This window comes from Blennius ocellaris, assembly GCF_963422515.1.
Source record: "Blennius ocellaris genome assembly, chromosome: 4".
NCBI lineage: Eukaryota > Metazoa > Chordata > Actinopteri > Blenniiformes > Blenniidae > Blennius > Blennius ocellaris.
In genome coordinates this window covers 16,157,018-16,403,751 of record NC_137653.1, presented here as the reverse complement: position 1 = coordinate 16,403,751, position 246,734 = coordinate 16,157,018, and the positions used below count along the sequence as shown (strand labels likewise).

The 246,734-nt window shown below is 39.8% G+C and overlaps 4 protein-coding genes across 5 annotated transcripts; 3 read left to right on the top strand and 1 right to left on the bottom strand.

The window, feature by feature from the left end:
* Positions 1 to 2,996: 2,996 nt before the first annotated feature.
* kif21b (kinesin family member 21B) lies at positions 2,997 to 61,956 on the top strand (the record flags this gene model as incomplete). Its single annotated transcript, XM_080495599.1, has 34 exons — positions 2,997 to 3,037; positions 25,322 to 25,544; positions 26,476 to 26,658; positions 27,542 to 27,691; positions 29,016 to 29,150; positions 29,541 to 29,726; positions 31,006 to 31,121; positions 31,623 to 31,818; positions 32,751 to 32,940; positions 33,085 to 33,148; positions 34,653 to 34,883; positions 35,898 to 36,021; positions 36,102 to 36,237; positions 37,172 to 37,360; positions 37,444 to 37,643; positions 37,719 to 37,826; positions 39,539 to 39,855; positions 40,228 to 40,411; positions 40,827 to 41,030; positions 41,167 to 41,268; positions 41,698 to 41,863; positions 42,815 to 42,875; positions 43,020 to 43,068; positions 43,598 to 43,842; positions 45,224 to 45,292; positions 45,467 to 45,577; positions 48,782 to 48,820; positions 52,109 to 52,245; positions 53,447 to 53,627; positions 53,917 to 54,081; positions 54,742 to 54,859; positions 54,961 to 55,131; positions 60,833 to 61,032; positions 61,857 to 61,956. The coding sequence occupies 34 exons, from the start codon at positions 2,997 to 2,999 to the stop codon at positions 61,954 to 61,956; spliced, it is 5,091 nt and encodes a 1,696-aa protein (XP_080351725.1).
* A 19,317-nt stretch (positions 61,957 to 81,273) lies between these two features.
* Positions 81,274 to 201,929, top strand: cpne5b (copine Vb; the record flags this gene model as incomplete). Of its 2 annotated transcripts, XM_080495738.1 has the most annotated exons (21): positions 81,274 to 81,392; positions 110,660 to 110,700; positions 111,073 to 111,119; positions 116,467 to 116,570; positions 118,841 to 118,880; positions 120,108 to 120,122; positions 122,028 to 122,104; positions 153,524 to 153,587; positions 169,850 to 169,953; positions 171,542 to 171,646; positions 183,167 to 183,208; positions 183,429 to 183,504; positions 185,278 to 185,331; positions 185,920 to 185,981; positions 189,084 to 189,130; positions 190,462 to 190,643; positions 190,749 to 190,876; positions 192,017 to 192,119; positions 198,451 to 198,508; positions 199,890 to 199,963; positions 201,738 to 201,929. In XM_080495738.1, 21 exons carry the CDS (start codon positions 81,274 to 81,276, stop codon positions 201,927 to 201,929), a joined length of 1,734 nt encoding a protein of 577 aa, XP_080351864.1. The 2 variants fall into 2 exon arrangements, with proteins under 2 accessions (XP_080351864.1, XP_080351865.1); XM_080495739.1 differs by lacking the exon at positions 120,108 to 120,122.
* A 14,583-nt stretch (positions 201,930 to 216,512) lies between these two features.
* LOC308129012 (uncharacterized protein) lies at positions 216,513 to 221,891 on the top strand. The gene is made up of 4 exons (XM_080494757.1): positions 216,513 to 216,644; positions 219,047 to 219,165; positions 219,587 to 219,808; positions 220,981 to 221,891. Exons 1-4 carry the CDS (start codon positions 216,515 to 216,517, stop codon positions 221,005 to 221,007), a joined length of 498 nt encoding a protein of 165 aa, XP_080350883.1. The 5' UTR covers positions 216,513 to 216,514; the 3' UTR covers positions 221,008 to 221,891.
* Positions 221,892 to 229,190: 7,299 nt separating this feature from the next.
* Positions 229,191 to 233,572, bottom strand: LOC308128815 (adenosine receptor A1-like; the record flags this gene model as incomplete). Its single annotated transcript, XM_080494487.1, has 3 exons — positions 229,191 to 229,577; positions 229,661 to 229,955; positions 233,232 to 233,572. 3 exons carry the CDS (start codon positions 233,570 to 233,572, stop codon positions 229,191 to 229,193), a joined length of 1,023 nt encoding a protein of 340 aa, XP_080350613.1.
* Between the last annotated feature and the right edge of the window lie 13,162 nt (positions 233,573 to 246,734).

The following is a 246,734-nucleotide window of genomic DNA, read 5'->3' as shown; positions in this document are numbered from 1 at the left end:
CAGATCCTAGGAGGATTGTGGCTTTATCCTCATAACTGGACGGTAATCTTGTGTGGAATCCAACACTGCTTGCGTCGCCACCTGGACCTCGGGGCTACAGCACACACTCACACGCACACACACACACACACACACACACACTCATAAGCTCTTTGCATACACAGAATTGGTCGATAGTCACTGCCACTGTTTGTATGAGTGTGTTTCATAACAGTGGTGACTTTGCCTATTTTCTGTCTCCAAAGATAATGTTTGTTTATGGCCGGAGCACAGGTGATCATGTCATCTCTTTCCAGTGCACTTAACATCTATATTAAATCATATCAGCCAACCTGAAGTAAACTGCCTGGTTTTGTGAAATAGTGCCATAAAGTGTGTTTATGCTGTGTTGGGAAATGTGTGGAAATTGACAAACCCTCGCTCATGTTTGATGCAATCGCTTGAGGATGTGAGAGTCACTGAAAATAGGGAGAATAAGGATTTGTGAAGATTGTCCCGGTGTGCCCCTGTAACGCCATTGACGTAACTATAGCTGGCCAAACTATTCAGCTTATATCCCTCTTAAGGACTTAAAAAATGGATCTCAAGAATAGTGATAAGGAAGAAACACTTAAGATGAAAAACTGGCTTACGGCAGAGAAAGAGCCTGACTCATCTCGAAAGAAGATTTCAACTTCCCCTTTTGAAGAACTGGTTCTGCAGGGGTGGTGGGGGGTAAAGAAGCTGACATTTTTAAGCAGAGAAAATGAACTCCACCTCTCAGCTAGAACATTTTGACCTCGGAATGGGTTTTGACCTTTGACCTGCAAGGTGTTCAAGACCGGCGGCCCCTCCTCTTTGCCGTGGGAACAGGCTGCCTCCGTTTATGGCCGTTTAACACACTTCAGATGTGGCTGCCTGCAGAAAGCGTGCAGCACACCCCAGGGTTTGTAATCTTTACAGTCTGTGGTGGGTGTGTCGCTGGGCGGGGCCAAAACAACATGTGAGGCCCGCTAATTGGTCTTCAACTTTCCAGGAAGGCGGGGCTGATTCAGCGATTGGTTCAGAGTTGTGCCACTTAAACGCGATTATGCTGCATTCAGGAACTGTCTGTCTCGTTTTATTGCCTCACATGACAGAAAATCTCTCCCATTTCATTGTAACTATTGCAGAGTATGTATTAGATTGATTCACACAAGTACTGTATAAAGAGCAGCTTTTGGATACATTTGCGACATCAACACATTGAAAAAACAACACATTTGGTCATTTCTCTTCATAACACCACTATATTTGTGAGAGAGTGAAGGTCTGGCTTCCTGAAGTCAACAGTAACTTGCCAGATTGATATTTTAAAATAGTGGACAGTTTCTGACAATTCATAGTTAAAGTGTCATGTGTGATCGCATACATTTTCACAAATTGACATTCAACTTTAAAATACAGTAATTGTCTATCTTGGTCAGAACAACTACAATAAACACTTGTTTATATAGTAGTTAATGAGTACACATGGTTGATGAGACCAACCTTTTAATCTAAATGAGTTTTTTTGAGTGAGGGGCTTACATGAAACAGAGGTGTTACTCTCACCCACAGCGAGGAGACTGCTGTTCCTGGTTTCCAGGGATTTTCATGACAGGAGTTTGCATGTTCTCCAAGTTTGCTATATATATACAAAACACAAGTTTTGTGAACACATAGCATTAAAGAACTATAATTTAAGAATCGCTGACACATTTTTACTGTATGGAGCCTTTCTCGCTGTTTATCTCCTACAACATTATATTTATTACCTTGTATTTCTCTTCACAGACCAATCATAGAGAAAAGCCAGCATCAGAAACAAGGCATTAAATGTCTGAAGTAAAAGCTATGGGGCAGGTAGCATGGTGGGATGTGAATGTATTATAGTGGATTAAATATTAAAACAAACTCAAATAGGGCGTCTCATTTCCAATCCAATTGCAAGCAAAAAACTTTTTGAAAGATTATGCAAGAAAATGTTTGCATTTGGGCATGCCTTTTTTTTTTTAACTCACTTTGCTGGCAATCCTGGAAATACATTGAATTGTTTGGCTAAATGTTGAGATAGAAGCTGCTGTTTGCTTTCTGTCCAGTCAGTTCACCCGATTAAAGAATTCCAATGGAAAATATCACCCATAAACTATGAAATATTTATGCTTAAGCAAAGCAATGCATGTATAGAAGTAGTGCAAGTTTTCAGTAATACTTTCAATCAATTGCCAAGTATTGCCAATAATCCAATGAATATGACCACAACTAGCCAATCAATTCCATATATTCGTTAAGAAATGTATTCAATTTAAACAGTTTTAAAGCCAGACATTGTGAAATGTGTTTTTTTTTTGGAGGGGGTGCAGTGTGAATGGCATAAAACTGTTTTACGTGGGCTATGAACACAGCATTTTGGGGTGTGGTATTTGAATGAATGTGTTTATAAAGAGTTAAACATGATATTAAATTAACAGTTTATCTGCACGCTGAAGACACCTTTGCAGCTCTGGAGTTGCGATTTGCACAGCTGATGACAGGGGAGTGGTCCCACGCTGGTGCAAAAGCTTGAAAATGCCGAGTCTGATATTTCGGACAGTCCGTGAAGGCAGCACCGCCCCCTCCGCTTCACGGCTCCGTGCCTCTCCAGCGTGACCGACGGCTCAGAGCGCGAGAGAGGCGATGTGGCTGCACGGCGGCGCACCGACGCTTCGCTCACACGCACTTTAAACAGGATGTAGCGGATGAGACAGATCGCGGAACGAGAAACAGAAGCGGGTCCGAGACCGAGATGTGACGCGCCAGCAGCCAGACAGAGATGACCGCCACGGCAGAGGAGCGAAGGAAGCAGACGGGAGTCCCGATGAGGCACCTCGCCGCCGGCAGGTCTTGACGGCTGCTCCCGCTGACCTGAGACCAGCGCACCGCCGCCGCCGCCGCAGCAGGAACGGGACAACATTTAACTGACTGAAAACACTGAATCCTGCACATTGAACGCCACCATGGCGAACCTGGGCGACTGCTGCGTGAAGGTTGCGTTGAGGTAAGCCTCGGTCTGTCTGCTGGAAGCGCGCCCACCTTGTAGCAGACCACATTGTGTCTGCGCCTCTTGGAGATTAATGCACGGGCACTCATTATTACCACCGCGTCTGCATGTTGGGCTGCATGGAGCCGTATTGCACTTTGTGTTGTAATGCCTGGGTGGTGCTCTGGAGTCTTCTGATAAAGCAGGTCCGTGCCATGCTATCTCCACTTGACAAGTTGTGCAGGATTGAGCACGAGGTGAAGGGACAAGGACAGCTGCAGCCAGGTGCAGGGAGGGGAAATGGGCGTTTCTCTCCACACCAGTTTTTTTTTTTTTTTTTTTGAGTAATTATTCTGACAGGCATCTACCTGCATTCCCACCATTTTCCCAGGGTGCTTGTGTGAACGGCTGGACGTGGCTTTGCAAACAGTTTTCTCTCTCCCCTTTTGGCTGCCTCTGCAAATGAATTGTGCACAAAGAGATTTCCTCCTTCAGAGCTGTGTCATTCACATGCCTTTGTTGGAAATGCACCCAAAAGCTCAGGCGGTGTAAGCCATTTCGAGTGAGGAGCTGCTGATGGCTCATCAATCATGATCATGTCCCCAAATGATCAATTGCACATTTGAAGGAGATCATGCCAGAGTGCATATGAGCACTTGCTGGGCAGCATCAGAAACTGGGAGGCATGGCTGCGCCTGTAACCATCCTCATTTTACAGTGTGTGGAACCGAGGCGGTGGTCTGATGGACTCGCAGTCCATTTAACTAAGAGCTTTGCAGCCTCGGCCTCCTCGTTTGGAGGATCCCGGTTGGTCACATGTGGGAATCCTTCTGTCGTGTTGGTGCCGGTGCAAAGACCGAAAGATTAAATTAGTGATCAGCACACTCCAATGCAAATGTAAGAACTTGGTGAATACTGTTCCTCATTGAGGCCATCTATTTGGCAATTATTGACTGAGCTCAGTGTCAGCTGAGAATGGGGGGGGGGGGGGGGTGTCTCAGTGGAGCCGCCTTTTAAGATGAACCCTTTCCAGCCAATGCCCCCCCAAATCCCCTCCCCTCTCCCCCAGGGGAGGTTTCAGCTGCTCGTCAGATGCTGAGTGAATCTCCTTTGTGCTTGTTCACAGTGACAGCTAAAACAGGAAGTGGAGTCGGTGGTAGTGACAAAAAAAAAAAGGTGAAAAGAGAAGATGTATAGACAGCTGGCGGCGGCTGCTCAGCTGAAGTTATTGAATGAAGCTCGGAGGTCAACTGAAAGGCTCGATGAAGGAGTAGAACTGAAAGCGAGAAGGTCACAGACGGACTGCAGTTGTGCATCACTGTTTCAGTTTTTATTTTTTAAATCGCACTATTGTCATTGCCGTCATCTACTGCACTCAATAAAGAAGGTCAAATCCTCACACGGACTCATACTCAATGTTTTCAAGGGAAAACGCAAAACTTGCCGTTGCAGTTTGAGTATCCATTTTCACCACAACGGTGGTCAGTGAGTCTGTGAACGCAACTTTCTGAAAACCGCTCCCATAGTGGAACTTTTCGGAAACGCCATGTTAACGGGGGAGGGGGGGGCGCAACTTTTCTGAAATTCTCCTTGTAGACAGTGGAAATGCTGCTACTGCACATAGGCACCATGGCTGTACGAATTAGTTTATCTGCGCATGCGCGAGGAGACGCACAATAACGACAACAGTGGCCATGAGAGTGTCGTGACTCCCGGTCCATATTCTCCTGGGACTTGGTAGTTTTACAGTTGAGTCACTCCTATTGTTAATTATCATAGCAGCCTATTGTTCTCTGCTCGCATGTTTGTGGTTTCATTAAAAAAAAAAAAAAAAAACAACCAACATAACCCACTAGTGGCCCAACATGAAAACTACTTCGTTTTCAGGGTTTCTGTCTTGCTGTGTAAATGTAAAATGTTTCTGAAATGGGGCCTTGGCGGCAAATTGGCGAGACTCCAAGAAAGAACGTTAAGACCACTGGCCACGGAGATCTGCTATGCCAGCATCTCATTTGTTTTAAATTCTTTTGTCATCTGTTTTCCTACCGGCAAAGTGTAGGAGGACATTTCTTGACTAATTTGCGAAACAATTTGGAAGAAATCAATCAAGCCTGATAACAATATATAAATAAGCAATTGCGAAATAGATACAGATTAAGATTGTAGTTATATTTAATTAAAAAAAGTATCAATTTGATAAAGCGGTCTCAGTATTTTTATCAAATTTGTAAAAGTGGGGAGCTTCACATCATTCCAGTTCAGTTATCAGTTTGTCGGCCCAACAATCATGGATCAAAAGAAACATGCATTTCTCGGCACGTAAATGATTCCGAGGCCTGTTTTAATCAGTGTGCGCTTAATGTTGTAATGAAAACAAATGACTACTTTGGTGGGCAGGCGGCTTCTTTTCATCAGGAGAGATGTGTGTGTAATTTTTTGCCCCTCTGAGTGCCACAAGAAGTGTTTGACAGGAAATGGGAAGCACACAAATAAACACGAGGAGAAAGATGACTTCCTGCCGTACAAGCAGTGTTTTTTTTCTTTCTTCTTCCCCAAACGACCCCGAAGTTTCTTTTTCCTCCCCAGAGAAAGTTGTGGCTGATAAGCCAAGGATTCTGTTTAATTGCTCCCACGTTGCGTTGTCCTCGGGCGGATCGCATACAGGCCCTTGATTTTGTGCGCGGCTAATTGACTATGCAGGGGGGGGCGGCGGTGAGGGCCGGCCAACATGCAGACGCTGTCTGGAGTCGCCGTCGTCCATTTCCTGGATGTCTGCGCTGCCTTCCCCAAACAATGTGCGTGTAACCGGTGACATGACCTACAATCCTGCATTCAGACTTGACTGCCTGAGGAATGGACTTGATACACACACTACACACACACACACACACACACACGAAAAGCGATGAATCGGCATTGCATTCAAGTCTGACACGAGCAGATAGGTGTAATGCAAGTCCCCACTAAGTGGCCGTTGCTAAATTGCTCCCGGCTTTGCTTTGTATCCTGCTGCAGCTGCATTCATTTACTAAAATAGGCTTTGTCTAATGCAAACAGGCTGTAATGGGCTATTGCATTTTCCTTACCTCCTCTCGTTTAACTCTGCTCACACAGCCATCCATGATTACATGCATATGTTCACTTTCACCTGCATGGTGCGCCTCCCGTTGATTTATCCGGAGTGACCGCAGTCACCTCAGACTGAACGCTTTACACATCGACCGGCCCCGAGTGTTTGTGCGCACAACTATAAATGTCGATAACTTAGCTTTATGCAGAGTGAGACTTGACACAAGTTATGAGCTGTGTGTAAATTCCGACTTGCATGTGGATCTGTCCGGTTGGTGTTTCACTCCATGTTGCTCTCTCCTCTCAGGCCGCTGTGCGTCTGGTCCACCGGCAAAGTCCTAAGTCGGCCTCTGAAAATGTAAAAATAGTCACAAAGACAAATCTGTTTTGATCCTGCTACGGTTTCCAATCTTGTGACTGCAGCTGAATGTTCTCACCTTTACAGATTCCTTTTCTTAAGGCTGTCCTACGTCTAATTTGAGCTCCCCAAAGAAACCCCAGAGGTGAATGCAGTCCTCTTCCCGTTAATCTGTGGTTTGAGGATGACGACTGTAATGAGGCTCAAAGGGGAATCACCCAAATCAAAACAAAGAGGGCATGAAATATTCAGTGCTCCCACAGATCCTGTAGGTGGCTCGCGGGTGGTTTTGTGGACAGTTGTGACGCAGGCATTTGTTGTTAAAAGGCGACGTGGAGCTCAGCTGAGAAAAAGATGAGCTTTAATCTTCTGGGTGATCAACCATCGCCAAACAAGGCTGTGCAGAAAGATACGTTTTTGTTTTTCTTAAATTGATAAAGGTGCTTCATTGACTTCAAAACAAAACAGGAGTTCAACAGTGGTGGGAAGCCCCCCCCCCACGCCAGCTGATACACAAAGGCTTTAAATGGGACTTTAAAAAGAAAGGAGGTGTTTTGTTGTTGGACGTATGTCCTGTGTCGGCTACCAGTCTCGCCTGTTTCCTGTGTGTATGAGTGTGTGTGTGTGTGTGTGTGTGTGTTAATAGCTTGCCACACACAGACAGTCTGCGTTGTAAACCCCACGTGGGGGGGCTGCTGTTAAAATGGCTGGATTTGCTGGGAAAGTTTTGTGTTTTGCACATGAGGTTATGGGGTCAGTATTTTCTGGTCACTGGGTAGCGTTGCAGTGGAATCTCTATGGGAACATTCTTACACTTGGTCTTGATATTTTCAAACTCTTGTCGGCCCGAGGCGCAGCACGTCCACACTCACCTGCTGTGAGAAGTGAAAGCGCCTCCTCTCTGATGGTGGGAGTTTCCCCTGAAGTGGGTTTTGTGAGCAGCCGTTTGGACCCGTGCAGGGGAAGAGCATCAGGAAACGTGCCGGGGCACACGCCCAAGTTGGCTGTCCACAGTTGAACATCACTTCCCCCCCCCACTTATGCTCGCCTGGTGGCGATCACATGTTTTTGCGTTTCTTTTGTTGTGGTTTGTCCTCGGACCCCCGGGCCCTACCAGCTCAGTGTGAATGCGGTGAGTGCTGAAGAAGCACTCCAGTTATGTACTGTATGGCCTTGTAGCACCGACATGCCACTTAGTAGGGACATTATTCATGCACGTTGTGTAACAATAGTGTGCAATATCCATGATCAGAACATAGTTGTGGTATTTTTTTTTTTGCCCTTTACTCTGGACTTGTTGCAGAATCCGGCTCAACGGGCTCGGGGGGTGTTTTTCGGGCGCAGTGCGACTAATTGAGGTGAAAAATGTTTGTAGAACAAAGATGTTGGTGAGGTTGTCAAGCTGCCTCCTAATCCTCGTCGCTAGACAATCGCATAACTCCACTTCATCACACATCTGATGTCAGGTGTACAATTGAAATGTCTGTGAGGCGGTTGGGCTGTCAGGGAGGTGGAGCTTGTTGCCGAGTTTTAAGATGGTCTGGAATTCATGATCCGGCAGCTTATGCGTTTGATGGATGGAAAACAGTTTTTTGGGTCACGGCCTCAGCTTGGTTGCCGAGTTGCGCAAGCCGTTCGTTTGGTGAACGTCTCCCGGTGAAATGTTTCACTGCTCCCAAACGGTGTGCTGCTGTTGCAGAATGACTTCCTGTGAGGCCGCTTCTAGATTATCTACGCTTCCTGCTCACTTCCTGCTTTGTGAGCCGTTAACCACGATTCAGTTTGAAAATGAACACGTCGAAGGCACAATGCCTCGTTTCAGCGTCGACATTGGCGCACACGTCACATCAAAGGGTACCGAGTGTCTGTTACGGGAAATGAAGTCCAACGCACGTCACGCTGCACCTTGTTTTCAGTAAGAGGAAAAAAAGGGAAGCTTTTCTGGTTCTCACTTTTCGTGACAAATCCACAAGAGAAGTCTGCCTTAAATAGTAATTTACTTCAATTTCAGGGTTGCAACTGTTTGATATGAACAACCCTGTCATTTTGAAATTATGAAATCTTTTTAAGTCGAGCAGTTTAAGTCAGGTACTACAAATTCCAGTTTACTTACAAAAATAGCAAATGTTAAACAATAAGCCAAAGATCCGTGATACATGGAACTAAATTAAAGGATTTGATTAGAACCTTTGAGTGGCCTGTAAATGGCAGAATTAAAGCCTAAATCTTTTCTAATTGTGTCATGAACTGGAGCCGGCTGAAGTTTTGAAAATGCTTCACTTCACCCAAAAAGCTTAAGAATTTAGCGTCTGATCATTTCATTCTGAACTGAGCCAAGTGTTCAGAGTGATTATTGATGGTATGTAAAATGCATTTTAGAAATCCAGCCACAGTGATTTGATGTAATATTCATGAAACAAAGAAAAAGTGCAAGAAAGTTAGAAAAACTCAAATGTGCTTGGAGTTTGTGGTTTGCCCTCGAGATAAAGGAATTCAACAGCTAAATGTAGAGCAGAGCCTCGTCCAGAGATTTCCTGCGGCTACAATTTTCCTTTGACTTTGGCAGGTTATTTCAATTTCAAATGGTTTTTTCCACACAAGAAGTGTTTAAACAATGCATTTGAAAAGTTCAACATGGACTTGATTTCACTTTTCTCTCTTGTCATGCAGCTCTATCTTGAGGATAACTCGGATCATTTTTGACATATACAACTCACTGACTTCTATTGCTCATCAGCTGGCTGTTTCTGATTAGTATTATTATTAGTACTGTTTCTATTGGTACTGCTAAATTTACTCCATATAAACGTTTTCCTCCTTTTGTTGTCTCTTGCCCAAGCTGGTCTGCGCTGTCAAAAAAAAATAGTGTGAAACTGTGACCAAAATGTTGGAACGCGACCTTTTTCTTTTCTCCCCAGTGCCTTCTCCCTTCTATTTTGACACTGTTGCATGCTGACGCACAAACACACCCAAACAGATCTGTATTTATTTGAATTTATCCATTTGAATTCAGCGAGGAATGAAAGGCGCTTCAGTCCAGCGCCAACATTTGCATTTTCTCTGTTATCGGGGTGCCATCGTATGTCAGCTGGCCTTCGAGAAAGTCGTCAGTAGTGTCATTCATGCATGTCAAGAAAAAGAAGAGTTTTCCCCTTTGTCGGCATGAAATGTAAAATTAAATCCATTTGTCTTAAAACCTTCTGTGGTTCTTACATTTTGGTAACCCTCATAGCCACTTTGTGTGGGGGGTGGGGGGTGGGGGCAGGGGGGGGGTTGAAGCCCTTTAAACAGAGCACCTCTTGGGTGAGCAGAGACAGAGGACGCAGTGTGAATGAGCCTGATGTCACTGCAGGTCTTTGTGTGCTTTGCTGAGCTTGCACCCAGAGACACACCATGCACACACAAACACACATACAAGATGAAGACGCACAAAAAAGGGCGGGGGGGGAGGGATTAAGAGGTAAACGTGGATGCAGTCCAAGCTGTATTTTTAGAGGACGCTAAAAAGGGACGATCAGCTGAGCCCCTTTTTCTTATGTTGTCTTTGTTTTATACACTGCTCTCCCTCCTCTGAATAGAGCGACGCTTCCTGCAATTCAACATCATAAATACAAAGAAAAATCAAAGAGGAAAATAGACGGAGGAGGAGTGTGGTGGGAGGGGTGGGGTGGGGCAGAAAAAGGAGCAAGTGTCTCGTCCGTTGTCAAAAGGGCTACTGTAGCGTGCAAATATGAGCTGTTAGCCAAACGTGTGTGTGTGTGTGTGTGTGTGTGTGTGTGTGTGTGTGTGTGTGTGTGTGTGTGTGTGTGTGTGTGTGTGTGTGTGTGTGTGTGTGTGTGTGTGTGTGTGTGTGTGTGTGTGTGTGTGTGTGTGTGTGTGTGTGTGTGTGTGTGTGTGTGTGTGTGTGTAATTTGGTCACAGCTGCACGTGTTTGCTATATTCCCATGGTGGATGGAAGAGGTAGAGAGATGAGGCCTTCAGGTGTTTCGTCTAGACTGTAACGAGTCTATTTGCTTCTGTGGACTGGAGACGTAGCATTGGTTAGATATAAAGTGTGTGGGCTTCCAGAATTTTCATCCATTATTCTTTCCGTCACAAGGATGGACTAGACACTTTTAGGTTTCATACCGTTGGTCTCTGAAGTGTTTCGCTCTCTCTGCTGTGTACTGTTTCCACGGAAGAGCTTTTTTGTGTTCTTGCCGATTTATTCATTTATTCAATATTTTACCTCCAGGCAGCTTTATTTCGCCTCCTGCATAATTTCCACGTTTGATTCAGTTTGACATGGTCTTGATGTCAAAACACATACGTGTCTCAATGCATGTCTGACTCTGTTGTGTGTTTGCATGTGGTGGTAGACCGACACTGTGTCTGCTGTGCAGATACAACTCGATGGTGTGTGCGTGCATGTCTGCATGCGTACGTGTGTGTCCAGCTGGCCCATAATCACCTCCAGTAGCTAAGTAGCTTAATCATGACTGGTGTTTGTGTCGCTGAGTTTGTTTTGTGCCATTGTGTGTGAATGAAAAGAGGCGTCAGCAGGGGGAAGCTTTAAAACGGCTGAAATGGGCATAAAATATGTAACTAATTAAGCAAATGGAAACCATTTGGTCATTTCAAATTTTGCTCAGTTGTTGTCTTAACAACCTCTGACTGTCAATACATTGTGTGAGTGAGAAGAAGTCGATTCCTTAAAGTCTCTTAGCGGCAGACTTGATGTTCAGGCATAAAGATACTTCAGATACTCATATAATATTACTGAATCCACATGTGGGTTTTAGACGGAAAGGTCTCTCCCCTTCGGTTATGTTCACAGACAGACATGGTGGCGGGCTGCTTGAGCACTCGTGCTCAAATGCCGTGTTTGGTAACGTTAAGCAACCCTCCAGGAGGCAGAGAGACGACCAGGGTCATGGCAGCAGTCTGCAGCTCTGCACAGTATAGCGTTCACCATGGTATAGAGAGAAACGCGTTAACCCAGGTGTGTTTGCTTGGTGATCTTTCAAAATAACTTGATGAAGAACTAAATAACTTCAATAAGATCACCTGAATGCGTTTTGTAGAGTTTGTGATGGGTACCCTTTGAATGGTTCAGAAATAAAATGCAAAACGATGTGCAAAGACTCTTTTTTTTCAACAGTGATATCAAATATGGGCAATAATTTTAATTATTGCTGTGGAAATCATTCATTTTGCATGTATTTATGTGGAAATGTTCTGAGCCCTGGGCAAATAGAACACGACAGCCACATATTAGGTCTTTGTCTTTCTTCCTCTTGTTGCCACTCTAAATTTTTATCTTTGATCCTGTTGTGAACCTCCCAGTTTCACTTTGAGTCAATTAGCAACATCCTTTGTGGTCTTCTCAGTTATTCATGTTGACTAATGCTGTCTATTTTATCTGTAATTCCCATGGTAGAGCGTACATAAAGTAATACAAAGTCAAGGTTTTGGTGGAGCATCCATCAAAAAAAAACCCATTTCATTCTCTCTTTCAGATCATTGAATCTAATTACTATCAAGTAGGAATGGCACCTCTCTGACCTTGACAAGACTGTCTGGCATAACGTTGTAGGAAAGGAAGCTAATTTGATTCTTTGTCATGCCTCCACCTCCCCCCACGCTGCAGCAGACAGAGCAGACGACGGGGGGGGTAGGGAAGGGAAATGAGTTTGTGGGTAGGGGGACAAGGAAGTGGGGTGGAGATTGACCCAGAATCGGCTCCGATGATGCGGACTGACGTGCCCCGATAACAGTTTAGAGGAACGCTCATCTGACACTAAATGACGACTCGCCTTTAACAGCAAGGAGAAGTTGGTTTTATTCTCATTTGTCCAGTTTGTAACACTGAGCTTTAAATAATGGCTTTCCACTGATTTTACAGTGAAATGCTCTCCTATTACACTGGTGTGTTACTCATAAGACGGTGAGCATCGCTGTCATAAATGTTGCTTTCTCAGTTGAAATATTCATCACAGAGTTGCACATCAAAGATATTTAAAATACAATGAGTGTTTTGACTGTGCAAGAAGGCCGGAGGGCAGATATGGTCCAACTGCAAATAAATGCAACCTGTGTTGGCTTAACTGTGAACGTTCAGGCCGGAGTCGTTCACAGCTGATGTTTCATGCAGGATTTCTCCAGCTTTCCGCTCGGCTCTGTCCTAGTTTGCCTGATGCTATCAGCAGAAAAAAAGGGATATATGAAACCATGACTCATCCAAAAGATGATAATCTCAATTCTTTGAATTTAGTCCTCAGTTTTTGTCTTTGACATGCTGGTCAGTTGTTCTGGGACAACAGGAACAGTAGACCAAAAAATAAACAATGAGGCCTCACAGGATGTGTTGAGACGAGCCTCAGGTCGACACATTTCTTTATGAAATGAAGTCCAAATTACATTTTTATGACTGTGATTATGTTCAGTTATTTTGACTATTTAGTCATAAAGTGTTAAAACAGCTTCTGCTTCTGCAGTTTCTTCCAAGAAAGCCCCAACTTTCAATATTTTGCTGTTAATTTATATTACTCTGTGTTTTTGACTGCCTGGTACAAATATGTTAGACTGACTCTTCAATCTGGAGTGCTGCAGAAAACAAATCGGTGCTAAACTTTTGTTGGTTTCTTGGAGACTTGTAGATAACGGTGATAGTCAATGAAAGGAAAGTTATAAAAGTTATATATGCCAAAGCTGGCATATATAGTGGTGACAATAGTGATAAGAAAAGTTATACCATCCAATTGCCCCATCTGAGATGAGACTGTTGCTTGGTTTGAAATCCATAAAAAAAACACATTTTGACAAATTAAATGCTTTCCTTAGATTGCTAGTATGAACATACTAATTCAAAATAGTCATATTTCTGAAAAATATTGGAACAAGTTTTGTGGGGATTTAGATTTAAACTGGGACTGTGAAATAGTCAGACAAGATTTTTTTTCCACAGGCTTATTTTTTGTAACGAAATAATTTAAAGTAAAAACCACCAAATATTTAATTATCTAACTACATTTTGGATATCGTACTCATTTCCAGTATTTATGGAAATTTCTACGCAGGAAGCTGACATTTCTTGAAGAGTCGACCTCGCTCCATCCAGACAATGTAGGACAGTTTCATCCCTGAAGTCTGGCTTGTTTAAGGAAGCGCCTGCGTTAACATCGATGAACCAGTTCACTCGTTTCTGCTTCAGCATGCTACTACAACCAGTCAAACCAATGTGCACAGACTATGTGAATCCTGCTCTCTCCTATCGCCCGTTACCAATTGGCAGTGGGTGCCTCGGGCCACAGGGTCGCCGGTCTGTGAGATTCGTCTGATAGATAAGATTATGTGGGTCACATTTATGGTGTGTCTGAATATTCAGTGGGGAACAAAAGTGGAGAAAATGTATCTATTGATGGAGTGATCGGGTGGATGTGTTCATGTGTCAGTCTCCATGCTGTTACATTGGCTCTGTGGGAATCTGGGGGCGTGTAACAGTGGAGATTAGAGATGCCACTTCCTGTCTGTGTGCCACCTGGATGAGCCAGCTGTCTACGCCCCGCCGGCCTCCTGCGACCACTGCCCCACTTCCTCTACACGTGCTGATGAATGCTTGCTTATTAAGCGCGCACTCCGGTGCATCGTCCCACACTTACTCGGCCATACGTTGACTTCGTGCATCACCGACTCCATTTGATGAAGTGGTCCACATAAGTGCTTTCTCTTCTGGTTCTCGCACCTGAGCCAGCCACTTACCTTCATAACTCGGCTGCCTTTTGTTTGTATGTAGGAAGATAACAAGGTCACGGAGAAACGGTATTCTTCGCTCTTCCATTCATTTGCTGACATTGCACAACCAGGTGCCAGTTTCTTGTTGTTTTCTCTCAGAAAGTCTCGCACGAGAATGTGAGTGTGCGTCTGGCTGGCTGCTTGCCCGTCAGCCTGCTGAGATGTCGAGCCCATGTGGGATTGTGGGACTGATTGAGAGACAGATTTTGCACACAATAGCCTGCGTCCACAGCCCATTATAAGCAGAGGCCGTGTTGTTATTACTCACATACACGGACACTTGACTGATTAGTAGAAGAGCATAGCGTGTACATTAAGGGAGAGGTGTTTTGAATAGATTGTGACTGCTCGAGCAGCTGACAGATGGAGAAATGAGGAGATGAGGAGGTCGATTCGTGGGAGAGACAGTTGATGGTTTTATGCGGGGAATCAGTGCAGACAGCTGATCCAGAAAAATCAATGGGAGCACTGATTAAATGGGCAGCAGGACAGAAATGCCTACTGTAGCTCAATATTCAAAATCTTTCAGCTGCTCTGGGCTTATGTCTCCTTTCAGAGAACAGGAAGTTGGTAATAATACAGTAATGAATAGACTTTTCAATGAACGGTTTAAGACGGTCATTAGTATTTGATTCATACACTTGAATTAGTGGGGTAGAAACTTGCATATCACAGTCAGCAAAACTGTACCGATTAATTCGGGAAGCAACCTTCGAATTGGAAGATGGCTGCTCTACCAACCCAGCTACAGCCGCCCAAAGTCGCAGTTCAGACTACTGAAATGGTAAAATGTGCTGAGTGAGTTCCGTGCTGTACATATTGTTAATGCTACTAGTTAAGAGTGTTTGGTAACATGCACACATTTCGATCCCTATTATTGGTGGAGGCAGTAGTGTTTTTTTTCTTTCTTTTGTTTTGGTTCATATTGATATTTCTTGACATGCGTGTAATGGATTGGTGCCAAGTTTTTGTTTACACGTGTTTATCAGCTTGAAGGGACAGTTTTTAGTTTTAGAACCAAATATTGGAAAAATATATTGCCATTCGCATCATCCTCGGATCTGCTTTGATTTGTGCTTGTTGCCAAATATTAGCACACGAACAGACGAGACTGAGAGGATCAACATTAAACATTAAACCTGGATCTTGGCATCGTCACTGTAAGCATGCGAAGAGGAGCTGAGCCTGCAGAGGCTTTTTTTTTTTTTTTTGTACAATGAATTGGTGGTAGTGTCATATTGTACACGTAAATGCATGTTGCTCACCTTTTCCTATTGAAACTATTATGATGGTTTGGAAACGCCACCTTGACAGTCCTTTGTCTTTGGAGCTTATGAGCCACCCACTGACCAACTGACCTTCAAACTCATGTGCTTCTCTCTCATTCACTCTTTTTACTCATTTTGTTTTGACCTTCGCAGCCAGTAGTCCGCCTCCCCTTCATCCATTGCTGCACCTCAGGGCTTCTCCCATTTCAGTCCGCAGTCACTGATATCCCCAGAGCTCCTAAACCCAAAATAGGCCATTGCAATTTCCTAAGTTCTCAGGGCTTTTCATGTCAAACATGCAACAATCCCCATGAATTGCCATTTTATCCCCCCTCTTCTGTTCTTGGTTTCATTTTCCCCTCTCTCCCTTGCATCCTTTGTTTCGGTCTTTTAAATCCGCTGAATAAGTACAGGATAGATGCAGTGAGAGAGAGAAGCACAGGGATAAATGGTTCAAAGAGTGTTTATAAGCTCCACCTCAGCAGCTTTTTAAGCGTTCTTTTTTCGGAGAGACGGCATGAGAAAAGTTGTTGTCACAAGCCGTCGCAACTCCTCCATTCGGAAATGCAAACAACTCTTTACAGGAATAGAAATATGCGGAAATGTCACTCAAAAGCCAGTCAACATCACTGGCTTGTACGTCAATGCGTGATGCAATGTTTGCCAATTACTGGTGGACTCTGCAGACAATTTTAATGTATTGTGATGTGCAGTCCTTCTTTCTCATTCGCCCCAAAAAACAAACATTTTATTCTGATTTTAATTTGTTATGTGTGTTTTGTTTTTTTTCAACGACATGGAGATGAAGGTTTTCTTACTTTTTGGGAAAAATTTGGTGAACAACCTACTTTGAGTTTCTCCTTGGTTATCTCTCCTGGGGTGTGACAACATGACTTGAACTTGCTTACATGAACAGTGATAAGAGCACAGCTGGTTCGTCATGTTAAATACAAGAGTCGACACTTCAGACATTGAGCTCAGCTGGTTGTTTTTTCGCAGTTCATACACTGGAAGCATATGGACTGAGATGTCGCCGTCATAGTCCCACTATCTGTCTCTTCAGTCTGTTTAAGAAAAAAAAAAGACTAACATATCATTTCATGCTGAAAATGACTGATTGACGAGTACTGTGCATCTCTATGATGTGGATGCAAACAAGCGTTTGTGGCTGTGTCGGTCGGGTTAATCCTAATCTGAACTCTGACAATGACGAAGCACTAATCGGAGGTTTGGTACAAGCAACTAGAACAGAACCAGATGGAGACATGTTGCTCCTGTTTATGTAATCTGTGTCGGGCTGGTTAATCTCACAGAAAGGGAACGACAGTTCTGCTTAAAAAAAACCATGACGAGTCTGAGATTGTGGGGTTGTTTCAGGTGGTTGAGTGGAATGTGTTGCTAACACCCACATCTCGTGTTCCTCCATGTGTTCAGGTAAACAGAAGTTAAAGAAGAGGAAGTTTGATGATGGTGTGGCTGTAATTTTTTTTTTTTTTAACTCCAATGCCACATCAATTCATGGCATTATGTCCCATACGTCAGCGTAGTTTTCAAGTTGCCAACAGTATAGATAGGTTGGCTTTTGGAGTGGGGGAAGAGAGCAGGCTTCACCTCTGTTAGTCTTATTCACTCATTCACACATTTATTTCTGAGAAAGTCATTATAGAAATAAGTGTGTAAAAATGTAATTATTATTTTTAAGTGCCCCCCCCCATGAATCGGTTCAATACATAACCAGAAATGTACCAACAGTTGCAGACTAGGTATGAAGACTGACCATATTTCACTTATTTATTTAGTTATTTCAGCTTCTTATTAATCTGAACAATAATATCTCCTAATGTGACAATGATAAGTTAATTAATTACTGATATTTTGCTCAAGTAAAGTTCCTCCAGGTGATTTTCACGTACATCTGAACGTGCGCAGTGAAACACAAACGTGCACCGCTTTAAGTTTGGCAGCAGCTCAGAAGCAGCCTCATATTTCTGCTCATTTTAAGATCGATTCGATTGGCTTGCTGATAAATGGAGGCGCCTGCATTATTTCATGACAAAGTGCTGTTAGGGTTTACGAGAACTGGTGTGTGTGTGTGTGCTCATGTGTGTGTGCGTGTGGACAACACCCAGGCAGCTGACAGTGTGGCGGGGCAGAGAAATCAGCAGGGATGTTTTCTGAAGCCGTCCAGAAAAGCACTGACAGGCACCAACAGGCTCAGAGCTATGAGGCAGCAGCACATTTTACTTGGGGAAAACAATTAGGAGGCCTTTGATATCATTGTGTTGTTTGCGGTGCAGGGTTTTGCAACACATTTAAAAGGTTGAAATCAAGTTAATGATGTTGTCAAACTGCAATAACAGAAACACAGGAAGCTGGCTTTGATTTGCCTCATAATCCCCTGCAGGTCCGATTGATGATGCATTAAAGAAATGTTTTGATTAACAGTTGGCTTTTTGAAATATTCTTTAACCATAAAATACTTTTCATATGGTGGTGAAAAATTGCAGTGTGACGGCAGTAAAGTGAACAGAAAGCAGAGAGGATATGTGCGAAGGGGAATAAGTCCTTAAGCGGCATAGAAGATAAATGGCAAGAGCAATGACATAAAAGTGACCCTTGTTTTACATTAGTGATGATTTGTTAGACATTGCATTACATACACTGGTGGTTCATTATTGAGTGGAAAGCAACCACGGCATGATTCTCATTGGTCACACAAAGGAAATGGGCCATGCGAACAAGGCGGAGGAGAAGACATGATGACAGGTTTTGCACTCGTCTTTCTGCTGCCTGGTTATTAATGAGTGGGATGACAAATGCAGGATATTCCGCCGGACAGACTTCTACATTGTCTGGTATTGTTCAGGGTTTAGTTTGAGGATACAGAGGCAGTGACAGCCACATATTCATTTATACATTTCTTTCTGAAAGATGTATGGAGGGCTGTTTTGCGTATGTAAACTTGTCTCTGCCTGCGAGGTGAAGAACTGCTTCTCAGTTTTGTCAGACACATGTTGTCCGCAATATATTCCAAACATATCCCCATTTGATTTGTTCTTTTTTTGGGGGTACATTTTGTGCATTAATAACTCTTAAAAACTGCCAATTTGCATGACAAAAACTAAAACAATGAGCAGGAATTTTGTGAATATTAAGGAGCTTAAACAGAGGCTTGATAATTATGTGTATTTGTATATTTTTCTGTGTCTCATCATCAAAGTAATCACTTTTGAAATCAGCTTGGAAGCTTGGAAGCTCTGAAGCGGTGGACGGATGATATGGAGATGAAAGTACGACCTACATTTCAGACACAGGAACGATCCGAGGTTGATGTTTTGGACACAAACCATATTTCAAAAAACTTGACAATTTATTAAATATAAATTGACTTTGTTGTATTGAGTTATTGTTTTTACTTTTTTAATTGTAATTTTTGTTTTCAATCAAAGTTTCAGTTAACATCCTCCAACTCTGCCCATGTTGTTTATTGCATTTAAGCTTTTGTAAATCAGTCCTTTGTCTTTGACATTATCGCAGCTTGGCTTGAATACATTCATCTGCTTGAGACATTCATATGTATGTGACCTTCAGGACAATGAAATGCATGTGTCTGTCATTTCTGGCTGAAAACAGAAAAGATGAAGTTGCAGTCCTCATCAGTCATTGCTTCTCTGAGCTGCTCAGTTTGGCTTTTGGATAGATGAGGAAGTCTTCATCACTTTATTGATCCCCATCAGGAAATGAGTCCTCTGCATTTAACCCATCCGAACCATGATTAACCTTAACTAGTTGTGGTAGGAGCAGCGGGCTGCTGCTTTGCAGTCCCAGGAGAAACATTTTTTTTTGGGGGGGGGCCTTCATTTGCTTTGGGTGGTGTTTACATTCAATTTTGAGTCTGGACCAAACTGCGTGGAAAAGTAACTAAATTGCAACAGCTGCTGGTTTGGGGGAGCCTTTTCTGATTTGCGTGGTTTGATTTGTTTGTTTACTACCCAGAATGCTTTGCTCACTGTCAGGTCCACTCACCCCGCCCACTAGAAAGATCGTTTGCAAACAAACCAAGATCGAGCATTTCAAGAGGATCAGAGATGGCTTGTTACCTCGGTTCAGTTCGTGGGCGTGTTCATGTTTTTTTTTTTCCCTGAAGAAAACTCTGGTACGGATCGAACAGGGGAATGGGAACACGCCCTGAGCTGCGACAGAAGAATAGAACCAAGGATACATTTTCAACTTAATATTAATGTTAACAATGGAAAAAGAAGTCGTCACATGCACCTTCTGTACAGGGGCAAATAATGAACTGAGCCAACAATAGCAAGGAGAAGAATATACATGCTTAGTCGACCAAATGTCAAAGAGATTTGTCAGAGGCAAATGTCACAAGCCTCCTTTCAAAGCATTTCTCCGTATCCACACCTGAAAATAAATCCCTTCCCACTGCTTCTCTAGGTGCGGGTTCCAGTCCATATGTGGTTTTCTGTATCTTCTATTCTATACATTGGATCAGCATCTTTTCAGGAAAGTTACTCACCTGCAAACTTTCATTTTCTACTCATCAACATTCACCGTTTCAGAATGGCAAATTGACCATTGAGTCACTTGGCAACAGTTTTGATTATGTTGTATGATATGGGAGGCAGGTGTTTGTGTGTATTTGGGCAATTATTTGTGACAAAGTGTCGGCTGCATTTGTCCGTGATAAAAATGGTATTTTTTTCATTAGAATGAAAAAGAGTAGGGTAAATAGGATGTGGCTGAGCAAGGGGTAGTCCACATTAGAGATTAGTCACTTCTGTTATCAGACGAGAAAGGAAATGGAACAGGCCCTTCCACACTGCCCCTACCATTCTGGCCTTTGTACCTATAGTCTGTTTTCATTGGCAACACACGGAGGGAGAGCTCAAAACAGGCGGCGGTGTGACGATAGACATGAGCAGAGGACGACACAAGGGCCAACCGACAGTTTGCTATGAAATTATCACCACGTTAAAATGCATCAAACACAACTGAGGGAGGGGCAAAGATGGACTGAAGGTCTCGTTCAAACAGTTCCTGATGGAGAAATTTGATGAGTGGACATTGTCCTTTGAAACAATAGAGTGTGTTAAAGGGATGGAGAGTGTTAATGGAGAGTAGCTTCCTCTGCTGGCACACTGCCAGACAACAAACAACAGCGCCCTGAAACATTCACAGCTCAAGTGAATACAATTAACTCTCTCTCTGTTGTGTGTGTGTGTGTGTGTGTGTGTGTGTGTGTGTGTGTGTGTGTGTGTGTGTGTGTGTGTGTGTGTGTGTGTGTGTGTGTGTGTGTGTGTGTGTGTGTGTGTGTGTGTGTGTGTGTGTGTGTGTGTGTGTGTGTGTGTGTGTGTGTGTGTGTGTGTGTGTGTGTGTGTGTGTGTGTGTGTGTGTGTGTGTGTTGAAGTGTTTACATTAGGGAAATGAGCTCTTTGGCTATCACTGGCCTGTTCAGGAAGGTTGACTGAACATGAACACACACTCAAACCGGCACACACACACAGGCATTACTGGCAGAGGCTGGTTTTATTGGGACTCCCTCCTCGTTTGGTATCAGAAGTGGGATTTGGTCCAGGCCATTTCCTAGATTGTAATTTGATAGAAGGTTTGGTTTCGGCTGACGATAGCAAGATAATTGGGCTTCATGGGGTATTAGCATTTGCAATTTACCATTTGAACTATCATGCCACCATGATACCATTATTCTTTACTGGAATTGAGACAAAACATATGCAGGGATTACAGATTAGTGGTCTGTGCAGTTTGTATAGTTATAGTAGTTATATAATAGCTATAGTATATACCCTCCTGAAGTGCGCCAGCTTAAAAAAAAAACCCCAAACTAGCTTCTTTTATATTTATGAAGTTTCAATTACAATTCAAGATGGTGAACATTTCAATATATTTTCACCTATTAGAATAGAATAGAAATACTTTATTAATCCCAGCGAGAAATTAATTTTAAGCACTACTCCACACAGAATAAATTGAAAGAAAGTTGAACATCTAATACGACAGGAAAAATAAATGTAATTTTGAATGTTAATATGTACAAGGCTTTACGTGACAAATATAAGCACAGAGAGGATGAAAATAACCAAAACACAGCAAACACCATTCACCAGGAGGAGTTCTCGAGTATTATGGGCACAGGAAGAAGCAACAACATTCGAATCTCATTTTTCCTCCTCTTTTAATGCTTTTTCTGTCAGCGAGCGACACACCACTACACCGTGCAGTGCACGTTGATAAATGTGCTGATTATGAATGTGGGAATAGAAAAAAAATCTTTTTCAGTCTTGGTTGCCTGAGAATTGGTCAAAATTGCAGAAAAGTTGCAGGGATTGGTTACAGTTGCAGGCCACAATAAAATTGTGGAGATCTGTTGAATTTGTGTTATTACTTGTGATCACAACATTGTGAAATCCTGGAGAGTGTGATTATTGGTTGCTGAGAGACAACTGAAGTGTTTAAAATGCTCCATTATATATGGTAAAGTCATTTCTCATTTTCCCTCAGTATAATCTGCAAAAAGAAGTGACACCATCTTGAGTTTCACCAAATGATCCGGATCATCACGGTTCTGCTTCATAAGAAGCTTTAATGTTATTTGACATTCGTCGCATGCTCAATGTTTTCAACCATTTAAATAATACGGCCCCCCTTTGAATCTCTCAAGGAGCTGAATACAGTTACACTGAATGCGCCATACCTGTGATGGCCTGAATGTATTAGATGCTTACCCTGGTTCTTTTTCCCTTTGTGATGCTTTTAAGTTTTAAATTTCTCATTTAAGTTGAAGATCTTTTATCTTTCTGAAGCAGACATTTAATTAGAGCAGTAAAAGTCCAGCACAGGATTCTCAGGTGCCTCCAGCCTCCCTGGCGTCACGCATCAGTGAGTTTTTGCTGCCATCAAGGTTTGATTTGGCTGTTTTTCACCGCGTGTTTGTTTACATATTTGTTGCTTGTCCTAATTAGCGCTATGAAGATGGATAATTATTGTAATACGTGAATCCCCTCTGAGCTTGTGGATAATGAGTTTCTTTGTCTGTTTGACAGAATTGGGTTTGGCGTCTCTGACAAAACACTGCTGCAGTGAGATTCAGCGTCAGTCACCTTCACATCCATCTGTGTGTGCGGATTTCATGTAAAAACGAAATATGGCAATGCAAGAGTGGGCGTTATCTGTGAGGGACTTTGTTTACTCCCGAGGGTGTTTGAAACATTTTCCTATTAGTGCGCGATGATGATAAGTGATACTTGCTTTAATTTGCTGCTTCAAAGATCCACAATCTGCTCCTCTGTGTTTCTCTGCACGCCTCTGTCTCATTTAGACGTTTATCCGTGGTATTACGGGCTATTTTTAGCTATCAAGTGTCCTTATTTTTTATTTTTATTTGATTGTGCAGTTTGAGTGTGCATCTTTGTGTTTGTGAGAGTGAGAAATGTTTGGTCTTCAGATCAATGTTATGGATTTGATCTTTTGTTGGTGCAGCTGGCTTAAACCCTCATCCAGCTGAGCCTGTGTGTGTGTGTGTGTGTGTGTGCACGCGCGTGTGTGTGCGTGTGTGTGTGCGTGTGTGTGCGTGTGCGTGTGTGCGTGTGTGCGTGTGTGTGCGTGTGCGTGTGCGTGTGCGTGCGTGTGCGTGCGTGTGCGTGTGCGTGTGCGCGTGTGTGTGTGCGTGTGTGCGTGTGTGTGTGTGTGTGTGTGTGGGGAGTGATTGATTCATTATTGGAAGCTGTTATTTCTTCTCCCTGTGGATCACTGACGGGTCGTCTTTGTTGCAGTTCTGTTCACATGTGCGTTTTGTAAGCTCAAGGTGTGACTCAATAAATCTGATGCTTACCCTCTATATTTAAATCTGCCTACTGTTATTGTAAGAAAAGTCCAGTTCTTTCTCTCGCTCTCTTTCTTTCTCTCTCAATTTCTCTTCTTTTTAGATAGAATGGGTGTGAACCGAGAAGAGGAAAGAAGAACAAGCTCCATCCACTTTATGATCCAGCTGCACTTCACTCACGCGTACTGTCCTCCCGCTCTGTCCATTGTGCAGATCTCGGGAGCTCCTCCTCTGCCGCATCCACTTTATGTTAATAATTGGCTTAAATAGCACTCTTAAGGGACGTGTGGCTTGAGGAACATTAACCTCGGTGTCGGGGTCAAATCCAGTAATAAAACGAACCTCCATCTGCAAGCTGCTTTCAAAGACACAGTCCCTGTCACTGGGTAGTCTGGTTTTAGTGTTCTGCAGCTGAATCGGACCATTGTTATACCTTTAATTCCCTCCTGGATGACTCTCTACAGTGACGCCTCAAGGCCTGAATGAGGGCCAGAAAATGTTGCAGTCGCCGGCTCTCTGTGTGGGTTTCTGTAGCACCACGGCTACGTGCGGGGAGTGAATTTACTGCGGCGGTAGTGGAGGGGTGTGGTACTTAATGCACACTTGAGAGAAACCATGTGTGAACTGAAGATAGTACAGTAGGTTTTTTTTTTTTAATGTGTGTATGTGTGTGCATCGTTTGTTTCTGAAGTTTCTTTGTATGCGTCTTTGTGGTGTGCCCACTATCCGACTGCAGCTGGATGTGTTTGGGGATTTCTCATACTTTGAATGACTTTACACACTTAGTGTGTGCATCATTGTTGCAGAATCCCACTGGGAGTGTCTGGTGCAGTTTTCGTGTGCGGGGGAGTTGATTTGCATCCCCAGAAGAGGGAACCATAGGGGCTCAGCATGTGCAGTGCTGGACGCAGTGCTCCGATATTGCTGGCTCATGTTTTTTTTCCCTGCAGCTTAAAGTGATTAAATTCCCACTGTGTCCACATTGTACTTCTGGAATCCCAAGATGAGCACGTTGAATGTGTGCATGACAGATCTTCAGTCTCATGCACATTTTGTTATGTGGAAGAAACTTTTTTTCTTTGAAGTTCCCTCACTGCAGCACAAACGCGTAGCAGAGCGTCACTTCTCAAACTGATGCATCTTAATTAAGCAGCTGTCCCGGCAGCAAGGGTTTTCTGGCGCTCTGCTGGCAAACATGTAAAACTTATCCGAAACTTAAATAACCGGCCCTCATTCTGTCAGCGACTTCAAACATATTCTGGAATGGTGGCTGCTTCCATTTGCGCTCATCTAATCAAGGATTATTTTACAACTGGGATGTCAGGTGAAAGCAATTAACTGCAGTGAACTACCTGTCGGGATGGAAAATGCAGCAGAAGCCCTCAGTCCTGAGCAGAAGGATTAGCAGCCGTTGTAATAATAATGACTTATGAGCCTGTCTGGCCTCCATCATCAGGGATGGGATGCAACATGGGCGAGGAAGAAGAATGTGTCAACCCCCCCCCCCCCGCGAGTTGGTCTCATAATTTTCAAGGAAGTGCAGCAAATGTCATTATTCTTTTCGGTGAGAGAACATCACAAAATCTGTTTCTGTGGAGAAGCAGTGGTGCTTGTAGACTCAGTGGCCAAGTTTAAAGAAATATAAAGCTAAATCCATCACAAAACATGCTGCTGTGATTAAACATCTTGGCTAATAAAGGAAACAATAATTACATGATCGAGTTAAAATCTGATGTGGTGATGTTTCCCTGAGCTCCTCATGTGCTCACTTATTCTCACGCTTCTTTATTTGCAGGATGAGATGAGCATGTCCTGTCCGCATGACACATTAGAACATTAGGAGGCACTTCAGGCTTGATCACACTCTGTGGATGCTCTAATGTGCTGGGATGTCACATTTTTAAATTTACAATGGTGAAATGATTTTATCCCTTCACTGAGCTTCTTTTTGTTTTTGTTTTTTTTCTTTTTTCTTGTAGGATTCGTCCTCAAATGGCAAAGGAGAAGATCGAGGGCTGCCACGTGTGCACGCTGGTCACACCTGGAGAACCACAAGTCCTCTTAGGGAAGGATAAAGCTTTCACCTACGACTTTGTGTTTGACATTGACTCAGAGCAGCAACGCATCTACCAGGCCTGTGTGCACAAGCTCATCGAAGGCTGCTTTGAGGGATACAACGCCACCGTGTTTGCTTATGGTCAGGTATGACAGCATTCACCAGTCCTCGCTGTTTTTTTTTTTTTTACAAAATAATTTTTGAAAAACAAAGATATCGGTAGCTTTTAGGGTAACTCTCACTTTTTAAACTCAATGTTTTGTGTGCAGACGCAAAATAATTGCACTGGAATTAACATACGTGGAGCATAGTGTAAAAACTGAGGAGAAAAATAAGGAGAAAGTTACAAATTTGGCAGCTGGTGAACATAATCACAACTTCAACTCACAGACAAGATAATCCCTTCGGGTGTTTCCGCACCTCAGAGTTTATCTGAGAAAAACACGAGCAAATATTTTCCCCTTTTCTGACCTTTTCAGGGGATTTGCTCAACATGTGCTGTTCCAAATTAAACTTGGTAATTAAAACTCTGAGGGGAAACACAATCTGTTTCATTCAGCAATTAGTATTCGTGGTTTGACGTTGGCCACGTTTGTGTCAACAGTTTTATTCAGCATTAATAATGTCTTAAATAGCTGACAAAATAATTAAGATTTTAATATGATTGTTTGATGCACTAGTATGGTATCGAATACGTAGCCCATGTTCTGTGATTTCTTTTATGCGATAATGACATAATGAAGCTGCATTTAATATATGGGCCTTGTCACCTAAAAAACAGTCTTGTTAAATATATTTTGGTTATTCTCTTGAACGCTCCAAGTACTGTAAAAAAAAAAAAAATCTAATTTGATAAATTTTTAATGTGGAAAAAAAAAGAGGCAAACTGACCTCATACCCATTTCAAGCCTTAAATCAGCTCACAGAATGTCACATGCTTCGACACGTGTCATGTGGAGAGTGAATCGACTACATTTAATTATCATTGCACTCATGTAAAAATTGGCTACCATACAAAAGGTTTGTCGGATGATCTATGTATGTGAACTGGACCTCACAACCATTGATGTGTTTCAGACGGGCTCGGGTAAGACGTACACCATGGGGACGGGTTTTGACGTGAGCCTGACCAAGCTGGAGCTGGGCATCATTCCCCGGGCTGTTCACCAGCTGTTCGAGGGGATCCAGAGCAGGAGAGAGCGAGCGCAGGGGTCTGGCACCCAGCCACCGGACTTTAAAGTCAGTGCCCAGTTCCTAGAGGTCAGTGACGCTCGACATATTACCTTCCAATAATACAATGTTGTATTTACATTGTGTTTGCGTTTGTGTTTGTGCTTGTTGGCTGGGATGGATGATGGCTGATAAACTCTAACCAGATGGGACAAAGTAGGGAAATGAGAGGATCAGCCCCCGCTTCCACAAACAGGAGGTGACAACCTAAAGACAGATGAGCAGGAATGTCTGCGTTTGCTTTGTTGGGCCTGATTAATGCTGGCCATTACCGCTGACATTATTCCTCATCACTGTGGGATGGGAGATGGATAAGAGCAAGAGATGAGAGAGAGGCAGAGATGGCTGTGTAGGAGAAATTAGATAATATGACAAGTAATCATTTCCTCCAGGGGTTTCTGGCAGGCAAATGTTTGGTTGCTTTCGGGGGGGGTTGTGCTGTTCTATGCGTGGGTGAATGCATAATTAGATTACTCTAATAATCATGTTGCAATAGAAATGCTAATATATAATGATATATACAATTTTTCTCTGTTTCTTCTTCTGTTGGGCTTTTGTTTGTCCCGGTCTTTGTTATTGGTGTGTTTTCTGTCGACTCAAAGGTTAAAAGGTTATCTTTGTTGATGGTAAACAGATGGAAGTGTGAGGGTGAGTGGTGGGCAGTAGTTGGGAACAGCTGAGCTTTCAGCTGACCTCTGTGACCCTCAGAGGCCTCTGAGAGATCCTGGATTTGACCTCCGTGGCTGCAGAGCTGGGCGTGAATAAGAAGTGCTGATGTGAAAAAAGATGTGCTGAAAAGTGACCGATGACCCTTGAAAAACCATTTGATCTACTTCAACTTTTAACAGATATATAAACGCTGCCTGCAGGAGTTTGTTAAACCGTCATTCTTTCATCATTGTGCTTGTTGTAGCTCTACAATGAGGAGATCCTGGACCTGTTCGACGGAGTCAGAGACTCAGAGAGCCGTAACAGGAAGTCAAACATCAAGATTCACGAGGATTCCAATGGCAGCATCTACACCACCGGAGTCACCTCCAGACTCGTACACTCGGAGGAAGAGGTGGGTTTGAACGGGGTGGGGATGTCTGTATCTAGTGTTTGTAGAATATAAACTTTTTTTACAGCAGAAATTTCTCTTTGCCATGTATCACATGTACTGAAAATAACAAAATTCCAATCCAAATATCAGTTTATTTTGCTGAATGCATCAATGAACACATTTAACGATTAAACACTGTTCTCATCTGGATGCTGTTGGTCTTCTATTTCTCTACATTGTTGTGAAAAGAAAAATGCTGATGTTGAGCTGAAGTTGGTGCATAAACCTGATGAAAGCTCAGGTTAATATCTGTAACACGTTACTTAGTTTTTTTTTCATGTTTGCAATGTATTTGACAAGTCATGAATATTCATGAAATTTTATTAATTTTACACTGGACATCTTTCAGCAGTGTTCACAAACCATAATCTGAAAAAGTCAAAACAATAGATTGACTGAAAAGTGCCATGTAAAATAAGAGCTAGAGCATTCAATGCAAGTCTGAAGACATGAATGAGGTCTGATTGCACGAGGCGAAGTACGTATGTGAGCTGCCAAGAACCAGCTGGAAGTCACTCCTAAAAACACAACAAATAAGTCGAGGATAACAAGGGAAACTTGGCTCTGAGATATTGTGCTCAAGCCAGAGTAGATAAAACTGCAAGGGCTAGTTTTTCTTTTTTTTTTATTAGATATTAAACGCCAAGCGGTAGTTGACAAGAAGAGAAATGGATCAGCATGATGGGAGGCAGTGATGAGGTCAATAGGGCAGGAGGAGTTTCTGCTAAAGAGGTTAAGTGAGAGGGCAGGTGATGATTTAGGACAACGGCTAAACAACAGTAAGTACTGCTCGGAGAAGACCATTGACAATATTTTAAGATATATATCTCAATCAGAAGATGATTTAGAAATATGAAGGTGAGCACCTTAAAGAAAGCAAAAAGCGAGTTCATCTGTGCTTTAAATTCTCTAAAAGTGAAATGGCTTCAAGACGGAGACAGATGTGAAAGAGGAGATGGAACATATAAAAAAAAAAAAAAAAAGTGGAGTGAGATTGAAATATGGTCGTGATCAGTGGAGACAGATAAAAGAATGCAGATTGAGATGAAAAGACCATATGAGATGACTCAGGAGGAGATATGGGACGATAAAATTGAATTAAATAAAAGCCTTGTGGTTTGCTGCATTAAAAAAGGGAACGAATGAGCAGATTCCCCCTCGGATTTAAAATGCTGATAGGATTCAGAAAAAAAAAGCAGGATAACAGCGATGCTCTGTATTTGATCCAGAGTTTACATGTCTTCATGAATAAAATTGACGCCCATCGATTTTTTGTGTGTTGCAGTTGCTGCAGTGTCTGAAGCTGGGCGCTCTGTCCCGCACCACGGCCAGCACGCAGATGAACGCCCAAAGCTCCCGGTCACACGCGATTTTCACGATCCATCTCTGTCAGATGAGAGTCTGTCAGCAGCCACAAATGGTGAGTTGAAGTTAAAATAGGAGTACATAAAAACGGTCTGAAAAGTATAAAAAAAAAAAAAAATGAAGAGAACATTCTGAGAGAGGAGGGTATTGATACAGATTCAACTCATCTTCTTAAATCAAGTGTGCAAACTGTTTTAGGAAGGAGGCTGAAACTGAGAGCGTGTGTGAATGTGGCTAAAAAAAGATTGTGTGTGTGCGTGTGTGTGCGTGTGTGTGCGTGTGTGTGCGCGTGTGTGTGCGTGTGTGTGTGTGTGTGTGTGTGTGTGTATATATATATACACACACAAGTAATGAAATTATGAATCTTATTATGAAATAAGCTGGAACAAATTGACTGCTATTTAAGCCACTTCCTTGTATTTTGTTTGTTCGTCCACCCCTGCAGCAGAATGGAGGAGGAGAAAACGAGGAAGAGCTGAATGGTGTGACCTCGAACCCCATCGCGCAGCCGGAGTACGAGACGCTGATGGCCAAGTTCCACTTTGTGGACCTGGCCGGCTCCGAGAGGCTCAAACGCACCGGCGCCACAGGAGAGAGGGCCCGCGAGGGGATCTCCATTAACTGTGGACTGGTGAGAGCTTCAGAAATCAACACACAGGCCTTTTATTAATAACTCTACAATATTTAAGGGAAGCAAATGCGCTGCTCACAAAAAGTCAAGGATATTTTGCTTCTGGGTAAAATTTCTGGAAAATTTCAGGAGTTCATACTATAGTGGTATGTGATCATGAAAGCGGGGCATTTAAGCAGAAGCATGCAATAGTGGAGAGTGACTTCCTCGTGTCAAACAATATATTGTAACTAAAGCCAACAACAGTGAAGGGTATACCCCAACAAAAAATGTCAATGGGTCAATAACTTGTCATGTGCCCTTGGGCATCAATTATAGCTTGACGAAGAAGTCCATATTGTTCACGTGGAGCACAATGACCTGATATTCAGGTAGTATGGGCTCGTCACTGTACCATTCACCAAGTGTATACATGTAGGTGTGGTCGGGCACGAACACTGATTTAAATGTTTTTTGATGGTCTGATGTGACACTTGGAACCTCTCACTTCCTTAAATGTGCCTGGTGTTGAGTGGTTTTCATTATTCAGTTCCGCTGGGCTCTGTTCACAATGAAGCAGTCATCGGTGTGGCATTGTCTGCCTTTCCGTGACTCTTCTTGTCTCTCTGTTTCAACCTGCTCATGACACTGACACTCTAAAGCTCAGTGGCCACTTCCGTTTGAGAACATCCTGTTTGAAGCCTCACAATGGCAAGCTACTGTTGATTAGGGCTGGGCGATATGACCTCAAATCAATATCACGATATATTGAGCAGTTCACCTCGATAATGATACGTGGACGATAACTACTCCACTGTACCCCCTGCACACAAAAAATGTTTGGCCACTCGACTAAATTTTCAGTTTATTGCCCAGGGCTACTGTTGATTAATTATTCAATGTCATCTTGGTCTTATCATGTCAAAATATAAACAGTTGGAGGACTTTTCAAATATCAATTAGGTTAATAGATAAATAGTTATCGATAGTTAATAGAGCCAGGAAATGTATTTGTCGATTCATGGATCCAACAGATGTTGTGAAATTTGCTGTAAAGCTCCTTGTTGCAGAACAGCAAGTGGTGCAAAATGTACCAAAACATTGAACAGTTGGACTCAAAGGTTTAGTGAAGGTCACATTAAATTCACCTGTAAAGGTTTCAGTGCATTCGAGGTTCATCAGGAAATGTCACCCTGAAAGCCTTACTTTTTGTGAGTAGTGTATATGCTGGTGGTCTGACTGTAAACATGTGAACTGTGCAAATAATTGGCTCTTCTTTGTCTTGTCCTTGTCATGTTAGCTGGCTCTAGGAAACGTGATCAGTGCTTTGGGAGATCAGACCAAAAAGGGAGGACATGTCCCGTACAGAGACTCCAAACTGACCCGACTGCTGCAAGACTCACTGGGAGGGAACAGGTACTACTGAAACTTCACTATACGTTTATTTTCTGTATCACTTAATTCAACTTAGGGATGCAGAGGGCTGAATACACCCTGGACCGGTTGTTAGTCCATTAAATAAAAAGACAGTTACCCACAGTACCATTCTCAGTGGCAATAGATACATTTGAAAAAAATTGATTGAAAGTTGTGGTCAGCTGGGTCTCCGTTTTAAAAAACAACAACAAAAAAAGCACTTGATTTTGTTTATTTTGAGATCCTGCATTTTATATTCATGAAAAGTTGATATAAATGGTCAAACAAAAAAGTATCTTACTATGTCAATTCATGTGCAATAAAGCTAAAATATGTGCAAATGACTAATGGAAAAAGTAGGAGAAAAATTGACTTGTGCATTACATTTGCAGTGTTTAAGATGCACCTGCTTGTGAACAAATGAAACAATGCAGATGCATAAATACAAACAGTCCGTGCCTTTTTGCATTCATTGTTTCCTCCCACTTCCATTCTCTCTAGCCTCACAGTGATGATCGCTTGCGTAAGTCCCTCAGACCGAGACTTCATGGAGACTCTGAACACGCTGAAGTATGCCAATCGGGCTCGAAACATCAAGAACAAGGTGGTGGTGAACCAGGACAAGACGAGCCAGCAGATCAGCGCGCTGCGTGCCGAGATAGCCCGTCTTCAGCTGGAGCTGATGGAGTACAAGACGGTGAGAGATCGAAGGGCGTGATGGGTGGCAGGACGTTTGATGTAATGTGGGAGACGGTAATACAGAAAACAAAGGCAGAGATGAGGCTCAAGGAAAATAAGGTAGTTGTTTGATAGAGAGCCATTTGGAAAAGAGTGATAACACACAGCTGTCGGTTTAGCTGATGAAATGAGGATCTGACGAGATGGATGAGACAGAGAATAGTGTAAAACGCTGATGCAGGGTTAAGGTGGTTGGGTAAGGAAGGCAGAGGCTGTGCTTCCAGCAGCAGCAGCTGAAGATGTTATTAATTTAAAGTCTTTTCTTGAGCACACTCCTCCACTTAGGTCTTGTATATACTGCAAACAGAGCCCGATTATGAAGAAGATTAATGCCTGAAGAGTCAGCATTTTACTAGTCATATCGAGCTGAATGTGCTGTGTTGGTCGATGACAGTGTATATAAGATATGTACAAGAAAGAACAGGAAGTAAATAAAGTATTTATCTTTTTCTATTAAAAGCAGCCTCTGGGCCTATAAGACACAAGTGGTCATTTAGGTGGGTTGTCAGTCTATTATAGGATTAAGGGGGTTACCACAGTTATAAGAGAAAAACAGCTATCGGGATGAACTGCAAGCTGACCTCAATGTGGTAATAAGAGATGTGATGTGACTGGAGTCTGGAAGTAATGGTGTGTTGGACGAATAGAGGTAATGCCTGTGAGCAGTGGCTGGGTTACATAGTGGCTCTCTGTTTAAGACTGACACAACAAGATTTTTTCAGCGTTATCCATTCAAAATGCAACAATAGTTTCTTGAAGACTCACAAAAAAACACTCCCAGTCCTTGTGTTTTGTCGATCAACATCATCTGTATTGCAAGGCTATCGGTCCTGACTATTTTCTTTTTTTACTTATCATTTGTTGTTCATGCTCACCCTTTGCTTTGTGCAGGGCAAGCGTGTGGCATGTGAAGAGGGGTCAGAGGGCTACAGTGACCTGTACCAGGAAAATGCCATGTTGCTGAGAGAGAATGACACACTGCGCCTCAAGGTGAAGGCCATGCAGGAGACCATCGACCATCTTAACACTCGAGTTACACATCTTCTGGCCAATGAAGTCAGCACCCTGCTCACCAAGTCAAGTACGTTGGAGAGAGCCTTACTGAAATGAAATCTGGAACCACGTTGGAAAGAGAACACCTTCGGAAACTCTTTAGTTTCTTCAGAACTGTCAAGTAAAAATGCATCTTTTTGACCTGAGTTGCCTTTTGCGTTTTGCCCTTTAGGTGAAGGCAATGAGGAAATTGGGGCTCTGATCCAGAAATATATCCGAGAGGTTGAAGAACTCAGGTAATACCGCCACACGCTGCCTGACATGTTTTCATGTGCTACCTTTAATGTTTTCACCTGATATATGCCTTACCACAACCCTCATATGTACACTTTTTAATACAAATGATAGAAAATGATGCAAGAGGGTCAGTCATTCATCATTCCTGGAGAAAGGGCAGTGAGACAGCCACTTAACCACCGTGTTACAGCTGTCAGAGGAAATGTCTGTCAAACAGCACGGAGAGTAAAGATTCTGTTAATTAACCTGTACGTGTGGCTGCTGAAGAGCAGATTGAGTAGCTGTGGAGTTATCTGGAGTCTAACTGAGAACTGATTGAGATTTTCTTCCCGGATTTGTCAAAACCGTACGGCTCAGTGGAAGAAGCTCCCAGTGAATGTATCTGATGCGGATGGACACGTCTCTGTAAAGTTAATCATTCTACTGTCACCGATGTGGGACAGAGGATCACAAAAAAAGACAATTTCAACTTTTTAATGGAAGTCCTGACATTTTGGAATGCTAATAGTTTGGGTCCTGTAATACAGTAAATTATAGAACTGCTGGCAATTACAAACACATAGAGACCACATAGAGAACATACTGTGCTTAAGACTTTCAGGAAATACAAAAGGTGTATCAGATGATGGGATGCAATAACAAATAAAATTAATTACAAAAGGTAAACATCACTTAAAGTCATTGTAAAAAGCAGAGAGAGTGGGTTTTGGTAGGCAGGTATAAATGGATGAGTCTTAGTGTTTTTCCAAAGGGCCTAAAGTCATCATGGCACGTAGGTTTAGAAAAGAGGGATACGTATATTAACCCAAAATGCTCAGTAAATCAGTGCCTGCCCATTTAGAGCTTTATATATTGGAACTGAATTGTCTCTATTTAGTTCTAAACCTGATGAGAAGCCACTGCAGGGAATATAAAATTGCTGTTCTGGATGACTTGTACATACTAGTAATTTTGCAGATTTGGATGGGTTTTGCTGGGACAAGTGTAAAAGTGAGTTAGAAAAATCGAACATTGATGAATCCAGGGCATTTAGAATAATTTTTAGCTGAGTGGCAGATGAAGGAGCAGAGTTAGACTGTGTTTTTAACTTGGAGACAGTAAGTTCTCATCCCCAGACTAACGTGGTGCTTGATGATCATTACTTGATCAACAATGACACCTTGATTTCTGACATTGGACTTGATATTTATGAACACTCTTTGAGGAAAGGTGACACTATCTTTTGGTGAGGGCACATTTTTGTGAAAAGTTGTTAGAAGCTATGAACCCTGCATAATGAAATGATGTTTGACGAGTTGTAGTCTAATGTTGGGGGCTCTTGAGGAACGTATAGTGAGAAAACCATAGCTTTAATCAATAAGGTCTGTAAGCAACACAGCTTATTTAAATTTGCTGCAAGAAACCCGGTACATTCTTTTCATTCAGTTTATCTAAAATTAAACGGCTCTTTTGTCATCAAGTTCATTGCTTTCTCTTTGCCATTTTTTTTTCTCTATCTATCAGATCCAAACTTCTTGAAAGCGAGTCCATGAACGAGTCTCTGCGACGACAAGTAGCCCGTCTTTCGGCTCGCTCTCCATTCCCTGCCTCCTCTCTCAGCCCTGCCCCCGGCCATCCCCCCGGCTCTTCTCCCGCCCAGAAGTCCATGGAGGCTGAGATGACGGACGTGTTGCGCAGGGCGAAGCTGGACATCGAGAGGCTAAAAAAGAAGGAGAGGAGGCAAAGGAGGATGAGGTATGGGAAGATTGCAGTGATTTATGCTTCTAATACACATAAAATACTCAAAATGAGTATTTAATTAATTGGAAATGGGAAGTTTGATCATTTCAAAGAAGCTGTCATCTCTTCATGTCTTGGACATTTCAGCTTTATGTAAATTAAATTTGTAATTGCTCTCCGGGAGCCTGCCTCCATGAACTTGTGCATCTTGTAATTGCTAAAGGGAGCATCACGCGCACCTTATAGGTCTTGCTCATAATCCTCTGCACTCCTCATTACTTCTCTCTTTAAGAGCCACATCACAAGTCAATTACAGCTTTGGAAAAGCTTGCTCAGAAATAGAGTTGGGACACTGCCAGTGCTGACTCAAAGTGGTTGAAGTCATTCGGCCACTGGGTCGTGAAAGGGAAGAGCACACAGACTAATTGGCTAATTGAGGTCTAATGGCACCGAAATGAAGCTAGGAGATTTAGGGAAGTGTGGTTGATGAGCACCATAAAAGAGGGAGCAAAGCGTGGCGTCAAACCGTCATAAAAATCTAAAAGCTAAAAGAGCAAGATGAGAGTAGATGAGATGAAGAAGACTTTTCTAATGACCTCAGAGGGCTGATTTTTGCCATAAACGCATCACTTGGCATCACTCTCGCAGCCTTAATGGTAGATGTTTAGAGTGAGTGCCATAATACTTGTATAAAGAGGGCAGTGCTTCAGAAGGTCAATGGGCAAAAACATCTTGGAACACTCCTGCTGGTTAAGTGCTTGCATAACTATTACCGGTGCACTAGGAGGGCCACATGAGGGCCCCAAAGAATTTCACCAAAATTATTTTTATGGCAAAAGCATCCTCGGGTAAAATGAAAGGAATCGTGTTGTTTTACCCCATCTTATAACAGCCTTTGTTAACATCGGGTAGTTTAATTTCGTCTAAATTACAATTGTTATTTTCATATTTTGTGGAGAACTATTTTTTTCCATTTTGTGAAAAATATGAAAAAAAGTTATTATTATTAACACTTATTCCTCCTTGCAGCCCTGAGCTGGAGAAAGGTCTGAAGAAACGAGTGAAGCTGCACATTTACGAGAACGGCGAGAATGGGCAAACGGGTGAAAATGGTCAGAACGGAGAGATCGACTCCGATGACAATTACACTGAGGTAAGATACACGTGCATCTCCGCCTGTCAACACTTTAACAATAAAAACAGTCTGACATCTGATGTGTGCTTCCACTCTAGGACATCATGTCTCCGCTACCGGAGGAGAGCGGGTGTGAAGACGACGAGGGGGAGGATGAGGAGGAAGGCAGGGAGGAGGACGAGTTTGACAGTGATGAAAGCCTTGTGGACTCAGACTCTGATTCAGATGAGAAAGGCAAGTATCACAGCTTTTACTACAGGAAAAGCAATCTCTTGTTTGTTTTGGAATTTTTCTCTTTTTTTTGTGACGAAGATGGTTTGAATCGTGAGACTTTATTACCATTTCCCAAAAGGAAAACAAAAAACCCTCTTCAATTTGATGCCAAAGATAAGCTATAGACATTAGTGTTGAAATAAATGCTTTTATCATTGCATGTCACCACATACTAAATTTAAGAAAGTGTAGAACACTCTTTGACATCTAAAAGCATGACAGACTTGTGCATATTCACAATATGCACACTCACTCTAATATAGGTACAAAGCAGACATATGACACACGCACATCCCACTCATTGGCATATTTAGAACATATCATTCTCAGACATACAGCGCTCTGCACAAACGTGTCATGTCTGAAGGCAATGCAGCTCCATCACACAATGCCAGCAAGAAAATATCTCATTCAAATTTACTCTGCAGCAGAGCACAACAACCCCAGTCATGAAAGAAATGGCATAAACACAGAGTCCTGTTTTCAACAGCATGGACTCTGTTTATCAATAGAAGCTCTGTCTTTGACCTCCTTTACAAACTGTCTGCAGGATTACCAAGAAAAATCCATGCAGTTTTTTTTAAGGTGATCACATTAAAGTTTATTATTTAAATTTTTTTGTTAACTTTTGTTCAGTGCAGTTATCTCATTGTGACCTGCTTTCCATAGAATTAGTTACAGACATAATGACTAACGCATATTCAATTACAATACAAGTTTCTCTTCTGTTAATTCACTTTGCATAGTGTTAAGTGATAAAAATGAGCTATTAGCTATTTTTTTGAGTGTTCTTACTTTGCAAAATGTTGTCACTTATTTTGCTTGTTTATTTGCTTGCTTGAGACTTTAAAAAGTGAAATTGTATTTTGCATTTTTCTCAAAACCCAAATTGTAGCCAACTTCCAGGCGGACCTGGCAGACCTGACCTGCGAGATTGAGATCAAGCAGAAGCTCATAGACGAGCTGGAGAACAGCCAGCGGAGGCTGATGATGCTGAAGCTGCAGTATGAAGAGAAGCTCATCCTGCTGCAAAACAAGATCAGAGACACACAACTGGAGAGAGACCGTGTGCTGCAAAACCTCAGTGAGTGAATTTATTCTGGGAGTAAAAAGTGACCCTCAAGTTAAAACACCGCAACCTTTTGACATTTTTACCTGCTCGTGCAGTGTCCATGGAGAACTACACGGAGGAGAAGGCCAACAAGATCAAGCAAGAGTACGAGAAACGCCTGAAGGAGATGAACCGCGACCTGCTCAAGCTCCAAGTGGCTCAGAAAGAGCACGCTCGTCTCCTTAAAAACCAGGGGCGGTATGAGCGGGAGCTCAAGAAGCTCCAGGGTGAGGTCAATGAGATGAAGAAAGCCAAGGTGAGGAGTCAGCAGAGATGAAGGGAGAGCAGAGGACAGGGATGTGATATTGATCAGCGACTCTGCTGTTTACAGGTAACACTGATGAAACAGATGAAGGAGGAACAGCAGAGGAGGAGGATGGTGGAGGCCAAGAGGAACCGAGAGATTGCCCAGCTGAAGAAGGAGCAACGGCGACAAGAGGTTAGACAACACCTGTGTACATGTGTGTGTTTAGAGGGGTTAAAGTTATAAAGATTGCTATGATAATTCTTACTCATTTAATACCAACAGTAAACCTTCCATATACGGTATTGGTCTGAATGCAAGACGACGACCCCGCTACTATTTACAAAGCTCATAAATGGAAATAAAGGTTTGCAGACTAAATATTATTTACAGGGGGAAAACAATTCTTCTTGAAATATAGTTTACTGGAACACATCAAACAGAACTTGTGTTGACATTTTTTGCATGTTGGAGTATCCGCACGGACATAGCCACTCCGTGCAGCTCCTTTCCTGCATGTATGATGATGCCTGCCGGGATCTTTCATAGTAATTCAGAACAGACTTCAGGACAACATATGGAGGAAGTTTAGTTCTGTCAGTGAGGCACGCAGCATGACAGAGACTCTTTTCATTCCCACTGGACCTCACTATCGCTGATCTGTCCCCTTTTTCTTTACACTGACTGATATTGGCATGTCTAAAATCAACCCAAAACAAAAAACAGTGTTTAGTATACATTTCGTCTCTGATTCTGGGGGTCTGGTTGTTTTTTTTCCAGCCTCTGTGTAGTCTGAGTTCAGGTTGGACCACGGTTGTTCTCCTTAAAGGCGGCCCGTTACACTGTATGAATCTTCTCCACCAACCCAGACTGGCTTTATACTCAGTATGAATTGAGCTCTTAGGAGACTTTCTGTGTCTTCAGCTGAGTATCAGCTCTGGGTCGGTTCATTTGGTCTTTATGTTTCTTGGTCAATCATTCCCTCTCTTCTATTATGTCTGTGAACCACTTTAAGAACTATGGTACAATCTCCTCTGACGTTGCACTTAGTGACTCAGTATTTTTTTTTAGCAGCTTGACAGTTATAAATCTCAGCTGCATTAGCTGATATTGTCATAACTCCTCCTGTACCTGATTTGACCTCCTTTTGAGCTCTTATTCTCCAGGTCATCTCTGGACTGCTCCGGTAGTGGCACAAGTTATTGTCATCTGGACATTAGGGACACTCCTACATCTGAGTGAAATACAAACTATCATAATATTTTTGGACAATTAAAAAAAACAAGACAAAGAAGAGCAGACATCTATTTTTCTTTCGACCCCAAATATAAGACAATCTCACTTTTTCAAAAAACTTGTCTTAAATTCCGGCCACTACAGTAGTTTGGATTTATTATACAAAACTGCATTTTTCAAGGTATTTGTATTTCATTCTTTGTGATTTCAGCTCATAACTCATTCAAATCCAAAATACAGTATCTCAAAAAATCATCTCAACACATCTCATCTTTAAAAAATAAAATAAAAAATCTTTGAAGTTTTTCATTACTGTTGTTGTTCATGTGGTGCAAGTTAAGTTTTGTATTTGAAGAATTTAGTTTAGTTAGTAATTTAGCATGCATATATATAGCAATCATATACATATTGCACAGACTTGTGGTATTACTTTTGTAGTTGATTAATTTACCCCGAAATAGGAGGCTCAATAATACGGTTGAAAGCATTTACACTGTCAGTCTGTGGATGGCATTCATAATCCTGTTATAAACGGCTGCTTCTTGAATCCTAAAGTCCTCAAAGACCAACACTGTATCAACCCATTGTGTGCAACAGAATCCACCATCCGATGAATGAAACCTGAAATGATCATATTTAAACCTTCTGTTTTCCTGCGCTCTACCCATTAGTATCAGATCCGAGCGCTCGAGTCCCAGAAGCGGCAGCAGGAGCTGGTGCTGCGCAGGAAGACCCAGGAAGTGACCGCCCTGCGGCGCCTGACCAAACCAATGTCGGACCGTGTGGCGGGACGCGTGGCCCGCTGGAACCAGGCTCCCCCAGTCACAGACTCGGGAGCCGAGCTATCAGCCAGCACCACGGCAAGCAGCTCTGAACCTGAGATTGCGAGGACCGTCAGCGGACTGGTGCGGCAGTGGAACAACAAAAACAGTGCGTTTGGTTACCTCGGAGAGAGCGAGGGGAGCATGGATGGAACCCGGGTCATTGGGTAAGATGACCTGATCAACAAAAGAAAGTCACCGATTTTTAAAAGTGCATTGTTATGTAAAGATAATTATAGCTTACATTATTGTCCACCTTACTAAGAATAATATTTGTGTAATTTAATATAGTCACAGTTGGGAAGTATTTATCTTGGAATTATGAGTCTGTTTCATGACGTCTTTAATGATATCACCACCTATTGTATTCACGAGTTATTTAATGAGGTTTAGGTAAACTGGACTTCAGTGGTGACCCAATTTGAAGTTTGTTTCCATTTTCCCAACAAAGAAAACCAATTAGAAATCATGTCTTCTGTGTTATGTAATATCTATATCGACCGTTGGCCTGAACTTGTGGCTCCTTCGTCTCCTTCCAGCAGTCGGAAGAAGCTGCAACGAAAACCGGCTCTCCTGAACAGCCTCGGAGCTGCGAGCAGAACTGGCAGTTTCTCCAAGTCGGCCCGTCAGAAGTGGCAGACCTTGGAGCATCGCATCATGGACATTGTAATGCAGAGGATGACCATCTCTAATGTGGAAGCTGACATGGATCGCCTCATCAAGGTAACACTGGCACAGAGGCTCTGGGTGGAACTGGGTTTATTCCGCTGTCTCAACTGTTGTCGCTTGCAGTGTCAAGATTGTTGAAAATAAATGCCGTACGTGTTTGGTTTTCCTTGGAGTTAACAAGTGAAACCAAGTGTGAAACTTCACCTTCCTCTTTTCCTCATTGAATCAGACGCATAACAAATGGGGAAATGCGAGGGAAGTGTCTGCTTTGTTGGATTGTGTCAAGACCTCTCTCGCATTTTTCTTTGGTTTTCTATATTTTGGGCTGATGAATCATACTATGTTAAGCATTTGCCTACTTTCTTTGCCTTCAGAATTAATATAGACAAACTCTTTAGTGTGAAAACCTTTTGCCAGAATGAAACTGACTGTTTTTGCTGGGTGTGCATTTGCTCCTTTGATGAGTCAGAAACGAGAGGAGCTGACGGCCCAGCAGGAAGCGCTCTCACACAAGAGGGAGGTACTGATGGCAGATGGGGAGGGACCCGAGGCCGAGGACCGCCTCCTTCTGGAAATTAACGAGGACATTGAGGTGCTGAATGCCAATATAGACTACATCAACGACAGCCTCTCCGACTGCCAGGCCACGATTGTGCAGATAGAGGAGACCAAGGTATGGAGATGCTTGTAGAGAGACACACACAGAGAGAGAGAGAGAGAGAGCGGGGACTGTGGATAAATTCTGTCCAGCAATGAGAAGAGATGAGATGCATCCAGTGAAACTTATTAGTTTTGTGTTTATCCTGCAGGATGAGCTGGACTCGGTAGACACCTCGGTGGTGATCAGTTCCTGCTCTCTGGCTGAAGCACGCCACCTGCTGGATCACTTCCTGAAGGCATCCATTGACAAAGTGAGTTGTTGTGCACACAATGAACTGATATGTCTGTTCACAGGCCTAATCGTATAATAAATTTCAGACAGTCTGTGAATGCATTACATAATGCTTACAGTGCCATCTAGTGCTGAGAGATTGAAAGCACTATATGTTTGTCTCTGAACTCAAATTATTATCAGGGCACCTGGATTTATTTTGACTTCATAGCTGTAGATTTGTGGGGGGGGGGGGGGGCAAGTTCTGCCCTTTTCCTCATGCCACAATCCAGAATTTAGACATTGCTGACATGATGGGACTATAAGGAATGACAAAAGAAAAACTTATAAAATCTCAATGTTTCATCTGTGACTTTTTCTTGTGTCACTGTCAGCCTGGTAGTTTGTTGTTGTGGTTTGCTATCTTTTTTTTTTTTTTTTTTACATTGTCTGTTGTTTCCATGTGCAGAGTTTACAAGTGGCTCAGAAGGAAACTCAAATCAGGCTGCTGGAGGGCCAGCTGAGACAGACGGATGTGATCGGTTCATCCCACAATCACATCATCCTCGACGCCCTGCGGGAGAAGGCCGAGTACATCCCTGAGCTCCAGGCTCTCATCCACAACGTACAACAGGGTGAGAAATGGTTCTAATCTGTGGGAGTAGAAAAATGAGAAGGAAAAGAAATGTCCACTCTTCTGTCAGTTTCTGTCCTTCCTTGCATACGTGAGGCTTCATTTAGATGAAACCATGTTAAAACTGTCAGAAAATATCTTTATTCTGGCCCACGTTTAGTAAATCTAACTGCACTGCCTCTAGATTAAATGCAATTGGCATTTAATATGATTATTATTATTATTTTTAATGTAGGACATACAACCGTATCGCTGAAGTTTAGTGTTTAGTTTTTGCCCTTATTTATTGCAATTCAAATCATTTGAGTAAACTGAATAGGTTGAAACGATACAACGTTAAATGGTGAACTGTTGAATTTCAGAATTCTACAAACAAGGTTTTTCATAAGGAACCAGAGATGGATTAGCATAAAGCTGTTCTGCAGCAGTGGAGGTTGTTCAAGCCTTGAAAGTTGGTTCTACTGATTCCTAAAGGTGTTCTAACTTTCCTGGAATACTTACAGCTTCCTCTACGTGAAAGTGGTGTTGGAAGACAAGGTGGTACCAGACAGCCTGTGACCATCAGTTGAACAGTATTGCAGTGTGTTGTGTTGTTACATGAGAAACAATCAATTAACTAAGGAAGAACGGCAGATCATCTTAAGACTTTTAAGATATAGTTTTTTTCTGTCAGAGAAACTGTAAAGAAGGTAAATTTGTCAGTGAATACAGAAACTGACAGGAAAAGGTCTGGCAGACCTAAAGCCACAACAGAATCAGACCAACTTTGTCACAAGACTTGGTTTATGAATCCATCACATGGTTTCTTCTTCTTCTTTTTTTTTGTTTTTGTCATTTTGTTTATTTGCTCTATGCTTTCATTTCAGAGTGCAATGAGACATTAAACTGTATAACTGTCGATGTAAATCTGGAAATATTCGGACGTTCTATAACATGTTTTCTGTGTATTTAGAGAATGGATATGCCAGTACAGACGAGGAGCCCTCAGAGTTCAGCCAAGCCTCTGACAGCAGGTGAGTCTGCTCTCCCCCGACCCGTCTTTCCTCAAAACGTAACAAAACATCAACCTTTCACTCTTATCGAGTTGTGCACTTATGGGTGGTCTAATCCAGCAATTCCTGTATATGTCTTTCTAACGCTCTGGCTGTTCTCCACAGTGTGTCTCAGATGAAAGAATCCAACAGCCAAGACGATTTCAAAATCAAGGTAAAGCTGATTTGAGTTCAATGGGATGATGTATGATATAAGATCACATTCAGATTTTTGAACTGTGTTTGTGTTCTTTTTTTTGTGTGCCTTCTTTTGTGCTGGACATTTTCTTGTGTAACCACAAGATGGCAGTATATGCAAACACTTATAAAACTTGATAAATGCTTGCAGGCTTGATACCAATCCCTATTATTATCTTGTTATTGCTGTATGCTCTTTTCTTTATTGCTTTCTGCTTTTTTTCCCTCTTTATCCAGCCTCTGTTTGACCCTCTAAAATGACTATTGTCGAGAATCGATCCACCACGTTGTTTGTTTTACTATTTTCATATTCTCTCGACACATTTCCCTACTGAATAATGGTTCCAGGCGGCATTGCAATATCCTCATGTGCCTTAATGAGATACAGTCTTTATCAGGTTTTTTTCATGCCTCAGTTTCCCCTCCCCAGCTGCACTCCTGTTTTCCCCATTTCACCCTCTTCTCTGGAATTCAGTGACACAAATGGCTGATGTTTCTTTATTCAGGTGGAGCCTCGTCTGTCAGCTCAGATGAAGGCGGTGTCGGCGGAGTACCTCGGTCCTATGCTGGACCCCTCATCAGGTAGCAAGCAGCAGCACATCACGAAGAGTTTGGCCTCGCTCACCGACATCCAGGAGGACGGCCTGAGTCTTGTTCCAGGGAGTTTGGCGCTCAGCCTGGCCCTCCGGGAGCCCTACCACAGGGACCGCGCATCCCGCACCATCAGCCTGCCTGTCAGGGGACACACCTTGTAAGTCATCAACATGCAAACAAGAGTGATCACAGAGATAAAGGCAGGACAGGAGAAGTTCTTTAAGTGTTAGCTCAGTGGGAGAATGACAAGTGGGAGGCTTTGCTTTATTATGTTAGTCATCAGTCCACCCATTCAACGATTTATGACCTACCATAATCGTTTTATATATACTCCTATATATTTCAAGTTTATTCACTACATTTATACACCTGTTAGTGTTTTTGCTCACATTCAGACAGACAGCAATTGCTTACCCCTTGTTATAAGTTAAGATAGCATTAAATATAATGTATGTCACAATAGGGTGATTTCAGTTGTCAAAGCAGATCAATAAGAACAGAACAAATATCAAAATATAAATTACTGATTGATGATTTGGTACATAACACACTCGCTGTGTAACCGCATGACTGTATAACACAATGTGGTTATTTCATTGTGAATTTGTTTGTTTACATCACTTCAAGCAAGTTCAGAGGATTTCTTGAAATCAGCAAATCAACTCCTGACTTCTTTTTTTCAAAAATGTTTTTTATACTAGAAAAATGTGTCAACTGCCAATTTCCTTAAATTTCAGACTCATTTCAGGTTGTTTTGGAGTGTCGGGTAATTCAGAGGGAGAAATCTTCACAACCAAAAGAAACATTTTTCCTCATGCATAAAAACCGTCTTTCTGGATAGAGAAACACTGACAACCCTCAGTGAAGTTAACACAGCTTATGACTGCTCTATATACTGAAACTAAAGTCTATTTATAAAGACAAAGATTCAGATAAAGTTTTTTTTATTTATTTTAGTTGGTCTGCTCTTTCAAAATAGTTTTTGTTTATTTATTTTCTCTCCACCTATTGATCGTACAGGAAAGCTACTGTTATTTGCAGCAAATTCACACGAGTCTGCATACATTATATGAAACTCCTCAGATACTTTCTTTGTTTATTTTTTCATGGTTAGCCTCGTCAGGGTTAGACTTGATAGCTAAACATTAAATGTAATCAGGAAGGCAATGGTAGAATGGTGTTTTAAAAGACACTTTTGGAAACCTGATCTGTGAGACCAAAGCCCTTTCAAAGCTTGGTTGCTCAGTGCCACATATCCCAAACCCCCCTGTACCACTAGTAGGGGGGGGGACCAGTGGTCTGTGATTTGATACTTCGAAGAGCCATTCCGTATGGAACTGGCCAAGCCCGTGGTGACGCCTCTTAGCAGCTGAATAGATTTCCTTTAGTAGTCCTGTGGAATTGCTTAAACCCCCTTGTTGCTTATAGATTTGGATCATGCGGATCCTTTTGATATCTGATGTCCATTTTCGCTTGGTACCTGTGCACTCCCATAAAAGTATGCTTAGCTTGCTTGTGTGTGTGTGTGTGTGTGTCAGTCCCAGGCAGTCTCGAGGTTATGACACTTCCCCCATAACAAGAAGGAAATCATACGACCGAGCATACAGGTACATCTAATCCTCAAACTGAAGGGTTTTGCATGTCGGTGGTTTAGATTTCTTTGATTGCTTCACGTGATTCTGTCACATTATATACATTTACATATTTCCCTTCTTGACTCCCCCCCCCCCCCCCCCCCCCCCCCCCATGTCTCTCACCTTCACTGTTCTGCTTCTTACTAGGCCCACTGATGGCTACACTCCCCCCTCCTCCCCTCCTCTGCGAACCAGGAATGACCGCAACGTCTTCTCAAGGCTCACCAGCAACCAATCACAAGGCTCTGCTCTGGATAAGTGAGTGTACACACACACACACACACACACACACACACACACACACACACACACACACACACACACACACACACACACACACACACACACACACACACACACACACACACACACACACACACACACACACACACACACAGCTTGTGTCCTTTGGTTTCTCATCCTTTCAGTTCAATTGCACTTGTTTTTTTTTCACTTCTTCCATGGTTTTTTGTTTTTTTTTATCTTCTCTGGTCTTGTATATAGAGAATTGTTCCTTTTAAGAAGAAAGCACTTTTGTCAATAGTTTCAAGGAGCGTTTTACTCAGGCTGTTTATCTTCAGATGAATCCCACTCTTTGACAAAAGAAACAACTTTTCCCCTGGTTTTAATGGTGGATTGTTTGGGAACAGGCAGAGACTTCAGCCGTTAACCAGAACATGAAGACGTGGTCATTGTGACCACAAGCGACTGACAGCAAGGTGAATTTTCTGCAGGCCTGTCATCCATATTTACAGGGTACCAGGAAACAAATGGAAATCAGCTCGTGCGGTGCCGCCTTCTGTTGTAACGTGACATATGGATGTGTTTGGGATACAAACACGGCGTTGTGTGATGGGTTTTGACGTAATGTGCCGTACATGGCAATGATACCTCCTGTCTGAAATGAAGGAAAATCAGCATGCACAATCTCACATAATTTAATACAAACAGCCCTGTAATAAATCTTCTCTTATAATCTTCAGCCCCCCGCCCCCCTGACACCCTGTCAGACAGAATTTATTTTAGATGGAAGGTAATTTATGAAGCTGGATTCATGGTGCTGAAATGACCCATGTCGGATTTACTGTTTTCTTCTTGTTTGCATGGATGAATGCAAAAAAAGAAAGAAAAAAAGATTAGAAACATCTCTCTGTGTGTAATTGTGTAATCTTGCCACATCGGATTGAGGGATAATGTGGACACAAGACGCATGTAAATGTCAGCCGAGGAGGCAGCGGGTCTGGATGAGCTTGCTCCTGCTGGCAATCAATTCCAACTTCCGCTGTCAAATATCAGCAGTCAATTTCACTCAGCATTTGTCTGAGCTGAAAACTTGTTAGTTTTTATCATCTTTATTAGTCCAGCGCACTTCTCTGCTTTCCTTGATTGTCTTAGTGAAATGTGTTTGGGGGCGTTTTGTGTATACTGTATGTTCAAATTACCTGCGTGTGTTGTGTGCATCGCAGCCTTTGGGTCCTCATTATGTGGAGCCGGGGAAGGTAAATGAGTTGGCCCTTGTCATGTATCTCTGCAGCTTTTGTCATCGGCAGCCATTTTGAATGAACTCTGAGTGGGAGGTAATTCATGTTAAGGGCCTTTTATGTGGTTCTCGCAGTAGAAATCCTGTCTACACATGCACAAGAATGAGTTTTACCCCCCGTTTAATCTGTGGATGCAGGCATTATTTGCATTGCTGCATTGGAGATTCATTAACATCAATTCAAGTGTGTACACTCCTGTTTGCTTTGAGCTTTTCTTGACCCACAGTTTTTCTCTTATTATAATTCTTTTTTTTTTTTTTATTAAGTTTCATTACCCTCACTTTGCTGACACTTGCCTCACTTTGACACTCAAGTCATTATCAAATTCACAGCAAAATGTAAGAAGGTAAAAATTTGTTGTTTCTAAATGCATATTAAATCACGAAAAGGGAGGAGTGATGCTTATTAGTGTGTCAATGCACGACTGGACTGTTTTCTGCGTCTGCATGTTGACCGTCGGAGTCGATTCCCTTTGACACTGAGATCAAACATTTAACTTCCATTTGAAAAACAAATGAGAATCAGAAAGACAAATTAAAAGTTTTCTTGTCATCTCTGGTGTGAAGATGTTTTAAATTCCAAATCCACTTTTTATTTTTTCTTTGTTTTTCACTTTGTATTTGCATTTTTTTTTTAAAACCCCAATGAATTTCAATAAGACGTCGTGTTCAAAGTTAGATAAAACTATGCGCATGGACACTGTTGCTGTCTGTAACTGCTGTTCCCTCCAGACACATTGAAGACATTTTGTTTTATTATTTCACGCTCGGGGTGAAAGGCCCAGACCCTTGTGGTGACAAACCATAGCCTCTAAAATATTTACAATATAATAAGACTTTTATTGCAGTGCTACACACATACCCATCGCCCCCCTTGTCGTCGTTTTGGAGTTATGAATGTAGCCTGAACTTTTCCTCCTTCCAACCTTACTGGGTTTTCCCTTCTGTTCACCTTGTTCATCCTTCCCAATGCCTCTTCTGTACTAATACGCTGAATATCGCTGTAAACTGCAGATGCAGGAGCAGATAATGACTTATCTCTCTGGATCTTTTGTCTTCACTTCTTCCTCCATATTTACATCCCTTTTCCTCTCTGTAACTTTCACTTTAGTTTTTTTCTTCCTCTCAGTTGGATTTTTTAGTTAAAGCACCCGTTTGCTTTCTCGCAGTGTTTGAGGAGATTCTTGTGTTTTTACACTGAACATGACACCACAGCCTGTAGGTGTTTTACTTGGTGTAATGGCAAGAAACAGATGAAAACGTCTCAATCGCCTTATTTATTTTGTGAGTAAAATCTACCTATTGGCACATCTATTTTCTTATTTAAGATATATTTTGTTTTGTAGTATCCGATCCATTACATGTTTTGATGGGTTTATTTAAACTGAGTTTGATGTGCTGTGTCGACAAAGCCTTTTGTTTTCGCTTGTTGTTCTATATTAAGACTAAGACGTGTTGTTTTATTATATTGACATGAGATCACTTGTCTCATCTCAACTCTTAGCCAGAAAGTGAATAAGTTCTATTTTTACATCTTCCTGACAATTTCTTTACACCCCAGCAGAGGGAACAGGTCCATTAATTGCTAAGTGTGGGTGTAGAAACAATAAAACATCTACAATCTTTGTTTCTCTAAGAACTCAGCTTGTTCAGTGGTTGTCTCAACAACAACATAAAAAAAAAAAGAAAAAAAGACAAGAAGTTAATCTTTGTCATCGTTGGCTGATAATCGCTGGACAAGCTGTTTTGTTGACTGATCTTTCCTGCCAGTTTCCTCACTGCTTTAGGTCTAAAACCCTCCCACTGGTCATTCCTCCCTTTTTAACCCTTTGCTAGTAACCCTCCCGTCTTTTCTTGGTGTGTTTAACCCTTTCCTCTCCCCACCCTGCCCCTCCCTCTCCTTGCTCCTCTTCTGCCTCCAGGTCGGATGACAGCGACTCCTCGCTCTCCGAGGTGCTCAGGTAGAGGAACCGTGTCTGTTGCTCTCTTTGTTCCCATTTGCCTGCTAACCCACTCTGCGTCATCTCCACAAGTGTTCAGTGCCTCGTCTGGCCTCTCCTCTTCACCTCATGTCCCTCATTCCTCCAAGGGTGGGGTCGCTGTGCTGCATGCTTTAGCCACAGATGTTTTTTCTCCTGACCCCACCTCCCCTGGGCTTCTTCCTTATTATGATGTTGTGTTTTACACCGGTCACATGCAAGACCTCAACGAACAGTATCACTATTTAAGATACAAAATGGTGAAACTGCAACTTTAAAAGGCCTGTTGTGGAAGTAACACACTTATTTTCTGTCAAATAAATAATCTGTAGTGGGACCTGCAGGGTAGAAATGGCTTCCTTGGCTCTGTCAGTCTACAATCATTCTCAACTCTTAACCTGAGTAAGGACAGTGTTAAAAGAAAAAAAAAAGTGTTTTCCGTAAAGGGCTCAGCCCAGATAATTATGACGGGGAGAGGTGATGGGAAAATCTGCACAATCTGCTACTCGGCTAAACTGCCGAAAACTTTCAGAGCCGAAAACTTTCAGAGTTTTCAAGGTATTTTTGTACAGAATACTCACAATTTCATAAAAACTTTTAATTGTATATTTTTATTTGCTTTTTCTCTTTTTTTTGCTACTATGCTACAGAGCCAGGTTTTTTCAGTGTCTATTAGCTTTTATATTATATACATATCTTTTATATACATTATATTTTATGTAGCTAAAAACATGTTGAACTCAGTTTTTTAGTCATTGTTTTGTATATATTAACTAATATCTGACATAAAACTGTATTGTTATTTTAACTGAAGGAGGAGTCTGGTTCTTCTTATACCTTAATAATCCTAATCAGGCTGCTTTCTGGTTTCTATCATCTTTCGCCTTCATTTTAGTTAATGCTCCTTTAAGGCTCCAGTTTTGTGATTTGATAACCACAGACACAACACAATATGTTGATAAGTTAATTTCATGAGATGTAGATATGAGCTTTGTTTGATAGAGCATTGCACTTGCCTCTAGTTTTTTATGTTAAGCAAAGGGTGGCTATGATTAACAAGCTAATTAAAGAAACAAAAACTTTCCAACAGTATGTCGCCTTATTTCCTCCATTAAACAGTTTATGGCTTGAAAATAATGACACGAGTTATGTTATCGTTATTTTGATCAATCATTCCTATTTCTGTATCTCACACACACACACACGCGCACACACCTCTCACCGAGACCCTTCATTCTATTTTTCTGTGTGCAGCAGAGAGCACACGCTGATCTCCCTCCATGTTTTCATTAGTGCTGCTCTCTTGGGTCTTTGCCCTGCATCATCCATTAGCAGCTCTTACACAGTGCATAGCACGGCACACTGAGATCTTCCACAGATGCTGATGGAACTGGAACAATTTTTGCCATTTGGAACATCATGCTACTGTAGAATATACATTGAACAACATAAGAGTTGGTGCTTTGTAAATATATATATATATATATATATATATATATATATATATATATATATATATATATATACCCCCATAACACGAAGACAAACCGGAAAATGTATTGAAAGAAATTATTATATTATAGATGGACTGTCTGGTTAAGGAGTTGCTTCAGTATAACTTTATTGTTTGAAGCAAAATATATTTTTAACACTTTACTAAGCTCATAAATGAAAGAAACTAATCTAATTTTAATCAAAGGCAATGGAGCATAATGCTTTAATTAGACATAATTCATTAATTTCTGTCATTTAACTGTAAGTGCATCCCAAATTTATTTTCTATTTATGGAAATCTTATCAATCTTTTCTGCATCAAATAAAAAAAAAAAAAGAAATGTTGGGATGGCCACCCACTTTTCAAAATGAGTGCTCTGTCTGATCCACGCTGGTTTTCCAGCTTTGCAGAAGCTGATGGTGTAACCATGTCTTCTGCTTCTCTCTGTCCATACACATACATACACACATGGTTTATGCCCCCAAATGATGATTACCCGTGGAGATGCAGAGAGTTGGTTTCCACTGGTGTAGTGGCGAATGGATATTGCATGTGGTGATGATGGTGTCTCGGGATGCTGGACATATCTTTTTATTTAATTTTTTTGCAGTATGAAACAGCTGTGGTGTCTTTCATCAAGACTGTGGCTGTCATAAACAATTGGTTTGAGCTTATTCTTATGCAAAGTTGGTTCTTATTTTTTTTGGTTTTTTTCGAAACTTTGCAGAATTGCATGTACCCTTTTGTTGCTGGTTGATTTTGGCTCTGGACAGTTTTTATGTGTTGTGAACAAGACACATAAGAGTTTTATTTTTTTGATTTGTATGTGTGCGCGTGTGCGTGCGTGTGTGAAGATGAGCATGTTGCCATCTTTATCTGTATTTTTGCTCAGTGTGTGTCGAAACAAATCTGTCCCGAGGTGTGCGCAATCTAATTTTCTTTGCTCTCCTTCCACATTCCTGCTCCCCTCTCAGTGTTTTACTCCATATCTCACTCTGGCACACATGCACTCCCACATACACACTAACCACCACTTGTGAAGCCCACCAGGGACCAATTTTCCCACATAGCCCTCCCTCTTTTTCTCAGCCTCCCCTTGCTTGGTCTCACTCTGCTGACTGCTCTGAAGCCACTCTGGGACTCTGGCCTGTCAGTGGGACATAGATTGGGATGGTGAGAGGGGGAGAGGTCCAGCTAGTGAGATTGAGAGCACATCATAAAAAAGAGGTTGTATGTGTGTGTGTGATTGTGAGAGAGTGGGGATAGGAAGGTAGATTGAATCGGAAAGTAGTTCTCACTGTTGTAGTGCCTTAATTGGACTGCACCACAACAAAATCAGGAGAGGGAGGGGTGTGTGGAAGCAGGAGATGAAGCAGGTGGGCTTCCACCAGCAGGAATGTGTATGCTCTTGTTTATCTGATATCATGTGGAGAGGGCTCTTAACAGTCACATTTTGGTTGTTTGTCTCTCTGATTACAAATGTCATAGAATTGAAATTTAAGAAGCAGTATAGCAATGATGGGTATTTTGTACTGTCTTTCAAAGTGATATAAACACTGAACTTCATTTGGTTCATTTGAGTGATCCATGTGTGTATATATATGTGTGTGTTTGTACTGTCATGTATATTAAAAAGAATTGATTTGTGTTTTTATGTGCATGCCGCAGTTCAGCATGTATCTCACTGTCTGTAGAAGGAAGTTGCGTTCAAGGACATCATATTTGCTGTTATGTACCCATAAGACTGACACTGTACGCACATTTGTGAACTACAGGGGTGTGATCAACCCCATCGGGGGTGTGAAGGGGGGTCGCACGGCACCCCTGCAGTGTGTGTCTGTGGCCGAGGGCCACTCAAAGCCGGTTCTGTGCGTGGATGCTACGGATGAGCTGCTCTTCACTGGATCAAAAGGTACATACATCACTGAGCGCGATATCAGCTCTCTTATAATGAGACCGTCAGGATGTATTTAGAGTTGGACTGTAAAATCAAAAAAAAAAAAAATTGAACAGTGCCACTTTTTGTCATGTTAGCAGAGATTCTTTAACGTAATCCTGTTCACTGTCAATGCAATACATAGTAAAATGATAGTATGCTACTACCCCTTATGCTCCAAACAATGTTGTGTAGCTTTAGGCTTAAATGTATAAAGATACAAAATTGTCTTGAATTTCAGATTTATATTACATGTATCTCAGTGAGCTGTGCAGCTTTGGCTGTGGGCTTTCTGGTTCATTTCTTATGCCAAGTTAAGCTACAACGGCCCTTAAGCTATACTGAACACACACACACACTCGCGCTATATTTCTCATCTCAGGGGTTGATCCCAGCTGACTCTGAGAAGGCAGGATACGCTCAAGACAGGTCACCAGTACATCAGCGCACAAACACTGAGTGATAGACAATCTCACACACACTTTCACACCTATGGACATTATTAGTGTTACCATTTAAAGGCACTCTTCTGTTTTTGAATTATGGGAGGAAACAATACTACCTGGAGAAAAACCACAAAAAAATAGAGAACATACGAACCCCTCACAGACTCTCCCGTAAACCCTAGAAAACACTTTCAAGGTGGCGTGATGGTGTAGTCGTTAACACACTCACCTCGCAGTGAGATTATTCTCATACGAGTTTGGGCTCGAGGACTTTTTGTCAGTGGAGTTTATAGGTTGTCTCTCGGTGGCTCAGTTTCCTCCCACTTTCAAAACACTAGAAGTTAATTGGTTGAGCATGTGTGGCTGTCTGTCTGTGTTTGCGCTGTGATGGAGCGGCGACACCATCTTCTTCAATGTTAGTTGGAATCAGCTGCAACCCGCCAACAACCCTAAATTGGATTAAGTGGTATAGAGGAAGACAAATGGAGAGGCTGACTTAAAATCTGACAGTGTCAAACTAATCCTCATTGTAGACCAAAATATAATACAAAATTATGTGGCAAATTGTTGAATAGTTGTTGAGATCTGTCAGTAATACACAAGCAATTATGCCCTTGCATTAAGCCATTCTGCTTGTAATCTACTGATAAGCTTAAGTTGGCACGAGAAGCATGTTCGCATCAACACAGACGTCTTCACAGCATTTGACCCTCTCCGCCTCCCCCCTTCAGATCGAACTTGTAAGATGTGGAACCTGGTGACTGGTCAGGAGATCGTCACCCTCAAAGGCCACCCGAACAACGTGGTGTCAGTCAAATACTGCCCAGCCTCCAGTCTGGTCTTCTCCGTCTCCACCTCCTACATTAAGGTGTGGGACATCCGCGACTCGGCCAAGTGCATCCGCACGCTCACGTGAGTGTCTTCGCTGGGTGAAGCAGCTCGGAGCGCTGTGAAATCTCTGTGAAATGCAGCTGAATTGAGACGTGATTGAACTTGTGTTAGAAATGTTTTTCTGTGCACTGATGCGCTCTGAGCCTCAGAACGATGACAAATTATATTAGGAAAATGTGAATCGAAATGCATCTAAAGGGCACAGCAACTGTTGGAAGATGCTCCCCTCGTGCTATTTCCTCTCTTGTTCTCCTTTTACTCTCCTCACTCACTCTTTTACTGTCACACTGTTTTGTCTTTGCCCAAACAGTTCTTCTGGACAGGTGGTTTCCGGCGACGCGTGTGCAGGCACCACCACCCGCACTATAACCTTTGCTCAGGGCGAGTGCCAGATCAACCAGATAGCCCTCAACCATTCAGGATCTGTGCTCTACGCCGCCGCTGGAAACATTGTTCGCATGTGGGACCTCAATAGGTACAGTTCGGTCATTGATTTATTCATTGATCAGGTTGTTTGTTAGTATCCAGCTAATAATGAACATATTCAGTGGGTCATCCATTTATTTAGAATCGTCTTATTGTTTTCAATTTATTCATCATGGTTTTCCATATTCAGTCCTGACAGTCAGGCACTGACTCGATGTAGTTTCCGTTTTACACGTGTTCATCATCCAGAGAGCTCATGAACATATGACAGGAGAGATTTAAGCCTCTTTCACAAGACAGTGCAGAAAACCAGAGCATGTAAATGAGCATGTCGTCTACGAGGATCCTATTTCTGGCATCCTCTGGAAATGCTGTCTCCTCAGTTTTTTTTTTTTTTTTTTTTTGCTTCTTGAAGAAAATGATTAACGGATTGGACCAGACAGTTTATGCTGAAGGGTTCAGAACCATTTAATGATGCATAAGAGTCCTCAAGAAATGAAAAATTAATGTATTAAACATTTCTTTGGTGTCATCGCTGCCTGTGGCGTCGCTGCGTTTCAGCAGTTTTACTTCACTCCTGAGACGGAAAGTGATTTCATTCAGTGACACATCCACCTTGAAAATCGGATTCCTGTGAGTAATGAGTTTCACAGACCTTTGCCTCACCTCCTGCGCTGGGCGTCTCTCTCGTGTGCGTTTTCGTGTGTAGGATGCAAGCAATGGGGAAGCTGACAGGCCACATCGGCTCTGTCATGTGTCTGACAGTGGGACAGTCTCTGCTGGGCAAAGACCAAGTGATCACTGGCTCCAAAGACCATTACGTCAAGGTAACGTGAGGCTAAAATGTGATGTTAGAAGGAAGGCACTTGTGTAGGAGGGGAAAAAAAAAAGAAGCTTGAGTGTCACTTATTATGTGTCCTGTCCACAGGTTTTTGACGTGGCAGAAGGAACTCTGGGTAATGTGGGTCCCGCTCATAACTTCGAGCCTCCGCATTACGACGGCATTGAATGTTTGGCCGTCCACGGAGATGTGCTGTTCAGCGGGTCCAGGGACAACGGCATCAAAAAGTGGGAACTCGGGCAGCAGGAGCTTATACAGGTTTGTTTGCATGGACATGTTGCTGTTGCTCAAAGAAAGGGGTTGGGAAGATGAGCCCAGAACTGAAACCACATTGAGCCATTTCTGATGAAATGCCAAACTTTGTAATGCTTTACACATCATAACACGTTATTAGTTGCTGTTGGTAGCTCTCATCACGTGCCAGTTAGATTCTTTTAATTTGAAATATGTCGCGGCAACATTTGCTTTCATTTCAAAGCTTTTCTGTTAATGATATAGTTCCTTCAATATTTACACTTATTCTTGGAATAAACAGGTTTTTATTTATCAGGTACTATTACCATTATGATTTAACACTAAAGCTAATTTTATATATATATATTTACTAGTGCTGTCAATTGATAAAAAAAAAAAAAAAAAACTAATTAATTGCACAATTTTCTGTAATTGCAATTAATTGCATTGTTTTTCTACTGAAGACTGAAGCTTGTTATGGATATTTATTCAGCGAAAACCACGGAATTAATGTCGACTTTGCGTGAAAGCTTTCTCTCCAGGATTAGCAAAATAATAAAAACAAAGTAAGTAAAAAAAGGGAGTTAAAAAAAACTAGCCAACAAAACTACGTTAATTACATTAAATCTTTAATGAATTAAATGTTTCAAATCAATTAAATAAACACGTTATTTTTGACAGCACACATTTTTTACCCTATTTTACACTTACAATAACTTCAGTTTTAAAGATATGTGTATATTTCTGCACCACCACAGAAAACTATATATGCTATACGGAGGCAGCAACGCTTTAAGGAGAGAAAGCAGGATGATTTAATAATAATGTGGACGTTGACTTCAGGCTTCGATTTTTAAAACTTCTCTACTTCTCCGATAATGCATCATGCTGCTTCTGATATCTTTAGCTAAAAGCCTGTAGGTACAAACATGCACAGTTCTCTGACATTATCAATTCGTGATCTTTTGACCTAATCCTCTCAAGGAAAAGTCAGTGTTATGTATGCTGTGCTGCCTCAGTGCTAACGTCATACATGAGTAATCAATTCAGGATCCTTCCTGTCAGTGGTGATTGCAAGTTGTGGATTTTTCTTGATTAATAGGAAACTAATCAACAGCCATTTTGATAATTGTTTTTGTTTCTCAAAGTAGTGCTATAAATGCTATTTAGAATGTATGGCTTTTCTTTATTTTCTTCTTTCTTTTCAAAATACAGGGGGAGAAGCAAATTTCAAAACACCATATATCTACTGTCACAAGATTATTGCTTTTGGCTTTCTCCAATGTTAAGAATTACCAATAAATAGATTGAATGATTAACCACATGGGTACAAGACGCAGCTTCGGATTTGTCTGGCTGCGGATATAAAGTCTGTCATTCTTGAGAACTGTAATGGGAAAGTCACGAAACTTTGGATTTGAATACAATTGAAAAAGTATTGGAGCTACATTATGAGTTACACAAGGAAAAGAAATGTGATCGTGCGTTACTTTTTATCGTCTTTCCTACACAAGTAACTTATTGGGTTTTACACGGTCTCTTCACACTCAGTTTTAATGTTTTACTTTTAAGGTCTTTGGTGCACTTATTAAAATGCTTGAGTAAATTCAGTTTACAGCTGAGCAGAGAGGTTTCAACAGAGACTGTTGCATCTTTAATGAAACCCCCTTTCTTGTTTTCACTGATTTACATTGAAACAACCCGATGTCACTTGATGTGTGATTTTAAGGCAGTGACTCAGAAGAGATGTTACAGAAAGAGGCAGCTCGCCACTCATTAGTCAGTATGGTCTTTTCGTGATGGGTCACTCGTCACACAAACTCTGTTTCACCTCTTTCGAGCCTTTGTTAACACCACTGAAGCCGGCACAAGAGTGGAATAATCAATCCACCATTTCGCCTCTGTGCCTTTCAGACAGACAGGCAGAATAAAGGTGCATCAGCCCTGAAACAAACTGCCTGTGTAAAAAGATCTGGTAAAACGACCCCGGTGAACCAAATGCAAGTCAAATACAACTTAAAGTACGCTCATTACTGTCACTAACTACATATAAACTCAGTTTAGACTGAGACACATACATATATATATATATATATATATATTTGTTTTATTTATTTATTTATTTATTTATTAATTTCTCATCGTGCAACAGCTTTACAAACATCCATGTCGATGCTTTGCGGTGTTTTGAGCATTAAATCTGTCCAAACAGCGACCTGTCATGAAAAGTTGGGTGCTACAGGCTTAGAAAGCGCTACTTCCAATCAAGCTGCAAACTGTGGAATAGATTTCCTACCTCATTACTCCACGTCCCATTGAGACTCACCTCCGTTCAGGAAATCCCTTCCACATTTTTCAGCCAGCAGGCAGAGCAGCCGTTGGGGAAACACATGTGGACTCATTTCAGCAGAAGCACAGACGAGGCTTCATGGATCGGAAATCCCCGCAGGTTGCGTCGGAAATTTCCGATCCGTGAATTGCGTTCATATCAGAACCCGACACTGATTCTGGATCGGATCGGCTCTGTCCCGAATGTTCATATTTAGTTTGATCACTGAGGCTTTTTTGTTGTGCTGCAGCTTCTTTCTTTTTCATTCTCCATCATGGCAAAGCCACAGTCGTCTCACCTAGTTTTCAATGGCCGCACCGGTGGAGCAGGTCTTTTCACTTGTTATCCCACACTGCTGGTGACGGTGCAAGGCTGCCACTTGAGTGTTCAGTTGGTGGACGGCTTCCTGCCACTGGAGAGCTCCCTCCATGTCTCCCTTTAAACACAGTGCTTCGCTTGTGGACAGAACTAACAAAGTGTCATCATGTGTAATGTGGCAGGAAAGCACGGTGTCAACATGAAGGCGCTCGAGCACCCCTACACACACACACATACACACACACACACGCATCACAGCCACAGGTACTGCAGAAAAAAGTGTGAATTTGTGTGCTTTTTTTCTTTGCATGTGTTGACTTGTGTTGCTCCTCTTGCATGTCCTCTGTGGTCTGCATATGTTAATATTGCAGAATAATGCACCTCGTGGGTGGATTTGGTTCATACATTTGCATCCACAATAATGTGCATATTAAACGGTACTTTCTCAAAGTTGTTTTACATGTGTTCTTTTCAGCCTTTTGTTTGTCTGAGCGGTCGAAATATGAGAACACAAGACTTTATTATTTTCCATGAAAGGCTGAATTAAATCAGCTCGGTCAGTGCCGCGGTCTGTGGCATATGACCTTAACCTCATTTGTGAAGCAGCAAGCCCAATCCATTTTACAGCCTCTCTAACTCTGTAGTCTCTGCCTAATTATGTAATGGGATCAAATTGTGGCTTGGGGTATAATAGGAGGTATTACAGTAGACTGAAACTCTGCCTCCTTCAGGAGTGCTGTGGTGAGCTGTTCTGCTCTGACCCCCCTGTTAAAATGAATGCTCTATAGTCTCCTCCTTCAGGGATGTGTAAAGCAATTTGTTTATAATTACTGTACAGTGAAGTTTAGTGATTCTCACTAGCTTGATAAATATCTTAATATACCTTCCAAAAACAATTTCAAGCATGTCTGCATTTTTACTGGTTTATTGACATGCTTATGCAGCCATTGGTGTGCCGTCTTGCTGCTCTTAAGATATTAACAGGTTTTTACCCAGAGGTATAAAGTTGTTACAGATAGTGCGGTGAATATGATGTATGTGACATGTTTCTTTGCGTTTTTACAATTATTGGCTATTCCCTGTGTGCACTACCTAGTGCTCTCTAGTTTTTCCAATTTATCCTGGCCTATATAATCCATCTAAAAATGACAACATGCTGCCGACACCAGTGGTTTTAGTTCCCATCTGCTTTTATGCAAACTTAAAGGGACATTAATCCCTCCTTAAAAAAAAAAAAAAAAATTGTCAGGTTCCTGTTTTTGTTTTTTTGTTATAGCCCAAGCTGGACTGCAACAACTACTGAACTCCCTCAAGTTATATAAACATTATTGAATGTGGGATGACATGATTTTGTGTAATATAAATCATCTTTAGAGTGTCTAGTGAATTTAATTATACTGGAGCTTTTCAGGTTAGCGAACCGTCTTGATTCTTTCACATGGATTCGTCCACCGCTCGCTCATTAATGGCCATTCAGCTGATGTGCAATGTTTTATAGTTTCGGGAGCTAAGAATAAGGCAAATAGCAACTCTTAATGATTCAGTCAGTGAGGGTATAATTCATGCAAATGTAAACAATGCATCGATTTAGGAGCTAAAAACTTCTCAAACTGCAGAAGCATGATCGCCAAAAAGTCTGTTCCATTTCGGAGAATGATGTGAATGTCTTCTACATTCCTTTAATCCTGACGACAAGATGACACGCTCATGCAATGGATTAGCCGTTTGTGTGAACAGCATGAGTCCTTAGCGTGTTTCTACTTTCTGTCTACACGGTCAGGCAGCAATTAAAGTGATGCTAGTTTGTGTCTGTTTGTCCCGGTTTATGCCAGCAGGAAATTCTGTGCTGCTCCCGAGTCATGCTGCTTTTAAATGCACATTAGTTTTCCCGCCGAGCTTTGTGATATCTGCACCAAATTTTTATGGGGATTGAAGCCATTCTAAAAATGTCACTGGCAATGTTTGAATTGCTTCCGACTCTTCAATGAGTATCCTTTATCAGAAAATGACTTGAGCTTTGTTTGAACACAATTTTTTTGGTAGAATTATCTAAAGCTAAAGTAATGGTATATTTAAAACGGTTGCATGGATGGACTATAAGCCACTGCAGTGAAGCAAACAGTCACAGAAAGATGACTGCAATTAAATGTTACTTGATGGAAATGGTAATGAGAGCAACCCAATTCGACAGTGTTACTTTGATTAAAGCAAATTTCAAAATCTCATGCAAATAATTGAGAGGTTGAAAAAAGAAACTCGACAGGAAAAAGTAGATGATAATTCAAGCGGTGTTAATTAATTGAACCAATGACAAAACTCAAAAGTGTGTTTAGGTTTAGATGAAGGTTTGTGCATGTTTTGTTCTCGTATTAATTGAAGCAAAATCAGATTCTGGAGGGATTATGTTTAATATCTCACCTCTGCAGTGATGCACTGTAGAAATGGTTCTGCAGAATCTGTCAGATATTTCAATTTGTTACAGTTGGAGTGTAAAACTGAAGTTATTCTGCAGGAAAAGTTAGTGAAATGTAAAAATAGCAGAAAATATTGATTAAACTTACACAGCATAATTGTGTATCACACGGAAGGCTAGAATCCTTAAGTTAGCCTTTACGAATTCTTTATATTACGAGCTTCACACATTAAATCATTTGTCATTCTGCATGAACTTCAAATCAGTCTAAAAAATTCCTTTTCAAAAGCTTCGTTTTTTAAATTCAAGGAACCTGGCTAAAACAAATGGTAAAAGATTGAATACACAAACACAAAAGCTAAGAATAACTGTTACTGAGACTAAATCTGTTTTCTATATGAGTCTCCACCATGATTTTCCCTATATGTTGCCTAGCAACAGTACTCTGCAATATCCGTTAAAGAAACATGTCTGGGTTCAGGTGTTCATTTCTAATCGTAAGGATTGAATCTCTGAGCAGGTTTGTTTTTCTGCTGGACACAGTAACCCAGGCGGCTGACGTCCACGGCTGCTCTCTAGCCACACAATGGCCTTTTATGTCCAACAGCCACAGTAAGAAGGGACTTTCGCTGTAATTGTTGCTCTAATATTTCATCACTCAACAGCAAATCCCAAATGCACACAAGGACTGGGTGTGCGCTCTGGCGTACGTACCGGGACGACCCATGCTGCTCAGCGCCTGTCGCGGCGGCATGCTGAAGGTGTGGAACGTGGACAACTTCACTCCCATCGGAGAGATCCGGGGCCACGACAGCCCCATTAATGCCATATGTACCAACTCAAGACAGATCTTCACTGCATCGAGGTAAAACTATGCAAATAAACCCGTACAGCTCCTGTCAAACTGTTTCTTAAAAGTTCTGTATGTGTAGTTATTTGCTTATAAAGTTTCAGTCTATTGTGCTGACTAATGGCTAAACTGTTTATTTCCCCCCCCATCTCAACAGTGGCATATTCACAAAGTAGTGTAAAAAGTTAAAACCTGATTCTTGTAAATTTCAATCTTTTAAGTGAAATTGACCAAAAATCTTCTTTACTCGAATCAAAACTAATTAATGGTGTCAAACGTATTCACATGCATGTTTAAAAGAAGAAAAAAAAAGACCAACATGATGTAACACAGCAAGAAGAGATGTTGATGCACTGCAAATTTTGGACACGGAGTTCTCAAGTGAACACCTTTGAGCACGTCTTATTCTACGATCAAAATATTCAAGTGTGCTGGTTACAGCCTGTTCTAATGTTATGGCTTCATCCTGAGCATTATGCTGTAGGTATTAGCTCAGAGTGGCTCGTTGAGATTTCTCCTGCATCCGTTTTTCGCCCCCCCCTTAAATAGACGCGTTATTGAATTCTCAACAGCATCGGATGAATATAATGTTTCTCTGCTTGTCTCTGTGTCTAAATGGGACATTTTCTGGTCTGACGTCTTTTCTCCTCTCTTGGGCTTTCACTGCCATCAACTCACGCCTTGTCTTCTCTCTTTCATCACATCTCTGATCTTACTCATCTTCTGCTGCTTTCCTCTTCTTCCATCACCTCCTCTGCTGGGCTTGGCAAATGTTTCCTCTTGTGTGACTTCCTCCTCCTCCTCCTCCCTCCCCACTCCCCCTGTCCTGTGGACCTCAGTGACTGCAGGGTGAAGTTGTGGAACTATGTGCCCGGTTTGACCCCATGTCTTCCTCGACGGGTCCTGGCCATCAAGGGCCGAGCCACCAGCCTCCCATGATTGCCTCTTCTCTGCTCACCAACCTTCCCCTCCTCTGGTACTCTCTTAGCTAATTTCCTCCTTCTGTTCCATGCTTTTCTTTGGCGCAAACCACTTTTTTCTTTTCTGCTTTTCCCTTCTTTTCTTTTTGTTCCTACCTTTCTTGCAGCTTTCTCCACAGTTTTTGTTGATTTGTCATCTTTTCTTTTTCTTTTGTTTTTAAAATGTTCAACCTTGGTTTATTTGCAGTGACAGCAAGTAACTAACAACAAAGTCCAATCTTTTTTAATCTTGTGTACAAAGGAGAAATATCTTTGTTTATCCCATTAGGAACCCAATATTTGAATCACTTATGGATTTTTGGTATTTGTTTGTGACTTCACCTATGGGGTTGAGTCAGTGTGTGGCTGCAGTCGCTCGCCATGCATGCAAAACTGAGACAAACAAGAAGATATAATTTCTACCATAACTTGTTAACTTGTTGCTGGATATGTTACATTGGTCCCAGATACAGAATCCCACAGGCCTCCAGCTTGCTGTTGGCTGTTTCCTTCATGGGCATTTATTGATCCAGTCAGTTGTCATTTCGTGTCCCCGAAAAGCAGCCAGAGCAGATGGCAGTGGAAAATGTGATGATGCTGTCCCACGTATCAGTCAAGCAAGGTGGAGACTCTGTGCAAAGTGAAACTTAAATTAGAAGCATAAAATGGGAGAAAAGTTGCTATTTCAGTAAGGATGATTGGTTTCCCTGGTTGCTGAGCCATTAACCAAAAACAACTATAAGGTTGAAGAGCTGTTTTTTTTTCTTAAGTGACTCGGAAAATACTTAATCGGTGTATAATTCTGTGCAAATTTTGAATGCATGTCATTATATCAGGTTTGATTTTGAAAAGTGAGGGCTGTCTGTTGAAGGTTATGTTCTCATTGCTTTCCTTTTACTCATCATGCCTCTTCTCTCTTCCTCTCCAGCGACATGACAGTGAAGATCTGGCTGTCAAAGGTGTATAGGAAGAGGTGAGAACTGAGGAGAACCATGGTTTCTTTGTCAGTCGTCGTTGCTGCCACTTCAGCTGCTGTGCTGTGACCTTCTCACTTCTGGCACTGAGACGTGACACCAAAATCCAGTTTCCAAGGCAATCAAGATTTTTTTTTTTTTTTCTTTCAACATGACAAAGATGCGGTGAAGTATGTCGAGAAAGAAGAAAAAGAAGGGAAAAAAACTATTTGCCTTTCAGATTTTTTTTTTTTTTTTTTTTTACTCCCAATTTGAAAGTGCCATTCAGACGTGGTGCTACTTGGAAAAGATAAACTGCATTTGCCTGGTTGTGAATCCGCCGGGCAAAAACCATTACTCTCTTGACATGAAGACTGCCGCATCCTGGCATTAAATGAAAAAGTGTCCTTCTGTTTCCTCACTAACGTTTCACACAGTGAGAGGTGAACCTGCTCAGAGACATGTAATCATGTATCTACAGTGTGAAAATCAAGAGGCGATTTGAATTTAAATCCCAGCTGAACGTGAACTCGACGCCGCAGCATCTTCCTTGATTCAGGACTGTTTCGGTGGACTTGTGGCTGAACACACTGGACAATCACCCCATGGGTTCATTCTGGGGAGGGTCAATAGACTGTTGTTGATCTTTGGATGAACATCACTGGTAAAACACCCAAATTACCCTCACGTGGTGTTTTGGTTTTCCACTTTGGATCTGCTCCCGTTTCATTCATCTCTCAGTACATCACTGAAACTTTATTGTGTTCCATAAGTCACATTATTATTTTGTTTAATGACTGTTGTTAATTTATTACTTCCCCTACCTCAGTTGTTTTGGACTTCAGCACGAGGTGGGTGGAAACATTTTTACGGGTCTCTGTGTACAAACACCTGGTGCTCGCCATTTTGAAGTCTTTATTTAACGCCTGGCTCTTCATGTCTGTGTGGATGTGTCCTCTGTGGCCCCCCAGCTATCAGACCGTCTGGCTGCTGACCCCGCAAACAGGAAATCACACATTCAGTAGCACAACTTGGGTAGCTCCGGTTCCCGAAGGACCTGACTGGATGGTATTATCAGCTCTGTAAAGTGCCAACTGCGGCGAAACTCCGAAACGCCCCTGCAGATGCACATGACATATAGCAGTACACTCTTCTCACAGGTTTGTGAGACGGGTACTGCACTGAGGCCAAAGTGCCACATCATTATCTCAACCTAACTTACAGTGCGTGGCTCATACCTGCCACTTATCTGCCATGCAAATGGTAATAGGAGCTCTGCTAGTTTCCCCTCTGCCTGTTTTCAGCTCCACTCTGATCTTTAAGGTTTGCGATAGTGTCAGACTGACCACGGAGGAGACCGCCGCTTTCACAGCTCCCGAGTTTCTCCGGGAAGCCAATTTAATTAGAGGTCTCAAATCTTTACTTGCTGCTTTTCAGGCAAAATTACTCTGGTGAAAGTAGGTCATAACTGAGAGGGATTTCTTATTAAAATCCCAATTTTTTTTCTTCCACCCACTTTTTGCTGCTACATTTGCAGTCAGGAATAAACTTCCTGGATTGGTGCACTGATGTTCAAATCTGCTCCTGTGGCAGATTACATGTGTGGGCCACCATACATGTATACAAACTGTGGACACGATTTCAGTTTCGGTTATCCATCTTGCCTGATAGGTCTTGACATCCTTCGCTGTGTTGATTTAGTGTCTCTTTAATGAAATATATTCAGCACTGCAGCATTCCACTGACGTGTGCACATATATTTACACACACCTACAGGCATCAGTTAAGTCTTAACAGTCAATTCAATTATCTTTTTCGTTGCCTGACACCTTCAAATACTGAGAATAGCTTCCATTCGAATTGCTTTGTGAACTTTTTTTGTACCACTCCAAACATGATGAGTAACATTTTACAGCTTGTTATCACACAGATGTCAGAGCTCAGTTAAAACCTGGATTCATATCTGTTTGAATTAATGTTGGGTATTTCAGCTTTGCAATATGACTCATTTTGTTGGGAGAAGAAAAACAATATTTTCATGATTTAGTGCACTTTTACTTATAAGAGACCCAGAGTATGTAGTTGAATTTGAGTGGTGGATCATCAAGCAGCATTCGTAGAGGTTTTAAATGGTGAGTACTTTCAACATGCTTTCTATAACCTCTGTTCTCATGAATGAGTCTCTTCTGCTGCTGTTTCATGTATCCAGCACAAGTTTGAAGCTGCTACACTCTCCAAAAAGCAATTATAGGGGTTCTGTGTTATTTTGGGGCTGGGGCGTTGTTGGGTTTAGTTTTGCTATGATAAGATACTCAGGTAAAAGCTTGAAGAATAATTAAGTCATAATTAAAGTCGGAACTTGACCCTGTGATAATAGGTAGCTTTTTGAATTGACCAAATGCCTTGTGATTTTTTTTTTTGGGGGGGGGACTTGGAGAAAAAAAATGGTACTATCATTTCCATGTCTTGCTTTTGCATTCAACTCCCTTTACTTATTATCTATGTACTGTGCTTCTGTGTACAGAAAGTACACCTTTTTTGATAACATCTTTTCAATCTGGCCAAAGCTGAAAGTCTTGCAATTTCAAGAAGATGTGCACTGAATTTAAACCATTGTTTAAAATATATATAAAATGTGGTGTTTGTACAGTGTTTTGCCTCTAAAACTAGAGTTGGTGGTACAAGTTTTGGTCTGTAGGGAAATTAGCCTCTATAACATGATGGTTTCTATACTTTAACTTGGTGTCCGTTGGGCCCTTTGCTGTACGCTGTGTATTTATCTGTGCCAATTAGCTAAACTGACCCTGCACAGCAGCTCAGCAATGCGTTTCATGTGGTAATAATGCAAAGACAGGCTTTATCTTAGCTTCTTTTCACTTCCAAACTCCTACTTATTGCTCGAGAAGATCTTATAGTACTGTAGCTTTAGGCACTTCTCTCTGCTGTGCCCCCTGCTTGTACATTTGCTAATGGCTGCATGATGTTAGTGGTGCTGATCGGTTGATTGGACATCTTGAAATAATGCAGTTCAGTGTGCCAGTCATTCATTGGCGTACAACCCGTTTACTAGCTTAGGAGATTTGCTCTTAAAATCTCAGAAGTATTGATGTGCAGAATCTGAAGCGGTCAACAAATTATGCAAGAAATTACTAAAATGTGGAATGGACTTGACAAAATCTGCCAACCTGGAAGTGTTTTTCTAGCATGCAGAAGCAGTAAATTATCATCTGGCCTGGAATCAGCCCCACCTCAAGTTGCCCCGAGCTCTCGGGCTCGTACTTCAACTCCACTCAGCACCACTTCATTACTTGATGTGTAAATAATGTGTCATAGCTGTTTAGATATTACAGAGGAAATGCAGCTGAGGTCTGCGGGCTTCTTTATGTTCAAATGGCCTCAGTTTAATCTCTACAAGTTAGGAACCCACATGCACTTTGGAAAACGAATACTGCTGTGAAAACCCCACAACCTGTTTTCCAGATATGGATTAAGCCACGCTGTAGACTTAGTTTACAAAGAAATGGTTCATAAGTCTCTGACGAGGCTTTAACCATTAAAATTCCCCTGGAAAGGACATGTCTGCTTAGCTCTCGGGTAGGATTAGGAAAGTAATGATGTTAATGTACCGACCGATATATGATGTAACATAATAGGTAAGAATTTCTTTTTAAATAGCTTTTTTGAAAGAAAAAAAAAAGATAAATATATATATACAGAAACTGTGATTGAGACTAATCCGTTTGTCTGAGCATCATGAAAAAGTCTTTATACTCTTAGGAGAATCCATCTCCATACTTATTTCCCTGGTTGTATTGGTTTTCAGGATTTTCTGTGAAGAACATTGACCACAAACTGGTAATATTTTTTCTCATTCAAAGTTTATATTACTTTGTGAAAAATATGACCAGAGACACTGGTTGACATGATCCAATCTCAATGCATTTCTTTTAAAAATCCACATGGGGTCAAATAACCTGCCTAAAAGAAAAAGGAATATTTTCGACCATCAAATATACAATTGAACATGCTGTGTGTTGTTTGACCTTGCTTGAGTATTACGCTCTAAAAAGGGTACTTAGTTCCTGGTTTGAGTCTCTAATCTGTAGCCAACCATTTGAAAATAATGATCATACACCCCCCCCCCCCCCCCAGGATTAAAATATAAATCGGCTTTGGAAACCTTCTTCACTCAATATGTGAACGCAAACATCCAACACAAATGCAGGGTGCATATGTGTTGGATGTGTTTGTGTTATAGTGGCAGCATTTAGGAAACATCATTGTAAACAGCAATCCATATCAGTACTCCCAGGGGAAACAATAGATTGACCATTTGCTAACCTTTGCTACTTGTAGGTGGTGTTGGTTCTTCTAACTGAAAGATCGAGCAGGAACAATGCGGTGAGGTTACTTCCAGCTGTTAAAATGTGAGAATTAATTTATGTATTCAGCACTGTGGCAGCCGGGAAGTTAGGGAAGCAAGTATTATAAATATTTGTTCTGTTGCATTTGCCCCCGTTCTACATTTCTTTAAGCCAATACAAGATATAGTTTTTACTTTGACGTATTACCCTTCTGTCTTCCATTGCAGTGGATGAAGTCTGTACAGCTACATTTCTAAAACAAACATTTTATTTGTATAGAATGCAGCTAATGTTTTCTCTTTGCCTTTGAATATAATGATAGTTTGATTCAGCCTGTCTTAAGAACGTTATACTCACTTCTTTAATTTTTTCTAAAGGTCAAAATAGACTCAAAATTCTAATCTATGAGTCTTTACTGGTCATGAAAGGCAATATTTCAGCATTCAGGATGGTCAAGAATAGTCATCAGATGGTAGACCATTTTTTAGCAAATACCTCACGGTTAGTAGTGCAGCATGATTGTATGGATGACTGATGTTCATACAAGGAGAGATGGGACAAGTAGTTTGGAAACAATGATCAAGTTGGTGATTGAAAATGATAAAACAGCTGTTTGCAAGATCAGAAAATAACCATATTGTTCATTCATGCAGCCTTGGACACTAAAAAAACATTGGTCATATGATCCAGTTACATGCTGTATTACATATTAGATCTGAGCTGTGATTGGACAGTTGCTTATTTTGGTGGGATGGTTTTAGCAAATGGTCAATTGATACTATCAAAATAAAAATTTGCACCACCTTTCAAAGCAAACCGTTATGAACACTGGACCACTGAGAGCCAAGCTACCGCTCTTAAGACGATTGTGTGATTACCACCTTTTGCACTTCCTTGCCCGCCTGGCTGTCTTGACTACTAAAAGATAATCGTGAAGTAGTTGGTGTCGCAGCTTTAGCCTCCTGCTTCAGCCGACGGGCCTTACCGTCTCACAAAAAGAGAATGTGTATGTAGGACATTGATAATCATTCACCTGGTCAATGTTTTCGGAAGAGTTTATAGATTGTCCTACAGATTTTCAGAGTCAGTTTCAAGCAGGCCAACGCCACGGCTCGCCATCATCGTGGCTGAGATCACTCTCAACGTCGCCTTGGGCTGGTGGGATGGGATGGCGTTTGGGCGCATAATTGAGAGAACTGTGGAATCTCTGTCACACACCAACATGCGTCTCTTTCTCTGCAGCTGCTCTAGTAGTTTTTCTCTTGGTGTGTGTCATATAGCTACACAGTGTCTGTGAAATATGTACTCGTGGGACATAAATGCAGGGTCAAAGGTCATTTGTGCCTTTTATTGCAGAGACTACTCCCTCTTGAACAAGTGTAAATGGATGTACAGTTTTTTTTTTTCTATATGTGACAATGTGCATGTGACCAAGCCATGTAAAATATGTTTCAACTGTAAATAATGTAAATACATATTTAAAGGATTCAATTTCCCTTGAGACAATAAAAAAAAAAAAATGAAAGCAAGAACCTTTTTTTCTTATTTCTGGTGTGATTCATTGAAAACTAACATCACTGCATCCAACTCAGATCTGAATATATTATATAGGCTTTTTTTTTTTAATCTATTGAGACATTTTATGTGGAAATGTCCTGCATGGGTTTGTATAAGGTTTTCACCAATTATGATGTGCTGCTGTTTTATGTGCCGTATTTGTTTTCTACACAATGTTTATTCATGCAATCAGCTGTTGTAATAATTGATGAAGGTTAAACTTGAACGTAAACCAATTTCATTGTGTGACCTGAAAAATAGTTTTTCTTCAACGATAGTGATACCTTTCAACGTATTCGCTCTGAGCGGATACCAACACTTGGGTCCTAATGTGTGGCATAAACACCAGAGCAGGTAAGACGAGCTTTTTTGCTTGGCAGACAGACGAAGAGTTTGAGCATTTAGAATGGCTAGACAAACAGGTTGCGTGAAATAACTCAGAGGAAAGAGTGGGCCTGTTTTTCATCCAGATACATTTTCATTCATCTTCAGAGATAGCGATACAGACCCAAAATTCATACATCTTCATTTCCTTTGCAAACGCTGATCATTAACTTGTCGGGCTGCGCCTGTCCCAAACACGATGGGAGACACGAGCACTGTGATTTACGACGACCATTAATGCCACAGAAGAAGTGGAAGTAAAAAAAACAAACATTTGAAGTTGCATGTCGCAAGAAAATAAACATCCCCAAAGAAACCTGGCTACATTGCAGCTGTATGTAGTCCTAAGATTGCATTTGAATGCCTCCGTCTGTTTCATTACACTGCTGCGTGCCAGTAAGTCTGTTTCCCCTCACTGATCCATTACTCTCGGTCCTATGGCATCCATCTCCTTCTAACTATAGAAATCGATGTGAGATGCAACCAAATAGTCCTGAGACCAAACTCTGCACCCGTCCAGCTTACTGGTAAGTGAATTTAGCTCCCTAATCACTATATTAAAATAGTCTGATTAGAGTATGATTAGAAATGGCACTGATGGTGTACAATTGGAGCTTAATTGATTTCCACAGATGGAGGCCTCCTCGCTACACTGCATGTTGGATTGATGCAGTTTGGTGCATTTCTGTGTCATTCTTTGATTTCTATTATGGTTGTAGTTTTATCAAATCCTATATGAAAGTTGAGCTTGAGCAGGATAGAAAGCTCAAGAGCAGTGTGAGAGGATGACTCCCACCTACTTTGTCTCAAACTGAGAAAGAATTGTGAATGCTGAATCATCTCATGGTCTTCACGTTGTATATTTTAACTGCTCTTCATAGGGAATAGGACAAAACAATCTTGTTGTTCTTATTGGATTATTTCAATTATAGATATCCTGTCATTTTTTTATATGAATAGTACGCAAATGCAGTAACTTAGATATTTGGCTTTGCACTAAAGCCTATTTTGATTTCAAGTCCTCTCTATTACCGACAATAAATTCTGTTCTAAAGACTTTGTGTGTCAATAAAGTAATCAATACTTTGGACCAGAGGTTGGAGCAGTGAGCTTATAATTGGATGAAACCTTGTGCAGACAATCCTAAACTAACAATTTAGCCACCACTTTTTGCTGTGTTTATTTTCCCCAAAGATTAAAAAAAAAAAAATCCATCTAATTCAGGAAAGGCTTCCCCTGATCTCCAGATTGTTCTCACTGCTGGTCCAAACCACATGGATGAATGGATCTAATTACTGTGTGGACAGATGTGGCTCACTGTAATGAATTCACAAATAAAACCTACCCCTGTGCTGCCCTTCAACTTTATCCATCCATCTCCTTTATCGCTTTATCCTATTCAGGCTCACATTGCGCTGGTGCCAATTCCAGGTATATGGTTGAGGACAACTGGACAGACTGGAAGTCTGTCACAGGACACCGAGGGGAAATATAGTGTCATCAATTAACGTCACATGCATAATTTTGAACTGTTGGAGTAAACCGAAATACCTGGAGATTACCCATGCATATATATTGCACATACATACATCAAGTGCTTGCCACTGCACCATTGTGTGTTCCTATTTCGAACTTGAGTATAAATATTCAACTTCAGTCATACGGAAGCACCAAATGCTACTATGAGCAAACAAGTGTCTCATTCACTTGAGCCTGTGCGATGGCATTGCATTGTTTTTACACATTACAAAGAAAATAAGAAATGTAGTCAAAGTGGATAACACAAATAGGTGTTAAAGGAAGCTGACACACCACTGAGGCCCAAACTGAGTCATCTGTAAGTGAAAGCCACAGTAATGAACATTTAGCATGTATGTCATACAAGAAATCCATCAAAACATGCATATTGAAAGCTGCCAAAATCTGTGGAGATGACTCTTGAACATTTGCTAAGGTTATCATGCCTCTTTAACTAAAACTAAAGGAAGCTCTTGACTTGTCAACAAATGTATGTCACATTATCAAATAGCCAATCCAGATGAAATTGAGCCGTATGTGGCCGCTGAACTGAATGTTTGACACTCCTGATATGTTGATTGGATGATCCCACATCACATCTGTATGTGGCGTAGAAACCACGGCAGCGATAACTCTTGGTGTGAATGATTGTGTGTGGCGATATGACTGATCATGTAAAGCAAATTGAGACGGCTGAAGCAGTACAAATGTGTCGCATGCAAAATTGACCAATTTGATGTTGGTGAACAGTTTGTTTCCGCTGCTCTTCAGTAACCAACACAATCAAGGGAGTTAATTTCAATTAAAATCTGAAATGTTGTAAGTGGTCATACGTTCAGTGAACTGAACTGAACTGAAGTTAATTGAACTGGATTCAATTAATTTGTTATCGCGTGTTCCAGTACAATTAAATTACCAGATGCTGTGAAAAGAGGAGAAAACACAACACATTTATTCTGTATGAATGAATTCAAACTTCTTTCTGACTCGGAAAACTTCTGCTTTGTTGAACAATGGGAAGTACAATGTATTACACATTCCTAAAAAGCCTTCCCTCAGCTGACTGACCATTCAGTTTTGAAGGTTCTTTTCTTAATTACTTTAGTCTTTTCCTGAAATCTTGTGCAATTGTAGTTCGGTCATGGCCATAAAAATGGACAGAAATCCTCCATTAATAATGTTGGAGAAAAGTGTTCTAGGTATTTTCCTTGACTGGTAAATACAGTTCCTGTCTGTGATCATGAGGCAGAGAAGCAGCATCACTGAAATGAGTCTGAATGTGGGAAAAAAAGACTGATGTATAAGTTTTCACTGGAGGGAGAGAATGTCTGCTGAGAGGACTGGCCATGGGATAAGTGTAGTCCTGTGGAGAAAGGCAATAAACAAGCAGCAGCAGACCTTTATTATTCTTAAAAAATGGAAATGCAGTGGGTTGCAACACTGATGTGGCAATAAGGGAGGTAAACAGAAAACCTCTTCTTTGTATTACTTGAATAAAAGATCAAATGTACAGAAGCTGAAGAGCTTCTCATGGAGTGGTGTGACCTTGAAAGGTCTTTACATGGAACAATCAATATACATTACTTTATTTATCTCCATATAAGCAAACTTACAGAACGAGACTATAGTGGAAGATGATTTGAATGGAATGACATGCACTCAGAGGATTACAAAGCTGAGAAATGTAAACTTACAGTTTGAAGTTTCACAGAAACACGAATATTTGGACAACCGCTGCACAAAGCCCTGGGACTATCAAGCAACACGGTCTAATTTCATTATGCACTCTCATTGTGTGTTCATTTCTTTTTCTAGAGTTTCAACAAGTTGTTTTTATATCGATTTTATATTAACACAGAGCTTAAACACATTGAAGCAGGTATCAATGAGGTATGGTGATATTTGATAACTGAACTATAAAGTCAGTGACTCATTCATACCTTCTGTGAAATGTCAAGGACAGGAAGGACAATCGGCGCTTCTCTGTCGCTCACCAAGAAACTTCCTATGGACCAGATTAAGTTCATATGAAAGATAAAATGTCATTTTCATTTCACAGATTTAAAAAGTGATTTTCCCTCTTTATTATTTTGGTACTAAAGATGGTAATTTAATGATTTATAGGAAGCCTGTCTAAGAGCTAAATGAAAGGATCAGCTCTTTTTTTTCAAACGCATTCATTTGCATCCCATATAAAACTGAAAATGTCAACTACAGAGAATTGATATGGGTTCTTTTTTTTTTTTTTTTTTTTTTTTTAACTTTTGCACTGATGCAGCCTGAAAGTGTCCAAGAACCAAGAAAAATATTCAAATTACTTTTCTATTTTCTTGGGTAATTATTAGGTTGGTGGTCTACAACAGGTGATAATTGAACTTTTCTGAAACGCCAAGCCGTGGAGTTACATACGCTCGGAAGGGTGACTGATAATATGGTTTCTGGAGTTCGTCCCCTGTCTTTCCTATTGTTGATTGGTCTCTAGTCATACTTTTGTAGTGTTTAGTTGTATTGGATTTTCATGTCAAGTGTATGTATGTTCTTCTACACCACACTGCCCTCCACTTGTTGAATACAATTTTTGTAACTTTAATGAGAATTACTCACTGTTTATTTGTGAAACTGGGGTTTCAAAAAGAAAGAAGATAGGGAAGGCTACTTCTTACAACTTTCCTGAATGATGAGAGTTGCACAGTCCATGACAATAAAAGTGACTCAGACGATTATGTACCATGCCAGTGACAGAATACCATAAAACAGCCTGACTATTTTTATTTGTTTATCTACATTATTTTCAACATTGTTTCAAGATCATATTGAATTAATCAACTTTTTTTTTTGTTGAAAATCCCAATGCATCACTTTTTCAACAATTATCCATCTCTCAAATTATGTTTGTATCCTGTGTTCACTTGGACTCATCTAGATATGATTAATTATTAAGCATACACTGCAATCACTTCAGTATCTGTTGTTTAAAAATGTCTCAGTCTGACGTACTTTTGTTCATTGCTGTTGTTGGATTACTCTTCGATGTCAGTTTTGCTTTTTCTTCTAAACAATTTGTCATCAGAATCAAACAAGGTTTGCAACAACAAGCATTATTTTGTGTATTGAAGCATTACACACATTGAATGGATGCACGTTATATGATGCATGGCTGACTGGAAGGATTGATGATATAATTGATGCGGTTCTAAACAGTTTGAACCGATTTTCTTGTTATCTTATTGCAGTTCATAGCTCTGACGTGGCTCTCACTTCTTCTTCTTCGAGTCTTTTTCTTTTGGAAGCTCATTTTTTCCTCTCCATGGCAGGAAGTTGTAGGAAACCAGAGCTGTGAGGAGATATGTGCACATCCCAGTATAGCTTCCAATTATGAGACACAGTGGCTGTGCCAGAACAAACAGACAGAAGACATTCATCGACGCCCGGTCATCCAGTTCCACACGATCATCCTGTGAGGCTTTCAGCACTCCGAAGAAATAAATGAGAGCCACCGCGGGATACAAAGCCAGTTCTGCAGCTGCCATGCTGATGAATCTTTCCCACTCACTGGATTACCTTTGGAATCAACATGCAATACATTGGAAAGACAGTCGTCGAATCCACTTAAACGTTGCCTCGAGAATAGCTGAAAAAAAACCACACTCACCAAGATTGGATTTTCACTCTATCCCAGACAGAAATCCCTCTGAAGTGGATCTGAGGGGAAACAGAAAAACAGACTTGGACCTTTGATCCGTCATTACAATAGTCTTGTCAAACATTATCTAGCTGCGAGGCTGCAAAGTCATTACCGTCGTAAATCAAACTGGTGATTTAAGATGGAAAAGTATTTCAAAGGATTCAGATAATTTATCTGTATGATATGTTAAAAAAAATAAAAAATAAAAACTATGAAGGATAACTTAAAAGATAAAGTAATATCAATTTTTCTGGTCATTATAAGATTCATCAATGTTTGACACTGCTCTCTATCACAGTACAAACACAAAGAGACACACATTTACACCTGCAGGTAAATTTGATTCAAACCCGGAGAAAAGTTGTGCAGGAGAAAAACATGCAAACGTCAAAAAGAAACAGCCTGGAATCCAACTCTAGATTGTCCAGATGTAAGAGTGCTCGTTACTACAACATCTTATTAAGCTTTTACTTTATACTGTCTGACAATAGGCCTTTGAAACCCAGACAGGGAGAGGCGTTTCATGTACTGTTCAACACTGTAGGAAATCAGCCTATTCAGTGTAAAGTATTATTAGATAAGATCAGTACTTTCACCGAATAGTTTAATTTGAATCCAAAATCCCTTCAATTCTTTAATTTCTCAGTCGCCCAGTGGTGTAGCGATTTGCTCTCACTTCAATGTTCATTGTTCGATGTCCAGTCTGGAAGCTTTGTGTGTGTTTTTCTCTCTGCATTTGCCCTGTGATGGACCGTTGACCTCTCCAGTACCCTTGTAGCCCTGATGCTACTCACCTTCAAGTTGGACAAAACGTTGTTTATGTATGGAAATGGAAATGTAACTCATGACCACAGCAATAGTGGAGTTTAAAGACTCACATAAGAATGGCTTTTCTGATAGGTCTTTGTCTAATTAATAGTAGATTGATATTTGATTAATATGACACTCAACCAGCTTTACAAAAGGAAGAGCCTTTTTTTCTCACTTCTAATTTCAGTAATGAGTCAAATCAGTCACAGTTTATGATACAGAGCAATTGTCTTTAATGAATTCTGGATCTCGTTTTTGGGGACAGATCTTCATAACTGTGTGACCGGTGGGTTAACCTCTGACTGGGGTCACCACTCTCCCCAAAGGTCTTGTGTATGTCTCCTTAACTAACTGGTACTTTTTTATAAGATGAGAGTTCATTTACAGCACGCTTTTCTGCACAGCAAATTAGACACATGTGGACGAAAATATCAAACTAGTGCTCTAATTAGTCATTTTAATTGGAAAACATTTAATGTTGTATTCATGCAACCGAAGACCTCAAAAAGTACATAAATTAAGTGAAGAAGTAATTGTGTAGTCTTGTGTGACTTTTAGCAAATTGCTCTGTGGCTGTTTTTAAAGTTTTCTGTGGAAACTTTGCCTTTTGGCAGCTGCTTCTTAGCCTAGGACTAATTTCAGCTTTCAAACTTTGTCACAATATATATTTATTAGTGAATAGCTAGCCCTGCCTAACACATACTTTACTGGTTAAAAAAACCCAAACAAACAAAAGGAACAACACTTTCCCAGAAGGACACAGTGGTGAACTTTCCCCACCATTAAAACTTTTTGGGTAAGTAGAAGCTCAGAATGTGTGTTAAAGCTCTGAATTTATTCCGGGGCCTGTGTATGCATGGGAGTACTGCTCTGTAAAAGTGCAGTTCTTCTTTTTCTTATTTTGCTCATGGCTTTAATGCCACATTGACTTTTTTTGAATCCCCACTGCTGGAGCCCAGGGGGAGCGCCGGGCCGTTAGCCAGCCAATCACCCACCCAGGCTGCATGGTGGCTCTCCATGAATACTGCATATGTGGCCCTGTCCTTGTGTTTGTTAGTCAAACTCAGTGCAATCACTCATAAAATGTTTCTTTGTGGTGTTCGCCACCTTGGGAGGGGTTTGATTCTGGATTATACCACTGGGCAACAGTGCGGGATCACACAGTAGGAGAGAACATGTGGCCCTTTTGAACTTTTATCAAATAGTCCTACTTCTCCACAGGGGACGAGTGAGGCACACAGTTGTTTCTTTCAGAGAAAAGCACAAAGCCAGAACAGCCAGTTTAAACCCAGTGCAATCATAAATCAGAGGCCGTTGATGTTGACTTAAGCTGCATCAAATTGCTGTTGCTGTAATAGTTTTAAAATACACTTTGAGTGGTGCGGCAGCAGAAAGACGGCTCCCAGAATCTCTGACAGAGCAAAATGAGGAGAAATGCCATGTTAAATTGGGATGCTGTTATTAGCGGAAGGCAGGCATTAGCAAAACGATTTCAAGACACAATCAATTTTGAATAACGTGAAATGTTCCAAGCAATTCAACCACTTTAAAGTTTAAAAAAAAAAAAAAAAAAAAAAAAAATCTTTACTTTCCAGACTGACCTTCTGAGGCAATCTGGAACTGACATGGTATTTATATGCTCATAGGTTCATGATCATTTTTTGTAATTTCACTATGGTAAAAATAAATATATTCCTCTACTTTGTTACATATTTTCATTAACATTTAATTAAATGATCATCTCTTGGTTAGTTGGGTTGTCATAATTTGTTGTGCTTGTCATGCGGTTATCATCACCTGCAGGACCAGATGTCATGAAAATAGTTTGATTAATGTATGCAGGTGTTTTGTAACGGTGGTGAAGCATTCAGTTTTTAAGACCGCTTGTATAAAGCAAAAGTAAACTGAATTTAGAATAGTAAACAAATATCCTTATTTTCTAGGTTTCAGGAAAACATAAACACTTACCTATTTAGTTGTAAGAGAACTTCATTTGCTTGACAGGTCATTTGTTTGTTTTTTGCATAATTGCTTCCAGAAAGACGATATTTTTGGCCAGCGTGACGCATGTAAGAATAAACACAGTAATTAGTGCTCTGAAAACTGCAGGAAGCCAAGAGAAAAGAACGGAAAAGGAAGGGAAGGGACATCTGAATCGCCTATGGTGTTATTAATGTCACAAAGCAATGACCACCTCTTTGCGCATTGCAGTTGGACTGCAATACCACGTTAAAGAGATATTCGTTATTTTAATGATCTTTCCTATTGATCACGTCACAGTCATCTCAAAATGTTTAGGAATAAATGTGACACAAGTACATTGTTTTATTTACTTGTATATTTATCTTTGTCTCGCGACCTGTCGTCTACTGAATTATATAGCTGATAAAATAACTATATTCTTTGGGTGTGGCTGACACAACTGATAAATGTGCTACAAGATCTATGTTGTTGTAAAATGTATAAATATACTATTTGTCAGTCACCATGATGGAAATATATGGTTTTAACCCTATGAGGACCATCCTTCCCGATTATGAAGAGTAGTATTGCGTTTTTGCTCACCCAGTATTCCATAAGGTTTCATATTTTTCACTAAATGCATATTATACCCTGTTTAAATGTTTGCTTTCTCTACAAGCTAATTTTATGATTAAAAAATACACCTCCTGAAGTAAAAAAGAATGATACTGTGTAAAAGCCAAACCAATAATCTAGCATTTCCTACATTTTCTGAATTTTTGTGGGTCCAATACAACTCCAATATTGGGTTTCTTGTGTTTATGCCGTTCATAATAATCGACCAAATAAGAACATCCCAACATGCTGTATTGTCTATCTCATACTCTAGCTTTGGCATTTGAGTTTGTATATTCACAGAAAATCTACTCAAAATAGTTCCCATAATGTACAATTTATTGAGAGGTCAAAGCAGAGGGCGGGATAGAAATAGGAACTGGTTGGTGAATTCATTGTTGTAGGGCAAGGTTATTGGAAAATACATTTATAAGTAAAACATGGCCCATTTACACACTTGGATTTCTAGGGGGCTGCTTTCTCAAGGGAACAGATTGATGTTAAAGTCCTCTTCTTCCCTTTTCCTGCATTGTTTTGTCCTCTGGCCCTGATCCTGGCAACCCACTCCAAGAACATCTGCAACAAGACACTCACCCACACCAACCAGCCATTCTTTGGAATATATGAATCATCCTGGCATGGGTGGGGTGTGTGTTCAGATGTGTGTACATCTTTATCTCTGTTTGGAGGCTGTTGGTTGCTTTTAAGAAAATAATTTGTGCTAGAAAAGTGTGTGTGTATGTGTGTGTGTTCGTGTGTGTGTGTGCGTGTGTGTGTTCGTATGTAGGTGTGTGTGTGTGTGTGTGTGTCTGTGTGTGTGTGTTTTTTTTCTGTTTCCTGATCCTGAACTGGAGAGCTGTGTGGGAAGAAGCATTCTGTGCCGGTGTAAATTGATTTCCAGAATCCAGACACTCGGCGCTCCATGCAGAGAAGAGCTGTGTGCTTCTGCACCCATTTATGAAAGTAGCAACAAAAATGGTTTATGGCAGCATGTGTCTCTGTGTTGTGTGATTTGTGTGCATGAGAGTGAGCAAGCAGACAGAAATGGCACAATGACATGAAGAATTAGGGAGTTTCCGCTTCCACAGTGGCAGAAAAAATGACAACTGCAGTTTTCACAAGTTGGTATGGAGTGTTTTCTATCCTGATACAACCACCAATCTATGGGTGGCAGCTGGTTATTTGTTTATTCATGACCACTAGTGTTAATGTGCGCTTCATATATGTGTGTCAGCTCTTTGTTTATTTATGAGAAGAGACAAGAGTGTTAGAACAAGTGAGACACAAGGACGCACGCACGCACGCACGCACGCACGCACGCACGCACGCACGCACGCACGCACGCACGCACGCACGCACGCACGCACGCACACACACACACACACACACACACACACACACACACACACACACACACACACACACACACACACACACACACACACACACACACACACACACTGCATTTCGGAACTGTCGTTACCCCAAAATGACAAACCCATCACTTTCTTGCTTCCTTGGCAGCTGAGTGAACCAGTTTAGCATATTTATCGCAATGTGGTTTGCAGGGCAACTTTTACCTGCACACTATGGGGAAATGATGTATGGCAAACATTAAATCTTTACATAATTCCCTTCCTCTAATTAATATTGATTTTTGAATTGGCCAGTATAAACACGTTTTAATTGTTTTTGCATTTCATAAAATGCTACATAAAATGCCTTCTTCATCACAGAAGCTACATAACAAAAAACTGTTGCTGTTGTGATGCTTTTAAAACTTTACCTCCAAGTCCAAGTTCATTTGGGTTTCACACCTTTGGCTGGATGTAGAACTATGGCTCAGGCAGCATTCGGGCTGCAGAGCTATCTGACCCCATGTACTATTTCTTCACTCTGGAGTTCACGTTTTGCTCAGGGAGCTGTCCAGATGCTGTGGTGCTGAACTTTTTTCATCCAACTTTGATGCCACATACTGTACATAATACTTTTATCTTCCATGTTTCTAGAGATGTCATGGCACTTCCATTTGTCTCTCTCCATCCTGCTTTCCGAGCTGAAAATGATCTTGAGTGGGAACTGACGTTAGCGTATCTTCGCAGCAGCTGCTTTTATATGTGAGGTAATACTCGGACTACTGTCTACCTACATGTGTTGCTTAATTGCACAAAGACGAGCTGATCTTTGTTCTTTCATTTCTGATCATTTGTCAATTTCTGTTCTACAAGTGTTGTATTAAACAGAATAAAAGATCACTTTTGCAGTCACATCAGCTTACAATGTTTTGCACCTTTGCTTCACCTCTGCTTCAGCTATGTTTCACCTATGCTTCACACTTCTTATAATATAAAAAAAAACTACAGTATGCAGCTTTCAAACATATTTAATCACATTTATTCCACCTTTTTGTGAATAACCCCGCTGTACCATACATCAGACCATATTGAATGTAGGCTGTATAATCGTTTATAGATCTCCAGGGATTTTATTTAACTCACTAGACACACTGTAGTGTTAGAAGATGTGAAATGCTTGTGATGTTGCCCAACTTATATACAGTAACATTATTGTTATTTTTTCTGACTTTAAAAAGGCCACAATAAAAATGATAAAAAGATTCTTGCAGATTAAATACTATAACCACGCCTTTGCAGAATAGTTTAACAGTGCCATATTAAACGTTAAGGGACTTAATGAATAACTGTAATAAATCAAAATTTCCAGTGACGTGATCAGATCAGTGTCTCAAAAGCCTAAAAGAAAACCTGATGGTTTGATCCTAAAGGTTTCAAATACCTCTACATACGATTTTATTTTCATTATGCTTGAGTTAATAGTCTGCAATGGTACTCAGCAACGTCAGAGTGCATTTTAACATCCGAGACACACACGAGCACAGACGTCCAGAGAGCAGTACACAGGATGTTGCAGGGTGACAGCAGCAGCACAGGGCTATGGGCAGGGTTGCCAGCACTGGAGTGCAAATCCGTGTGGGAGGAGGATGGGTGTGTTTAAGTGTATCTGGTCTCTCCTCTTCACAAGCTGTGTAGTGAGCACTGACAGAAGACAAAAGCAGAGAGCAGTCCACCTCTCCATGTGATGCGCAGCAGGTTGGTGAGGGCGCAGCAGTAAGCTCAGATAGTCTTTTTCCCCCCTTCATTTTTCTCTTTTTTTGCGGCATGTAAGAGAAATATTCTCACTACATGGAGAGTTAACCAAGTGCGTCTTTGCTTTTTTTTTTTTTTTTTGCGGGTGTTCACTCACTCAGTGCTCCATCCCCCTCCGTCCTCTCCAGCTTCAACATTTGTGAAGTGGCAGCGTCCCCCGGTCGGACCGGAGGCCGGCTGGTCTCTGATCTGGTCTCAGGAGTCACCGCAAACACGACGCGCTCCGTCGGGTCCAGGCTGTGCGCTTCCCGGATCACCCCCGAGCCGCCCCGGTCCCTCGCCATGGAGATGATGGATGGAGACGTTATGGACAAGCTGGAGGACATGTCATCGGTGTACGACTTCGACCCAATTACCGGCAACATCCCCGCCACCAAAGTAGAGATCACCGTCTCCTGCAGGTGAGCCGATGCGTCCGCGGAGCGCGCGGCGCGCAGAGCGCGGAGCCGACTGTCCGCAAAGTTCAGTGTTCAGAGTGCTGGTTGAAAAGTTATGAATGCGCCCCACTCTTTCGCTCGGACATAGGCAGGAATATACAATTGTTTTGCAGGAATAGTAACAAGTTATCCAGTATCCCGGTAGCAAAAAAGAAAAAAACGCGCATTCGGCTGCAGATGGGAACGTGCAGGGCACGTGCCAACAGTTCCCTGGTGGCTCGGTTTAGAAGTGGCAGGAAAGTTGTTTAAATCTTCACCAAGGCCAGCCTTTTCTCAAAACTGTTCTTGATACACGGTTGATGCCCGAATCCCCTTCAACTTGTCCGTGCAGCCAAGAACATGCGAGTATTAAAACGATGATATGTTTTCCGATATCACAAAGACAAATGAAGGTGAGAACTTTAGTTGGGTAAAACTGTTGTGAAGAAAAGTGAATTACATTATGACATAACAAGCTTTTGGAACAGTACAGTGCTTATTAGACACTTTCATTGATGTTCCATCTTTTCAAGCAGAAGCCTCTTTTATACCCAGTGTAACCTCTGGCTGCTGTCAGCGCCAACACAACACTGAAAGCCTCATCCACGCGTCTCCTTTGAAGTACTGCATGTAAAAGATTAAAATGTTTCCATTATATTTACATAGGTGTGGTTCTGATTCCAACAACACAATTACAGTACCTCTGGCCTTGAACTTATCCACCTCCTTTTTAGTGTTTCATTTTGGTGTTTCCACTGCAGAGAGAATCTCAAGAAAGAAAATTCCACCTTTACCAAATGACTCTTCCCACAGAGCATACTCAGTGAGAATAGACAGTCACTCCTCCTCCCATTAGGAGACACTTTAAAGTCAAGGCTTTCAATGCCTTTCACCTCCTAGTCAGTGCTGGCATGTGTGAACACACACACACACACACACACACACACACACACACACACACACACACACACACACACACACACACACACACACACACACACACACACACACACACACACACACACACACACACACACACACACACGCTTCTTTCCTCTTTGATGCAGGGTTTTAGGTTGGTGAGCCATCCAAGCAGAGTGAGTTTGAGCTATAACAAGCTGTGCGTGCATTATTGATGGGGTTTCTGACGTTCACAGAAGCGCGCTGCTGCATCTTCCAGCAACTCCCCCCCCCCGCCCCAGACCATTGCAAGAAATGTACTGAATGAAGAACAGTAGTGTCTGATAGCAGAGAACCCGTTTGGATGGAGAGACGATGGCTGGATGGATGCCTGTGTATACTAACCAAAGCCCCGTGCGGTCCTAGATTATGTGTTTTTCCACCTCTAAACATGAGGCGACTGCATTACTGATGCGCAATTAAGCGCCATTCAGGTAAATGATGAGTCCCATTCTGACAACCCCCTGCTTTTATGCAAATGATTTCTCTGATAATGTGGATGTGTGCAATCTGTGCTGAAACGTGTTGGCGAAGGTAGAAAAGACAGTGTGGCGGTGTAGAATCCTCCTTGCACAAAGAAGAGGAGTTTGGGGAAAAGGAATCATTCGGAAAGTGGGGAGGGCTGATGTTTTTTTTCCTTCTTCTCCTGCTTCACTGCCACCCTGTTTGTGTGCGAGAAAACGAAAGCCAGAAATGTTAGTTTGGTTTCTTTCAAAGCAGTATTTGATGAATCTAAAATCTGTGTATACCCATGTTATAATTAATCACTAATGGTAGAGGTACTCTCCTGAAAAAGCAGAAGAAATCAACAGTTACATATGAGCATCACAGTCAAGCACACGTGTTAACAGTTCAGTGCCACACAACTCCTCCAAATCCTTTGTGCAGATGTTGTGTGAGTCAGATTCCTATTCAAGATAAGCACTTCCCTTTTGGATCTTCTTTGTAATTCTCCTTTTGTCATCATGCACTTGTGCTCTTTACAACCCCACCATGATCATAGCTGTTCTCTGGGGGCTAATACCCCTTATTACAATCTACACCCCCTGCCTTTGACAACATGTAATTATCAGGACGAGTGACAAACGGTGTTGGTTGGATTGCACCCCCCCCCCTAAAAAAAAAGAAAGAAAAAAACAATACAGGTGGGTTTGGTAGGAGCTGTTTGTCTTTAATTTTTGGAGGAGAGAATAATGAAAGATCTGGCGTCAGGAAGTTGCCAAATGTGTTTCACCAATAGTGGGCCTGCATGGGTGACCTCTCATTTTTACCTGAAAATGCAATAAGTCATGACATTTCTTTATTCTTTTGAAAAGCTTCCAAACCCTTAACAAATTGTCCTTGGGTTATGTCTGTCCCAAGGTCCTGTCACTGTGTTCGTATTTGTCACAATGCTCAATGTGTTATTTCCAGCACATTTGTGTCATGAAAAAAAAAAAGTAGGCCTTCAGGAGCTGTGTCAGACATAGAAAACTAGTGTAGACAGCTTGGCCCTCGACAAGAAAGCTGTTTGAGCAAAAGCCCATCCTGTGGTTTCTCTTAACACAGTGTTTACATTTCCACAGGACTTGTCAGTCAGTGGTTCCCGATAACAAATAATTTGAAATTGGCATTTGAACAGGAAAGCCTTCTACGAATACAAAGCCGAGCAATAGTCCTCAATTCAGCTCAATGTTTATTTGCCCAACTGCCATTTACATGCAAGTCAGCGCCTCTTGTTTCTGCTTGGCCATCTTACTGCTAAGTCAATTCAGTGATATAAAAAGGTACTCATCACTGTAATATGGTCCATAACCCTTTATCAGCCTCTCCAGTCAGCTGAAGAGAGACTGTGTGACTTGTGTATAGAAGGTCTATTAATGGAAGGAGATCTAAATGATGAGTGTCACACTGAAAAGTAATGAGCTCACCTAGCATGGCTTATTTACCGCTCACATGAGTTTCACTTGTCTTATAAATGGATAAATGAATATCTGAAAATCTGTGTAGATTAAAGTTGCAAACATCAACTGAAGGCATCTCAGAATGCCCCAAAACTCAACTAAACATATGAATGAACAATGGTGGTGTACAAATGCTTGTGACACAATGAAAAACAAAAGATCAATCAATATAAAATATGTGATTAAACATTTTCTTTTTAATATGAGTTGATGAAACTTGGAAAAGTATGCAAAAACTATATACATTTAGAGGTTAGAGGACTCTCTGAGAATTCACTCAGCACTGTTGTAGTTAAATGATAATGAAACATGTCAGGGTGTTGGGTACTTGCTTTTTAGAAAATAAAAAACACATTCTTGGTTCATGACTCAGATGATGAAAGAGCAAAAGATGAAAAGCGTGAACTGCGACTTGGCCCCACCATCCACATCAACATATTCTGACTGTGGGAAAACAATTAATCGTGAGAGGAGTCATCAAGAACATGATCTGGGTTTGACAATCATAAATATTTGTGTGGACTTGTTTGGAGCCTTATGTGTGCAGTGTTGTGGAACAAGGATGCCTTTCAATCGTGAGTAGTTTTTACTTACCAGATGACATCCTACAGAAGCGGCGAAGACCTAGAAAGGAGGAGGTAGGTTGCTCTCGTCATCTCTGAGAACTTCCTACTCCTGTTGTGTGGGTTTCTTTTTTGTCACACTCTTCTTTGTCTCATTATTGTAACTCCACACTGACTCAGGAGACTGAGATCATTACCCTGCTGAGAACACATCTGCTGTGCTCTTTATCGCTCTTGTTGCAGGTTTGGGGTCTTTGTCAGCCCACGGAGGGAAGTTGGATTGTGGAGGATGCATCATGGATAAAAGCCTAAATTCACAAAGTGTTTGAAACATTTTCATACTGACAAGTTGACGTTGGCCAGAGTGAGGTGTGACTGTCAATGAGCACCGGTTCAAAGCTCACATTGACTGAACACAGAGCAGCGACCCAATTAAGCCATTAATGGATTGCCCTTTTCTTGAGAGCGACACCTAATCTAAGATCTGTGATAAGCTGAAGATAGATCTTGTGGCTGTTGTTGTACTTTAATTGGTTGCTTGGGGTTGATATGAGTCTGTTCTTGCAGTTCGAGAACATGTGTTATATCACACCTGTGTGCAGCCGATGTTGCTGCTCTTAAATCCTGTAAAATTTCTGGATGGTCGGCATTTGCAACGAGATTCATGTTAATGAGCAGCCAAGTTTTAGCATTTGCTTGCTTCCTTTATGGATCTGGGACATATATGAAAGCCTCTCACACTGTGTGGAAATCCCCGAGGGAGATTCAACACCACTGCTTATCATCACTCAGATTTTTTTGCACATTCACATCACATCTCCTCAGGTTAAAACATCCTCGGTGTGAATATGCACTGTACCAAAAGCTTCACTGTAGCTTATTAGCCATATGTAGAATGTTATGTATAATATATGAGCTCAAGCTTTTCAAATCACAACATAATTATTTTGCAGATGACTCTCCACCGCCAACAGAAGTAAGATAAACCCCATTCTGTTCTCCTCTCTGTGTCTCAAATGCACGCACACACTGTAATTTTGTACTGCGACTGGGCACACAGCCTGGTGTCACACAGCCTAACTGACTTTAGCTTATTAGGGAAAATGAGGAGTGGAGCGAGAGATCGAGGTAGGGAGGGGGGAAACGTGGATGGCGAGGAAGCAGATAAACAAAGGCAGACTGAGATAAGAGACATATTGAGATGGGGATGCTCATCTTTGCATGCTGACTGGAAGGCAAGTTTAAGGAAGTCATTAAGAAATGCAAATACAAGTCCATCGTGGTTAGAGACAGTGATAGCAATGTTACATTTCTACTCTGAGCAGGTGATTTTTTTCATATCACTAACAGCACAAGAGCTGTGGTTGAGAGTCCATAATTAAAGTGAAACAGCAATTCACTGAAATCTGAGCAAATGCAGGAAATAAGAGGCAAGAAGAATAATGATCTTTACTATAAAGTCTAATGAAATCCAGGTACCACACAGCATATAACCTGAGATGGCTGCAAGTTTAGGTTGTGAATTTAACATTAATGTATCATCTACTTTTCAAGTTGATATGATGAAACTGCAAGTAAACCGTTGCATGTTTGCATATATCGAAGAAATAAGCAACATTATCAGCCATCAGGCATTCTGTCTGAGCCAGATAGTATTTTGTTTCTTTTAGCTGCTTCCTTTAAATTGTCCCCACCATATTTCACCTGCAAGGTACTGAGCTGTTTTTAGCACAGACAGCCAAATAACAGTTTATCTCACTGAGTAATGTCCCTTTTCATGCTGTCAGAGATTTTCACAGTCACCCAATAACACTGTTATCGCTAAAATATCAATTACAGCTTCTTCTTTCTGAACCAACCAGCAACAAAAATGACAGGGAAATTATTATTGCAAACACAAGCTGCTCACAGTAAAACACAGAAGCATGCTTTGGTGAAAGTAATTCAGTACCTGTAATTAAATAAAAATAAAAAAAGTTGAATTCATGGCATTACTGTGAATGGCACAATAATTTAATGACATCCATCAAAAACCCAAAACTGTAAAAATAAAGGTGAATATCACTGCGCAGTTTTCCAACTTCTACTGTTACAGTAAAACGTAGTATGGTGGAGGTGGAATCTTTTCAAGCATTTCATTTGACTCAATTTTACTTGATAGACCTCTTGTTATTTTTAAAATCATCATCCAGCCGGCAACAATTTACATTCATTATCAAACATTTTGATCTGCGCTTTCGAGAATTAAGTATATTGTTATAACAGTGTTGTATATTTCTATAGCAACACTGTTTTATAGGACTACTTTGGCCTTTGCTTGAATATTTTTCCACAACAGTAATTTTTTTTGTAATTAAGCAAACTTTAGGTAACATCACAATAATAATGCTTGATTACAAAATGTCATGACATTTAAAATGTTTTAAACAATCTTTCTCGTAATTTGTGCTTTATTTTTCACGTGTATGGTATCAAACAAAAATCACATTATAACAGAAACAAACAAATGAAATGAGGCTTTGGCGGACCAGCAGCTCCTCTGATCTCTGTGATGAAATTACTACTTTCGTCTGAGTCTGATGGCTCTGAAGAGAGAAAAATAGGAATTACATGCTTTGGTTTTCTGTCAGAATTGGCTGTCAGACCACCGTGAGGCAAAGCAATAAAATATTTCAAGTGCAGTCTAAATTTAAGGAAATTCAGGTGCTTCCGTCCCCCCCCCCCCTTTTTACAGTGTTTGTCACAGCAAATCATCGTGACTTGCAATGTATCCTTGGCCAGCTTATGAGCTGGATGCCCTTCATGAAGTGACTGGGATTTAAAGCTTGGTTTAAATTGGTTTAAATTGAAGTCCAAGATTCACTTTCAAGATGCAGGTTATTTGGAATATCTTAAAACATAATAACTTCATAACTTAAAACCTCTTTACATTGACCACACTGCTTTTTCAAGCTGTGGACATGCTGAGCACAATCTCCTGCACATAATACACTGGCAGTCCACTGTCAATAGAAACAACACCTCAGATTATTGAAAATGTTTCTTTCTCTTTCACTATTCCCGGGTAAATAGAAATAGAAAGCCCATTTTTACCTAAATGTAATACAGTATCTTCAATGACCATCACATCAGCTTATTTAATTGATTTTGTACTAATGCAATAATCAACTCAACATAATAAAGTGAACCAATCACAGATGCTGCTTCTTACCTTTGGTGCCGAAACCAATTGCTGCTCAGGTAAAGGTTTAAGAATCAACTGAATGGTAGCTTCGGTTGAGAGTAATAATTTCCACAAATATTAATGTTTCGTGGAAGTGTTCATTGCACACTTGGGTTAATATACAAGTAGAGGAAACTAACAAAAAGGATGAATTTACCTGTTTACTGGATGAGGTTTTGAAAGAACACCCATTATACAGATGCGAATCCAGGAACTAAAAGCAATCTTTTATGTTGTGCAAATTCAAGGAACGAAATGGACAAAAACTAAGACAAAATATGAAGAATTCTACTCACGCATGCATGCACGCACGCACGTACGCGCACACACACACACACACACACACACACACACACACACACACACACACACACACACACACACACACACACACAGTCAAGGAGAAAATGAGGCATAGCAGACAACCATCAAGAGTTATCAGGAGAGGTTGTGGAGGACAGAATAGGACACAAGGACGGAGCAATAAAACACTTGAGATGAGTGGCGGTAAGGTGTACATGAAACCAGATATAAACTTCTTCTTGATATGAGTCAAAATAAGATGAAGCATAAGGAAATTGGGAAAGAAAGTTCAGAAAATTAACAATAAAGGCAAATTATAAACAGAAAAGGCTATAAAATCATTTTTCTAAAGTGAAACAAAATTGAAATGCTATGTGATATATGTATCTTGCATGCAAAAACATGCACAATCTCCCCCTCAGATTATAGCCACTTCCTGAAGCCTTGTGCAGCCAAAGGTAGCAGCACTCTACCTCGAGATTACGGTATAACCACGGGCTGTGCACACTGCAGTCCGTTCTGTTTAATGAAAATCGTTCAGTAAAGCCACGGGAATCATCTGACCATAGTTTATGCATTCAATTCTTACTGCAGCAGTCCTCACGTGTGAGAACCTGTACTCCTTGTCTTTTCTGTAAGTTGCACTCTGTGTAAGCTTGAGATGAGTTATCACAGAGGAGGAGCACTCCTAATACCTGCAACACTGAGACTTGTCCTCCACCTCCTCCTCCTCCTCCTCCTCCTCCTCCTCCTCCTCCAGCTGTTTAAGGGAACATTACAATAAATCTGGTGATGGGAGCTCACAGCCTTTCTTGTCATGTTTTGCAGATAGAAAGTGGAAAGAAGTGTTATGGTTATTCTGCCACAGCAACATGGTTCATTTCAGAGACAAACAGGACTTGAAACATGTTTTCATATTTTACTCGTGTCCACCACACTGCATTGAGTCGCAGAAAAAAAAGTCATATTGTATTTCACATGCTGGTAAGGTGTGAAAGGCACTCTTTCCCTGACCTGACAGAACCAATCAATTATTTCCTTTTACATATTTATCAACGCAGTGAATGGGTGCATTTCAGACAGCAAACTATCTCCTCTCATTCAATATGCTCTTATGTGCCCTTTTAAAATGTCCTGTTTCCATGCCCTTGTGTAACTGATGGACAGACTGTGACTAATGCTTTCACTGGGTCAATGAAATGGACAGTGGACATTTTGAAGAGATAAAAGGTGCACATGTAAAGGACCTCTCCCGTAATTATAAGAATGCATTGTCAATTAACTTTGTTTGAAAAAAGTGTTTTGTTTTTATTCTTTCGCCACAGTGATATTATAAAGATGCTGATTCTAATCTGTCGCTCGTCACCCTACACTCAATAATCCCCTCCAGCCCTGACAGCAGCACTGTTCAGTTGTCAGCGTCTTCACAGAGCGATGCCTATAATCAGCTCTGGCAGCTCTGCTACTGAGAATTAACTGTCTCATTGCTGGAGCCGTCATATTTCCCCCATCCTGCATGCTCTCGCATCAAGCTTGCATCCTGCAGCTCTCATTCCTGGGTGTAAGAATCTCCTCAAACACGAGTAAGGTCTGGAGTACGGACGACAGCAGCTGAACATAAGTGATGATAAGTCCAGAGGAAGAAGGGTAACACTCTGCCAGTGTTAATGATGGTTCACTGTCATGCTGGCTTTAGTAGCTGAGAGGCTGAAACGAGGCTTTGATCTGTGCTCTCTGGCAGACGGGGCTCGTTGGTCTGCTGCCGCCAGCAGCAGAGTCATGCAGGAGACAAAGTCAAATGTATCGGCGAAGGACTGGAGAAATTAGCAATAATTAAAATCTAAACATTGTTGCTGCTGGTTGTAAATGCCGATAAGACCATAACCCAAAAATATGTTGGAAGGGTGACATGAATTTCACATTTTCAGGAGTAAATCAGGTTGTGACCACAGCCTGGAGCTTAGAGGCATGAAATGCAACTCTTCATGCCCTCAGATTACCTGAGCTGGCAGCCAATTACAGTTTTATCGGCAAATACTAAAACATTTTGGGTGCAGTAACTTCCAAACATCCTCCCTCGTCCCCAAAACCAAAGTTATAGGTTCACGTGATTCCCCCGACAGAAAACCCTTTAATTTATATTTTCTAGTTTTCACATCACATCTCCCTGTTTTAACAGTAGTTTATGTGGCTGCAATGTGGAAATCAATCAATCAATCAACCAATGACCAATCAACCAATCAATCAACCAATCAATCAATCAGATTTCAATATTGAAGAGTCTTAGTAACAAAGTAGGTGTTGAGCTTGCTTTTAAAAACATGCTCCTTCTCTGCAGCTCCCAAGGCTGTTTCTTAAAAGTGATGCGTAGTGCTGAAATGCAGCCTCACCATAAGTTTTTGTATTAACACTGAGAAAAAGGCCAGCACCGGAGTACCTGAGCGTTTGTGATGGTTTATTAGACAAAAGTAAATATGTAAAGACTTTTAAATACTATTGAAAGAACCTTAAAATTGATCTTGAAAGACGCGGGGAGCTCATGCAATTTATTATTGTTATCACACTTTTTTCAATTTTGGCTGCAACCACTTTACTACAACAAAACAAAGTGGTCTCACTGCTAACTTGGCTTTCACATTAGGAACTGGATGAAACGCAACATATGGCCCATTTTAGGGTGGCTGCAGTATGATGGGTATGTCTGTAATTAGTTTCTCTTGTGCACTAAGGTTGCATGTTGGAAAGTAAAACTAATGCAAGATTAAATGTTTGAAGTATTTAAAATCTCAGCCATACCTGAACCCGTGTGCTCACTGCATGATGGAAGTCGCACTGATATTTTTCATGGAATGTTTTGGACTGGAGCCCGCTTCTAACCCTGGTTAGCCAATGAAAAAAAATCGGCTCTAGTTTTAGGAGTGACAGCAACAATGTTCAAGATTTCAAAAAGGTTAAATTACATAGTTTATTTCAACAAAAAGACCTCCAATACACCACAGTAACAAAAGAAAATCAAAAGTGTAATCTATTTTTTTACATGACAAGCGCATTCAAATGAAGCACTTGGACATTTGCATATATATATATGTATATATATATATATACTGATTCAAATGGGAAAATTCAACTTTTCATGTCTTAGTTCTCCCCAAGTGGAAAGAAGAGTGTGTATACTTGATTAATCAGCAAGAGGGAAATCAGAAGTCATGTGAGTAATCTCTCTAATTGGAGGGGGCTTTATTAACATCTGACGAGAGTGTACAACTTGCGTGTCTTGGATCCCTCATTACCATTTAAAAACGTTACTCTGGACTGAGGGATTTATTTTGGTATCTCCTGGGTCTCATTATTCAATGGCATAATTGGATTTGTTTTTAGCTGGAGTTATTGACACAGCTAACAAAGGTTAGAGCATAAATCTCTGCAGGTCCACAACGTGACAGCACTCACAACAAGTGAATATGTCTGTGAAGAAAATAAGATGCTGTGTTTACATAAGATGGACAGTTTAATGTATGCAGATAATCACAGCTCAGAACGGAATCACCATCCCACAACTTTTCTTGAAAAGAGGGCATCCATATTGTAAGGCTTATGAATGCTGAGTTTACCACAACTGAGGACTGCTTGTCTGTACTATAAAACGATGCATACTGCTAAAAATAAGATATACACAGATCATTTAACCTACTGAATAACTGATTTGCAACACCCTCTGTGTCGCCATAAATCTCTTTAAGTGCCTTGATGATGAGTGATGAGTTAAAGTGTCTGGCAAGTTGCTAAAGTCATCTCAAAGACACACCTGCCAAAGATTGAATTTACTCCAAAGCCAAAGATAAAACATAAAAAATGGAACTCACTGAAACTCAAAGCAGAGTCTGACAAACAAGACAGCTGCATGAACAGTCATCTACCTGTGTGGATTGCACTCATTGTGCTGTGATGGAAGCATCTGTCCCAGACATATGTGATGGAGTAATGGGAGCTTAATAGCTCTCAGTCAGAGCCATTGAAGAAGGTGAGTCACAGCTGTGGACAGCTACCATCACCTGGCAATTAGAAAATTGGAGATTTTTCATCCCCACTTATACCAAATCATGACAAGCGATGCATTTTAATTGCCTGATTTGCTTTGAATGGCATGCTGATGGTCACGAGCGCAGGTGATTGGATGCTTGCAGATTTAGTTTGATTCAGGTGCGAATGCTTCCAACATGACGGCCAGATTTTTCGATTTGTTTTTTAGGAGAACACAGCAGGTTAGGACACTCAATGGGATGATTGACCCTAAAACAGAGTGATGACATGCTGCAGCACATCATGACATTGTCCACAAGTAGCAACAATGTTGTTTTGCGCTTCCTGACTAGATGAGGGTAATTTCAATGTGTGGCGCTCAAAGGCAGAGATAATACGCAGTATACTTCAGCTTATGAGCTCAGCTCACATGTTTTATCAGTGGGCTTTCTCTCTGGGATTTGATGCAGAAATACAGTGATCAGTTTATGTCCCTGAAAATTCTATCAGCAAAATCTACTTAATATTTATCGATTTTACCTGAGAGGTACTGTGCGACCGACACTGAGCATCAACTTGAAAATGAAAGCTGGTTTAACTGCTTTTAATCTTTTGTGAATCATTTAATCTTTGTTAGGTGTCTTATCTTCCTTATCTTCTGATTCCTCTTTATTTTATTTTTGCTGTTTTAGCTGTGTTACGTATTTTTATCCATTTCAGCAGGACAAAAAAACACTACAAATCTTAATTGTCCCCATAATGATCAGTCTTCTAAATTACTTTTAAAACATAAAAAAAGAAACATTAAAAAAAAAAAAAAATTCCATTTGTAAAAGTTTGAAAGTTGACTTCTTAGCAATCCACATCAAAATCTTCCAGTTTCATTGTAAGACTGGGAAATAATGAAAAACATCAATTGTCGTCCTCTATGAATCCAGTTTTATTAACTGCCAGCCAGTCAGTATCTTCTCGTGAATGGGGCATGATTGAGTTAGTCGTCAGAGTAGATGTGAAATTGTTTGCCTATTTTCAGCCTGCAGAACTATTTTCGCTCCATCTCTGTGTCCGTCGGTGTTGGACGGGATGATGGGCAACACGCTCATGTGTGGTACAGGAAATCTGGAGTGAGATGTGTGGAAAGAGTGTGGGTGGGATGACTGGTTTTGATTATGGAGCTACCAACCGCCCAAGGGAAAACAGATAATGAATGAGTGAAAAAAACAAAAACGTCAGCATGCATGTGAGTGAGCATGTGTCAGTGTCTATCTTCCTCTTACGACACAGTGTTGTGACTACTTCTCTGATGATTGAGGGGAGAGAGATTGTCATTTATTATACTATGTCAAACTGATAGCTAACATAGCCATATATAGCCACCACTTTGGCTAAAATGAGTGTTTCACTGACTTCACTATGTCAGTAGATATTCACTTTGCAGATGTTGAAATCCAAACAAATATTGTTTTTAACTATTGGACTTTGTGTTCTTTTTGTACCATCACCATGAGACTGCTGTCTTTTGCGTTGCCATGTTGTGATCAGTGAAGAGAAGTTACGTCTTACTGCACTGCCAATACTTTTCCCCCATTATGCATTAGTTCGCCTGCAACCTGTAAACAGGTTGTAAACATGATAAACGAATCAGAATGGCTAAAACTATAAATACCATTTTAATAGCTTAAATGGGTGCAAAACTGAAAAGTCCAACAGCATCTAAGTCCAAGAAAGGCAAAACAGTTACAAATGTAATAAAGTTGCAAAATATCCTAAGATAAAGTTTTTGTATGTTTTTAAATATAAAAAAATAAAACAATTAGTTATTGCATCACATTCTAAAGATTAATCATGTTTTGTGCCTCCAGAGGAATATTATTTGGTAAAAAGTGACAAAAATTTTATTTTGGGTGATAAAGGTTGCACAAGATTTCAGTAGTGTCTTATAAGTATTGGAAACTCAGCTGCACTTCTGTGTGTGTTTCTCTGAGCTCACTGCTCAGTTCTGGAACAGTTGAAGTTAACCTGCCTCCACAGTGACTGAGATGTATTGTCAGCATTGTCAAGCTGCCAACGACTGTGCTATTGTTCGAAAATCACATCTTGAAGATGTAAATAAAGTGTGTTTTTGGCTGCTCAACTATGCATCATTGGTCCATTCGGATTTCGGGTGCTCTCCATTTTCTTTGCAGTTATACTGTTCTTGTCTGTGTGGTTTCATCACAAAATCAAGCTACAGCGCCCCCCCATGGCCCGGCGTACTCACTACATTGTTGTCAGTGTGTCTGCTGCTGCAGTGTAAATACACTCCTTTTTTCAATGGATGAGGTGTTGCAACGTGAAACGTTGTCATGTAAACGGGGCCTTAACCTTGAATGACCCACTTTGCTGAAACATGTATTAGAACCACTAATTCTGAAGCAACTTTTGAACTTTTCCTCCCAGGATATTAGTTTTAAGAGGACAGCTTGACTTACATTTGGACTTTGCTCTACATCTCAAAAATTCTTGCTGCATTCACTTTACATGAAGTTGAAAAGTCCAAAAACTGAGCATGCTCTTAGCATTTTTTTTCAACCGTACAAGGGCAGAAGATGCTTTTCCTTGTTTCTCGACAAATCACAAGCCGACCTCTGTTTACGTGTGACCTTCTGAATGAGCCCAATGTGAATCTATCTTCCTGAATCAAAATTTTGTCACATCAATAAATAGCATCTTTCTCAGGGTCTCAACCACACACAATGCGCTGCCACCCATCACCTGACCTCTGTTGACTCAGGGCCGTTGTGCAGTCCATGCTGCTGGGAATTTTGTGATGATCTCGAGCTTCCCTGCCAGGCTGCAAACTCACTGTGTCTGTCTGGCAGGCAGAGCAGGAATCTCCCCAGGGGAAGTCTTGGCTTGAATAATTCAACAGCTGGTGGGAAAAACGATCCTGCCTGATTCTGCCATCGATCTGACACTCAAGCAATGCCAGCAATACAGTTTGGACTCAGATGATTGAGGCGATGAAGAGTTTTATTTATGAATTGCTCCTGCATGTCATTTTGTTGTGTAAGATGGATGAGAAAACTTTATTTGTAGACAAGGTTTGCCCAATTATAAACTTTGCTGAATGCGGATGTTTTATATAACTGCCTTGTATTGTAGCACATAAGGAATGTATTGTTTGCTCTATCAGGAAAATAATTAGATAATAACGCTTTAAGAAAGACAAATTACAAGCCAGTGTTAAATTGAAAGACAGAGATGAATTACCAGTGAAAGGTGTTTCGATACATCATCTATCAGTAATAACACTGTGCTCCATATGCTTTATCCAGGCGCTCTTCGCTCTCACTTATAAACAGATTACCCATCTTCTTCCACCTCCGCACTTTTCCCATATTGCTTCCTCTATATTACCTATTTTCTCTCGTCCCCATCTGCTCACTCACACTGTTTTTCTGCTCCTCTGCCCATACTCCCTTGTTTTTACTTCTCCCTTCCCCTGTCAACCACTGCTGCCATCCTCCCATCCCTTTTATTTCGTCTCCCTCGCAGTGTTTTTTCATCTGTGAGGTATGAGGACAGCCTTCATATTACAATCAATCTTTGCTTAAATGTCCTTGAGGAAAATGCACTTTCCTTCGTTCTGTAGTGACAAATTGTCAATGCTATAGGCATGTTTTGAAAAGAGAGCTGAAAAAAGTATTCTTTTGAAGCTTCTCCTGCTTGTCCTTAACCAGGAATCCTTGGCGAGTTGATGTTGGTTGAATATGCAGAACTACAACCACTTGAAGTGTCATTTTCTATTGTGTGAATGTGGAGCATGAAAATGCTTCATCAAATGAGTTTTATTTACTTGTCAAGTCTAGAAATGCTTGTAGATTCTGTTCTCTTGAGACGCTTCCTCACAACTACCAGTACTTCATGAACAATTACTGAATGCACTGCCATTTATGTTTTTTTTTATGTCGTATCAAAACAGAAAATAATCTTTTCCATGAAGAAATACATACAGTAATTGCTCACGTCAGCATATGAAGTGCGCCATGTGAGTGATGTAGTTTATAGCAGCAGTACATTGAGAAAAATATATGACAGTTGAAAACTACTTATTGAATTACCAAGAATTCTTGTAAGTTCCATATACATATGTTGTTTCTTGTGAATTCCATGTCGATATGGAAAGAACATGTTTTACAGGAATAAAATTCTTTTCAATTACTTAACACAGTAGGTTGCTAATAAACAAAATGGTTTTCCACATATGTCAGTTCATACCGTGAATTATGAGTAAACCTAAGATGTGTTTTTGATGACAAACACAATCTTATGAGCCTTATGTAATATAATGAAAGATAATTTTTACACAACATGACATATAACACCAAAAATTATAAAATACATCTCATGAAACAGAACAGGAGCGAATATACTCTTGGATGAGATGTGAAGATAGCTTAAACCCAGGGAATCAGATGATTTCATTTTTGAGTGTCTCTGCGAGTGGAACGGCTCTGGAGGTGGATCCCAGCCTGCCAGGAGAATAGCAGAGCTCCACCTTGAGAGCAATGATAACCCTTTCAGAGGCCATGACATGTATTCACAGCTGTGATGAGGCGCCGCCAAAACATGCGAGGGAAGCGTTTCGATTTGTTGCTTCTCAACAGACAGAAATGAGTAACGGAAAAGAACACAACACAACACAACACAACACAACAACACAACACATGGGCACACAACAGTGGAATGAGAGAGAAAAATCTATAACTTTCATGTAGCTATGTACTCAATGAAAACCTTGAATTATATATCTATCCATTTCAGTTCTGTCACATTTTTAAGTAAAATGTTTTTAGATAGTGCCAATGACAACACAATTATCTTAAGGCTCTTTTATAGAGGAAAAACTCAACAAATCCACCTTGAGCAAGCGTGGGCGACAGTGGAAAGGAAAAGAAAATCCCTTTTAACAGGAAGAAACCTGCAGAACCAGTCTCAGAGGTGGCAACTTGCTGTTGTTGTGATTTGGGTGAGAGAATAGAAAGAAAGAAGAGAAAAGGGCAAAGAGCAACAGGCAAACAGTTTGTCATAAGAAGGCAAGCTAAGCCACTCACTGCAGACTTGATGGGGGCAGGAGGTTAGAGAGAGAGAGAGAGAGAGAGAGAGAGAGAGAGAGAGAGAGAGAGAGAGAGAGAGAGAGACACCATTGTATTGTGGTCCAGCCCTAACTGTAAGCTTTAATAAATTAGAGAGAGAAAAAAAACACCTAACCTTAAAAGTAGAGACTGTTTCAGCCTCCTTTGCTGAAAGTGGGATCTGGTTCCACATGAGAGGAGCTTCATAGCTGAAAGCTCTGCCTGCCATTCTACTTTTAGAAAACCTAGGAACCTCCAGTAAACCAGCACTATGTTAGTCCCATATCCCCCCAGAAGAACAATTTGTTTTCAAACAGCCCTTTAAGATACAATGGAGCCTGGCTGTTAATGGCTTTATAATTTAAAAGAAGGATTTAAAATGTTACTCGAGATTAAATAGGAAGCCAATGAAAAGCAGTTAATATTGGACTGATGTGGTTTCTCATGCCGTCATTACTCTCGCTGAAGCCTTTTGAATCACTTTGGAGAGTTATTTGGATGACAGAAAATTACAATAGTTCAGTTTACAAGTAATAAATACATGAATAATCCACTCTGATTCCAAAATGGATACCATGATCTCGTTGCTTCTTTCTGATAGAAACACTGATACACAAAGGCACCTTCCCTCTCGTCTTGAGCGGTGTTGCACTGTGTACAAGTGAAAGGTCAAGCACAGAGCCTGGGCTGTATGTATTCAATATAGACTCACTCTACTCCCACAAACTGTCCTCAATGCACCAGTAAAAATACACCCTCGGTGTCAACCTTTCAACCTTGATACACACTTGCATTCCAATACATTTCACTGTCTTTTCTTGGATGTAAATTTCCAGGGAATACTGTGCTGGAACAATATTCAAATGTGTACAATACAGGAGTTGAAATATTCTGGCCTACAGACACACTGGTTTCTGTAAGACTTGCATTCAATCGCTGCCCCAAACCATGGCTCAGTGCCAATAATGTATGACAACCATGTGTGAATGAACACATGCTCAAAAAAAATCCTTGAACAATTGAGTGTGTATGAAGCCCATAAACTTTTACTTATTAGCCAGCAGCAGTTTATTTATGCTGACTTGTGCTGTGTTCCAAGCCAAGAATCTCACCAGCTCAATTTGCATGTGTTGAAACGCCTCTTCAAAAAGATCCACTCATCCCAAGATGTTTATCATCCTTTTCTCAGCCTTCACTGAGAGCAGTAAGCCGGGGAGCTGAGGAACCTCCCGCAGGTTACAGGAACAGGAGCTGTCTAATTATTATGGTTTGTGTCAGATCTCTGTAAATAAAGTCAGCAGTGTCTGTGTATAACAGGCGCTTGTTTCTTCTCCGCGTGCAAGAGGAACTCCGTTATAGTTGGTCTATTTCTGATATCATCTCTGAGGACGTAATTCTTCTTCCGCAGCCTCTGTCTTTTTGTATCTCTCTCTCTCTCTCTCTCTCTCTCTCTCTCTCTCTCTCTCTCTCTCTCTCTCTCTCTCTCTCTCTCTCTCTCTCTCTCTCTCTCTCTCTCAAACTCTGACACACATTTTTCTCTCTTCTCCATCTGTTGTTCTTATATTTGATTTTTTCCCCGCTCCATTCCCACTCTCTTGATTTCACAAATTCCCTTGTGCACAGAGACATACATACCCAAATCCTGCCCCCACTCCCTCCCTGCATCTCACATCTTTTCAGAACCTCATTTACATAAGGAAGTTATGTTTCAGGAAGTTAGTTTGAAACCCCTTCAGTATTGCCAATTCCTTTGAAATCCATTATGTAACACCTAATGCAAATGCGGTGACACATTTTAAATATTTTATATCATTGCAGTGATTCTTGATGCCAGTGTGAAAACTTCATTCTCGCTCCTCAGAATATTTAAGAATACAGTAACTCAACAAAGCACCACTAATTGAAATAGAAACACTGTTTTCGTCATGCTGCTGAAATCCTGGAGCAATTTCTGCTCAACATTTTCCATTTTCCCCTATTTCGTTTTTCGCTTCGCTCTGCAAAATTGCAGTGACCTCAAAACACTGAGAATGTTTGCTTATGGAAGAGGATCATAACATTTCATTAGTATAAGAGCGCTATATTTTACAGCAATTACCCAAGTCTGGAAGCCTGCAGACATGTACCCTTTAAGACCAGAGTCTCCAAATCTGTGCTTTTTTTTTAAGATCGTTAACATCAGCCAGACTTCTCTGGGCTTATTTGAGAACTCCCCATCCACCGCTGCAATGGAGCCCGGGAGCTTTGTCGGTATTGTTAGAGCCAAGCACTTCATCCGTTGAGAACTTTTGTGATATTTACTTTCAGAGTCAGGGCAGGGCTGTTGTTTTCTTGGAGCCAGTGGGTAGGAAGGAGTATGCTTTGGGGTTGCAGTTGATGTATTAAAAAAAAAAGTGCTTTGATGAGGTTTTGTTGCAGCAGACCTACTTATGAATACATATTGGCTGAGTGTTGGTGTTTGAAGTTTGACTTAATGCATCATGCTGCTCATTATACTTTTGTCCCTTTATGTTTATTTGTAATTTCGGTCACTCTGTATCGTAGCACATACAGCTGATAAATTAACATGTTTTTTTCTTATGTTTGGTAATTAGTGAATGTGTCTCAGACGCTGTGGTAGCTGGCGACTTATGAACAAAGACACTGCAGTCAGCTATTTATAGTCAATGAAGACGCAATCAAAACCGAAACTACACCAAAGAAAAACAGAGTGAATTGGTTTGTGTTCTTGCCTCAGTGTTAAGATACAAGCTTTGCTTTTCGAACATTCTGTGGGGAGTTTGCATGTTGCACCTTCTGTAGGGTTTCTCCTTCATTGATATATAGATACGAAAGCAATGTAAATACAGTGCTATGAGACTGAGCGCTATGCAATGGTATGTTGTACAATAATGCATCAATAGCATTAAGTCGACAGCTCAAAGTCTCTATCGGTTCAACATGTTTTTAATTATTTGATGGGAGCATAAAATGACCCGTTTTATCTGAATATGTAAAATATATTGTGCTGTCATTTTTGTTGTAATCATGTAACCCTAATAATGACATTTCTTAATTTATCTTTGCAACACCTTGTGTAGTTAGATATAGAGTACACATCTAGTACCTGCCTACCTATGCACACAGCCACACAATAATGAATTTGCTTACAATAGGTTGAAGGTTGTTCATTTTCTGAAGACTTTCTAATCTTTTGCATGTGTGCCTTATGTATCATTCCTTACATAATTATCTTTCTCAAAAGTATTCAAAAGAAAATTCTTTCAACATAACCTTATCGTAATGCCAGAGGACAGAAGCAGCCCTCCTTTAAGAACTGTTCTTCCCAGACAAAAAAAACTGAATTACAAAACATTTAGACATTTGAAAAATGGTGGCCATTTTTATATTTTTGCATTTTTGTTCTGTTTGGCCATGAAGGCATACAATACAAGATCTTGTAGTGTCAAATAGGTTGGCTCTACAAAGGAAGGGGTTGCGATTCTCTTGTGTCACAGACAAATTACTGGGAGAACATGAATAGCTAATCAGTATACATTATATATCTGACAAGTAATGACATTTATGTTTTTGATTGCTTCTCTACTGACCAAGGTTTGAAAAGAAAATCCCAGTGAGCCAACTATTTAGCAGGGGTGTGTGCTAAGAGACATTTCCTCAGTTGACAAGCTTTATTTATGGAGGTTTTATTAAAATGTTGTCTCTTTTAGCTTCTTCTTGGGTTTAGCCATCATTTTTTTAATTTCTTCTGTTGATCTTGTTTTTCTCACACAGTTAACTTTGTGGAAGATCATTTAGCATAAATGATAATTAAAATAAATAAATAATAATAATAAAAAAATCTCTATATATATACTCTGAAGGTGGACATAAGCAGTAACACATGCAAAACCCTGATTTAAATACTCATGTGCTCATCTCAATACCTATTTTTCTTAGTTAACCTAGAAAGTGTTTTAACATACCGGTGTAACAGAGCTTTATTAGCTAATGCAAGTTTGCTTTAATTATTTCCGTCATTTTTCCTCAAACATTCACACAATGTTGCACCAACCTACTTAAAAAAAAATAATTTAAGCCTGTGCCCTGTGCCAGTTAATTACCAAGTAGGAGAGTTGGATGGATTGATTTACACTGGTGCTGGTCATGACTAAAAATAAACACTGCTGCGTGAATGTAGGGAAAAAATACAGTGGCGACAAGGCTATATTTAACATAGAAGAGATAATGGAGACACCATTAGAGGGATAACACAAGGCTGACAGATAAACAGGAGGGGGAAATAACAGAGATAGAGAGGAGGCAGCAGTGAATGACATATGGGCTGATTCATTTTGGACCACTGGGAAAAAACACAGACTGAATTGGAAAATGAGAGTAAAGGAGGAAACGTGTTTGCCTGAATGAGGAATCTTTAGTGGTGGATATTAAGTTCATTCTCATATATTGATAAAATGTGAACTTTACTTTCTCTGTGTATATTTATTCTTATTCTTAAGGGTTGAAAAACGATGAAAAGCTAAATGTTAACCGTCACACACCAGGCTTTATTGCAGATATGTCAGGATATGCTCTGGGAGTTCAAACAAAGTCTGATGCACAGCTTTAAAAATAAAAAGATTGCATAAAAGAAAGGTCAGGTTAGCTCCCACACTGTCCTCATTAAGACAAAAGTATAATTTACAGATGAGGTTAGAATAATTGCAACCGTCTCCGCCGCCTCTGCATATCATCTCACAAAGAAATAAAAGAGACAATGAGTTCTCTATGCTCACTGATTTTTGGTGAAAGTTTCTAATGTATCACATTATATGACAGCGCTCAAATTCACTGACACGTAAAAGCCACAGAGTGAATAATTCTCTTCAGAGCATGGTCTCTACTTACATTTTTAAGTATCAAAGTTTTAACTCTGAGAAGAAATGTGGACTTTCAGGTGCTCCAACTTTTTGTTTGTCTCCACATGATCCAGGTTTTCACAAGTTGATAAGGATCACAGGTGCAACGATTATAAGCTTATAAAGCCACATAGTTTGACTTTGTATATTTCGGTGCATTAATCACCATTACAGGAACTATAGGTGATGTGTTATGCAGATTTCAAGGCCACAGGATTGGATTTGGATTTGCCAACACCTTTTACATTTTTTACTTTGCTCCTTTTTTTTTTGGTAGTTTTTGTCCCATTGTGATTTTAATGAAAAGAGAAGTGACCTGTGATTTGGATATTTATATACACTGTGTTTTTTCTTTGATTCTTCTTCCACATTCTCTACAAGTTGGAAGGTTAAATCTATTGATTTTCTTGTTGACACATGTAAATTGAATGAATTAAATTACATTAACAGTAACACAAATGTCTTGAACTGTCAGTTAACCAAAAGCAGAAATTATGTAAGAATACCCATGGAAACACTATAGTGTGTTGATTGAAATGCATTCAAATCTATCCAGCCTCCTGACATTTTATAAAGTTCAGGTGTTCAGTTTCGCATCAAGCTTCAGACTACCAAATCAACAACACGATCAACCGAGTACACAAAGGAGCTTGTTTGGCCTCGTGGCCATGATCTGAGTTGTATCAGGGCTCAATGGATAAACCCGGGGGTGAGTAGTGTCAAACAGAAAACACACTTGCAGCCCATGCTGTCATAACAGAGAGGCACATTTTTAATACATCTTCTAAAAACTTTCTTTTTTATTAGTCGCAGACTCAGAGTTTATGGTTGCAATAACAGAGTCCACAATATTTAGAATTTGCATTTCTCTCAGTATGATTTAATTGTGGTCATTCAAACAACAATGGGGCACAAATAAAAAGCAAACAATGTGCACATTGTGTGTTAATGAACCTTTGAGAGCTGTTTGGGTGGGCTGGTGGATGGAAAAGGTCCAAAATGCAATAAAATTATTTATTAAGTTAAAAAAAAAAAAAAGGCCTGAATACATTAAACGAACAAAGCATCTAATTATTAGAAACAATGGACCTGGGACATTTTTGCAAACTTGTATAGCAATGTGAACAGATTGTTTTCCATATCGCCTGTTGTACATGTACTACTACATAAGCTGAACATATTTATATTATGAATGCAGTCTGAGGTCTGATTTTCTAATTTCCTTTTTTTACCTTTATCTGTCATAGCAAATCTATTTCTTGAGACCTGGATATAAAGAGGGACACTTTATTTATAAAACCCTGAGTCCAGCTTCAAGCTTAATTTTCAGTATGTCTTCAACAATCACAAAGCATCACAGCTGGTATTTTACATCTTTACAACTTTACATCTGAACCAAGGAAGAAAAAAGAAAGACTGTAGGACTCCACGTGTTTTTTTTTTCTTTGTCAATAACTGCCTCCTCAGTTTACTCTCGAAAGCTATAAACGAGGGGAGAGAAAATACAGGAACAGAGGAAAGATCAAAACCGATTGAGGCGGATGAAAGAGCACAGATGAAGGTTTATGGCTACAGATACTGCAGGAGAAAATGAAAAAGGCCAGAAAGAGAAACTAGTCAAAACAGGGCCAACAGGCTTTGGCACTTGGAGTCAGGGCTCTAGTGTCAGTGTAGTGACCAGGCAAGCAAAAGAAAACAAGAAGGGTAATAGTGGCGAGTACACACTCGCCTCTGGCAGGCATTATGAAAAGGTCGAGCAATCCTGATGGAGGTGTGACATGGACACTCCAAACATGAGCAGATATAATGTTGGAGAGAGGGAGAAAAAAAGAGTTATTCATTAAAAAGTTCATTAAAAAGAAGCTGGAGTACATGAAGGGAGGCAAAATGGAAAGAAAAAAAAAAGATGGAAGTCAGTCACTAGATGGGAATGTTGCAATATTGCCCACAGCGAAGGCACAGCTGTAAGAGTAAAAACTATACGAGCATCACACGCATTCAGAAAATAAGTCTGATGGTTTGATGCACTCTTTCTTTGGAATGTAGGTGAAAAATAGAAAACAAATAATGAAAATATAGAAGAAGAAAAAAGAAACTCCCACATGAACGTCTCAAAATGACCTTTGTCAACATTCCCTTCACTGAGAAAAAAGACTTGCAGGAGTCAAATAGTTATTGAATGCCACAGTTTCTGCTATTGTTGGATTTTTCCCCGTGAAAGTGCCAAGATATTTCTTATATTTGGCGCGATACAAATAAAATTGGATTGAATTGAATGCCCTCGCTTGTATGTATCTCTGAGCTCAGGAAAGTTTGTCAAGATTGTAATGATGCATCTGAGACGATTAAGGCTCATGAAACAAACGCAGCAAAAACAGGCTGATTTCTTATGGCTTCCTGTCTCGACTCATGATACCGCTACATCCACAGTCATTTGAAACCTGTTGTAATTTTTGCACAGCTGTATATCCAACTGCAAGCTGGTGCAACAGTTATTAAATTTTTTTTAAAACGGATGAATGACTCCAAATCTGAAATCATCCTATTTAAATCTTCCTGTCCCTGCACCAAACCCCGACACTTTGTCTTATAGTCTCATTGACATCCCCGAAACGTTTGTAAGGGCCTCTGCAAACTTAATGTAATTTTTAATGCTGATCTTTCCCTCAACAGTGTCGTCACCAAGGTTTTTGCACAACTGAAGCTTTTAGGATGGACTTGACCATTTCTTACTTCTGCTGATTTGGAAATGAGCAGAAATGAGATCCCCTTTACTCCAGTATCAGTAAACACAATATACAAAGTCAACAGCTCATCCAAAAAGCTGCCTGTAGGCTCTCAATGTGCACAGGAAGTGAACGCATCGCATCTTCATCTACTTTCGCCCTGTGAGTTTAAGATTTGATTTTAAAGCCTGTTTTTACATGGTCCGGTTCCCCCTCGTTCATGATTTTTAACTCTGAACTTTTAACTCTTTATGAGACTTTCTGAGTTTTATTTAGCTGTGCCAAGATCCAAACTTATCAATTAATGTGACTGACTGACTACATATTTATCAAAAATGTTAACTTTTTTAAGGCTGACACATTTAGCAGTGTGTTTCCTTACTATTTCTGAAGTGATATTTATATTATGACGCTGGTTTCAAAATGACCCATCCCCCAGTGCATCAGTTAGATTACTTTTATTCTTTTATTCATTACAGCTAAGTTCCTCCCTGCCCATTGTGGCACATTAAAACACATTTATATTAGATTTCAGATTACAAAGCTCAACTAACGTTCTCTGAATTTGGTTTCATTGCCATTGTACTGTATATTTCAGTGCATTTTTACCAAGACAGGAACTATTTAGGAGTTCAAGCCTACAGATGTGAGGTTAAAATTGCCAATGCCTTTTCAAATTCTGAACTTTGCTACTTTTCAACTTTGTTACTTTTCTCATTCTCTTGTTCATGAAATGAAAAGTACTTTGTTGACAATCTGAACAATCACTAAACAAAAAAAAAAGTTAATATCCAACAAATGTGATTCTGCATTCATAAATAAACATTGTTTTCCTCATCATGGAAATGATAGGGAACTGCAGTGTCATGGCAAATGGCAGGGGAAACAAAGAGATTTGACAACCAACATGAATACTTGTAAAATTACAGTTTTGGAAATTGTAGGCATCACATCTTGTTGGTGAAGTGCAGCAGCCTGAATATGTGACCGCGGATATGCGATTGGAGTGTGAAATTATCATAGTTGATTATGGGTGTCGTTAATGGAGAAAGAAGACACACACAGCTTTTGACTACTCTGTCTTTATCATTTGGTTTGAGGAATTTTTGATCACAATGGTATACAAAAACTTAGATTTTTGGGGTTTTCATTCAGAGAAGGAGACTTAACAATTTTTTTTTTTTTTAAGTTCCCCATGGCGGTGTAATTGTGAGCTTTCTTGCCTCCCTGAGAATATTCCTGGTTTGAGTCTAGACTACTGAGCCTGTGTGGATGTTTGCATATTCTCCCTGTGCATGTTTTTATCCCCTGAGTACTCCAGTTTCTTCCCACAGTTCTAAAACATCCGACTCTCAGGTGGATAAAGCAGTATACAAAATGTATGAATGGATGAAGCTTCAAACTAAAGCTTCCCACTGCACTTTATTATGGATAATATGATTGTCAAAACAACAAAAAATAAAATGCAATAACTATATAAATGAAAGATAGAAAGACAACAGTAGAGAAAACAAACAACAAACCCAGCTCAAATAATTACCATGAAAAGTATACAACTATAATCAAATATATCAATGAACACTATGTCACTATACAACCATTTTAATTATATATCAATATACAGTATGTACTTGTACACATATACGGAAATATAATCTCAAATAACTATGATAAATCCTTGATCTTGAATCCTTTTCCATTTACCTACTATTTGCTGGGCATCCCTTTATAATGACTAATGTTTGTACAGCTTTTTAGCTTCAATTCCAGATTGTTTCTCAAATCCCCTCCACAGACATTTTTTCATTATGGTTTGAACACTGGGCTTTTAAAAGTTGATATCTCCTCTCAGTTTAAAGCCACCCTCCCTTTGCCTGAACATTTTCTGTGTATTTGTGGGCAACAGGTCATCTCCGGCTTTGTGCAGTTTGTGATTCCTTAAATTGAACCGAATGCATACATTTCAGGTGTTTCATTTTAGAAGCAATGTGTCTGTCTTCTATATGGCCTACATTGTTTATTGTCAGTATTGCTCACTTCTGCAATGTACATACTGGCTGTGAGGTACTTTGTAGTTATTTCCCCAGACCTGCACACAGCAAGACAGATACAGTAAGAATAACGAGCAGCACAAAGTGAATAATGACTGAATCCAGTACATGTCTTGATTTGCCTCAAATTGCTATGGCATTTGCTGGTATTGCTCTAATATGTTATTTTTTGCATATTTTGTGGTGAGCGGTTATCAAAAGAAGTCTGTTCTCATAAACTCTTTCAATGTATTATTGATCATTAGGTTCTCATTTTCTTCTGTGTGGAGCAACACTGTAAAATAATTTTCCTCTTGGATTAATAAAGTCTATCCTATCCTATTCTATCCTATTCTATTCTATTCTATTCTATTCTATTCTATTCTGTTCTGTTTCTGTCAAATGACATGTTTACTCTATTCATTGCTGTAGTGATCATATCCTTCTGCTGTCGATTCCCTAGAGAGTAAAAGACAGTATCATCTGTGAACAGGACACATTTCACTTTGATAATTTGCCTTTGAGACATTGTACAGATTGTCTAAACGACACTGAGAGAGACAGAGACCAGAAAGGGGAGTGGAACAGCAAAGTGAGATGGCACATAGCATTAAAGAGACCCTTAGCAGTGACCTTATTTCTCCTCCCATAGCCAACCCTGTAATTTTGCGTCTGACACCTTTGCCATTAGTCAATGCTGCAAGCATTAATCAAACCTCAAGTTCAGAAGATTCCTTAAAATATCCTGCAATGGCCCAAATGCTGAAATTACAACTTCTGTAAAGTTCTGTCATAGCTAGCCTGATCTGATTAAATAGGTGGGGAATTAATGGGACTAATTACAAGTTAATCAAAGTGACATGGTTACAAACAATTGTGATTCATGCAAAACTTGTTTTTGTATTATACCATTTATTAACAAATAAATCGACCCAGCAGAATGGCACAGAAATCAAATCATATGGAAATAACATCCCAATCATACAAAAACTTGCTTCTTATCTATTATAACTGTGAACGTGTGATGTGGAAGATCGCAACCTATATTTCTATATGTATAGTGGCGATGCTTGTAATCAGGCTGCCATTGTACAACATCCCCAACCCAGTAATTTCCTGTGCTGTTATAACTGCTTGTGAGTTGATTTCATTGTCTGTGAATGTATCAATCATCATGTTGGTGTTTGCATGTTACAGACTTCACATGTGATCATGCTTGCTCATGAAAAACAGCGAGCACCCTCACCACTAGTGGCTAGAGCCGAACTAATGTGTTTTTAAGTGCTCTTTCGCCTCCACATGCTGAACTTGATTCACATCATCACTTCAAGCCACGCTCAAACTTCTTCTGAATGAGCTTTGACAATGTCTGGAAGTCATTACTTGGATTTTTGTGTCATTTTTAACAGGATTATGTAGACGAGTTTAGGCAGCTGCAGGATTGTCTTTTGTATGTGAGAGAATGACCCCTATTTTTTATCTCTTTTTTCTTTTTTAAAGAGATTAGCTCAGGATTTTTTTTGTTCATTTGTTTTTTTAGTTTTTGTGTGGTAGAAATGGTAAAGGCCGACAAAGCAATCCATTTTATGTATATATGTTTTAGTAATCCACCCTTTTTCTATACCTCCTTGTCCAATGTGGAGTCACTGACGGCTGGATCTGACTATGGGCAGCACAGAGTAAACACATAGAGACAATCCCACACACCAAACATTTATTTGCCTAAAATCAACCCATCATATATGTCTGTCCTTCCTTTCTGGGAAAAACCTGAAGTATACTGAGATAACACCCACGCACACACGGGGAGAAAATGCAAACGCTACATAAAAAAAGCCTGTAAGACCGGCTGTCCATCTCATTCAAGACCCATTCATTACATGTAAAACAGCCATTATAACTGTACGAAGCTCATTTTCAAAAGCATCCAACTCTGCTTGGCTGTAAGTACTTTAAATAGCATATTAGCATGACTATAAATATAACTTCAGCCTGCTCAAGGATATTTTAGTCGATACTGCTGACAATATACTGATTATATGTGACAGTTAGCCACAGCGAAAGTGTTTTAATTTTGACCCTGGTTTACGTTGAAATGGTAATTTAAATTGATTTAAATTGCTTTGGGTGTTGATTTATCAGCAAAAAAACAAAAAAAAACCCACCTTTCTAGATATATCATATTCATCAAGGCAAGTAAGGTGAATCAATGTATTTTTTTGAATGGAATCCACTTTGAGTTCTGTTAGTAGATCAGCTTCCCCTTAAATGGCAATATTGTCTTTGCACCTGTTTTTATGCACCAAAAATATTTTGTATGTAAGTCCCACTATCTTTACTCCTCTCAACATTATCCCCACTGAGACAAAATCAAGCATTTCTGCTATATAACAGATAATAACAGTCATTTTGTAATTGAAACAAGGTCCTCATTTCTGTAATCATTGCAATCACAAATCATCTGTGTGTCAAGAGCCACCAACAGACTTTTTCATTTGATTTGGAGAATCCCAGTTCAGAACAATGCTGCTTCTCCCCGACTGTTTCAATACTTTGTTTTCAGCTCAGACAGGTCCTCCCTTGTCAAGGTGTCATTAGAGGACCCCAAAGTCCAACCACTTCAAATTAAAGCGAAATTTATTATCTTTGAAGCAAACATGGAAAATCTGAACACAGAGCTGAGTGTGCCACTCAGAACGGGCAGAACTCCTAAGAACAAAACAGAACTACACAGGAAGAATGAAGACCAACTAACAAGATGCTGACAGACTGAAAGCTTGAATACAGACATTGGGAAGCAGGGCTGATGATACACAAGGGGGTTTCACAAGACTTGAGAAACGAGAAGGGAGAGGAGGACACGGGAAAAAAACATGGCAGAGAAAAACCAAGCACAAAGCCATGGCTGTGACACCCCTACTATAAACTCATAAGTGATTCAAAGATGACAACATAACAGAAGCCACTTTCTGAGGTTGATGTTGAGCCTGTGTGGAGCCATTGTTTTCTTTTGCGCTGGGTAATGTTTCATCTCCTGTAATTTAAAGTAACACTGCTTTGTGCGATTATTTGTCTTATCTTATTTTACTGAACTCGTTGCAAGGTGTCCTGGGTAATGTTTCACAGCGTATAAAGAGGTTAGAAATAATAAAATAAATAAATAAATAAAAAGGCTTTGTGATTCAGGGGAGGAACACGATCGTCACTTAAGTTTAACATAACAAAAGTCATCGTAGCTTCAACATGATCCCGACAGAATAAAAAGTACAAAGACTTTGGAACAGCTCCGCCGAATAACTAATCAAACATTTGGAATCCGAAATACACTATTACAGTCTGGAAAACAGTAAATTGACTCATATGGAAAACCTTATTTGAGTGTATCGCCACAGACCAACATGTATTGTATATGATATCTCCTTTCCAGCCAGTAACAGCTGTTTTTTTTTTCCTCTCATTGATTTTCCAGAAATCTGTTGGATAAGGACACTTTCTCAAAGTCAGACCCATGTGAGTATGTAACAGCTATTGTATGTGAGTGTATGTCTGTTATTTTTGTTGGAGAACTTCACGTCTCTTTTTGAAACGCTTCTGCTCTCTATAGTTGTGTCTTTTTCTCTGATCTTCAATGTGTGTTTTTGTTCTATCCTGTGGATATGGTGCCTGGTGATTTGGGAAATATTTGTTTTACTTCGAGTGCCATGGGCCTTTGTTCACTGTACTGGAGCTAAAACCCTCACATTGATTTCCCATTTGGAATATGCCTGTATTTTTCTGATTGTCTTTTTCTGTCTGTCTTCTTTTCTCTCTTCCTTGCTCTCATTTTCTGTTTCTTTTATGATATTTTGTCTTTTAATGTCTCTATCTGGTGCTTTTTCACAGTGTGCGTTCTCTATACACAAGGTGTTGAAACCAAACAGTGGAGAGAGGTAAGCCTGCATGCACACATAAAAAAAAACAAGGGAGGACTTTTGTCCAATTAAACTCCTGCTGTGGTCTCTGTGTGTTTGTGTATGTATGATAGAGGCCCGTGGTGTTCTAGTTAAGACATTTCAATCCTTTGTTTTTCCTCTTTTCACTGTGAGTGTGCGTTTGGCTTAACAATTCATTAAAGCTGCTCCTCCATCAGTTGGCTGAAAATGCCGAGGAAATATTCACTAATTGGAGACTTCAAACAACAAAGAAATCCTCTCACAATGTAATGATCAATATGCTGACATTTTAGGAACTGAAAAGGCACACAGGGGAGGCATTAATTCTGCTCTTACTGTACCTTGTTTGCTTTATGCAGTCTATGAAGCATCACCATCAGTTCTCTCTTCTTGTCATCTCACCATGCATTCTTCAGTCCAGTCAATAACTCGTATCTCTGCCTTGCAGCCTTTTACCAAGACCAACTAGCTCAGTTGTAATTGATATATTATCTGTCTCAACTCACATATTATATGTGGTTACACAGCAAAGAAAAATAAAAGACAATGAACTGTTCATGGTAAATAAGTGAATGGGTGTTTGGTAATTCATTTCTTTGTTGTATCAATTCTTCTTATAAAGCTTATAAAAAGTACACAGAGATGTATATACCAGCTGCATTTGAAAGACTCAAACACTGATGTTTTGAAAATGAAACATTACTTGATACTTTGATAACCATGTACAGTGGAATACACATTTTCTTTAATTATTAACTATAAAAAAAAATATGAATACACTTCATGATTTTACTCATGAAAATCATCCCGCTTATCAAAGAGCACACATTTTTCATTGGTATTTTTTTGAAGAATATATTTCTCTCAACTATTGTGGATCTCTATTTCAACAGAGTAACAGTACATTTGTGCCATATTTATTTGCATACTGTATACAACTGCATGCATTAATGCAGTCGGATGACCCTCATCTGCTTTTTCTACAATTATCCACTTGTAACAGATGGCTGTGTGGGATTTTACTCAAATATAGCTGATGCTCTGCAGACGGCTCCATCCATGAGTTCTTTTGTATCAATGCGCATACATATGGATGTTTGCCTAATGCATACATATCTGGCATTAAAGCTTTCTGAAACCCATCTCACAAAAACCATATTGTATTCCCAGTTTGATTGTGAGACAGAATGTTGGTCTAATTAAGTACACAAAGCATAATCAATATAATGAGCGTGTCACTTTAGTTTACCTTCAAGTTAAATTAGACTCCAGCCTGTTCCCAAAGAAAATTAAATCAGATTCGTGCTCGTGGAAATGAAGCATCACCTGTATAAGCGCATTGTGGAGGAGTGTGAATGCTGTGTTAACACTGAATACCTCTGACTTAACAGGCGACTGTTATGACAAGACCCCTGAGCACACCATTCAGACAGGGGTCCTTTTTAATAGTCATTTCCAGCTCCCTGAGTGTTTCCTGCACAGGCGTGCCATTTCTATGCAGTTAACTCTTGTTGAAGGGTGCCACTGCTTTTTATATTCTAAGAATGCTTCTTCTGCATAGTATTCCCCTCATTGCACTCAGTCAGTCTCCTCTATATCAATGAGCCTTGGTCTATATTTGGCATTGAAAACTTTTACAAGATGTTAATCTGAGGCTGATTTGAAAGGTGTTTCCTCGTCCTGATGCTTTTATTTTATGAAGTCAATAATAATCACTGACAATAAATTTCTATTCAATTCTACGGGGATACTGTAAATATACAATTTCACCTATCTCCTCTTCCATTACATGCATATTAGCAGCTCCGGAAATAAGATTTACATATACAGGCCTTCAGCAAAATGTGTGCTTAAGCCCACCTGCAATCTGCTGGTGCCCACAATCTGATAGTGATATAGAGCCATCATACCTCTGCATATATCACTTTTATCACTATTGAACTTTACAACACTCTCTTACATTTTCATATGTAAAATGAAATAAGTAAATCAGTGGGCCAAATGCCCTGTCTACCAGTTTTAATGGGAACAAAAATTATTTGTGGTTCTGCTGCTTGAGTCGGATCTGCTTTCAAATTTAATAGACCTCCTTGGTCAATGCTTCACCCTGGGCTGGTAGTTTGATCAAAATCAAGGTGGACAAACAAATACCCAACACCAATTTTAAAAGGGCCACGTGAGATTTGTGGCCAAGCACAATGTAAAGCCTCTCTATTGCTACAAACACACTGTTCACCAACACCAAGCATCTTGTACAGCCTCATCTTATCTCGATGGAATATTGACGGCAACGCCTGAAATGAACCTAATCTTCAAACATGTAACCACAATATGTTATCATGCACTAAAAGTCAAGCCCAAAAGACACACAACATAATGCTGCAAAACCTAGAATCAATGTCCTGTTGTCTTCAGTGTCAGTAATCTCAATATACAATGAAGATTCTTAGATGAATTGAAAACACACACACACTCAATGGAACAGAGCTTTTCATCACCACGTGATGAAAAGCTCTGCAATCACTTTTTGTGACTGTAAAGACTGAACAAGTTAAAGCAGATGTTTTTTTTTATGTGTTATTTTTTGTCATTTTTTTATTTGTTTCAAGGAGACTCTTGGCCTGTCTGATATGTTTGTGACCTCACTCTGCTCAAATGATGGTGTTTTAAATGTGTGTGTCAATCAAGGTGTGCATTTAGTAATGTGTTTTCTGAGTGCAAATTGCATTGCTCAATGCTTCAATAACTCTTAGGATTTTTATGAAACTTCACATTCCTCAAATGTACAAGGATATTATAGTCCTCAGCTGGTTATTGAGCTGCTTGGTGGAGAAAAAGGCAAACACTCCCTTGACTTTATATCATTTCTTAGTACTTAAGCACTCCATTCCTTGGGGATTTATTAAACAGACCCGAGTGCCTTTTTACTGACGACCAAAACAATTCTAAACACAGTCTCACACTACCAATTCACACGACTGCCATTTAGTTCTTTCTGTTAACACTCAAGACTCAACCGGGCTCATTATATCAGTACTGCGATATTGTCCACTGAACATGCCTCAAGGAGGATAGGAACCCATGTTGGCCAGAGAACTGCAAGACATTCAGAATTCCCCGTGGTGTTTTGTGTGTGTGCTCCAGAGATTATGATAATGAAATCTCTATAAGGTGTGGAGCAGAAGGACCACAAGAATAACAAAGGACGAAAGTCACTTCTTATTATGACTCTGCTCGAGCCCTTATCTTAAACTGAACTCTCCTCTTGGTTTCCAGGTTGCCATATGTATGTCCATGTGAGCTGCTGTGTGTGTCTGTGTTGGGGGTGCAGGTCAGGGACTTCATAGCAAATTCTCATTAGCTTGTTCCAGCAGCTCAGCAGCATCTAATGAACTCTGCGGCAGGGTATTGTCTCCTCCACTCAGTGGGGAAATTACATTATGGACCTCATCTTTGCCATCACCCGCCTCTTTACTAACATGTGCTCACAGCCTCATCAACACCTCGAGGTCTCTCACACGGCCTGCGGGGTGTACAGATTGAATATCACCGTCCTTTACAGCAACTGTTCTACTTCCCTGTTGCATTTCATTTAGATACTCAACTTGAGAAGAGTTCAAAGAGGGATTCAACAAAGAGTGTGGCAATACTGAAGTGTTCACTTTTGTATTTGTTGCATTGACTTAATTGCTTGTACTGTACTTTATTTGTTTTATTGACTGAAAAGTCATGGTTTACCCACACATCTGCCCACACTAGTGCCTGCCACATTATGGAAAAACAGATCTGACATCCTTTATTTTGAAACTCGTGTAGATTTTGGCAGTTTTCCAATTGGATATTCACATCATTGATTCTCACTGTTATGTGAGGTTTAATATATTGATATGAACTTCATCAGGAAATAAAATGAGCAAGAAGTGAATTAATTACAGAGTTAATTTCAATTGACCCCCATTCCCTGGATCCAGGGTATGTTCTTTGTCCTTGTTCGATATGAACGAAAATAAAATACCAAACCCTTATGTATTAATTACATGCACTGTTTAACTACATCTCATCTGAAACTATTGTATTTAGCTACTGTCAGGGTGCAATTTGTCATGACACAAAGGTGGGGAGAGAATATGAAATAAGAATATGATTAATTTTATTGAAACACAGACCTTTAACACAAACTATAACACATTTTGCAGGAATTTACCCTGGCATCTATTTTTTTCTGGACTTTCTCCAAGCTGTAATCTTTCTCAGAAAGGAAGAAATGTTTTGGTTCATTGTTTAGTCATACGGTTTATAAATAACACAGTCTTTAATCTGGCAATTTCAAATTGAGTAACACAGAATACTCCTATTTTGGTCTGTTTTGGACAGATTATTGTCTGGTTTCATTCTGCTTTAGTTACTAACACATTCTCAAAACTTGCCAAAGTCAATTGTTTGCCTGAAACAAACTGTTTGGAGTTGTTTTGAACTGCTACGGTCAAAGGTAACTTTAAAAGTGTGTCCATTCACTACAAAGCACTTCATAAGATAAAGAATTTTTTTCCATAAAAATAAAATGTTAATTCTTCACTGTGGTGGAGTATGTGATTAAATATGAATCCAAAGGGGGTTTAAATGATTTATGTATGTGCTTTATCTCTCCTAATCAGGCTTCTGTACAGTATATGCATGTGGCGATGTTGGTTAGCTTGCCAGGGTTTCTGCCTTATTTCTCTGCATTTGAGACTTTGGGAGCAAGAATCCCACTAATTAAGAAGCCCTAATCACTGCCTTTCTCCTCCTTTCCTTCTCCCACTCTTTTCCCACTCCCACTCCTCCTCCCTCTACGCTGTCCAAAGCCCCCCACTCCTGTTATAACCCTTTTTTTTTCCTATTCTCTGCCACTCCCCCCCCCCCCCCCACCACCACTCCACCCATGCTGTTTCTCTGTCCACACATTTTCCTCATTTCTTACTTCAGCTCCTTCTCTCTGTGGGGTTGATGAAGGAGCTGTAATTAGTGCAGAAGAGGGTTGAGGAGCAAGGAACCGGGATGCACACCTCCAGTTTGCTTCTCCACATCCGCAGCTTGTGAATGCAACAGCATTCATCAGGCTTCTTTGTTAATTTGTGTATAGGAAAATGGTACTGACTGAGAATCTTTTGAGAGAAAAAGGGAGTGCAAGCAAACAATTATACTAACTGTTTTCGCTTTTTGACCTACGCTCAGTTCTGTTGCTTGCTCTCATCATTCTTCAGTACTAACCTCTCTCTCTCTCTCTCTCTCTCTCTCTCTCTCTCTCTCTCTCTCTCTCTCTCTCTCTCTCTCTCTCTCTCTCTCTCTCTCTCTCTCTCTCTAGTTTGGCAGAACGGAGGTGATCGACAACACTCTGAACCCCGACTTTGTTAGAAAGTACATCTTGGACTACTTTTTTGAAGAGAAGCAGAACCTTCGCTTTGACTTGTGAGTATTTCATTGTCAATTCTCTTTGGCCCCTGAACTCGTTCACTGTGATTCACTTTTTCCTGCCTCTGCTTGGTCGGGATGGAGAACCTTCATTGTCAGCAATAGTATAACTTACACTATAAGGAAGCAACTCCTTGCTGCTTCACTGGCCTAATCAGTCACATACATGCAATCTGTAAAGCTCTGGATTTCACCATATGCCAAACAGTCTTCCAGGGAGTCTACGAAAAGCAATAAACAGATTTATTTACAAAGGTGACTAATCTGTCAGGAACATACCCAAAGTTGTAAGTTTATGTCTTCTCCAAAGGCATTTGGCATGTCCTGTCTCAGTCTGTGCCAAAAGTTGTGAGGTAAGAGAGTTTGTAGTGAGCTTTGTTTTCACATCAAGTAAGGAAGACTGTTGTCTGGAGGCGGGAGCAGGAAAACCTATCAATGAAAAAACATGCTTGCACACCAGTTGTCTCACTTTGCAGGAAACACATGGTCTTTGATTGGGTTTGTTGCAGCATTTATTGGCTATGAACTGAAATAAAGCCAACGGCTTTCTTTCTTTCTTTACATCCATGGCGACTGTTTACATGTCAACATTCCACGGCAAAAAACGTAAGGAATCTAAAAACGTATCGTTTTTAGATTCCTGTTTAAGAAAAGTTTCACATTGACACAGCAACGTTCTGAAAACGATCTCCTTTTACACAGCAGCGGCAGAAACTCTGAAGACGATCGAGTTAGCATGGTTGGCCACGGGTTGGCGATGTCGGTTTCAATAATGAAAAGACACATTTATGTGCAGAGAAATGTCACTATATTGTCCATTGTCACTATAAACAATGACAATGGAGAGTGTGTGGCACTCATATGAATAGATGATGAATTGGATGCTATTTGGGGTGAATCTCAACTATAAAACTATCAATATGGACTATAAAACCAGAATATGGACTGGAAGTAATGCCACTCCCGAGGCCACCACGTTTCTTAATGATCATCTACTCTTGCATGAGCAGAAGAACTGTTTTCTACGGCGGTGATGCGCATGCACAGTATCAGCGCCTCCGCCGTCCGGTTTACATTGTTGCTGGACCGAAAAAATATACTCCAACTTTGGGATATAATAAAAAAAAATAAAAAAATGTCATCTGCATTTGACATAAAATGATAGTATAGCGACAATAAAACGTGTTCTTTCAAAGGGCCCATGTAAAACACATCAGCCAAACTGCTCCTGTTGATTTCATGTGAAATCAGGAAAAAGGCGAGACAGTGGTCTGAGCTGGGCTAACACATGACCGATTTGTTAATTATAAAAGTCTAAAAATACATTTTCACACACAGCTTTGTCCTTTGGATCGCTCTGCAATGCTGGACTTCTAATCATTTCACAGGATTCATAGCATGCAGACCAGCTGAATACTCACAATACTCAAAATACTCACAAACAAATAAAGACCTATCTTAGCAGTCCACCAAATGTGATCTTGGCCAGCTTGTGGGATTAATTGTCAGCTTATTGGTCACATTGGTCACTTTGAGCTGTGTGACCGTCAGCATAACCTGCTTCTATATCCTCTGAAGCTCTGAAATCATGCACTGAACTGTAATACTTCTTTTTCATTAATGTGGAGAAAAATAAACACTACATGTGCACCCGATCAGCTGGTATTTTCCCCTGAATACTATCTGGCAAATCTACCTGATTCATCCGCAGGGAAAATGGATCTATTGCTCCATCACTTCTATTGCCTTAGATTCACATGCATATCAGATTTGGTTCTCCTCCCTTTACTAAGAGGAAGAGGAGAAAAAGCTCCCATTGAACTGCTCCCCAGTTACTCTGCGCCATAAATAATAACATCTGAAAAGATATGAAGCTCTCGGCTCTTTTATCTCGCCTCATTCTGAATTTACACATACAATCACCCCAGTCTTTCTTCTTCTGATGTCCACCCACCTCCTTACACACTGCAATTTTCAATTTAGCACATCAAAATATAATCCCCTTTGCTTTTGGTCTGATGTGCGACTTTTAATGTGTCCTTTTTCTCCAATTATCACATTGCTCTTTCTCTTGCTCATATGTAGCAAGTCTGACACTCCAGAAAAAACCACTAACAACGACAACTAAATATAGTGGGCTTAGAGTACATTCAGCCATGTTTTCTTCCTAAGAGCCTATCAATCAGTTTGTGTCCATAAAGAGAAGAATTTGCTCCCCAGGCCTGGAGGGGAAAAAAACCATTTTCTTTAATTTTATTTCCTTTCAGGTACGATGTCGACTCCAAAAGTCCAGACCTGTCCAAACACGTGAGTGCAAATCTATTTTTGACCTTGAACCACAGATAAATGGAGGGACGCTTTGGGCGAATGACAATGAAAAATTGACTCAAATTGCTGAGAAACAAACAAACAAACAAATAAACAAACAAACAGAAGAATATACCGATTGAATGATAATGTTCAACAAAACTTGAACCACTTCACCCTCTTTTTTTTATCAGTGGTCTAATGTTGGAAATATCTACATTTCCAGTTTCTGTGTGATTTTAATCTGTGTTGCTTGTCGCATGTAAATTTTTCATGATGGAACAAAGCAAACCCCTTTTGAACTGCCTGATCACACGTATCCAAATACAAAAGTTAGTTGTTCTCTTTGCTCTGTATTGTTTGTTTTGAGACAGGTCTGTATGTTTGAGTTGAGTTGAGTAGTGCTATGAAAAACTATTTATGTTGTCTTGATATAGCACCTAGTTTTGAAAATGTTTCTATCTTTTATCTTATTTATTTGCTATAGTGATACATAAACTTTAATGATTTAATGCTTTTAAGTAATAGTTTCCATCTCGGCAATGCATTCTCCAAAGATTAGAATTGAAAAGTTAACTTTTGCATCCATTATTCTTGCAGTCAGTTTCAATTTAAATTATGAACTTATTGCAATTAATATAAAATGACCATTAATACAATTTGGGCTTCATGTTGGAAGAATATAGCATTGGATTCTTTGAAAGATTGTGGTATTTTGATCTTGTATTTTAGTGTTTTTATGACTTGTCAAAAAAAAAAAAACTTTTTCAGAATATTTCACCATGGTTGTAATGTATCTGAAGTAAATGAACTTTCACAGAAATAACATTTTCATTGTATTTGAATAATTTGAGATGCATCTTCCCATGTTTTATTTAGTTGTAAAATAAGTTGTTTGTGTTTATAACAATGGAAACTATTGTAACAGAAGCATTGGGAATCGTTTTATGCCAAAATAATCAGTTTGGATGATTATTTGATGTATTTGGATCGAGGGTGTTTTGCTTTTTTCCATCACTTGTTCTTCTTTCAGGTTTTGCTCTGGGTTTCAGTTCTGACAAAGCATGCTGCTTCCTTCTGCTCTCACCTTGCCTTGTTTAACAGTGCTAGGAGTCCTGAGTATTTGCTACAGTCTTGTGTCTTGGTATATGATGTGCTCTGTTGTTGTCGGTTCTGTTGTTGTTGTTGTTATTGTTGTTTGCTGCTGCCGCCCAACTTTTCTGGAAGCCCGCAGAACTCAACGTAGGTCCCAGCATCTCTCTCACTTCTGACACTGCATGGGTGCTGTCTCACATTAATGATCCTTCTCTGAGGGGGGGAAAGATGGTGTCGCTGATCAGAAAAAAAAAGAAACACAGCTGAGAGCCAAGCTAAACCATCTGTGCCACTCGGAATTATTGTGATCTGAAAGTGCTCCACAAAGAGAACAGAAATGTTCAGCCATGATATTTTTATCGTAATCAAGACGATGAGAATTTCTAGACTCTTACACATTACATTGAGTGTTATCAGTGAGCAACACAGAGCAGAGACTCTGTGAAATGAAACACACTACAGCATGGCAATGAATTATTCAGTACGACCTCTGCCAAGGCCAAGTTTGAGGATTTTAGGTTTGGACTGTCCCTCATCTTTCTCTGTGAGTAACAAAAAAAAAAAACAATTACATTACATTGTTGGTGCACCTTTCCAGGCAAAAACTGAGTTTCATGAACCTGATCAGTGCTTGTTGACAATGTGAGACTTCACCTAGATAGAAGAAATAGTCATAGATGATGAAACTCTGTCCATAACAACTTTCTTTGTTAATGAGCTTGTTTACATAAACACGCACAATCCAATCTGATTTCTTGCATTATCAGATTATTACAGTGATCTTGTAAACAACAATATTCCATATGCTTTGTCAGATATCATCAGTTATCTACTTGAGAAATCAGATTAACACCCCTAGATTCGTCCTCAACTAACAATGCTTGTTTATCTGATTTATTAAGTGCTTTGAAATCTTGGCATGTGTGAATCAAATGGAAAAGATTAATACTTCCAAGGCCAGACATTTTGAAATTAACTTTCAGTCTTATGTTTCTACATAGAGTGCTTACTCTCAAAGATATGGACTGAAACATGTCAACCAGGGTTTTTCAGATATTATATTTCTGAACTGCATGAACATGCACCAGATCTATTTACAATCATCTGATTATTTGCAGTTATCAGATTTTGATGGTCATGTAAACTGGCTGAATCTCTCTCAGCCTTGTAAGTCATGCATTACATCATTGTCCATGGTGGTCTGATTCTTTCTGTCTTCCCTGTTATCCTCCGCAAGTCATTAAACCAGTGGTTTCCAACACAAGTCACAGTATATTTCTTGTTTGGGCAAATTCTAGTTAAAAAAAACAACAAAAAACAATCTCTATCTGAAAGAAATATTTGACTGAATAAACCCAAAGCTTGGACAATACATTTCGGTTGTTACTTTGGATATTGTAGAATAAAGTTTCACATTTTGCTCAGTGGGTGGCTCTCTCTTCTCACATTCTAAAGCTCCTTCATTTTGTTTGGTGTTAAGTTGGACGATGTGTTTACCATGGCCTGATAATAATGTAAATATTGGACTCTCTGTGTGGATGAGTTGGGAACCACAGTGACAAACCATACTCACCATACACCCACAGCCATTAAAGCCGTGGCATCAGTGTTTTCTTACGTGCCTCTCGACATAGTGCCCCACCCTTGAGACGATCAGAGAGATAAAGAGTGCTGGTTTAATTTCACAAGCCATCAGGTATTATAGTTAATAAAGTATAATGTACGTTACCTCCACATCACTCCGGTGAAATGCTTTTTATTGCCAGTACCGAACAACATTGAACCAAAGTAAAATGTTGGTAAAAAATGTGAATGTGCAGGACACATTTTAATCTTTGACCTACAAATGTGAATGAGCATGAGTGAACCAGCGTCTTTGGATGAAACTAAGCCTTCAACTTCTGACATGCATGATTTCCAGCGGTAGAAGAATGCGAGGAACATTACTTTCTAGGTCTGATTATAACCTTTCTACTTCATATCCACAACCCTGCCCTTCCTCCTTCTTCTTCCCTTTCTCTGTTCTTTTCTTCTTCATTTCCATCCCTCCAGGACTTTTTGGGTCAAATGTTCTGTACTCTCGGGGAGATTGTTGGGTCACCAGCCAGTCGACTGGAGAAACCATTGGGGTGAGTAAGAGGTTCAGACAACTTCCTGTGATAACTGACTGGAAAAACGAGTGAGGCGTGACAGACTCTGCTAAGAATAGAGTTAAGACCAACAAAATCTGTTTAAGAAGCAAATAATCTGTTATTTATTCAATTGTAAATGCATGGTCAGTACTTTTAAACACTTTTGTACCTGCACTTCTGATTTCGAAATGATAGACATGAGCAAAGTAGTGAAAATTTACACTGTTAAAAATAAATTATGAATACAATTTTATTATTTTCTATCTACTTACCAAGCTTTCAGTTAAAAGATGAAAAATTCAAATTCAAGTTGCCCATTCCACCATTAGTCCAGTTGTGACAGATGATATGTGTGACGTGTGTGAGTAAATATTAGTGCTGTAGAAATGCACAAATGATCTCAGATCAAATCTCCGATATAAAAAGTCAGACAACAGCTATTTTTAAGGAAATGATGTAAACATCTTGCAATAACCCTACATTTCAAAGACAGAAATAAAGTTTGTCAACAATGATTTTCATGATCTAGAGATGGTATAAGAAATGAATGCGTGCGATATGATCAAATCTATGACTGAGCTTCATTCCGCTGCATTACATTAACAATATGGCTTGCAAAGGTATGAAGTCATATCAGTTTAGTATCATCTGAACAGGGCAACCTGTAATGGGAGAACAAATTATGTTACTGTAGAAGAAGACAGCGTTTGAGAGGAAAAGTGAGCTGGAAGAGATGTGTGTGATTTAGATAGTGAGGTAAAGACATAGATCAGACAAAGACGGCAAGGACAAGATCAGGGGAGACAGCACGGCCTACAGATGTTTTCCACCGATAATTGTTGTCATTAAAGAAAAGGGAGAAGCAAAGAGCAAAATTACACAAATTACAGCTCATCTTCTCAGCTTGTGCTCTCACACAGGCGGAGGAAACTGTGGTGTTGATGGGGTATCTTGTAATCTGTCTTCATACATCTATTGGCCATGGCCATAATCACTGGTCTTCTGTGCTGTTCTGTATTTCAGGTAAAGTACTTCAGGTGCATAAGTTACCACATTTTGTCGAATCTTCTGAACATGTTAAAAGAATTACTTGGGATTATATGCTGAACTCATTTCCGTTTTTAAAATTAGAGATGTTATTGTGAGGTTCTCATTTGACTTTATCCTACAGTTAAAAATAAAACTATTATAAGATGGTTTTGGAGCCTGTGGTACCATTGGTAAATTTATTCACATATCTGTTTATTTTTTAATAGTTTAATAAATATGACACTGATGGTTTAATCCCAATATGAATCAGGCCTTGTTTGTATTGATAATCTCGACGAGACCCAAGATTTTAAACGTGATACACCCAGTGGCTCGAGGACATTATATTATATTTTAGATGTTTTTGAAAACGCAGGTATGCACAGTGTAAGCAACACAATGCAATCTAACTCAACGTAGCCTACAAACTCAACAATAAACAAATGAAGTTGAATCACAAGAATCTCATACAAGACATTGTGTATCTCATAAAGGCAGAATATTTGGCCGAGCTGTTTTACTGGATCACATTATATTGCGCAAGTGGCCCACGTGGATGTTTGTAAGTCCCTGGTTTGGTTCAAGCACATCATAATTATGAGAGGTTCTACCCAGGAGCAGTGCTGTTTGGGTTGGAAAAACAAAACAAAACTGCAACCTGTGTATAATTTGTTGATTGTGCTCCAGCAGCAGTTTTATTTCACTGAGGATTTGCATTGTCACAACCTGTATTCAACCCTGCTGTACCTGGCAGACACATGTATGGAAATCTGCGATTTACAAATCCACAAGCTGATAACTGTCTGAAAACCTTCACAGTTTGATGCATAACGGAAATGCAGAACTTATCCTTTGGTTTTAAGGGTAAAATCGACTTAAAATGCAGTGGCCTTGTGTAAATGCCATAGCTCACACCAGAGTGAGTAGTGAGTGCCAAAGAAGAGCTCAAAACCTGCCATTTGACTTGATGATCAATCACGAGCTTTCTGCTAAAAGGAAAAATTGTGTTGAAAAATTGTGTTACATCTTGACCCACATTGGCAGTAAACCCATGATGATGACAAAGTTGGAAAACATGGCTTGGTTCTCATGTGCTTATGATATCATTCACGTAAGGGGACTCAAGCTGTACAAAAATAAGTGTGCGTTGTGCCTCTAAATCGAGAGCATAGACCTTAATGATGTTATTACTATTTAATATCAAGCCATTTCTTCCTGAATTGTGAATTTATGTGGCATGGTTTAAAAAGGAAATGGAACGCTTGCCAAATTATTCATTTTTAATTGGAGACACTCTGCAGTGGAGAGATAACACAACTGCTTGCCAAAATGTATTCTTATGACAGCCTTTAATCTTTCTTTGAAGGGTTCGAAATAAAGCTTTCCCTCTGGTGAGAACCTCCGCAACCAACATTTAAAACAAAGTGTTATGTTGCCTCTCCGTGTTGCACGTCGGGCAAACGTGCCTCTGTAATGGTCAAACTGATGTAACTCCTGTTGTTGTAGCATGTTGAGAGAACATGCAATTTTCATATTATGTCATAGTTTATTCTGATCAGTTTCATTCAGTGTTGGCTTGGTTGATGAAAGAACAAGATCTAGGACCTCGGACTCTACTTGAACCCACGACCTTCTCACTGGGAAGTCATACTATCGAGGGTTATATTATATTTCTGTGTTTTTTCTTCTTTTATATATATATATATATATATATATGTTTGGATGTTCATTTGTACATATTTGGTTGTCAATGCTGCTGCAACAAATGTATCTATCTATCTATCTATCTATCTATCTATCTATCTATCTATCTATCTATCTATCTATCTATCTATCTATCTATCTATCTATCTATCTATCTATCTATCTATCTATCTATCTATCTATCTATCTATCTATCTATCTATCTATCTATCTATCTATCTATCTGGGTTTCCTCCATGTACTCTACTTTCTTCCCACAGTCCACGAAACATGCCTGTCTTATGGGACCTCGTCTTTTACAGTATTAAAATAGACTACTAAAACCACAACTTAAAACAAACAAAATATTGTGGGATCTAGTATTTCTTTCATTGCAGGTTACCTGCAGGTTACCGTTAAAGTACTTGTCTCACACTATTCTGAGGTTCACACTAAAGCATGTTGTCGCCATAACATTTCAGAACTTTCCCTATGAGGACTTGCTTTTATATTCTTGAGGCAAATACAGTCGCCAATTGCGTTTTCGCATATGTGAGGTAATGAAGAGCGATTTATATTCCAACGCCTGGAAATGTCAAAGCATTTGTCTGAGCTGCGCCAATCTATTGGGAGAATATTATAGAATGCTTGTTCCTTTTTCTTGTGTCAATCAGTTCTCTGCTGCTTTTTTGTTTGGTTCACCCGTGTATACAAAATTTAAAAAATGAAATGAACCTATATACAGGTGACATCACAAATTCATAGCTTTGTCAAGAACACAGCATGGAAGATTTAAATGAAATGTTTGACAAATCAAATCTGTTTTGCCCCCCTTCTTTTTCTTTGTCATACCTATTCTTTCTTGCATATTCAGATGCACTGACACAAACGTAAGCACACACGCATGCACACACTCAGGGATATGAATGCTTTATTTAATGATTTCATAGATCTTGTTTTATCCCACCATGAATTGATTAGAGTGTATCTTTCTTCTCGCTCTCTTTGTTCACTCTTTTCTCTTGCTAATTGTAATGGCTTTAATCTTCCTGAAATTATTGCGTGTCCAATTAGATGGCAGCAATTGCGGTCTTCATTATGGAAAAAAGGGCTCCTGATGCTGTAGAGAAGGAAAGAGGTACAGAGAGAAGAACCTACATAAATGATCAGAGAAGAAGGAACATTAAATCTGGCAGCAATGAACACACTCATTGCTTCATGATTGCTCGTCTGAATTCAACCAGCACTGATCATTGAGAAGATTGTGAAATTAGACTGCAGTGGAAAAAGCAGTATATACTTGAGCTAATGCTCATGTGATATTCAAACATGGCACCCATCCTCAGCTGCACAAATGAAATACTGTTATCATACTTTACAATATCTCCAGACATTGTGATTTTGGATGTCCGAACATCGTCGGCAGATGGACAGCAGCATCAGTCTCATGAATATTAAACAATAATTAATATGTGTAATACTCACCCAACCTACCTGAAAAGCTACTGTATGTTCAACAAAATAAATTGGCATCATGCTAACATGAAGGCATGGCAGCTTTGGTTGAATTTTCGAAAAATATAACTCAGAGATTACACATATGCAGACATGTTATCTGTCGCTTTAATTCCAATATGAAGTGAAAGTATGTAAACTTTCAGGCTATGTTTAGTAAAACAATATTTCTGACTGTAAAGCTCATATGAATAGTTTATTTTTATATGTGAAAAGAAGTCAATACATTTTCACATGTGTCAGATTTTAAGTATGTTTTTTCAATTTCACAGCCCAAAATCCAGCTATCCCTCTAAGTATATAAATGTAGGTTGTAGAGAGTTTAGTATTGTGTACCTAATTCCTTCTAAGAATGATACTTGGTATAAAGCAGACAGAGAAGTAAATTGCTGAAAAAAAGCTATATTATTATTTTGAGTGCACTTGACATCAATGTCAGTCTTTATTTAGTGTACTGATTTATTTACACATTCCCTTTGAGGCCATTCGAATACATGATACATTAAAAAAAAAAATAGCAACACAAACACAGCCAGCAGAATCATCTGATTAATTCAGTAGACATGCCAGAATATGTGCCCGCGACGATAAAAGAAGAGTGTGCAGAAGCAAACACTATGTCTATTTCTTGTCATGAGCACATTTTTTTTTCCTTTTGATAAAGTAAGCCAAACCAGATGACATGTTTTAGATCAATGGTCTCACTGCAGCATCGTAGCATGCGTTTCGTTCAGGTGACCTAGTTTCTGAATGTCACCGTGCTTCACCTGTTCTTCAAAGCTCTGAGCGTTTTTTTAGTCAAACAGAAAAACACAACCGATCAAACAACCACTTCAAAACAGTCTGCAAAATTCATTCCAGATGAAACCAAGATGTAAGGATGAAAACTTAAATGACTGTACTAATTCAATAGTATAGTAGTGGTATAACATTTCAACAGCTTAACTCACTTCATCTGAGATGATGAGATGAACTTGCCCAAACTGTTGTATTCAGCGTGGAATTTGTTTGTAGCTTTGAAACTGAAAGGTCTATCCAGGTGGTCCGTTTACAGCCTGTGAATAACACCAGTGAGGTCCGTTTCCTTGGTAACATCTAATTCCCTCAGCAGGTATTGTGTAAATCGATCGTGATCAACATCCATTAATTTCATACTGAGTGTTTATTTGACTGGCAGAAAGAGGTTACAATGAAGGATTTCACAGAGTTGAAGGAAGAAAAAAGTTTGAATCATTTTGAGTGATTTTTTTTCCTATCACAAACAAATGACATTTATAACCGTAGTTAAGTGAAAGTTCGACTTTACTTCATATTTTAGCATGAAAAGCACAGACGTAAATGTTTATTTATAAAACTATTCCACCTTCTTCCGGGCTTGTGGATTGAACACAAGTGAGTCAAACAATATATAAGAAAATATCTATTATTAATGCTATTAATGCCTGTTATTGGTCTCTTTTGGTCTGCCAGTGAAATGTTATATTATCAAACCAAAGCTATCACATTGTCCATAGAGGACAACTTTATTTTAACCTGAGATTTCCTTGAATATTAATGAAACTAATTCATTCATTGTTTGCTTGTGTGACAGAGTGAAAGAGAAGGGGAAAAAAGCCCACAGGGCCCGCTCCGCCAAACAAGACGTTTGTTTCATCTGAACATCAAAAGCGCTCAGCTCTTTTATGATTGCTTCAGCTTCTCTAGTGCTCTCTTGCCACTGGCCCCAACAGAGTAGAAAGTGAATGTGCCATGTTTTATATGACTCAGAATAGGCTTCTTCTTCATTACAATGTCACTGATCTGCATTCATTAGTACAGAAATGTTAATGGGAATGCATACATGGATGTAGCTTTTCCCACCATGAATAAACTGAAATTTGTTTGCTTTCAATTAGGCTGTAAAGCTCTGTTCTTAAACTCGAGAAGTCACGTTCAATTAATAATGTTTTCATGTGTTGGTGATGCAGTTGGACCAATATGTGTCAAATGAATTTGTCCATTACTACCTCATAGATTGAATTATCTTCTTTTTTAATAAGAGTGATTCATATGTTTTAATTTGGATGGCTATTTGTATTTATTTTTAATTATGAAGCTTTTTTTTGTTTGTTTTTCAACTCAACTTGTATTTTGAGGCTGTTGAGAGAACTTATGGAGTATTTCATTGACTGACCTTACCTCTTATATAGTCAGTTCAACATAGATCTGGGGGAAATGCTTTTAAATATTAACAAGTTCAAATGTAAACAGGGCTAGCAGAAAATTATTTATCAAATGTGTGTTCATGCCTCTCTATAGCGGCATGCCCTTGGCACTTTTGATTGTACTGACAAGGCGAAATCTTGTTTGAAGCTTTTTTAGAGGAGTTAACACTTTTTTTCTATCCACTGTGGGCCATGATTACTTTGAGTGGTTGTCGTGTGTGTGTGTGTGTGTGCGTGTGTGCGTGCGTGCGTGCGTGCGTGCGTGCGTGCGTGCGTGCGTGCGTGCGTGCATGTGCGTGTGCGTGTGTGTGTGTGTGCGTGTGGAAAATCAGTGAAGCCATTTCCCTGCAGTGAGTGTAAACACCACCTCGCCGTGAGAGGAAAATATGTGCTATTATACTACCACCAGATGTACTTCAGGTATTCAAACATCCCACAAGATAATTTTACATTCTGCTGCAGCTTTGCCAAAATCGGATGTCTTTTTACAAGCAAGACATTATTACTACAACCAGTGTTGGGAATAATGCATCATGAAGTAATGTGTTTGGTTGTAGTACACTAGTAAATCTATACAAAATTAATAACATGTACATTTGAGTGCAGTTGCAAAGCTGCTGTCTTGTCCTGAAGAGGCTGTTGGTTTCAGTGTTAGCCTGCAACCACCATTTTGTTGTATGTTTTATTGTATGTTTCCTCTGAGGACATGTGTTGCATCAGTTATTCGCTGGAGAAAAGTGAAAAGAATAAGGTGAAAGCAAATAGTTTTGTTTTTGTTTTTTTTACCAGATAATATCCCAGTTCAAGATAAATCTTATTTTTTCAGAAGAAGTTGCACAATTTAATATTAAATTCAAGGATTGTTTTTGTTTTTTCTTTTTTAAATCTGGAATGCACAAAACATTTGTTATCCACAGGCCATGACCTCATTAATCACAGTTTTATATGGATAGATAAACAAGCTCTGGAGATTAAAAATAAAGCACCAAAACAAAACAGCCCTGCAGTGTATATGTATGCTGGAGGTGGAACATTAGGGAAACGACTCATTGGAATGCTGAACAGATGAACTCGCTGACCTGAAGGATTTTGGTGTTGGGAAGTTATACATGTCTGAAAGTATTGACCAAGTATTGACCATTTTTCATAGTGCTTAAAAAGCAGAGCATGAAGACTGTTTTGTCCCGGAGAACAACATATTCACACAAATTTACACAGTGCTTCTGCAATAGTAGTTACCGTAATATGAATTTGACAGGGTCAGTATGGAAAAGCAGAGGTGATGAAGATAAATAGATTAGAGGGAAAACAGATATTTGTTTATGGATAGTTTAAATGAGCATAAATGATCAGATTGTCTTTTACACATTTGAATCCAGTACAGCTGGCAACTTGCAGATGCTTTGTAGAGGTACTTTTGTTCCAACACAAACAAGGAAAGGTTGATTTCAACTTAGTCGTATTGACTCGTCAGAATTTTGAATTATTCTATCATTTAAACTCTTTTTAACATTGACTGCATAGATTGGCACAAAACATTTGAAGCGGTATCTCTAAGACATATTTTATTGGCTTTGTTGAACCCCAGGTTTTTCAAATAGTGCCGTCCCGAGGCTGACATTTGTGGTTTTGTTAAAGAAAATCTCAATGAGAGGTGGATGAATTAGCATGACATTTGGTGAAGACATGCATGATGAATTGTAGTCACTCTGGTGATCATTCACTTCCCATCTATTGCAATCATTAGGCCAGCATTTTAATTTGTCTTGTACTTTGTTTTATGACCGCATGTCTTGAAAAAAACTAATCACATTTACACTAGCCTCATTTGTACTTTGTGTTCGAAACTGTTCAGCAAATGTCAGCGTGCTGAACTGAGATAGTATACATGGTGATACATTGTGCTGTTGTTATTCTAGCAATATCACTATTTGCATCGGGATGATAGATAGATAGATAGATAGATAGATAGATAGATAGATAGATAGATAGATAGATAGATAGATAGATAGATAGATAGATAGATAGAAAATCCAGCTTTCCATCTGAAGTGTCTTTGTATCTAATCCAGCCTCACTGGGGACTGGAGCTGATGTTGACAATGGGTGAAAACGGTAAATCCTGGGGTCGCCTCCAGTCCATCAAATTAAGAACAGTGCAATAAAAAAATAAATGCATATTGCAAGACTGAGATAAATGGAAACACCATGGAAAACAATGCTGTTTTCATTTCTATTTTTTAGCATTATTAATACAAGGCTGCGGTGCAACAATACTCTTTATTAATTGTGCCTGCCTCTGTAAGAGGCGTCGCACAATTATTACAATCCTGGGAAAGCGCCGTTTTTTTTTATTATTCTTCCTCTGCCGCACAAAGTTTGCCGAACTACTAGTCCCGCACCGTTTGGAGTACGTATACAAAAGCATATCGCTACGTAGGGAATTATCGGGAATCCTGTGCATCCATTTGGATTGTGGATATCGCAAAGGGCTTCCGAACAACACGTAAAAAACGGCGATGATTTTTACATCCGCTTAACATGGGAGCCAAGAAAAACAAGAAAAAAAATCACACTTTTTCCACGCCACATCACGTCGCCAAATATTCAGCTACAGACTCAAACTTACTCTTAAAACGTTGCCGCACTTGTTCTGTATTCAGATGTGTCCTCGGATTTTTCAAAACTTTCACCAGTTTTAAACTGTGAGCCTTCAAATGTCATCAACTTTTCCCTCCTTTTTCCAGTTTTCTATGGGTGTGTATGTGGAAAAGCTAGAGGGTGAGATGTCAGTTAGAGGGAGAAAAACTGCCGTTTTACTGAAAAAAAAAGTTTTTATCTCGTCGCCACGGCCACATTTCTTTGTCTTTCTCAACATATTATACATCAAAATGTAGCTACAGGCCTTGTGTTTCTCACGAGGGGACACTTTTGTCTCAGAGAGACACGGTTCTCCCTCCAGGGGACTTAATTGATAGGGAGCGCAGGATTCTGTCTCATCCGCGCCAATACATTTTGACGAGTCATTTTCTCCCCAAATCCCCAAAGTTCAGCCATTTCTTTCAAGTCCTCACGGGGAGACGGAACCTCGTGACGACACGAAAACCACACCGCACGTCCTTCAACTTCTCCCGACGCCCACGGTGAAGGAATTTTTCACCCAAGTGTCACGGTTCTCCAACTATAAGCAGTTGTTCGGGACCTGCGTTTGTACTTAAACCCCTTCTTCCCTCAGATAACGTCTCATAGTCTCTGCACCTGCAGCAGCTTGTCAATCAGGAGCCGGCTCCATGACATCACACAAGCTGCTCCAAATCTGCCTCGCAACACACATGGCTCCTCTGATTGACTGGACCAGTAACATGATGGCTGACCACACAGTGCTCACACACACACAGTAGCTTAGGCACCATACTTTTCAATGCATTTTAATGCTGATGGCAATGACTCAGCATCAACACTTGTTAGCATGCCAATTAGCATGCTACAAAGTTTGTTCAATTGAGCTGAAATTTGGAGGGTGGCCTCATGGGGGTGCTGCGATCACGGCGCACTAGCTAGTTATCCGCCGCGCTAAGCTAATTGGCCTACCATCTCAGAATGTCATAAAACTCCAGATTCCAGGTCAGCCAGACCTGGGAGGTAACTTCTGCACTTTTCAGGCAAATCGCAGGTGTTAGCATCTCATGCTAACAAGTTTGTTCAAATGAGCTCAAATTTGGAGCGTGGACTCGTGCTGGTGCTGCGATCGAGAATCACTAGCTAATGACATGGTTTCCACGTACTTAAATCGCTGGTGTTAGCATCGCATGCTAACAAGTTTGTTTAAATGAGCTGAAATTTGGAGGGTGGCCTCGTGGTAGCGCTGCGATCGAGAATTGCTAGCTGATCACATGGTTTCCACGCACTTAAACCGCTGTTTGCTGTTAGCATCGCATGCTAACAAGTTTGTTCAAATGACCTGAAATTTGGAGGGTGGCCTCGTGGTGGCGCTGCGATCGAGAATCACTAGCTAATGACATGGTTTCCACGTACTTACATCGCTGGTGTTAGCATCGCATGCTAACAAGTTTGTTCAAATGAGCTGAAATTTGGAGGGTGGCCTCGTGGTGGCGCTGCGATCGAGAATTACTAGCTGACCACATGGTTTCCACGCACTTAAATCGGTGTTAACTGTTAGCATCGCATGCTAAAAAGTTTGTTCAAATGAGCTGAAATTTAGAGTGTAGCCTCGTGCTGCCGCTGCGATCGTGAATCACTAGCTAATGACATGATTTCAACATATTTTTCACACTACCTCGCTCGGCAGCAGGGGGCGGCAGGTGGCAGGCACAATAAAATTTCCGCGGGAATTTTCTAGTTTTATGTTACAGTCTGAACCTGCATGGTTGCAGAGATCCTGGACCATAAATTCTGCTGCAGCAGAAAGAGGCTAAACATCCCCTCATGAAGGGCAACAGGCGACTTAGTGATATTCAGTTTTACCTCATTGAATCACTCAAACTCAGTCGACTCAGACCTACTTAGCGGCATTTCCCATTACTCTTCCTGCTTTCAGCAAGTTACTTCAATGTACTGGAGCAAATGTCTGAGGCGATCTGTGCGCTTTTTTGCATTATTGAAATAACCACCATAATAAACCAAACTGTAAAGAGAATGTGTGACATATAATGGTGAAAACTGAAGCTCGACTCACACAATAAAGTGGATTTTATGCAGTAAAGAAGAAAAGGAAAGTTAAAGGAAAGAAAAAAAAAAGAACAAAAAACCATTGAGAGGGAGCAACACGGAGGAGGTAGGTTTAAGTGTGCCTGGCTTTTTAACGTCTTGAAATTCCCTAAATGCCAGTGTAGATTACCGAAGCAGAGGAAGGAAATGGAGGGAAATTATTCGTGAATGTCAAAAGAGGCATGTGTGCAGGAGCAGGATAGTTAGCTGCACACAGTGGAAAACCACGCATGACAACACAGCCTCCCTTTCTCCAACCGTTTGCTTCAGGCACTCCGGGTGAGGTGACATCCTGCTGTAAAATATGTGCAGCCAGAAGATGTGATTTTTTTCCTCATCCTGAAATGTAATGAGATTATGACTGCTGGTTGTTTTACAATAGACTGGTACAGGCGGCAATGTTGTTTGGACGTTTACCTGTAATATAAAGGCAGTTGCAAAACTTTTTTCTGATGTTATTTCTATGTTCATCCAAGCAGATTTTAAGAAATATATTAGCTTTATGCTCTGTAAAAAAGACATCACAAACCATAAGCATGGGTTATGAGATATAATTAAACTGTACTGAAGTTTTGAAGACATTTTTGGAACATTTCTTTTTGCAATTTATTTAGATGGTGGTATAGCTCAGTCCACTTCTGAAACCACAAAGGAAAGCACAACCATTACGGACTCTAAATGATGGCTATTTAGCGGCTGATACAGTTGTGCATTATGCAACACATTGAGGTGCTGATGAGCCACACTGGGTGTAGAAGCTGAAAATATGACATTGAACTACAGTATGCATCTCTCCTCCAGTGTCACATTGCTGCATGTTGGAGCTGCTCTTGATCTCATTTTGTCAAATAGCAAAATAAATAAAACTTTAGTTTTAGATGAGCATAAACACATTATTAGCCAGATGTGTTAGAAGATATGTGTCAGAACAAAGTCTTTGATATTAAAATGGCAATTCTTAGCTTGGTTCTGGCAATGTTTACACATTTTCTTTTTGGGTCAGCACACTTTACATAGTTTTATTTTTTGTGCTATGCCAGTCCGGTTGCCTAAATCTTCAATAAATGTGTTTACTCCTCTAATACTTGCCATCATTGCAGTCAAGATTCGACCATCTCCTCTCTGCCCCTTTAACATCTCAAAGCTAATTTAAACTTTCAAAGATCCACTTTCAGCAGAAAAAATAATGGATTCGACTGACTTTCCTCACAGCTCAAAAAAATTGATTTGTGCATCGTGGAGGGCACAATGACGACTCTATACTCTGAGGTTTAGTTCAGAGTGATTCAGTGGAAGCTGTGAGCTCTTAAGCTTTTTTTTTCTTGAGATGTCATGTCAGCAAAACACTCTGCATGCTTCATTATTCATACGGATGCAATAATACATCCTGGCACCTGTGAGAGACTGATCTCGATCACCTCCTGTAACTGTTAGCTGCTGAACGGCCCTGCTGGGCGGCTGGGACTTCAGTGAATTGTTCAGCAGCAGCTGAATGATAGCTGCTGGGGAGGAGGATTTTCATTCAGCTTATCTGTCCAGGCTTCTCCAGCAGAATAAATTGAGCAGTTTGATTCTCTCTGCAGGCCAGGTGTCTCTCTGACTGACTCTTCCTTCTCACTTTTTCTTCTTTTTTTAATATTTTCTGTTTTTCATCTGAGTTCTTTTTTCCCCCCAACAACTCCACGCTCACCTCCACTGTCATAAAACCACATCGCTCTCTGTTGGTATGGCTACGAGCTATTCCTAACCCACGCTTTGAGTGAGCTGTGCTCCGCAGAGCCTCGTCATTACCTGTCTGGGATATGCATATGTAGATGAATGCCTGCCATGGAAGAATATAAAAATGTAGCTTTAGGAGTTCCAGTTGGAAACTTCTCTGGGAGATATCATGTAGGAAGCCTCTTATCTTTTTAGCTTTACTGGGAAAAAAGTGACATTTAGTTTTGTTTAAAAGATTCTAATCTTTAGTGTGACAAAGCTATTTTGTCTGTGACAGGTGCAGATGTTGGATACTTTGCAATGCAAATCTGGTTTAGCTGATTCCTCTGCCTCGTGACCTGTATTTAATCAACACAAACAGTATCAAACAATAACAGTCCCGTCAACACTATTATGCAGACTGGTCTGACATGACTTAGAATTTTTCGGTAATATCGGTGACATTGATGAAAGTCCAGTAGGTAGAACTGACTTGCTGATTATTGGTCATTAGAAAGAGCAACAAAACGAAAAAGTTAAATTGTGTATCTTTCTGCAGAAAATCTGCCACCATGTCCATCTCAGGTGATTTCTAAATTAATAAGGTGCTCAAAGCAAATGGCTTCCCTTTTAGGTGCCATTTATATTTTAGTGTAGACAACAGAAATCTGCATGTGCACACTCCTCTGGCTTCCTCTTAACAGAGTAAGTAAAACATTAAAAGAAAAGAAATGCCAAATAAATACAGCAGTAGCATCCTAGATCAGGATTAATCCACCAAATTATCCAAGTACACGCACACACACACACACACACACACACACACACACACACACACACACACACACACACACACACACACACACACACACACACACACACACACACACACACACACACACACACACACATCTGTATTTTGCTCCTCTGGCACAATGTTCTAATAGAGGTCTGGTTTTGTGGACTGATAAATCTGTCATAGACTCCCTCTCTTGATTTCTTCCCCTCTCTAACACAGAGTGATAAATCAAGTCTCTCCAGTGTCGGCTAACAGATGTGCACACGCACACACACGCTCAGCACAGACAAATCCATTAGTATCCATGTTCCTCATCTCAGGCTATGAGAGGTTGCTATTCATAGCCTCTAAACACAACCTTCCCACCTATCCCTCTGTACTATTGTGTCATGCATCTTTTATTCTCTCTCCCTCTCACGTACACCCCCCTCTCTTGCAGAGACACATGTTGTGTTGTGTCCTTCTGCATGGAATTGACTACATTCGTCTGGATCCATTGTGCTATGCTAACTCTCTGGGGAAGCTTCTATTGGTGGCCTGGATCACTGTCACATGAGTAATGTCTGTGGAGGGAATGACTGCAGTGCAGATGTGGGTTTCCTCTGATACAAAGATCATACAGTAAATATAAGGTAGAAGACTTATTTCCTGAGGGGCTTGGTTTGAATGGTCAGGAAAGAGTAATGGCTAGGAGTGTAATTACCGCTACAGGGCTTCTTTTCCACATGAGTACCTAACATCTTCCTCTCTAGCTTATTTTTTAAGACCTGGCCTGATGGGAGGCCTGTGTTTTATTTCTGCTGCAAGACTACAGCTGCTTCACTGTCTTTTGGGAGATGTCCATTAAATTTAACTGGAGCACATCTTTCATGGAGGCAAGGTGGCTACAGATGGCTCTTTATCATCAGGTCAGAAAGATATATATGATAAATTACGACGCATGTCAGCAGAGCATAGTTAGACGAGTTAAGCTTAATTTAAGTTAGTCAAATAATGATTATGAAGCATGAATTTGTCTCACATAGCGAGAGAGGGCCAGAGAGAGGCATGTTTTTGGCAAGAAGTCATCACGATGGTGGGAAAATCAATAAATTTTTTAAAACACAGATTTTTAAGAAATTCCTTTGATGAATTAAGAGTATAAATAAGCTTTTGCTTACATGCCTCTTGGATATAGTTACAAATATTGCAGGCTATAAACAGAAGAAGACAAGATATTTCTAACTATCACAAGAATGGCTAGTTTTTTTATTGCCTCTGGTTCCCAACGGCCAATAAAAATTATATCTTAGAATTAAAAAGAAAATCCGTATTAAAACAAAAAATGGCAACTTGGGGTGTTTGATGTGAGAGTTGGAGGAGTTGTCGGGGTGCTTCGAGCTCTTTGAAGGGATGCTCATCCTCCCACACTTCAAAATCCCTGGCCTTGAAGTTTCTTTGAGCTTCAACATTGCAAAGTCAGCCGCTGCACAAGTATAAATACAATGTCAAAGAGCTAAAGGTAGATATTCAGAAGCAGGTTAAAAAAAAGGGGTTATTTAAAATTGATTGCCCATGGCTGGAAATGATGCACCTGTTTAATTTTGCTGTTGAGGGAAAATCACCAGAGCCATCAATACATTTAAAATAAAGACTTGTATTATTGTTATTGAGCCGCATTACTTTCTATGCAAAAATGGAAATCAACAGGACATAAGGTTTAACCGACAATGATTTGGCTGAAGGCCACAGTCAAGGCCATCCATTTATTATCTGTGTTGCTGCCACAGCCATGAGTTGTCCAGGAGCAAGAAATTATTCATAAGGTTGCAGATTCTATGCATTGCTGATTGTTTCATCAATTAGTTATTACTCATGTTATCTTTGAAGTGCAAAAAAACTCGTGCCACAGTGAAGAAAAGAAGAAATAGAAAGGAGGAAGGAAGGAGGTAGATATTTTCCACTTCCTGCTTTGCACTTGGCAGAGAAGTCTTTGATGCGGTGATGAAAAGTGACGGCTATAAGGCCCCGGGCAGCTTGTGTCTTCAGGGCGAGGTGAAGTGAAACGGATAGTTCAGAGGTGCTGAGCTCCGTGGAAATGTGCTCACCAGAGAGTGTGTTGCCCTGCAGGAATATCACTGTCTTGTTCCAGGAGCCCCTCTGATAGCGGAGACTGAACATCAAAGAAGGAACAGTTTGAACAGAGCTTTGTAGAGACTCATGTCTCAGACTACATGTCTCACAGCTGCCAGCTCAGAGCTGATGATAATAAATGTTAACATTCCTTATAATAAACAGATTGATAATGGTCATTAAGAAGGCCTCGCTGCTGGGTTGGAGAGCATGGTGATGTTGACAGTGAGAAACCCTCAGCTGAATGTTGTGCTGAACGTGTGCAGAATCAAACAATACAAACATCATTTTTTTAGCATTGAGTTTTTATTGATTGGTGAAACTATAAAACCATTTTCCCACCCTTTTAAAAGCTTAATGTTACTATGTGAGGATAATAGGGATACTAAGGTTAAAGTCGTCTCACCAACTTTGCTGTAAAAGTAAGGATTGGGGTTGTTACACAGTGGTGCAGACGTTTCAGAGAATAGATTCTCCTGATCACAGTCAGTTATTCTTTTTGTGTGGAGTTTAATCTTGACATTCTTGTTTCCTCCCACTATCCAGAAACATGCATTTTGGTTACTTGATGAGTATAAATTGCCCATAGGTTTGGATGGGCCATGACCCTTTGTGTTATCCATTTGATGGAAAGGAGACTGAAGTTGAATAGATAACAGTTGGAAGTCATAATCGTGATAATGTAATACATTATGAAACATTCAACATAGTTTGCTTCCAAACAATCAAGTGAGTGGGTGAAAACAAATGAGTTATCCAGTGTTATACCTTAAAGTATCGTTGTAGGTTTGACATGAATCTTCACAGACACATTTATGGCTTATTTCCCACCAGAACAATACTGATTTTATGTATATAACTGATGTTTCTATTTTAATGTGTTTGTAGGAGTCAAAGGCAGCATCATACACTGCACTCTGTGTGAGTTTATATTAATGAGATGTAGCATAATTTGTCAGACAATTATAATTCACATAACTGACAAAATACTCATGGCCATCATTTAAATATCAAACACATTAAATGCATTTGAAAGGGGCAGTGGGAGTAAAGCACTGCTGTCTGTGTCAGCTCCACATTATTATTCCTGCAGTTCTCTGAAATATCCATAATTGCAATTAGAAGAGAAAGCATGATTTAAAGCCCTATAGACTTGGGGGTAATTGTTTATGTTTCATGATACAGACTGTTGAAGATAAATAGACGTTTAATAATATAACAAACAAAAAAATGTGTATATCATTTGGTCAGGAGCGATAACAAATGATAATAAAGACTTTTCTGTCTGGCTGCTCAGTGTAATTTGTTTTCTTGCCCCAGAGTTGGATTAATTCACTTCAGTGCAGAATTTATTGTAACCTCATTTAAAGCAAGTAACCTTAATAACACGGTGTGTTTATCTCAATAGAAATACAATTAATACCTGTTTTCTTAGTCTGTGTCTCACCATTGACAAGACCATGACAGCTAATTGCATGCTGATATAATACATTTCGGGAAAAAACAATGATAGCTTAATATTTCAAAAAGAAAGACCAAACAGAACATTTTGTTTGAGAGTATTTCTCATACAAATTAACACAGATTGATGATAGGCACCTTTGCAGAACCTCAGAGATAATTTTAGTTTTTATACTTTTATTATGTATGAATCTGACCCTATACCATTAGAGAGAGAGAGAGAGAGAGAGAGAGAGGAGCTGTGGGGGGGCAATGCATGGAAACTACTGAGTATTTATAGCTGCAGAGTCGGGCTGTTGAGGTAAGTACTCCTCTGTCCAGGATACAAACCTGAGTCTGTAACACATGATTTGTAGGACATTCACTGCCTATCTTGCCTTTGTTCCCCTTCATATGTCCTCATTTGAGAATAATCTATAATTTAACATGTTTAAAATGTTTGTTTTTTTAAACTGATAATAGTCCAGTATGAAGACGTATAATCTGGAGGTGCAATATAATTGAAATCTATTATTATTTTGAAAAAAATTATATGTTTCTCACATTGTCATCATTCTTACTACATTACAAAGTTGAAGAACTGTTGATTATATTTGTATCTGATCTTTTTCTTGCTCAAAAAGAGATGAAAATAACAGGGATTTTAGGATGATAAAATGACAACAGAGCAGCATTCTTCCCAAGGTCAAGATACAATCTCAGGTAACACACGGAATAGCAAAATTAGTCCTAACACAAATGTGGAGAAAATATATTAAAACCAGACTAATGCGTTTTCTTTTCTTTGCATTAGTTGAAAGTCTTGGTGCTGCATTCTAACCAACTTCAATCGATTTAAATAATCGTGGAGAACATCTGTTAAAATGCCACTTCACTGATCTAAACGAGTGTAAATAAAAGTGTGAATAACAGTCTGGCAGTCATTAGACTTGAGCAAAAATTCAAATTCAGGCATTATTATATAAATGATAAATCCAGACTTGGCTTCTGTGGAATGCATATTTTCGAAAGTGAGAGCACAGTCCACGACCACCCCCAGATTTCTCACAACAAGTTTTACGATTTCAGTAAAGGGACCAAATTCTTGTATCAAAGTAACAATAATTTAGTTATTAGTTAAGACATTCTTAACTTGTTTGTATATGTTATCTATTTGATGGATTTTCTTGGAGATGTAATTGTGCTTGATTATTGAAACACATTAAACTGCTTAATAATTTGACCAAGTAGTAACACGTACAAAGAAAAAAGGATTTATTCCAGGACAGAACCCTGAAGGACTCCACGCTCTACCGAACAGCAGAGTCAGAAATGCTTAGAATAAAAAAAAAAACTTTCTCACTTAACAATTAATCCAAGTCATTACATGTAAACCAATCCAGCCTGTCAATGACAATTTCAGGATCAATTTTATCAAAGGTTGTGGTGTGATTAGAAACGTTTTTTCAGAAACCTATCTGCAAAGAGTAATTTTGAGATTTGTAATTGCTGTTGTCTGAGAGATCAGATTGTTTTAATCAAAAACCTGAGACATGCCTCCAGGGTCCATATTTATAAAAACAAAACAAAAACATGTTGTAAAATTATCCTTATTGGTGCAAGTCAAAGAATTACTTCTTGCATTCTGAACTTTTTTTTTAACATGTCTTGGATAAAGCTATTTTGACTTGACTGTTATGAGTTGTGGGCATTTAGTAGTCAATCCCTGTAGTCAAACATGAGAGAACGTGAGCAAAAACATCATGTTCAGTAGTCAACTGAGTGCCAGTTGGGCTGATAAAACTACAACCCAAAAGACCAGATTTAATTTTGGGATGCTTTGACATTTAGCCAATCTATGAAAAGTTGCAATGTGAATGATCTGTTTTTGAATGCCCCCATTGTGTTTCCCTCTGGGATTAATAAAAATGTTCTATTCCTGCTATGGTTTTGTATTGTGGCAGCTGGTAATCAGATCTGTCTTTTGGGCCATAGTGTAGCTTAATGGTGAGCGCCGTCACACAGAAAATACCCCCAATAAATCCCATGGATATTTTAGCTACAGTGTTTTGGAAGTGAAATCAATCTCAGCTGTTTCACGGAAGGTGAACTTACATCCACTGTTTTGCTGTAAGACCCTTGGTGTCACTGTGCCATTGCCTCATTAAAGTACATGATCCCAGGTCAGGCCAGATAACCCACGTCAGACCCATGAAAGACGAATAGATATGTTTTAAAGTGTAAACAATTTCTTTCTGTATTGTTGCATTGTTATGAAAAGAGTGTTTGTTGTTTGAATGAGAGCTCATTCAGTATTGATATCCTTGTGTCTAATATCTTAGAGCAAAAACTCAATTTCCTCTCCCAGCAAGCAGCAATTGATCATGTCTCTCTCTCTCTCTCTCTCTCTCTCTCTCTGTCTCTCTCTCTCTCTCTCTCTCTCTCTCTCTCTCTCTCTCTCCCCCCCTCCACATGCTGACCCATCTGTTAGGAAAACAATAAAGCCATTTTTCCGTCATTGTGGACTCAATTGGTGCTATCGCTCAAATTGACAAATGAGGCTTTCCAGCATTGAATCAACATATTCAGGAATACTGTGTAGGATTAACTATTCTATGGGGTCAGCACGTATTCAGACCTGCAGGCACATAAGTCTTACCGACATCAGGATGGAAATCAACAGCCTCATCCAGAGAACACGCTACTTTTACACTGAACAGAGCCTGTTCAAATATTTGGAGACAGCTACTATATTTTGGCAAAAAGCATTGATTTCCCTCCAAAACGAATCAGTAGACTTAGCAGCATTGATGGAAAACAAGGCATCACAGAGATTGGCTGCCATTGTCACAATGCTCTATAATTGCCTGCAGTGTCTTTCGTCCCCAATTGAAAGGGAAAAGGCTATTTTCCTCTTGTTACCGTTTGTGTTTGTGGATATAAACAAAAGAAAATAAAAATATAAGTGTCAGAAGAAAAGAAAAACATCTAATGGAATTAGTCATGGCTCTTTAATGTGCTTGGGTTTAACTGGAGACTCCTTTATTCAGCCTCATCTGGTTTTCTTATGAAATCACATTTCCAGATGTTTGATGTGACAGATTCTGCCACAGGACATGAAAACACGTTCACACTGTTGAAAATGCTCTGTCAACAACAAATCATTAATTACCAAACATCGTTGTTTCTAAATATGAACATGGCTGAACAAGGCTTCCTGTAACCAGCAACCCAACTACTTTGATACATTTGTATGGCAGCATTGCCTTTTCATGCAGCATTGTAATGTATTTGAAGCATGATGCATGCTGGATCATTCTCGCTCTCAGATAGAAGTAGAACACGGAGAAACTGAAACAGTCTTCTCAGTTCATTTCTTTGAGTTCCTATAGGTGCTCACTTCTCCCTCTCTCTTCTGTTTGATTAATGGCACCATCTATCAGGTGGCCATTGTAATAAAGTCAAATGAGGTCTCGAATGGCTGAGGCTTTGTAGAATCAGCAATGGGTAATTGAGGGGGAGGATGTCTCAGGTGGGGCTCTGTGTCCTTACATCAATGAAATAGTGTTTCACTTTTCCCTTCGGCGAGTTAGTGAAGACAGTAATTGTGTTGGAGAGATTGTGCTTCACTGCACATTGTTGTATGTTTGGATGGCTGTGCTCATGTTCTCTTTTAAAGGTTACAGAGCCGGGACTGAGGAAAAACATCCCTCTCCGAATGCATCAAAGTGGGCTCAGTTTTGTCGCCTGAATAATACAGTGGCAGAGGAATGATAATTGAAACTCTGTAATCCAGAGTATCCCCTTGAACAACTGATGCTCCTTTGTCAGACAGACATATTTGGCTTACCATGTTGAAATCTGTCAGAGGAATTTGTAAAGAAATCCTCCCTGAAACCTGGTAATCCTTTGTATCGCTTTTCACCAGGCAAGAGAAAAATCTCTTGGATGGTAAATAGCAGATTTTGGGGCTTCTACTTAGCTTTATGTGGGATTATATGTGATAGCAAATAGGCCATTTGGAATGCTAGTGGGTAGGAGGTGTAGCAGAGTTCTAATCTGCTACACCTTCCAAAAATAGGTAAAGCGTGAAAAAGAGAGGATATAAATGACAAAAGACAATGATTCGGTCTTCTACGTCTTTTATAAGTTCTCTGTAAGTCAAGCTGAAGGGAAGTACAGAGGGAGACATTGGAAATTATATATAAGAACAAAATATATATATATAGAGAGAGGCCTCTACATGACATGCAGCTGCCAGATAGAGGAGTGGCTGATATAAAGAAGATCTACCAATGACTATAAAATGTTGGACTGACAGAAAACACAGAGAAACTAATCATCGACTTTGAATCATTTTGGAGGCAAAGGTTTTGAGACAAAGAACTAAACAACTAGTAAAACACTCGTTTACTTTTTGCTGTTTGAATATTACATTCGCATCCATCCCATATTATGAGTGTGGGTTTGTGACACAAACCCACACAGCTGCAGATAGGTGTGCAGTAATTGTGAACACGCACCTCTTGCTGCAGAGTTGTCATCATTTAAAGGTTTATTCGCCGGTACAACAGAGATCGAATGTGGGTGAATGGGTTACTGAACACAGAGTAGTTTGACATGGTGTACTGTCAATGGAGTCAATAGTGACACCTAAATAGGGAAACTTAAGACTCCAGAATTTGTAGCAGGAGCTGTAACTCAGAGTGGAGTTTAAGGTCCAATCTCAGCCAGCTTTTAAACTATGCAACTCGGTTATCAACGTGTGTTTGATTATCTATTCAGACCCACTGTAAAATTAAAAAAACTAAATTGGAATTATGATAACAACGTATTGGCTTAACGAGTATTTAGTCTCTCACAATGTTTTTAATTTCAACAACCATTTTAAAATATGTAAAACATTGTAGTGTTAACACTTAAGGCAAAAATTAAATATGCATCCTTGTTCAGGTGGAGAAGAGACGTGTCCAACTGATTCATCAGAAATTGTGACAAAACAAACAGAAGCTTTGATGATTGTTTGTTCTCCTGCTTGTGTGTTGAATGTGCTGCTGCCCGCCCCTCTCTAACTGCTCCACAGTGGGATGTTTTGCTTTGGCGATGCATGCTTTATTAAGCAGTGGAGTTGAACATTGACATTGGACATAAATTGTGCGTTGCAGATTCATTCATTATGAATGCAATTTCTAGGGATACGGGGCTGGAATGAAGTGATGATCAAAAATGCCTCTACAGTATAGTGAAAAGACACTCGGCTGGTAACCCAGCAGGTATTAACACTGTATCTGTGTACATTTGCTACTGGACATAATGTATACATTTCCTTTGGCAAAAGCTGTATTCTTTTAGTTTGTAGTTGTCACTGTTTTGCTTTTTTGTTCTTCCTGTGTATTGCTTTTAGAATTGGGTTCTTCATTCACCCCGTAAGTTTCTTTAAATTTAAACCTTCAGTCCCCATTCTTACTTTGTGCCTCAAATCTTCAATCAAGCCACAAGTCCTCCAATGTTTTATAGATGCAACATTACATCAAATAAAAATATTCTTTTTTGGGGGGCAGCTTTTTTTTTTTTTTTACCCCCAACATTCCAAACTACTGTGGCACTTTTGGGATTTTTCCAAAGTCGCAAGCTTGTCGCTAGAATTTCAAATGAACTTTTGAGGCTATGAAGAATTTCAAGCTGCACAGCATGACTTTTCTATCCATCCACGATGTAAGCTGTCCACTGATATGCCTTGACTCACTTTGGAAAGAGAATTGGACCTGACAGGGCTCAGATCTGAAAGGTGAACTTGAATGATCTGATGATAAAAGCCGTGTCGAGTCAACCATACTGTAGCCTTGTCCAGTTTGATTGTAAAACTGAGACGGATACAACCAGAGTGACTTGAGATACCTCTGCCGATGAAGTTACTGTATGGACTTGTGTGCACACTTAGATTGATATTCTTGCTGTCATATCAACACTCCTCACTTGGAATATGAGGAGCTTGGCCACCCTTCTGTGTTTAGATTGTATGTTCTTCCTGTGTATGCATGGGTTTTCTCTGGGTACTCTGATTTCCTCAGTCAGCCTCAATACGTGCATTCAAAGTTGATCTGGGACTTCAAATTGTGTTTGTCCCTGAGATCGACTGGTGTACACTGTCTTCGCTCCAGCTCTTTTACAATAATTGGTGCACATTTTCAAATGACCAAAAAATAAAACACAAACACCATCTGTGTTTTTGTTATGACAGAACCTAAAATCCAGTGTCCCATTAAACAGCGCTGTACCCAGCACATTATTATTATCCGAACAACTGCATACCATTTTCATTATCATTAAATGCCTCACTTTCCTTTATTCCATTCACCTTTGTGTTTACTAAAGCATGTGGAAAAGCATTTGGTGTGTTTTAAAGGCAGCCCAAAAATCCCCATCCGGATCAATCTTCCTGAAGACTCCTAGACTCAGTCACAGTGTCCAGTTGAAGACGGGATGATCAGTACGAGCCTGCAGGATGCAAAACACTTTGGCTTAATTCTTGATCAACATTTTAGACAAAAAGTGCAGAACAGATTCCATTTGGTGAATAAAAACCCAGACAAAAGTGCAATTGAGAATGAAGCAGAGACATTCGACCCAAAGCTGAGCAGCTTTTGTATCACATGCTGCGGGCAGTTAGATGTTTGACCTGAGATATATTCAGAGTATTAGAAGGATGGTTTACTAGTTTGAAATGACAGTGTGTGCAAACATCCATTCATCCAGCCGCTGTACCGGTGGTCTGAAGCTCATTTCAGATCAGGAGCCACATAAAGCCCCAATTTGAGCTCAAGTGGGTTGGATCTCTGAAATGACGACGATTAGTTATAGATTACATGTAGAGATCTATAGATAATCTCTAAACAAGCACAACTCTAAATGTTTTCCTTTTGTTTTAGTGCAAAGAAACATTCACCAATAAAATTTAATTCATTAAAAAAAACAACCCCCCCCCGCAATGGTTTATATTTATAAATAAAATATTCAATATTATTCAAATTCAAATATCAAATCTCCTAATGTAGGGAAAACTGTCAAAGTTCAAAACACTACATGTACTGTATGTCTTTTTCATTTTTATTGCCACTTAAAATGTAAGAGATGACCCAATTGTGTTAAACATTGTTTCAGAGGATTTAAAACTAGTTTTCTTAGTCATTTATACACTTTGCAAGATCAAGTCCAGGCTGGATTGGAATTAACAGGTTATTTTTCATTTTAAAACACAAATACAAGAACTATTACCTTTAGTGGAATTAAGACATCACTGTAAACAATTGCTAAGAACGTTGCACAACACTTCACTCACAATATATTTATAAAAAATTATTATTTTCTTATTCTAATCTGAACAATTCATGAGATGTGCAATGCAATTATTAACTTTGGGAATTAAAATTAGTTCTGGGAATAAAATGTTTTTGTAACTCACTGATTCTTTTTTCAGTTTGCATTTTTTGTGGTGTAAGAAAAACTGAATCAAATAACAGATTCTATAGGCAGAAAACCTAAACCTGAGAAGCTTTAAACTTGCATTACTTGCAGTTGGACCATTTAAATATGCCTGAACTTTCCCAGAGTACTACCACAAGACACACGTATTTTCCTGATTTCCCAAAAGAGGCCACCTGTCCTACCCTCAAGAAACTTAATACTAAAGTTTCATCAAAAACGCTTTAAAATTTAATCTATTCAAATATGGTATATTTTTCATGATGAAAAAATATTTCCCTAAAACCAAAGCCAGAACTTATCAGAGGTTACACAATATGCTTCATTACACCTAAAATACTCAGTCTTTCAAAATGTTCTGACATGACTCAAAGAAATCTCTGAAATGAATAAATGATCAAAATTAGAGACTCTGCAGTATAAAAAAATCAAAATACCAGCTGTCTTTGTTAATAAATCCAAAATATAAAATAATGTTACGTTTCAACTGTTTTAACAATCCAGCTTACGTAAATACTAGATTTACTCCTGTTTTGGTTTTTTTAAGTAATAATGTAAACAACAAAACAGCAGCCTGCACTAGTCCACACTTCAACTGCTGAATGTGAAGTTTCTTTCTTCAGTTTCTCTGAAAATCAGCACTTGGGCTTTTTGTGGGTATATCAGATGTGATGCTGCTCTGTAGTCTATTTGTGGATATTATATTATCTGGGACTATATTTGAGTGTAATAGAACCAGGCACAAGGGCATGTCAGGGGAAAAGAAGTGGTCTGGCTACCCTACTTTTATCAAAATGTCAAAGATATACCTTTGGTAAATACTAATATATGTTTCAATTTTACTTTTTCTTTCCGACACTGCTGAGATAATGGTCTGTAAAGAACAACAAACGTGGCTGCATACGATTGGTTTTTTTTTTAGTTCTCTTCCTGTCACGCGTTGCAATAATTTTCTTTGTTGACATTTTTTACTCAACACCTTTCAATGTTTGACGATAAAACATGAAAAAAGCATGTAAGGAAATACATGTTTCATGTGAAAAATACGTCTGCGCATGTTCTCAAGAACATCAAAGCATTGTATTTTGTTATAGTGCATTCACTTCACAGAACTGAATGGAAACACATTGTAATCTACAAAGAAAAGAGACAGCAGTTTATCCATTTGTTCCACCCTTTCACTTCCCTATTGTTCCTTTCTTCTTTCCCTCACTTTCCCCCTCGGCAAAATTAATTTAACTGTGGTACTCAGCAGGTTTGTTAGTTATCTTGAGTTCTTGACTCCCTGAAGATTTCTGTAATTAAAGATTCTCACTGTGTGTGTGTGTGTGTGTGTGTGTGTGTGTGTGTGTGTGTGTGTGTGTGTGTGTGTGTGTGTGTGTGTGTGTGTGTGTGTGTGTGTGTGTGTGTGTGTGTGTGTGTGTGTGTGTGTCATTTCTACATTTGCATTTACGTGTCTTACAATCACATTTTTTTGACATCATTATTTAAGAGCTGCACTCGTCTGTCCCTGCGAGGCCTTTGAAGCACAGTGCTAATGGATAGGTCACATTATGACTGCATTGCTGCTTTGACTCTTCAGTGTTTGTAACAAATAGATTCAAAAGTTCTTTCTTTTCAGCCTTCTTAAGCTTATTGCACTAAGAGCTTTATAATTTTGTCCAGGTGCAGTTCAAAGAATAAAACTCACTGTCGGCGTGACACATTTATGAGATTACTATTTCAGTAATATGAAGGAGCGATATCCTGTGTGGTATCCTCAGGGGGGCTCTCTGCTGTAACTGAGACAAATTATAAATCAAGGCTGAAGTATTTCTTTTCTTTTCCTGCCATTGCAAACCAATAGCAAAGTGCAAATGAGGTTCCACTCGATAGTTTTTCTATCGCTGCCTCACTATTCATCAACATATCCAAGTTTTTTTTTCTCAAACAACATTCAAACGTAAGATAATGAACAGATTTAGAGTTAGATCTGTCTCTTTTAGTCTTTCTTTCTTTCTTTGTTATCTAGTATAAAAATACTATCGTGATGATGTATGTGCCATGGTGGATGTGAACGCAAACGCTGATGTATGAATGAGACTGGCTTAGCTTTTAGTCTCAATGAATTAATTTTCAAAGAAATAATCTTGGAGAAGTGGCCAAAGGGAGAAATAACATTTATTTTCTATTCATGGTATTGTTGAACCTTTGATGTTGGATGTTTGAGAGAAATAGCCAATATTTATGTCCTGTGCACCAAATGAGTAAACATAGGTGTTTGCTGTATTAGTTTGTTGAAGTGAGATGAAAAAAATTCCACATTTTAACTTGTTGTACCTCTTGGTCCAGCATATATAGCTCATCAGATTTCTTCCAATATAAAGTGTCGTCAATAAAACTAAATATTCAATTATTCTCAGATTATTGCATAGTTGTATACTTGGTACACTTATTTGTCCTGCTGTTGATTTTTAGAGAGGAAATCACTATATTCTGAAAATATAAAGGTGGAATATGAAGAAAAATACCACAAACCATTGTAAATACAAATTCTGATAAAAAAAAAAAAGTGCAGGCTTGTTCTCATCGTTATTTTTTGCCTGCTGCCTATACAAAGCATCACCAAGTCTTTTCCCGACAATTAATGGCAAGGAAACCCAGCATTATGATTAAAGGCTCGCTTCTGGCTTTGCTCTGCAGCTATTGAGCAGCCGCAGCTTGTCGGCACAGCTCACTTCCTCCAGCACAATCCAAACTTCTTTGTCTTGTTTATTTGAGCTTTTAGGTGACCCTACCATAATGGGTTTCTCTCTGAGACAGGGAATTGATTCAGTTGCAGGAGATGAAGAAATGAGTGGGGATGGATGTATGTATGGAGTCATTTGTCTTTTAGACGCAATGTTTTGAGCGAAATGCCTGAGAGGGTGCCAAGTGAATGAGAGTGAGTGTGAGTAGGTGTGAGCGACTTTACAAGTGATAAATAGAGGAGGGGGGGGGGGGGGGGGGGTTGGTACAGTTTCATCCTTCACTCACCCGTGTGACCAGAATGGTCCCCGCCACCCCCAACCCCCGCCCCCCTCCCCCAGTTCAAGATCAATACAAGTCTTTTAGTGTGGCTCGAAGGTCTCCGTCTATGCCTGAACACACACACACACACACACACACACACACACACACACACACACACACACACACACACACACACACACACACACACACACACACACACACACACACACACACACACACACACACACTAACACAGCTGGAAAGCACTCAATCCAGTCTCAAGACTTTCGCATGTTGGGTGAAAAGCTTCAGTCTCAGTTAAGTACATCAGTGTTGTTGTTTTTTTTGAGTCGTTGCAATTCTACTCAAGAAGAGCTCTCAGGAAATAAAAGTTATACTTCTACTGCTTTAGTGAGGGTTATAATAAAACACACAATCTACTAAAATCTGAGCAATTAAGTTTTGAGAATTTTTTTTATTGGATTTAAATTTTAAATGTGCAACTTGCAAATTGAGATAATTAGTCTTGTGTAGGTTACTTATATTGTTGAAAATGACAAAAAATAAGAATGAATACCAGTGATGTAGAAAAAAAGCAAGCATCTCTGTCACATATACAGCACAAGTGATGTCAGGTTGAGTAGGATATTTAGATTTTCATATCTTAAGGTCAGATTCCATCTGAAACAAGAACATTTCTTTAACACTAGTCATCTTAATTGACTGCCAACCTTAACATCTGAGGCAACCAAGGTACACGATGACAAGTCAACAGTACACACGTGAGGGTAGAATGTACTTTATGTGTTTCCCACTATGTTCTGTAATATAATACATCACTTTATTAGTGCTTTCAATACTTGTAAGTTTAGGGGAACCAGTGAACCTGAGACATCCACTTTACTGTAAAGTGACTCAAAGTCTGACAGGAGAGTTTTTATTCACTCACTTAATTTGATACCAGAACTGACAGATTTAATATGAAGCGTAATCAAGAATCAATACTGTGAATTGTTACAGTAGTGAAGAGAATTGAGAGCTTCAAAACCCTTGATGCAGACCAAGACCCAGCGGACACTGAGCGTTCTCAGGAAGCTGACGTGTCTCCTGCTGATTAATCGGTTCACCACAGACATCCTCCCGACCCACTGCTGCACTGTGTGCGTCTCCAGCTGCACAAAGGAGAACAGAAAAGACCTGCAGCGGGTGGTGAGGCTGGCGGTGCACATCATTAACAGCCCACTAACCCCCCCACAAGAGATTCATGTTGAACGAGTAGAAAAGAAGTCCAGCTGTATCTTTAGGGGACCACATCCGCCATGAACTTCACCAATCTGTCTTGCTAGAAATAGAGATACAGCCTTGTTGAAACATCAACAAATAGATGAAAAAAAAAGTGTTTCTATCTCCATGAAGCCAGATACATCAGTTTATAACCTCCCTGTTTTTAATTATAGCTATCATTTATTATTTTTTTCTCCTCTATATTATTATTGGTATGCCTCCTTGGATTGTCAGTAAATTCTATTTTGAGCATGACTCAAATGTCTGTAACATCTGTGAAAACACAATATAGGAGGTGATTAATACATGCCAACGAAAACCTTGAAGTTAATCCTCACTTGTTGCAATAATCTGTTCAGATAAATTAGATGCTTTGATGTTGGAGAACAAGAAAGAAACCAGTGATGTTAATCACAACTTAAAAACAGATTACTACAATCTCGCACAAAGAGAACTACTGTTGGTGCTGAGAAAACTTTGGCACGAACACATTTAGAGTTGATCAAATGTATGACCGGTGAATGCCAGAGGACTGTCAGCATGTTACTGTTTAAACACAGTGACGTCAATACCATAATGTCCTTTGTTTGCCGTACCAAGATCGTTTCGTGACTTGTTAAGAAAAACAAGCTTTGCTATTCAGTACAGCTCAGGATGGTGAGAGGAATTATAAAGTCTGTTTTGAAATCTAGTGCAGCCCCTCAAGGTCAGAATGAAAAGGTCAGAGTGACACCAAAGTGTTGAAAACTTTCTTAGCATACAAGGAAGTGTTGAATACAAATACATACATGGAAAGATTTGTGCTGATGGAAAACAAATAGGAGAAATACATCTCTTTCAATTGTGGTAAAGCTGCTATTTGTTTTGGTAATTTTGAACGAAATATGTGAAGCTCTTGTTGAAGTCACTTCTCATTTTCAAAATTAATAAATTCAATTGCCTGGGGTTTGCAACCCAATCCCTCCTGACATCTCAAACAGAACAAATGTATAAAAAGATTTAGTATCAATTGACAGATTTAGAATCTACACATGTCCTAACACAGTGACATTGCTGAAACATACTGTAAAGGCAAATATATTTCACATGTTGCAATAGAACAGTGAGCAAAAAAAGGCCAAACAGGAGAGCTGCACATGAAATTCAAAAGGATTTGAAAAAAAAAGATGCACTGGTAAGGCTTCAAAGATAAAGTCCATTCCCCCCACTGCACTCAGCTCAGAGTCAAGTGTAATAAGCGAGACAAAGGAGGGCGAGCTTTTGATTTGGATTCAGATTTTTACAAATCTTGCCATTTCTCTTCTTCTGAAACTCAGATTTAATCAGAATGGATTAACTGCATGTGATAAGCACATAACCTCAAACTGGATCAGATGAAACTACTGTAAAGAAGCGGCCGTCAAGACTTGATGATACAGCCCTGCTCTTTCAGCCTTCAGAGAGCCACTTCAGCTTTTATCATCTTTGGTTTTATGCAGAAATATCAAGAGATAAAACATTTTACACACAAAAAAATCTGAAAATGGCAAGTATCTGAAAGTAGATTCCCAGGTTTGTTTTATAAATAGATACCACCAATATTTATAAATGATTACATTGGGGATTTCTATGGGGCACATCCCTCTTCTTTCTCCAGGTGTTTTCACTGAGGTCATCGAAAATGGGTATATAAATGGCCAGTGATTTCCCATGGCAGTGCTTACTTTGTGAACCAGATTCAGGAGGGCTGTGCTTTGTTCTTTTGCACGCTGAAATTACTTAATGTTTTCACTCCATTTGAAGGAAGTTGTTTTGTGTTCACTGCTCGATCCTGTTTTTACAGTATTCGTATTATGAATAAGGATTTAATTTTCCAACAGTGGGTTATTTAAGCATCAAAAATACACCCCAAAATGATTTGCTGGTGTTAAATTAATTAACTGAGGTTAAAACTAAGTTAAATCATCTTACTTCTGGCTTGTATCTTTCCCTCTTGTCCTATAAACAGACCACATTGTGATAAAACTGCTTTCCTGCTCCAACTTAGACTGGAGAAAATCGAAATCAAAGCATGGAGTCTCTCGATGGGAGCTGTGGTGAAAGGCTGAACAGACTAATGGAGCTAAATGAAATCTGTGCATGTATCTACTCCATAGTCGCACGTAATTATAGATTCATAATATAAGCAGTATAACTGGGGCAAACCTGTGTGGTTTACAGTTATGGTTGGATATGCGTGTATTTTGTAAAATAATTTAAAACAATGAATATGAAAGAGGCTCTACGGAAGTGTGAACGATGAGCTCTGCCAGCAGTCATCAGATTTTACTCACAGCTGGAAACTCCTCACAGTTTGAAATTCCTCACAGTCGCCATCACTAAGGCATTAAGAGTCGATAGTGGGCAAGCACAAGATGTGTTTTCATTTAATTTCCTTCTAAGCATTTATTGTTTTCTCTCTTTCCTCCCACAGAGGGATCCCAGGGAAGAAATGTGGCACTATCATCTTGTCAGCAGAGGAGCTGAGCAATTGTCGAGTGAGTAAGCCATAATAATCTCCCCTGCCAAACACATATTAGCTGGCAAACATCTGTTAGCAAAGCCTGGTCAAACACACTCCTCACACAAAGTGAATTGAGCAGGCTTAAAGCTCAGAAGGGCAAAATGAGATGTTTGGCAGCATTTGTGGATAAAAGATAGGTCCAAGAGATGCCCAAACAACTAATGACTTTGATGCAAAAATGCAACATTTTATGTTGCAAAAATGCAACATTTTAAAAATATTAGTATCTTTTGTAAATTAATTAGAAAGGAGATAATCGCCCCTGAGTGCAAAAACAACTGCTTTGATCAATTTCTATTACTTTAATCTGTCTTAAGTGCTTGGAATGTTTCTACAGCTGCATGAAAAAACTATCACTGATGTTTCTGTCCATGATTTATAATTACGAATGCTATCATCTTTGTTGGATATTCATTTTAGTTCTAGTGCTAAAAAGACCTTTGGCCTCTTCTTGAAAAAGTTTGCAATTTGTTAAGTGGCAGATTGGCAAGGTTAAACCTATACTGATTAGTGGAATAATTGATCAATCATCAGAAAATAATAAGCAGCTGTTGTGATAATAGAATAAGTGGTTGAGTACTTTTATCATTTATCGTACATCTGCCCTGAGTTATCTGGGATTAGCTGCAGCACCTTGTGAGTCTGAACTTGTTAAAACAATATAGAAGAGGTATGAAAGGATAAATAAATTCCAACTTCTTTTGGATCAGGGAGAATGTCTTGTATTTCTTATTGAGAGTATGAGAAAACAGCCATAAATCAAAATCCAAAACTAGAATAAACAGATTTCACTTTGAAGTTCAGTATATGATATCATATATTTGTGGGATTATAGCAACAGTGGAGGTTTGTGCTATGAGAAGCTTGTGGGTTCAAGTATGCATGTTCTCAAAACCTCAGGGGTTTCAGTGGGTACTTGTTTCCTCCCACATCCAGAAAAAAACATGCATGTGGGTTTAAATGGGGAACCTAGAAAGCCCATAGCTGTGAATGTGAGTGTGTGTGGTGGTCTATCTCTGAATGACCTGTCCAGGTTGTATCTTGCCTTTGCAAATTGCTGGCGAGGATGGGCTCCATTGCCCCTGCGACGATGAACAGAATGAAGAAGTATAGACAATAGATGGATTTCCACAGGTGCTCAATCAGGTCCTTAAAAATACAACTGCCCTTCTTTTGTAGTTGTAAGATGGGATCAGTGGTCTGTTAGTTATGCCTCAATGGCTTCAGGTTGTTTCTTTTCTCCACTGTGCAGCTGGCAACCCACACAGTGCAGCAGTATCCCAGGAAGCTCTCAATTCTATAGAAATTAATCAGCAGGGGACTAGATGTAAGTGTGCCTTGGGCTCCTGAGAAATTACAGTCTCTGATGGGAATTCTACAGATGTGCCATCACCTATTGTTTTGATGGAGTTTCACAAGACTGTCCATCAGTTTGAGCCTGATCATACAAGTGTTCAATTGATCTTAAAGACTCTAGCATGCTGGATGAATGGATGCCCCCTGAATTGAATAGCAGTGATCCTTCCCTCAAATGTACCCAAAACATGGCACAATCATGCTCTTGAAACACAGCAGAAATATTCATCTCTCTAACTGTAAGGGGCAACTTTCACATTTGTCCTTTTATCGGTTGTCTGTTTATTTAGCATTTTGTTTTTAATCCTGTAATTAACATAATACTGAACCCTTCACACACAGACAACTTAATCCCTCTCAGATTATAGCAGATACGGGGCTTTTCTTCACTCTGTGACCTGCTGTCTAACTAAATGGCTGAGCAAAATGATGGTGTGCAGGCTGAGTGCACCCTCAACTAAAAGTGGTGTACTTTGGATGCTTCACTGGGCTCCCAATATGCATATTACAAGAGGATACTGAACAAGAAGATTCAACCGAGCTAATGATGAATGGAGAAGAGGAACATAGAGAGAAAGAGGAGCAAGACATGGTGACATGAAAATGCGAGAGAAAAGCAGCAGTGACGAAATGGAAATAAATAGAGTTGTGTGTCTGAGTGCATTCACACACAAAAAAAATAAGGGACACAAAGTGTCAGACAGATAGAAACAGATACAAGAACACTGAAGTGAATCAATGGAGGAATATGTTCTGCTTGGCGTGTACTAGCTCTCAGCTATAAAATCAGCTTGGCTGATGATAGTGTGAGACCGAACACTGTTTAATTAAAATGCAGCTGCGTCTGACCCCGTCCCCTGCAGCCTGTGACACATGCTGCATTACAGAATTTTAGAGACACAGAAATACACAATATGCTCCCTCAATTTCTCATTCACAAGCTCCTTTCCACCTACTGCTGGAAACGTTGTTTTGACCCACAGCAGGAAAACATTATTCTTAACATCCCTCTGACCTGCACTGAAACTTGCCTGCACACACCTGTAGTCTTCCCTGAAAGTCTGAACTACTTAAAAACTCTGTTCAGTTCTGTTTGTTCTCATTATGAAAGTGATCCCAGACACATTCATTAATCTTTCTCACCACGCCTGAGCGGTAGCTCCTCTTTAAAATTCCATCTCTTGCCAAGACTCGGATGCTTCTAGACTTCTTGGTGTTTTTTTTCGTGAAAGTCTATTGCACAATCTAATGACATCATAAATATGTAATGCACAAGCCTCTTCATTTTACCCTCAACTCTGGTAGCTTCTAAGTGAGATTAAGCATTTATATCCTGTTTTAAGGATGACAAAAGCAAATTCAGTATTTGATTTCGACACTTTAGGGAAGCAGTATGATTCACAGATTGTGTTATAGGAGACACATTGTGCAGATTTGTTTTAATTATTTTTAATAAAGACGGTTGTGATGTAATGACTGGAATTTAAAAAAATGTCCTCACTGTTTTTCAAAATACTCTCTTGAACAAATGAGTATTGACAAATTTGAGGAGTTTAATATGCTTCCATTGAATGAACCTTGTGTAGTGCAGTGTTATCCATGTTTTAATTTTGATGTTCAAACCTGAAGAGATGCTTTTGGTAAATATTATATCTTTTTCCTGAAAATTCAAATAACAAAGAAAATTTATTTTTTCTACAAATCTGGGAATGCAAACATATACACATTAGTAATTACAATTACCAACATATTTACTCTTTATTCATTCAACTGCAGCAATTATCTGGTCTTGGTGGCATCGATTATGATGTCTTGAACCGGATTGTATAAACTGAAAGCTATGAGGTACTTGATTCTTTATTTGATTTGGAATATGCATAAGTTTGTCTGATTTCACCGGTTGGACATTAAAAAAAAAAACCAAAACAACCAAAATAGCTAACATTAAGGCTGAAGACTATCAAATTGTTTTGTGAACGTACATTTTTTTGGCTCAGTATTTAAAAACAACAAGGCTAAATGTAAGCCTTGTCTCAATTCAGTGACTGCATTTTTTGAAGGACACGGTGTTCTCAGTCTTCAGAGAATAAAACTCCTTGAGGTCTGTTATGTGAGGCTGTGGAGGGTAAACATTTCAGAACCCTTGCTTTGTTCTGTATTTTAAAGTAATTGCACATTTATGGACTGGATTTGAAGGAGATGTTGAACTGGGACAGCCTTGTTAGAGATCCACTTATGTCAGTGGCCTTCAAATGAAACAATACAGCCTTTAGATTTATACACAGTGACTCTGCTTCCCCTCAAAATAACAAAACAATGAGGACAAATCTTGAATCTCTGTTGATATGACCCATATGCTAGTTGTGAATTGGTGAATAGACTTTTCTTATTCTGTAATGTAGAGTGATTTAACTGTTTCACCCGTCTCACAATTTGATTGTCAGAATCCCAAGAACACTGAGACATGGAGAGGGTGAGGTGCTGTTTTGACATCTTTTATCTGTGTTAATAACAGGGACAAAGACATTGCAATAAAGTGTAGTGGACTGTAAAGAGTAAGTAGTCTGGAAGTGCATAGTTCAGGTTGTATGTGATCACATTCCAGAATTCATATTTTGCAATAACTTAGGTAAGTTTGTAGCTCATTTGAATAATTCACACAAAACTGCTGTGTTAATGTGACTGGAGGTCATTTCTTTGAACCATTACCTTACTGATTTTCTTTCTTTCCAACCAGAAGACAGCATTAGCTGTCGAAGCATGCAGCTTTCAAAGAGCTGAGAATGAATTTTGCAGCAAATATCTCTCGTTGTATGACCCTGCCCTCGTTATCTGCCACGCTCACTGACTTTATTTTAATTATTTCTCAGTCTGATGCCCAAAGGTTAATAGAGTCAACAACCAAATAAAGTTCAGGATAAAATGTTTCTGGTATTTTTTGACTAAATGGATTTCCACAACAGATTGACTTTGATGAATGTGAAAAATACAGACAAAATCCAACAAAAACTTTAGAAACTCTACAATTAATTAAAAGAAGATTCTGGTCCTCAACATATTTATAAGCTTTGAATTAAAGAAGATCTTCAAATTTTTGTATTGGTTATTAAAAGTTTTTGATGTAAGTCAATCATAGAAAATTGAATTACACACTCTCAGCGTTATTTCAATCAACCAATTTGAGTTGGTGGTTACGCTCCAGAATAAAAATGCTTTAGAGTTTAAGGCAGCAGTTTTCACATCCTGATCTTGCTCGATATCTGCAGTTCTCCAGCACCTTTGTATGTTCAGAAATTTTTTTATTGCAATACTGACCACCTGCAGTGGGCCAAATTGCACTGAATTGACAGTTATACTGAAAAATCCAGAGTCCACCTGAACAAGCCACTTTCAGTTGTGTCAACCCAACCTGAGCCTGGTCCATACAGGAGCTCTTTTGAAGGTAGAGTGGGAGCCGAGCAACACGGTTTTGCCTGAAGCATTTCGCTGTGGTTTTTTTTCTTGCTTCAAGATCTTTAGAAAAAAAAAAAAATGTGTTTCCCCCTGGGGAGGAATAAAGCTCTCTCTCTCTTTAAGATGAAGTTCTGTAAGCTGATAGAACCACGAGAAGATTCTCATTTTGTTTTAATTGCACAAATTTAACTGCAGGATTATTTTGCTGTCTGTGGGCCAGAGGAGCTCTGCCCTGTTTTAAGGGAGAGACATTTGTTGTGTGTCGACACATCTCAAATCTCAGCACAAGGTCCAATTGTGTGTGTGGTTTTCATTCGCTATATATTCTTTTTTACGTAATTGTGCTGTGTTGTTACCAGTTGAACTGCAAACATGGAGGCTCAAAATTTCACGTCACCACACAAGATCATGTTTTTTATTCAGCAAGTGGCGATGCAGAAACTATAGAACCCGGAAATTTAAGATGTTTTTTTTTTGGAGTGTTTGTGAAGTTGTTGCTGTACCTTCCACTTAGATGCACAGTTCAGCAATACTAAAAACTAATAGTAAATAATACTAAAAACAGCAGGGAATTATGTTTTTTTTCTCTTGTAATGTCCTCCTTTGCTATGTCCTTTCATCCCAACCTCATCAGTTTGGCCTTTTATTGATTCTCTACATTTTCCCCTTTTCCTCATCTCACCTTTACAATTTATCTTTTTGTTACATGTATCCCCGAGGGAAACAAGCACACCGGCTCACACGAATACAATCCTGTGATTTAAATGTAAATGTACTGGTTTATGCTACTTTTGCCACCTTTAACTTCTCCACATAGCTTTGTCTTAATTAGTGCGGCTATAATTCTCACTGCTGTGACATACACACTTGCACACATAGGGATCTTCGCTCCTGTCACAAACACTCCTTCATTACCCCCCCGAGGGCATCAATGTGTCTCTACCTAGCCTGGCCCTCTATTTAAATATTGATACTCTGATTCTCTCCGTATTAGCAAATGGCTGTTGATCACAGAGCTTTGTGAGGGTGTGTGTTCGTGCAACAGGGCGTTAATGAGGCTGGAGCAAATGCATATTTAATATCCTCAACACATTCCATCACCATGACGGCTTTTATGTACGTTTTCTTGATTTCCTGGTGCGTGCCCTCGCTCACCGAAGAGCAACTCTGCGAAACCCACAAACCAAAACCTGCAAAAGCCTTTTGAATAATCTGATTACCACTGGAAATCTATTTATTTGCCTGGAGGTGGAAGTGTGGAGGTGGGACATATTAGCTTCCTTTCTATGGTGCATCTAACATTGCTGGTTGACCAAGAAATCTCATTTTGCAGAGTTTTCTTTTGATTTGCAGAAACAGCTTTGGAAATGTGGTAAATGGTAAATGGTAAATGGATTTCACTTATATACTCCTTCCCCACTATTTGGCAGCCCCAAAGTGCTTTACATTGGTAACCACATTCACCCATTCACAAACACATTCACACACCAATGGAGGCGGCTGCAATACAAGGTGCTCATCCATTGGGAGCAATTTTGTGTTCAGTATCTCGCACAAGGACACTTCAAAAGATAAGGAATCGAACCTGACACTTTTAAGTAAATATTAACATTTTATTAAAGAAAATATTCTCCTTATTAAAATACTTGAGTTGATAAAGGTGATAAAATAAGTAAAATCTATTGCTTATGTCCTGTACAAACCCCAACAACCTCCTCAACATTGTGACAGATCAGATTAATAGCTCATAACTAACATAAGAAGAGTCATGTTTTTATTTCCTATTGCTTCCAGCAGCTGTTGAGAATCACATGGGTCAGGCAAATACATTTTCTTAGCTCAAGGTACGTTTACACTGTGTTCACGGCAGCCCCATTTCAGGCCACCCTGGACAAAACGGGATGGACGTCAGACAACGCAGGGGGCAAACATAACCGGTCATGATTGTCGCGGGTGCCGTGCCAGATTTTTAAACCTGATGCCACTGACCTGCTTTTAACTGATCAACAGAGAGTTTGCTTTTATTACCCATGAATCAATACCGTAATATCAAAGGACACAACACTTCATTCACAATCAACACTATCATGAGTATACAGATGCACACAAATATATTTACTCATCAAGTAGCACAGGAGCCAAAGCCTTTTAGACGACTCCTGCTTAAATGATTACTGCTGCAAGATCAAACATGTTTCCTGTTTTATAACTAACAGTATTATTTTGGCTCTACTATTGGTACTGCAACATTTTTGGGGGATCAGCTTTGCCCCAGATGATAAAGCAGTTTTATCATATCTCAGCCTGTCCATGCTGAGCCCTTGAGCACGACAAACAACCCCAGCTTGCTCTCAATGGTGGGCGAGCACCTTGCATGGCAGCTCTGTTGTCACTGCAGTAGGAGGTGTGTGTGAATGGGTGGAAATGAGTAATCGTGTGAAGCATTTCAAGACTTTAGGAAGTGATGAAAAGTTGTATATGCAGTAAGTGAATGCCATTTGACATTATCAACTAACATGGATCCATATAGTAAACAAATGTGTCCAGCATGCATTCAAACTCCACACGAGGTGTGCTCACCAGAAAGAAAAAGAGAAATTCATTAGAATGGGTTTTCTGGCTTGCTGTGACTACACAGGTTTTGAGGACGATGTAACCTCAAGTGAAAATTCTTGTGAAAACTGTTTAAGTTAACACGCTATTTTCAGTGCAATATGTGGCATTCAAGTTAAAAACAAACAAAAAACTGGGGATATTGTAACTAAAACAAAAGCACTTTTCTTGTGCTGTAAGAAGCTTGTTGAAGTCAGTGACATGCCGAAATAGAAAATGCACACCAAGCATCCAGGGACGGAGAGCAACAGAGAAGAAACTAAATCAGTTGCTACAGCAAATATTTCTGCTCTCACATGTTGAGATGACATAAATATTCAGCTGCTTGTGTATCAATCGGTAAGCAGTGTAGAAGCAGGCAACCTCTCTGAAGATTAAAGGAGTATTTTTAAGAGAATGAAACAGTCAGAGTGTGGTCTGTGTTGGAGGGCCGTGCCAGATGCCAGTCATGTAGTGACTGGATGAGGGGGAAATACAGATAAAGTTCCTCTCTTGCTGGAGGAGTGCGGTGAATATGATGTGCTCATGAGTGTTTGCTGCACAGTGCCTGGCTGTGTCTGATAAAGAAACAGAGAGGACACATTGGCAAAATGCTTACAGGAATTAAAATGAAATTCAACATGTGCACGTAGCAACACTTGGCTCTCACTCTTGCACAAGGTGAGATTTGCAACCTCGCAAGAGTTCTTTTGCTGATTTGCCACTCGGCACAAAGCCAAACATGAGGTGCAAGCTGTAACATTAAAAAGCTATTAAGCTATCATTAGCAGCACCATGGCGGCCCAGCGTAAGGCCCTGGGCTCTGACAACAGCGGCACTCTACTGTTACAGCATCTGAATGTACTGTAATGAACCCACAGTGTTTCAGAGATTAGCTACAGCTCGTGTGCCAGAGATAAGTCAGGCCTCATCTCTGCACTGCCACCACACAGCCAGAGCCAAGAGCACGAAGAGGTGGTAGTAAACAAGTAGTAGAAGCCTCAACAGCAGGCCAGTGATTTATATTTGGAGGATAGCAAAACACTACATTTCATGATAAACAAGTTGTGGAAAAACTGCACAATCAGGCTTATTTGTTCGACAGAGACGGTGTACCACAGAGAAGGAGCAAAGGGCTACTATGCAGTGAGAATTAATCTCCCAGGTTGTGCTGCTGGCCCTTGATTTATTAAAGAAAAAATATTTTACTGTGGGGAAGGGTCTTTGTTTATCTTTGGCTATGTACACTCTCCTTCAATCCCAATCAGAAAGTTAAGTCCTTATACACCAAGGCCTATAAGTCTTTGAATTAACAGTTTAATTGTTTTGAAGCTCATTAGAATGTAAAACATTTTAGTCATGAAAAGTGTGACAAATGGGGCTCACTCTCTCCCAGAAATAGAGGCACACACAGTTCAAGTAAATTAACATATGAAATATTCACACAAAAAAGCCAGTGAAAGCACAAGAAATAATTATTGTTTATTGTTGTACACGTGTGCAGGAGAGATGGTGGTGGTTAAAAGAGTACAGATGCATCGTTGAATGATGCAGAAAAACAAACCAAAGGGGGTCGCAGTGGGAAAGATGAGAACAAACAACTGCTTCAAGCAGAGTTTTTAACAGAGAAAAAGAAATTCCACAGAGGTGTTATCAGTCCTGCTGAACAGCCTTTAATTGGATAATAATACTATGGTCGGCCCACCTTCAGTACCTGCAAAGAAAACAGCCAAAGGACTACTGACAGACCAGGGGCATCGTAAATCGTTTTTACTGAAACTGCTGCTTGTATCTGTTCCCGTGTTTGTATTCAAAGAATCCTGGTGATATTTAGAGAGGGAAAAGTGCTTTCATGTGGTGATAAAAGAAAGAAAAATATGGTTATCACAACAACATAATTGTTTAATTTTACAGCTGAAACTTTGAAGAATGTCAAGAGGCTACATGATGATTTCCAATTAACTGAGATTGAAAAATAATATATAATCATTAAAAGTATTACTAAAACCATTATACTATGGCATTTCACTAAGACCCCTTGTGTCATGGGACTGCACATGAAATTGGTGACCTATACTGGATTCCCTAATTGGAAAGTAAATAACAGTATGAGGGAATGAGAAATTCACATTTTGATTATACAAATGCACAAGTCAGTTCTCTTTTGAGAAAATGAAGTAAACTGCCAAAACTAAGTACACCATTGACGTATTTGAGTCAAATAAGAAGCAAAGCCCTCCTCAAATCTTATTAGAAAGAAAAAGCCTGAAGCCGAGGTGGTGCAATCTGTTTGATATGTCTCTCAGGCTGGAAAGCACTAGAAGCATCTGATGGGTTTCCATATGCTCTGACAGGTATCAGGAGAACGTAGCTTGATGAATATTAGTCATGCTGGAATTAGTCTCATAGCAGCTGCCTCTGCCATTAGCAGGTCTGCTGGTGGGTAGATATGGCACTTTGAGCTTTTCAGCATGTACACATGTACAGTGTACACAACAGAAGAGATGCTGGACCATAAGGTCGTGTTTATAGATAAAGCTCAAGTGGATTGTAGGCTAAGAGCCAGAAGATCATGAAGAAATAGCTGTCAGGTGACATTTAAACGAGACAGTCAGAATTAGCAGCCACTTTTAGATCACCTCCTATGTGCCTCCTACAAATAAGTAGAACACAGTTCACCACAATTAGGGCTGGGCGATATGGCCTCAAATCAATATCACAGTATATTGAGCTGTTCACCTCAATAACGATAAATGGACGATAACGACTCCACTGCGCCCCGTGCGCAAAAACATGTTTGGCCACTAGATGTAGCAGTTATATTGATAGTATGACTCCTCTGGACCTATCTATTGCCACTTTAAAGGACTATAAAACTACACTCTCTGAAAATAAATGATACAAATACAAATTAAGTGCTTGTAGTTGTTAAGATTGATTGAAGAGATGGTAAGCACAGATTACTTGGAATGAGAACGACTGAGAGTGAATTATACCTGTGACTTCGTCTGTATTTTACCTGAAAACATGGGATTGCTCTACAGTTATATGAAAAAAAACCTATCAAACGTCGTTACGCAGCGGTTCGCCCGGGATAGTTGTGCCGATTACCGCAGCTCTCGTCACTCTGCCCACTGATTCTCAATACGGACGATTTGGATGATAGAAGAGCCGTTCACTTAGAGTCACCAGTAAGCCTGAAATGCTTGTTTCAGAACACATAAATCCCACATAATGTCATTCATCCATCCATCTTTTTTCCTGCTTATCCAGTTCAGAATTGCATTGTGTTGAAGCCAATGCAGCCTACTTCGGGTGAGGGCAGAATACACCCGAGGCAGGTCACCCGTCTGTCACAGGGCAAACGCATGTAGACAGACAACCACACACACTCACATTCACACCTCGGGGAAATTTAGCATCACCAATTGATCTCACATGGATGTTTTTGGACTGTGGGAGGAAGCACACACACACACACACACACACACACACACACACACACACACACACACACACACACACACACACACACACACACACACACACACACACACACACATAGGGAGAACATGCAAATGCCATACAGAAAGGCCCCGGGTCAGATTTAAACCCACGACCTTCTTGCTGTGAGGCGAGAGCTTTAACCACGGCGCCACCATGCTGCCCATAATGATGTAATTTTGATCTTTAATTCAGTTATGAGCTAAAATTGTATTGTTTTCCAGCACATATGTAAATGAAGTGCAAACCAACTCATGGAAATGGTGCTTTCGGTGTGATTCCTCAGCTGTCTTACCATGACTTTTGTTTGTACACTTTATGAGATCTTTGCCGAATTCAAATTTATTTGCTGAAACACTCCATTCAATCACTCCAGGCTGAACAGAAGCAAACAAACAGAGGAGTGATACCATTTCCAGTGGCTCATTCCCTGGGAAACAGAGTCAGAAGCATGTAAAAACTTAATTTCAATACTCCTGTTTGCACGTGATTTCACTCCTGGTGTTATTCTTAGTAAATCACTGCAAAATGGTGACAAACAATACTACTATCTCTTTCAGGGTCATAAGAATTTATATATTCCTGATGTTCAATTAAGAAGACTGCAGTGCTGCAGTGCACTGATGTGCTGTCAACGCGTCACCCGGAGGAGCAGTGGCCTGTGAATGAAAATGCAATTTTAGTCATTCCAGCATTTAGTGTTCAATAATAGACAGGATGAAGGATGTCTCCTATCCTTACAGTATCAAAACATTTTCTAAATGAAAGAATAAATGAATGAAATGATATTCTCTCAACCCTTCAAGTGTAGTTTTATTATATTTAGTTTTAGTTTTTACAAATATCATCTGAAGAAGCGTACACTGTTTTCTTTCATTACCTGTATGTTTATATTGGGATTTCAGGTTAGCGGTTTAAACAAAACCAATGCTCGATGTGATTCTGAAAACTTCCTTTAAAGGTTTCCTTAAGAACTGTTGTATCTAAATGAAAGCAAAGTTGTAAGAAATATCTCTATTAATATTGAGACATGGCTTTGACTTACAGTATAGAGAGCATTTTGGTTGTAGCCTTGAGGAAATATTTAGAAAATATGCATCAAACTACCGGTACCCAAATCTGCCATTATGTTGGGTTGAGATGTTCCAATGTTTTATTATTAAAAGCAGTTTTACAAAAATATCAGATTCGACAAAAAAAATGCTTCCCTGAATTTAGCATTGAAACCTATACCATGGAGAAAGGAAGAAATCTAACAGTTCATAGCTTGTCAATACTTGACAGTAATTAGTAATCAAAAAGGATTTCCAACCAAATGCTGTTGCTTTTTCTGCTTCACATCTTCTAAATCACAAACACTGCCAGTTTATACAAAGCAGCTCTTTCTTGTGTCGTCACAAGTCTGAACAATGTCCATATCCAAGTTCTATAGAATAGAATGGAATAACATGGAGGGTCACTCAGTAGAGAAATGGTTAGCAGCCGCACGTTATATGGAGAATATTACTCGTTAAAATCTGTCTTGCTTATGAGCCTTTTTGTATCATGTTTGCATACTCCCTCTGTCCATATGTGGGTTTTCTCTGGTTTCTTCCCATAGTCCAAAAACCTGAGGTGAAGGCGAATTACTAACTGAATTGTCTGTATATGTGAATGTCTGTTACTGTGATGGACTGCCAACCTATCTTGCCTTTGCCCGTATTCAACTGGAGTTGGTTCCCTTTATGTTTGGCAAACTGGTGCAGGATATGTGTGAAGTAACATAGAAAGCAATAGTTTGGTCATTTTCACACAAATGTTACAACTTTTTATGTAACAAATGATTTAACTTGTGCCTATCTGAATCACCAAGCAAGTATTTTACATGATGATTTCGTGAAACCTCTTTATCAAATATTGGTCTCTTGAATTTGATGATCGATGAAAGCAATTCTGAGCTAATAATCTAGGTTTTACAAGATGAGTTTTCCCCCTTATAACAACCATCAAACCGTCACATCAATCCTGACTTTTGTTGTTCATTTTCTGGTGAAGACAGATATAAAAGGAGTTTCAGTCTGTTTGTTTTATTTTGTGGATGCATAGCAACTACCACAGCTTGGGCTACGTTTACCTCCTGCAGCTGCATTTAGTGGATCTACACAGCAGCAGATATCTCAACTTGTTTTGTTTTTTTTGTAATACACCCTTATTATTTTCATGTTTGTCTATTGAACTATGTACCAAGACACACACCAGTCAAGTGTTTACATCCTATTCATTTAAGTTCTTTCTTTGTCTTACAAGTTTAATGAATCTGTTTATACCTATATTAGAAGTTTTAGTCCAACATATCCAAAACACCCCGATTAGCAACTTTAAAGCAAAAAATACTCAACTCAGTCAATAGAAAAGTGCCATGTGAAAGGTCAGTCGGTCCAGAAAATTTAAAGGTTTTGTAAAGTACAGTTGCAAAACCATGAAAAGCTATGATGAAACCGGCTTTCACAAGGACTGCCCAGGGGGAAGAAAACCGCTGGTTCCTCTGTTATAAAGGGTGACTTCAATACAGCTCCCATCCTCTGAAACCACCAAATTAAAGAGAGTTAAGATTAGAGGCCACACCAGTGATTCCCAGTAGCAGTTTTAGTGCTTCTATATGTGGCCTTCTGCTCAGCGGACATATGGGTGTAATGGTGTGGGGGTCTTATCTGTTGATACTTCGTTATTGGTGATTCAAGTCATCGCATTTAACCCGGATGACCTCGGAAACACTCTGCAGTGACAAACATTAAGTTTGGGCCGAGGTTAGTGGGATCGTTATTTGTTTTTCTCTCAGGGCAATGACCCCTCCTCGATAGAACTGCAGTCCTTCCAAAGACTATCTGACTGAGAGAAAGAGTGCTGCATCAGATGGTCTAGTCTCCACAAATATTGAGTCTAAATCCAATTGAAATGAATTTGTTCAGTATTGGTCTGCAGAAAAAAAAAATGAAAACCGCCAAAAAATGTGTGGCAACTCCTTCATGAGTAGTGGAAAAGCTCCAGGTGACTGCTTCATGAAGCAGGCGGAGGGAATGCCAAGTGTCCAAGCCAAGTCTAGTATTTAGTCGTTCTGATGTATTCAGTACAATACAACAATGGGAAAAAATAAAAGCAACACAAAACAAGCACTTGGATTGACTGGTGATATCCACATACACACAGTTTCAAATATATTTTCATACTGTGTTGAAAAAGATAAAATGAAAAGAAGCATTTCTACATTTGATAAGACCAGCTGCATCCATGTGTACTGAAAGCTGTTAAGGTAGAAAGGGAGAAGTACTCAATACTTGAAACCAGACCCTCCAGGATTTTGCGATGTTGGGATCGCAACTATTAACGCAAATTCTAACCGTTTTTTTGCATTTCCACATTCCTCAGTCACATCGGAGCATTTATCAACCAAGATTACAGCTGAAAAAACTGTTTCTAAATGTCTTACACAAGAGTGGAGAGAAACTGTTTTGTGTTTTGTGCACATAAGTGTTTAGCGTTGTGCTCCACCCAACAGTGGCTGCTCCCGCACTGCAGGTGCAGAGGAGACCCCGTGAGCGACACACATTGCAACGTGCAGCATCGTGGTGTGTCGCTCGCGAATGAAAAAAAAGCTTTAAAAAATAGGAGGAAAAAAAAACTGCTGTAGGGATTTCTTAACTCATAAAGATCAAGTCGTACAATCGATGTAGTGTTTTAGCAGTTTGACTCTCGATATTGATTAATAATTATCAAAGATTGTTATTAATTATTCTATGAAAATTTCATCTGATCTGTATCAGATACCTTGGGAGCACCACTTGTTTAACAGGAAATTATAGCCAATTCAGTTATATCAGTCTCATAAGATAAGTGCGATATACTGAACAATTAATTTGGAATTTGAATCAATGGTTAAATTAATTACAATTTCCATATTTAACAGTAATGCTTGAACGATTTTGGAGTTCTTGAGAAAGAAGAGGTTGACATTTCATTCACCTTTGAGCACATTAATAACACAGCAAGTATGATTGCACAAAATATATATGTTTACAATGAAAACAAACAAAACACATATTCTAACTACCTACATACAGGTTGGTGCGTGTAGGTGTGAGTGCGTGTGTGCTTGTGTGTAGAGAGAGAGGGAGTGGTGGAGGAAGTGTGTGTGTGAGATCTGGGAACTACAAAACAAGATGGCAGTTCACAATAAACTACACTCCAAATGGTGGTTATCAGAGAGCAGGAAGACTGTCCTCCGTCTCGACCTTGTGTTGGAAGAACAATAGAACATGGAGGCTCGTCTTTAGCGTCTGCTTCCTGTGTGTCTCTGTTAAAGGGCCTTATTTTAGAATGAGTTAAGGTGAATGTGACTTCCTTTGTAAAACGTCTGGAATTGTCACATGGTGTTAAATTACACGTGTGATGATGTTGTCTTTGATATGATATGTGTAGGCTTGCGAGTGAACAAGTTAGTAAAGCGAAGATTAGCATGTAAGACCCTGTGTCTGTGGGTAGCAGAGCGAACGTTACTTTACAGGTTGAAAACTATTCAGAATATATTTATAAGTAGAACTCACTCACAAGTAGTGGAATCAACACATCTTCATAAAAGTCAAACGGCTCTCTGCATAGCATCAGGTTTAAGTAATCATCTCATGCAAATGACCAGTTGTTGTTACCACTTCCTGATGTCTTGAAGGAGTTTGCTGATAGTAGCTCTGAACCAGGTGTATATGCAGCTCCGTTAATGAAGATAATCTTTTTTGTAAACGTAGTGGGGGAAAAATCAATATTTTGTAAAAACCCGAGTAAGTGTAAACGTGGCCTAAGTCAAAGTGTTTTATTAATTCAGTATGTTAAGTACTCATTTTCCAAAATAATATTGAATTCTGTGGAAAAAGGAAGAACTCAAAATTATTCATCAAAACTTTTACTTTCAATTTGTCCACCTCTGAGCCTGGTTCTGCAAGTTTGCAACAAAAAGCTTTTCCTTTCCACATTCACTTATGCTTTCTCATGTGGAATAGTTAGAATATATAGGTTTTCTCTGTAAAACTGTCTTGAAATGACTTTGTTGTATTTGGCGCTATATAAATAAAATTGAATTGAATTGAATTTCGCCACAACAAACACCTAAAAATCATTGCAACATATATCGCACCTTTCTGGAAATGCTCCCACGAAATCGTATATTTTGGCCTGCAACAATCACAAAAAAACCCCAGGAACTCCTCAAGGGACTGAAATAGTCCAATGTGAATTTGACCGTGAAATTCTTCAGATGCATTTTCTTCCTCTCTCCTCCCCACATTCCCATGCATTCTGCAGGATAGCGCTACTATGCAGTTCTGTGCCAACAAGCTGGATAAGAAGGACTTCTTTGGAAAGTCAGACCCTTTCATGGTTTTCTACAGAAGCAATGAGGATGGAACGTGAGTGCTTCATGCAATTGTATTTTCTCTTCCCAGCTACAATCTGAGGCTTCTTTCCAAACCAGGGATGTCACGCTTATTTCATTTCAGGGGCCACATACAAACATGCTTGATCTTAGATCTTCTACAATTTTTTTTTTTTAACATATTCCCTCTGTTTTTGTACAAGCACATATAACAGCCAGTGATCTTCCTCCATAATATAGCGTGAACAATCTCTAATATAATTTCACTGGCAAAAAAAGAATGTTGTTGCGTTCAGCTCTTTGTAAATTACACTGCAACTGTACAACCCACAGAGGACATCTTATGAACAGAACCTACTTGTGTTGAAAAATTGCAGTCAATTTTATTTTTCGTAATTTTCACATTTTGCCTCGTCATTGTACGAGTTGTTTTGGACCCCTTCGCAGACCTCTGCTCAAAACGAAGGTTTCTGCATTTACATTTTGTGCCATTCAAAATTTGTATTGGAAAAACGTTGTCGGATATTAATATGCCTTTTCTTAATAGGAGAGAATTTCAGAGTCCTTGAGAGCCTGAACAGTCTGTGCAATTCTCTTGTAATTTATCTTTGACAGAAATAGAGCATTGAAAGGGGAAAAAAAGTATCCACAATGTGAGAGAAATTGCAGTGAGGCGTGCATGTCGAAGGCGGCAGCACCACAACCCACTCGACTATGTCTCACATAAATGACTGCAAGAGAGCAAAAATGGAAAAGAAGCAGTTAATGCAAAAGATTAACAACTGTGCAGATTAAAAAAACAAAAAAACATCAACATCAACACCCTGCATCTGCCTTTTCAATCAATAGGAAACACACAAGCGATCCACGTTGGGATTCATCTCCCATCGCCTCACACTTTCTCAGCTCAGCCTCTTAAAGGGGCTTTGCAGTTGTGGCAACATCAGCTCTATCTGGCCAGAGATGCTGGAGCAAGTGATTCGTTAGTTTTGTTCCAGCTTTGCTAAGTGGTTTTGTTTTCATACATAGCAGAGAGGGAAATGGATCCCCACAGACATGCTACAAGTATCTGTTTTCGGTGCCAGATGGGTATACAAATTAAAAGTCTGTCTGGATAAAAGACTCTCAGGGTTTTAAAAGGCTGGAGGCACTCAATGATGCACAATTAAGGCTTTGGGGGGAAAAAAATGGATGAAATGCTGATATGTGTTGTTTCTTTTCAAAAGAATGGGTGCCGTCTGCTCTGAGAGACATTCAAGATATCAGGGAAACAATTTGCCTATCATAGTCACACTTGTGGTCAAGGGAAAGGTTCTGAAAGCCAAACTGAAATTTTAAATTATTCTCTGTGATCTAAAATGGAGTAAAGCTGTGAGACATGCCAAGCAGTGAATACAGCCCTTTTTAAAGCATCTTTCCTGTCGCTGCTGGATGCGAATGTTGTATTTGCCTTTAGTGCTGCCTTCATCAGTTTGGATGCTTGCTCCTCCCTTCATTTGCATTTTTATCTCCTTCTCTCGTGCTCTCTTTCTCGGTTGTGCACATTATAAAATAATCAGTTTTCTTTCTCTGCCTCTTCTTCAACATGTCATTTCCTAACATACCTCCTTCTCCTCCTCCAGGTTTACTATCTGCCACAAAACAGAGGTGGTGAAGAACACGTTAAATCCAGTGTGGCAGCCTTTCACTATCCCTGTGCGAGCTCTCTGCAATGGAGACTATGACAGGTACTTTGCAGCCTCCTCTAACTCCTTGATCCCCACTAGCTGCTGTTTATTCTTTCTCTGCTGCTCTTGGCTTTGTTTATCCCTCTATTTCGACAGGATCACAGTTGAACCACAATGGAAATGCTGTGAATTGTCAATGTGATTGACCTCAATGGCATCTGCAGTCACAGATCTCTGGTGGTTCAATGTATCGACATTCTTCTGCCCCTATTGGTGTCTCTTTGACTGGCAGGGTGTATACTGATGACGGCTATCGATACCTGGAGTGTAGAAGCGTTTAACCTTCAGAAATCAATAACACTTCAACGCGGCACAATGTTACGGTTCCCATTCTTCCTGTTGATGCATTACTGTATGTCAAAGCAGCTGTGAGCTCAGGACATCCCTGTGTATTGAATCTGGTGAGAATAGGACAATATGGGACACACATAGAATCTCCACTGTAGTTTGTTCTATTGGTGTTTTAGCTTTCTGCACCTTTCCATTCAGAGAAAGCATTTGAGCTACAGAAAATATTTGTTGTATAAAATGCTGGTTAAAACTTTAGTGTGTCCAAATTCTCTGTGTTGGCAATAAAATCTAACAATCACAGAAATTAAGTGACTGAATTACAGACAATAAGATTGTCCCAGAATGTCAAGTTTTTGTACATTTTTACTGAAGTTAAAGTTAGAGCTTAGTTTGTGGTGAATAAGTCATTGTATTTAAGAATTGCACTGTGATTTCTCATTAACACAAAAAACATGCAGAGAAATATCAGATTCAGACAGATGCAGAGCAGGGGTCCGTTTCACGAAGCAGGTTTAAGGATTACCCCAGGTTATTGAACACCGAGTTGAGGGAAATGCGGGATTTTCCGTTTCACAAAGGGAGGTAACTCAAACCGGAGGAAGCGGGGTAACTCAAGCCTGTTTCACGAAGCGGTGTAACGTCAACTCCCGGTCAGTTACCGGGGCAACAGACGCTCTAGAACTAACCTGGTCGCGAGCAGGTTTTTGTCAGTGAACACGGAGTTTTGCTCTGGCTCCGCCCCCTTTCCGACGGACACGGGATTTCATTTCCTCATTCAGCGGGGGAGTTTTGGCGAAACAGTTCTGCAGTGCCTTATTCCCGAGGCAAATTACACGTCAACTTTATTCCCTCAATATGGAATGTGCTTTTGATAATGATCCGATTGATGAAGGCGCAGCATTACTTCGCCGAGAATTTAATATTCGCATCATCAGACCGCGCATAGATGTACTGGCATTTGCAGACACCTTCCTTTTTGAGCGGTACCGTTTTACTGCAGAGACCATTATGCACATCCACAGTTTAATCGCTCTGTACATTAGCAACATCACCAGCCGGAGCCTTGCCCTGACGTCATAGCAGATATTGTGTGTTGCGCTGAGTTTCCTCGCAAATGGCAGAGCTGTCAGAGACACCATATGCCATCATCACTTCGGGGTCTGACCACCACCACCAAATAAAGACATGATGCACAATTAATTTTGTCTTTTTTAATTCCTACAAATACAAGAGCTAGTTTAGTTAATGTAGTTAGTAGATAGCATAATTCACCTGGGACTGTACACCCACCCTTAACTTGTGCTCCAGTAGTTCAATTTACACATCTGCATTTCCTTAGCAGTGTTTTCCATCTTCTGGAGCAGGTGGAGTCTATAGATCTGTTTTACAGATAACTGGGAGGACATAAGGAGGACATTCAAATATTACAGTTGGACATGAATTCCACAGAATGAACCTCTGGTGTTTACTGAACATCTGTCTCACTGTCAGTCCTTGCAGTGGATGTTGAGGTACCCTCCTGCTGCTGCCCAGCCATGCCCTGTTAAAAATAATGTGTCAATACTTCAGTGTAGACAAAATATCACTCTTTATTCCACCACAATGTTTCAGAAATGTAAACAGGATGAGAACTATCATACCTCTATAGGCCTTTGTGGGTCCTCCTCTGTAAAGGCAGCAGACAGGGTTTCCTCGTACTCTTCATCCTAGATGAATATGTTTCATTATATTTAAACTACCATTTTGCAAGATCTTTGGAGTGTTGCCTACTTACAAGGTCTGTTGTGGCATGAGGGGGTCCAGCAGGCAGAGAGCACCATCACAATCTGTTGGGTGACAACAAAAAAAGACATGATGGGGAAATAAAGATGAACAAAAGGAGGCTTAAAGAGATATATAGGCCTCGGCATATTATATATTAGGAAGGAAGTGGTATCTTGAGGGGTGAGCTCTGAAGAGGAGCTCCTCCAGGGATTCCCTCAGCCACTGGCCTCCCAACATTCTGGCTTAGGGCTCCTCTGCCTCTATTAAAGGTGGAGGTGCTGGGCCACCACCCGTTTTACAGGCATCTGCCTTCTTTCTGTTGGCTGAGTAAAGTCTGTCTTAGTTTAGCCTTAATTATTTGACAGCACATGATATGGGTGAGAAGACATTTATGTGTTTGAAAACAGCATTATGTTGGGAATAAAACACCTGCACAGTCAAATGGCCACTTGATATTTACTGTATAATGTCACACATGATCGAAATTACGTTAAGAAATGTATTGATTAACAATTAAATTGGCAGCTGTCTTACCCGATTGGACAATGTTTTTATATTTCACTTTCAGCTGCTGCCAAGAGCGCTTCTCCCCCGCGGAATTGCACCCAAACGAAATAAATTAATAAGCTACCATCAAGCAGTATTCCCTTGCAATAATGTTGCGATGACAAAGACGTTTGAACTTACGCATTCACTTGAGCAGCAATCTTCTTCCACGCCGCCTCCCTCTCTTTAGCAGCCGCTGCGCTGTTGCATTTTTTTTTTTAATACGTTCATATTCGCCATATGATCGGATCAATACTTCCTGCTCCACTGGCGTCAAAAACTCCGCCCTCCGCGTCTCAGTTGTCATGGTGACTCGTTGAATCGGGGCTCCATTGATGCGGTCTTTTTAGAGTCGTGGTGCACGCGCTTGATTCCAGGTGAAACTACTCCGAGTTCATCAAACTGATCAAAATCCGGCGTCGTGAAACCGAAAACTCCGCGTTTTCTGTCTCAGTGTAACTCAATTCAGAGCTCGGTGTTAAGCCCATGGCTTCTTAAACCTGCTTCGTGAAACGGACCCCAGGAAAAGTCCCAAATGAAAACGATGTACCATGTTGCTGTTTCATTTGATTTATATTTGTAACGGCCCAAATTAGACTCAGTTAATATAGCTCAGCCCTAAACAGCAGCCCTCGTTTTATTTTTTTACTGCTGGAAAGGCAAAGACAATCTCTGAGGCTTTGCACTACTACTACTACTACTACTATTACCACCACCACCACCACCACAACAACAACGACGACAACAACAATAACAATAATAATAATTATTATTATTATTGTTAGAATTATAATAATAACAATTGTATGTTCTATTAATATTTCTAAAGATTCTCATTTGCTCACATTTCTCACCAAATATCTAGAATAATGATGGGTTGCTGCTCCTTCTTGGCACATAATTAATGCAGACATGTTGTGTCAGAGGAGTTATGAATTTACTTTTCTTGCAGCTTATCTACGCATTTCTAATTTAAAAGACCGCGCAGGGAAGAAAGCCGTGAGGATGGAGGAAAAAGGAGTGACAGGCAGATTACGTTTATGTGGGGAAATGGTTCATTTGGAATACAGGATGTTATTCTTCCTCTGTACCCCCCCCTCTCTCTCTCTCTCTCTCTCTCTCTCTCTCTCTCTCTCTCTCTCTCTCTCTCTCTCTCTCTCTCTCTCTCTCTGTCTCTCTGTTTCACTCACTCACTCACTCACTTAAGGTTGACTGTCATGTTTTGTTTTGATTGGAAGTTTATTTCAAACATGTAAATAAACACACACACACACACAAACCAAGAAAAAAACTAACAAAAACTGTTTGTGTGCAGTCAAAATTACAGAGACTCCCAAATAAATCCCAAACAGTCGCACACACAGGGGCAGAGCCACTGCTGAGGTCACCTAGTAATGTTGGTAAACTGTCAGCCAGCCAATCATCTGTGTCCAAGAAGGGGTCACTACCCTGTCAGAGCCAATCATACACAAGAGACTGAGCTCAGCATCAAAGCCTCTTCCTAAAATTGTCTTGAGCCATGCAAACATGCACACATATTCACACATGCCCACACACAGAGTATAATGAAAAATGACAACCCACACACTGAAACAGCTCGAGATTCTGCAACCCTAAAATATCACCAACACAGCACCATAAACAGGGTTTATATTGACGTGTGGGTGAGAGATAAACTTTGTGTATCAGTCTATTCTTTTCCATGCCCTCATTTATACCAGAGTGCAGCGGGGTGGTATATCTGTCCATCATTTTAATTATGTACTTCTTTCGCCCCCTTAATGAATCTGTTTTTCATCCTTTATGATGGTAAATTATTACCCAAACTGAGCTCTTTTGCCTGTCAAATGTATTGATGTGTAATTACTGTTTGCATCCATCAAATGAGGGAAAGCATTCAGTGATTGGAAATGCTAATGTGGTACAAATAGCCTGGAGGAAATAAAAAAACACCTAATTTTGTTCAAACCAGATTTATATCAACACACATCAAAAGTCGTGCTCCAAAAGAAAGTATGATATCCTTTTAGATGTTTGTTAACTGAAACAACTGTCTGACTCTGACAGCAGCGATTACAGCTGGATGGCCTGAACTCATTCACTGAATACACCGTTTGACCACCACACAACTGTGTCCTTTTAGCTCAAGTGTTTCTATGACAGGCTGAATAAATGTGTCCACCCTCCAGACTTTCAGACTGAACCTTCACAAACTCCTGTCAGAGGTGAAGTAGTCATTCTCAACACATCCAGTCTGAATCGCTGTGCTCGAAACCATGCCTTCTTTCTATTTCTGACATATTTTGCCAACTCTGAGTATTTTTCTCAGCAGTTTGTAAGGGCTTTAATGGAAACTCATGCAAAATTCATCACTTACATATCTTGGAAAGTAGGGCTGGGATGCACAGTAGAATCTTCCCACTATTTACTGAAGATTAAACCCCCATCTCCAGAATTCTAAGGGTGATTTGCTATTTTCAGTAAAGTGGAAATATTAACATAAATATAAGCCACCTTCTTAAAATATTCCATGATGATTTATTTAGAAAATTTGTTCCAATGCACTTTTAATGAGTTTGTTCTTCCTGACATACTGATGCAAAGCATAAACATAAACACTACTTTGACTCAAATTTCCACTATACACAGAAATGAGCCAAAAAAAACCTTAATCGCTATGCAATTTACGAGTAGACATGGATGTAGCTTCCCTCCCTCTGGTCGTTGCTTCTCCTACTGCTGAGACTGTATCAGATGATTAAGGGCCATTATTCATCAGACCACACAAAACATAATGTATTTTAAAACTCAAGTAAAGCATCACATCAAGAGCGAAAAAAACTGAAAAAACCCACAAAAAAACCCCGTTGTATTTACTCAAGGTGTCAAAAACAAGAGAACATTTAGTTTTGGTGAAGACATATCTTATTTCATTCAAAAACATAAGTGAATAATTCCTTGGAGGAGAAAGGGGGACCAAAAATAAATAAATTAACCTGGGTTTCAGAATTTCCCGTGCTCAATTTGACAGATCACATAAGAAAAGTATTGAGCACAGAGAACAAGGTGAGAGAACGCCCAAGCAAAGACTGGGATACAATGATGAGGAATTTGTATGTATATATTGACCTGAACACTAAAATCACTCACATCAGGTTGAGAAGCAAAACAGACTTCCTGAAGAATTTCAAATCATTTCATCATTTGTTTTTTATTTAGTTTTTTTGTTTTTATAAGCAGTAATGAGCATTATGCAAAACATGCTACTTTATGTTCAATTCAATTCCATTTTATTCCTATTGCACCAAATGAAACACGGGCATTTCAAGGCACTTTTAAAGTGAAAAACCCCACAATTCCACATGAGCAAGCATAGGCGGCTGTCGAAAGGGGGGGTAAAAAATCTATTTTAACAGGAAGAAACCTTTGCAGACCCAAGCTCAGGGGTGGGAGATTTCTTTCTGTTTTGGTTGGAGTTAGGGGATAGAAGGAGAGAAAAGGAGCAGACAAACAGAGCGCAAAAAACAAACAGATTGTCATAAATCCACTTGCCGCAGACGTGGTGAGGGCAGAAGCCTCAGACTACGATCATTTATAACTTGTAGTCTCAAGCCAAGTGCATAGGTCTTATTTGAATAAGTACTAAAAACTTTTCATAAAACTATGTGTGATGTTATCTAAGTTCTATTGCAAATATTGGTCTGTAAAAATTGTAAAGCAATGCCATTCATTAATTCCACTTCTATGCCATCCATCTATTTTATATATCACATCATCCAATTCAGGCTCGTGATAGACGAAAGCTGATCCCAGCTGACCGCAGGCGAGTGCAGGATACACCGTGGACAGGTCGTCAGTCCATCACAGCAGCACAGAAAGCCAGACATCCACACACACATTTTTATGAATGGGGAATTTAGCAAGTCAATGCCTGCTTTTACCGTCTTACATACCATCCATATCTGTTTGGATTTAAGAGTAGGTTACTGGTACTGTATAATAAAAGATGATGAATAATTAACAATTGAAAATTATTTCATGCAGTTCCCCAGTTTGACTATCAATGCATTGAAACCTCAGAGGGTTGTTTTAAATTAATTGTAATGTAGAGATAATACAATGCAGTGCAAAGCTTAATACCCAATACAAGCAGAAGCATCCTAGGACACTTTGTGTGGTCAGAGAACAGGCTTGTAATGTATCGTTCAGCTGCCTTATCAGTTACATTTATTGTTTTTCAGCCCAGCTAATTTTCCATTAAAAAAAATTTTTTTGTTACATTCACATTACATTCAGTTGACACCCCCCTTCTGGTTTCTCTTCAAGTTACACCCTGGTTGAATAAACACTGTTTTCTGGAGAACATTGGCTCTTGTAGAACCCTAAAGTGTGCCCTTATGTTTGTAATAAATCTTTACCATAATGTGAATCAACATGAACCTAAAGAGTTAGAGATCTAGATCACTTTCCTATGAGCCGTCTCTATATTAGTGATGTAGTGTCTGAGTGAAGAGGCGCTGCCTGTGCTTCCAGCTGCTTGTTCTGTGCTTTGGCACAGACTCTTCTTGCCCTCACTCTAAGTCTGGCACATAGAGAAAGCATCGAGGCACTCCTAACAGCTGAGAGTTCTAGCCTGCAGATGGATGTCAGTAGATGACCTACTGCTGATATACTTTGGTCTAATTAGATATGGGCAGGAGTTTGGACATGTTCCTCTCATTAGTTGCACCAAAGGGCAAAAGAAAAAGTTGGAGTTCAACAGAGGGCACTTAAGATTTCAAGACAGGGAACGCTGCCTCTCTCCCAACTGACAACTCTAAACGAGCAAAGAGAGGAAGATACAGTATGTCTCTTCAACGAGATTATAGATTCACTCTACTGATTGCACACCTTTTCTTTCTCCCAAACTGGATAAATAACCACAAGTGAGCACCTGAATAACAGAGCGGCACTGGGTTTTTTTCCCTGTCAATTCAAAGTATCATTTACTTTAATAGGTTTTTAACTTGTAAGTCATTTTGAACTTCCACGGCTTTTCTCACAGTGAATTCACAATATGGGAGATGCTGCACATCAGACCTAAATCAATAAAAGTCAGTCTCTGTCAAACCCCAGAGTCAGATGATGGGAAAAAAAGATTGACATTTATTTCTCTTGCTCTCCCTTAGTGACTGTGCTATATCCTGGAACAATTAGTTCCTGTGGGAGGATTAAAAGAAAAAAAAAAAAAGATCTCACTGGCACTCACTGACAGATGAACTTCATTTAGCCTGACTGGCTGTCCTGTCTATTCAGACCACACGCTTTTCAGGTAAACACACAGTTACATTGTCAGATTGAGTGCTGTATCCGCGAACAAGCACAGCCTTGCAAAACAGCATCCACCTGTCTAATGCATTTCTGTGGAGTGATGTTGTCAGTCACTCTTCTTGAGATGGCTCTTTGGCACTGCTAATGGATGAAGCTGCCCTTTTAACACCTCATCACTGCACATGCTAAAAGGATAAGACATAGGGTGTGCCATTACAAGAGGCAGGCCTTTTGTGAGTTCACATCTCTCCACACAAATGAACACGCTGTAGTTCAGACTCAACCTTTCTCCCATTCGAATTACAATGAAAACCTCCCTGGCTCTAAACAAGTTGCAGATGACATTGATTCAGCAACGGCTAACTTTAACCTCAGAAATCTATGTTCTTCAGCAGTAGGATATTATACAAAACATGTTTGATATAACATGATTCTCTTCCAAATCAGATGACTCAGACCAGTGGGCTCCTGATCCTCTGTCAGCAGGTGACCGCAGTATATTGCCAGATGTTGCTTCTGGCTAGAAAGACCTACTTTGAATTACTCGTGAGCGGCCATCCTTCAAAGGGGTCAAACTTCATAATAAATTTAAAAACGTGTCTCACCCAGAGATGATTATGATAAAGTATTGGTCAGGACTGCTGCTTTATAAGCTATAAAGGCTGAATGGCCCACCTGTGTACGTCGAAGCCACATGGTGTTTTATGAGCACTGATGCGGCACTGATGTGATTTGCTGCAGAGGCTTAAGACTAAATTGATGAAATATTTGGAGATGAGACAGTTGTGGACAATCACGAGTAACTTAAGTTGTTTCAGAATGCTACATAATGTCAAAAACATGACATAATGGGTGAATTCGGCACTGGCAGCAGAGCCATTGCATGACATTGACCAGTAGCTTCATTCACGCCATGTCTTTGCAGTTCACAACGGGGACTTTTGCCTGTTGTGTTTTCATTGCATTTGCATTTGCATAAGAAGCTTGATGGTCATAGCAGCACAAATACAATTAAATTTGCAACCTTAGCTTGTACTCAGTATTTTCTTTAGTGTTTCTAATTCTGCCTGGAAAGAAGCGATGCCTTTTTAAGGCAAAAGTATGCATGTCAAAAACAACAACAGTTCACACAAAAGGTTGAAACATGATTAACTGCAGCCACACTTTGTAGAAGTGTACTGATACGTATCGGTGGCTGTTTTCAGTGAGCATATGGTAAATCCACTCTTGCTCTGAGTCGGGTATATGCTGTATATTCAGATATACGCACCACTGCACCTTGCCGGTCATACAAAACATGCCGCTTGTTATTGCACAAAAACAACAAATGAAAATCCCAGGTCTAAATCATGGCCAGAGGCTATACTTGTATCATATTTAAATCAGAACATTTGGTAGACTTTGAGGGTGTCTTTTAACGATAGGAAAAAGACAAAAAAAAAATACAAAATTTGCTCACCTTTACTTCCTGGCGACAGGCTGACAGTGATTCAGGGGACTGCCCTTCAAGTGGCAAGATGGGGTGAGTCTTTGATGACACCATGTATCTGATTCCTGAATAAAAATGTGTGCACGGTTGCAAATAATTACAGGGTGTACAATAAAAGAGAAGAAGCACATACACAAGGGTGAGAACAATCAATGAGACAAAGCTGAAAAAAGAAGGAAAGCATATTTTAAATGTTTCAAAAGAAAAACCTGAAATTCAATGTGGCAAATGCTTTGTTCCAGTTCAGTAAGTTGGTGTGTGGCAGTGTGTGAACTGAAACAGGGGAAGTAGAAAGCCACTCCAAGTGGTCATACAGTACGAAGACAATGTACACCTTTCTAGCTATACGTCCTTGACACCTACTGTAGGTGGCAGCCAAGATATATATTTTATTGCTGGGCCATTAAACACATCAGAGGAATCAAATATATGGGTGACACCAACATGTCTATTTTTGGCCTTCACAAAAGATGACAGACACATCTGTGTAATTGAAGCCAACGAATTGTTCAGTGTCAAAAGTGGTCTCTCTTTTTCTTCAATTATACAGGCCTTCAATATGAGGATGAGTCATAGTCATTAAAAGTGTCTTAGAATAGTAACGGCAGATATCTCTGACAGATTAGGTTTGGAGTGTATATTGTTCTGAGGGTTCAAGGACCACTCAGGGGTCCCAGCTTCTGAGCCTTTTTAAAAAGCTATGATATAGAATATAGAGATCTGAACTGAAATGGCATGATGACAGTTCCCAGTGTCTTTGATGCTGAACAATGACAGCGTCTTTTTTTTTAAGACTGCAACGCACAGCTATCAATTTGCTCTTGCGTACAGACTGTTCAGAGCAAAGGACTGTTTTCTGTCATCGCCTCGGTGAAAGTCCACTTGGTTGAAACAAACCCAGCCTCCGTTTGCTCCCATCATAGTTAATTTAATGAACTGAACTGAAAATAAACATTTAAACAAAACAAAACAAAAAAAACCCTCAACAATCGACCAAAGTTGTCATTTTTGGAAAACAGAATGGCTTCTTTTCTTTTCTATCCTCTCCCTTTACCTATGCTGGAGAGGAGGCACCATGTTTCTCTGACAAGCACAGTTTATGTCGCTCTCAGCCTTGTAGATAACCTCAAACGAGCAAACTGTCACCATGGAGAGACAAGGGCCAGGTGGCTGAGAGGAAGTTGGGCTCATATCAGGCATCTTTCAGTTCCCTGGTGACAGGAAGGATCCTATGATGTACAGCTTGCTTCTATTTTCATTGGATCAGGATGGTGTCAGTACTTATGTAAGATGAAGTTGGGAGCGAGTGGAGAGATGAGAGTGAGATCAATGTGACTATGGAATGAAGGTGCCAAAAAAAATCGGGGTTTTTTTTGTTGGTTTTTTTTTTTTTTTGCTTCTCTACAGGGACATTGTTCCTACTGCATTCATGTAAAATGTCATCAGTGTGTCTTTTTATCTGTTGTTCCTTTGTTAGAAGTAAACATGTGCTGCAGTTGGCAAGTTACAATTCTCTTGCAGAAAGTACTTTATAGAAGTTTTTGTCTCTCACAAGATGCAACCAGCTGCTCTGCTTTGTTGTCATGGAGTAAACTCACCCACATTTAGAACACAGTGACATCTGTTTTAATTGATTTTGGGGTTCCTTTGGCACTGTTTCAAAATGTTTCCTCTGCCATTTATGTGTTTCTGGAGACATTTGCCTCGTGACTTACAGAAAAGGCTTTGTGTCGGAGAGTTATCATTATTCTGTCAATATGCACCCAATTCTGAAAATACACAGACAGGTAATTTAATGACAACGCTTTTGCAATACAATAAATATGAATATGTAAAAAGTCTGAAGGTCTGTCATTTTTGCAGTGCAAAACATTTGGAGTCAACTGGCAGTTCAAATTGGATGCTTAGAAACAAATGTTTTCCAGTCGCTCTTTATTATTATGTTCTTTATCATTGTTGAAATCAAGATAATTTGTGATTCATGACATCCAGGCAAACTTCATCTGCTGAGGCTGGATGAAAAGTCTGGAGTGATTCAATGACATTGAATATATGTATTCATCAGCATGAGAGTCTATATTAATGTTAACTTATTGAGTGTTCTGGTGTGTTTCTTTCAGGACAATCAAGGTGGAGGTTTACGACTGGGATCGAGATGGCAGGTGAGTGTAAGTTCAAGGATATGAAGTGACATCTGTTAAATTGAATCTTTAATCTGTCAATTTGATGAAAGAATAATGTATGTGATCCATGATTAATTGAAAAGTCCTCCACACGCTCTTTCTCCATAGGCCCATTTTTTCCATCTTCTCCCAAAATTACACCCTGTTGTTTAAATTTTCACACCTGCTGGTATTTCTCCTCCTTTATTTCATCTCACAGTCATGACTTCATTGGGGATTTTACGACCAGCTACCGAGAGCTCGCTCGAGGGCAGAGTCAGTTCAATGTGTATGAGGTGAGTAATTCCAGCGTTCCCGCAACGTGTCTCGTGGCTGACGGGCTGTGGCGTCCCTGAATGCCAGATATATCTTGAATCACATTTCTAACACAACTGACATTTCCATCTTTGACATCACTGCCACACTGTTTTCCATTACTTCAGCATGTGCCTTTCCATTTATATTCCTCACACTTGCAGCAAATGCATGCATTTACCGGGAAACAATGTACTAATAAAGTTAATGTGCAGTGCAATGCAAAAACATTTTAAAGGGCATTTGTGGTGTAGTAACATGTGCATGTGTCCCAACCTTCCCATTATATATCCAATGAAATATATTATTTCACTATATTCTTCTTTAGAAAAATTGGCAAATCGTTTCATGGCGATAATCACGTGGATACTGAAACCCATACAAATTGAGCTATTTGCAGCAGCGTGAAACCATATTAATATGAGAACAATCCATGGATTTAAAATGATTATCGTCATTTCTCTGTGCTTCTCAGGGGACGACTTACTGTGTCCTTTAATAGCACAGAATACAACTCTGTTTGAAAACAACTAAACTCATTTCAATACCTCTTAATAGAATCCATGATTGAACCACACATCCTTAAATGACATAGGAGAGTCCCTTTTCCATCAAAACAAATTATGTTTGTGCAGAATGGACTTTATTGCATAAATATTTTGACACTTTAAAGATCACAAGTGTTTTATCATCTGTAATGAATCCTCAAAGACAATTAGCATTTGTAAATGGTGGTTGAAGGTCAAACTCTTCCCAGAAAAGAGGAGATCAGTACTCCTACACCCCTATGGTTCGATGGCTTTCGGAGAATCACAAATACCTGTCTTTTAGACGTCAACGCCATTATAGAGTGTGGTTGATTCCTCTCTACCTCCCAGTGAGACTGAAAGGCCCTTTAGTTTTTGCAACAGCTGATTGTTCAGTGTGTCAGACAAATTGCCATCCCTCCATGTTAAATTAGGGGCTGCCACTTTCATGCCTAGCAGCCATATAGAATTGAGGTAATGAGCCGAGATGTCTTTGGTCCACGGATTGACATGTCTCTCTTGTTCTGGTGCTGGTAGAGTATCAGTGAAGTGAATGCAAGTGTTGCACCTTAAGCCCGTCAGCTATTAATTCAGTCTGAGAGTTTACGTTGGTATTTCCAACTTGCATTGACAAGAAGGGTTTCCTGTTGGTGCTCCCCATAAAACCCTACTGGTCTTACCTGCACATGCGTCATTTTTAACTGTTGTCTCATTTCATATTTGTTCCATTAATCATAACAACAATAGCTTTGTTCATACTGCCAACAAACCACATGCATGCAAAGGTTAAGCATACTCGCTGCCGAGTCACATCTTATCTATTATGGCAGAATTAAACAGTAAAGCGTAAAGGTGTGTGCATGTACAGTATTTCAGAGGAAGTAAGATATGTAATGACAACCGTGTTGTCAGTAAAAATATGCATAACTGCAGCCATAATGCACTTATATTAAATCATAACTGCCTTTGTATTTATAGACATAATTAAGTGGCCAGGTTTACATTTTAAAAAAATGTTTGCAGCCTATAAACACATATGTTTGTATTTATGTTATTTAGTTATAGTGAGATTTTTGCTCATTAGCACAGCATACTGTGTTTCTAACACGTGTCTGTCTCTGACTCATAGACGTTATAAAGCATGTGCACATTAAGTTTTAGATATTGATATGCATTCATTTAACATCATTTTACACTTTCTTCTGTTTCTTTTTTGTATCTTTGAAGGTTATTAATACCAAGAAGAAAATGAAGAAAAAGAAATATGTTAACTCTGGAACAGTGAGTACAATTTCAGCTGCTAATCAGACATCGTGTCTCCATTTCCTTCAACACATACTCTGCTCATGTTAAACGATTCAGTTTAATTAGTGATAATCACAAATTCTTTTTGCAGAATGTAAAGAGGCAAATGTGCCTTAAAATGAAAATACAAACCTCACTGCTTGAGAAAATGTTGGTTTTTTTTGTAGTGGGTGGAAAAATGCAGAACCACATGCATGTCAATTTAACTTTTTTTAATTTAATTTTTTTTTTTTTTTATCATTAGCAGTGCTAAGCACAGTATGTATTATGTAGTTCCCAAAATGGCTGTATTAAAATCAGAAAGTAAAAACAGTGATGATGAACTCAAAGGAGCTTAAAACCAGCAACCAACTATGGCACAGATTTTGAAATAACCGAGCCACTTGTGGGCTCGAGCAAGTAATGCATACAAACGCACATCGATCACCAGAGAGGGCGGGGCTGAAATGTTTTAATCGGAGAGGGTGTAGATGCTTAAATAAATCGAGATGTGAAGCTATTTTGAGGATGAAAACACTTGGCAGCGCTGTTCTTTTGAAAAGCTTTCATTGCCTTTCATTTCAGGTGACCTTGCTCTCGTTCTCAGTGGAATCGGAATTTACATTCTTAGATTACATAAAAGGAGGGTGAGTAAAAAAGTCCCTTTGATATTCTGTGAACTTTTAATGCAGTTCAGATCTCAAAATTATTCACGAGCCAGTTCATGAAGCAAAAATCCAGCAATAATAACAGTAGCAATAAAACAAAACAAACAAAAAATAAAACCAATAGTGATTATTTTGTGTCATATTTTAAGTTTCTACTAAGCGGCACCACATGAGATTTTATATTTTTCATTAAGGTAAAAAATTGTAATGTATTTGGGTTTGAAGACCTGCCTTTTAAGGCCAGCAACAGCACAGAAAATTCTAAATGAAGTTTCAAAGGAAATATATGAATACGTTAGCGCCTAAATTACCTAAATTGTAATTGTCATTGCTTAATGATGGTGACAATGAAATCAATTTGTTAAAACTTTTGGATAGCTTACACATTCCTTTCAAACTAGCACTCGCAGTGAAATAATTACCATTCAAGCCGATATGTGCTGAACTATTTAAAACATTTGTTAAGCTACAAACAATAAAAAATGTGTGATTGTTTGGGTAAATATATCGTACAATTTTGCCAATTCACTTCCTTACATTACAAACCATTGTTTATATACAATTATATCTTTTTTTTTGGTTTGTAAGTGTTTGAAAGTGTCCCATAAATAGTAATTACTAGTCATAACTGGCAATACAATGTCACTTGTGTTATGTATTTATTTATGCATTTGTGACATTTTCATTAAATGTTACCAAAATGCATGTATAGTGGCACTGCATGTATGATGTTCAACTGTGTGTTTCACTGATTTATGAGTTTAAAGCTTTCTGCTGCACTAAAGAGCCATATTCATTTAAAATGAGAAGGATAAAGCTAAACTGTCCAGTGAGGACAGCAGCCATTCGACTTCAGTTTAGTCTGAGCACTGCAGGTGGACATGTGAATATTAAGCATTATGATGTGCAGTGCGCTGTTCAGGCAGGCTGGGTGCTGCTTTGATGTCCTCTGTCCGGTCGCAGCAGGTAGGCTGTCAGCAGCTTTATGTGCTGTGGCAAAGCTGACAAGTGTGACAGATTTCACTGACAGCTCCTGGCTTTGACTGATTTATGATACAATAACCTGAAGGTTTAGTAGGCTTTCTTCAAAAAACATCACCCTCGTCAGTCTGCCCACTAACATTAGTATGACACTTACAGAAAACCGAAGAGCAGGTTCTTGCAAATGTGGATGTTAGTCTTAGGAAAACGGATGAATGTTAAGTAGGAGCCCCACTTAAACAGTTTGAGCTCTTTGGAGCCGCAAAACAGGAGAAGCCAGATCTTTTCTCCAGCAGCTTTCAAAGCACTTTTCTCTAACACTCAACTTTACAGCTTTCATTGTGATGAAAGGTCTGGCAGTTTTTACATCTTATTTGACACCCCCTGTAATCATAAGAGAACCCGAATAATTTTAGTACTCTTTAAAGCTCAAAAGCACTACACCTGAGTGTAAATCGAAGTAAAAGGAACATGTCATCACACTGTTGATTTTTCTCACTTTCGAGCTTCACAACACTGATCTACTCAAGAGGTGAGGACAAGACAACACAATATGACAAACGTATTGCGAATGGCTCACTTTCTGTATCAATTATGGATTTTAGACCTTTAATCAAGTTAATTTGAACGTTACCTTTCATCGGTGCAGAATTTGGATTAGGGTGAAGTCGTGTAAAATGAAAAAACTAAAACAAATAAAAAGGAAAAGGCTGCTGGGCCATAGAAATAGTTGATATTTTGCCCCCTCGTGTCCATAAAGAATAGCACCAGTCAAAATGGTTGCTAATTCCAGTAATTATTCACATTTTTATGTGTCACATTCATTTTTATGGCCTGCAACTCGTCTTTTGGAGCCCTTACCTCGTAAGAGCTCAAAAAGATATAGGCCAGGTTTGACAGAGTCAAAGAGTCAAACTATTAAAGTCCCTCCATGCTACTAATGTCTGCGAGTGTCACGATTGTTGGCGGGGCGCATTTGATTGTGGCCATGCTCCACTCTGGCTTACTTCCCTATACTTCGTACCGTAACGATCCCGAAAATTTCTCCACTTCTGCTGCCCGGCGTTCTCCACCTTTCCTAGAGTACTTTCTCTTTCACTTCTGGGGTTTTGAACCGTGTGGCTATCTTTATTTGCTTTTAAATTGTGATTGTTCAGACGGGGAGACGGAGGATCTCCGCGTACAAGCTCTGGCGACACTCGCGCACGGGGGCGGATGACGATTTTGACGTCACGAGTACCGCGCGTACTCGCAGACACTCGCGGACATTGGTAGCATGAAGGGGCCTTCATGGAAACCCTGACAGTTAAAAGCAAGATATAGTACAGATATGTAGACAAGACCCTGTGAATTGTTGAAGTGTGCTTGTGTTTACACGGAGAGGACCTCAAAAGGACAATTAAGAAATCAAAAGCACAGGGTAAACACCTCTACCAGCAGCCGCAGGCATCAACAGTACTTCATTCAAGGCCTGCATGTGAATGATACAAATTAAGTTTAATTAATTCTGAGGTCAGCAGGGTCATGCTGTCACTTATTCATGGTCCACGCCCAAAACTGAAAGGTTAATGCCAAACCCTAACTCATTCATTTTATTATCAATCTTTTGCCGGTGTCTCATGTGACTCTCGTAGATAATGAGAGGCTGTCTTTTGGAGCCCCCCGAAGGCCTCGTCTCAATGTCGTAAATTAGAAAGAAGGGGGGAGTGCTTCAACAGGAGGCAAAATTGGATTATGATTTGCTCTTAAGTGCTCCATCAGCCTAATTGCTCGTTACCAGGCTCCGTGTGTCAGGCTGCTCGTCACCTCCTGCTTCTCCTCGTGGAGGTGACAGTCAAATAAACAAGATAAAAGAAGTGTAATCACTTAAAAGCTGACTACTGAGTGTCTGCACTTTCTGGTACTGACAGGGAGGATCAGTTACTGATTCACATAGGCTTAAGAACTCATCACTGTTTTGTAACGGCTGAGATGATCACCATTGTATGTGTGACTCAGAGGTATGTTCATGCTACAGCATAGGAATTTAAGAAGGTGGGATGATTGTGGGGTGGTCTCTGTCATTGTTTTTCTAATGTCCCTTCTCCATCCCTCTTCTAGGACGCAGATCAATTTCACAGTGGCCATTGATTTCACAGCATCTAATGGTGAGTGATACTAAGAACAAAGTGTGCATTTAGAAGGGGAAGCAAGAATAGATAGTAGTGCTCTTTGCCTGTGGCATGTCCAATTTCAGAATCAATCTCACAAACCCAAGCAGACAGTGAGGGCACACATACTGTACACACTGTGTTTCCAATGAGAGATTGCTTTCTCTGGAAAGTTTTTCCTCAGTAAATTATGTGTCGATACGCTCTAAATGGAGAGTATACCAGGCATTTATAGACAAATAAAATTAAACGGAGCACAACACTCAGCTTGACATAAAGACATTAGCACGTGAAAAGACCACACTTAAGTCTAATTACAGTACTTATGTCATTAGATATGACCAACTGCTTTCCAAAAGATGTATCCCGAAGAAGTGCTCTCCAGTATTAAACACAGTTATCAGAGGAAATAAACATTTCTATGGAATCCAGCTGAACCACCAAGGCCTCAATGCTTTCTTTTTCAGCGTGCGCTATGCCTGGAGATTACTCAGAATGTATGTTGATATTACATGGATTTGCATTTATATGCCATCTTACCTGATGAATGAGATACTTGTTCTTTAGTAAAAATTTTGTGGATGTTGTGCTGCAGTTTTAGCAATATGCTATGCTATGTAAGAAAATAATATATAAAAGAATTTTTAAAAAATTCAGAATATTTAGAGTTACTTTTGAAAGATTCTAATTTTTCAACTAGCCAAATCGCCCTCTATAAGTGATTAAAGCACCACCCTCTCCTCACAGTGAAAATAATTACACTTCAGTTTTGAGTTCTCGGGGGTTTGCATGTACTCCCGGTGCGCTAATAGGTTTTCTCCATTCACTCCGGTTTCCATCCACAGTCCAAGAACATGTGTATGAAGGAAATAGTTATTCTGAATCTGTGACTGTGTCTGTGCACCCTGGCTTCACACAATGTGAGTTGTGACTCACATCACAAACACTATATAAATTATATCATGTCATGTGTTCAACATCCAATATGTAAGGTGCGCAAACTAACACCAGCTGCTGGTGATCAACAGTCAATACACAGCAGGAGTTTCAAAATACAACTTTTGAGTAGATGTGAGTGTAGTTTTATGAACTCTCAGATGTTCATCAAAAGGATAAAAGTTCTAAAGAAAAATCAAAACAGAAGAAAAACCAGAAGAAAAAAAATCACATGGTGGGAATATAATCTACATCAATACTGAATGACTTCATGGTGATCAGTAGGTTGGTTTCTCTCTCAAACTAATTCTCCTCAAACTGACAGGTTGCATTGAAGAGTCTGTGTTTTTGGAGCTCCTCTACCATAATGACATGCATTCACTTGTCCACAGGTAACCCGTCCCAGTCCACCTCGCTGCACTATATGAATCCCTATCAGCTGAACGCCTACGCCATGGCCTTGAAGGCTGTTGGGGAGATCATTCAGGACTACGACAGTGACAAGATGTTTCCGGCTCTTGGCTTCGGAGCCAAACTCCCACCTGATGGGCGGGTGTCACATGAATTTCCCCTGGTGAGCCATCCTGTGTTCAGTTCAAGTGACTTTCTTGTTTTATATTTTATAGTTACTGTATGTGGCGAATAAAAGACAGTTATAGAATGTTTGCTGCTTTTCTAGAATGGAAACATGGAAAACCCTTATTGCAACGGCATTGAAGGCATCCTGGAAGCATACCATCAGAGTCTGAAGACGGTGCAGCTGTACGGGCCAACCAACTTCGCTCCTGTAGTGAATCATGTTGCCAGGTGAGATGAAATGCAGGCCAGTTTTTCTTCCATATTTAATATGATATTATTAAAGCCATCAGATTATAGCATATTTACATTTTCACATATAACGTCATATAATCTGTATGATACTTGATTTGCTTAAGCTTTAATTTCAGAATTGTCAGCTTTTCCTGCTTATAGTCCCCCCATGAATAATGTTACAGTAGCTTTATACAAATATAGAACAGACCCTAAAAAAAAACCTGTAAAAATATCTTTGATTATCTCACAAAATTGGTTCAAATACATGTTAAAGTCCTTTATTTTTGTTCTCAAATAAATCCTGAATCATCTCAAGTAAGAAAACGAAGGGTCAAAAGAGGGGTGGGGACGACACCTATTCCAAGATTAATTAATCCTAAACAGGACAAAAAGTACTTACAACAACTCAAGACATTGACCAAGAAAAGCACATTGAGCTTGAGAGTGTGGCTAAAATCATTGGGAGCCATTCTATTAAACTGATGGCATGATGATAAATAGCAAATGTGCCTGTCGTTGTGACCATGCACTGGCACGTCACTTGCAGTTAACAACACAAAAACCAATAACATCAACGCAGGCGGAGAGACTCCATTCTGGCGGGGCGTGACATCAACCTTCACCTCGTTCTGCCATTGTTTCCTTCAGCATCTCCTCTGTTGAGCCAAATCCAAACAGTTTCCCATCTGATTATGTTCGTGCTGTGCTGTAATTAAAAATGTCACTCTGATAAAATGGACTCATACTTTTTGAACTTTGCCACTGTTGCATAAATACACAACCAGCTAGTATTTTGCATGTGAATAGATGAGCTTGGATAAAAGAGATTGTAACAAAGACATTTATCTCTGAATCAAATTGTGTAACTCTGGCTTGTTTGGTCTGGCTTGTTTGGTCGCTGAGTGCTCATCAGGCATTTTATTGAGTGTTATCTAAAGTACAGCAATGACAAAGGACATTTTTATTGAATCAACACATGCTGAGGGATAATGATAAGGCAGACCATAAACCACCATGAATTAATTTTCCACAATGACGGAATAATAAATCCATTAATAAGTCCTAATATCCTTATTTGTTTTTGCATGAAAAAGATAACATGTCTCTAATCCTGGTTCCTCTGTGTGTGTGCAGATACGCAGCAGCAGTGCAGGATGGCTCTCAGTACTTTGTGCTACTCATCATCACAGATGGCGTCATTTCAGACATGGCCCAGACCAAAGAGGCCATTGTCAATGTAAGAAGGGAAAATGGGGAAGATTCATTGCCCTGAGAATGGCCTGACACATGGAATATTTTCTGACGATAACTGGAGGGACACACATTTAAGTCACTTGATTATATATTGCAGTTTGGGTTTGTTGTTTGACAATGAGTACAATTAACCTACCAGTTAATGTAACTTCCAGTATGTCTTAACATGTTGTGGTGTTTTTGGATTATACGTGAGATCAGCACAACCCACCTTTAAAACCAAAGCAGTCAGGAAAGCTTTCAACTCAATTCTCAGTCATCATACTGACATAAGCGTATGAATTCCCGGCACTAACGTCATATTTACTGTGCTCACGACATCGTGTTTCTAATCATCTAATTAATGGCAAGAAAGCAAATGATTATGATCGATCAAAACCTATTCTTTTTTGTGCCTGGGATGTGAATTATGAACAAGCTCTTTTCACACAGCTCCAGTAGACAACCTCAAATCATAGATGAAGTTTGACCACCAGGTTAATTAACTATGAACATTTTTGTTGAATAATTTACGCAGCCAATTATTTCGGTAATTAATTTATTGTTAGCAGATACAAACTAGTTATGTTTCAGATTTGCTGCAGAGGCATGCAGCTCAAATGCTCCTCTGGTCTACACACAGCAGGGGGTGATGTGACGGTAGCAGTTGTTCTGCAATATGTACTGTAAAGGACTGAAATAATTGCCTCACATGACTGTCACTTTTAAGAAGTAAATGGTAAATGGTCTAGATTTATATAGCGCCTTCTAACCACACTGAGTGCAGTCCCAAAGCGCTTTACATATCAGCTCACTCACCCATTCACGCTCACATTCACACACCAATGGGACAGAGCTGCCATGCACGGCGCTAGTCGACCACTGGGAGCAATTTAGGGTTCAGTGTCTTGCCCAAGGACACTTCGACGCATAGACCGGTGTAGACTGGGATCGAACCTCCGACCTCTCACTCCGAAAGACGACCACTCTACCACCTGAGCCACGGTCGCAAGTAATTGCGTGTGTCAAAAACATCTGGCTTGCTTTCATTACTATGAGAACTAATATATAGACTAATTAGTTACCTGAAGGTAGAAATGTGTTCCTTCCAACCAGAAGACTATAAACATATACAACGTTGTGAAAATGTCACCGCCTCAGTAATTGTGAGGGTGGGGGTTTTTTTTCGGTTTTTTTTTTATATCTTCACACAATGTCTTCACAAGAATTTTTTTTCTAGCTTTATATAGCAGGTGGATACCGTTCCTCTCCCCTCGTTCTCTTCCCCTCCTTCTCCTCCTCCACCTCCTCCTCCTCCTCTTCTTCGTCCTCAGCCTGCCTCAGGCACAGAACACCCAGCAGACTGGATTTAAAGGGAATTTGCGACTGTTAGTCAAAACATTAGAACAGCCACACCTTCCTTTTAAGATCTTGCCTGCTGCTCTATCTCACTGCCTCCACTCCTCTGAGTCTGCTGATTCCTGCCGCTTCCACTGCTTTGCTTTTTACTCTACGAGGATCCCTGGCGAGAGAGGACCAAGTGCTGAGGTTATATAAGTCTTTCTCATACTTATTCATGCTTGAAGGTGTCTTCAAGAAAGTCCTAAGTAGAAGAATAAGAGGAAGCAGGAGTTTGAATGTGTGGGTGGGTTTTTGGTGCAGGTTTTTATATATATATATATATATATATATATATATATATATGAGCATGGATTCGAGGGCTGTTGCAGTGAAACTGGGGCAATTTATCAGCCACAACTGATTGTGCTCCACTGCAGAAATCCACCTGCCACTCACCCTACAGCCCCCTCCTCCAAGTATAGCTTGGAGTCCCTCTGCTGCCTCATTTTCTTTCTCTCCGTGGACCCGTGAGACTCCCCCGCTCACAAATACAAAGACTTTTGCTGTCTCCCTCCATCTTTTTCCTCCTCTCAAAGATCTAAATCTCTTTGTCTTTGCTGACTCCCTCTATACTTTTGTCACCACATTCAGGCTATAACAAAATCCTCCACTGCCTTTGATTTCTTTGGTCTCTCATCTTCCACTTGTTATCTGTCAGTGCTTTGTCCTTCATCTCTTTATCTGTGCAAGGGACCCACTGAGAACACTTCACTTCAAAACCATTTTACCCCCATTTCCCTTGTATTGGTTGCAGGACTGGTTACGTGAGAGACAATGGGATAGTTGTTGGTATGACACTGACTTCACACTGCGAATAAAAAGAAAAAAAAAGATATAGGTTGTTGCATCTACATAATATAACACATTTGAACTACATTGTCTGTTATCTTTACAGGATTCTTACAAGGAGTTAGATTACAGTTGTAGTCTTTGCATGTGTCATGACCTCATTAAAATATATGTACATTAAAGTTGAGGATTTATACCATGATGAATGTTTTCCATACCCTGAAATGTTGTCAACAGAAATATATGAAGATAGTTTCTCCGCCTGCCCCTTTTTACAGGGGTTCCTACAGTCAGCCATTACAATTTGCACCATAGAATTTTTAAATCTATAAGACGACTCTGTGACACTCAAGATTTTACATAAATTTACAAGAAAAAGAACAACTACTGGCAGTGAATCAGCAATCATGATGAAATAAGATACACACACAGACTGAGGCGGGACAATAAAGGCCGGCAAACAGATTCAGTTCCTTTCAAATAGAAAAGTAACAAATAGTCAACATGATCCTGTTGTGTCCAATAAAAGTTAATGAAACCACCCACTGTGAACTGACGGTGTGACCGGGCTCATACTCCCCAGTGCAAACCTTGACCTATTGAAATTAACAACAGTTAAGAACTGTGTAATGGCCCCACATCGAGATTCATTTTTACCTGATTGAAGCCATGCTTTATAGCATGTACAGTGTGTTTCAAAACTGATATTTTAAATTGTTTTATAAAGCATTTTTAAGACTTTTTTATTCTGTTCTGAATAAATAAACACATTTGAGATAAGAGTGTGCATTTTACAAACGTAATGTGAACAGAAAATTCCACTCAGTTGACGACGAAGTAGCAATTCAATTTTATTCCAGAAGGCCTGCAGAAACCCTGATTAGTGAGCACGTTCATGTTAATACTCAACGCCGTAGCATGGGTGAGTATTATTTTTATGTGACAACACAGTTACTCTATAAATACCAAAGTTTATAAAAAGAAAAAAATTATGATTCATATAAATCACATAATAAAAAAATGCATCTGGTAAGAAAAGAAAACTCTTCATCGGGGTGTCGGAGTGACTTAATGTCAGTCCCTGTGCTATGTGCCTGCGTTGTTTTGTTTGGGAAAAGACATCTCAAAACAATTGAAATAGTTTGTAGCTTCCCAGTCTGCCGTGTCGAGGAATCACAGCTTGACAGGCCTTTGAGTGGTTCTGTTGCTCACCTATAGTTAGAAAATCATTGAGGAGTCTGACAGACAGCAAATAACATGTGATAGTCTCGTTTCTGAATGAATTCACTGAAGCATTCATCATTTAAACATTAGTGACATCCTTTCACTGAACAACAAGAGCCTGTCAGGAATAGTGAGTCAATATCCATCATATCGGGCAAACGTTTTCGGTGACTTCTTGAAACTTCTTGAAAGGTTAATCAGTCACTGTTTGGCTGGAAGTGGGAGCTGGTATAGGTACTAAATATACAATAACTCCTCAGTAAGGCTTCCTTCAAAGTAATACTGAATTAAAATGATATAAAGGTCTTAGAAATGTTTTAAAAAAAAAAGGTTGTATTGAAATTTTGATTCGCTTTAATTTTTGCTGTTGTTTTTTACTTACATTAATTCTATAATTGTGTGTCTTCTGTCTAGTCCTGACTAAACCTATAGTCAAAACATGTGGGGCTTCTCTTTGGCTTGTTCACAGTTAATGTTAACTGGTGTTTTCAGTATGTAGCTTCAAGCATTTCCCTGAGCTGAACTCTGAGACAGCCAATCAGAGAGGATTCAGTCTTTGGAGTGACTGCTGTTGCAGCACAATCACTTCAAACACAGCTCCAAAAACCTTTTTTTAGTGTGGGTGTATGTGGCCATGAGAACACACTCACCTATCGACTCTTGCACAAGTATTGTATTTTAAGTTTCAGGAGCACATGCAGAGTAAAGTGTCGAGTGATGCTGTTATTTTGACCACTTTTGCTCCTGCTTGGCCGGGACCACAGGAGGATGGCGAAAATGGGGCATGGTAGATTGCCAGGTTATTTTTGGTTGGATGTGATGTGCGTGTGTGTGGACATGGATGTCATCGAATGTGACTGTTTGGATGTGTTTGTGTGTGGGAGGACAGGCTCTGACAGGAGTTGCGTTGAGCACTGATAATCACACTGATGTGATGCAGCTGTGGTGGCGTCGACACAAACTGCTCTCATCCCCCTCAGCAATCACAGGGCCTTAATAATCTTTCTAACCCTCCCCACATTTTTAGGAAAACTGATATTTCCCTCTATGTTTTCAAAAACATCTTCACGGATCTGCATATACACCTGGTTCAGAGCTTCTATGAACATGCCAAACCTGTAAGGGGGCAGTGTAACGAGAAGCATGAAGCCATGAAAGCCGATTAGAATCCTGGAAAAACCACAATGTCATGAATTATGATGTGAATCTCCGGCTTCCCCTCTTTAGATGCTAATGGAGACACAGTTTTTCAAAATCTCCACTGTAGCCAGAGTTTCCAGGAATCATTGTGACTCGTGGCTGTGTGTATGTGTAAATGCAAGGCCCAAACGCAGAGAAATGTCACTGTTATTTAAATACCAGGATATGCATACACTTGGCCTTAGATCTGTCTTTGAACACCTGTCAAGTAGTTTTTGCTGCAGCTGGTACTAAAATTGGTTGCTCACGCCACAACGAGTGAGCCAGAAACACTATAGACAAGTATCATTCTGTCAATTCAGTGCATTAAAAACCAAACAAACCAAAAAAACAAACGCATTCCCATTTTATTCAAGTTTGTCAGTTTCAGTGACATAAATAGTTTGTGAGATATCCATGTATTTTCTATCCCTAACAACAATAGTGTTTTTAGGATATAGTCAGTATATTGGACATGATTGCCGCATATATTTGAGGACACATTAACAGATACCCCGGTATTTGCAAAAACTGTTATATTTTTCTGCGGTGCTTCTATTTTATGTTTTATGTTATATTGTAATGCTATATTTAGGAGAAATTGCACCATTCTCAATGTGTCTTTTTCCAGGATTGGCTAGCGTGGATTCATGCACCTTATTACACTGCCCCCTCCAGGTTTGGCATGCTCATAGCAGCTCTGAACCAGGTGCATATGTGGGTCCATGTAAATTAAGTTTTATTTGTAAATGCAGAGAGCGAACTATCCGTCTTGGCCTTAAGTGCACGTCACCACCATATTCCCATATTTTTCTCATCTGCGTGTGTTTAATTAATGGAGGGTGGGGTTACTGCAGCGTGATGTTACTGGAGGTGTGGTTTGGGAGTGGCTGGGCAGGTGATTGAGGATGGCTGCTGTTGTGACTGAAGCTAGCACCTCCTCCCTCTCCCTCCTCTCCTGGCTCAAAAACTCACTGATCCATCTGCTGTCTCATAAGACCTTATGAAGTTTTGTGCGAGCAGATTTGTCACCTTCTTCCCCTCCCCATGTGGACAAATGTTTCCCATTTTACCTTGGATAACTTCTTATAGTTTTAATGTCAACACACTGAGTTATTGCAGGTCAGCATTTAAACCATTCAGGCTGCAACTTTTGAGATAAATTCCATCATATCGTTCAGAAAAAATTGTTTCTCTGACAAACCAGCTAGAGTCAGATTGGGGTTTTTTTTAGCCATCAGAAGGCAGCAATGACCTGCTATCGTGTTATTGGTCAGTTTCATCTCCACTCCTCAGTTAGATAACCAGCATTCAGTGGGAGAAAAAAAAACCCAGCATGTCATCCCAAGATAAGAGCCGAGGCACAGTCAAACAAATGAAAATTGGATTCAGGGACATTAAATGTCTCGGATAAGGACAGTAAAATTCAAAAAACGTATAAGAAACAAGTGCCATATCAATATCTCACAGTTCCGGGCTGTTTTTCAGACTTGCTCCATTACACTTGCCTTCTGTTTTCCTGTCTTGAGCTCAGTTCTCAGTGGAAAGGTCATTGAGCTAGTTAAAGGCGAAATGCAGAACATTAGCTGTAATCTATGCAGGGGAGCATGTAAGTGTTGTAATGTCTTGGTAATAATCACTGGAGGATAGTGGTCATGTGAACTTGTCTCTCCTCGCTTGAATGAAATAAATTTACATAATGTCTGTTGGGAAAACACTTGTCCTTTCTGATCTCTCTACAGGGTGCCAAACTTCCAATGTCCATTATTATTGTTGGAGTGGGCCAAGCTGAGTTTGACGGTAAGGTAGCTTTAACTGCAATGTGAATGTTAAATTTCATGCAGAACACGCATGGTGTAAATCTATATTCATTAAGGCAAGTATAGGACTAAACGTATTATCAAATATTAATCATTTTTAAAAATTATGTGGACATTTGTTATGGTTACAGCGAGTTCCAACATCTCTGTCATCAATTCAGCAACACGGCAGAGATAATTACTGTACAAACTCATTCTTAGTAGTCACTAGAGGCGGGAACGTGGGGGTGGATGCGGCTATAACTGGAGAAGAAAGAGCTGAGGTTAATTGTTAGGTCTGCAGTCTTTAGTGCTGAGGATTGTAAATTGCAGAGGCTATGATCAAGAATTTTTCTGATTAGACATGCAATAAAGACGTCACCACCGTATACTTGAGCATTATTTAACTAATAGGTAATTGCCTACTAAATCAGCACATTTCAAAATTACTCCCAAGTGATGAATTCAGATTTTACATCTTATCAGATATCAGTAGAGTTAATACACCCAGCAACCAATGGTGTCCATATGGTATCCTCTTTTGATGCTGAGAGTAAAAGGTTTTACAAAAAATGTTCTGGAGAAAATAAATGCTTCGAGAAACTGAAATTTCCATAAATCCTCACATTTTCTGTTCATGTAGGAATTATGATATTTGATTGATGGTTCAACCAATTATTAGACCACAGAAATGTACACATTTGCTTAGTTACTGATTATTGAACAATGTATGAACTATTTCCCATTCTGCAGTATTAGCAACAAGGCACATGGCTTTAAAAATAAATAACAATTACTTCAACCCGGTTTTTTTTTCCAAATCATATAGAGTTATAGAGTCATTGATGTTTTCACTGTTAAATCTTCAACAGGTTGCCAAATGTGAGGGTTCAATAATGCTCAACAATCCTTTAGAATTTTAAAACATTTAACATGAACTCTTCAAAAACTAAATATGGGACATTATGTATTAGCAGAATTCACGCTCTACAAAACAAGCCTTTTTGTGGTACAGTGTGTAATGTTTTTTTCTCAATGAAAAACTTCAGCAAATTGGCTTGTGATGGTAAAACACAACAGACACTGGAGGTCTTGCCGATCATCAACTGCACACTGCACCTTTAAAACCTCCAACAGTTGTATCTACCCACACTGGCATTGACATTGCAATCATAAAGCACTCTAAAAGTCTCAAATGATTATGTAATACGATTCTGGGTGATGAAACTACATTTTCATATCCATACTGTATCAACCTGAATGTTCCACCACAAAGGCAGCCATCGTTGCTCAGTGTGTGTGTGTGTGTGTGTGTGTGTGTGTGTGTGTGTGTGTGTGTGTGTGTGTGTGTGTGTGTGTGTGTGTGTGTGTGTGTGTTCCAGCTATGGTTGAACTGGATGGTGATGACATCAGGATCTCATCGCGAGGGAAGCTGGCAGAGCGAGACATTGTTCAGGTGACTGCTCTTTACAGACAGAAAGAAGCTGACTGGATTCACTGGATCATTGCGCCCAACTTCAGAACATAGGACACAACTGATAATAATATATTAATCAAAACATATATTTTGGGGGACTAGAGAAACGGGTTTCAGAGACAAATTCCTGCAGCATTATCATCACTGTGCCACATTGCAAAGACATATAAAACCACAATTATGATCTTTAAAAATTTGATAAGCACAAATATTCATTGTTAATAGGCTTGCTAGCGGCAAAAGTGGCAATAATTCTGAATGTTTCAGCAACAACACTGGACAATTTATTTTAACAACAGAATCAGCCAAACCGTGTCTGTGCAGATTCCTTCCAATTATGGACAGCTTGGTTGTAAAACGGCCTTCACCTACTGCTGTGTGTGCTTGAGGGAGAGAGGCAGCTTGGCCTATTGGATTCAGAAAGCCTAAAGACACAATGCTAATGAATGCAGCGGGTCATTTTCAGAGATCTGCCGCTACTAAAAGTTACTGGAAGACTTCTGGTTCCAGGCTGTTTGTATGCGTTCTGGCTTTTCTTGTGCCTGTTAACTCAGCCTTAATGCTAAGACAAACTCCTGCACCCCACTCAGGGGACTCACAGACAAAACCTTCCTGAAGGGGGAATCTTGGCTGGTAACAAATGTTTTGATAAGTTATTTATGAAGACACTTCTCCTGCATCTGAAGTTTGAAGTTTATTTTGTGCGTTCTGAGTTTTTGGTTATCAGCATGCAGGTCACCAAATGAAGCTCAGACAAAATGTAAACCCCTTAGTCGTTATAATTTGTGAACTCAGATGGCTGTGTAGTGTAAAAAAAACAAAAAAAAACAAAGGGCTACTTCTGTTACACTTTCTAATGATGCATTTGCATTGTTTACTTTAGTAGTTAACTTTTTATGGATGCGATTTATATCACATTGTGAATTTTGACTTTGCTGCACAGCTTTTCCAAATATCTACACACATTTCCCTTTCACTCTTATTACACAGCACTTTGGAAGCGTCAGTCTTTGATGGGTTAAAATCAAACCCTGGCTACTGTGACCACAAGCTCACAACTGGTTATCAAGACTGAGATGAATCTCAATTTACCGGGAATAGTATTTTCATGCTCCATATTTTTACAGATTCATTTTACATTCATGCTGACACATCAGGTGTGCTGGTGCATTAAACACCATCTGTTAGCTGGGGGAAATCAGGCATATCCGTGCAGTTTCTGTATATTCCCATGGAGACGAGCATGGGGAGAAAAAAAACGTGTGACAATATGTGTCACTCTGAGAAGCCTTATGTGGCTAATTGATACAACTATCAAGCTGTTACAATGAAGTCATCGTCTCTCTACTTCTGTAGTTTCACAGAATCCAATTAGAATAACTGAAACAGACAAAACATGAAGTAATTCACTGCAGAAACATGCAAATGTTGATGTCTTGCACATTATTGACAACAATAGCTATGCTTTTGCCTTTTTATCTCATTGGTAAATCTCTTCTTATATGAGTTCAGCTCGCTGCAACATTGAAGAAATGTCAGCAATTCCCAACAAGTCATAAGTCAAAGTACTTTCTCAAACTTTCGATGAATAATTGTCGTACAACATTTTTTTTCATCAATATTTTGAAGAGGCAAAGCATTTGATCAGTGTCCTGAAGCTTGCTGTTTCTTGCAAATATTGCCTAAAAATTACGGTGATGATGTCATCATATATTTTGTTCTGGTCATTTTCATATGTGCTGTTCTTCTTCAGTTTGTTCCCTTCAGAGATTATATGGACCGGACAGGTAACCACGTGTTAAGCATGGCACGGCTTGCCAAGGATGTGTTGGCTGAGATCCCAGACCAGTTCATCTCTTACATGAAGAGTCGGGGGATCAAACCCAACCCGGCGCCGCCTCCCTACACACCGCCCGGACACACACACCACCACACACAGATCTGAGGGGCCGCCTCCTCAGGGGACTTTTCACTGAGATCTGACAGCATGCGGCAGCCACTCAAGAGTCCAGTGAGAACTCTATACCTCCTGTTTTCTGGTGTCAAAAGGACGCTGTGCACCAGGAAACGAGTGTTGGAATTTGTGCGGTGCCGTCACAGTAACTATTGCAGCAGTAATTTTCTGTCCTTCTTTTTTCTCTTTTTGTTTGTGACATACTTCTATTGCTCGGTTTCTCTCAGTGAGGGGCTGCTAACTTTTCAGGACTTGTTGGTGAAAGCCTTTCAGGCAGTGACTGTTTCCAGTGTGATGTGACAGCAGGTTGGTTGAAAAAGGTCATGTTGTGGTTAAAACTTGTGCCTGTCTGTGGTTGTTTCTCTAAATGTATCAGGACATGTGAACTTTGACCTAAACCTTGCTCGTCAGTCATTGGTGTGGCCTAATACAGTGATTATTTTTAGGCACCTTTTCTCCTCTGGAATAAGTTTTTGGGTTTTTTTTATTTGGAGATTTTCTCCATATCTGCTAATGCAACTGTTATGTGAGAGGAAAAACTACAGGATTGTAGTTTAAAGTTTATTTCTTTGAACATTTATTGGGCTTTTCATAACATGACATGTCACCTCCTGTCCTTTTCACTAACTAAATGTTTATAACAGCATGTTGTATGAGACTTTGATCCCCATATCCTACTATATATTCTCAAATATTATTCAGAGTGGCATGGACAAATTGATAGATCTGTTTTGAATACCATAGAAACATTTTTTTTAAGTGGTTATCAATTATTTTTCAGTGATTACATCAAAAAGCACAACCTGTCGATATACCAAGTACCAGAACTACCATGATGCTATCAGGTTAATCATTAATCCTTCTGAGTGCTGCTATTCATTATTTAAAAAGCCCAATTTATTCATGCAAGTCAGGCGATGTTATACTGAAGCCACAATTAAATAAGGAGCATTTAAGGTTTTGGTTCAGTATTGGTACATTTCAGTCACAGAAGATGTTGCATATGAAGCAGATGAGCTAATTTATTTTAACGGCTTTCAAACTTTGAACCTTTTGTACAAGGTATAATACAATTGTTTACAGATTTTGAAACATAAAATCAATATAAGCACATTGATCATATATGAAGATATGAATGTTATCAGCCCACTTGCAGGGTTTTATGTGTTTTGTGACCATGAATATGGCATAGTAGGCCCTAAACTGCACCTGTTTGCCGTCATGGAGACAGAAACACAGCAGTTCACGCAAGAGTTGATTGTGCCATTAAGGAGAAGGGTGAAGGTGGAGAAACTCCACCTTTTAAGAACCACACCAAACATTAAGTTTTGTTTGTATATTTTTAATTACACTTTTAAGTAAATTATATCATATACAGAATTAAGATTGAAGCCAAAAGTTAGGGTTTGGGTTAGAGTTAAAAAGGTTTTGATGCTTCAACAAAGAGTGATATAATAAGCTCATTGTTTGCATTACAAGAAACGTTCACTCCACATATTGCTGGTCGTCTCCACAATGAGACTGATAGCCAGTGGGTAAAGGTGGGCTTTACTACCGTACATCTATGGAAAACATAGGAAAGATTGAGTCGAGGACAAGTGGGTGAAGTCAACACCGACAACCCAAGAAGAAAACTGGGTAATATAACGTAACAAAAGGTGTGACTGTACCTTCCAAGGCTGAATGACAAACCAGATGAAGAGCTTTACAATTACATGAGGTAATTACCACTCTAGTAAAAGTGTTTTTCAGACTTTACTTTGTGTGACCAGCACTCCGCAAACATTAGGGCCAGCAGTCAGTATTTCAATGTGTCTGAGAAGTAGAATTTATTTTTGAGAGCAGGAGTGGGACGTTTCAGCCCCGACAATGCAAATCTCAAACTTACCGCAGTTCCATATCATCCACCACCAAACCTCCATCCCTAAGTCCAGATGTTATCTCGAGAGCATCGGCATTCTTCCTCAGTGCATTTAGTGCATCAGGAATTCCTTCATGTGAAAAAAATTTAATTCACACTTTGTCTACACCAAAGGGTAAAGGGGTATTTCTTTTGTGTATCTCAGTTTGGCTCCAGGAGCCTGCAACCATTTGTGATGTCATTGTGGAGGAATAAAATCAGACCGGCTTCCATGCGGCAAAATCTAATTTCACAGCATCTGCAACCAAGCTTTTAATCTCAGCTTTAAACAATGATGCAACAACAATCCCCGACAGTCCTGTGATGTAGTACTTTTTTTTTTTCCTAAAAGGAATCATTTGACAGATATGATCCACATAAATGAGTCATATCCTTTTGATCATTCTGCATGCATGATACATGTAGTAAGTAGGATTAAACAGCCACCCCACAAATCTTGTTTTCCATACAGTCGACCTCAAAATCTTATGTTTATGCTTCAGTTATAATCAGGAATCAGGAATCAGAAGCTTTATTGTCATTGTAACAGGTACAACGAAATTGCATAGAAAGTTTTGGGGAAAGAAGGACAACATGAGGTGAGGAGAGGAGGGGAAAAAAGGCAGATTACAGACTGTGCTCTAAGGAGCTCTAAGGAGCACAGTCTGTAATTGGGGGGAAAATCACAGCATTATAGTTTAAAATACATCAGAACGTTTATTGTTTCAGTTAAAGCTTTACAAGTTAGTAGAGAGTGTGCCCTTTGGTTAAAGGGGGAGGTTATTCTACATAAAAAACACATTATCATTAAATGCAGATGTTCCCCATGATTCTTCATTCAATTGATAGAAACCATTGCGTTATATACTGGTCACTGCTTTGACTGACTGATATCTAAATGATTAATAGGCAGATTTTCACTTGATGATCCAGATGTCAACTCTCTTGACTAATAAGTGAATGTTAGAATAACGATCTTGTCAAACTTACACATTGTGTGCTAAACACTTTATCACTAAACATCAGTGATTTTTCTTCAGCATACTGCGGCACAACCCAACTCCACTAGCTGTTGGCAGCAGTTTATTTATTTATTTTTTTCTATTTTGTTTTCCCCGGAGATAGTGCCCCCTCAGGATAGCTAGGATAGCTGGTTGCCATAGTGATGCCACTACAACTTCTTTCGTAAGACGACACACGTAGGGCAAGAGACGTGATCAGAAGGATTCTTTCTTTTTGAAATCCAGGAAAATGTCACAAAATAATTGTGAGTTTTCACAGAGGTAATACAAAAAGAAGTACAATGTGCAATCCGCACACTCTCCCCATGGAAAACTAAAAAAGACGAGTTGAGTTGTGCATAAAGCAGCTTGATAAGAACCCTAAGAAGACACAGACTCAACTGTAGACTCATAAACATGTTAACTTCTTTATGCGAAGGCATATGTAGTTGGAAACTGTTCTGGATCTTTCTTCTATCTTGTCTGTATGACATTTACCACACCATATTGTTCTCTTCATTTTTTTCCAATCTCATTTGCCACGTTGTCCTCAATGGAGTAGTGAGTTGAAGAAAACAAATGAAAAAAACAATGCTCAAGTGACATTGTGAAAGAACAACATTTCTCTGAAATTGACATAGACAGAAACTGAATCCATTGGAGCGCTCCAATTATCTAATGTAGCAAAATAAAAGTCTTGATAATTTGAAAGTCAGTCATTTAGTCTCACAATGAGAAGCAGTCCATGGGGATGAGAATGGCTCTTATGTAAAGAGTCAATTGTGGCTGAAATGAGAAATCTTTTTTTTGTGTGTGTGTGTGCGTGTATGTTTAAAAAGAAAGGCTTAAAGATAAGAAAAGACTCCTATTAGAATGTAAAGTTAAATACACAAGCTTGTTTGTATATCCATTTATTCTTTATATTTGAGAGGAGGGCTTATTGTAAATGTTTGATATATTTTCAGGAATATAAAGGTATTGAAGCTATTTATTGATTTATTTTTAAAGTTTATATAACAAGCCATCGAGCCTGTCATCTTTGTCAATACGATGACTAAATCTCCTCCTCAAGCCCAGTTTTATTAGTATGATGATGGACTGCATGTTTCATTGGGGAGAAATAGGGGTAGTTTTACAAGTATTGCCACCAGCTGTAAAAAGAAACAAAAAAATAAAATGGACCCAGCTAGATAAGATTACACACATCTCTGTGCCAGATATGGCATCAACAGTCGACTGTATGCTTCTTTCTTCTCTCTTGTGCCTGGTTCTTCAAACATTTCCTGTTTCACTGGTGGTAAAACTAAACTGTAGCTAATTTGCATGTTACAGTTAACATTTTTTTATTTTTTTATTTTTGTGAAATCCCACTATTTAACCTTGCTGTTGAGTTTTCAATTTGCATGACTCCCTACTTTCCTTTAAAAGGGTTTTTATTGTACATGATTATTGTCATATGGTGGGTTGTGAAATGCTTTGTATTGGATTGCCTTAAATGAAAATTAATTTAAAAAAAATAAATACTTTTCCAAATGTTTCTGGAGAGCTATATTTTGATTTTTATTGTTGGCATCAGAGTTTTTTGCCTCACATTATAAATGGTGAGATTCATTCTTAAAATTTTGTAAATCCGCCAGGATTGATAAGCTCAGAAAGTGCAATGGCTCTGAAAATATTTATATATGTTTATATTAGTTTAATGAATATCATGAAAATAAAATGACGTGGAATAATACCACAGAGCTGTTACTGATATTTGTGTATTGCTAAGGATTCTAAAAATCATACGACATAGCTATTAGATCAGCTTAGGTCAACTATCCTTACTACCAGATTTAAATGTATTTAAATAAATAAATAAAATAAATTACAAGTGTATGTTTTTCTTCCTATGATCCTACATTCAACAATTTCACACAAGCTTGTAATATTCACATGAAGGATTTATATTTGGATCATATTTGTTGAACACATGACCTCACGAAGCAAATCAAGTCCCAAGGATAGTTTAATTCAGCCCGTAGGCCGACCTTGCAAAGTGTAAAGATTCCAAAAAAGATTTCAACTACAACTTTTCAATAGAAATGTAGTATTAATCCACTTCGGGTCAATCTGCTGCACAACTCATAACACAACATTGTGACACAATATTGAACAACAGACGGTAACTACACCCAGAACTGAGTGATTAATGAATGCAACAGTGAAAGCAAACATTATTGCTTATTATAACGTATGAAAGCCATACAATAAAGATAAGAATGTGAAAATGTTCATTTTGAAGGCTGCATAAACTCTGTTACCTTTTTTTTTTAATGTTAAGCATTTTGGTGGAAAAGATTTTCACTCTCTTCTCTAAAATCAGGTTGTTGATGAGGGTAAGTTGAAGGTAAATAGTTTATTTGTTGTGTTAACATTTTACCGATCCAGCCAAATTGTAATCAAATTAGGCTGAATGGGGTAAAATAACTTCAGACAAAGTCACGAGTTCCTTTCTTAACCATGTTATCCTTCATTAGGCCCTGTTCATTCTGTCCCTTGTGTGTGGAAATGAACTCCTTTCAACTGCAATTCAAGTCCTCAATGGAAGCATTGTCAGGCTTGTTTCAGGTTTCAGTTCATTTATCCCACTTTGATCATTTTTGTGGCATACAAATGGGCCTATCAAGCACGGAGCGGAAAGGCATCAGTTCTTGTTTACTTAAGTGACTTTTTTTTCTTTCTAATTTTGTTATTTTGAAGCTGATTTTGACACAATTGATTGTTCACCTCAACTCCCTCCCCAGTCACCTCGATAAGGTGTGATGGAGGTTAATTACACAACAGTGAGTACAGTAAAACTTCAGAATTTCTCCAACTGCTTCTCCACAAAGTGATAACGTGTCATTAGTTTATTCCCCAGCTTACACAAGGTTGTCCTTCCAAAATCATTTTGTTTACATTATGTTTTCCGTCCATGTCCTGTCTCAGTGGTCTCTGGTGGGGTGGCAGTGTTGACGGCTGTCATAACACTGTATTAAATTGGAGACTCAAAATTGAAAATAGTGGTCACTCTGCTGCTGGGTGCACTGGCACCAGAGAAGTTAAACCGCTAAAAATGACCTGCAATTACAAACACATGACAGCACAGTCAGCTCGTCAAGAAAAACAATCCTAAAATCCTCACAATTCATGTTAAATGTGTAAATACGTATATACCACCTCACTCTGAAGTACATTTAGTTACTAAGTCAATAAATAACAACTTCGAAGAAAAAGTAATTTCCAAAGTTTTTGACGCCACCTTCACACAGGAATATTTAATTAAATTTTAATTTAATAATTTTTTGGCATAGTAGTTCAGTGAAAGAGAATAATGAATGCAGGCGAACCACAATGTGTACAAACATGTTACCAGAATATTTCTCCTATAAATACATATTTATATACTTGTACACACACTCTGCTCATCACCCTATAATAGCTGTGCACTTCCTGCTGCATTGTTGCTGCCTGTCAAAAGGTCTGAGCACAACATTTTTTAATCCATATTTTTTGCATGAAAGGACGAGAAGAAAAGATTTCCAATTATTCTTGAAATGGATTAAATATTTTCTTTACCGTAATTGTTTGCTGTTGTGTTGTGGCTTTTGCTGCTGCCACCAATGTTTGCTTGGACATTTGTGGTTGTGGCTACACATTTAGCAACGAAGTGGTACAAAACACTTTAGTTGCTTCAAAATTCTTTGTTGCATATTTTATTTGAGTCATAGTCTTTTCCTCACTTCCATTCCAGAGTTATTTGAAACAGAAACTTTCCGTCCGGGAGGCTGAACAAGACGCTCACATCTGTTTCATGCATCACATCCTGCAACTGTTCTTGGACATGTTCCATACAGTTGTTTGCTGAAAGGAAGCTTCTCGCTGTACATACATTTTTTATAACTGTGTCTTTTACTAAATAGTTAATCAAAATTAAAACGCTACTGCTGCTGATGTAGCTAGTCCTCCATTAAAAACTCTCTACTGCTGCGATTTGAAACCAAACCCACAGTGAAACCAGATCAAATATTATTGAAGGAAATATCACATCTCAAGAGATCTATGAAAGGCTTTTTTTCTAATAGTTTTCCTCCCAGACTACACTCTCCTGCACTTAAGTGCTTCACAAAATACAACACCAGCAGTAATTTTGCATATCTACTCCAGTTGAGTCACAGCCTTTCTCTGTCCGCTGGCCTGCACACTTTGGCACTGCCTCCTTTGTGCTGCAGTTCAGTGGCCATGTTGTGTCTACAATCTCACACAAATGAGATAACGATGTCAGGAGCAGCTGGGACGGTAACAATTATCTGTTTATTGCCAAAAGCAGCCAATATGTAACTTGGCAGTGGCTGGAGTCTTTCAATGGGAGCCTAATGTCACAGATGTTCAGCCGAAGCAAACACTGAGCACCTTCCCTGAGCTGTGAACACAAACACTCGATAGCCAACACCTCACAACACTGAAAAGCCATCTCACTAATGTCTCCTCGATTTATGTATGCATTATCAACTACAATAAAAAGTCAGTTTAATTGTTTAGGATTTTATTTGATCTGTGATTGATTTTCTTAAACCCCCTTGCTTTGACACAAGAAAAAAAACCCAGAACAATAACGGTCTTTCCTAAATAATTACAACACAAAGGGAGGGGTCATTTTTTCTAATAATTTAATTTAAAAGTTGATTGTAGTGCTGCTATACATATTGGCTGTCGAACAGAAAATCAGCCTGTTGAATTGAAAAAAGTCCAAACTCGCCAGTCTACACGTTCACTTGATCACTTCACACTGAAATCCTTCAAATTGTTTGAACATTATCAGGTGTTCCAATACATTGAATCTGGTGCCTGTGATTTGTCCTCTGCAGGCAATCCTGTTTCAGAAATATATGCACAGTTACACCGTGGAGAAAAAAAAATATTAATGATATTCTGTTCAGTCAATTTCATTAAAAGACTATGTTTTAGTATTAAGAAAAGTTGGAGCTGAAAAAAACGTGTTCAATGACAGTCCATCATTCTTTTAACATAATTTGGCTTTAGGTCTCCTCTGGGACCGCTCCTGTCAACATGATGTCTGAACCAAATGGATCTTCTGGCACCATTTCTCTCTTCTGTTTGTACGTTTGTCCTTTATACCCAGAGGAGGTTCAAATAAAATGGATGGGCAGATGAGAGGATCTTGCACAGACAACTGTCACTCACAGTCATTTAACAGATTGTCTATTTTTGTCAGTCTGCCACTGATACGCTGCCTGTGCACCAGAGGCCATAGCACCTCTATAAGTATATATTTGATTCCTTTAGAGTCCAACTCTGTAGCAACGGTTTATTATCAGCTCCCTGTGTCTCCCAAGCACTAAAACAACTGGCTTTGTTTTATTTTGGGATGGTTGTATATTTTTTTCTTTTCAAGTAATCAATTAAATAGCAGAAGTATAAACAACATTTCTAAAATGTATGGCTAAATTCCACTGTGAGGAGAAAAACTTTGACATATTTAAAATAAGTAACTATTAGTGTCTTGGAAAGACTCCTGACTGCATTGTATTGAAGGAGAAACTTTTTGTTTGTTTGTTTGTTTTAGTTCAGATTATAGCACCAAAACAGCTTCTAAAATATATTCTATGATTCAATGCACAATCATAATTTTAAACAGCTTGAACTGTATTGTGAGGTCCCACAACGGTACAATCCAAATCATATCCCAGATGTGTTGGGTTAGGGAGTTCCAGAGTGTATAGAGGCAGATATGGAGAAGGCTCTATCTCTCATATTTCTCTCATAATTTTTATGACATGCCAAGTTTGTTGTCCAATTTTTAAAATGTAGGGCATATTGCATTTCTCCCTAATGAAATCTAAATAAAAATGAAGCTGCGTTACCTGCTTCTGGGCCGTGACTGAAAGTGAAGCTACACAGTCGAGGTCAACTTATAATTATCAAAGTAGAGACTTTGGTGCAGCTGTTCTGCTCACAGTAGGAGAGGCCAGCTAAGATGATTTAAGCACCTGTGAAGGATGGGCAACCTTTGAAGCTGTATCTAGCCTGACCTACATGAGCGGGCCTGGGGGAGACCAACACGCAATCTGGCAGCGGAAAAATGGCTTATGGAAATTTAATAAAAATCACACTTGACAAGGAACAGTGAAACAAGGCAGGAAAGTTATCTCCCTTTTTTCTTTTTTTCTTTTTCTTTTTTACTTTTTGGAGTTACGACTCCGCTGGCTTTCAGATTACCTGTTGACCTTTGTCTGAACAATGGTCCACTCGTAATTTTGTTGAATACCACTTCGAAGAGAATGTCTATACTATATCCTGACACAAGTTTTTTTTTTTTAAATACTCATTTCCAATACTTGATTTCAATAATTGTGCTAAATATTAAGAACCAGACTTTGAAAAATGTATGTGATTTAGTTCATTTTTGCATTTCCTTGTTGTGTAGAAAGATGACAAATGTAGCCTACAAATGGAAATTTTACTTCATTTGCCATTTGAAAAGGGCACTCACACTGGGACAAAAAGGGCAAAGGCTCTGGTCTATGAGCCCCCGCCACTTCAACTTTCCATTCAAGATCCCCAAAACAGGACATCATAGCCAACATAATGCATGTAAGTTGACACAGAGAGGTCAAAGTGTCTGCACAAATTCAGCTGTAACATTAAACTTACTTCAACTTAATTAAAAGTGGAATCATTATAAACTTTTTATCGAAAAATGTTTGACAAGACAACTACTAGGGATTTCTGAAACCCATGGGGGCATTACGGACAGACACCACTGTCGGTGTTGACAAATAGATTTATGACAATGGTGCCTATATAGAAAGCTCTGGAGCTCTGACTAGTGGCAGGTGGTGGGCAGAAGTGAAATTTTTTGAACAAACTTGAGATTGGAGATGGTTTATCAAAATTGTGATTTTAAGGTTAGTTTTATCTTCAGACTCAAATCTCTCATCACCATCTTAAACAAAGGATAAGCTGCATTCTGTTAATTGACCTCCACTAACGATCTTTTTATATGGACATCTACACTGTGGTGTATGTGTGCAGCGAAAGCAGAGAAAAGTGATGACAGAAGTATAATTAGTGAATGCAGCAGCAAGTGAGCAAGGTCTGGAGAGAAGTGAGAGACTAATCCTTGAGAATTAATTAGCAGACTTTGAAGTCCACGTTGGCTTCCTCCACGGAATGGACCAACCAGAACTAAATGATGAACTACAATCTTTGGAATCAAGGTGGGACAATGTGCAGATTCAACCTCACTGTCAATCAAAAAAAAAAAACAATCAGTTTCAGATTGCTTTACAAGCTGCACCCACACCACTCTGTTGGCTTGGAATCCAGTATTGCAAAAGGGACTTGAGGTGATAAATTGCACACTGCACATAACGTTTGTTTATGAAAAGGAAATGAGGGAAACTCGTGCAATAAACTTTACAGGATATGAACCAAATCTATGAAGGTGGAAGTAGGACAGCATTTTATTTTCACACATCAAGCAGAATTACTACAGCTTTGTTGTCTGCCTCTGCAAACCACTGGTATTGATAGTATTATTGAAACGTACCACAAGTGACAAAATAAGTGAGGATTCAGCAAACTCAATGCGGTCCAAAGTGATACAAGCTGTCATTTATGAACAAAATGACTGGCCAATGTAAGACAAATAACTACTTATATCCACATTAAGCAAGACTTAACCTTTATCAGGCAACTAGTAGCAGCTAACCTCATGAGGTTTGTGTGAGTGAAGGAGAAGAGGAAACTTCATCAGACCTCTGCAAGACTTTGGATTTTATCTGTTAGTTCTTCTGAGGTTCTGTCAATCAGGAGAAAAAATATTTCCCCAAGTGTCAGGCTTGAAAGGTGATGATAGTGGAGGTTGTAGTCAGTATGTGCAAAACAGTGGTTCAAGTCCCTAAAGGCACTAACATTCAATGTTAACCTCCACCAGCAACCTTTGTTACCACTGAGCTAATAAGAGATGCCGCAGAGCAAAGGCAACAGCCCGGAGGGGAATCGCCAAAACACAACAGTCAATCATTAATATTTATATTATACCATTAGGTTAATGAACATCCAGGAAGCAATGTAATGAGGCAACAATAGATGTGTCCCAAAACAACCTCAAACATACGGTCATAACGGACATTAATAACAATAATATTTTCCATAAAAAAAAAAAAAATGAACTTTTGGGCTTGTTTGTGTGTCTGATACATTTGTATGATTGAATATGTTTGATATAAGTGATTTTTTTCCTTTTAGTATTTTTGTCAATAGCATCTTGAGATATATAAATTATAAAAATGGTAAATGGACTTAACTTGCATTGTGCCTTTCAACTGTGTACAAAATGCTTTACATCGTTAATCACATTCACCCATTCACACACACATTCACACACCAGCGGAGGCTGCACCCATGCAAGGCGCTGTCACTCATATAAATGAGGAGTGCTGGATAACCTGATGTGTGCAGAGCATTGCAAAACACAGGCAGCAGCATACAGAGTGGATCTTTGCAACTCGTAGACACCGTAACATCGGTCAAGATATCTATTTATGACATGCATGTGTTAATACATGCGGTAAACACTTATCGCTTTAATGAGAGAAGCTGATCTTAGGTCAGGTATCATCAGCGAGGACATGTTGCAGTAAATCAGGAGACAATCAGGAAAGCAGCCAGACTTAACACACAGGCCTCCACTCCTCAGGTCAGAGAGTCCAGCCAACTGAATGTTATTTAACTTCTTCAACCATTGAGATGATTTCTGAAGATAGCTTCTCAAACATTGTCTGTTGCTAAGGCACTGTTAGCAATTAGAGGTAGATTGCATGAAAATATCCTGATAGTTTTATACCAGGAGCATCTGCATTGTCAAATATGTTTGAAAGACAGGGGCAGGAATGCTGGGAGGTACCAAACTACTTGTCTAAAACAAAATGTTTCCCTGTCTAACAAGTGATAAAAAGTAATCTGCAACTATTGATCAGGTATTTCATTACATGGAGCCAGAGAAGAGGACCCCAGCTAAACTCCCTACATTGATCCCAAAGCCACAGAAATAAATCTCTCTGGTATCACAACCACGTTCCCAGAATAAAAGCAGATCCTTTTGGCTGTTTGGCACTCCAACACCACCCATCATCAGACAAAAACGTCAACCTTCAATTGGTTTCAGACACTCATAGTCTTGTGATGCAGTTTGTTCTTACTACCTCTTTCCCATAAGACAATCTTTTACTCTCTCAACATCCCTTCTTTAAATCATTTATGAGTTTCTTATGAATACGTTTCAGTTGGTGGATGTAAATACATGTAACTATTGCCTCAAGATTACAGATATTATCGTCATGTGTGATGGGGGTCGACCTCCTTCCATTTATCGCTGTGTTGTCATCCATGACCTGGTTATTCATATCATCCGGAATCCACCACAGTATTTATTGCATTTTTCCACTAGTCTGTAACCATCTCGGGTTTTTCTACAGGCTGTGCTTTTCTGTGCCCTCATTTCTTTTCCTCAACACCAGCAGTTTAATTGTCTTCTGAGCCCACAAGTCAGACCTATTGATTCTGATAGGCTCAACTTTTGAAATATCAGATTTTCTAAAATTATTGTACAAAGCCTCCATGCATTTCCGGTTCTCTTTATCTATTTTTCTTACAAATCAAGTGTTTTGTGTATATTGCCCCAGTGCTGAATGTATGTGTCAAAGGAATGAACAATAGAGGCTGGGACGTTCCTGTTGATTATCCTGCTGCATGATTCTTAGTGAAGGCTCTATTCTTTCCAGAAGACATGGCTTTGCGTGGCTGAGCAACCCAATTTCCATCTCAATAGTGAAATCCAGTTTGTAATCAAAGGCTGACACATCCCACTTTCAGTCTTCGGTTAAGATTTTGATCAAAAATATTCTTTCATTGTGAGGCTATGTAAAAAAAACAGAAACAATGCTGGAAAAAAAAACTTAGTGGTTATGAGTGTGCTGTTCTGTGTTTATGGTGCAAATGTTTGTGATGAGATGCTGCCATCATTAATACAGGAATGAGTTAAGAATAGTATGAAAATACATAATCTGGTGGAACTTTTTGTTGCAGTTGTTATGTAAGTGGCTGTGTGTGTGTGTGTGTGTGTGTGTGTGTGTGTGTGTGTGTGTGTGTGTGTGTGTGTGTGTGTGTGTGTGTGTGTGTGTGTGTGTGTGTGTGTGTGTGTGTGTGTGTGTGTGTCTCAGGGTGGGGCATTGCCTATCAAAGGATATGGCCGTGGGTGAATGTCGCCATCTTCTGGAGGTGATCTTCTCTACGGGTGGATTACCATCTATTACTACATTCACAGACTTATGACTTTTGGGTAGTTGCTATTTTTCCGGAGACAAAAACAAATCCCTATTTGGATGTTCTGGAGAAATTGTGTCTTAACGTGAGACAGTGGTAGGTTAGGGTAAGGACTGTCTAATAAAAATGTACGGTTTTCCCCAAGTATAATACTTAACGTGTGTGAGCGCGCGCGCGCGCGCGCGCGCGTGTGTGTGTGTGTGTGTGTGTGTGTGTGTGTGTGTGTGTGTGTGTGTGTGTGTGTGTGTGTGTGTGTGTTAGGCTTCATGTATAAATGTGGCTGTAGCAATGGTGTACTGCTAGACTTAAGGGTTACATACTGTGCTTTATTTATTTATTTTGTTAGGAGGGGCTGTTTTTTTTACTCCACAATCTTTGCAGGTCAGAATCATATTCAATCTGACATAACGAGTATGCAGTCTAACAGTTAACCTAAAGAGATTTAGGTTAACTGTTAGACTGCATACTCCTTTAAATGTAAATTAAAAACTGCTTGCAGCACTCATTCAGTGGACGCAAGTAAGGCGTTGCTGTCACCATGACAACCATCATGTTTTCATTAGAAAATATTACCGTTGGACAAAGCGGAGACATTTTCCCAAGTTTATGTCTCTTAAGTTCTAGTGTACATTTTTTCAGTGAGTTCTTCTGAATTTGCCCTTTCAGGTGTATTTTTGGATTTCTTTGCTTGAGCTTTGTACATTCCTTAAAAAGTACCAAAATGAATTACTTTATGAGCTAATGTATGTACTACTGTATGTACAAGACCATTTATGTTTGGTAGATAATTTTGTTGTTTTAATGTTGGATACACAACTTAATTAATAAGCCTGTTCATTTCCCGGCATCCCTCCTATATCCTGTGTAGACTCTCGGGGAGCTGGAGCCAGCTAACTATGGGTGAGAACAGGATACACCCTGTACAGGTCGCCAGTCCATCACTGAGCAAACAGACTGACATACTGCAGCATGGATAGACCGTGCTGTAGTGTTAGTTTAACTCTTTAGCTATTTTAAGAAAATTGCATGAATATTCTCTTATCCATTCTTGTATTGTATAACGTTTATATTTAATTTTTTTAGCAACCTGGCTTGGGCCTTCTTGATTGTATTCTTAAATTCAAAGTATATTTTAAAATTCAGAAAAACAGCTTGCGTACAGTTTGGTCCTCGGGCGTTCGGGTGTTTCCGGTGCTTCGTGCTGGACTCCGGAAGACGCCGAGTGAGCTGCCGCTCCTCTCTTTCCTTCTCCTCCTTCTCTTCTTCCTCGTCCTCCTGCGCCTGCGCAGTCGAAAGCGAAAACAATGGCCCCAAAAGCAGTCAACGTCGAGTGGCAGACGAGTCTAATTATTAAATATCTATTTGAAGACGAGGACGATGTGAGCTGCCGTCAATTAAACGACGAACTGGAAACGGACGGACCTGTGGATGGAGGTGAGTGTGAGCGCGAGCGCGTGTGTGCGGTGTTCTCTGTGTTTGTGCGAATGAGGGCTTGCTGTAATTACTACGTTGCCTAACAGATTAATAAAAATAAAATAAAATAACCCTTCCGTTCTTAAAAGACAACACATGCTTTCGATTTTAGTTTTTACGCAATATACTACGTTTGTGTTCGCGTTTTGCATGAACCCAATAAACCCCCTTAAACCTGTTGACCCTCACTCTTTCTGTACGTGTACCCACAGTTTGTTTGTTTGTTTGTTTGTTGTTGTTGTTGTTGTTGTCGTCGTCAGCCGTGCAGCACAGTACCTCTCAATGCATTGTAAACCCACTTTAATAGGTACACAATGTATCTTGCCATGTTCATTAGCATTATATGACCAGACATGGATGTATCGCATTAACAATTAGTTCAGTAAAGTACTGCTTCAAGAGACTTGTATTGGAAAAAAGAATGAATGAAATGCAACTTTATTCATATTTCCAGTGCAGTTTATATCGGAGGTGTCAGACTGATTTACATACCAACTTGACTTTAAGTGGGCCAGAAAATTAACCCCTCTGGATACCATCTCGCCCTGCTGTTTCAGTGCACAAAAATATGAATAAATCATGAGAAGTTTTCATTTGATTTAATGTATTTTTACAAACTCAGAACGAGTTTAAAATGTTAAAGAAAATTCAGCACAATTTCAACACTATGCCTTTTCAAAGGGCATTATATGACCTTGGTGTGGTACAGTAAAAAATAAATAAATAAATTCCTGCTATTGCAAGGTACCTTTCAGCATTCATGTCTTTATAAGTGTACCCCACAAAGTATTATATCAATAACTTCTGGGGCTTACACTTGGATTGTTGTGTTGGCTACACTGATTAAAACACTCCAATCTCCAGTAAAGGAATTGGCATCATTTCCTGGAAAGAGTCTACTGAATACCTTCTTTGTGGAAACATGATTGACACTCATGATTTGCACCATGTAATCAAGAACTGAAAGGCACTTCCCCATTAAGTAGAAAGAAAATAACTTCTACTTAGACTGTGATTGTTAGAGATTAACAATGAGAAAGCTGTTTGCTTAGGGATAAAACCTAATTACAAACGTTCACAGTATTGTGATTTATTTTAGGTTAATTTAGTCACACTTAAGTGCAATTTACTCAATGTATTCTACTTCAATCCTTTTACAAAAAAAGACACAAAAAAACTGCCCACTATTCGAATTCATGCAATCTGAACTTTTCTTTATTTTGTCTTTTTGTGTCTTTTGTATTACAAAATACCTTTTGTAAATTAACTTTGGGTTTTTTTCAAAAAGTAATTTTATTTTTAATTTAGTCAAATTTAAGCAATATTATGTGTATTTTTACTCGAGTAAACATCCCAAACTTTTTTCATAGGACAGCTCTGCTATAAATCCTGGATGTTTTGTTTAGTAGTTTTGCAAAAAACTGTTGGGGAAGAAAATCTACAGATTTTCTACATATCACCACACACGAGATGGGGTTGAAGTGATCAAAATATATTGAGAAAAATACATGTATAATTTTACAAAACTCGTGCTGAAAAGTGATTTCATATGTACACACTAGTGTCCAGGGGACTGCCTTGTTGTTTCAGTGGAGCTCAAACAATCAGCATCAGTGTTTCACTTCCAATTACTTCAGCCTTCAACGTCTATGTGACAGTTTGACACACCTCCACTGTAATTCCTCCCTGAGATGTAATCAAGAAAACATGCCGACTCTCATTACGTTCAGATGTGGCAATGGAGACTAAAAACAGACCTTTAGAGAATTTTGGAAGATTTTTATACTATTATAATTCCTAATTTACCAATATGCTTACATCTAAATCTGTTTTTCATACACCTGTAGTTTGCAGTGAGGTTCTGCTGGGCTGCATTATCTTGAGAGGTGTTGCGCCTTCTTTGATTCCCCCTCTTTCACCTGCATGAAACAGGAATGTTCTCTCCAGTTTTAGACGATTCCCTCTCCTGCCTGTGCAAGTTTAATCTCACCCAGATTCCTCTAGAGAGGACACACTTGTTCCAACATTACTGCACACTTGCTTGATCACATTTTAGACTTGATCCTAAGATTGTATTAAGAATGTTTATGACAAGGAGAAAACTGATTCTTAATGACTTCACTTGGGTTTATGTATCTCTGGCAGGACCATGTGAGGAATTATTGGCATTAAATAAAAAAAAAAAAAAAAAAGTTTAGATTGGCTCTTCAGAGCCTCGTTTCTGTTATTTAATTTACTGTGTTCTTCTTTTTAAAGTGGACTATACAGTTGTTTTGAGTTGGTTTTTTCCTTCAGAACCTGCTGTGTGAATAAATGTATTATTCAATTTTTTTGTATAACAAAGTGCTCTTCTTATTTTGCAGATGACAGTTTTGATCCAGTTCTGATTGCGGATAAATTGAGGCGTATTGGTGATTCCCTTCATGAAGACGCTACATTTAAAGCTGCTTTGACTGACCTGAAGCAAGCAGCAGCACAAGAGGTCAACCACATCTTTTACTCTGCATGTCACTCATTGAGAATTTTAAAACCCATTTGTTACTGAAGTGTGCTTAAAAACATGTACTTAAATAATTGCAATCCACATAGAAACTCAAAGAAGTGAAAAAAAATTACAGCTATATGGAAATATTTGTTTCTTTTACTTAAAAAACACACATTTCGCGTCGTCTTTTTACTTTTTTATTCTGCCTTTTTTTTCTGGCTTTTTTTTTCTTCAGGTTTTGCTTAAAAGAAAACAACCTTCATATGTGTTTTTTTTTTTTCCTGCTCCATCAACATGTTTTCCTGAAATATCAGTCTCTCCCATTTTGCCCTAATAGTCTGTCTGTACACATCCACGCAGTGCAGCAGTATGGCGGCAGTCAGCTCATCCCATTTTTCCCTCCAAATCCCTCCCCCAGGCCTTGGAAGCGGCATTCAGCCACAGTGTGGAGGTCCTCTGCGAGACTCGGCTCGCCTCGTCCGCCGAGGTGGCTCCAGAGATGCAGCTAATCACGGCTTCTGTGGCCTTCGGGCTTTACGTATACAAATCAGTCCCAGAGCTGAAAAGCAGAGTCCAGCACGTCATGACTTCATTCATCAACAGACGGGTGGGACCGTGGATCACTCAGCAGGGTGGATGGGTGAGTTTAGTTAAAAAAAAACAAAAAAAATTTCTTAACTAACTATAGCAGGCATATGTCATTAGAAGTGTTTACAGACACAAAGTTTAGTTTCGTTTTTACACAACCGTCTCTCGTTTCGCCAGAATTCCTCCTCTGTTAATGTCCGTCCCCTTCCAGTTTGTCTTCGTCACCACACCTCACTGAAACGTTGCTACACAGCCTCGGGCCTGTCGCTCCGTCATGCTGACAGAATACTGCTCCAACGTGGGTTCATCTTACTGCTTTTGGCAGCTCAACAGAAATATTAGCTCATTTCAGAGGCAGTAGCCAAATATTTGTCAAACTTTAATACTGTAAGTACTCAACGACTTACCAACTACTTTTACTTTATTGTTCCATCCACTGAACTTGTAATCACTTCAACTAATGTTTAGAAATAGAAATGTGGCAACATACTAAAATATTAGTTACTTTTTATCAATTTATTTGCATTTTTATAAGTGAGCAAAACTCAGACAACAGCAGTTTGGCTTCTGAGGAAACGTAGATATGAAGCAAGAATGATCTCTGTTAGAGCAATAAAGTTATGAGCCTTAAAAAAGCAGATCAAAGGTTCAAACGTACATTGAGATCGAGGCCTGACTCAATAGTGACGTGTGATTCTTCCAGGCCTCGCCTGTAAAAGAGGTAGTTTGAGCTGAAGCAACTGCCTGGTGAGATTAAATAAAAGAACATGGTTTTGTAGATTACATGGTATAAATTCTATTTGTGTAAAATTGCATTTAAAAAAAAAAAAACAGTTTTAAAAGCACAAGTATTTGACATCACTCATTGAAGTGAGCTGCTGTCAGATTATTCACTAATAATCAATATTGTAAGTACAGTTTTTATTTTCATGTTGGTAAATCTTTACACATTTTTACTCTCTTTATTTCTCTTTGTCATGAATGTGCCCTTCAAATTGATCATACAGTGTAATCAAAGTTTGCATTGTAACACTGTTTTGATATTGATTCTGTCATTTCTTGGCACAGACTCGTTGTATTTGATTTTCTGCACTCATAATGGACATTTTTTTTTACAAGAGCTACGAAAGATCGCAATTTGAAAAAGTTTGATCGCATTTCTCAGCTTTTAGTTTGAGGACAGGCCCTGACGCTCTGTCCCTGGCGTGTTTGTTCTCTTTTCAGGACAAAGTGACGGGTGTTTCTGTCTGAATCTCACTCTTGGAGCCCGCCCTCTTTATCTGATGACCAGCAGAGCCAACGGTGGTGCTAAATCCTCTTTGCTGTTGAGTTTCTTTTTTGAGACAATCCTATCTCGTGCTGTCGTCATATTTTAAATCAAGAATAGACCAGTCACATAGTTTCATTTCCTCAGGTAATTTCCAAGCAGGTATGGAATGAACAAAAATGATCTGTTCTTTGAATAAATATAGATTTTTTTTTTTCAATCAGAGGGCGCTTGATATTCCATTTTCATCTTCATCACTGCTTGTGCCAATAGGATATGTCTTCAAAATATCAATTAGTGGTGGGGGCTTCTGCTTTTTGGAGGTATTCTTTTTTTTTTTTTTTTTAATTCATCATTTATTTAATCACTTTAGTGTGCCTTTTCTTTTGCTATTGTAATTTCTGCAAATAGAACTCATTAACTATGTTAAATGGTAAATTAAAAATGTTTGCAGTTTAGTGTATTTAAGCGACCTGATCTGTAGAACTTGTTAATGTGTTGTGTCTCTTCAAAATCAGACAATGAAGTACGGGTATTCCAATCAAGCTATTTAACTCTGAGGGATTAAGTGACATGTTTAAATGGAGTCAGACTTTCAAAATGATTCTATTGCACCTGTTCACCTGTTTTGTTTTTTGGTGAAATAAAACGCATGTTGTCTTCAGCCTCCAAGTACATCAGTTAAAAAATGCTTTTCCACCCAGACAAGGTGTTTCCCAGTTTGACACCAAAGGCAGCCAACAATTTAAAGTGAATGCCATGCAGGGTTTGTTTTTTTTCCATGTTGGTTATTGTGAGGACTTTGTTTACTTGATTTTGCCATACAGGCAACAGCACATTATTGTGACTCTAATGAGCACTACTTGAAATTTATGTGGTACTTTTGTTACAGTTTCAATAAAAAAAGGAACTTAAACATGGTGATTTTTCGAATTTATTGCTTACCTATTACTGACCAGCTGAATACATATAAGACAGTTTCTTTTGAGGACCCCCAAGGTCAGTGTATGAAATGAACCTGTTAAAAAAAAAAAAAAAAACCCGTAGAACAACATTCAGTCAAAAGGTAGACCTGACTGTCATCTGTATAGCAGTGAAATTGTATATTGTGTTGCCGTACAGGGAGAAGATAAGCAATAAAGGAAGATGGAGTCTAGGACAGACCTCTGAGGGACACCGATTGTGACTGGAGATGGCTGGTGTGATTAAAAGATTAATGCAAATGATTTTTTTAAGCACTTCTGTACCAGACAGGTTCACATCGTTCGGTCTGGCTCCACTGGTACTAAAGAACAGTTTTTCGTTTTGCTCTCATAATGATCAAAGTGGCTGGAAGACTCACCCTGACCTCACCAATATCTTTGTTACAGGCCGTATTTTAAAGATATCTTTGACGTTCTAATGTTGTCTCCTGCAAGCATGGTCCACATCAAATTATCACTGCCATCTAAACTGGAGCTTTTTCCACAAAGTAGTTACTTGAACTTGCTTTTCATCATATGATGGAACATTTACACTAAAAATCCAACATTACAATGATACATTTATAGAAGCATGTGGCAGAAAATTGAATAACTCCATCTGAGACTCTTCTGATTTTGATGTTTCCTTTTTTGTTTATCATCCTTGGATATCCACATCCTTTTGGCACATCGAGTCTCTAATCTCAAGTGTCAAAGTCCACTCTTGTAAATACTGTGTGGATATTCCTGAAATATTGCCAGTGTAACAAACCTATACGAACTTTGTGGACCCGCATGTCTCAATTTGCAGGTCCAGAGAAATATTGCTGCTCATTATCAAGGTTGACATTGTGTGAGAAGTAAGGAAAATTCCACGCATGCAGTTTTCGAATGCGTCTCAGACATTTTAATCAGATGGATTCTGAGGAATGTAGGGGAGCAGCTGGAAATGGAGAAATTACACTCAGCAAGTAAATCCAGCAAAGTACTTGAGATAAAAAGCCTGCCAGTCCTTAGTAATAACTTGTCTGGTTGAGCTTGCTGTGCAAACAAGTTTGTTATGGATTCATGGGCTGAAAGGAAAAGGTTTATCTCAACTGTAGTTGTATTTTCTTTTCATAGTCACTTTTTAGATTAATAATTCTCTCGTATGAATACTTGACGCCTCTCAGACACATACTTGTACACAGGAGATGGTTTTCACTGAGGTAGAAGACATCCTATTAGTGGCACTTGTGCAAACAAAATACGGTTTGTATATGCATCATTAAGAAGTCCCTTTAATGAATTTGCACTCAGACAGATTTGGGTGTGCATGTGTGTGTGTGTTATATTGGGACTTTAGGGGAACTAGAATGCCTGGAGAATACACACACTGAAAGCAGTTTATAAAAATCTGCTAAAGATTAACAAATTCTGGTCACAATGAACTGCAGCCATGCAGTCTGATCATATTTTATCCAAATTCAGTTCATAATCAGAACCACTGATCTGCTCAGGTAACGACATAATGCCAGAAGACTGCAGTGGCATAAACAAGATTAGATAAATCGGCATTTGCTTTGCTTCCTTGTACTCGATCTTTGTGTCGACATTCACTTGGACCACTTTGTATCTGGGATTGTTACATTGTAGTTTGTTTTGCAAAATAAATAAAAAAAATGAATGGAAATGGGAATAACTTTGAAATGGGTGGGGTGGGGTTTGAATAACAATCAGTCATTGACCACTATCAGGTCTCGGAGGGTGGGTATTCTGTTTTTTTCCTGTGTGAATGTGTGGCTTTTCTGTGAGGTGTCCTCTGTAATTTCTAATATTACAGAATGTATGATCTCCATAATGATCCATTCAATGAGTACATTGGCTTTTGTACTGTGTTGGTTAAATAGCCACCTCCGACCTTGGTCTTTATGAAAGAGTTGATAGAAGATTATTGAAAAAATAAACCTTTTCATGTGAAGAAAATCTAACGTTCTCAATAGAGACCAGCAGAGGGCAGCACGAACAAATGAATGACAAAACACCTGCCCGCACAATATTTCCAACGTGATGAATTATACAGCAACATATATAAGCAGAGGGAGAGGAGACGATTTCATAAGACAAAAAGAACGAACAATCGCTGTTTGTCTACCACCTTCACGCATATGCATCAAATGCTCAAATGTTTGTTGAGCTGGATAAAGTGGTGTGTAAGATGAGTTGATTTCAAACATTTCTTTTATTTGTCTAACTCTGTTGATGTAGACATAATACCTGAAGGCATCACACTGAGAAATAAATGCATCTTCTCCATGAGAAAGATGACCGGTGGTCATGGCATTGCACACAAACCACCTTCACAGGATAATGAATTTCATGGTGAATAAATCTTCAGTGTCATGTTTTTGTTTGGCTCGAAGTAACACGCACAGGTGAGATTCTTTGCCCTGCAGTCCAGTTGTTTGCACAGTGACATCTCTCCACGCGGTGGTTTGACACCTCGAACCAACTCCACGCTAACTTTGTGAGACACAATGAGAATCCAAGAGTCGACGGGCATGAAACTGGCGGAGAGGCAAAGCCAACGAGCAAAACGCTTTTAGGAGCAAAATGATTTCTCACCCTGCAATCTATCCAGGCCTTCTATTATGTGGCCTTTTCATATAGCCACAAGCTTTGCCTTGAGCAAAAAGAGGTGTTTCTTTGATTTAATAAAAAAAATGTATTCATCTAAAATATGATAAAAGTGGACCCAAATGATGTGATGAAGTTTACAAGATAACCCAATGAAATTGCAGTTCACAAGGTGAACAGACATTCGTTATAATTATGGCTCATTAAAGATGCACACCCAAAGATTTTTCATTGTCATCCCAAGTAATTGGGTTCTGTGGTGAACAAATTAAAAATGTGTTCTTGATGCCGTGCTTTGTTGAAACCCTGTTAATTTATGATGTACCTGTATTTCATCAGGCAGCTACTTTTAATGAGTGAGGATCATGTTTTTGTTTTTATTATTCTAGGTCAACAATATGTCTAGTCTTTTCTTATGTGCTATTTTAGTTTCAGAAGAGATCCCTTCACGCCTTGATGCCGCCATAAATGTCAGATGTGCTCTGGCTCAATCCTTCATTACTTCTAAATGAATCAAATTATTCACCTTCTTCAGATCAGTTTGACTTGAGTGACGCTAATAACATTAACGATGGCTCTGCTCCAGCGAGTAATTTAGTGCCGTTTAGCAGGAAATGACAAGTTGCTCTGATGGCTGTGAAGTATTTTTTATCATTTGAGCTCTACATTTTCATCTTGTGACACCAAAAATATAAGAAAACCCCACAAAACCTTTAATAATCAACTGACCTGGATTGTTCTGTCCAACAGCAAACTGTTTGTTGTACATATTGTGAAACCTTTTAAGACTGAGGTCAAAGTACAGTGGTTCGCACTCCTGAGGATACATGGTTCAGTTCTAGGTGAAGGAACCTTTATGTGCACAGTTGGCATGTTCTCCTTGGCGTCTGTTGATTCTCCAGGTTAGTTTTTATCCCACAGGTCAAAAACATGCATGTTTAGTTAACTGGTGATTCTAAATGCCCCATAGGTGATGGAGAGTGTGATGGAGTGGTGATCTGCGTAGGGCATACACTGCCTTCGCCACCAGTCACCCGAACTACAACAGCTTAGAGTCGCGGGAGATGAACTTGGAGTGATGCATCTCCTAAAGCAGTATCGCAGATAGATTAATGGATGTCAGTCCATCTTACTACATATGATCTGATTGGATGATATAGGTGTGAATTTGCTGAGTCAAAAATGTAGAATTACACAATACTGTCACATCCTGCAAATACCGACTTGTTCACAACTCTCATTTGATTCATGGTGCTTCGGATGAACAAAGAAAATTGTAAGTGTACACCAACAGAAAAAGATAAAGCACCAGATTTCTGCTTTTTGACTGCATCTACTGACCTTTTTATTTCGACATACCTTTATAATTAGATATTGACATTTAAATAGCTCATAATAACAGCACACAGTGCTCTGAGCCTGCAGCATTTCATTCTGGTGTCTACATAAATCTAAGCTAAAGATTTTCCTCTGATATTGTCAATATACATGTGAGAATATTGCACAAATTTTGTTTAATTCATCACACTGATTCGGTCAAAATTGATCAACCTTAAAGCCACTATGTGTACAGCTGAAACACGAGTAAACTGGTAAATGACGGGCAGAGGTGCAAACAGATTTCCACATCAGAACAAAATAAGTGTGGTTGGCGACATGGTGACAACTGTCAAGCACTCGATGTTGAAGAATTCAGAAGTTAACATATGACTCATTGGCTGACTCCTGCATTTCTCTGTGATAATAACTTCTGTTGTTTCAATTCATTAAATCCAGTATTTCATGTAAGTCATTTCGCTTAACAAAATGCTGTTTAATGAGATAAGGGCTCTCTAATTCTCAGATTACACTTTAACTTTGAGATAATTACCACATGCAGCTTATTAAATGGATCACTCCTTGTTATATAAAGGATAGAAAACCATTCAGCTGACATCCTGTTGTTAGTGAAAATGGATGGTGCAACACAGATAACGAGCCCCAACTACTTCCTCTATTTGACAGTTTCTGGCACTGCCTTCCTCACTGGCTACTTGTCAATAATGCAAATTCCTGGGCCAAGTTTACCAAAGTTTGTGAAGATGCACAACATCTGAGCAAATCCTCTTATCGCAGTAATCCTACAGCGACTCTATCGGAATTAAGTGTCTTTGTGGACTAAATTATACACATAGTGGCTTTAAAAGTGTGATATACGAGCCAAAACAGAGAAAAGAATCACATGGAAATACTTTTACAAGAGCAGCACATCAAATACAGTGAATACACATGAATGAAAACCTGTTTGTGTGTGTGTGTGTGTGTGTGTGTGTGTGTGTGTGTGTGTGTGTGTGTGTGTGTGTGTGTGTGTGTGTGTGTGTGTGTGTGTGTGCATGCGTGTGTGTGTGTTCTGTACATGTTGTCAAATATATGAGAGTGGTCTTAAGGGTGACCTTCTCTTGAAAGTAAACCCTGGATAACTTCCTCAGCTGTTTTCACACCCATCTCTAATCTCCTCACTTATTCACAAAGCCTCTGTGTCAAAAGACGAAAATTAATGACTATAGTGTTAACCTCTGATAGCGATTGATACATAAAGGTGTGCAGAGAAAAAGTGGGATGCCATCTTTGTCATAGAAACACACACAGCAGTGACTCCAGTAGTTTCCACTATTCCACATACAGCATTGTGAGTTTAAATAAGGGCTCACTGTATGCTGTGACAATGTTCACCACTTCAGAAGGTGGGTTTCACCAGCTGCTCGCTCATTCGCAGCTCGAGATGTCTCACAAATGAACAGCTGTTTGTACACACAGGTCACTTTAAGACAGTATCTTTGATTAACATTTGTACATATTCTCGTTACACACTGTATATATTGTCTGTGTCAGCAGCTTTATAACAACATGTATCTAACATTTTCAAATGTCCAACTGAATCTCCATGAAAACAGTGTTTGCATTGCATGTTTGTTGTTTTCCTTTAAACCACAAGTTCGCTAGTAATGTATGAAGGTCAGTGCCTCCCATTTATTTCACTGATCCTTCTCGTACAAGATAACCTCTAATAGTGATGAAAATTGTAAAAAAAACAAGAACAACAAAAACATACGGTATCTGGAAGCTAGCCATCCCGCAGCATAGAGTCACTAGGGCCCTGATCCTTTATGATTTAATTCATAGTTATTGGTCATTTAAAGAATTAAATTGCATTGGTGCAAAACAGTAATCAACATGGGTGTTTGTAAATTATATGTAAATCATCAAATAGAAAGTTGATGATGATTCTCTTCACAGTTAACCTACATCCTGCAAATTTAAAAATAAACTGCTCCTTTACCCCCTAATGCATTCTGGGTAAAGGAATGAGATGCAAGGACAGGTAGAGCCCAGTCACTTTGATTTGTTCCATCCATGGACTGGAGGAAAGCTGGAGGGACAGGCCTTCACTTACAACCCTCCTGTTCCTTTACAAGCGCTGAACCTGAAATACTTGAAAGTACCTGAAATTAAGTCTGTTTTTCTAAAACTAGTCTATTAGGTTTGGTGCTCATTGTTGTTTGAATGGTGGTCTACTACACTGGTTGTTAATACAAATTGTGTTTTTAATTCTGAAACATGGCAATTAAACATGTTTGCAAAACCATACAATGCCAACACCTGTTCAGGAGATTGAGTTGTCAATAATCACTAAACATAACTGGTGAGTTTCTGTAGCTTAAGGGAAAAAAGGGAGTGAGGATGTGATGCACTATTGCTAAATCTCTCAAAGATCATTTTTAAGTGTGAAACACCACTAAGTTATGTCGAAGGACTTAAGCGGTCATCTCTGTGGGATGACCAGATGGAGTTTTCACCAACAGTGATGACTTTGTGATTATTTCAGTCAAATGGTTTGAAGGAATGTAAAAATCATAACCTTCACATGCATTACACTGCTGGAAAGGGTGAAGATTTAATGTGTTACTAACTAACTTTACTGTCAGTTAACCAGCGGTGCTCTAAATTCTACACGTTTCTCCTACATACACACGAACATACAGTACATCATTGGTCCACCCAAAGCACCAAACTGGATTTGCCAACTGCCTTCATGTCCATCACAGTCTTCCTGTAATGCCGCAGCTGGCCAAAGTTTCTCTTCATTACATACAAACTACTTAAGGCCACTTGTATTGTAGCACATGAGAGGATAAATATGAGATATCATTCACATGAAAAGGCCATACGTTTTAATTTAGGCCAAACATTTTTGTCAATTACCACATTTGCTGGTATTGTACCACATGTGCTACAAACATACACGTACTGATTCAAGTCCAACAGGTTGTTGTTGAAACAGGTTAAAAGCCCCTTATCCCACACGACATCATCATTATTCTGTCAGCCACTGATGTAATCAGTCTCACCTTGAGTTCCATTGTGTGATTTAGGATTTCTGTGCTGATATACATTTAATCCCAATATCTCAGAGTTTGATGTGAGAAACTGTTCTGTCAGAGATTCGTCCATCAGACATCCTTCAAAGCCATTGAGGTCATTCGGACCTGCGAACAAAAAAGTCTTTTCCACTCTGTGACAGTGACAACGATCCATTAGGTTGCAAATGGTCACACGTCATCATCGTCGTCGTCGATCTGCCTCAGCCTCCGCTCGTGACTCTGCCCTCTCTGGCTCCCTCTTTGAGGAAAACGGTCAGCTGGCCTGCCCTGACAGAGCACATACTGTTTCCAGATTTTGCGGAAGGCTGTACGAAATTTCTTGATGCGGAAAGCGTAGACGATGGGGTTGACAGCCGAGTTGCCGTGTGTAAGGATGATGGCGATGTAAATGAGGAACATCGGCTTGTCACAAGCAGGGCAGAAGAGGGTAATGCAGTTGAGGATGTGAAGAGGTAGCCAGCTGACTGCGAACAGGAAAAGAACGAGAGCCAGCGACTTGGCTAACTTGAGCTCCTTCCCGAAGTAACGGCTCGGGTCTGTGTGGCTCGCTGTCACCTACAGAAAGAAAAAGAAGATGATCACTCGTCCATAAATAGACCTGGTCCAACTTTGACAGCAGCCGTGAACAAAGCAGTCACCTTTTTGTTGAGCTGCTTGTGGATCATGTAGAAAATCTCCACGTAGATGGCCACCATGAGCAGCAGAGGGGGCAAGACCCAGCCGAAGAAGTTGAAGTAGACCATGTAGTCCATGCTGATGACCGTCTCAAACTCACAGGTTACCAAGAGGTCGTCGGTAATCACTGAGCCGTTATCGCGGAGCCGCTGGAGGTTGTTCCAGCCCAACATGGGCGTGAGGCCCACCACGATGGACACCAGCCAACATAATAATACTGCCGTGCCGGCTCGCCGAGGGGTCACAACCCGCTTGTAGCTATGGCAACAAAGAAGAGGAGATTAAACATTGCCTCAAATAATATTAGCGGGATGAGGAAGCATTCTTGTGGTTAGTATCAAAAACGCGAAGTCGCTGTTCCAACCTCGTTGACAGACATGTTCACACCTTATACAGATAACGCCCCTTAAAGCCTGCTCTCAGTGCCCACCGTCACACTGAAACACACAACATTTTATTTTCTCACCTACTCTTGGACCTGGCAGCACACTCCACTAGTCTCAGGCCAAAGCTCCATTGTCGAAGTTCAAGAGGCTCCGATAATTTTTTTCCTGGCACTGAAAAGACAACTGAAATACACTCCCTTCCCCGGATCAGGACTTTATAGTCACATCTGCTCAGATGCATATTCACTCAATTTAAACTTTTTTTTGTACGATGAATTATATTGTATTTACCCGAGCATTTGTCATTGGTGTTTGCTTTTAGATTTATGTTCTGTTTCTAAGTATTTGCTCTTCATTTATGTCAATTATATTGAAATGCTGTGTGCAAAATGTGTAATACAAAGAAACATGATGTTAATGAGTCATTTCTCCAAGGCAGCGTTAGCAAATAATCCCCAACTCAAATTCAACAATTACGCTTTTAATTGTGTTTTTTTTCCCCCCACTAATATGTGTTTTAAAGAATGACTTGTATCTTCTCTTAAGAGTTCATGGGATTGAAGTTAGGCTGGTGCATACGATTGATTATCTAAACTACACTTACAGCTCAACCATTGTCAGTGTGAAAAAGGCTCCAGCACTTTGTGAATGGTTTGAACAAGGCTAAAGATCGTTGGCTCAATGGATCGATTTTTACGTTATTTGGTTAAGTAGTTTTCATTTCTTTCTATTTAAGTGTAGCATGACAGTCACAGTATAGTTTTGGTGCAACTGATCAATTTGGAAATCTTTTCTGGATATATAAAAACATCAAATCTGAAATTCCAACTGGGTAAAAGCATTCCTACTGTTCAGACACATAAACTGCGGGAAACATTGCTGTGGTCAGTTCTTGGAAATGACAATAGGACGTCACCAGTGCTTTCCCTCCCACACAGCACTCTGCTAATAGGCAGGGCTGTGAGTTAGTCATTGTTAAGTAGACATGTTAAATTCTTGTGGTAGCCGTTCATTTCTCATTCAGTCTTTATTTCTACAGCGAATGACTTCACCTGATTAGATGGAAAAGGGCAGCAAAACGATATCACGTAGTTATAAGCAGCTATGGCTCGCTTCGTAGAGCCAGTCGTCACTCAATCTCACCGCTTCAGGTTCCATTCCCTATCTGATCACATGTTAAAGTGTCCTTGAGCAAGACACTGAACTCCAAGCTGCTCACAATGGATGGGTTGAGCCATTGCCTCCATTGGTGTATGAATGAGTGAATGTGATAAACAATGTAAAGCGTGTTGGGAAATGCTGAAGTGGTGGAAAAGTGCGATGTAAGTGAAATCCATTTATTTACCAATTATCTGCCTCAATTTAGGTCTTTCTCCTGATCATAGGTGCTATCTAACTAAATTCACATTAAGACCAAGACAAACACGAAGACACTCCAGTTTTTATGTTTAAGCTTCACATTACTCATTTACTTCTTGCTTCTCCAAGTTCTCCTTGTTTCAGATCCTCCATCAGCGAAAGAGCACTCACTCAAAGTTCACCAGCGTGACACAATCACAGACACAGCAAATATGTATGCACAGATGTTAAAAGAATCTCGTGTGTCTTGAATAGTTTTTCCCACATGTGACATTAGAGTTTAGTTTCTAATCTCAACTTGTGTACAGCTGCTTGCAAAGTCAGACTCTCTGTATGCATACAGATCAGCTGCCCACCTGCCAAAAAAAATACTTTCTGGGTTTCAATGCAGTTCACTTCCTGCTATCTTCCACTGGGATTTTTGATCTCATCCTCATGCTCCAGACCTCCACATGTGTGGACATTGTCAAATCTCAGTTCATAATCGTCACGTGTGCACTTCCATACACCGCAGCTATAAAAAGCAATCAGTGCTTGTTAAACTGTGTCTCTCCAGAGTGGCAGGAGTGGTTTAAGCAGGGGACTCAATTTCTGCCTCACATTATCGCTTCACCACGAGACAGTAACACACAGTTCCCTGGAGCCTGAAAGTTGAACGTGTCCAGACTACAGTCTGTTGCCAAAATGAATTTCTTTATGAGGTGAAAGTAAAAATGACACAGACACCCAAAATTGCTTGATATAAATATCCCAAAATATTTTATACAGATCAGTTAATAAAAATGTGCTGGTGGTCATCTATATAATTGCACTTGTATAACTGTCTTTACAACACACACAATAGGGTCTCAGTTCCCCTTGATGTAATGGTGTACTTTCACTGACCAATTGAGAAATGCTGATAAATGTGTTCCTCTGTGCGTGTGTGTGTGTGTTTTGGTTGCCAGCTTGAGAAATTATGCAATTCATCAAGCAGCCACCATGAGCCTATTGACCAATCATGCATCCCCTGCCAGCTCCTTCCAGGCTTATTGTCAAATGAGTCAAGCTAAAGTGGCAATGAGAGTTTTAAAGAGAAAAGGAAACAAAGGAGTACATGCGAATAACAGCAGCTTACAACATCTCGATAACACACCTGACATGAAAGTAATCACACACACAAAAACCATAGTTCTATGATGCAGGCAACAATTTTGATGAGGAGGAATTTCAAAATAGACCTTGTCCATCACTTTTGCACAGCTTTTACCAACCTTAACAAAGACTTGGGAGGGAAAAGCTTCAGACCCTGCATGAGCTTAGACGAAGATAGACCACATTATCGCCAAGCTTAAACAGGTCTCATTATGATTTTTTTCAGACCCTTCTCAATAAGAAAGTGCAACTTACAGCTTTAATTACAAGGAATGGATGCCAAAATAACCTGTAATGGTTGAATGACTAAAATTAAAGTACAAGCTTGAATATTTCTTTTGTACACATTAAAAACAGGAGATTGAATGTGAACCTCATTATTAAGATATCCAATCTGCTCTGATTCAAGTTGAGATTTGATGTGAAAACAGATTACTGTCACATTAAGTTAACCTTACAATAAATAAAGTAACCCCAGAGAGCAGACACACGATTTCCTCCCTCGTCTCACAGTGACTTGTGATTGAGGTTAGAATTAATAAAAGGCAGGGATATGCGCGCCTTGTTGCGTGTCCTTGGTCCAAGCAGCGGTCCAGACACAAAGGCGTCTGTACTTAATGTATTAAAAACTGGAGAAATTCACCTTTAGGCCTACCTCATGGGTATTTTGACTCTCAAGTAGCGGTCAATGGCGATGGCCAGCAGCGCCAGGATTGAACTTTGCGTGAGGACGAGCACCGTGCAGGCGACCAGCAGGCAGCTGTAGAAGTGCGTCTCGAGCCCGATGCTGATGGTGATGGCGAGCGGGATGACTAGAGCCCCGACCGCAATGTCAGCCAAGGCCAGAGAGACGATAAAACAAAACGTGGTGTCTCTCAGAGACCGGTTGATACGCACAGCCCACACCACCATCACGTTCCCGATGACCGAGGACAGCGCGATCACCACCTCCATCCCGATGTAGAGCGCCTTGGAGGGCGGCAGACCCCAAGTCATGATCGCAGACGCAGGAGGAGTGCGCGCTCGGCGGAGAAACGACCTGGACACGGCGAGGGGGGGTCCCCCGGCTTCAGTTTGAGAGCTCTGACTGAGGCACTCGCTCCGCTTGAGGTTCACATGTTTTACGTCCCATGCAAAGCAGAGGAAAGGTGTTCCCCTGAGTTGGTGTCAGGGTCCACTCCGCACCGGGACGTGCAGCTGCGCGCCAGACGCGCTCCAGACTCCGGGGAAGAGGTTTTCTCCCTCCCGCAGCCGGCTGGTGGAGGAGACGGACGGGACAGACCCGGGAGGGAAGACTGAGGGAGTCACTCGTAGGTTCCCAAAAAGAGAATCACCGCGCTGCTTCCCCCGGTGTCTGACTCGAGTTGGAGGCTGGGTGAATAAACACACGCGGTAACAGAAATGTGAGTCATTTTGATAATTGCGCCATGAGTCGTCTCCCTGCAAGGGCTCGTCCTTCCGTTCACGTTTCTCTCAGCTGGAAAAGAAAAAAGAAAAAGAAAAGAAAAGAAAAAGTAGACTCTATTTCCCAGCTCAATACTTTCGACTATATTAAATTACAAAAATCCTATCCTTATTACATCATTAGGGTGGATGAATGGACTATAATTACATTTATATCATAATGAATTAATGAAAACCTCGCGTTTCATTGATTACATTTCAGTTATTCTGAGTGGAACACGGCTCGTGGTCAATAAAGTATCACCGAAACATTTTCCAAAATGATTCAATGGATTTTTACCAAAACCACAACACACATTATTTTAACGTCAATGGTCTACTATGATAGCTAAATTTAAAAAAAAAAAAACACAAAAAAAACCACACGATTTCATTTATCATGAGACCTATTCACTATGACTTCACAAAGCTGAGTCATATCCGATGGTCACATTAAACACGGAGAGGAAGGTTACATGGATTGAGTAATATACGTGTAGGTCCTCCTACTATCAAGCTTGACATCATTTAGCAGTCATCTCTTCAAACATATTAGTTGAACGGGACATCTTTCTCTAAAATGGGTTCAATTAGGTCCATTCAAGGTTATTTTTGAGAGCAACTCGTTGAGAATTTCTAATGCATGGCCACTATCCCTTCATTTATATGTGCCATTTGAAACACTCTTCTCTTCCCGACCATCCAACAAGGTCATCACCTGCTGCAAAGAGCACTTCTCTCATGCCAGTCTTTTAATCCACAGGGGTAATTTACAGACAAACCCACAGTTTTACTTCTTTGGTTCCTCTTTCCTTGTAGTTATTATCATCAGTATTGGAGACTTTAACTTAGAGCAAAATAGTTTTTTCAAAATTCCAGTACATTCCTTTCTTAATCTTTGTTTTTTTGTATCTTTGCCACAAACACAGACAGATAGGTCATCTCAAGGAGCAGATATGTTGTTGTCAGTAAGGAATGTGCTGTAATCCAGCAGGATCAATCAACTGTTGCTTCACTGATAATAGTTTTTCTTGTTAACAAGACCATCTGCCGTTTTCTTTCCAGTTTTCTAAATATATAAACCTCAGATGCACAGTCTTTTTAATATGATTTTAACCTTTTGTACCTATCACTGTAACCATCTTTATTTATCTCTACAAAAAATAAAAGACATTCTTATTTTAAATTTTATTTTTTTCACTATACCCCACAGTGAATGCAATTCACGTGTGTTAGTTGTACTGTAGACTCAGGGCGAGGATGATCCTGCATTAAGTTTTATGACAGCCTTATGACACATTGTTATGGATGCTACTGGTGTCCCAGTGACCTCTGCTTCAGCCTCCTTTCCTCAGTCAATCTGTGAAGTGGGATCCCACTGTGCAGCCCACAGTATATCGACCTCCATTGTGTCTGCTATGACTGGCTCTGACATGTTACCACAACAGAATGTGAATGAGTTTGTGAAGTGCAGGTGGGTTTGGCTGCAATACACAAAACTTCAAAGAGAGGTTGATTTGCTGATTTATGAGCAGAACGCCCATGAAGCCACTGCTGTGGTGGAAGCAGGACAGGTCTATAATGAGCTAATCGTTTAATAATATAATAAGGAAGGCGTTGAAATTGAGTGTTACATGTTTTTTTTTCTTCTTAAAAAAAATCTATGGAAAATGTTGGTTGTTCTTCCTACCTTGACAGATTGAGCACAGCAAGCAGACAAAACCTCGGCCCCTGCTCAGCCCTCACAGACAGCTCAGTGATGTACTGAAGCTAGAAATGTCTGCTCGCTGCCAGATGACACACTGCCCACACTGGGAGAGGAAAGTCTGCTCCCTCTCCAGCCGGATGGAGCTCAATACTTAATCTTGAGCCTACAGTACAAGAGATGTGTGTAGAGCCTTTATTATGACTAATGGCAAAAAGCAAAAAATGCAGGCTTTAATTCAAAAACATAAATATATGTTGATTATAGTTGATTATAGTTGATACAAATGGAAGAAGTCCATATTCAAAGAAGGATACTCTTCAGCTTTAAATGTTTGGAAGGAACTGTTTGTTACATTTATGGTCAAAACATAAAATTACATTTTCCAGAAAAAAAAAATCAGTACCAAAGACAGACAGTTGACCAGCAAGGGTTTTTAAATAGAAAATCTAAATATGTAATTAAGAAGCTGCAGTGAAAAGTGGTGGAACGGAAATCCTGTGACGCTTGGACACTCTGCAGTGGCTGTGAAGATAGGAAATTGATGAAGATTGATGGCTGTGAGCTTTTTGTTTGAGAAAGACAGCAACCTCCACTGGCCAACATCAGTTTGATATCAGGGGAAAACAGCTCCTGTAACACAGGACACAAGCAATATAGATGTAAATGTGGGATATAGACAAGTTGTGTGAAGTGGATGTTTGCATGCATCGAAATAAGCTCCAAATTCAACATCCACACACAAACATGCATCTGCATCGCCTTTTTTACAGTCAACAAATTGAATGTAGCCGTATTCACAATATCTCCTCAACCAACGAGCCAAATGTTCAGCTTAAGGCAATTCTTGCCATACAATTGGAGTCAAAGCCTCCTTTCCTCACCTTGACCACAGCAAAGGTCATTCTCCTGAAAATGATTTATGGGAGATAAATCATTTTCAATCCTTTTTTTTTCTACAAGTACTTTCATCTGTGGCAGAATGATGGTGTGCTGATTAGCAAAAATCACCTCAAAGCAAGAATATCCTTGGATCCAGGGACTTTCTGGGTTTCTGTGTGGAGTTCACGTTTTCTATGTGCAGGTACTGTGGTTCACCCTCACAGATGAAAAACATGCATAAAATGCGATATGGTGACTATAACTTGCTTGTCGGTGTGGATGTGATTGTGTGTGATTTGTCTCCCTGTGTTTGCCTTGTGATGGACAGGTGACCTGTCCAGGGCGTTATCTTCAGCTTCCTGTGAGTCTAAGTTGGATAAAGAAAAGGGGGGCTGAAAGCGGTCGATGATGTAAAAGTGAAAGTATGCTGTCCAGGTGACAATAATGATGTAGGTTTGAAATGAGACACCCAGACTCTTAGGGGGTGTGGGAAACAAAGAAGCTGATGATGTTGATCGAAAAACTGAACTTTCGTGAGAGTGGACTGGAAGCCAATAAGACTTTTCCAGCAGCTCTTGTTGCTGAGGATTTGGACTCTGCTTCTCTTTTAAAATTATCCAGAGCTCTTCACTGTGATTTCAAGTAAGACACACTTGGCAAGTAAGACACTTTTTTATGTCGTTTTTGTTTTTTGTTTTTTAATGAAAACTTTGTATGTGTTCTGGTGTTCTTGTCATACTGGATTATTTAATTTCAGCCAAGTTAGTGCATGTAGGGAGTTGTCTTGTCAACCAGAGTTATGGTATATCTTTCCAACACGTTTGTACACAAGCCATCCAACATAGAGACTTCACTGTCATCACTTTGCATTCAATGTCCTTTGATATGCTGGACTTGGCTCCAGCATCAACATCCAAGCCAAACATAATTAATTCTTCCTTCCTTTGATCACAGAACTTATTCCAAATATTAACCATTCTTCATTTCTTTGTTGCAAAGTTCAATCTTCCAGTTTTTGTTCAACTCAAAAAACAATCTGCTTTCCAGTTATGTCCTCTCTGCCAACTATGAAGTGATTTCTCATCGTATTTGTACTAGTGCCGTTTTCCTGCCATAACTTTGGGAAGATGGCCATAATATCTGATTAGTGGCACTGTGCCATACAGCCTCAGACTGTAGTGATAGAAAGAAATATATCTGGTTGTTCACTAATCTTCCTTCAACCTATCGTGTTTTTATTGAGTCTCAGCTTGTCTGGGGGTCAGTTCCAAGCGATGCATGATGCATGCCGGGAGACTCATACCAATAGTTCAAGGTTGATTTCCTTTAAGCTGTTAGGCTGATTGTACATCCTACATAAAATGATTTGATGTCACTTATCTAAAGTGGATTAAATTGCAACATAAAGGCTGCATTCTGAAGTGTGTATTTCTTATATGGTCTAAAGTTTCGGTTTATTGAAAATTTGATGTATCAGGTGAGGTATAAAGTAATAATTGTCGGCAATATCGACAATTTGGTTGTTTTGCAGAGGGATGCTCAGGCACTTGCTTATAAGTCTGAAGCAGGTTATTACTCTTTGTGTTATTCCTATTGTTTTCCTATAATTTTCTCTTAGACATTGCCCAGGTGTGCCTGCGGGTGGCCACAATAAAAAGCCACTCTGAAATGTGCAGTTTGATCACACAGTATAATCCCACAGATGTCGCAAGTTTTGAGGAGGCGTACAATCGGCATGCTGACCGCAGGACTGTTTACCAGAGCTGTTGCCTGTGAATTAAATGTTCATTTCTCTACCATAAGCCATCTCCAAAGGCGTTTCAGAGAATTTGACAGTACATCCAACCGGCCTCACAACCGCAGACCAGGTTTAACCACACCAGTCCAGGACCTCCACATCCAGCATGTTCACCTCCATGATGGTCTGAGACCAGCCACCCAGACAGCTGCTGCAACAATTGGTTTACATAACCAAAGAATTTCTGCACAAACTGTCAGAAACCATTTCAGGGAAGCTCATCTGGATGCTTGTCGTCCTCATCTGGGTCTCCACCTGGCTGTAGTTCGTCGTCGTGTCCGACTTGAGTAGGCAAACGTTCACATTGTTTGGACAACAAACACATTTTATTGATGGCATTTTGACTGCACAGAGATACCGTAACGAGATCACCTCATGTTGCAGCATGATAATGCACGGCCCCCATGTTGCAAGGATCTGTACACAATTCCTGGAAGCTGAAAACATTCCGGTCATTGCATGGCCAGCATACTCACCGGACATGTCACCCATTGAGCATGTTTGAGATGCTCTGGATCGGCGTATACGACATCGTGTTCCAGTTCCTGTCAATATTCAGCAAATTGTCACAGCCATTGAAGAGGAGTGGACCAACATTCCACAGGCCACAATCAACAACCTGATCAACTCTATGCGAAGGAGATGTGTTGCATTGCGTGAGGCAAATGGTGGTCACATCAGATACTGACTGGTTTTCTGCCCCTTGAGGTCTTTCATGTACGTAAAGAAAAATACAATGGAGGGACGCATTACAATTCTGTTTAATTTGTGGCTTTTTATTGGTACCAGACTTGTGCCAAATTTAAAAATAGAACTGAGCAACTGCTGAAGATCTTGTCCAAGTCTTTCCTCGTAAAACTTTTGAGCGCATGCTCCTTTGTCAGATTATTTGGTGGGGTTTGTACCAGTAACTTCATCAGGGTTTTTTTTTCCCTTGTCACAAAAGTTGAAAACAGCGCAAAGCGTCTTTATTGCATGGCAGAATGACAATGCTGTCATGTTTTTTTTTTAAAGTTCTACAATACATCTCCTCTCTAATTATTTGAGCTGAACAGAAACTCGATTTTTTTCAGACAACGAAGACACTTCTCTCAGTCATTATTCCTCTAGGCTTTAAAAAATTCATATCCTCTGGGAAATTACCAGGTTTATATGATTTATAGACTGCTAAACTTTTGGGGGTAACTCAGAGAATAAATACAGTAAATGCTTTTATGTGTCTTATGATGATGGTGCACAAGCTTTCTTATTAGCAGAGTGCAGCCTGATTTGGTCTATTTTGCTGAATGCTGCCTGCCTGCTGTGATGTGCTGGTTATAATGTAGGAATAGATTCAACAACAGTACCAGGGAGCCTTGAGTAATTCTAGGAGTCTTAAGCAGAATCTGAAAGCAGGTTTAATTAAAACATATTGAGATGAGAACTATTTTTCACAAAGGCCTACTTTAGCTCCAGGCTGTCAGCTTCAGTGTACATGTCCACCACCAGGCCAGCGGACGCCGGTAGGCAGCATGACGGCACGCATTAGAGGTGGCAGCAGTAAGATAAAATCAGAAAGGAGCTGAATCAGAGTATATGTTGTACCTTTTACTTTGGTGGGGAAAAAACATAGTGACGGTAGCACCTACCTGTGTAAGTGCTCTTCTTCACTGTAACTCACCATCCAAGTCCACACTATGGCCGTTGCCTGTACACCAAAGGTCCAAACGCTAATTTTCTCCCAAAGATGCAGACTCATTAGACCACGGAAAAGTGTGTCTACATGAAGCCTGATGTGATTGCCGTTAATGAATTCCTTTTGAAGAATGCGTGATTACCACCATCAAAATCCAGGTACAGTGTACTGTGCCTGCTGGTATTGTGTGTACCTGGTACACACAATACCAGCAGGTGCAGTCCGTTCGAAAAGCTGGTCTCAGTCCACCTCCAAACAAACTGGTGTGATATGACTGCAGCTCGAACTGAAGAGATCTAAATAGACCAAACACCAGGAACTAGATGCTACAAATAGCATTTTGCAGCAAATAGTAATTAAGGAGCACTTTCTTGTCAATGTTTATATATATTTGAGGCTGTTTGAAGTATATGCATCATACTGTATTAGCCCAGCAGTGTTGCTGAAGGTTTATGAACAAGACCTCAATTAAAGGACTCAGTGCCATAAATTCCAGTTTCATAATTTATTAAGCCGCTTTTAGTGTGATAATGGTCGAGTTGATGTCATACTTTAAAAATCACTTTAATGCATCCATCCTTCCCCTTCATCTCCTGTATTGATTTTTATATGCACCTGTGCAATGGTGTGCACTCTTATCCTGGAAAAATAAAACTGAGCTGAACTGAAGTGCAGGGACTTGCCTTTATTATCAGTCCAGTATTATGGTCAAACAACTGCTATACTCAGAAAGAAAGGAATTCATTGCGCTTGTCTTTTCCAAGAAATAGGCCTGCTGCAGTGAGCTCCATTGTGCTGAGTCTGCCTGGTGGCTGTTGAAGCATGATAATTTAGGGGGAGAACGTGCAGCTCCTCATCAACCCTCTCCAATCCTAAATGGAGCAAATTGTTCGCTTTACAGCTGGGATGAGCCTCTTATTATAAGCACTTCATTTGCTGACCTGCATAGTGAGAAACAATGGGAGCTGAAGTTGAAACGTGCAAAATGTGGAATAACCGATATTAGTTTTTCCTACCACTCATACAGTCTAAAAGCAATATCGAGCCTTCAGGCAAACCTTCGCAAATAATTTCTCTCAGTAGTAATTTGAAATCAGCTTGGCTTTTGTTTTTCAGGACAATGAACATATACCCAAATGAAACATCCAAACATTTATGAACAAATCAACACAATGAAATAATAATAACAATCTAGTCTGGTATAAAATTTGTATTTGCAAATTGCAGTATGATGTGGATCTGTCTAGAGAGACACCATGTGTTTGTCAGGCCTCCCACAAAATAGACCCACATTAATTCCAGTAATTTATTTTTTAAATCAAAATCAAAGGAGCCGTGAGCAAACTAATGTGCAAGACCGGAATGAAAATAATTGGCACCAACAAACAAGAGCAGGAACATCAGTGACAATGAAGGGAGCGACTCGAATACTCAATCCAGAGAATGAGGCATAGAGGTGGAACACATTAGGACGGGGACCTTAACAGGGTCCAAACCACCTGAGACATAAATTACTCTGTCCTTTCTGTGCAAAGGATGTCAGCCAATGAAACATAAACTGTTCCGTGTCTATGTGCTTGGTTCTTTGGTACAATGGTAATGTGAACACCACAGAAATGTGTTATTTCTGATGCTGTTCAATTTCTTTTTCCCAGTTCAGTGAGGTTCAGGTGACTGATAGGTGTTCTCATTAGTCAACTTCCTGTGCAGCTGTTTTTTTTTTTTTTTTTTTTTTACAGTTATGTAATTAGTATTGATACACATTTTATAGAATTTTGAGGGAGAGGACAAAATACTTTGAACGTTATTGCGTATGCCAATATAACCGATATACACATATTGACTTCATTAACATTAAAGTAAATGTATGTAATATTACATCACTACAACACCATCCATGCACTGATCTGTCTCTTTTCCATCTATTTATTCATACATCCATTCTACTTTGTCCAAATTAATATTGTGTTGGCTGAAGCCTGTCACAGTGACATCGTGCAAAAGGCAACAAACACCCTCAACTGGTCACAAGCTAAAACATACACGATAGGAATAAATTATCATCAAGCTCGGCACAGGTTCAATTAAAAGGTCATAGGTTGTCTGAGAACAGGGTTGAGAAACACCATTTTCGTTGTCTCACTCCCTAAATATCTGCATTGGTCATTAATTCTAGCTAACTCCTTCATTGCCCTTAATATGTCTTTTTGACTTTTGCTCTGATTAAAATCATGTGTATCTACAGGAGAATACTCATTCGGTAATGAATTCTGACAAATTGTACTTAGTAAGTAACTTGGTTTTCAAAAATGTCTGACAAAGAAAAACACGATTCACTCCATAAAACATCTTCAAGTTCCAAAGTATCAAAGTTCATATTGACTACCTCATTATATAATACTTGAAATAGACCGCCTGTCAGGATTCACACACCTCGCTCCAGCACCGGATCCTCTCTGGCACTCCTGCAGGCAATCAGCTAATTGATTGTCAAGCAGTCTTAAGCCCTGCAGGGAGGTGGGTCCGGTGCCAGAGGATTGCTAGTCTTCACTCTGTGTGGAGGTGCGTCGGTGTTGTCCTCCCCGGGGGGTGAGTGTCCTCCCCGGGGTGGTTCCTGTTCCCGTTCCTGTTCCGACGCCGGCTCCAAGAAGTTCCCCGTCCCGGTTCCGTCCCAAGAAGTTTCCCGTCCGGGTCCCGTCCCGGTTCCGTCCCAAGAAGTTCCCCGTCCGGGTCCCGTCCCGGTTCCGTCCCAAGAAGTTCCCCGTCCGGGTCCCGTCCCGGTTCCGTCCCAAGAAGTTCCCCGTCCGGGTCCCGTCCCGGTTCCAAGAAGTTCCCCGTCCGGGTCCCATCCCGGTTCCAGGAGGCCCCCCCCCAGAGATTCCCCCGGGCCCCGTCCCCGTTTCCAAGAAGCCCGCGAGTTCCCCGGGCCCCGTCCCCGTTTCCAAGAAGCCCGCGAGTTCCCCAGGCCCCCAATGCCCGAGATCCCCGAGAGGCCCCCCCTGAAGATTCTCCCGGGTCCAGTCCCGGGTCCAAGAGGCCCCCCAGAGTTCCCCCGGGTCCCGTCACCGTTCCAGCTCCCCTTTCCCTGTTTTCACAATAAACCTTACTGTTTGCAAACTACTTTCTGCTTGAGGTCTGCTTTTGGGTTCAGGACACTACACGCGCCGGCTCCCAGCCGTGACACCGCCAAAGAATCAGGTACACAATCAACCTAATCTTGTTGTTTCTCAATATTTTTCTCAAGAAAATCAATCAGAATTTTTGCAGCTGCTGAAAAAAACATGTTTACATTCAAAGCACAACCCAAGCCAACATTAGAGATTCCTCTAAAGTTTCCAGAACACGAAGCCAGAACTTTATTGCACCACGCTCTCTGGGTCTGCAGAAATCATCCACTGGAAATCATCCAAGGAAATAAATATCAAAAAGTTGGCTAGCCCACTTCTACCCCGCTCCGGAGGAAGCATGTCACATTAAAAAATTAAAAATACAGCACAATATTCAGTTTTAACGTCTTTTTTTTCCCCCACTCATTTCACTACGATTAAAATCTGAGCAGAATATATCTGGTGTGACCTTGGTTGTTGTAGGAGCTCTGGCACACTTCCAAAGCATCATAGCATGTTAAAGAAGAAGAGCACAAGACTAGTAGTGCATTAAGTGGGATTACAGGGAAGCTGACCGGAAGATTGAAAATGTCAGGGAAGCGATGAGTGGATCAGGTGAGTCTGTAAGTGAAAGAGTCAATGAAATAAGAAAAAAAAAAATGTAATTGAAGGTATTATTTCCTCATAGATGCAATTCTGATTGCATTTTCCTTTGGGATTAAAAAAAATCCTTCGTTATTACTGGGATCATGGTATATGAAACATGACATGTCTGATGGGCTTTGAAGTGAACAGTCAGTGAGGCATAAATCTTTCAGAGCAGGAGATGCTTGTTAATCCTGGGAGAAATGTCTGCCTCCGGTCATATGACGAAACCAAATAAGCCTTATCTGCTTAGATAATTACTCTGAGTTGTTAATTTATCACATTTCTTATTTAAATTCTTGTTTAATGGAGTGCTTCATTGATTTTTCACACTCTGAAGACAGTCTGCAGAAACAGTTGTGATGCCTCTTTTTCGCCATGTGTGTCAAACTTCAGGAATTTATACTCGAAATTCAGTGTTTATCAGGAAAACACCATTGTAGTTTTAGAAGTGAATGACTGAAGATTCTTAAAGCTCATCTGGAATCAAGAGTTTACTTTTTTCTGTCTTTCAATTTTACAAATGTGATTGTATATGTTTGTGTAGGGAATGCTTAGTACAGTTTATCTATTAATAATCAACAGCTTGGGATTGCTTGTGTCTATGGGCTGAAATCTGCTTCCCTCTGGTCAATGCCCTCTCTTTTACTGATTTATTTTTTCTATTACAGGAGTGAAATGTTTTATCTTCCTCTCACAGTGATTTGAACTACTCAACCAGCGGGCTGGACAAAATTTAAAATAAACATTATATGTACAAAACGTAGAGCTGTTAAAAATCACACTGTATACATTTTACAATTGCATGTGTATTTTCATGCTAAATAAGGAAATTCTCACAGTAAAAGTCTTTTGTTAGTTTTGATTGGAAATGAAATCCAAACGAAAGAGGACGCTGGGGGGATGTGTTCTTAGACAATCATTACATTGATTTTGAAACTGTATTTTATTTCTAATTGAAGGAATGTTGCTTGAATTACAATTCATGCCTTTTTAAAATTATTATCATAAACTAGTAAAAAGGGGGAATAAAGCATGCTAGGAAATGTTTGTCATGTTTGTCCATGTTAGGAAATGTTTGTCTGCGGCCTTACAGTTGTGTAGTGTTCAGCAATCTTATCACACAGGAAAAATAATCACAGCTTGAGTCTGGGCTGGTCTTTTCTCCGTGGCGTTTGCATGTTCTCCTTGGCATTTGTGGGTTTTCTCTATTTACTCTGGTTTTCAGTCACAATCCCAAAAACATGTGTTTGAGTCAATTTGTTCTTCCTATTTAGGGTCAATCACACTTATGACATTCACTGAGTTCAATATTAAAAGATTACCCAGCAAATGTTGCCTAGATTTCTTGCTAAGCTCCAGCTTTTATGTTCGAAATTAATTGAAATGTCCCTGTTGACTTTGCAGTGCACCTTTCTCACGTTCAGTGCTGCAAATAACTTTTTCACACTCAGGAAGACGTCCTGTTCACATTACCATGACAAATTACCACTTGTATTGCAATCAGCTCAATAAGAGATCAGCAGGAGAATAAAACATTAACGGATGTTACCAGTGGAGAAGTGAGAGATTGGACATCATTGTTCTGTCACTAGCTGACTTAAATACGGTATAATTGACCAGATAAAGTGACATTATAAGCATAAATAAAGGCAGCAAGCCTAAAAAAGTGATTGAGTAGATAGAATAATACATTGGTTGTAGAAGGTATAAAACAAAGCACTAGCTTTAGAATTCTAAGTTCCTATCTAAGTGTTTCTAAGTTCTTAAGTTGTCATGCTGCAAATACAAATCTATGCATCTAACACAAGTAATTTCGATATCTGTCAATCCGCTTTAAACTCATCAGTATGCTCCAACATGATGTAGGCATTTGTTTTTTGCCACACATTTCTGGGTTTGACTATCAATGCAGACAAATTATGATTTTATCTCTACGTCAAGAAAGCTGCTCTGGTCTGTGATTGACCTGAAAATAATCTTCAAGTCGCATCTGATCCTACATCAGGGCGGTCCAAAGTGTGGCCTTTGGACTAAGGTAGGCCTGGAAGATGGTTCAAACCACAGGATGATCATGGAAAGAATAAAACTCAAGATCTTATTGTAATAGCAATTTTTCAAAGAAAGCAGCTGTTTTCTCTCATTCCTCAACTTGGAAAAAAAGATTGGAACATAACAGCCAGAACCAGAACTAAACAGCCAATAGCAGGAATGGTCGCAGTGGAAGGGTCAGGGATATATCAGCAAAAAGTGGTTGTGTTCATGAAGTACCATCAGGCTCAAAACCATCCTGTGCAAGTTTGGGTTATTTTGAGAAGTGATTACTTTACTCTTACTTTACTCTACTGGATAGATGATTGCAGTTGTTTTCCTTTTTATCTCAAGAAAAGTTTTGAGTTTGTCAAAAGTACAATACTTTTCTAATTTTAGGATTAAAACCAAGTGGATTGGTTTGAATCGTCTGTACTTCTAGTCTGGCCCATGGAGATCAAGTCAGGCTGTGTGTGTGTGTGTGTGTGTGTGTGTGTGTGTGTGTGTGTGTGTGTGTGTGTGTGTGTGTGTGTGTGTGTGTGTGTGTGTGTGTGTGTGTGTGCGTGCGTGCGTGCGTGCGTGCGTGCGTGCGTGCGTGCGTGCGTGTGTGTGTGTGTGTGTGTGTGTGTGTGGCTCCTGAACTGCAATGAGTTCACAGATGGTCTCCTCTGCCAGATCGAGCTTTTTGATATCGAAAAATGAGAAATTCACCTGTTACCATGATAATGTCATAAACACAACAGCATTTTGTCCTCCAGTTTCATGTTTCTGGTGTTTTAAAAAGCCTCTTTGTACTTTCCATCTAGACTGGTTCTGGCATTGTTCTAATTAATGGTCACGAGTTTTCACTTTGACCATAAAAGTAATTTGCG

Excerpts from the sequence above, each read along its gene's own strand:
- LOC308129012 (XM_080494757.1), top strand. The coding sequence starts at position 216,515 with ATGGCCCCAAAAGCAGTCAACGTCGAGTGGCAGACGAGTCTAATTATT. Across the intron at positions 216,645-219,046 it reads GGACGGACCTGTGGATGGAG|ATGACAGTTTTGATCCAGTT; the intron begins GTGAGTGTGAGC and ends CTTATTTTGCAG. Across the intron at positions 219,166-219,586 it reads AGCAAGCAGCAGCACAAGAG|GCCTTGGAAGCGGCATTCAG; the intron begins GTCAACCACATC and ends TCCCTCCCCCAG.